This window comes from Agelaius tricolor, unplaced genomic scaffold (assembly GCF_023055355.1).
Source record: "Agelaius tricolor isolate 1412-34295 unplaced genomic scaffold, bAgeTri1.0.p SCAF_2, whole genome shotgun sequence".
NCBI lineage: Eukaryota > Metazoa > Chordata > Aves > Passeriformes > Icteridae > Agelaius > Agelaius tricolor.
Window position 1 is genome coordinate 36030267 of NW_027269262.1, and position 288358 is coordinate 36318624.

Here is a 288358-nt window from a genome sequence, read left to right on the forward strand (position 1 = left end):
TATTGCTCCTACTGCTGTCACAGTCCCTGCACTGCTTCTTAAATAAACTCATGTGCAGTACAATTGCACTAATTCTTCTGCCTGAGAAATCCAATATCCCATGAATATGTGAGGGATGATATTGGTATAAGTCAATAGAAAGGTTTTTAATATTCCAGGGTTTTCTGAGCAAAAATCCTCCCTCCCCTTCCATTTTTAAAGAGAACATTTTGCAGGAGTGTTTTAGATAAAATCAAAAAGAACATACATCAAAGTGTGAATTTTATATCTAAACTGTTGGAATCACAATTACTTTTGATTCATATGCTAACCCTGCGCCAAATCATCATGAGTGTTTATGTGTGGATATGCACAAACATACATTAGCTCTAAATTTTGGTGTGTTTTGCTTTATGGTAATCATAAAGGCATGCTCAGGCCAGGAAGGAACTAGAGCATGTTCATGAATCATTGATCAGTCTCAGTGCAGATCCAGAATTTGTTTTTTTGCTATTATGCCCAGATGGGCTATTACTGCTATAGGGAAGTGATTTAGAGAAGGAGAATAGTGCTGAGCAAGACAAAGAGAACAGAAGTGGCTCTTGCCTTGGGACTAGTGGGGTCTATCCCATCAAAACCTCATACTTCTTACTAGATGTCTTTTTTTGTCATTCTATCTTAATGGTAACATGTGCATAGCACAGTACAAGTTGTAAGTAGGAGGCAACATGTCACAGTAAATGCAACATGTCAGATGTTACAGGATGTCCAACATACACTTTCCATATATATATATATATATATATATATATATATATACACACATTTATATGTATATGTGGGTTTTTTACTGGTGTTTTAATGCACCATAAATTTCTCATACATTTATCCACCTGCACAGTATCTCTATTCCAGAAATTTTCTGGCTATCCTCAAGCTTTCAGAGATGAGGCTGTGGAATTCAGACAGTGCAAAGATGTTGCAGAAGAAAATTACAAGGCCTTTTACAAGGTTATGGCTCTTTTCTCTGGTTTCCAAAACAGAAAAGTTTAGCACTGAAGTTTTTTTGTCTTCTTTTTGTATTACTGTTCGGAATAGCACACACTGTTTTTGCTTTGTGCTCTGCTGCTCACTGAAATATCAGTTGTGTTACACTTGCACAGATTTGCAGTTGTGCACAAATCCACTCTTGTGTTTTCTGCTGAGAGCTTCACCATTCATTCTGACTAGCTTCTAGTGAAACATCATTCTTTTCTTCTGTTGAGGTGGCTGATAGGGGGTTTTATAGCCTTATTGAAAGAACATTTTAATTCTCTATGTCTCCTGGTCACATCTAATAAGGAAAGAAAATGAGACAACTTAAGGGCTGGTTACTACATCCAGTTCCCTCCTGTAGTGTACTTAGCAATTGCACACAGCCTTTCATTGCCATCATGTCTGGTATGTAGGAAGCAAGGGCAGGCAGCATTCTTTTGGCAGTGGTTTAATGAAAAACCCAAATATAATGGTTATTCTCCAGTTTCAACACTTCAGTGGTGCAGCTCAACCAATGCACCTACAAGAAAACTACACGGGACAATGAAAACCAAATCAGAAATCCAGAAGAAAGGAAATAGAACCAGTAGCATCTCATCTGGTGAATGTAACTTTGTGTGTTTTTAGTGGTCACTTTCCTCAGAGGCATTAATGAGTGATTTAGACAAGCTTATATGGTGTCCTGTCAAAGGAGGCTGGATTTCAGCAGTTTCTCTCTCTGGAAAGGGAAATGACTGCAGCTGTGTATTCACATTGCACCTGTCTTGAATTTCACAATTCCCCCAGCAAAGATAGAAGTCCAACCTGTGTACTGATCTATAAAAACCACCAAGATTCTCCTTGATTTCTGAGAAATTAGGGAACAGATCTTGGCAGAATCAGCAGTATCAGAAATAGGCAGATGGTTCAGTAAGCTGCAGAGAGGGAGTATTGCTGCACTCCTTTCTTAATTTAGTATGAAAAGTGAGGGTTTTGTCTGTACTTTTACACAGATCCACCTGCATTCCCTGAATTGAAAGAAATATGCTCAGTCTCTTGATTTAAATTTCTACTACATAGAATTACTTTGTGCAGTTGCTCTCTAAAGCTCAGCAAACCTCCTTTTAAACTGAGCTAAGAATGTCACGTTAATGTTGGATCCCTCTTGCCCACAGAAGGGAAGCCACAGAGCACCTCTTCACTAGCATCAGCCCTAACAATGTACAAATCCAAAGGCTTCAAAAATCATTCGGCTAATGAAGTTAGAAAATAAAACAATTTAGGAAGTTTTAAAGATCTTACATGCCTAATTATTTGAAACCATATCCTGTTCATAGACTGATATTGGAGGAAGTTAAATAAAGTTAATAAGCAGGTATTTTGGCATTCTGCTCAGTTTAATTCTATTGCTACATCCTGCAAGGTCAGAGTATCCAGAGGTTAGTAATGAAAAAGATTTGGAAAATTCTGTCTTGACTGAGTGGCTGTCATGGGGAATTTTTCTTACACCATTGCTGTACATAGTATTTTGCAAGTTACCTGACCAAACTTTGCTGTCAGAGATGCAAGCAGTTACTCAGCCACATTGCTAAGGTGGGGAATAGGAGCAACACTTTTTTTATTATTTGATTACTTAGAGAAAACAACAATAAAGCCACAGCCTTTGAGTGGTATTTTGTTACCTGACTCATCTCAGCCTCTTAAGCTGCGGAAGAGGTGCTTGCAATGACACAACATCCACCAGGAGATGGCCAGGATCTGTGTTTCCAGGTAGAATAATGCTGTAGAAATACTATAAGGAACATCTTTTTTGAAAACGAAATCTCTCTTTTGGGTACTCCCTAGAAGCCTGATGCTAGATTCCTGAATGAGTTCACAGCAGGCTGAATGAGTTCAAGCAGACTCCCATGTTAAAAAGCCTGAAGCACCAGCTATGTTGGGCTCATCCATGTTTCAGCTTTGCAGAAGCACCAGAAGCAAATGGTGTAGACTTGTGCTTTCATCAGGCATCTAAATTTATGCAGTGGGACAACTCTGCTAGAGAGCAGGTCCCCACAGCCATGTGGGTCTTATCAGATCCCTCTCTAACTTCCCATTGCAGGAATTCCCATTCTGTGCCAGCAGTCTCTGGACAAGTCCTTCACTCACATGTTCTGTGTAAAGCCATGTTACAGTTCCTTAAGCTTCTTCTATAACCTGCTTGATAAAGAACTATGCTCTCTTGGGGATAGGTGCTAAGGAACATGGTTTTATATCTCAGCCAAAAGACAAATCCAATTTGCTTTGGCTGGTAGGACAATCTCTCCCATAGGATCAACTACTTTAAGGACAGTAGTTATCCCCTCACTCAGGGGTTATTCCTTCTCCTAATCCAACTTGCTTCCATCTCTCACTTGCCCAATAACTCACAGGATGCAAAATGAAAGCCGAAATATCCTGCAGAAGGACAAACTAATGCAAAAATCCCTGAGTGGCAATGCAATTTCATTCCCTGATAACATTGCTTTAAATTCCAAATCTATCTTCCAGTAGAACAAATGATTTTTGCAGGATGAAGCACCCAGCACAGGAAACATTACACCAGCCCCAGTCTCCAACTCCATCAGCCTGACTTCTTCACTACTACCACAATTCATGGTTGACCATGCATCTGACAACTTCATGGCCTCCAGTGGAGCTGCATTTCTTGTTCCAAGGCAAAATCTCTCCCTCTGTACATTCCTTTATTTTACTGTGTGTTGGAAGAGCCTCCTGCACTGGAGGAAGTGGACTCTGTTCCAACCAGAGCTCCAGAAATCTCACTAAAAACTTTCTTTGTTATTCTGTGTTAATAGATGTTGGCATGCAATGGCAACATAGCACAGCAGAGGCAATGTGTGATTCTGGAGATAACTAGTAATATTTGCTTTCATGTGTTTGTGTGTATAAATGTGTATATGCATGTATATATCTTCTTCTAATGTTTATATGTGTCATAGACTTCTCATGCTTTTGAGCCCCTGTGTAGGAGCTTTCACTGAGGATTTTTCTGACTATCCCCAAGCTTGTAGAACACAGGCCTGTGGGAATTAGGACTGATGAGGAAAAGGGGCTGGGAGAAAATCACAAGGTGATCTTTCACGAGGAAACAGCCCTTTTGTTTTTCTCCTGTGTTTCAAAGCATAACAACTAAATATTTTAATCTGGTTAATATTATCTTAGTAATGGGTGACCCATGTTGGCCTTATTTTCTATAATGGTGTTCTTACAACCCTCCACTCTTGGCACACATATGCATAAATCTATGGAGAATTTGATAAGATCTGGTAAAAAGCACTAACATCACTACCACAGAAAATGAAATCTTGGTTGTCAAGGGGCTCAGATTTAAACTTTTCTTTAGCAAGCAGAAGTACTGATAGATCTCGCATTCATTTCTGGATCTTAATTCTTGTACTACATGCCTTTTGAGTGATGTGCTGTACTTTTGAGGGTAAGCATATCTTGGGGGCTGTGGTATGTTTTTTAAAGTAAATATTACACACTACAGTCATTGGATCTGCATAATGTTACCAGAAACATCTGCAGATTTTCAATTCCCTCTAATCTTATTTTCCTGACAGCTATAAACTTATGCTTCAAAATGTAATATGTACTATGGGCAAAAATGTTTCTTCTCACCAAACAGAATTCCTCTGCCAGAGAAATAGTCCACTGACAACATCGTTAAGGCAGGGTTTGTGGGGTTGCCGTGCTCAAGAGGAAATAGAAATAATTTGTAATTCTTGTTAAAGTTTCAAAGTCTCAGTCCTCTATTGTGGCCTTTCAGATACCAGTGGGTTTTTTTCCTAAAAGTCCTCAATGGTTTGTGTCTGTTTGACTGTAGCCTCACAGAGTCATTGTTTCCTTTGCAGCTGATTCAGAAGTCAGAATGCAAGGAAAAGTCATCCACTACTGTAACCATGTAAAATCACTTCCATGTGTTTAGGTGTTAGACTGGCAACATATGTTCTTAGAATATTTGGACTCTAACAACTAGAAAGCAGCTGCAGATGCTGTGGGATAGCCTCTAATCAGTGTAGGTTTGTATGTTCACACATGGTCTGGAATGGCTCTTAACAACTTCAGCCAGTTGCAAGAGCTGGTAATTCTATAATGAGAAAGAACAACTTGGATAAGTACTACCCAGTGGTGAGATTAAGTTTGTGTACTTCTTTACCATAGATAATCTAAAATTCTCATCCTTTCTGTTATGCAGTTATCTAACATGACTTGTGTTGTGTTTTTGTTTGCTGACAATCCCTCTTTCTTGCCTAACTTGGATCAGAAGTGACGTTTAGTTTCCGACATGATGCAGTAAGATGAGAAGGAACTGCCTGATAAAGATATTGCTGGCAAGCAGAGAGATTGAAGGAGGTTGCACTACTTCATGGGCAGTCTGCACTTTGAAATGTTCCTATCTGGTCCCAGAGCAGGAAGTTTTAAAGCATTGCATGCCATGCACAAGACTGCTGAATGACCAGGTTGATGCAGTCTAGTGAAAATGTATACTTCACATTTATGGTACCGGTGGGAGAATGAAGAGAAGTTTGTTACTTTCCAGAATATGCTAATTCACTGCTCTTAAATAAAATGTGTTACATGTACAAATCCAAGTCTTCTTGTTTTGCCAACATCTCCAGTTACTGTTTCAGTCTTGCACTGTTCATCCAGATTCCCATTTCTCAGTAGACCGGCATCATCTTCTGAGCAATTTAATAATGGCTGTTAAGCTGGACCTTTTGCAACTTACATCACTTTCAGAAATTTGAATTAGAGTAGACTTCATTTCTAGCTTGATAAATTCAGTTGGGTTTACCACTATAATATTTGTTAATTCAAAGTTAGTTTAATTGAAACTATGGAGAAATATTGCCATTGTATGAAAACTTTATCCATTGAAGCCAAACTTCTAAAAAGATGTATAGAGCAGTTTTTAACTTAAGTGCTGGAACTAATGATTGAATGATTGAATTCTATGCAGTAAGTAAAAAAAGATTGTTATGATAGGTTTTTTCAGTCTTAGTCTCAAAAATTAGTCTTTCATTCATAGTGAGACAAATGCAGAAGCTCTGCCAAAGTCAGGCAAAAAATTATTTGGACTGGAATTTGAAAGTTTGTTGACAAATATTTAAAAATAATGCAGGTTGGGCATTCAGCAGATCAAAGGAAAACTGAAGTAGGGTAAAACTGCTGAGTTTTAAAAGCCAGTTTCACAGTAAGTAGTTCAACTTCTCTGAAAGCAATTCAAATGTTCTGAAGTTTGGGAGCACAGCTGCAACCATCCTCTGTAAGATAAAGAAATGCACTTTCTCTCCCCCGAAAAGGGTTATCATTAAATCCTCTAAACAATCCTCTATGAGCAAAATGGATGCTGACCAGGCCATGGACCAGCAAAGTTATAGCAAAAGAAGCATTTTCCTCAGCCAAAAGAAAGAGAATTTCAGAGGTTTGTGTTTTAAAGGTGAAAGATTTCTTTTCTACACTCAATTGGAACTTGAGCAATATGTATGGGAAGTGAAATTTTTTTCTTTTTTTTTTCTAGCTTTTTTGACCTATTTATCAGAAACTATATGCTTTTCAAGTCAGATATAATGGCTAAAACTTGAAAACATGAGAAGCAGATACAATACACCAGCGAAGAAGTTTCAACACGCTTCAGTTCCTGATTTAAGTTATATTTATATGCTGTGCTAGTAGAATAAAAAGATTAGAAGAAGATGTTAGTTGAGACAAAATTATAGAATATACCAGGCCTGGCTGTTTGATTAGGTTCACTTTACAAGTCCTAACTTCCATATTCACACCCATTCTTCAAGTCTTTCTCCTAAACTTAGAGCCTGCCAGCTGCAGATAGTAAACATGAAATAGTGCAGTACTGTGATGGTGTTCACAGGGGTTTTTGGATGAGGGAAGAGACGTAGATCTGACTCCATTTTTCAGAAGGCTTGATTTATTATTTTATGATATATATTACATTAAAACTATACTAAAAGAATAGAAGAAAAGGTTTCCTCAGATGGCTAGCTAAGCTAAGAATAGAAAGGAAAGAATAATAACAAAGGCAGCTGTCTCAGACTCTCTGTCTGAGCTGGCTGGGATGTGATTGGCCATTAATTATAAACATCCAAGATGGGCCAATCACAGATCCACCAGTTGCATTCCACAGCAGCAGATAACCATTGTTTACATTTTGTTCCTGAGGCCTCTCAGCTTCTCAGAAGGAAAAAATCCTAAGGAAAGGATTTTCCATAAAAGATGTCTCTGACACAGTACTTGTTACAAAATGGGAATGTACTTCTTTGAGGCAACACCATGTGTTGCCTTGAACTGCTTGTGTAAGACATCTCTGAATTTTGACACAAAGTAAAAATTCATCTGGTGAACAACAAGGTCCTTGCTACTTCTCTTGCCTAATGAAGTGAATTACATTTGTTACATTTTGCATTGTGTTATATTTAAAGTCCCAAAAGTGTTTCAAATTTTGCATTGTAGAGTGCATCTGGTTGACAACTCCTTTTGTCACATTATAAGATCCATATAGACACTAATTCCCAATAATAAGTTGCTATGAGGGCAGAATCAAATATCTAACTGACTGTCTTGCAAAAGAACTGTTTGCTTAAATTTAAGTGCTGTACAAGAGAGCTGCTTAAATCTTAATGCAGTAAAACCAAGTACGGAAACAAATTGTATGTTTGTATCTTAAAACTTAGTAAGTTTATGTGAGAAAAATGAGAAGGAAAATTCTGAGTCCATCCTCCTTTGTGCTCTGGCAGCACACGTGCATGCTAATAATCAAATGGCAATGGAAGTTTCTAAAATGCAAATGGAAAAGGCCTGCAACTTGTCCTTTTAGGCTTTTCTACAATGTTTACTGTAATTCTTTATCACTTTTAGTAAAGCAAGGCATTCCGGCTAGAAATTTCCATTCCTTGTTTTTGTAACAGTTTTTTTTCAGAGGGCTTGAGTAAGAATAGTTGCGCAGAGATTAGAAAAATGAAAATGTGGAGTTTTCTTGCTAATGTTAACAAATAAAGCCAGAAAAAAAAAAAAAGCTCTGTGACGATAATGTCCAATCATATTTGCCCTGAAGTACAACACTGGGAAGGCACTGCACTTTACTCTGTGGGTTGAGTGACAGAAAAAGCAGTAGCGACCTCAGAGTTTTTGCAGGAAGCAAATACCTGTGGCCATGAAAAGCTCTTGCAGCTGTCACTGTCATTCTTGCAATTTTGGTAGAAGACTGTACCAATCTTGACTGCTTTTCTTGTGGGCACACAGTGTGCTAGTTACATGGTATGATAGTTTATATAATCACACTGTGTTTGTTCACTGAAGCGTGGTTTCGCTAAGTGAGACGGTTAAATGCTATGGGCTGAGTTGAATTCACTTCTGCTGTTCTACAAGCACAAGCTAAGCCAAAGAGACCCTGGCTTTTTTGCATTCAAAATGTGACATTCCAGAATTTATTAAATACTTTGAAAACAAGCTATACACAATTCAGGTTGGGTACATAAATGAATAGAAACATTTGTCTTTAGTTTCTGACTGTATTCTCTCCACGTATTAAGTGAGCTGTGAAACATCCTAGTGCTGTGTTTACAAACAGTACAAAATAACATGAGAAAATAAAATGTTCTGTCTTTAGAATGGTATTTTTGTAGTTTAGTGTAAATATGATAAATATTTATTTCATATAAGGCATAATAATGCATTACCTGAATATTGTGGGGAAAAGATCACCAAAATACTGAATTGCTGTCTATCTGCAGAGCACTACTCAGTTCTCTGAAGGAGGCAGGGGGACCACTGGAAAATGTCATTCAGTAATGTGGTTGGACAGTGATGGCCCTTATGTTTGCATTTCTCAGCTATGTTTCCTGTCTGCAGCTGGTTTGCAAGTATTATGCATTCAAGGACTAGCGAAGTTTTTGTAATGTGGTAAACACAGTCAGGAGAGTTCATATTTCCTTAACTAGCAGTCATAAAATTATGACAGAAAATATGGAGAAAGCCTCATAAATGCTACAGTAAAATGTAAATACTTTGCAGCTTTATATAATTATTTCCACTTTTTTAATCTTTTCCATGTTTCTGTCAACATTTCTTCAGACTCTGCTTCTCTATCCCATGCTGTCACCTGCACTTCAGCACAGCAACTGCTGAAGATATAGATGAGAACAACTATTTCCAAATTCCTTTTATATTTAGATATTGTAATAAAAATACAATGGGCCTTCAGTAAGTGATTTGCAACATCAGAACTCTGGTTTTCACTATATAAAATATACTCAAAAGTGCCAAAACTCCACAAATAACAAAAACAAAAGAATGAAAATTAAAAGGCCATTAAAATTTTTTACTGTACTAAGATCTACTAGCATTTTAGCATTTAGATGTTTTTCATTCTAAAAGTGCCTTTTTTTCCCCTTCAAATTCTGTGCTAAAATACTGCATAAATTCCTGGCCAGTTAATTGCATGTCTGCAATAAAATAGACGATCTTGTAACTAAAATGCAGTATGAAGTGTTAGGTTAAAGGTTACTACCTTTAGACATGAAAAATTATATATAAAATAAACTGTTATCTGTAGTGACAAGATTCTGAATTTTTCTTTTCTCTTCAAATTCAGAAATGGCTGTGAGTATTGCTCTCAGGATTGAATTGTTAGCTGAATTCTTTATGTAAATCAAATCAATGTAGAACAATTTTGTAAAATTGTTTATATCCTGAGAAATTCAGTAATTTCTTCCTAATTTATACTTGGTTTCAAGTCATTGCCCACTTTAAATTTTAATAATATAATTTAGCACTCAGATGCAATAGCAATAACTTTTCTGAGCCTCACATAGATCAAAACAAAAAAATCTTTGACAGCCAACCTGACAACATCATAAATGTAAGTTATCTGATTGTAGGCAAAATTCCTCTCATTTCTATGGCGTCCTAGTTACTATAAATTAAGTAGACTCATTCAATGCAAAAATAAAGGACAAAGTATAGAGTTGCATAAATAATCAGTTGAAATTGTTTAAAGCTGATAAATAATTGTCTAGCTTTCGACAAATGTATGCCACATCTGCAAAAGATCATGATCTAACATGTATTTAAATATTCTGCTGGTCTAATGTAATTAAGTGCATGAGCATCAGTGCAAGATGGAGAAATTAGGAGGAAGAGAGTTTAACAATACCTGTGTAAGCTGCCAGTTTCCTTTTATTCAGGAAGGACAGTACCTACACCAGCATTATGTTCAGGTACACCTTTCAGGAGAGTAAGAGCATAACAGCATTTAAATGTTTTGTAGAACTGATGTGTGACACATTTCTCATCAAGTGCCACGAGATACCACAGAACTGCTTAAATAAGTGGAGAAAGGGTTCAGTGGCTGTCAGATGGAAGACCATATCCAGGAAAGGCACTAGGTGGCACAGAGATGATTATTTAGGGCAGTGCAGAGAGTGATAGGAGACCTCAGAGGCTTAATAAAACAGCAGTGATTAGTAGCAATGTAAACTAATCCTTTTTATGCAATTTGCCATTGCAGACATTTAAAACTGCAATTCTGTGGTAGCAAAAGAATATTGCCCATCACTTTTAATCTTGAAAGGGTCAGGATTATATGAAATAAATTTACTGCCATGACAAACCACAGGGACTTGTGAATTTCCACTTTTTCTTTCTGCTCAGACTTTGCTTTCTCAACCTTTTACAGGAATTACCTGAACCATTTGGAGTTACATCTGTTAATGGAGCACAGATGCCTAGGAGAAAACCTCCAGTCCCCCTAAGGTGTAACTCTGACACAAAACGGGTGCTAAAGATTATTGTATAAAATGGTATTGTGTTCATAATTCATTCCTAAATCAGCTGTTGGGGAAAAGGCCAGCAGGTCTCCAGGCTCTTCTCTCCAGAAGTTCCTCCTTTTTGCTATGGCTCTCTTAGTTTCCTGCTCTGGGAGGACTGACATTAAGGATAATGAATGTACTGACTCACACTTCTGTTAACAGTCATATTAAAGATTCTCCCTTTGTGTGGGCAGAGGAAGCTGGGCCTCATTAAGGGTTCAGAAGGAAGGATTAACATTCTAATTAATGCACTAGAAAATGACAGCCAAGACCTCTGGATCTGATTTCAGGCTGTGGTCTAGCTGCAATATCTCATCACACTTCTAGATGCAGTCAGAATTTGTTCCATTAGAAGATTGTTCATACTGACAAATTTAAGTAGGATTTCCCATTGTTAAATATCAATGCTGATAGTTTCTATTCCTTCTGAGAAACACAACTTGTATCTCTTCACCACTGTGTATCGTTGTCATGGCTTTAGCTAACTCAGTGCAAAATCTAAGGTGAAATCGAGACAGAATCATCCCCCTTATTCTTGTAGTAGTGTAGACAAAAATAGATGTATTCACTTTATAGTTACCAGCTTGGATCAGGAAAGACTCATCAAATTATGATGAGTCTTATGAATGCTCCTTGTCTTGGTGAGTAAATAGAAAAGGTAATTTTATAACTCATGCTAGAAAAGAACTTTTTTTGTTGCTCATTTTCAAAACTTTAAAATCTTGTATGAACAAAGATGTTGCTTTTTGAACTGCGAAATTTCCTCAGAGATTATAAATATTGGGTGTATGGAGGATCGGGCTTGTATTTTGTTCTTAGCCAAGTGTTGTTTACACGGGCAGCAAGGAAACAAAAAGTCATGTGGCTATTAAAAACTACTATATTTAGAGCCTGGTGCTCTAAATGTCAGGTAATTATCAGTGTCTCAATAAGACTTCCATCAAAATGAGCTATCCCTCCTATTTGTAAAGGTTTGTATTGTATTTCAAAAATGTTTGCATCTCCCACTAAAATATTTGGAGGAGGGTAATAGAAAATAGAATAAAATAGAAGTGATGGTAATTGATTCAACATATTCTGAAATCCTAAGCTTATTTACTAGTATTTATTTTACATTATATCACTTTGAGGGTGTCAAATTAAAGCTGTAAGCTAAAGGAACCAGCAAGGGAATTAGAAGCTGGCTAGAGACTTTATTGTATTCAGACATTCATTAATTTGACTTTTAAGTGCCACTGGCTGCTCACTCTTCTCCAAGCTTCCTATTTCCATTTTTCTATAATTGTTAAATACTATTTTAATGCACAGGGTTTACCTTTTTGGCTTGATCATGAATGACTGTAGTCCACAGAACATGATAAATACAGTTGTCTTTCACTTGGTTTTGTTTGTTCACTTTTATCATCCAGTTCTTGCCTTTCTATGATATCTTCAGATCATAAGTTCTTCCAGGTGAAAGCATTATATTTTTCCATACATTCACTTGGTTCATTTTCATTAGGTACACTTTAGAATCATAGAATTAGAGTTGGAGAAGACCTCCAGTTTCAAGACTAACCTTTGATGAACACCAGCATTTCATATGGCAAAGTGCCACAATTTTAATATATTTTAAAATTTCAATGTATTTTAATTGCTAATCACAAGACAAGAACTTTTATCATTTTCACCTGTAGACTTGTTTGCAAAACACTCAGCTGAACATTTTTTGAGATTTGTCCCCATACAATTTTTTCACCTTAGAGAATAACTGCTCAAATTGCTGGTTATGCTTTGAAACAATTCACAGTCTGCTATGCCTGTTTCTAAAATTCAATCTCATGTTTAATGATTCTCATTGGAAAAGAAATAATTGCTTAGACCCCATAATTTTAAATGTACTTTGCCAAGAGTTGCTTATGACACAGTTATTCCAATTCTGTTCCCATATTGTTAATCTCTGAGTGACTGCAAACCCCAGCAAGAATTCTGGGACACATGTAATTAATGAGTACGCTTGGTTAACGAATAAACATTAGAGACAGAATAAAATGTCCTCTGGTGAATATCACTCTTGTATCCAAGGAAAGGATAGCTGACAAGCCTCGGTGGTGTTCCCTTTAACACTATTTAATTCATTGCATTTGGAAGGGATTTTGCTTTTCTTGTTTGGAGCAGGAGAGGAAGAATGTTTTCTACTCTGGTGTAGTTATTTACAGGGTCCTTTCTTCACCTACTGTGTGTTACAGTCAGTATTTTCTCTCCACTCTTCCCATTCAACATTTCAGAGTTTCACAAGCAACTAAGGTCCTTGGTGTAGTAAATGAACACAAATAATCTAAAGTGCTGTGAATATATTTCAGATGGGACACCAGGTTTCACACTGACCCATTTTCTCTGTCTGAGCTGGACCAAGAGCCTCAAAAAACACACGTCCATCCCTCTGCTCAGCAAGAGCAGCTTGACTTCTCATTCTATTTTTCCTGGGCTAGACAGGAATGGCCAAGGTAATGGCATGTAATGGCACTGGCCCATGACATGGGTGTTAAAAACAAATATGTTGTTCCAGCTTGTTCTGCACCAGGAAGAAAACACTGTAGGTGCATATAAGACCAAGAAATTACTTGCATTGCTGGAGATGTTCAACTACAGGTGACTCCCCAGTGACCAGATGGGAGAGCGCACAGCCATCTGTCAGCTGCAGAGCACAGAAAGGTGGCACCTGTGGTGGAATGGTATTCTCTCTTTTAACATTGCAGAAGGACCTCTTTCTGGCAGAACCCTGCACTAGAGTGAAAGGAATGTGTTAAAACAGGTGAATTTCCACAGGAAGAAGAGATTTGGCCAACATGTAACTTTTCTTCACCCCAGCTTGCTTATGTAGCAGTCCCACTGTGTTACAGGCAACAGCACTGAAGTGCAGATCAGACAAGGCAAGCATTCCTCACTCTGCCAGTTCTGTGCTCATTATATCTTGCACTGATTTTGGATTATTACTGAGGTAACTTTTTGTAATACCAACACACCACTGTTAGCTAAGGTGTGTTCTTGTGTTTCACCAAGAGTGGAGAAAGCTGAACTTGTTACCACTCATCGAATTCCAAAGTTACCAAAGTGGATGGTGATTCTCAGTGTGGTCATCACAGGCTTCAAAACAGCATATTGGAAAAATTTCCTAAAGTGAAAGTCTCAGAGCCCCAGTTTGTTCCCAGATCATGTCAGATTTGTTTTGCTAGATAGGTTTGGCTAGATTGGTTTGGCTAGAGGTTTTGTAACCTGTCACAGTTGGATGTCACCAGATCAAGCAATATCAGTATGTTAAATTTAGAAAGAAAATAATTTAGATTATGCATATCCACCTAGCAGAAAAAAAAATGTTTAAAAAATCAAAATTATTTTCCTGTTGATCTGCTTTGAAGACTAAAACCAGATACTGTATGCCAGACAGTAAAGAGTGTACAATTTCTGTCAGGTAATTTAATTTTTTTTTAAATGAAAACCTGTGACAGATCTTGTTTTTAATTTATTTCTTTACCTTTCCACCCACTTTTCTAATAGTAATATTGGAATTTTAAAAAAGAAATTGGACCACATTTCCCAATTACCACTCTCCACTGGGAGACTAGAGTTTCTCACAAAATAAGTAGGCAGGAGTGCTTTATACTGTATTTTCCAGCTCATAAAGTGTAAGGAATGGAGAGAGCTATTCTCTGTTGGTGGCAGGCCCAAGGCTTTTACTCCTCAATCTTTATAGATGTACAAGCCACATATTTGTCTGTACCAAGACAAATATGCTGGGTTTTGACTGCTTCTTGGTGAAATGTATCTTGGCCCTATCTTTATTGCATAGCACTCAAAATTAAGTGGGAAAACAATTTTTTTGAAACGTTGTTGAATTTAATGATCTGTTTTGTTCATATGCTAGAACATGTAGGGATTTTGGCCCCAGGATCTGGTGTTTCAGGTGATGTATCTTCAGAAGGTACAGGATAGATCTAGGAATTGTGTCGGTTAATTTTTCTGTATTTCTATATTTCTATATCTATCAATATTTCTGCAATTTCTATATTTTATCAAGAGTGTTTAATGTTCCCTACCCACACAGAGTTGTTCAAGTTTCTTAGCACATTTTATCCAGAGTCTGCCACAGTGCCTTACTCATGACTTGAGGCATCAGCTAACACTTAGGGATTATGTAACACATGATGCTTTCTCTTCACCACAGACTATGTCCCTCAGGGACAATCTCCTTATAGAGGGTCATCTGATTCACAGATGATTTTGTCTGTAAGCTCATTTCTGTATATTTTACAGATTTCAAGATCTGGGGACTGATATCACTAGGCTGAAGGGAACTAGTGACGAACAAAGCAGCAGTTTAACAAAACAAATAAAACAGATGAACGTGGGTTGTTTCATGGTTTTAGTTTTTCCCCAGACAACGTTTGTGTGGGACTTTGTTTTGTGAAATTTGGCTGAGATTTACTGCAGATTTCAGATTTGTGACCAAACTTTTACAAAACTTGATAGATTGTTAGGTCTGATTTTTTTTCAGGAAGAGCCACATTTTCTACAGCCACTGCCACAAGTAAACTGCGTATTTAAGCCAACAATTTCATCTGTCTTTGCATCCATTTATTCCTTGATTTGGCTAGTTTGTCTTCTGAATGATGACCCTCAGTGTGCTTTTCAACTCTGCTGTTATAATTGGCAAATACAATCTTGGCAGCATCATGCAAGAAATATTGTAATAATAACTAAAAATTTAATAAACAATATATTAGTTTGTTTTCTAAATTATTGCAGAACACAGAAGTGTTTAATAAAAAGCCTTTTCTTAGTGTTTCTGAGCATCAGAGATCTACACTAAAGACTATACTTTCAGGGAGGTACAGAAGTAAAGGCAGAGTAAGAGGATGGAAGAGCAATTCCAGATTATGGACTCACATACTACAGATAAAGGTGAAGTCTAAATGTCAGCTAAATACATTGATTTTCCCATTTTAGTTTTGAATGAGATGTCTTCTCTCTTCCTTTTACATAATCCCCTGCTTTTGAAATTCATGTCATTCCACTGTTCAAAAAGGAGAAAACCCCTGGGGGCTTTAAGAGCAATGCATTGCAAAGCTTTTGGAAAGAGCTTGCTGCATTGGAAGGTCATATTGTAGTTTTACTGATTCATTAAATATGTATGCCTCATCTCCTATATAGTTTTCACTCCATAGTTGCAGAGCAGCTTGTAGAGCATGTGGCTTTGTTCTATTTCCTAAAAGATTCTTTCAGCCTTTAATGCAGTGGAAACCAATAATGACACTGACATTTTCCCTGCAAGCCTTCACATTTAACCACGACTTTCTCCTGATGTCTGGGGTGCAAACTCTCCATCTGACTGATGTTACTGAAATGTCGTCTGTTCTGTCACCCTCTGAGTATAGGAAGATGTACTAAGGAAGCAGGGATTGATTGAAGTAACCCAGTACATGAATTTTTTTTTTTTAGGTTACCAATGTCATGCTGTTCCAGTTAAAGTGAATCTGATTCAACCTCAGTTACAGTAGGGTGCAAATACAGGCATTCATTCACAACATCCCAAAGCAGCACAGTTACAACTCATTACCAAAAAAGAGATATACATGCAGAAGTGAAAGGGAGCCTTGCCAGTGTACCTTGGGCAAGGTTATGTAAGAAAAACCTTTCACCCTTATTAATGCAAATACTATGTCTGTTTTTTATTTGTGGCTTGGTTCTTTCCCTCCTGTCTCATACTGCACCTGCTCAGTAACCTCCACCTAAAATCTTGCCCATCACTAAGCTGTTTTTAGCTTCCTATGGGGAAGTACCTTCACAGTGCATCTTCAGCTATGCTTAGATCTCTGCTTGTCCCCTTCTCATCCTTTGTTGGAATACTAGCTCTCCTTCCCTTCAGCCCTTCAAGGACATCCACATGAACCTATTCTTTTGCTCCAAAACTCATGTTAACCCACATGAGCTTATATAGGAAATAATCAGCCCATTCTTCTTAATGAAAACCAGGATTGTTTGCCCTCATTGACTATGTATATATTGCTTGCAGCAACCCTTTGGCCAAGGTCTATATATAACTAACTAGTAAAGAAAACTTTACTTTGGTGAGTAAAAGTCTCTTGTTCCCCTCTTTAATGACTGCTTCCCATGTTTCAGTGTGGAATGTAGCTTTCATTGCACTTTTATTCTATACCAATCTGTACATTGAAACTGTAACTGAGATAATTACACTTGGGTGCTTGTCTGCCTCTCATTATTGGCTGAGTGCTGCCTGGGCTGACAGTGAATTTTGGTGACTGATCTCCAACCTCCCACTCCAAAGCATTCAATTTGATATGTCTTGATATGATTTGATGGTCTTAGGACAATAAAGTTGTAAATGTAATTTTTTAAAGAAAAATAACTGAAAGGGCATTTTTCTACCTAGTCAGTAGCATCTCAAAATTGAAGCTTTTGGTCAAACTAGGAGAAGTCACTGTGTGATCACTGAGTATATGTGCTTATTGACCTTGATTCAAAACACCACTGATATTCAGCTTAAAACACATGACTGAATCCCACTGGAGTTGCTGCAAGCATGTGCTTGAGTGTCTCTTATGAGTAAAGATGGGCAGAAATCTTGTAGATCTACATTCCAGACTGTGGGCCTTTTATCCATCCTCCAAAAATTAAAATCCCTATGGCTGCTTCAGTCCTGAAAGAGTTAGAGAGTTCCAGAAGATTCTGTCTTGTAGATAATATTAGCTTGTCTGGGAATGTAAGTCCTCTACTTGAAGCATAATTCCTAGAAGAATTAAGCTCCTGACAGTGGCTGAGTGAAAATTTGGATTTTATCTGTCACTGCTGAGCAATTCACTGTATATGCATGATCCTTTCCAGTAATGAAGAGAGGGGTGTGACCAGTGGCTGGGTTTGTTGATTGAACTCTGTGCCAGGACTATGACAAGGCTTAAAGAGCCCTCTTCATTGTTTTTAGGACTCTGAAAGGTCTCCATCTAATAAATGTGATACCTCAAAAGTGAATAGTTTCACTCCAGGCTTCTTGGCTCCTTGGGATACTTTTCCCAAACGCTTGATGGGAAGCTTCAACCAATAATTTCTTTGTCTTCACAGTAGAGAAATATGGAAAAATTAATGTGTTGGGAGTTTTTAAGCTTGATTGAATGCATTTAGGAAGCATTGGCAGTATTTACACTATTCTACTGCTATCTTTTTCTCTTATTCTGCACAGAGATCAAATTTAGCAATTTCATTAATCTGGAGGGGGGAGGAAACAGTTTTATAATAGACAAAACTGATCTTCTGCATCAATATAGCTAATGGGTTCATCAGGTGCCAATAGCATCAACTTTATATCAGCTGTCATGATTATTATATTTTCCTTTCCCAAATTGTTTGCATTTATTTCACTATTACAGCCTTTTCATCTTTGAATAATAGTAGGAAAAATGAAGGAAAATAGCTGGAGTTTTTCCTCACTGAGACTAATATTTCAAGAGCAAAAGGGAAATTACATATTTTGTCAAATAAAAAAAAAAGCCAGAATAAATAGATCATCTCTAAGTCCTTTCCAACCTAAACCATTCTATGATTCTATGATCCTATGATAAATCAAAGCCTGCTTGCCCCAGAGAAGTGTAACATCCACTATTTTTTCTCAGTAGTTCAATCTGAAGGCTTTTCTGACAACTGTAAAGTGAATTGTCAGTGTAAGCATAAGCTCAACACTGAATTGGGTGACAACAGCTGGGAACTTAACTCTCAGCCTGAAAATGGAATGGCTGTGACAGTTTCTTTGGAAAAAAGACAGGTGGCAGCACATCTATATTAGATATTTTTTTAATCATGCCTACAGACAATGACACTTTTAGAGACCTTACAGCACAGCACCTCCCTTGAGCAGTACATCCACATGTGTTAAATGCTCCTGATAAAACAGGTCGTTGTATAAAAGGCAAATTCACCCACTCTGACCCTTCATACAGTAAAAAAAAAACTTTGTAACTAATGTCACTGTTTTTTAAAAGTAGTACTTGTAAAAAAAACCAAAATAACTTCATGCCACATCAAGAATTTGCAAGATTTAACCTTAAAGTGAGATTTGTTACTAATACAACTATGTAATAATGGTGCATTGTGTCACTATTCTCAATATTACTAGATAAAGCAGAATAATTTATTTGCTTTATGATGTAATATTCAAGACATGGATACAGAGACAGAGAAATTGACAACGCAAGAATGATTTTCTTCTATATACATTCATTTGCAAAGGAAATAACAGAGAATGTAAAATTGATAAGTAACAACCTATTACTGAAGAAACAACTGCATTTATATGCAGTGCTGAGTGACAGACTTGTGGAGTATCCATAAATACCAGTTTATGCTTGAGATATTTTATTTTGACCTAAATGTTCCACTTAAACTGTGGCCTTATGACAGAAATTATAATTAAAATACTCTCTTCTCTACTTAATAAAATGAATTCCGGGGGGTGATGGTGTTATCTTTTATCACCCTGAATTACATCTCTGACAGCGAGCTAGATTCCACATATCACAGGAAATTCAATTCCTCTCCCTGAAGAGCTTAGAGTCTGATTAAGCTGACATTAAAGTCGATGTAGATCTGCCCATTAAGTTAAGGGAAAGGGACTGATTGCATCGGCCCAGATTTGGAGTTAAGGATAGCAGACACATTCTGCTTTGAACAGGCAGCTTCAGTGATTGTAAGTGCAAGATGACATTCAGCAAGCTGTTCTTTGCAAGTGGAACACCCATTGAAAGCACTTTTTTCCCTCCCCACTCAAAAGATGCTTTCCACTGAAAAAATGGGACGATTTTCAGTGCCACTCCCAGCACTCAGCACAAGCAGAGCAAAGCACAAAATTTGGTGAGGCAGCAGAGACTGTGCTCAGCTTGTTTGGCCTTCAGGATCAGCAAGAGGATCACCTTTAATTGTTGCCATTTAGTTTCAACAAAGCAATCTTAATTTTAGAAATGTAATATTTCTTACACATATTGACAGTTTTTGAAGACATGCATATGGTTTGAAATCAGCAATTTATGTCATTTCTTTCCCATTTGATGGGAAAACCAGGAGCCAGTTAGTTATGAACTAAGCATGTTTGGTCATTGCAAAGACACGTATTTTTCCCCCATTTGTCTGCAAATTAGATTGTATTGGGGCCCTTGCTTTGTGTCAAACCAGCAGGAGGTAGGAATTTTCATTAAAAAATAGGTAGTACAGATTCTTCAAAGATTGCCATGAGCTGCAACAACACAGCATGAGAATCTGATGTAGCCAAATGGAAATAAAAAACAACCAACGCCACACACGATAATAAGAGTGTTTTAGCTGCAATTGTGTTTGTTAATGTCATGGTGAACCTGAGGCCTTTTCATGCTAAATGCTGCTTCAAACGTGGAAGCAAAAGATGGTGACTATTATAAGGACCTTAAATAATGGACAAGGCAGCAGATGGGCACAGGCAGATGGGAAGCAGCAGAACCAGGCAAATTCTATAGGTCAGCTTGCCTGGCATTTGTCTCTGTCCACTGAAAGCTTAACTGCAGTCGTGCTGCAGGTGGCTGTGCTCATTTGGGCAGTGGGTGGGTGAATTTTGCTTGTGGTTTTTTTTAACATATGCATTATTAGAATTGAAGGTATTAAAGCAAGTGGAGGGAGGATAAAGTCAGAGCTCTGCAGATGCTTACAGGGAAAATTGAGGGCGCAGATAATCTGACAGTGTCATGTCTACCTTCCCCTGTAAAGATTTGTGCCAGTTTTAGTGGGTTGTATATACTCAGTAACAAAATAACTGTCTTCAGGCCTTTAACTTCATAGATTCAGTCAACTCTCATTTTGGTGCAGTTCAACTCAGAGAATTTTATTGCATCAGATTTTGGTAATGGGGATGAACTGTATGTTACCTGTAAAACTAAATGTTATGCAAAGAGGTATTCAATTTAAGATCCTTGTAGTATTAAATATGCACCTGATTTAACAACGATCGATTGGCTATTACTGTCATGAAAATCACATTTTTCCATAGCAGTCTTTCTACAGTAGAACTCTTTCATATTCTTCCCTCTGTCACGTCCTTTTTGAATACATTGTTTTCTCATGCTGTGAGATGCTGACACTTGAGGGAAAAATTATGCACCAGCTACATTGTTAATAAAAACCCCACAATTGTCTTCTGCTGTTTTGGACATGCACACACACCAGCACATGCTCCAGCACAGGCTAATTTACAGAAATAAACTTCCACAAAACTTATCTTAGAACAAAATTAATGTGAATTTCCAAGTATAGTGAATGAACATTTTTTTCTTATCATTATCTTAAAATTCCTGTTTAGAAATTATTTTAGGACTTATCATTAAACTTATTGATTTGAATATTGTTTCAAATGTATCTAGAAAAACACTCTTTGTTTTATTAACTTCTAAGGACTTTTGGAATATTTTTTAGGTTTTCAATGGTTTTGATGGAAAACTGTGGAAGAAGAACCTAGCCAGGGCTGACAATTACTCTTGTAACAAACACCAACTTTAATGAAAGAGGTGCAATGGTTTATGATATGTGAAAGAAAGCTTACACAAGGTTGAAAACAACATACGCACAGTTTGCATTATAAGCATGTCTAAACCAGAGCTATTTTCAGAGAAAGACTTCCTTGGGCTAAAGCTGAACCACAGATAAGTCTAGTCCACAAAAAACTCCTCACACTGGCATTTTTACTGGGATAGTTTCAGCCACTGGCAGCTGTTCAGCTCTGATAAATTTTTCCAATACTTTACACATATCACTATATAATTGTTATTTATAACCATAAATATTTGCCTTCACAGGTTTATTAATTTATAAAGACTTTTTCCAAGCAGTTACTCTGGGCTGAAACATTATGATTTGACTATTTAAATAAAATTATTAAAATATTCTATAATTTATTAATTTATTCACTTTAATTCCAAACTCACTTATTCAGTGAATTTGGGTGTTTCCCAATGAAGGTGTTGACAGTAAGTTTAAAAAGCATTCACAAAAACATCTGTTGGGCTTTCTTTTACTTTGTTTCTTCTTGGAAATTCAACTTCATGCAGACAATGAACTAGCTCTTTTTTTTTGGTCCTGTTTTCCATTTTAAGTATTTTTTTTCCCTTGAAATCTGCCATGTTTCCAGTTTACATCATTTCTCTTTCTGATGCATCAGATTCCAATCTTTCCACAGCAGTGTAAGCTGTACAACAATGGAGTGCAATTCACACTTTCTTTAGTTTAGAAAAACTAAAGCATTCTAAAGCATTGAACACCGGATGTTTCATCCCACTAAACAAAAATTGTACAAATCCATTTGAGGACTACAGAGGTCTGGAGAAGCAGCCCCAGGAGAGAGCACTGACTGCATCACACAGTGCTGCAGACAGAACATGTCTGAGGCCATTGGAGCTTCTTCTGGTTCTTCACCCCATGCTTTTATTTAGTGTTCACCATCTCTACACATTTTTGCTACAAATGAAACCACCTTCTTTCTGCTCTTACCTGACCTGCTTATAACAATCTTTCATACACTGGAAGATTTACAGGGTCAGCCCTTGTCTAATAATGTTATACGTGTAAACCGCAGCCATTTCCTAGAGTACTGCTGCCTCCTCTCATTAGTGTTAATACTTTTTTTTGCCCTTCCATAAAGGCACTACCGAGGAATGACTTAAAGTTTCATTTCTTCAATATTTTAATTTTCACCTTGTCTTATTAAATTACTTGCATCCTTTCTCAGCTGGCTCCTTTCACCCATTTTATGGCCATCCTTTCTCCTCTAGCTCATATCAAAGAGGAAGGGATCTCGACAACTGTAGGGTGTGTCCCTGCTGAAATGCATCAGAGGCCCAAACTTTCCTCTCCTGTACCACCTCATACTGCCACCTTCTTTCATACTGCCTAGTATGAAAGAATTTTTTTTAAATTTCCCATTTATTAACATTTTTCTCTGTTAATGAAACCAAAGTTTTATACTAGTAACTAGAGCTTATCAGAAATAGAAAAAACAGGAATATGGTAGACAACTGCTATCTCTGAGCTGCCTATTCTTTTACTTTCGAGAGAAAGCTTTAAGATTTTAATCAACTGAACACAAAGAAGTGGCATCATTTTCTTTATGACGGAGATCAGAGAAACTTTTCTGATCTATTCAGAAGTGTATTTTGGAAATGGATATATTTAGCAATTTCATAACTGCATATAGTTTTTTACAATACATTTATATCAAATACCTTATAAAATACCTCATAATTACCAACAAAACAGACCACAGACCCACCTGGAATTATTGGTAGGTGGTTACTTCCACCCAATGGATGACTCAGCTTTGGACACTTAAAATTTTGTCAAATTTCAATGATTTGGGAAAACAGTTTATTTGGGCTATGCCCCTCCCTAAAACCTCAAAAAACATTGCCTAATCTATTTCATATACTAGGATTATACAGAAAGATATCATGTTATCATAAACATGTTTCTTCATGTAAAAACAAGCAAGTAAACTTAGATTTTGCAATGTATGTCTACAAATCCACATGGCTTGTTAATATTTAGAGTTTAGGTCTACCATGCAGGTTAAAATGAATATTAGGTAGCACCACCCTATCATACCTTACACTTGTTTTGGCCAAGGAATAGAAAACTTGGCACGGTCAATTCCAGAGTTATCTCAGGTGAAGTTTCCAGTACTGACTGTGGAGGCATAAGTTAACAATTACCCTGCTCAAGCTCATTTGAAACATCCAGGATAGCCATGTATTGTCTGAAAGTTTGGGGACTGTGGATTTTCAGAGTTGAGAATTGTTGCATTGGGACTGTAAAGAAGAAGGGAATTGAAAACAATACTATTCAATCTACCATTCAGGAACACAAGATCAGAACTTTATTGACAGTGATTACTGAATATTGTATCTTTTGGGATAGGTTTAGATTTCTCCATCATTCTAATTTTTACAGGTTTTTTTCACAGCCAGTCCAAATAACAATCTTTTATTATGGTTAAGCTTATTAGGTGCATAAATCCAAAGCACTTTTCTGATTAAATTTGATTCATCTTTCCATCCACCATGTCTGAATCTGGGGTAAACTCAAGTATTAAGCAACACAGCACATACAGTAAAGGAATGAACTGCAGCTGAAAGCCTCTCTCTTTCTACTTGACTCTTTGCTTATCCCACAGCATAAGTCAGTCCATACCTGCCAGTCAGAAGAGATCACCAAGAAAAGGCCTTCTCTGGCACAAATTGGGATACTTCTGGGCTAATCATTAAAAATGCTACTGACATCCATGTTGTCTAGACCTCTTCCTTTGTAGTGACACCCTGCAGGAATACTGTATCCTCCTTTCTAAAAACAAACTTCACAGGTGCAAATAATATCCTTTTGTTGCTCATCTTCAGTTGGATAACTTGCCCACTTTGCAAATGTAGAATTAGGGGGAGGGAATGTTACACATTGACAACTCGAGCTGAAATCAGTAGCAGAAAAAAGTTATGTGCAGTCCATTAACAAGCACTGTAAGCATAGCTGATAAAATTCCTTCTTATGTATACTGCACTAGCTATTTAATCTGCTAAACTGAAAGAAAAGATAAAAGAGTGGTTAGCACAGTGCCATGTATGAAAGAGAAAAGTATTTCCCAGCAGGGAAAGCAGAAAGCAGTGCAAGCAACTACATGCCCTATAATTGTACACTTTGCATAGATTTGTACAGAAAACTGCTTTTTTTTCAGATCCCTCTAGATTATGCAACAGCAAACTTGAAAAATTGCATGATTTCCTACCCTACAAAGCTAACCCCCAGCTGCAAAATGTGATTGTTTTTTGTAGTAGGGGATTGTATTTTGTAGTGTGAAGGGGAAGGCCCCAGTTCAGTTATCAAAAATGTTTTCTGCTTTTTCTCTGCTGATACTGCTGCAGCTGTGCTAAGGCATTCTGGAGTAAGTTTTATGTGTGAGGCTGGTTGACTTCCTCTTGTTGGAAAGGCATTGAATTGCAATAAAGCAGAGCTTTGTAGATGTCTGCCCACACAGAGAATACAGCTTCTCTCTTTTGCAGCAGGAGAAACTATAATGATGGCTGTCATGTTTGAGTTTTAAGGAGTATGTTTTACTTAGTGTAAAACTGATCTCAGCACACATTAGATTCTCCTGTAGAGATGTATCTATATTCTGTGATTTAAATTGCACTGAATTCAAGAGCTAATGGTCACAAATTGCATGTAATACAAATCTTAGCCTTTTACAGATTTTCTCTTCAAGGATTACGCTATAGTAAACAAAATCATATTGTCATTAGGTTTTATCATGTATTTTAATACCCCTTTTATTACAAAAATTTACTTGGAAGGTCAAATCTTATGATTTTATAGAGAACAATAATAAAAAGTTGCTTAATTGTGAGTGCCAGGCGATCATTCTTGTTAGTAGGCACGCTAAATCTGTCTTTATGTTCTAAGCCTGGTTTCTTTTCCAATTACCCCTTTTGGAGACTTTCACTCTGGTACTTGTAAATCTTCATTATTAAAACTGAACAAAAGCATTATTCCTCTTTTTTTCATTTCATGACAAAAATGCAAAAGGACTTTTAGCTGGACAGCCTTGCCTGTTACATTTGTTTCCAAGTTCAGCAAGACAGGAAGTTAGATATTTCACGTCTCCGAAATAAAGGTAATTTCTCCAAATGGCTGGAGAACTGGCACTAGAAACAAACCAGTACTTCAACACACTGCAGGTAATGGATTGAGAAAACGGATGGAGACAGAACTTCCTCTGGCACTGAGCTGAGTGGGGCTTGTTATTTTAAAAGCATCTAAACTGAAATAGAGGAAGTGTTGTGCTGGTCATCCCAGAGGGAAGTCCCAGCTCTGAAGCACATTCATAAGAGCCAAGGTGTAATAAGCAAAAAAAGGGAAGGTGGGAAGGACAGAGGTTCACAGTAGGTAGTCCTGTACATACTAATTTCTGTCTCTCTTGAAACTAACTTTCCATCTGCCCGCAGAAACCTCTAAACCACTCTAGCGTGTGTTGTAAAAAGAGGGATAGAAATGGATCAAATTTATGTGTATCTCTGTGTGTGCATGCATCTGTAAGTAATTACTGAGAATACAGACACTTTAATTTGTATAAGTGAAGAGGTATTTATACACAGGCTTGTTTTCTACTCATTCATTTGTAAATTAACTGTACACAGCAGGCATGTTTTCTCTACTGATGAAGTGAAGAGCAGAAACATGGGAATGTTCTTAACAGCACTTGAACACATCAAATATTTTTGACAAACTTTTTCCATTAGCTGGAGTGTTCAAGTTAGAAGAAAAAGAAGAGTAAAAACTCCTTTTATCATAGGACTTCCTTGACCTATATTGCAGCAGTACATGAGATGTGTTTGAAATAACTTGCAAGATGATCAGTTTCACAGAAAACTGGGTTGTCAGAGGCAAAGATTAGACAGAGACAAAAAAAATAGAAAACTGAGAAAATGAGTTTGGTGGCCTGCTATGGTCATCTTCACTGTCCTGTGCTACTACAACTGCTTTTCAATGTTTTCCTGCAAACAAGGTATTGGTGGTGTCATAAAAAATAATGCTCACCTCAAACAATACTTTAGAATCTGAAGACAAATATTTAGGTCAACAATTTGGAACAAAAATTCTTGTTTGATCATTGATAGGCTATTTTTGCTCTAAAATACAATCACTCAGCTCTTTAAATGCCAGTATTTCTGTAAACAATTGCTTTTCTTTCTCATTCAGGCAAGGATATATCATACTTGCAAGGACTGTCAATATCTATTATATTGTCCTTCATCCACTGCTGATTCATCCAGTTGGTAATCACAATTTACCAGTAGAAAGATTTTCTTTGCAATGCCTTGATACCCACGGCTAGTAAGAAACTGTGAGTTCTGACAAGATTTTTGAAGAGGGTCTGTCCCCTTGTGGCTGCAGAACACCACCCCAATTCTCAAGGTTCATTGAGAAAGCAAAACTGAAATTTTTTTAAGACTCAGAAATGGTGGGTTTTTAACTGCCCCTTTCACAGGTATTTGTTGAAGAAGGACACACTGAGCCATTTTTCTAAATATTTGGCAGAGATCTTCTAAAGTTTAGTCACCCTGACCATATAGAAAATTCCTAACTAGGAATTCTAGTCTAACTTTGAAATATATTGACTGCTAACACATAACTCCCAGTCTGTGACAGTTCTCAGCATCTGCAGGTAATGGTGTTCTGTTTCCCTATATAAACAGTCTGACATTACTCAAACAAATACTTGCTGAGACAATGCTCTTGTATCAGAGTCCTCTTGGGAAAAAAAAAGTATCAAGAACTTGTGTGATTCTACTCATAAAAATAGGGTAAGCATTGCGTTGTTATTTTTAAGGACTCACACATAATAAAAGGTTTTGTGAAAATACAGCAACCTCCTAAGTCTTTATAATCAAGATTTGATTCTAAGACTTAAATGAAACTATTGTCATCTGGAATTCACTGATGGTCCATTCATGAAAAATTTCAGATGAGTTCCTAATTAGGTCCAGATTATGTTTCCTCTGCATGTAGGGCTTGATATCGTTAATCTTGCATCGGCAATCTCCACTGTCTCAGTGATGGCTCCTCATTACAACATTTGCCATTTTCAATGTCTGAAAGCAAATAGCTTTTCTTTCATCTTAATTCAATAGTGCTCCATGAATTTTAATTAAATCCTTCTCTGAGTTTGTATGATGTTGGTCATTATGAGGCTATTGCACACAAACTATAGTTTTCCTACTAAGGCCAAGCCATTGGCCAGCAAGGTCAATTGCTTCTCATTAAGAATAATAAATGGTAATTCTAGTATAAAAGTACATATGAAAGACTATGCAAATTCTGCTCTCCTTCCATTGCCTTTCTATGATTTGCATAAAGGAACATTTCATACTTGACTCAAGCAATTTTTTCATGGACAGTGAATGTCAAAAAAAATCCCAAGATTAATTTTCCTGTGACATTTGTTTTCATACTGTCTTTTATTCAGATAGAATTCTTTACAGTGGCCCAAAGACCAGGGGTGAAATAGCATGTGGAGTATTTAAGAAGAAGGTGACATTTTTCTTTTCTCCCTGCAAAAGGAAGTGAACAGAAGACAAAATGATACAGGCTTTGTAGATGTGGGCACATTGCTGCTGAACATATGCACTTGCTTTCATCATTAAGTGCTTCCAGGAGCTGGCATTCATTAGTAGCAGAGCTACAAGGAACAAATCAGAATGTCTACATTTCTAGCTAGCAGTGCTGCCGACTGATTCTAGTGTTTTTTACAGAAGTTTAATTTGTCTATGTAATTGAGCATACTGACATCTGCTTACATACAAAAATCCTGGAACAACAGAGGAAACTACAAACTGAACAGCAGGGAGATGTTCAACACACTAAGAGAGAGATGTTGCAGCTATGCCAGGTAACACAGCTGTGCAAGGGCAGTGATTTCTTCAAATTTTTCTTTCCCATATACTGTATGACAATGCACACTATGCAACTGTGAGTCTCCTCATACCTTCATAGACATTTAGGCCACAACAGAGTTAGTACACATCCATAACTGAATGTAGAAACACACACACATATATAAATATATATTTTTTGTATGCACATCTGTAGGTAAAGATGTTGACATGTGTAAATACATGACCCACTGCCCAAAGGGTAATTATTCTAGCTCAAACCTACATATAATATCAAAGAAGGGAAGATTTGGGTTCTAAACTGATTACCATAATTTATTCATCTGCCTTCTGAGGGTGTGATCAGATGAGATTTTTGGATCCAATTCTCCCGTGAGATTTTTATGCAAGAAAAGACAGAGATGACCACCCGAACTCTGAAATTGAGTGTTGTTTCCTAAAGTTGTTAAATATTGGTTTCTTTTATCATGCTTTTTACCAAAGTTACTGTTTAAAACTACACAAAGCTAAAGTATCAAACTCATTTAGTATCTTCCTCAAATTTCCAAGAAAAGAAGTGATACTTTTCTGCTAGTGAAGAAGTGTGAGGAGAGAGATGATTCAAAGCTGTATTTCATGTATCCTTAACATAAAATTCCCAGACTTTGAATTGCTCATAATGGTGATACTCCGCCTCTTCATTTCCTCTGCAAACCTTCCTTCCTTCTGTGACCTTTTCTAATTCACACTCCAGCATTTTGTCTGCACAGTACTCTTCACAAATTCAATAGAGACTAATGTTGTAAACTTCTCACTTTGCACTGTAAGGAATTAGGAAGCTAGGATGAACATTTTATACAATGGAAATATTTATACAAATAACTGTTTATTCATGAAAACGTAGAGTTTCTAATCTGGCCCAAAATACTTTTCTAAGACCTCCTCCATCTTTAGAGATGAATAGCAAGACAAAAAAAAAAAGTCTACATAATGAGAAATTGGTGTATAGTTATAAACCTCGGTCTATAGAGGTTTAAACATGGTGCAGGTGCAACAGATATGCTTATCAGCGATGAAATTTCCAAACAAAAAAAATTACAAATTTACTTTGTACTTTTGCATCTTTGAACGGAATGGAAGCACTGCCTGAAGTATTCAAGCAAGAGAACTGCCCCCAAACGCTGGATGAAATGCAAAAGGCAGTTTCTCATCCCTCTGAACTCCCAACCGCCCGACCCCCGGGGGTCGCGCTCTGGAGCTTCATTCCACGAAGGTGGCTGAAGTTTGCTTGTGCCTGGCGCTAAAGTCACAGCCGGTCCTGGGCTCCGGGATGCCCATGGGGCAGCGTGGAATTCCCTTTGGAACAGCGACATGGGCCGTGGGGCTGGGGCTCGGCAGAGCACGGCGATACCGAGTCTCTGTTGCGGGCGTGTGACTTGGAGTTTAAAGCTGCAGGTCCCTTTGCCTACCCCTCCCGCCACCCCCGGGCATCGGATTTATCAGGATGCCAGTAAACCCAGGAATAAGAGGAAGTTCCCGGCCCAGGGCAGCCAGCCCCGGCAGGGCAGGCAGGCAGGCAGACAGACAGACAGATTGCGACCGCTCGCCTCGCTGAGGCCGTGGCCGGACGCAGCTCCCAGTGGTCCAGAGCCACTCGTGACCCTTCCTCAGCTGGAGCCCCGGGGGGTAACGGGGCCCGTCCCTCCTTCCCCCCGGGTCCCTGCCCTTCCCTGCCCGCCTCCGGGCGCTCTCTCCCGCTGCTCCTTCCTGCTTGCCGGTGGCTGCCAGGGAGGGCGGGCGGGGCGCGGCTGCCGGGCGCACCTCCCGTGCAGGTACCGGGGGACAGCCGCCGGGCTTCCAAGGGGAGGGCTGGGGCCAGGAAGGAGCAAGGCAACAAGCCACACGGCGCCGACACCGAGCGGGGGCAGCTCCCGGTTCGCCCGCCGGAGGAGGCGCGGCTGTGTGGCGGCGGGAGGGACCCACGCGCGCTCCTGAGCGCGGCGCGGCGGTTCCCTCCTTCCTGCTCCATCCCTGCCTCTCCCCTCACCTGGCCGCCGCTCTCGGTGTGCGCGCTACCCCCTCGCACCTTGGCTACCCCCGCCCGCTGCATGCAGCCCCTGGAGCGCCGCAGCCCAGGAGGATACGCTGGGTGCGTTATGATTAACTCATTATTATTATTATAATTATCATTTTTAGAGGTTTTTCTTTTCTTCTCTCCGGGCGCTTCGCGGAGGGGAGGGCAGAGGGGCAGCCGGGGCCCCCCCGCCGCCGGCGGCCCCAGGGCTGTGCCCGCCCCGCACGCTGCGCTCCGCTCCGCTCCGCCGTGTTTGTTGTTGTTGTGCTCCGGGGAGGGAGGCGGCCGAGCGAGCAGCTCCCCCAGGGCTGCGGAGGGCGGGCAGCCTCTCGGCTTGTTTCTCTTCCTCTTCGCCGTGTGAGCCCGCGTCCCGTCCTGCTCGGCGGGACAGGCGAGGGGGCTCGGCGGCGGAGGTGCGGCGCTGCGGGACACCTGGGGCAGGTGGCAGCGGTAGGTGGCCCCGGGCTCCCTCGGGGAGGGATCCCGCCCACGGGACGGGTGCCTGAGGAGCGGGCCAGCGGTGCCGGGGACGGCGGGGAGGGCAGGCGCTGCTGCCCGGGCCCCGCAGGTGTCTGCGAGGGGCGCGGGGCTCCCCCGTCCGTCGGGGCGGCCGTGCCTTACATAACCGGGCGGGAGGCCGGGGAGCCGTGGATGCCGTGCCTTCCGGTTTCACATCGCGGCCGTGCCCGGAGCCTTACACCAGAACGGAAAACTTCTCCTTTTTCTGTTTTGTTTTGTTGGGGTTTTTTCGCCCCCACTTCGCGGGGCCACGGCGCAGGACGGGCGCTGGCGGAGAGCTGAGGAGCGGGGCAGGTGCTGTCCTCGCCGCGGTGCCACCGCTGCCCCCGGCACGGCTGGGCGCTCACCGGCTCTTGCCGGGATTTCCTTAAGTTTCCGTGGGGAAGGTGTGCACGGGGCGGCTCCGAGGTGCCGCTGGGACGCTCCTGTCCAGCGCCACGGGACCCGGCACCTTCCCCGCCCTCCGCGGCTGGGCTCGGCTCGAAGTTGCCGTGCTTCTGATGCTTGCCACCGGCTGGGCGAGCGCTGGGCAGGCTTGGAGGTGTTTGAGGTAGCTGTGTCTCCGTGTGTGATAATCTGTGGCCATAGCAAAGGCTGTACTTCTAGTGCCTTCATATGCTTGTGGGGACTTTTTAAAAATCGCTGCATGATTTGCCTTGGGAAGAATGTAAACACGCATTTTGTAATTTTAAGTAGGTCCATCCTGATAGTATTTCCTGTGTGCACTGCCTCTGCCCTTCAGTATATCAGATGCTGTGTTTGAAGTAAAGTTGATTGAGATAATATGAAAACACTGGGAAAGTAATGAATTCTTGCAGAGAAACTGAAGTTTTCCCCCTCTTCAGTGGAAGCAGAATTGAGTCTCAGGTGATCAGGAGTGATAGCATGTATATTGCACAGAATTATTTCTATTATATCCACTAATCGTTTCTAGAGAGCTGAGACTAATATCATGTTGTTAGTGTGGATTTCTGCCAGTTCACAGATGCAAACAAGTTAACCTTGGTAGGTTGTGATTGGTTGTGTATAAAGGCTTGAAACACCTGGCTGGAAGGATGATGAAGTGCTCCCTGTCAGTCAAGGTAAATAATAACAGAGTAAGGGAACAGTCTTGGTTTGTGTTAATGATTTGATTGCTCTCAGCAGTCAAGTAGGAAACAGTTCTCTAAAATCTTTAAATAGTCTTAGGGAACTCAGTAATTACTGGTATGAGTCCATCAAAGTTCTTGAGCATCATGGATTGTGGGTTACATCGGCTCTGTCTGTCACAGATTGCATTCTGAATCATTCTAAAGAGCACCAAGGAGAACATTACCAATGCCATACCAGGCTATACCCAAGTTTCTTCTTGGGTATAAGTAGAGCCTAGTGAGGACCAGGAAAGGAAAAGCTTGCATTGATGCTTCCCTAGAATATTCCCTCCAGGCAGCTGTGGCTAAAGCACTCCCATGGGTAGAAGTGTTGCCTTTGTTCTTGACCAACACAAAGTTTGTTGTTCCTTCTTTGATTCTATACAGTAGTTTTTTCAGTCTCTGAGGAAACAGGCAACCAGATGAAGCATTCTACAGACATTATTAATAACTGATAAGATGGTCAGAGGGCAAGTTCTTGTTTGGAATGGCCCATGCACAGGAGTTATATTGAGGGATATTAATTTTCCAAGTGGTGTTCATGCATTAGGCTCAGAGATAATACATTTAAAATAAAGCTTGATATCTGTAATGAAAAGAAAAAGGCAAAGGGGTGGTGCCTTAATGAAATGGATTCAAATTATTTTTCACTGAGTTGGGAGAAAGCCATGAATCCAACATATAGTCTGCTTCACTGAATTTGTAAGAAGAGAATTAAGAACAGAAATTGAGTTTATGCCATTCTGTACAGCTGAATAATATTCACAGACTTTCAAAGCCTCTGTTCTATCACAATAGTTAATATAAATAAGGTAGTGAATGTTACAGTCACTATTGGGGTGATAAATTTCAGCTCACCACTGACTCTTAATGATAGAAATTGGAGCATGTTAATTAAAAATAGTTTCATATTTATAATTACCTAATTTTGTGCATTTATGAAAAATCTAATGGCAGAATTGTTCTTACACTGGGATTTGTTTCTCATGATGCCAGCTCCCATATGACATCTAGAGCCTTACATCCGTGTTAAAGCTTGTCAGAATTCTGGAAATAATCAACTCAGAGTATCCAGCACATGCAGGGGAGGATTATATCTGTTTTCAAGTCTTGAGAACAGCCAAGATGACACTGGTCACCCCATTAATCAACAGCATGAGTGAGACATGATTCCAGTTCTTTTCAGTTCTGAAAGCTGGAGAAGATGAATGTCCGTGGTGTGTTTGATTACACGAGAAGGTACATGGAGTGGTACTGGTGGGATGAGGCAGGAGAGCAACCCGAGTGAGTGTCCCTGCTGTTGTGTATCCAAAAATTTCTTGTTTGTTCTTTTTGTGATTTTTTTTTTTTTTCAGTACTTGATATAAATTACCCATATGGTTGAAATAGCCACTTTGGTTATTTATTCCATCAAAGAGAACATATAAATTTAGGCTCTAATTGCTCTGCTACATGATTTTTTGTGTGATGAAAGAAATGCATTATAAACTGTGAGAGAAGGCTGAATAAGCTGAAATAAACATCTCATGCTTACTTGAAGCATAAGTACCAGAAGTCATTCAGTGTTCAAATGCTACTGTTTTCTGTTAGCATCTTACCTGTCAAAAGGAAGAGCTGTGAAAATACAATGGTGTTCATATATTAGAACCTGGGCCATTTCACTCAAACTTTTACTTACCAGAACTAATTAATTTAATTTACTTGAGAACATAACAATTTTTGACAGTCAGCAGTGTTATTGGACTAATATGGATGAAATCTGGTATTTATTGGCTAAAACACTTAAACCATAACTCGTGTTTAATGAGGAGAAGGCTGGAAGGTTTGCAGTCTAAGACTCTTGCATACAGGTTTAAAATATAACCTCTGCTACAGATTAAAGGACAGCAGAGTCTTCTGGATCGTTGGTAAAGTGCCCTGTCCTGTGGTGTTTAATTACCTGAATATTTTTTCTTCCAGGCAAGATGTCAGGTTGAAACTGTTACCTGTGTTTCTGAGGTGAGGCTCTTAAATAAAGGACAGCAGTGATGAAGAGCAGCTGGTCAGGACCTGCTGTTTTAAATACAGACAGCTGATAATCTTTCATAAAACAGGATTTTTTCTGGATTCTTTAAAATACCCTGTTGAAGACAGAAGGGTGTCCAGAATTGTTAGATGCTTCCAAGAAGAAAATCAGTGGGACATAGTAATTTCTGAAGAAGCCTGAATTTATGTGTTTTAAAAAGAAAAGTTAGCAGCCAATGGAAGAAGAATCAGAAAAAGGGTATGTGCTTTAGAGCTTGACTGCTCAAATCACTTGTGCAACTGGAACTTCAGACAGATAACTCTAGGCTCCAGTACTTTATTTGCATATTTCTTGTGTTAATATCCACTTTCCAGGCTGTCCAGCCTTCTGCACTGAGTGCTTGATTTGGACCTAATGAAAGAATTGATGTAAAATGAACAGGTTCCTCTCTGAGAGACCAATGCAGCTGCCCAAGGCAGTGGCTGGCTGCAGTGGAGATGACACTGGAGCTGTGTTACTGCAGCCTTCAGTCCTGATTCTGGCTCTGGCTGTGTGGATCCTTCTGCAGGCAGGTTGTTCTCAGCCCGAGGATAGAACCCATGAGTGCTGCATTTGAGCTGGAGGAGCACAATATGCTGCTGCTGACTGAGCCCTAAGTTAAGATGCCACACATCTTATTGAGACACAATTCTCTAAGGGTTTTGCCAATGTGAGAATTTAGACAAAATAGTTATGCTAAGCTGTGGTGGGAAAGAGTTGCACAGAACTTCATTGATGGCTTTCCCTTAGGGAGACAGTGATGGTGCCTATCCTTATGTATTCATGGCAGTGAATAAAGGCTTTGTCACAATCAGTTTTAGATTTTCTTTACTTAATAATTTCATTCAGATGACTATGGATTTTCTATGTTCATTTCTCTGGTTGTTTTCTTGTATTAGTAGCACATGAAGAAATGTCTTCTTCAGTCTAACCACCACACATACCAAATGTTTTCCTACTTGAATCCTTGTATCACGTGAACTTTTTGATATAGTATTAAATAATTTCTGATGTTATGTTTATGATTAACAATCTTACTAACTTCTTTAAAGATGAAATTGTACTCAGGTTTTCTTGCTTTGCCAGCTGTATTCAGAGTTTGGTTTTTGGGTTTTTTAAAGCACTTTTTCTAGATATGGCTTTTTAAAACATGTTTTCTAGATGTTTGGGAAACATATCAGTCACTTTCATTAATCTCCTACACCTCATCTTCTTGAGACGTTTCCGGAGACTGACCCTTCTGCAAAAGGTTGATCATCCTGGCTTTAACTTTTTCTTGTAGAGATTGACACAGTTACTACTATTTAAAGGATTCAGAATCTATTATGATCATTTATTAGTAGCTAAAGAATTTCTAAATAGAAAACACTTAAACAGTTCCTGACAACAGGATTCAGATTTTAACGTTTTTGGGCTTTCATATTTTGAAAGAAGCTTTATGCTTCTCAAAATGCTCTGTTAAAAATAAGTGGAGAACTCTGGTTAATATAGAGTGAGATAATTCCTATGAGGCTTCTTGCATCAGTTGCAGTAACTGTGAAATCCCAGTTCTGTTGCTTGGAATAGCTGTAAATCTTGGACATAACCCAGGAAAGCCCACACAAAAGGCACGTGAGAGAAAAACAAAAAATAACATGGACAGGTTTTTTTTTTTTTTCTTTCTGTCCTGAAGTGAAACTCAGTGCGGAAGTTAGTTTTCTAAATATTGCTTTTAATTTTACTTTTTTTTTTTCCTGGAGCTTTTGGAAGCCCTTTCAAAGAGGAGAAACAAGAAATTTTTTTTCTTTTCAAGTCTGAAAAGACTGATCAAGTCAGAGTTTTTTTTTTAATAAATATACAATGACTGAAGGTAAAATAGCAGGTTTTATATTAATTTTTCTTAAAATTTGAGCAATTTTTGATCAATGTATCAGCTGTACTAGGTTTGTTTTGCATGTTAGAAGGAAAGAGGTTTTTTAATTCTGACTTTTTTTGGATTTTGTTCCTACACTTGTAAAATTTCTTAGTGTGTGTAATTGAAATTCTTAGTATTTATTTTTTTGAACACTTGAGAAAGCTTAAACATTTGGAAATGTTTGAATTCAGGTTTTTCCAGGTTGGTGAAGTTAACAGCTGTGGGGATCTAGTGTTTAACTCTTATGAAAGTGGGAGGGAAAGCAAAATCAAATACAAACCAAGTTGTATTTCTAAAATAATTCAGGCACGTAGTGTGTTTTTTAAATATGTTTAACTGGTGCATTATCTTTGGCTTCTGCTAAAGAGTTGCAATTGCAGGACCACAAGTGAAAATCTGTTTGTTCTTATCTTCGTACTTGGAAGTTCCAAAATTCAGGTAAAACGATGCAGTTGGACAATTCGTAGCTATACTTGGAATTCAGATACTTATAAAAGAGGCTTTTCAGTGTGAGAGATCAGTACTACCAGACACATATAAAGCCATTCTGGCTGCATTTTTGAACCAGTTTTTCTGATTGGTCTTGTGAATACATGAAAGACCATGAAAGATAATGGTTGTATGTGGATTAAGTTAGATCAAGGACTCTTGTAGTGCAATAACAGCCTGTCATCTCAATAGGCATGTATTTTTTCTCTGAAGATTGGAAAAGTCCTGAAATACAGCCGTTGTGTTGTCTGTGCCCTGCCAGTTTTTTGGGTTTTTGTTTCTTTTCAGTTACAAATTGGGCTGTGATACCTTCCAGATGAGAAGGCACTTGTATTCTGTTTATTCAAGGGCCTTCTAGGGACAGTGTACAGCTGCTTCATCTGTTCTGGGCATGGTCTTGTTGAAGTGTGGTATGGTGGTAGAAGGCCAGTCATGAGGTTTGTTCATCTTTGGACTAAAGGTAAACAGTAAAATCAGAGTTTCCAATATAGCCTGTAATTTTTATCATTGGCTTTCCTAGATTGCCTTGATAGATTTCAGATGGATAAACTGAAGTGAGGTAGGGTGGCTTCAGGTTGGTTGGATTAAGTGGTAGAGGTGCTCTTTGCTGTCTTCTCAGATCTTCTTCCTCACCAACCTAACAGTATCACTTTGTATCCCTTTCAGCTTGTCCGCACAGGTCACCAAATCTCTCATTCCTCAGGCTGGGTTAGTACCTTGAAGATAAAGCCTAGAATTTATTATTTTTTTTTATGCAGCAATTTTGCAGATCCCAGTGACAACTGTTACTGTCCTCTGCCCTTCAAATCTGTACTTACACCTGTGTCTCATCAGCATATCCCCTAGCTTGTTGCCATTTCCTCCTGACTAATATATGTAATAATATGTGTGTATATTTAGAACTTCTATTGGCTTCCTACAGTACTGACTCCCAGGAAGCATTCCTGCAGTTTGTGACAAATCCCTCAATTACACAGACTTTCAGTTCATCTCGGAAAAGACTCATCAGCTTCTGGGGGTGGCAGTTCCATATCATCCACAATACCTCATGGTTAATAGCAAAACATTGCTTTGTGATGTTTTCTAAAGTACTGTAATGCTTTTCAATTATTCTTCTCCAACACTGTTGTTTCCTGGATGTCAGCATTGCTCTTCTCTTCTAATTCTAAAAACATGAGTCCTTAGTTAAACTCTCTTGTCAGATCATTTTAGTTCTCTGGACAAAAAGTAGTGTTGGAATATTATCTGACAGAACTTACAGTGATTAAAATAAAATACTATACTTGTCCCTTAGAGCGTTAAGAAGGTACAGAAGAAATTATGGCAGATTTATGCGTGTGCTGGGTTTTGGTTTTTTTTTGTGGAGGATTGCTGTACAAGTTTGTGTCCAGAAAGGACCTGTTATACTGAAAATTATGACAGCAAAATCTGAAACCAAATGAAGGAAAATAGCTGGCTTATGTTTCCAGTAGTTCTGTGGTATAGGATAAAATACTGATGAAACAATACAGAGCATAACCTTGGGGATTGGTGTGTGCCTTGTAGCTTTATCCATAAAGAATGATATAATCATTGTAATAGGAAACTTTTGGACCCCTACTGTGTTGCATTTGGAATGTTTTGATAGCTCTCACCATTCTAGAGAGCTAAATTGGAGTAAAACTCATAATCCCATGAATTACTAAAATCCACTATCAAGTTACACAGTGATCCCAATTTAATTTGTCGCTTCAGTGAAATGGTCACTGAAAAATAGTCAGCAGGCATTTTCATCTCTACGTTGGTTAGCTAAAAAGAAAAAAACAGTGCCTGGAGGGCTGTCTGAAGAACATGGCAAACTGTTTTGAAAGTAGTTGCCTGTTGTGCTTCATATATTAACAAAATTGGTGATACAAGTAGAACCTTTCCACATTCCTTAAGTCAGCCTTAGTATTAAGTCCTCTTTTATTTTTCTGAAAGAAAGAAGATGGATTTTTTTCACAGCTGTTTTTTAGCTTAATATACATGCTCAAATAATTGGGACTGACTTAAAGGAGAACAATTGCAATTATCTTCTGCTTTGGCTCTTGTTGAGTCTTTTACTATTAGATTCTTTTCTCAAATATTGGAAGCTACTGAGGGACTTCTCACTGAAGTGTGGAGCTTCTACAAATAGAAACTCCCTGACTTGTATTTTGTGTTATCTTTTATCTGTACTATTACTTTGCCCTGACTTGTTCCTGGAAAAGAGATGCAGAAGTTTCTGCACAGCTTTCACAGTTTCAGCATAGTCTGACTCAGTGCTGTTCACCTGGAAGCTAGGCAGTAATTTGGCTTTGGTTTTGTACTTCAGAAAGATACTCTTGTCAAATGGGAAATTACCCCTAATAGGCTCACATGGAAAAATTGTTGCTTTAATGGAAATTTTAATAGGTGCTTTTCAACTGAGTGCAGGGCTGTTAGTGTTGAAAAGCTAATCTTAAACTTTGGCCAGCCTGTAGGGTAGGTTGTGAAATACTCCATTATTCTCCTCCTCCAGTGGTAAAATACTTTGTATGTGGTTTGGTTATTGGGTTTGGGGTTTTTTTTGGTTGGTTGGTTTTTTTCCCCTCTTAATTCTAACTCCTGAATGCCACAACCTTCTTTATTAATGAAAACACCGTAGGAAGATATTTGATTCCAAGTGAAGGCTGAAATTATAGCCACAAGTAATAATTTTTATTCCCCTGGAAAGAGTGAGAAAGAAGTAATGAAAACTACTTTGCAACATAATTGGCCTTTTATTATAAATGGCTTGCATATTTCATCCCTGTGGGTAATATTTTGTCCATTAGGCCTTAGCAAGGCCACAAACAGCATACAGCAACAACAAAAGTATGCTCCTTGTCTTAATGGAGTTGTGTGGTAAAGCACTGAGTAGCAGCTACTCAGAATTCTTAACTGCAGTTTATATTTTGTCATTAGGGACTGTGTTTTTTTCCCCTTACCTAATATGTATTTACAGCTTCCCAGATCACAGCTGATGTTGTTCTGCGCCCATGCAGCTTGCCAAAAAGCCTGGCCTCATCATTTTTGTAATTTATTTTAGGTATTGAAAATTTGATACTATGTGCTCCAAAGCTTTCTCTAGGCTGAACAATCCCAGTGTTTTCAGCCTCTCCTCACAGGATGTGTGTTCCAATTGACAGTTGTCTTTGTGGCCTTCCACTGAACTTGCTCCTGTTGACATTTCATACTGTGGATCCAAAAGCAGACCTGGTAGTGCAGACACCAGAGAAGTGGATTGTGCATGAAGCAGGGCAATGGCTTCCCTCAGTCCACTGGCTGTTCTTCCATTTCCAAAGCCTGGGAAGCTGTTAGCTCTCCTTGCTGCCAGCTGCAGGGCTGATTCATGGCCTGCCTGGACCTCCAGCTTGTATTCAGGGGAGCTGCTCCCCAGTAAGTTGGTCTTCAGGCTAGGGTCTCAAGACATTCTTGTTGGCCATATCTAAGTTATTCTGAATGGCAACCCTGCTCTCCAGTGTGTTTTCTACAGCAGTGTTTGCAGACTTACTGTGTGCTCTGCCAGGTCACTGTAAAAGAATTTGAACAGGATTGGATCCCTGACCTATTCACTTTGTAACCATGGTCAGATTGTGAACCATCAAGAGCTGCTGTTTGAGCCTCATGAGAGAGGTGTTTGGGCTTTTTTATCAGCTGGTAATTTACCCATCCATGCTGTAACTTGGATCAGGTCAGGTGCAATGATGCTGCAGGAGAGATTGAGTATTCCTGAAATCAAGGTGGGTGACACCAGTGATGTCTCATCCACAAATCCTGTCATTTTATGGCAGAAGGCAATCGTATTGATCAGGCATGATTTAACCTCTGTAAATCCATCCTGGTGATTCCCAATGACCATCTTCTCCTTAATATGCCCAGAAATGACTTGCAGGCAGGCACATGTCAGAACATACTATGGGAGTAGATAAACAAACAATGAAAGTAGGCTTGGACTGTGATGTTTTATTTCCTAGTGATCCCTCAGACTTGGTAACTGGTAACCTGTGCGTAATCCCTCTCCTGCTCTTCTTTTTTGGATGCCCAGTTGCTGTCCATCTGTAGGTGGTGAGTGCATGCTGGTCACAGGATTGAGCACCTGCACCTTTGGGAATGTGGTGATGAATGAGCTGGGACTTCATGTGACCTGGGGGAACAAGTTTGTTGGGAACAGGATGTTGCTTCCAGAGTGATTCCTGCTCCCTCTGTGTGTGTGTGAGGAATTTACCAGATAAGAAGGTGACAGCAAAAGTGACAGTAAGTTTAATAATTATTTTAGCTTGATCTAACGCATGTTAATGATTATATTGATGATTGCTTAAAGCCAGTAGGCTTTGCCCTGGGTTTTCTTTTGTATTGATTTAGTTCCATTATCTTGCCATTAGCTTGACAGTAAAAGTATTGAATATGCAGTACTTTTACTGTGTCAGGATATGTGAAAAATCTGTAGTTGCCTTCTGATATGCATTTAAAGCTTCTTGGTTTTGGTAGTTGTTTGCTTTTTTTATTTTTTGGTTTTGTTGCTACTGTTAATCTGCTTTTACATTTTCTCTAATTATGTCGTGGCTTTTTTTCTGATAATCACTATTTTGATATTCCCTTATTACTCATAATTTTAGGTGGTCTTTAGAAAGCACCAGCACCTGTCAAATGCAGTACGATCCACAGTAAAACTGAGACTTGCTTGATTTGATTTATAGTAAGAAGCAAAGAAATTTAACCTGATTGTATGATGCTGAATAGTGAGTTCACAATGACTTATTGGGGAATTCAGTGTTTCTCAGATCTTATTAGCACCACTTGCCTTACTCATTCAGATGCTTAATTTTCCAACTTCTGTTACTGATGAACAGTTATTACTCTGTAGAGTTCATCAGATATCAAAAAATTTTGTCACGTGATGATAGTTGTCCTTAGTTTTTTCCTTTATAGAACTATACATTTAGATACTAATTTTTATTAACTGCATTATTTTTTAGGACCTGAAAAGCCCCTTCAGAGTAAGGTTACAAATATATTTAATAAAACATTTCTAAAGGAGCAGTAGCTGAACTGATTTTAAGACTTAAATTCTACAGTTTAGAAATGTTCTAGAAGCCATCTCATCAGCAGTGAATTAATCAGAAATACAGTATTCACAAAATGTTTTGAATGGCAGGTGTAATTAGTTCATTATTTTAATGCTTCCAGTAGTGTTTAATTGCAGTAAGACTTTACTACTTTAGGAAAAAGATCATAATAGTTGGCAAATCATTGTCAGTATTTTAGCTCAATCTTACGTGTATTCCAAAATCATACTGGCATTTTCTAAACAGAGACTGAAAAAATCATGTAGGGGAAAAAGTCAAATGCTAAATGATACCTCTATAGTAAATCTTAGATATCTAAGTTCTTACTTTTTTGTATAATGTCTGTCTCTCTGATATTTTAAGAACTGGTTTTATGCTTTGTTGTGAAGTGTAAAATCACATTTTCCTTGTGTTCAGTTTTTTCGTGTTCAGTAAATATTTTATTTTTTGTAAATAAAAGATTAACATGCAAGTACAGTATTTGTAGAATATTACATTTGGAAATGGACAAATGATTAAATGTGTTTCACAATCAGATAGCTCTGTACTTTAACCTGAGAGAAATAACCAGGGCTTTGGAAAGAAGGCAGTTAAGTAATTTCATAATCATTCATGCATTACAGCAATAATACTGGCACACACAAGCACAAAAACTGGTTTTGCAGTGTCTTCCTGATACAAAAAAATAAAACAATCTTCAATGGGCTTTCTTGTATAAGGAAAGACCACCTAAATAAGTAAGATCAAATGAAAGCAAGATTTTTAAACATTAAGGTTTGTTGCCACACTGATTTCAAATAGATAATAGATTAAAAAATTATTCTTTATATGTCCTTTTGTGGTATTGAGTTATTTCATGATTTTTTTAATTGATTGAGGGAGGTGTTGACTTAGAGTAGGTTGACTCAATTCCAGCTTATTTTATTTGTATAAAAACTCCTGTAGTGTCAGTTAAATAAGTTGCCTGTTGTGTAACTTCTTAAGCATTTCAAGTTTTCTCAATTTAAAGATTGCTGCAATTCAGAAATGTTTGAAGTTATTCTTATTTCTATTTTGTTGGAAGGCAAGACATTATAGTTCATATTGAGGATAATGTGGAGTAGCATTGTGGTGGGACATACATAGAGAGTTTCTGGCCAAGGGAGAAGATCTCCTTCTGCTTGAAAATTCTCTATTTACAATATAGGATCAGGCAGGTTGTGGGGGTGGAGCATGAAAAAAGCTCTTCTGTGAAAAGATTATATATTCTGGATTATATTTGGGTATGGACAATTTTCAGTGGGCAGATGGGAAGCAAGTGATGGGCAAGATAATTGTATTGTCCGAGTGCTATGACACGAAAAGAGCAAAATAGTAACCCCTACAAAAATTATGAGGTGCCTTTGTTTCTGTGGCACCTCTTCTTCATCAACTTGTACATGTTCCAGTCCCAGTGGACCTGGCTTCACTGTGCATCTGATTCTGTTACTGTCCGCTTGCACCTTTTCCCCATGTGGCATTTGAGAGAGCATTTGTGGTATGATCTGCAATCCTCCTTCATTTTAGCAGACCACCAAAATCTGGTGACATTTTAAGTGCTTTAGGACTGGCTGTTTATATTATGTAATTGGCAAGATAAAGGAAACTTCTGTGCATGACTAATTGAATATAAGAGTGAAAAAAAGTGCACTCTGATTTATCCAAACTGACGAAATGTTTACATGCAGCTGTGTTTAAAAAAAACCCCAAAACTGTTCTGGTGATAATTGCTTTCCACTTTGCTTAGCTTCAAACATACAGAGTCTGGAGTGCTTTTAACTTATGTTTTTAAACATCCTTGCTAGATGGTGTGAAGCCTGTGGTTTTGGGGGTGGAGCTGTGTTTTTATTCTGAGTGAATATTGTGTGCTTCAAGATAGTAAATGGGGAAAACAGTTATGGTTTTTTGTTTTGGTTTGGTTTTGGTTTTTTTTTTTTGTTATTTTTGTTTTTGGTTTTTTTTGGCCCTAGCATTGCTGTATTTTTGTTTTGGAAATTGGCATTAGATTTGGCAGATGCTCAAATAACAAACTGAGAATGGATTTACTAATAGATACTTACCTATAAGCAGTAATGCATTAGTGTTACTGGTTAAACAAAAGAAGGTAGTGATGAAAACAGTAGCATTAGCTTAGTAAAGGCAGGTTTGGTCATTCAGAATTATTTTAAGGTCTTAAAATGCCACAGACTAAATATTAGGGACCACAGTTGAGCAATGTTGAAATAAAGAAGGGATTATTCATTTGGGAGTAAAAGATTCTAGCTGTAACATCTCAAACTTATCATAACTTAATTTAAATAGCTGAATTTTCACTTAAAAATGTAGTATAAATCAGCTAAATCCTATTGGTATACCTTACTTGCTTGCAATTCAATAAAAGCTGGTTTAAGTATGATGCTATGTTAATAAAAGACCCATTGCTTTCACTCATAGCTAACTCATGTGAATGTTAAATGACAGGTTTTGATTCAAGTCTAGTAACTTGTATTAATGACTGTATTTATGCCATGAGTAGTTGTTTGAAGGGGCTGTAGGTGAGTTAAAAGCTGCATGGTAGTAGGTTGGGTGGAGATATTCTTTGGGGTAAGAAATAAATAATTTGGCCAAACCAGCAGCTAAGTATCTCTTTTCTGAAAGGTTTTAAGTCTCTTAGGGTATGGAATGCAAAGCACTTTTATGGATTGAGTCAATGATGCACAAACAAATTGCTGGAAGAGTTAATTAGATAGTTTGTTCTGTGCATATGTGCTATAAAGCTTCAGTCACAGACTGTGGAAATGGTACTCATTATTGCATTTCCATGGAGCAGTGTTTACTGCAGAGTTTTTGAGGAGGGGATTTTAAGGACTCTTTTGGAATATACTCTTAGGGGAATGTTATGAAAAGAGCAGTCGGTTTGTAAATGGTGTGGGAAATAGAGGTGGAAGAGACTTGATGAGCCTTGTATGAAACCCCTAGTCTATCTAGTGCTCAGAATCAGATGTCTCAGAATATCACCCAATGTAACCAATGAGCAAAGGCTCCTGAAAGTCAGTATCCATCCAAACAAAGTGTGTTTCACTGCTGTTTCAGTTCCCAGAGCTGCGGAGGGCAGAGGTGGACTTTGTGTGTGTCTCACAAATGTTTCCTGAGAGCCACTGCTCACAAACTTGCAGAAGAGCTGGTTAGCCAAGACCCTGCTGTGTTGTAGTTGGGATGGAGATCAGCTCCAGCTCTTTCCCCAAGGGTCCAGACCTGTGTTTCCTGCTGCAAGGAGCAGGCTGCCAAGGTAGAGGCAGTTGAGCAGGAGTCATGTTCCCTTTCCTCAGTAAATGCATGTCTTGGTGCAGAGGGAGTTACAGCTCTCCCATACTTACACTGATCCCTTACAGGATAAAGTGGATGAGCTCAGAGTGGGGAATAAAGTCTGTTTGTCTAATATCCTACATGCCAGTGAAGTCCAGCTGGCTAAAAGCTATCCTATTTCATTTCTGTTCCCCCTTTCCAGAGTAGTGCTGGTTTTGTGATTTTGTTTTGTTTGGGGCTTTGATTATTTTATCCTTTTTTACAGTCAGTTGTCACTGTATGAACAGGTGCAGAAAAAGGTAGGCCCTCTCTGCCCCCTGCTCCCCCTGCTTCCCACCCCAGTGCTCCAGGTACCCTGTCCAGAAATACAGATTGAAATATTCCCAGCCCCGAGGAGTGCCCTGTGTCATTTAGGGCTGTCCCGCCATGGTAAGAACCACACCATTCATGCAGTCCCTGAAATACAGTGGTCAGACTCTGTCTTCAGCACAGCTAGGTGTTCTACTCTCCTCTGCTTCTCCCAGAGCCCTGCTCTCCTCATGTTTAGAAATATTCTTTCAGTTTAGACTTATATGTGGGCAGTGTCTATTTTCTCTTCCTCCAACACTCATTTAGCTTTGCTTTACTTAGGCTTGACATGTTATGAGCTTTTAGCCTTATCTCTGTCTAATAGGTTCCTATTGCTCCCCTCATCTTCACATCTGTTCTAGTAAAAAATTCATGTTGTTAGCTACAGCTGACCAGAATTGTACCCACTAGCTGATGTTATGCTAATGGCTGGTGTGATGACTTTAATTCTTCCCTGTTTTAGCTGTAAATACTCCTTCATGTTACAATGTAGGTCTGTTTGTCTGTTTTTTTTAATCTATTTTCCCCTTGCCATATCACACTGGTGACTCACAGTTATCCTGTGATCAAGCCAGACTGATCTTTCCCTTCAGTGTTGTCTAAGACGATCCCTGGTTTCCCACATCCTGTGTGAGTGTGCTAATCACAAGCTTATTATCTCATGCTATAGGTGACCTTCTGCCATAGCTGCCTAGAAAAAAAAAAAGGCAGGGAGTGGGTTGTTGCAGTGGTTTCCACTCTGTCTTGTGATAATCTTGAGTCTGATAGTTCACATTTTCTGTGTTTGAGACAAAGTTGGCTGAATGAAGCCCTAGGATGTCAGAGAAATAACCTCATTGTATATTGATGGGGTTCTGGTGTAAAATCATGTGAAGCTGCTTGGCTGTGTCATCGCAGCTGGAGTGTTATTTTGCATGACTGATAGCAGAACTTGAAAGCCATGGAGCACTTATAAAATAAGAAGGGAGGTGTGTGTTGTGAGTACAAACCCTGGCATTATGAGTAGCTGAGAATGGGTTTTCAGAATTACAACTCTGGATTTAATTTTCTAATGTCTGCCAAAGCTTCTCAAGTGGGCTGTAAGTATTTTTTTAGTGTATTGTCCTTAACTTATCTCTGCCTTTGCTCTATATCTGTAATATGGGAGGAAGGTTTACCTTCTGGTCATGTGTTTTGTCTACTTATGTTGCAAGACCTTTAGGGAAGGAACTTCCTCGCTATCTCTGCGTATTGTCTGGAAAACCCCTCTTGGCTGAACGCTGTGGACCCTGACACAGATGATGGCATTTGCAACACTTTCTTTTTAAAAAATATTTAGTTAACAATAAAATAGTTTACAAGTGCAACTTGTTCAAGAACAAGATATTCTTGTGATGGGTGCTGCAAATATTATATACAAGCTTACTTTTAATCATAGAGTGGATTTAAGATATATTTTGGTAATCATGATTGAAAGTGAATACACTGCTAGTCTCCTTACTGAAACATTTATTTTTCTCACTCCATTATTTTGATATGTTGCCAGATTTTGTTATCTTTTTCTTTTGTACACTGATAAATAGTGAACTGCACTTGAAAACCATACTGAAAAAAAGAGTGTTTGGCCTGTCACATGCTTTTGTCTTCCTTTTAATGTGGAATAAACAATCTGGTTTTCTTTTTAATGAAAGAAGGGGAGATAATGGTCTTGTGTACATTTAGAACATTCTCATGTTCAAATGGAAATTTTCCCCTGGGTCTATCATTGTTCTCTTCAGTAGTTATTCAGTAATGACTGTTTCTATATTGGCTTTAAATGTACCTCTGATAAAGATTGGGAAAACAACATTAGCACATGACATTTATGAGTTACATAAAATGAGACAATATTCAAGTATGAGCCACGAGTTCTTGAAAGCATATTTAAAGAAGCACACAAGTACAATAATTATGTCAGGGTGATGTTCCTCATGCAGATTTCAGCTGCTGTTACTCATTAATTTTTTAAAATTCCAAGTGCAACAACTCACAGCTTAGTGACTGTAACCTGCTGAGCCTATGACCTAAACAATTAAAGCCAAAACATCTGGATTAGAATTGCATTTGAAAAGAAGATAAATTGATTATTTATTTCTCAGCTATGCAATTATCCTTTGCAAAAAATTAATTTTGCTTTCTCTTCTGAGACGGGAAAGTAAATCAGTGTGTCATCTCCAGAGAAAATCTCAAACTGGGGTCAGAGTATCTGTCTTCAGATAATCATTTATGAGCCCAGAAAAATTGCTTCTCTACAGCTTTCTGAGTTACTTTTTTCTTAAATTTATTTACAGATTTCAGAGAAGAGGAGCATATAAATCTTTATTTAAGCTTCATGAGGTGTCAGTTGCAGCTTGCATAGCAAACCATTTCTGACTGGAGAAATGTCTTATTTGTGTTAATGGACTCTGGATAATGGTGACCTTTTAGGAGGCTGCCACATGAATTTTGAACATTCTTGCAATCTTCAGCATGCTTACAAATGAAAATACTGAGGATTGAATCTTCATCAAATTACTTTAGAAAACACTTTAGGATCATGATTTCATGTATGAATGCTCATACAATACAGCCAGGCAAAAGAAGGCAAAAAGAAGTGAGAAACACAATGCACAAGAAGAGAGAAATACAAGCACAGAGTTAAGGATGCATTTTTTCTGTGTCAGAGAAGAAACATTGGGTTTTGTGCCTCCTTGGCAGTGTGTTCATGGGGAGGAAGGGAGGGAAACGACTGCAGAGAAGTAGATTGGGCCAAAGGGAGTAAACTCGGAGTATGGTGAAAGTCAGACCCTTTCGCAATATCAGTATTTATGCCAAATGTTACAGAGGAGAATCTGCAGGAAATCCATCCTGTTGGTTGATATGTTTGCAGTATAGATAACATATATGAAGTCAGAAGAGAGAGAGAGAAAGATCAGGGAGAGAGAGAGAGAGAGACTTTTTTTTTCCTGTTAATTGAGAAGGATCTAGTGATTCAGTGTTATCTCACAGCACGGTTAATGCTGTCTGAAGGGGGTGAATCATCTCCTTGTCCCATCTGTCAGTCTGTTGGATATGAGAAGAGCAGGCATACAGTGCCTTTAATTCATGTGTGTTTAGAGCTGCAGGTGTGCATTTTGTTGTCAGTCTCTACAAAGTGTTAATGAAATACTGATCATCAAAGTGCCTGTGTTCTCTGGGAAGCTTAGGTAACCTGCCTCACTTTGAAAGGGAGAATAAACCACTCAACATTTGGAGAGGGCTGGTTTTTCTAAGCAGAGAACGGGGAAAAAAGTGAGTTACCAAATATATCTTGGTTTTATTCTCTTGGCATTTTAAAATTTTTATCAGAATAAAGGTGCTAGATCTCGCCTGTTTTCAGAGTACCTTAATCTCAGAAACTGAAAGTTTTCAAGTAACAAACAATTATAATTTTCTGTATCATTTCTCAGTTGCTTTTATTTTTGTCCTCTGGTACTGTTAAGATTGTTACTTTGGCCTGAAATTCTCAATGATTTGAATATGAATTTCATTCTTTTTTTCATTCTTCTGGTTAATGCTGCATTTGAGTTATATATTCTTGTGTGGTGTATCCTATTTTTCAAAACTACCTAAGAATCTAGGACAAATGTCTTACTTTTAGTTGTTGACTCACTGAGGCTGATTGTTGAGTTTCACAGCTGTGGAGGTATATTTGTAAAGGAAATATGGTACTTTAGAAGCCATGATGGTGGAAAGCACTGCTCTTAGGAGTCTTCTGCATATCTGCATAGAATGAGGCTATGATATGTCTCAATTCTTAAGCTTATTCTTAAGCTTACTAAATTTCTCTGTACCTTTTTTTTTCCTTTTTTTTTTTTTTCTATGAGTTAATGTATTTTACTGTAGTATCAAATTATTTTGTCTCTGGAGCACGTTGGTGCTGAAAAAAAATAATCAATGAATATGTGTCTGATCCTTCCAGAAAGCTGGGAAAAGTTGGTCCTAGCTCCAAGGTGTTGTATGCCATGCAGACATAAACCTATATGAAAAAGAAAATAGCAACACCCAGCCTGTTTTGTTGTGGTGCTGTGCATAAAAGACAGCATGTAGCAAGTGAACCTTTTCATATTAGTGACTGAGATAAAAACAGACAAATCAGTCTAAGTTTCATAGGAGGGCACCATTTTCCTTTTGATACATACATTCAGGGGAGGTGTATGAGTGGCCTCCTCTGTTCCCTAGACTGGGAATAGCTGAGAGGCACAAGTATCTCAGCAAAGTCACAGAGTACTTACAAGGAAATCCATGTTTAGTCAAGATGCGGTTGTAGGTACAGTGGTAGAAGTGCAGCAGGCAGAGGGGACGGAGCTCAAACGTGCTGGGTGCTCAAATGTGCTGGGTGCTCAAATGGGCTGCTGCACCTTGCCCCAGGCCCTTGGGGTCCTACCTGGCTCAGGCGCACCCTCCTCAGGTGCACTGCAGCTGATAAGGAAATTTCCTTATGACCCTGCAGGTGGATTGGCACAGAGTTCACAGGGCTTTGCTAATCTTAGTGTTTTGAAGACAAACAGTAAACATGTGGCTAATGCCGAATGATTGTGGTCACCGATGATTTCTGGTTGCGTAAAGGAGTGTAGGTACCAGCATGTGCTACATGACCTTAGGGGAGCATTTTTCCATTTGGGAAGCAGAAGAGCCCTGTTGAGAAATTTTCTTTTCCTTAATGGACAGGGTGGATGGCGCTCTAGCAAGGAGAGTGGAGTAGGTTGAAGGAAGAAAGGAGAGAAGAGCAAGAAGAACCTGTGCTACAGAAAACAAATGTCACTTAGCAATTTCATTGTAATCTCACTGTAGTCTAGAATCAAGTTTGGAATATGCTCAGTGTGCTGAGGTGAGATTCCTGGAAATCGCATGCTTCTGTAAAAGATAATGTGCAATATCCTTCTTGTTGGCAATAGAAGAAAATGGTAATCAAAATAGTCAGGAAACATCTTAAACCTTGGACGTCCTTAAGCAGGATGCTTACCCTATGGCAATTTTAGGAAATAGTTTGCAACAACGTTTTTTCACAGAATATATTCTCTCTCGCTGTTGTAGCCTTTCTCATGTGCCATAATGTTGCAGAAAATTTTAGAGAAAATTAAATAATTTTGATGTCCTTTGGAATGATAACATGAAGTGTGTATGAATTGCTGAGCAACTGTGCTAGCACTGGGGAGTACTTTCTCAGGTAAAAGTGTTTCAGAATTTGGCCAGAGGAGGTTTTCTAGGCCTTGCTAAGGTATGTGCAGTTATCTGTAAACATTGAAATTGCTGTAATATCTAGATAGGTCAGGACTGTGATATGCAAGACACTGTACAAGCATGATTAAATACATCTGTAAGTACTAAACTCCTGTTGACTTCTCTGATTTATGGGCTATGGTCACCTCTGAAATCTTGGTTTTGATAATTCATGATGGAAATATGTCTGGAATAATGTGTTTTTCTTTCAGAGAAATATAATTGTGGAAGTCAAAAGTGAAATAAAGTTTGATTTAGGAAGTATTGCACTCTTTCACAATATTGAAAAATTATACTTGTGTTAAATAACAATGAAACTTGTAAGGGATTTAAGGCACTATATGTTATGAACTGATTTAACAGTTGAATTAAGATGGTGAGACTCCTGTGGAGCAGTTTATCCATGGGGCAGGTTACTTTAGTTACGTGGTTGCTCACATCTGTCTATCAAGAGTCTGACTGTGGCTGCTGATGGATTTAGCTGCAGGTCGCTCATTCGTGCCTGCTGGAGGTTTTCTTTCTTGGTGAGCTGGAATATTTGGTTACCACAATGAGGGAATTCTGAAGAAACAGATGAGGCATGCCAAGTGCCTCGGTCTTGTTTTGAAAGAAGATGAAGTGAAAGGCTTCCTTGGAAAGCTGTGTATCACACTGAGAGCCTAAAAAAACCACTCAAAGATTTCCATCTAGCTGGCAGCCACTGCTGTGCAGTGTGTCAGCTTGCTTCCCAGGAAGCTGTGTAACCAGGACCTGACACTACCACAAACAAACACAGAAACCAAACAAACACAAAAACCAAACAAACAAAAAACCAAAAAAGAAAACAAAAACCCCAAAAACCAAGCAACCAAACAAAAAAACCCAAAAAAACCCAAACCAAAACCCAACAACAAAAAAATACCACCAAACCTTGGGTAAGTTTGTAATTAAGAGTTTATGTTAGGAGTCTACCAGAATTAGAGAGAGCTTGTGCATTTCTTAAAAGAAATTACCCTTTTTTTTTTTCTCTGTTAAGACCTGTATATAGTAGTAAAATGTATAAGAATAGTTGTGAATTTAGCAGGAAGTTTTAAGTAAATTCCTCAAATATTTTTATATTCTATGGTTACCCTTCCCATGTGTGAGTAAGGCTAGGAGCACTTGTAGCTCTGCACTATTACCCAGCATCAGTCTGTGATGAATACATATTCCTAGACAAGGTAGTAATTATGTTCTGATACCTGTAAATATGTAAGTCCTTGCATACCTTTATTATTACATGTAGTTCTGTTGAGTCATAATTAACGTGTGGGAAGAGGTAAGATCATTTTTTAAAATCCATTTTCAGCATCAGGTGATACACATTCAGTAGTTTATGCTTTTTAATTTGAAGTAACCAATAGTGTTCAATAAAAGTGCTACATGTGGATTGGCTTACAGACTGTTTTGACTCCTCAATTACAATATCACTTATTTAAAGTCTGATGACTACATGGGTGAACTTTTTTCAGGCTCCTGTGAGTAAGAAAATGCTATTTTGCAGTTAAAACTGCATAACCTGCAAAAAGTAATTCCATTGCATTTCTTGTTATATTCAGAAGGTTTGGAGAAGTGTTTTTCTGCCTTTCAAAGGTAATTCTAAATGTTCTTTATAGGACAGTGGGTGTGTATGGAAAGATCACTAGAACGACTTGTTTAGCTGCAAATATTGACAGGCAGACTAGAATGGGCTAAAAAAACCACTACAATGATACATGTTTCTAAACCCCTGTTTTTAATTAACTGCTCAGGTGAAGGTAAATTACATGATGCCAACCCAAGTGTATTATTAGAGGTATGTGTTGTGTAGAACAGAGTTTTTCCATTTCTTTTTTTGAATTTTGGAAAAACAAGTTTTTGTCCTTGGGTAAAGCCCTGGCATTTCTGTAGTTGTTGCTAGTTGGAATATGGGTTCCTGCTGTGAAGAGAGTGGGAAAGCTGCTTGGGCTCTAGGCTTCCATCAGGTTATCTGTTAGTCTAAACTCTGTGAGAAGGTGAATTAATGGGAGGAGATGCTTAATTTCATTTCCCCAGGCAAAATCCCTCGGCTGTTTTTGGAATTACTCAAAGCAGCTGGCATAGGTGGAGCTACTGCTGTATCAGTCATGGATTGGGAAGTGCCAGGTCATGGCAGCAGAGCTGATTCAGCTCAGTAGCTGGTTGTGGCATGGTGCTGAGGCAGCTGGATAGCTCTGCTGGTGGCACCTGCAGTGGTGGTTCATAACTTCCTGCCCCAATTCACTCACTTCACCCTAAAGAGCTTTAAGGTAGCAGAAGTGTTTTCAACTTTTAGTCCTGTTAAATCAGTTTAGTCGTGTGGCCTTTAATTTTCTGAGCCTCTCAGATGGTTTTAATGTGAAACCAGGAGCTCTTGATGGGGAGTTTTATAGGGGAGCTGGTAATGTAACTCCGTCCACTGCAGGCAAGTGGGGTGTCCCCTCTCACTTGTGACTCAAGCTCATGTGCAAAATTTGTCATCTCACTGGATTTACAAAACTTGCAGGGTTTCACTAGGAAGCTTTTTGGCAAGTGCTGTTGTGGTCATAAGGTCGATCCCATGTGCAGGCCTGTTTTGGCAGCTTAGTGTTAGGTGTGATTCATGTGAGATTCGAAGAAGGTATTGCATTTCCACAGTACTTCTGTTTCTTCATTGCTTGGAGCACTGTGACTGTTCTTGTGGCTGTTCATCAGTGCTGAATCATTCATGGATTCCTCTGCAAAGAGTGCTGTTCAGTTGATGGACATTGTTAAGAAGTGTAAGAAGCTGTCTTCACTTCATACAGAGCTGCTTAGTCCAGCAACCTGTACATTATGAAGTTGACTCAAAAGAAAATATGAATCTTTTTCCAGCTGAGATGTTTAGAATAGTTGGCTGCAAGTTCCTACAAAGATTTATAAAAGTGAGTAATGCCATTGAAGTCAGTGACTCAACTCATTGCATAAAGATTGGTGCAGGTAGAAACTCTGCGGTGTGGTCTCCCTCTGGACATTAAGAACCAGAGTCAGTGTTTAAGTCTCAGTGTTTCATCCTGAGGTGAACACAACCTGTGTGCTCAGTTTTTAGTCAAATAAGGCAGATTTCTGCTTGAGGCTGAAGTGAAAAATTAAGTCTTTGTTGTTATAAATGCTTGCATGTATGTATGGTTTTCCTTCCTAATCAGGTATCTACAGAACAGCTGGCACTATACAATTTCTTTCATAATTCATGTCAGATTCTTGGAATCCTTTCTTTGCCAAAGGATTACTTAGATTTCACTGTTTAATAGGTAGCATGAAGAAATCTGTAACATTTAGGATACCCTTACAGTGGCTGCTTGCTTTTGTCCCTTTAGCTGAAAATTAGTTTTATTGCTATGTGAGGAATTAATAGCAGTTACCTGTAGCTAACTTCTCTTCAGTTTGAACACCTGCATTCATTGATGCATGAAAAAAAAAAGATAAAAATAAAATCTAGTTGTGGGTGTTTTATGGGTACAGGGTGATTGTTCCTGGGTGTTCCTCCAAAGACATGAGGGAGGCAGGAGGACAGGATCACAGATCTGGTCTGCAAGTGTTATGTTGGCTTCATCATCTCTGTACTTAGACATATCTGTGTTATGTACCAAATTTGATAGTTATTTTTTTGATAAATGAGTGGAAAAATAACATTTAGAACATTTGCCTTTATGTTCTGCTGTAGACATGTCTTACAGTTTTGTATTCTGCTCTGCTTTCCTTATGTTGGAAATTCACCAATTCCTCGTCACCTACTTGATGAGGAATGAGCTGCTGCTCATAATTTGTAGAGCAAAGGCCAGCTTGAGGAAATTGAGGTCTGAAACCCAGTGTATATGAATTTGTTGGTATTTTTCCTTCAAAAATTTTAGAATGTCAAAAATGGGTGAATTGATTGTGCTGATCTCGCAGTTGGAAAGTACAGGGCTTTTTGGTTTTTGTGGGTTTTTTAATCTTGTATGCAATAGATAGGGCTGGTTTAAAAACATCTGTTTTCAGTTTAGTAATAAATTCTAAGTTGAGTGCACTTACTGAGCTTGGATTTTTTAATTTTGATTTTGTGAGACCTTGAAAATGGATTTTTTTTAAGGATTTATTTAATTGGATACAGTGATACACATGGAACTTAAAGCAAACTGAATTCAGTGAATCTCCAAGTAAGCACAGTAGACCCTCAAAATTTGAAATTTGTCACTGGGGGTTGGGTGGGGCGGTAAAGTGTGTGTGTAAATAAATCTATCAGTCTCTCTAAAAGTTGAAGTAGAGATACAGAATTAGATTGATTACTTATGACTGCCCATCACAGAGTACAGATGTGTACTTTGTCAAGAGCAAAGTTTCTGTCTTTAGAATCCTTTTGTACACAAATCAGTGCATGTAGCTGGGGTTATAACAATATATGAGTTTGTATAGCCTATTGCTTTATTTCATGCATGTAATTTTAAGTCATGCATGTAATTTTAAGTCTTATGACTCTAAATGCTGTGATGAACTGCATTCAAATCATCTCAAGGCAGCAGCTGCAAGGTCCTATACAGACACCTGCTTCTATGACAAGAGCCATGTGGCACAACCATGAGTGTGCTCTAAAAGCTGAAATTTGCATGTTGTGGTTTAACCTACATAAGCTCTGTTAAGCTGAGATATGGCAGGATGAGCCAGAAAATATGAAGAAAGAGTTGGCATTTCTTATGTGCTCATCATGAAAGTGGGAGCTGTAAACAACTTACATGTTCTAACCTTCACAGCAAATTGTTAGCAGTTAATGTGGTGCTTTTTTCACTAATTGCTGTTTATATAGTGGTAAATGTGAATTCAAAAGAACTTACTTGAACTATTATGGAAGTTTATAGTAACAAATTATTTGATACATACTGCACTGTTTGTTATTAAAAACATAATATTGATAGGGCCTCTACCGAATCTCTAATCTAGTTTTGTTTTATGTGCAAATTTCAAAAAGAGCATTTTATTTTTTTCCTTCTCTTTTATGTCTTTTTTAATAGAAGTAGTAAAGCTTTCTGATATTGCTTAAATGTGCAAAATAGACCAGATAAGCATGGAGGTTTTTTTCCTTAGGATCTTACCTTGGACTGTAAAAATTCTTATTGAATGTGAAAATTTTCTTTGATATGTGTCGGGTTAAAAATTTATCTGTATTTCTTTACAAATGTATTGGTTTCAAAAATGTTGTTTTGTTTTTATCTTTTCAGAATTTAAAGTTTGGTGGTCCGTCATGGGGAACCATGTAGGAAAACGAGAGCATAGCACTGAGAAGTCAACCAAGGTGAGTGTAGAAAATGGAAGAGAGAGAGCCACTTGGGAAATATGTATTCTGTGAAATACAGGGGATTTTTAGGAGAGTAGTTGTTTACCAGATCACTGTTACCATTACTGTTTTGTAGTTTACACTGTAAAGTGATCATGTTTTTAAAAGAGTGTCCTATGAGATGTGGCCAAATGAAGATTTTGTTGTGCTGGATTTAGTGAGAGATGTGATGTTTGATCCATAGTTGATAATAATCTTCTCAGTCATGGTGGTCATGAATGAAAGGGCCTTAGAATCATGATACTGTAGAGTATCTTTTTTAAGAGTCAGTGAGCAGAGTTATATTCTGTGTGTTGACAATTTTTCATTTGGGCAATAAAATTGGCTTTATCCATAAGAAAGATGCTGTGAAAAAATAGGTAAAATGAGAGGATTTTTAAGGACAAGAGTGTCAATCCAAGGAGATACAGCTTTAAAAATCTCCTCCCTAGGGAAAAAAAAAAGAAAAGGGAACTGTCAATATGTTCATTAAAAGTTAGTATTTGATTCCTAAGCATCTGCTGACACTGTTGTGTATTCTGCACATAATGTGGTATTCTGTTTGCCTTGTGATAATATCTTGTTTATTTGTTTTTCTATGTTGTACCGGAAGAGATTTCACAGATCTTAAAACAGAACATCTTTCTATATATATATTTAAAGTAAAAAAAAACCCACTGCTTGTTGCTAGCTTTTGCTATCTTCCCTCCACACACCCTCATCCAAAAATAACAGTTTGCAGTCTAAGCCCACACTGTATAAAACTATTGCCCTTTGCATTGGACATAAGCTGTAAACAGATAGTTCTGGCTTTATATGGAGCAATGTGGGTATTTTGCTTTGCTGTGGCAGATTATCAGCTATCCCCAAAAGGTATACAAACTGGAACTCATACAGTTATTAGTTCCTTGCCATCTCCTTTAGGAAAATGCATAGTCACACTGGAAGGGATGGGGAGAAAGCCACAGGAACAGAGGACAGCTGGCTACATACAGTTTTGTTTTGTGTCAGTGCAGTATTTTGCAAAATATATTTTGTGGCCCAAAGTTTCAGTTTGAGTACAAATAGTATGAATCCCAAGTTGCTGTCTTGTGGTGCCTGGTCTTGCAGACTTGCCCTTTTGAAAACTCAGTTGTGCAGAAATGTCTAATGCACCAAACAGAAACATTTAGCCAAATATTTTGATCCTTTCTGAGTAAGCATGTGAGATCCTGCAGGTATGATACATTACGTTTACAGAGCTTGATGGGCTGCAGTGCACCGAATATCCCCTGCTTTGGTCTTTGAGGATAAAATTTGGTTAAAAAAAACCACATCGTAGCTTCTCTCCTGCTGTGGGATCATGTCTTTGAGGCATCTGGATGGCAGGTGGGTGAGGTGTGGGCCACATCTGGCTTCAAAAAGCTAAAAATTCTTCAAATTCCAACAGCCTGTGCAAGAGGTACAAATTTTGTGGTGGTGAGTGAGAGTCAGGTGACCGTGAGTCTGCACTTGGTATGTAGGACAGAACTACAAGGAAATGGATGGCTGCAATTCTTTAAAATTCCTTCTTTGTCCTAATCAGTTCATGGAGAATACTTGATTCTGCAATCAAAATAAAATTAATTTACCAAAATTGTTTTGTGAGGCAGGAACTTACTACTGTAGTAATATCTTCTGTCCTTCACTCATCCTCCTAGAGGGTCAAAAAACCAAAACACCAAACCCCTAAACTTTCAAACTGTCAGTGCTTGATCAAAATCTCCCTTTATGCACAGAGATGTGCATGATCTCATTTGTCTAAAACAGTAATCATGCCACAAGAAATTACAAGGCCATAGATGTAAAATCAGGAAATACATGGTTAAGGTGCTACTATGGATTCCCTGTAGTTAGTCATTCTTGATTCAGTTCTTTCAGGCAGCATTCAGTTTCTTAGAGGCATTAGCCAAACCAGTTTGTTTTGGGGTTTTTTTCCTCTTTTTTTCAAAGTTGAAGCAGGTTTTTTTGTTGTTGTTCAATATTGCTGTAGATTAGAACTGTTTTCCCACTAATCTTCTAGACCTGCTTACGGCTTACAGACACTTCAGTGGAAATGCTGAACTGCCTCTCCTCACTCATAGTAATAGAACTGCAAGAAAGAGGCAAACATCTTACCAAGGGTCTTTCTAAATTTCATTACTTTGACTCTTCAGGCTGTTTACTATAAGTCCTTCCCCAAAACTCTAGGTCTAAAGGAAAACCATGATTTTAGGCAGCTTCTTTGAACCTTTGTGTGGTATATTAAGGGTACCCCATGGCAGGAAGGAAATGATGAATCTGACTCCATGTTCTTAGAAGGCTAATTTATTATTTTATGATATTAAATTATATAAAAGAATGCTATACTAAAACTATACTAAAGAATAGAGAAAGGATACTTACAGAAGGCGTAACAAGATACTAATGAAAAACTCATGACTTCTTGCAGCGTCCTGACAGAGCCGGGTGGTGATTGGTCATTAAGTAGAAACAATTCCCATGGTGGATAATCAATCTCCAAACCACGCTCCAAAGCAGCAAAACAGGGAGAAGCAAATGAGATAACATTCCCCTCCCTTCTCTCTGAGGCTCCCCAGCCTCCCTTGAGAAGAAATCTTGGCGAAGGGATTTTTCAGAAAGTATGACAGTGACACCTTTGAGGTCAGATTTACAGCCACTGTACTGCTCCTGGACTGGTAGACCATTTCTCCAGAGGGCTATTTTATGTGTAGTGACATTAAAGAGACTGTTGCCAATTGCAGCAATCCCGGTTCTTGGCTGTCTAGTAAATGTCCTTTAATCCAGCAATTACTATTAGCTTGATTTGGTGGTTTTTAGAGTTGGCATCTAGCTTCACTTTACTTTTAGTAAATTTGTGTATTTGAATTACAAAATTAGAAATGGACTTCTGGAAATCAATTACTTCATGAACTGTCTAAGGTGACACCAATATGCTTTCAAATTTCAAAATTTACAGAAGACATTAAGATGGCTTCCCATGCTGTCACACTTCCTTCAAAATATTGTTCTCCCCTTGATATATAGATATGGCAAGCTACAGAGATTACTTAATAAATAATGAGATACTGTGAAATTAAGTGAATACTTTGAAAAATGTTTGACATAAATAATGTGGAGGAGTATTTACAAAACCTTTCTCTTTTACTTACAGCAATAGCATACTCATTTCTGTGGGATTTCTTTCTCATATGTTTGATGGCTCTGCATTTTTTAGTTTTGTAAGATACAAAAACATTCCTCAATGAACTCGGCATTTTATCTTTTCTTTTTACTTTGAATGATACTAGACTTTGCATCTGCTTGATGCATTAGTAAATGTTTAAGTATTTATTTTGTTTACTTTCCTCTTAGTGTTAATACTTGAGTTTGAACTTAACATAAATATATCTAAGAACAACGATAACAAAATGACTAGGCTGTCATGAGTTTAGTGCCCTGAGTTTCTTTAACTTCTCATAGAGCTAAATGTCAAGGAGTAAAAAGAACAGACAGTGGAGTTTTACTGGTTTAGTGTTCTAGTTGCTGTGTGCTAATTTGTCATCGTTACACTACAAAGTGGCACAATCTCTTTTGCAATGACTTAAAGCTGCCAGTGTTACAACAGCACAGTTCTCTGCTACCCCTCATTAGAGAATTCTGCACAGCACATTATTGCCATTCCAAAATCTTCGAACTTTCTTGCTATCTGTCAAAACTGGCCCTTTGATTGTTCAGGAAGAGGGATTTGAAGGAAGGTTTCTGGCATTGTCCCACTTATTCCAGAACAACTTCCAAATGCGCGTGGTCCGTGTAGCTTGGTTTCCAGGGTCACACAGTACTGTGGGGAGATGGAAATCAAGTTTGTGACCTGTTGTGAAAGATCAAAACCCACTGCACTGCCATGTCAAGGGATTGCTCAAGAAATTTATACAAGCCTGGGACATGTTAGATCATGGGAAATGCTGGATTATTTACCTAGTTCATGTCCTTTATGTAATTGGGGTGCGCTGTAAAAAATCAGCAAAGAACCAAACCAAATTGCTGCTTCTGGTACTCAGCTCTGAAAAGCCTTGGGAAATGTAATTGCAGGCCAAAACTGAAAACAGATATAATGATGAATAAGGCATTCAGTCTGCAATTTAATGTTTTCTTTGAACTAAAAATAATCTGTTAATAATGACCAAGTCTTGCTGGGTAATGAACTTGTGAAAAATCTTGCCTTTGATTGCCCTGTGTTATGTACCTAGATTCTATAATGTGTTTTGCAGTGGTTGATTTGATATAACTTTAATAAACTGACAGGTTCTCAGTGTTTAAGGCAAGCTCAGCATAACTACTTCAAGCTAAATTGCTTCAGTGAGCGTGTATCAGTAAATCAGATAGTTTCTGTGCTGCTTTAGAGGAGATTCTATTTCCTCTCCTCTTTTTTTCCCCCCTGTTACCTTGCTAATGTTGTGAAATTAGCACCCTAAGGCTGCAGTTGGGTAACACCGATTGAAAATTTTCTGTCTCTTCCTGGTGAAAGGGAGTTGAAATTCTTAAGATGACTGGCACACGATGGTAGTTGAGTTGTTCATCTCATACATGCTCAGTGATCTGCAAGCATAAAAGCTTTTACTACCTCTCATGGCTTAGGCTGCTTACAGGCCTGAGCTGGATGTGTGGTTTTTGCCAGGTGCTTCCTCTTGGTATGCATCATAAATTATCAAAAAAGGAAAAAAACAACAGATGAAACACTTTTTACTTGCTTAGTTAATTGCTCTGAAGTATTATTTTTCTAAGATAAAAGTTTATTATTTTTAGTATATACAGCTTGAGAGATGTAACATAGAGATTGTATAGATTTTGAAGTCTGTGGTACACTTTTCTGTAAAAAATAAACAAAAAGAAATAGTCCTATTGCCATACAAAATTCATTTGTATTTCCATAAAAAATTAATCACAAAGCCCTCTCACTTTTTCCCCCCTAGCAAAGTTGTATAGCTCTATTTTTATTTTCCAGTGTTATTATGTGGTTTTTCAGAGTTTTACTCTTTCCTGTAAAGCAGTAAAGAGCACAGGAACTATTATGGTGTATCCTTTGCTATTTGATGGATAGATTAAAACACTCCCCCTTGAGCCAGGATGTTTTCTGAAGGCAAGCGAAAAGGAGAAAGAAACTTTAAATGTTGAGAGCACCAGTGTTTTCTGTGAGAGATTTGGTGAGCATTTTCACCAGTCAGTTTTACAAGTTAGATATGATCTGTAGGATCCTTATGACCAACTGGTGTCTGGTTATGCTGGTGCCTGGTACAAGGAACTGCTGCTTTTGGAAGAGGCAAATCTTCTTCAAGGGTGTGAAGGGAAGTTCTGGGCAGTCAGGTTCAACAACACCAGTTGAATTTGATAGATGTCTGTTTTCCTCATGTTCTACCATCAGCCTAGCTTTGCCCTTGAGCAAATCCTCATGTGGTCTCTCTGTCTTCCTATTTCATTTCTTAACCTTCGTGCTGTCTAACTGGATGCTTTGTTGGGATAGAGGCAGTGTCATTCTGTATTAATAGTAGTGCTTGGAGACCTTGAGTGGAGCCTTCAGGCACTAATGTGCTTCTGCTGGTGAGATGATACAGAAATTACTTACTGTTTGAAACCTCTGAGAATGCCAAGCATGAAGTAGCTGTGACATCTGTCCTCAGAAATTAACCTTAACACCAGCACCCAGTATGGTATCAGAAGTCTGTGTTAATGTTTCAGTGGGCAAATAGTTCTACTATGAAGTTTAAAGGAACAACTTGTGTCTAAATCCAAGTAATGTGTTCCATTACTTGACTGTTCATTAAACTCTTTGGGTGCTGAATTTAGTACTGTCAATTGTGGCTGCAGCAATTAATCCTTCTCATGTCTAAAATATAGCAAGCTCATTGAAATTTTGTGAGGATAATAAATTGTACCTGAATTGAAGATGATACTCCTACACTTCCATGTTTGCCTTCGGTGCATGTGAAGGGTACCGTGCAAGGAATGGGTGGAAAAGATAAAAGGTGAGAAGCGAGGCAGGTACAAGTGAGGAGCAGGTTCTGGCCCTACCACAGCACCCACTGGTAATGTTTAAGGAGTTGCCTGAATTGTATAACCATGGCAGTGTGTGGTTAGATCTGTGTTTCAGTGAAAAAGTGAGTAAATGTGTGGGCATTGCTTGCATAAAATAAGTTTCAAGTGTGTTTTTCTGTTTTGCATGCAATGGCTAAGTCCTGGTGCTCTTTGGTTTGGGTCTAGAGCTGGTGAAGCCTGCATGGGTGTAAAAGGAAGAGGTGCAGGGGCTGTGGTTTTGGCTGGGGAGGAGGTAGGGTGTTGGGCTTTCTTCTCCCACCCTCAGCCTGCAGAACTGACTAAAAGAGGGAAGTGCACTCTGTGCTTTTTTAAGGTCTTGTGCTTCAGATGCCATGTTTTTGTGGTAGTTTTCTGCAGTTCCCTCCTTGTTAGCTTTGATGCAGAACTAGATAAATGTCCTGTCAAATGAGTTTAATGCCAGTGCCACTTAAATTAGCAAGGAGCTGGAAGAACAGGGGTGTACTGCAGTAGGCATTCTTTGTGAACTCTGCATGAACTGTTCTAGCTGCTGAGATGACTTTTCTAGTAAATCAGACCATACTTCAGCCTGAGAACATGTTGTTCAGTGTTTTGGCACCTTCATGCCATAAAAATGAAGGGAAAGCTGTTGATACTTTTAATTTTGAGGAAGCAGTAAGTGACATGGCAGTACTGAAAGGGAGCAGTGTCCTTCCTCACAGAAACTTTTGTGCTTTTACTGTTGTGGTGGTTGTGGATCAGCTTGTGGCAGTAATGTTGTATCGCCTGCTCTGAAATTGGGTCAGATGAAAATTCTGGTTTGTTACTTTGACCCTGGTTGTATTTGAGAAGAGCTTAAAAATCTTCTGCAGTAATGTGTTACCTTAAGATACAGTTATATCTGTAAAATAAATTGTGGTGAAATGTATTCACCCTTTTAGAGAAATGGCTAGGCTTTACCTCTGGGTGTCTAGTGTCAAACCACGGCAGAATCTCCAGTGTCTAAGATAATGACTGGCAAACCTGCCCTGTAGCACTTACTGAAGTATTAAAACCTGTTAAAAGTGCATTTTAAAGTTTGTTCTCGTCTTTTTCCTCCTAGTGCTAATTCAGTGCTGTTTGATGCTCCTGTGCAGCAGCTGTGAGGAAGAGTTCTGGAGCCATGTTTCATTTTAATTCTCAGTTTCTCACAAGTGTATTTCTGATAATGCAACTGACTGTGCAGATAGGGTCGTTGTAAGACATAGTTTTACACTGTGCATCAGTAGGAAGTCAAAACACTCTCAGATGCTAAATATTCTGCCACGAGAAAAGAGAGGTACCACATTAAGCTGAGTTGAATTTTGCTCTCATTTGTAAATTTAGCAAGTGTGCAATGGAGATTGGAAGGAAAAGGTTGTAGGGCTTTCCAATGCAAAGTATTGCTGACAGTAACTTCTTTTTGCACTTCAGAAGTTGAATTTCTTGAGTAATTGGAGCTATTTGTACAGTGAATAAATTTAACTTGTCTGCAGCTACACTTCAGAAATGGATTTTTCCACTTTGAGGAGAAATGCCATGGAATGATTTTCCTTTTTATTTAACTTTTTCAGGCCTTCTGGTTGATGGAAATACTTTGTAGCTTTTGCTGGGGGAGGAAAAACATGTTTTTGTAAAAGGAAATTGAAAAACTTTTAAGCAGAATAATATGATGTTACTCTTGATTGCTGAGATAAGATTTGTTCTTTTAAAAATCTGATCTTTCAGTGCAGCAACCCTAAAGATATCAAAATTTACATAGAGCTAAAAGCACAAGTTACATGCCAGGTACCTTGGATGATTAGGGGGACTTCTGAGCATCAGTTGCAATGAAGAAGAGGCAATAAAGGAAATCTTGCATTTTTGTCACAGTGCCACACAGTGATGTTCAGGCTGGTGTGGCTGTACTTAGAATTGAAAGCTGAATTTAGGGAGGCCTGAGGGCACTCAGCTTGCTTGGAACTCTAGGCAGCTCAAAAAACATTGAAAAGACCCAAGAGACTCAGAAATCTTAGCAAGTCTGTCACTAATGAGATACATCTTCAAACAGACACTTACCAAAACAATAGTCACCATTTTTGGGTCCTCAGATTTTCCTGTTCAGTGTAAGAGCTTCAGGAATGGATTCACTGTTTGGTGGTGCAGAACTATTTTAAGTGAATTATGGAAATACCAATATACTGGAGATGTTTTGAATAAAAAAAAATTGAGACTGTGATGTTGAAATCTGAGTCATTTGGGGTTTTTCTTGTTTTGGTTTTGTGGTCATAGCTAACTTACCCGTCTGGCTCCTTCCTTTATCTTCTTTCTGCTTCTTTCACCCAGTTTCTTACTGCGTGCTATTTTCTGGCAGCACCTCTAATGCAGTCAAAATGCCTTGCTTTGATTTTTCTGAGGTATTAGAAATGCTGTTTAGCTGCTGACAGTGCTCAGAAACAGTGAGGAGATGGCCAGTTAAGAGGCAGTCTGATCAGGAAGGTGCGAGCACCACAGAAGAAAACAGAGAAAATTTGCAACATATCCAACACATATCCACCGGAATAATTACTTTCTTTTCAAGCCAGTTCTCTCTCTTCATGTTATAATGTGACTTTCTGCAACCTTCCCAGCCTACCACAGTACATTGCTTTACAAAGAAATCCAGTAGTGCCACTGTCAATATTTGAAAGCTGAAAATCAAAACAATATTCCGTTATTTTTATGAGCAACTATCATTGTCACTTATATACTGTTTGGTCATGAAGTTCTTTTGGATTTTTGCATTTGTACCTTAAAGAATTTGTTACATGCATCAAATGCAAGAACTTCTGTGTAGTCCTTTTGGGGAAATGTGGCTAAAATTTGTCAGTGTGAAGTGGAACTGCAAAAACTTTAAATCCCATTTTTTTTTCTTTTGTGCACATATATGTAAGTATGCACATATCCATATTGAAAAAAGTACAAGTGTAAATTTAAAAAAATATTTGTATATAAATGCAGGTGTATATGCAAGTATTGATACTGTGCTTCTATGCCTGTTTGGCTGCAGATGTGCTGTCTGTATTAGTTCCAAAAGGCAACACCAGTAGCCTTCCACCCTGGGGAGTCTGTTCATTCTGATCTTCCCTGTGAACTACAGACTAAATGTTTCCTTAATGCTAAGCCAGAGCTTTCTACTGCAGATGAAACTTGCCTTATGGTACACAGCAATAAAGCCTGAATAATCAGTACTTTTTTTCATTTAGACTCTTGTCTGAAATTCCAGACAATTCTGGGGTTTTGAGACTTGGGAGATGAAAGATGGAAGAGAAGATGAGAGCATGTGAGACTCAGAATCTCAAGTCAGTGCCTGTAACAGTTGAGAAATATTTATAGATCATAAAAGATATTTAATATGTTTCAATACTTAATATGCATTGATTTAAAATATCTTTAATATATTTAACAAATCTATAGTACTAGTATAAATAAACATATCTTCATATTCTAGGAAAGCCTTTGGAGCTCACAGTAGGTGAAACCCACTGCATAAGAGCAACAACTGTTTTGTCTTTGGTGCACTACTGCACAGAAAACTCAGTGTGTTTGGGATGATTGACATTATTTCTGGAGCTTGGTCACGTGAGATGAGATTCTAGGTCAAGGCTGCACACAATGTTATATTTCTGTGCTGAAATAAATTACGTGTCATGTGCTGCAGGATACTTGCTGAGAGAAACTTGCTGAGAGGAGCTCTTTCTCCTATGATGGGATGCTAATCTCCAGTTTCCTTCAGAATCAAAACTGTGTTTGAAGAAAACTTATGTTATACATTTTATTTGAGATGGATCTGAACCACTGTAATCCATTACATTCAGATTGGCTTAAGTGAAGCATGTTTGTTTGTATGTGCTAACAATGTGTCCTGAGCACTCAGCTTTAGGATACTTTTGCCTGACAAATTAATTTTAATGTTGGTATTTTGTTTCTACCATGCAATATTAAAAAAAAAAAATCAAAATAAAAGGTTTTTCTTTATATGTGTTTCAACTAATTTCTTGCTGTATACTAATATGGCAAGGGTATTGGCAAGGAAAAAAAATAGTTGAAATGCCTAATAGAAATTAGGCTTTGACACTTTTTCCTTTTGTTTGACCTCAGTGTTATGTGTTCTGCTTTCCTGCAGTCTTCTCAGGAAAGGAAGGAACAGAACTACATTCAGGAGTCTCTTCAATATATATTTTCTGTCTGTTGCCTTCTTTTCCTTTCCACTAGCATTTTGTCTATTTTTTTCATTTTTTTATTATTTTTATATTATGCTATGCTATGTAGTGTTTATAAGGATTGATAAAACCTTATAAAAATGAAAGTTTTATGGAGCCTGGGGTAAAGGAGGCCACAAGATCCCAGTCATTGGATGTGTTCACTCGAATGGGGAGCTCTGGTTTCTAATACTCTCTCAGCAGATTGTACAGGTGTCCTGGCTGGTGGCTTTAACTCCAAGTACATGAACAACCAGTGGAGCAAGGGATATGTCTGCCTTTGGCAAGGGATTCTGAGATCTTCCAGGCATCAGATTCTGCTCTGGGATTTTGCAGAATTCCTAATGCCATAGCATAATGCAGTTAATACTGCAATAATGTAATATTCTATTGCAGCTGTTGAGTCACCTGACTATGGAAGAATTAAGGGTTTATGGCATTTTGGAAGCCTGTAGGGATTGACACACAGACTTTGTATCAACTAAGTTGCATGTCTTTGATAATTTCTGATGATGTCTGTTGCTGCTGTATGTGAGAAACTGGAGGGACCCTCTGAACATGTCTTGCATGCAGCCCCCAGGGGAGATGGCTCCACCAGGAGCAGGGGCCCTTGGCTTTAATCCCAGCTTTGAGCTCTGGTCTGAGCAGATGACAAGTTGTTCTGGGTTTTGTCCCATGGGCTTGCTTTAACCAAGCAGGCTGCAAACCGTGGGCTGGTGGAGCAGGTGCAGAGCTGCTGTCTTTGTGCTGGAGCCAGATGCCATTTAATTGTCCCATTTAAATGTCCCATTTAAATGTCCCAGTCACTGAGTAAGACTTGGCCGACTCTCTTGCTCAGTTCTCAATTCTGCTGCTGCACTGACTAGTTGGGTCTTGTGGCCTTAAGAAAATGAGGACTTCAGAGAACACTCTGAGCATCTGGACTTCTCCTAGTCATGAGTTAGTTTCAAAATGTTAGTTTCAAATCTCAACATGGTTCATAGCCTAACGCTGTTTTCTTAAAAGAAATTGTTTGATGCTTTCCTAAAGTAAAGATTTCTGATCTGTCCTGGCATATCTTGCTTCTTACAATGTTATTAATATCAAGATGATAGGAAAAAAGTTTTAAGTAGGAACCCTTATTTCAAAGAATTTATTCCCTGAGATTTTGCAAGGAAAACTTTTGTATCTGCTGAGTTACCTCTTACCAGGACAAGAGCTGAGGGGAAGAATTTTCAGGGTTAAGAATATTTTGGCTTGCTAAAGCTTTCAAAATCCTGTTTTAGAATAACAATTTTTCATTGTTCGGAAGAAGTAAGAAATGATTATTTGAATGCTGCACTTAAGGGGAAGTGCTGTACTTTAGGGCTTGTAAACTTGCAAAATAGAATTGCAAATTAAGTGTGTTTGCCTATCTATATGGTTATACTTATTCACTTGGTTTAATAACTACAAATATTTTTTACCTGTAATGTCTTCAAATGAATATATTTGTTGCTTATATGTAACTCAATCAGTTTTTTTTGTCAAGATAATCCACTTTTATTATAGTAAATCATTTAAGAAGCTGCAACTGTGGGGTGTTAGAGACAAAGGATGAGACTAAGTAGTGTTATGGTAATATTTGCAGTGCCAGGGAATGGAATTAAAAAGATGTCTAGGTATTTCCAGCAGGCCACCTCTTTCATTCAGTGCTAAAAAGGTAGTCTCTGGGTCTAAAGTGATTATGAAGTACTATGTTGATTCAAGCTGCTTGAGTTAGACTGTCAGTCAAATCACAAGTAGCCTATATATGGAAGGGATCGAATATATATGTTAATAAAATACAGTTATTTAAGCTTTTGAATTTAGAGTCAATGGATTCTAATCTGGATTTATTTTAAGATTTTATTTTTTTTTTAATCCATCATGCTCCACCTGTTTTGTTCAGTCCTGGATCTGATTCACATAGCTTTTTTTAGTTTTGTTTCGACTGTGGCTCTGGCAGTACCAATTTTACCCAGAAGTTACATAGCCTCTGGATTATACTACCTCTAGGGGAGAAGGTGGAGAGCTTTGCATGGTCTGCTATGCTTATGTCTGCAGTCCCCACTGCACAGCACATGAATAATACCAGAAACTCTGCCCAAGGTCTACCTGCTCCTTTTTTATGATGAAATACCACCAAAAGAAGGGCAGTGAAAATAGCTTCTTGTTTACCCACAGGTTTCTCTCCAGTTAAATTCTCTGCCTAGAGAAGCAGTTGAAAATAGTTGGTGCTACTTTGTTTTACAGTTGCCCGCATGACTCCTTTCCTTCCTGCTGGCCTATAGAATCAAGGCATGGATTTTAGCCTTCACAATACATATGCAGTGATGTAAAATTCTATTTATGTGCAGAGGGTTACTAAGTAACAGTTGCTGAGGGAAATGCAGTCTTTGACTGTGTGATGACGTCTGTGCACTTAAAATTCCCAGCCAAGTAGTGCATTAACATAGATTTTGCACATTAATGTAATGGGATTTGCTGTGGGCAGTGTGAGCAAAACCTTGGGAAAACACAGTGTAGTTTAAGGAATTGTCTTCTCTGCAGCCTGACCCTGTGGACAGGAGATGAAACCAGTTTTTGCCCTTCTTCCTCATCCTCTCCATATGACACCATAATTAAGAACCCTGATATATTTCATAGAATCATAGAATATCCAGAGTTGGAAGGGACGCACCACGTCCAGCTCCTGGCCCTGCACAGGACATCCCCAAGAATATCACACCATGCGCCTGAAAGTGTTGTCCAGACATTTCTTGAGCTGTCTCAGGCTTGGCTCTGTCCAGTGCCGAGCCACCTGCCTGCGTGCAGAACATTCTCCTAATACCCAGCCTAAACCTCCCCTGACACAGCATCAGCTAATTCCCTTCAGTCCTGTCACTGGTCACCCGAGAGGAGAGATCAGTGTCTGCTTCATTTGCCAGCAGCTGGGACCTTTCTAGATTCCCAAGCCATCATTGAAAACATCCCAAGACCAGTGACATCCCAAGACCATTGAAAAATCTTGAAGGGAGGTCTCCTGGTGACATCGGGCAGCTCCCTGAGTATCCTGGGATGAATCCCATTAGGCACCATAATTTTGAAGGGATCCAGCTGAAGAAGCAAGTCCCCCACAGGTTCAGGTTGGCTGGGAGTTTATAATTCTTGCATTTTCAGTCCTCCAGTTCACGGCTCTGGAGGTTCTGCTTTAAATATTTTGTGCATTTTAATATTTGTTTGATATTTGTGTATTTGTATTTATATCTATCTGTAGGTAAAAAGGATTCCACATGCAATCAGTTTGTTTTGCATGTGTACCTTCCTTCAGAGGGAGGAAAGTTGAGTGGCAAAAAAACAAAAAGAGTTGGGGATAGACTGGGTGTTGATAGTACAAGGAGAAATTTCCCTTGAGCTCTTCTGTTAACTCTGCTTCTAATTTTTCATGGTCTATCAGAAGATTGTTTTTACTAAGGATTTGGTTACTTCTAAATGGTTACAGTAAATGTTACTTGGGAAAGGTCATGTGTCTAGCCTTGAAAATGAGCTTTTGTACTGGAGAAGATTCTGCTTGAATGATCAACCTTTCTTTTAAATCACACCTAATATGACTTGCAGTAGAGCTTTGAACTGAATACCTTTTATATGCTGATAAAGATGATTTTGTTGAACTTCCATGAAGTCTTACAGCTTTTAACTAATTTCTCTATTACCAGGCTCCTTTTTGTCTGAAAATACTTGGAGAATAGGGAGAAGTGTACGTATGTAAATAATTATTGCAGTGGGAAGGTAACATGAGCTTATCAGGCTGTGTGATTTGCTCACTGTGGCTTAAGGAGATCTTAATTTCAGTGAGGTTCTTACATTAATGATGTCAAATCAGAGTACACAAAAGATTGTGTACACAAAAGATGGACAAAAATAAATTTTTATAATGAAGTACTTTCACAGTCCTTTAATTAAAGTGTCATTAATATCTATCAGACATATCTAGTAATTATTTTATTGGATTTCAATGACAATTATTTTAGCTGAATCCAAGGATGCTGTTTGTTGATCACTGAGAAATGCATTATAGCCAGGAGTTGATCTTATGTTACTTACCTGGGCTATTCAGGAACCAGCACTGTCACTATCATGGGAATAGTATCATAATTTGTCAACTGTGCAAAATTTACTTTATTTACTTATGACAGTTGTTTTTTAGTTTATTTTCTTGTTATTTCTATGCAAATTATAAAAAACACCAAAACAGCAAACCAAGCAGAAACCAAACCTAGTGATTCCTTCTCTGTAAGAGTTGGTGTGTTTTCTGTTCCAGGCATTGTAAAGTCTCTTAACATTTTTGATGGGGTATAATTTTCAAGTACTGTCTGACTGCATTTTTTGCCTGCGTTTGAGGGAGTGTAGTATCTGAAGGTTTTTGTAGTCTTTCATGCAGTTCACTCCTTTGGTTTCGAGGCCAGAAACTCTTCCCTCTGGAGAGAAATTGATCCTGAATTCTTCATTGTTCAGTCAAGCTCCTGTTTTTCTGTAACTCTTTGTGATCAGCTGTGACTGCTCAAGTGGTTTTAAACTGGAGTGTTGGCCACAGCTTTTCCCTCAGGAAGCTGTCATCACTGCTGGAAGTACTGATTCTGAGCAAAGTATCTTTTGAGTCTACAGAAGAAGCAGAACAGAACAAGGGGAAAAAAACCAGTCACACAGTCGACACATCTATTCTTCCAAAGCCTTTTCTTGTTCTTCCGTAGGGGCCCTTGTGTATCTTTTCTCTCAAAAGCCCAAGTTCAGGAAAACTGGAGTTAAACCTATTTGCCAATAGCACCTGCTTTTCCCATGTACTTCAGGAGCAGCTCATCAGTGCCAAACACCTCTAATGCAACCATTTGTAGTTACTTAACTGATGCAAAAAAAAAAAAAAAAAAAAAAAAAAAGAAAGAAAACCTTCTCTGCAAAGCTGCTTCCAGGCCATTTGACCCCTTTCGATCCTTGCATGTGCCTTTATTGGACTTCAGGAGACTCTTGTCTCTTTACTTCTGTAGCCTGTCAAGGTCCTTGTCTGAAGAGCACCTCTGCCTCTGTGTACTGACCAGTACCCCCAGTTTATTATTACCTGGGTTTTTAATAAAGACATTAAATGATACTGGCCTTAGTGTGGATCCCTGAGGGGTTCTGCTGCTGACTGACAGACACATGGACTCCGTGCTGTTGATTGCCATCCTCTGAGCTTGTTGGTCCTACCAGTTACCCACCCCTTGTGTTCCACCTGCCCAGACTTCATCTTCATGGTTTGACTGGAAGGGTAGAGTGGCAGACTGTGGGAGGCTGTGTCATAGGCCATGCTAATGTCAGGGGATATGATGTCAAGCTTCTCCCCTCCTCCACAAAACCAGTAATTTTATCACAGGAGGCTATTCAGGGGGTTAGTCAGACACCATTTGCCCTCCAAGCAGGGTGTTCCTACACACCTTCTATCCATGGGGGAAAATTACTGTTAAAACTGTTATGTCATCTAAAAAAAGAAAAACAGCTAAGCATTTGAAATGCTGTGTGTAAAGCATCTCTCTCTTTTTACCAATGCATTATCACTCCTTCAATGTTAATGCAGAGGTTTCTGTTGAGTACAAAATGTACCTACCTTTGACAGTCTTTTATCCTTCAGTAAAGTATTGCACTTATGAATTATTGACAAAAAAAACCCCATACTGAGGCCTTCTTTTGGAACAAATCCACATAAAAGAGAAAAGAGGTGTGATGTGCGCTTACTGGTTGTATGATAATCCTTGATTTCTTGAAACCTTTCTAGAAAGATGGGCAGTTGTCACAGAGTTACCAAGTCTTGACATATTGATAGCAGCCTGTATAGTGTAACAGTACAAAGTAAATGTTGATTGGTCACAGAAAAACAAAGGCAATGCTGTCTGGCTGAGCTGTCGTTGGGTTTTTATGTGGTGTTGTTTTTGGTTTTTTGATTTAGGTGTTGGTTGGTTTTTTGTTGCTGGTTTTGGTGGGGGTTTTTTGTTTTTTTTTTTTTTTTTTGTTTTGTTTTTGGGTTTTTTGTTTTTTTTTTTTTTTAATATCTATACAAGAGGAAAGATCTAAAAATTAGGCACTGTAGGAAAAGGTGGAAGTTGAAGAAAAGAACAAGTGTTCCTGCCTGGAGCTGGAGACGTTCCCAGGCAGTGAATAGGTATGCTTCTTGCTGGTAGAGCTTCATGTTCCCACCCAGAGCCTGGGGCTTCCACAGATGATGGCTATAAATAGTGCAAAGTAGCACTTATTTAAATCACCTTTTTTTTTTTTTTTTCCTTTTTAACATGTAGCTCATGAATTTCAATGCAATATTTCTCCTGAAAATGTAGAGTACTTACTAGAACCACACTAATGAATCAAACTGTGGTAAATTGAATCATCTCTGTAGTGATTAGTGATAGGACCCAAAGTAATGGTCTGAAGTTGTGTCAGGGGAGGTTTAGGTTGGATTTCAGAAAAAGTTTCCTCACCCAGAGGGCGTTTGGGCACTGGAACACGCTCCACAGGGAAGTGGTCACAGCATCAGCCTGAGAGTTTTGACAATGCTCTCAGGCACATGGTGTGATTCTGGGCCAGGAGTTGGATGTGATGATCTTTGTGGGTCCCTTCCAACTGAGCATGTTGAATGATTCTCTGATCTTTTTAAATGACAGTTTCTATTTGGTTTATGGCTCACTGAATAATAAGCTGGTTGCTCACAAATTGTATTTCTGGTCTTAACCATTTCTCCTGTCTGTACATGCACATGAGTGTTTCAATGTCATCATTTCTGATACTTACTTACATTGGTATTAGAGAAAATGGACATTAATCTCACAGTCAGTATGAGATTTATATTGCTTGATCTTTCTCAGATTTAATTTCTTTGTTTGACTTTATATATTTGGAAAATGGTAGTTACAGCTGTTTAAAAGTATACTGTCTCTGCAACAAAATAAGAAATGTTGCTGAAGAATAGGATTTTGTATTGTGCAGATAGGGGTTTTAAAATTCAGTTATTAGATTAGCTGCTTATGCTTTGCAAAAGGTATGAGAACAGGCTTATGAACTATTTATGTTATGGAGCCTGTATCTTATCCTATTTGCCATCTGGAGACACTTTGGATAGATACTTACTGACCACAGTCTTTTTTATATGGTGTACAGAAATGGCAGCAATTAACTCCACAGGAAAACCTTTCCTAGTTCCAGGTGAGTAATAGCAGGTATTTGCAGATGAATCAGGTGTCACCTGGGACTGAAGAAGCACTGAGTGTGAGATCTGAGTGAGTCATTTCCTTGGGCTCTCAAGGTTTGTCTTACCACTAAGTGGTAAGCAGCAATACTTAACTTGGGATCATAATTTCTGAGGGTCAGGAACATGTTAAATTACTGATATGTGGAGGAAAATGTAACATTTTAGCTGTACTCTTTGCATATGAAATCACCGATATTTGCTGCAAGCTCACCCCATCATTTTATGGAATTTTGGAAAAGCATTGATCAGGTTGCATATCTGACATATCCACATCTGCATGTTACAGTCTGGGTGCATTAGACTGTAAGTGTGCTCCAGAGGAGGGCACCAAAATCTGGAGGTGTTAGTGTCACTGGTATAATAAACCAGATGGTGGCTTGGTAGCCAGAACACAGTGACAGGTCAGGCTCTGAGTGACAGCCCTTAAAATGCCTGGAAGCCCCAGTGTGATCAGATGCTGAATTGTGGGAGAACTAATGAAATTGGCTTCTGCCATTCATTAAAATCCAGATCTTCAGGATCTGTTGTTGTTGTTTTCCCTCTCATGATGGTCAATGCAATTTGAATGCTAATTTGGACATTTTAAACAGGCTGAAAAAAAAAAAATAAAATGTCATCTCTCTGGGCATGTTTGGGTAAACAATCGGGTTTGTTGTGCTTTTTTTCCAAAATATTTTGCCTCTTAGACTTCATTATTCCCTTCTGAAATGGGAAAGTTCACCTGTTGAATATGTAGGTTAATATTTCAGCGTTCAGCTTCATACATGTGTTACAATGGTCAATTTTTCTTCTAATATTGGTGCAGTTGTAACTCTGCACAGTAGTTTTTGTGAGAGTGCCTCTGTGTTGGCTTAAAACATGTAGGGAAGCATTGTTCTCTTGTTTGTTTTCAGAAAATGTGGTGGGTTGACCCTGGCTGGACTCCCGGTGCCCACCAAAGATCCTCTATCACATGTCTAGTGCATATGAACATTGTGAAAGGGAAATAATCATGCCAGCAAGGGTTCTGCTCCTCTGTTCCTGATAAAGGACCCAGAAGTCAAAGCAAGCAGTGAATGGGAGCAGTTTCTATTTGTGTTGAGAGAATTTGAGGGGTTTGTGTTCTATTGCTCTGAGATTTCTTCCTTGTTATTGGAGTGGATTGGTTTTGGTTAGATTTTTTTACGTTCTCCTGACTTGGGTTCTATTGCTTTAGTGCTAATTAGGTGCATTGTTTTATTTGCTTTATGACACTTTTTCTGGTTCAGTTTAGACAGTTTCTTGAAAAATGACTGACATGTAGAATATTTCTGAAATCAGTTAATCTCCTCTTCAGATTTTGCATTTTGTGGTTGTTAAGGTAACTAGGAAAAGTGAGGAAGGGATCCTTATTGTGTTTTCTTCAAGTGTATTAAACAAAACTATAAATTAATTTTAATAGGTGTTTTGAAGTTGCCTTTTAAAAAAATATTCATGTAAGTATTGCATACATTTCAATGTATATTCTTTGTTTCTTAGGAAATATCTCTTGGGTTATTTCTCTGTGTTCTAGTAAGTAGTTTTATTTATGTACCCTTGACAGCTATCTGTTAGTTAGAAGTTGATTTATACTTGAAAGGCTTACAGTGGGCTGCTGAAAGAAAGGTCACCCCTATTTGGGCCTATAGTTGGATTTCAGATGAACAATTCTCTGGGATGGTATTGTGCCTTTCTGAAGAGGTAGCTGTACTTGAAAGCTGATTTTAAAGTCAAAAATTAGCATTTATCATTCTGTTGCTTCCTGCTGATTGACTTGAGTGAGAATTGAAGTTGCTGAGAGTTTATGGGCAAGCTCTATCTCTTAAAATTATCTGTAAAAAATATTTGCAAAGGTGACTAATACTTCTGACAAACTTGTAATGTATTTGGTGAGGTATGGAAAGGGGAGGTAACTTCAGGTCTTTAAGCACATTGAGAAACAGACTCCTTGAGGGGCTTTAATATGGTTCTAAAAATTAATGGTCCCTCTTTCCTTTTTGTCAGTCTTACCAATATCCATCCAGGGTCATTACATAAGGTGCAACTACATTACTGTGCACACTGTTTTTCCATCTCATGTATTTTCTCTTCTAGGGGAGAGATTTGGGTCCATGGTGGTGTGGTGATGCTGGTGGGGCTTGTGAAATCCTTGTGCTCTTAGCCCCTACTTCTCTTCCTTGATATGGGGGCAGCCTTGATACTGATATGGGGGTCCTGAGACTGATTATATGGCTCTGGGTCTGAGGAACAAGGGCACAGGAGCCAAGGCTTTCTCCCTGGTGCTCTTAGTGAGGGTCTAGGGCTTGGACAGAAGTGAATGGATCCTAGAGGTCAGCACCTGGTGGCACAACTGATGCTGTCAGCAGGCATTTGGCTTTTACAGCCATGGAGTCCCTCTCTGAGGGTCAGGGACTGCTCAGATGGAATCTACCTGACCCAGTCAGGGAAAAGCCTCACAGCCAACAGGCTGGTCAAGCTGGTGAGGAGAGCTGTAAACCAAGAAAAATAGGGGAGAGAGAGATGACAACCCACAGACAAGTGGGAAGTGATGGAATGGGTTGGCAAACAAAGGGCACAGGGTGATGAAGACAAGAAGAGCCTTGGAAAAAATGTGCCCTCTTCTGGAGCACACTTACAGTCTAATGCAGCCCAAACTGTAACATGCAGATGTGGGTATGTCAGATATACAATCTGATCAATGCTTTTTCAAAATTCCATAAAATGATGTGGTGAATGGTGCCAAAGGCTGAGGTTGATTCCATGAACTATCAAGCAAATACTCAGTTTTGCCTAGTGTCTCAACTTTTCTGGTGAGTCTGCATTTGACTCAGACTATTGATAAAACTTAGTATCTTAATGATTTTTTAATAGAAAATATTTTTAATGTAGTTTTATAGTGGGGAACTATCTTTTAGTAGTATATTGATAAAGTGATCCTTGATAACATGATCGATGTCTTTACTTATCTTCACATGTTGCTTGATGTTTTTTAAAATTTACTTACGTGGGAGTGAAAAAATGTCATACCACTGTTCTGCAATTATACAAACTGTTTCGTGCCTTTAGCAGTTTCCCTTAACTATAAAAACCCCCCTTGCTTCCACTCCAAATGCATTTCAAAACTCTTATCTGAAAAGAAATCTTTATTTACATTTTGAAAAATGCAGTTGTGTTGATTGTTTTGTAAATATTGACCCTGTAGGTCTTGACATTTGAAAACATTTTCTCCTAAGTGGTGTTTGCGCGTTTATTTACCCTACACAGAGGACATATGCACATTCTGGGAGCACAGAGCAATAAAACTCATTTTCTTTCAAGATCATGCATTTAACATTGGCCTATTTAAATCAAACAGGGAAATGGAAAAGTAATTTTCTGTCTTGGTGGATAGACAGGTACATGCACACCAAGGTCTCATTTTCTACAGTGACAGGGTCATGGCAGCTTCCCCCTTAACCAAGTGTTACACAGCAAACCTTCTTTTCCCATACAGACTGGAGTGAGGGAGGGGCTCTCTGGTGGATTGGACCCAAGAGCTGGTTTGGTTCCATTTTCTCCCCTCTCATGTTACTAAGATGGATTAGTTTTAGCCCCTCTTTTGCCCCCTGTCCAGTTCCTTGAGGGACCACAAAGTTTTGGGAGCAGCCCTGCTTGTAGGTATGGTCAGGAAGGAGGACACATTCCTTGGAGATGGGACAAGATTGGGATCTTGGCAGGAGTGAATGGTAATGATGAGATGAAATGTCTGTGTCAAAATACTTGCCACTTTGGAAAGGCAAAATTATCTTCTTCTTTACAACCCACCAGCCCCCAAAAAATCTTCTTGTACAAAATTTAAGAAACATCTGGTAATTTCCTTTCATCACAGTTCAGAAACACTGATGAGTACTGTAGTCAGAATTTTCTTTGAACCTACAAATCTTGCAGGGAAATGTAATGTATTTTAGCATCAGGCAACTTGTATGTACAATTATTCTTAGCTTTGGCCTAGAAAAGTACTAAATGGGGCTAGAGACTGCCAAGTGACCTAAATCACTTTCAGTGTGTTGAAAAATCTCCATTCTAAAATTAAGTGCTTGATGCTACATTTAAGTCTTGGCAAATAAAAGTAAATTTTGCTGAAAATGTCTTGGTAGTTTTTAGGGAGTTGATGTGATGTAATTTTGAATGGTTTTGAATGCTTTTTACATAGCTGCTTTTGAGCCTTCTTTCCTCAAGAGCTAGAGACTTGAAAGTGAAAATTAAATTCAAGAAGTTGAAAGTTCATGTTTGGTGTTCATGGGCAGTTGTTTCAGAGTGTGTTTCATACTCGTTAAGCTCAAAGGGGATTTGAATCACTCTGTTGTATCTCTTGCCCACTGTCAGTAGAACAGTGCAAAAGTGTTCTAAAGTTGCCTACTGTTTTTGTCTTCTTTCTGTAACCTTAGAGAAAGCACTACAAAGGTATTTTTATTATTCAAGAAAGCCAGTCTGCATCTGCGTTGAGGAAATGACCCAGACACGTGTTCTGTGTAATTATTTTGCACACTGAAGGACTGGTTCATGCATGTAATGGAATTAGGAATAAAATACCAGAAGTGACATTCTGCCTTCCCTGCAGCCTGGTTTGCTGCTGGGGAACTGGGCAGAGCGAACCTCTCGTGTTAGGTGCTGAGTTCCTGCTGTGCATGTTTTTTTGGCACAGTTGTGCCTCAGCTCTTTGTAGCCCCCACAGTCACATGTTCCACTTCTCTCCTGCGGGCCGGTGGAGTCAACAATTCACGTTGACAAGGGGAACCTTGTGTGTTTCCTCTTAACAACGTTAACGCCGGCTGCAGAGTCAGGATGTCAGCTGTGCTGGGTTTTTGTCAAAACACACCTGTGCACTGTCAGTTGGGGTACTGCAAAAGCCAGAACATGTTCACACCTCGGGGCCGAGAAAAGATGTTTTGCTGGTAATGCAGCAGAAAGGTTCGTCTCTAATAGTTGTTTACTGTTCTTGGGTTTGACACTTTTTCAGTGAATATTTCTGAGATGCTCTGTAATAGCTTTCATGTTATAATATATTTCCCTCAAAATACCTTTGAGATAATGGAAGAAGATAAATAGAATTTAACTGATTTTCTAAAAAACTTCTTTTACTTATCTAAGACACTCTGAACATCCTCTTGTTCCTGGGTTACTGCAGACATCCATCCTTGTGTTTGATGAACCAGATTTGGACACTGCTTCAGGCCTAATTTCTTATTTTTTAATTTTTTTAAACAACTATAAGCATCATGCAAATGCAGCAATGCAGGTTTACATAGCCGTGGTTGGTGGGATTCTGCAAAAGGACTGGAGCCTTTCCTCTGTGTATCATGGCATCAGGTAAATTCGGCATTGAATGGTGGTTTGGAACGATGCGCTCTCCCAGATGTGCTCCACACAGACAGCTGCCACCCCTTCTCCATCTCTTCCTATGGATAAATGGTGCAAATCACCAGGTCTACTGCCACGCTCAGTCTTCTATAGGCCCCTGAAAGGATTCAAGACTGAGGAGGATTTCTAATTATGAGGCAATCATTTTGATCTTTACTCATTGCAAACTGCCAAACTGAGACCTCTGATATGAGAAGTTTAATGTATGAGGGTGAAAGCCATTTTTTACCCAAACAAAAAGCCCAAAATGCTTCTCATTTTTTCTCCCTGGCTAGTGGATTGTTATTTTGCACCTTTTTTTAAATGGCTTTGGTTTGGGTTTTTTTCCACCTGTTAATTATTGGTCATCATTCTGTACCTAGCTGATAGTTTTTTGCATCTCTATTGTGCTTTCACAATAGATAATCAGATGCTTAGTATCTTTTTCTGGTATATTGGTATCCTGATATATGAGCTCAGATTTTATCAATATGCTGGAATATAGAAGTGCTCTCATTAGCTGGGAAGAAAACAGGATTGCTTTTGTACACTTCTGTTATAACCCTTCAGAAAGACCTCATGTGGTGGCATTTGAAAATTACCAGTCTGCTGGGGCCAGACACTGATGTTGTTCAATGGATTTATGAAGCTTTTAAGGAGATGCACTGAGGGTTGAGGCTGCAGTATCAACACTGTGTTTTTGACTTAAACCACATCCTTTTCTTGAAAAATAGAGTGAAATATTTGCACCTGTGTACCATGTGACTAAAATAAGTGCTGAAAGGTGAGTAAATTTGCACTCAGTTTAGATAAGATAAAGATGATGAATGGGTTGGGAAGGCATTGATATTGACAGCTGTCACTTTTCAGACTACTCTGGAAATCAGCTTGAACACTTTTTGTAAAAGATACATGCTCTTGTGCTTGGTGCCCAAAGTACCTGTTTTTGATTTTGTTCCTTGAGTGTTGTTGTGGCTCCTCCTTGATTCCTGAGGTCAGGAGGTGCTTCCATCCATGTGTCTGCCAGGTGCTGTTTGCAGTGGACCTGTAGAAAACCTGTCTGGGTTCAAAGCAGATACCACATGCTCTTTAATAATGTTAGTTCCAGGTGTTCTGGAGGCTGTTGAACCTCACTGTGTTCCCAAGTGTGGGTGTAGGTCCTTGTACTGCTCTTCACAGTTTCATCTTACACTTGTGCAGCTGGTGTGGTGGTGGTTGCTCTGCCCCATAGCACCAGGCTGGGATTGGCAGAGGAAATAACAAGTCACAGCCCTGCCTGTACTTGTCTGACTTTGATGTGATTCACATCCGGGTTTCCTAGGTATGGTTTCAGGGTTAATGTGCACAGAGTGAAAGACAGTTGCTTGAAACTGAAAATACTGACCCAGAGCATATTTTTGTGTCTTGTCTTTACTTGTTTTGCAAATTCCTTGTGGTTCTAGGAGAATTCCTGATCATGGCAATATCTTAGAGTACCTACAAAGTAAAAGGTCACTCAAATATCTTTTCCTCTCCCTCTGCCCCTATGCACAGGGCACCTGAAATAATTTTTTTTTTCAGTTCACCGTATGCAAGCCTCTTGAGTCTTACATGCCTGACTTGTTTTTTATTTAGTTTTGTTCTCCAAATGAACACTGTCATTTTAACAGCTTGCTCCCAAATGCCTTTAGCCTCTGTGACTTGTATGGGCACAGTACTCTAATCCCTCATTTTCTTCCTATTACATGCTTGAAATTCCATCCTTAGCATAGGGGAGTACTGTATGGACTAGTGAAAGCTGACTAGTAGCACACTGTAGGTCCATAAATTATCATTATCTGTTACATTCTGAGCTGAATATGAGAACCCCAGTGTGGTCAGGAACATTTAAAAGTGAGATATGCTCTGTATTAACCCAGTTTGTAACAACATAGAGCAGGGTGTTGATAACACCAAAGTCATGAGTCCCAGTATAGGCCATTGGCTTGAGTTGGACTCAGTGGTCCTTGTGGATCCCTTTTAACTCAGAATATTCTGTGAAATCTGTGAAAATTCTCCATAAACAGAAGTAGTTTTAAAAAGCCTTTAATAAAAGAAGGTAAGCACATAGCAAAATAGCATGGAACTGTAATGCAGAATGGAGCAAATTTTTGAGTTGGAATTCAGCGTTTTTTACTTGGTATTTTCAAGTTTCAAAATAGACTGAATTAGTTTCTTAAAAGTCCTGAATAATGTGTTTGAGGCATCTCAGACCTTTTTAAAAGTGCCTTGGTCTGCTTTGGGGTTTAGTGATGAGAATCCTTTTGTTTGCAACTTGTTTTGAAGTTCTGTTTTGGTGACAGCAGCAGTTGCAATATACTGTTGAAGCTGAAAGGAACAGAAAACTGTCCTTGGAAAATCTAGCCCTCTCTTTTTCCATCACCCTGTCAAATTTTTTTTTTCTTTCTTGTACCTTAAATAAGATTCTGACACATGCACAGGAATTTTGTCTAAACTATGAAGTAGAGAATTGTGAGTCTTCCATTTTAGAAACTGCATGTAAAAAATATGTAGAAATGAAAATTAAACGGAGAAAACAAGATGTAATAGAAAATGGAGATAGTGATTGTGATTTGCTTGATGTTTAAAGGAGTTAATTTATTTACCTGAAAATTAATGATAAAATTTGCATCCTTCTCTTGGCTGGGGGGGACTGAAGAACAAACTGGTGTAGGAGTTCCTGGAATGTTTACAAGAGTTTGGAGCTGTATAGATAGCACGAGCCCAGCTTCAGTCTGGCATAACATTGTTCTGAATGATGGCTGTAGTCTTGTTTGAGGAGTATAAATCTGCCAGTGGGACATGGTTAAAATTGACTATTCACTCTCAGTGCAAGAGGCCTGATGCTTGCTAGCGTGTTTGAGTTTCTGTATCAAAAGAAAGGTGTTTAGAAAATCTGCACATGTAGGAAGAATTAATGATTGAGTTCAAGAACATGTTTGAACATGCTTGTTAATGCAGGTCCAGGAGATATCAGCTCACCTGAAGAGGGCCAGCTGCCATTCCATGAATTCCTGCTGCTAATAAGTGTGGTCCACACCATCTCATCTGTTTGACTGTGTTAAGCTGTATGTGTAGAAATTCCTCTCAATGAACAGGAACTAAAAATTTTGATACTGATTGAGGTGTCTGATAAGAAGCAACAAGGAATTTCTCCAGCATTTATGACAGCAACATTGGTAATCTGGGATGAAGAATACAAAAATTACTGCAAAATTATGACTCTTAAGACTGACTTACATCCTGCCCTGCTGATTGCAGCAGTGTTTGGTACTTAGAGGAAAATCCCTGCATTTGCCAGATTTACTGATACTTGTCTCAGTCCGGTTAGTGTCAGAATTTTGAAGGAGCACATATTAATGTTTTAAAGAATTTTCTTACTTTTTCCCCATGGAACTGTGTGGAAAAATCAGTTCTCTCAGAGAAGAGACAATGTATAGATTATCCTGAAGTTATACTATAGCCTGAACATCATACATACATTTTATGAATATTAAATGAAAGGTAGCTTTGCAAGGTAGAGTTCAGGAGAATATCATTCCAGAAGTGGAAAATCAGGAATGTTTTGCAGAGTTCTTCAGCTGAGTCTGGAGCAATACGATCTACCGCTATGGATAGGGTTCAGATTATCCAGATTGTTACTGCCTTCAACAACTTACTCTTTTTCTGTTATTTCAAAATGAAGGTTTATTGCCAGTCAAATCTAGTTTTATCCACTAGAAACTCTCGTCTGTCTTTTGAGGTGGTGCCTGTTGTTTATCTTAGTTTTGTAGATGTAGCATGGGGGAAGAATCAATAACCATGCCCCCAGTGCTGCTGGGTTTTGTGGAGGGAAGGTAATGTGCTGTGGACAGGAATGAATGACAGAAGGAACTGGAGAAATGTCTGTGCTGCCAAATCAGCTGCTCCTGCACTCAGTCTGTGTTGTCTCAAAAGCTGCAGCTTTTGATGCCTGTGTGGCACTTTTCCGAAAAAAAAAGGGAATTTTAGCTCTTTTCACTCATGCTATTGGAATGGGGCTAAATATACTAGCTAAATATATATAATAAGAAAAAGGAGTCAATTGTAAAAGGCAGGAATGAAAGTACAAACAATATGAATCAGTGCTTCACTCTGGATTTCTTTAATTCTCATTGAGACATAACAATTCTTGAATAATCATTTTATCTCTGATGAGAAGTTTTAACTTTTCTTTGTGGTTTTATCACTTAGAAAATTAAGTCTTTGAGTAACAGCTTTGTGGTTAAAGGAAAAGAAACAAGCCCTTCCTAACTAGTCTGCAAAAATGGCAATGTAGTTAAAAAGCTAGCTTGAATACTCTGGAGTACAACTTTCCATTTCCAAGGCCTATGATTCCTTAAGGACTTAGCTGCTTCTGTAAATGTAGTATGCCTTACTGCACTTTTTAACCTGGCCTGACACTGTAGTACTTGCAGAGTACAGCCCACTGTACTTAAATATTAAGGATTTCTTAATATTTCCCATGTAAGTAAAGGTCATCTAAGTAGGCACTGATAGCAACAAAATACAAGTAACCTCTTCTTGCACTAAGGAGTGTATATATAACATTTTTGATATTGCTGTTCATTTGCAAATATTTTGGTAGCTACTGGTTATTTGTATAGTTGCCTATCAAAGTTTTAAAATGCTGTGTAATATGGACACTGTGGTGTGCCCATGGTGGATAATGGGAAAACAAGTGAACTGAGTCATAAGGTGCTGGGGGACAGCTACAGTTGAAAGTTGGGCCAAAAATATCTTCTAAATCTGAGGCAGATTATAATGCAATTCTAATTTTTATCAGGTCTGAATCAAGAGCAGCTGTATATGTACATATTAATGTATATAGAGCTGCAGTGTATATGCACATCTCATTTTGAAACTGCTTTATGAAATAATAGAAGGGGTCCTAGTCTGTCAACAGCTGTTATGATGCAGTAGTGCTGGTTTGCTCCTTAGGTATTCTGTGGTATTTTGGAACATGAGTAGTCAAGGAGATGCTTTTTGGGGGAGACAGTTTTTTGTGATTTTAGGCCTATATAATATTTATTTCATGCTAAAATCAGGTACTATCTACTCTCCTGTGAACTGATACCGTAAAAGAAATCTATTTTCCCCATCACTTCTGAATTGCATTGAGTACTCAGCCTGAAGGAGCTAGGTAGAATTATGTTTACTCTGTTATGTACAAAGGGCCTTTATTTTATAACCAGCCTAAAGCACACTATAACTGTTGGTAAAGAATCTCTTCTGGCACAGCTCAGGCGGTGTAAGGGAATGTGTTTTCACTTTTTCTCTTCGTTGATTGCACGGATGGAGACACTTAAATTTTTTAGAACCCTAGAAAAAGGGAATCAAGCAACTGACCAAGTCTTGGCTTTTTTTTTTTCCAATACAGCTTGGTTTGAAGCATCTGGATCATTGATTGTTCTTTTGCAATGATATGTCTTGTACTGATTTTGATAATACAAGTATTATATATGCCAGCAGTAATGTGTTGAGTAGATTCTTCCAAAAAATAAAGCAAAAGAAGTCTTTTGAAAGTTTGCATTTTGGCCAAGAAGGCATGCCAAGCAGAATTATATCCAACCATACACTGTCATGTTTTGGGCTGATACATCACAGAACTTTGCTGTCAGCATCTTGGAGCTGGCATCTGTCAACACCAGCATTGTGCCTTATGCAGGGAGCAGACAGCACAGCTGCTGTGTGGTTCTTTCCAGTGATTTAAGTCAAACCAAAATGTCTCAGGGTTCAGTCTTTCAAACTGAACCTGAGACTGCCAAGACCCTGTTTTCAAAGTAAGGGATGCAAACATCTCCCCAGTAAGAGCTTGGAGTGACAACTCATTTCCCAGTCACAGCTGAGTGTCTGGATAGAGTTTTGCTGCTGCTGCTCTTGATGCCTTGCAGCAGGTTACACACTCTCAGCTGTTTCCCAAGGGGAACAAGAGCATAAAGAGCAGCAATCCCTCTCCTCCTGTACCACCAGCTTTACCATACACTAAACATGATGAAATACAATTAAAGATGAGCTAACAAGCACCGTCTTTACCAAGCCTAGAGCAATAGCTCTGATCAGGAGTTCAGCTGTCCCCTTCATTTGGGAAAGCCCTGAACTTTTGATCATCTAAATGTATTAATTTTGTCTCATCCATGATGACACAGTTTTTAGTGTTTTTCTTTCCCTCTGGGATTGACTTACCCTGCTGTAGCAGATGTCCTCTTCTGCTTTTTTTCAGAGTTGGCTGCTCTTCTCCATCTCTCTGTCCAACAAAGATGTAGTTGATTTGCTGCTCACTATAGAGCAACTAAAACTAGGATGGAGAACCCGAGTACAATATGCAGCCTCTAAATGCAGGTGGTCCTGTCAACCAGCACAGACCTTAGCCCATGTCCCTTGTGTGAGTGGACAGCATTGCAAACTGTGTCACTGCACAACTGGCAGATTTTATCTCTGGGGACAGGACTTTAGTTAATTTTGCTGATCATGAAGTTGTTTACCCAAAGCAAGTTGTCTCCCAGTATAGCCACTCCTGATTTCTGGCTGGGCCCCTCCATCTTCCCAAGGGACACTAGTTAAGCCAGACTGAGGTGAGCATCTGCTAAAACTGACTTCCCTCCTCAGCTCTGAGAGGTACCAAGCTGATGGGTTTTCTGCATGGGACCCACTCAGGTCCCTTGGTGCCTTGAGGGAGTGCAGAATCCTTTCACTTTTGCACGTCCTTCCTGCTTCAGGAAAGACCTGCACTGTTCCTCTGAAGCAGTTTGTCTCTGCTTTTCCCAGTTCTTGTCAGCTGCTGTGTGACACCAGTAGGCTTGTTAGGTCCATCTTTCATTTCTTTCTGAAAATTCTTGCTGTCTTGCTTCAACGTCTCTTGAGGTTATGTGCCTTAAGTTTGCACTCCTCTGTTCTATAGGGAGTTAACAGACTTAATCTGCCTATTTTCTGTCACCTTCCCTATTGTTATTAATAAGGGGAAATAAGAGAAATTTGAAAGTCTGCTATGCTCCGGAAAGCAGAGATAGTAATTTTTCATGAACAGATTGTATAGCAGCCTTTTCAAATATATGTCAGAGTTTAAAAATTGTATTTCTCAAAACATCACACAAAGTCTTCCAAATGAGCATGTATTTGAATAGAGCAATATGTATCCTTCAAAAAGCATAGGCATAAAACATTTCTCTTTTATTCCTTCCCCAACTCTTAGTCAACTCTTTACAGTAATATTTAATATTGAATCAGTCATTTCATATCCATCTTTCAACAGCTGACTGCTTGTGCAGTTTACTGTCTGCATTGCTGTAAGCTTCTGTATACGTTTCTCTTGAGTACTAAAGTAAAACATTTTTAAAACATGAGTTATTTTTTCTTCAGTAGAAATATAAATATTTAAAACTCAGTGTTTCACAGCTTATGTTTTCCGCAGACTTTTCTAGCTAGGGAATTAGATGTTTTAATTTCTGGCAAGTTAAGTGCTGAAGCTGTTGATTTATCTCTAGTTACACCAGGTAGCTAACTGGCAAATTTCTTTCAGAAATAGGTGAGTCCTTGTGCTTTAAACAGTCAAGTACAAGAATTCTAGTTCACTTGCCTTTCCTGTACAAGGAGAAATATTTGTGTACTATCTTCTGATCTCTTGGTTCACTAAGTCAACATGGAATATGTCAATAGAAATAAAACTAAATATGAGGAGGAAAGGTGGAAACTTACAAGTCTGTTATGGTTTAAGATATCTCTCTTGTTTAAATGTCTTTTCTACCTCTCCAATTGACATAGTCTAGTCAGATTAAAACAGACTGAAAAGAAAAATAATGATTTTTCTGAGAGAATTTTTCCTTTATATTTTGCAAAACCACATATGTGTAGCAAAGATAAAAAAAACATATGTATTCGTTAAGAATGCAATTACAAAGTCTGAAGAGTGTTTCTATTTGAGAGCTGTAAAAGAAAGACTAATCTCAGTAAATGTTTGTTTTACAGAATGCTGAAACCAAGGTGGAAGAAGCAGCTAAGGAGAGTCCAAAAGCAGCCAGACTAACACAGCAGTCATCAGAGGACAATGAAGTATTTGGTGAGTTACTGCAAACAGTTGAAAATGTTATTTGGAGTGTTAGCACAAAGGGAATTCCCACAAAGACACGGTGATCTACTTAATGTTGATGTACAGCATTTGAGTGCAGGCTGTACAGTCCCACAAAGACCTGGAGAGATGGAGTAAAGGACCAAGTGAAAAACAAAGAGGGATCAGCAGTCTAAAACAAATCATCTCTGAGGAGAAGAAAGATTGAATCCAAGTGTTCAACAAAATGAAAGGTTTATGGAGTAAGGGAAAATAAACTTTTCTCCATCCATAATGGAGAGGATAAGCAATGAATTCTTAAAACTGCAGAAAGAAAGATGTGATCAAATGTCAGGAAGGGAAATACAGAAACAAATACTAAAGCATTGTGATACATCATCTGGAAAGTGTGCAGATTCATCATTGCAGGCCTTGAAAAACAGGTTAGACAAGTAACTGTCTAAACTGATGTAATCATCTTGTGCCAGAAGGATAGACTGGGTGACCTTTGAGAATTCTTGGAGGCCTCAGTTTTAAATGAGCTTCTCTTGGCGTTTTTCTGTGAATCCTTTCCCTGCTCTCCATATAGGTGTTCCTAATATTTTTATTATTTGATCTGAAAGCCACATTTGACCTTTTCTTCTTCACTGAGTTTTGGAAAAGAGACAGGGAATCATAGAATATGCTGATTTGGAAGGAACCTATCAGGATCACTGAGTCCAACTCCTGGGCCTGCACAGAGCACCCCAAAAATCACAGCATGTGCCTAAGATTATTGTCCAGACACTTCTTGAACTCTGTCTAGCTTGGTGCTGTGGGCACTTCCCTGTTCCAGTGCCCAAATACCTGCTGTGTGAAGAACCTTTTCCTGATAAGGGAAACCTTATTGTTACAACTTAAGGTTGATTTTATGTTAATAGAACTCCAATGAAGAAGCAGTAGTCTAACATTATTGCAGGAGAGGTTAAGGCAAGGCTGATCATGTGGATGTTACTAAGGCTGACTAGCTTGAAAACTTTTGGATGAGTGAAATATTTTTGAATACAGTAAGGATTTTTTTCTTTCAAGGTACAAAAGGAATGGAGCATGAAGAATTAATAATTAGTCTTTCTTACTAATAATGGAAACCATTTAAAATCATCTTTTCTCAGTGAGATAATACAGTGTGATTGGCATATGAACCTGAATTCCTGGTACAAATATTTCCAACACTGATCATACAGTGCCAGTGGCTGATGAATGCACAAGTGGACTTTAGAACTAGCTTTCAACTTTATTCAGTGGGTGCTGAGGCTGTTACCTCATTTCTTTGCCATTTGCTCTGCCAGTTATTTGCAGTAGATCCAGTATTACTGGTTGTAAAGCCCTATGGCACAGTATAATGTGCATCTCAAACTGTGTCCTTTCTCAGTGCAGATCTGTCATTTTCTTTCTGTGAGAAGGGTGGAAACAGCAAAAGCAGGGAGATCTCCATCTTCTTCTTTCTACCAGCAAAATCTCAGGCATTTAAACCTTCTGTGTATTTGGATCACTGCTCCTCTATACCAGTGGCCTAACCCAGTAGTTACTTACACCTGTGGTCCATGTGGGAACTGTGTGTTTAAAGATGGGAATTAAGCATGAAGTTCCCTGTTAGGTTTAAATTCACCATCCAGTGAGTTTAAATTCTTTAACTAATTGAAGAAAGTCAACATGCAGTGTTCTATGTGGTGTTTAAAGCTAATGGTTTACTAACAAACTGCTAATTATTTCCATGTTCCAAATCTGTGAACTGAGCTGGTTATCTAACATAAGACACTGATCAGCCTTTGGTAACTCAACACAACAAGGAGGAAAATTTCTTTCCAACTCCAAAACCAGTCAGATTACAGTATCTTACATCAACCTTCCTACTACTTTGCAAATGACAGTCTGGGGCTTTTTTAATTTTAAGATTAGGTCAAAATGGGAGTAAAAAAAAGAGGAAATGTGGTGCAAATGGACTCTGTAATGTTCTCTTACCCTGGTCAATTGAGTAAATCAAAGTGGACTGAAGGTGCAAATGAAGCCACTGTGGTAAGAATCAGGGAGAATATTTTGATAGATACAAGTTTCTTGTTGTCTTGAGAACGACTGCTGCATATGCCTTTCCCTGCAGTTCTGGACGATTTCTTAAAATACTCTTATGTCTTATAGGGATAAAGGATAAGCTTGAAGCAGTTTTCCCTAGGTGACTTATTTGTTGTTCTGTGACTTAAATGATTACAGAGCCTGCTCAGTTATTCTCTCTCTGGCTTGATCTATTTCAAGCTATCCCTCATTTCTTTCTTTTTCCCCAGTGATGCTAATTATACCAAACATCAAGTATGCACCAATAGCTGGCTAATTTATAGCTTCAGCTTTAACTAGAATCCCTCTTCTGAAGAATTTTTAATAGCCTCCAGTCTCTTTGAACAGGTGCACCTCAGCCTTCCCTTTTCACGGACATCACCCTCTTCTTGTGACTTTTTTATTTTCCCCGGAGATCCCTTCCCTCAGCTTTCTCTGGGCGATGCCACCCCCTGCAGAAGGGTTGGCACGGGCAGCAGAGGAGCCCTGAGCCCCCTTTGAGGAGGGCAGCCCCCCTTGAGAGCCGCCTGCCTTCTCTGCCCTGGCGCGGGGCAGCGCAGCGGGCGCTGGAGGAGCCGTGTCCCCGGCACCGCTGGCTGTGCCCGGCTACGCTGGCTGTGCCCGGCACCGCTGGCTGTCCCTCGCCGCTGAAGCCACCCGGTGGCAGCAGCTGCCAGCCCCTGGCAGCCACCAGGGCGCCTGGACCGCCAGCTCCGAGGCTCTTCAGCAAAGGAGGCAGAAACCTCTTGATTTGCGCTTGTCTCCTCACTCTCCAGGGTTAGCGGTGGCGTGGACCAGGTGACAATAATGACTTTGCAGGATAAGGGAACTTTCTCTGCTGTGGACAGCGTGGAATAGATGCAGTTGCTAAGGGTTGTTATACAGAATATACCTGATGAACTGTACTGTTTGAATAGTGGTTTTTTGAAAATACTTCCTTTCAGAGTAAATGTGGTTTCTGCAGTCCCTATCAGCTGGTCCAGTTTTGGAAGCAAACACATTATTATTGATTGAAAATATGGTAAGGAACCAAGTGTGGGGCTCTCTTTCAAGTCTGCTAGACCTGGTAGCATTCTTTGTAGATTCAAGCAGGGTTTCATCCACTATTGTAAAGGGACACCTGTGAACATACATAAATACCTTAGTTTTTCTGTTGTTCTTCTCTGTATGGGTTAAATTTGGGAATTACCATTCCAGAAGGCTCTTTTGCATTTCTCTTTAATATTTATTTTTAGACTGGGGTATAGATGAAACGACCTTGCCAATGATGAAGCCACATTGTACCAGCTGCTTTATGAAACAAAATAGTCAGGTGTGTCTTATGTTTCACAGAACTAAATCTCAAAGGCAATGAACTTTTTATACAGGAGGATGGAGTGGAGAAATGGAGCAGAAGGGTAAGGGTATTGGGAGAGAAAAGACATCACAGTGATGGCATTTGCAACTATGCAATTCTGAATTGACAAGAGTTAGTTTTGTTTGCCCTTTGAAAGGATTTTCTTGTGGCACCCAACAGAGTTCTGTTGTCTGATATATACTGAATATGCATCTGTGATGTGGAGCTAGAACGTCTTGCTCACTGCAAACTTCTGTTGAACTTGCACGTAGTCAACATGGTCTCTGTTGCTACTAGTATGTACTCAGAAAAGGATTTTGAATTACATCTCAGTCCAAGGAAGAGAAGAAATTTGCTGGCTATGATGCTATGCATTTAAAGGAATGGGTCAGGAGGGGACTCTTAGCCTTACTTAGAGAGAATATTTTCAGAAGTTTATTTGATCCAATGCTACCCTACAATGGTCAGGCTGGAGCAGGGGGGAAAGCTGCCTGTCATTCTGACCACTGGAGCTTCCTTTCTTTGGTGCAACCCCTATTACATTAACCTGGAAAACTAAAAATGCAGATTTTTAATTATACCTTATTTTTTTTCCATAGGGTTGAATTAGCATAAAATTGCAAGCAAGATTTTTTTGTAGGGGGAACTGTTGCATATTGTGTATTCCCCAATCTGATGACAATGAAAGTCAAAGTGTGATAACTTTTTGTGATAGAATCATAGAATATTTTGAGTCAGAAGAGACCTTTGAAGGCCAACCCCCAGCCATGGGCAGGGACACCTTGAATTAAATTGGGTTCCTCAGAACCCTGTCCAGTGTCTGCTTGACTCTTTCTAGGGATGGGGCATCCACCACATCTGTGGGTAACCTGCTCCAGTGTTTTACCACCCTCATGGTAAAAAACATCTTACTTGGGAAGACAGAGTAAGGCTTTGTCTTTTCAAACCCAAAGGTTTCCTTTTTCATCTGGTAGATCAGGTCTAAAATTGTATCTGGATGTGGCCATTTTTCTTCTGGCTTAGAGCCAGGGATCCATGTTGTGTGCCTGGAGTTGTACTGGGAGGTGTTGGGTTTTGTTGTTTGGGTTTGGTGCTGGGGTTTTGTGCTTTGGTTATTCGTTGTTGGTGGGAGTTTTTTGTTTGGTTTTCAGTTTGTTTGTTCTCTGGGTTTTTTGACTAAAAAGAGGTGAAATGAACACCTATTTTTTCCCTCAAAAAGGAGAGATCCTATTGTGGATCTTTCTTAGCACCATCTGCCATTCTGCTGTTTCAAATTGCAGAATTGGGTACGTCCTGAGGTATCTTTCTGTGTGCAGAGCTCAGAGATACAGCAAGAAAATGTACATTCAGCACAATTCCATGGTGACCCTGACTCACCCTGATTCTCACTTATGCTGATGCCTGCTGCTGTGTCCCACGCAGAATGTCCTGTGGGGATTTGTGTGAACCCACGCAGGATGAAGGATTTCTCTCTCCATGAGACTTCATCTGTAGTGGTTTGACAGATGCAGTCACACTCGCTGTGGGTCTTCCTCACCATGGTCCCACTGCATCCAAACATAGGAATTTTTTGAAGCTGTGTATTGAATGCCAATTTGGGTTTTCTGGTTGGGTGTTTTGTTTTTTTTTTTTTTGGTTGTTGTTGTTTGGGTTTTTTCTCAGCTAAGGACCTATTGATGGTTTATAAAGTGTGTCTTATAAAATGAGAGAATTTGTATTCTGGTCTTACAGAATATACTGACAAAGCTGGGAACGTGAGTTAGTGTATGTTACATGTGTATGGATGTCACTCTTTTCCTGTACCCGTTTTTGCTTTTTGATTCTTGCTTAAAAAAGGGAGGGAGCAGAATGTGAAGGGAGGAGCTGGAAGGCACAAGGCCTTTATCAGGAGGTGATGCAGGCCTGTCAGGAGCTGGCTAAAAGCTGAGGGTTACTGCAGTTCAGTGACCTTACTGGGAAGCTTCTTTCATTGTAAACACAATCAATTGTGGAACACGAGCTATGACTTTAATGCAAAATAATGGCAAGCTTACACAAAAAAAAATCAATCTGGTGTGACAGCAAATGGTTCTAAAATAGGTGTTATTACCGTGTTGCAGTTATTTCCTCTTGCCTGAGAGGCAAATGGGAGAATTTAGTGTCCTGTCGGTTTTCATTATAAGCTAAGTAATGGTTCTGGTTTTCCAGCTATCCATTTATTTTCACTTTCCTTAACCTTCTTTCCTTTTCCCCATTTCTTGCAAGAAATGGGGACTTGGTCTGTCTGCTTTCATCCAGACACCACCGGTTTATCAAAATTACAACAGCAACCCTGGATTAGCTTTCTGAGGTGGAAAGAATTTGCATTTTAATAAGATTTACATTTTATAAAAAAACCATTTGCTATTTTTTGTACAAATTGTTGGGTCTCAGAGGTACAGCTCACAGCTTTCCCTTTTTTGGCATGGTATTTCATGCTTACCTGCAGATCGTTATTTTAGGGAAAGGGCTGAATCTTGTGTATCCTACATATCGTAAAGTGGTTTCTGCAAACTGTGTGTAGTTTTTACATATGGACGAGTGAAGCTGAGAGAAGTTCTGTGGTGGGAAGAGATCTGTAGGAGTCCAGAGGCAGCAGCTAGCCAGCTGGTAGGATTTTTTGTTATTTTAAAGTTTTAAGGTTTTCATAAAATTTAGATATTTCCAACTTCTATATTAGTTCTGTGATTGGTTTGGTTATGGTTCATCTTTATGTTTTTTCTTTACTTAAAAGTAGGATTCAAATGTTATTTATTTTGCAGCAGCAATCTGATGCTTTAAACAGTAACGGTAGCTCTTGGACATCTAATTAGTTAATATAACATTAATTAATTAATGTAGTGTTTTACAGTAGCATCATCTAAATCTTTAAGATTACTTTTAGCATGTATTGAGATTTGCTGCAAAATTATGCACAAGCACTTAAAGGCATTTTAAAAGCTCTGATTTGGTATGATTTTTCTTTTTTTTTCTTGTGTGCACCACATGCAAAAACCATACATAACAGGGGTCTGGGTTTTTCTAATATCATAGGGACTGGATTTGTTACTTGGGTCATTAGCATAGGCGTGGAGCTGAGACAGTGATGCCTGCTGTATTTTTAGCAGTGGTGGGCTGTGCTTGCCGTAATTAATCAGCACATTAACAATCAATGACTTATTCATTATTTTAATGCCTGCTATACAGTGTACAGGAGCTGGTGATTTCTTCTCCCCTTGTTTATTCAGTAAGAGTGAGTCTGTATGCAAGATGGGGGGAAGCACAATAGGCATTTACCATCCTATTGTTATCCAGACCAAGCATTGTATCCAAATGTAGAAGTGAGGGTGGCCAAGGGTGGTCTAATGTCACATGCTGCTGGGTGGTGATACCAGGCTTTTGGCTAATCAGCTAGCCATGAAACAAATTACTCCTTTCCCAGTGGATTTTGTCATCTTTGTCCTGTTGGCAGGCTGCAGCCCAAGAGAGTATTCTGTATGCACAGAAGTCCACAGTGTTCTCTGTCACTGGTTCTTATGTACCATCCAGTTGGGTTAAGGCAGGATTTTATCTGTAAATGAATTAAAAGTACTTCTGAAAGATCCTTATTTTGGGAAAAGGAGTTGAAATGTTGCTGTTGTCCCATTTCCAATTTTTTTGAGGCTGAATAACCACTCAGTTCTGGTTAGAGTGAAAGAAGAAGCAGAATAGTTCTCTGTGGGCCAACCACTCTTCTGTCGGGTTAGCTGAAACAGATGTTGTCATTAAACTTTAATTGCAACATGACTCACTCTTTAATGCAGTGGCTGGAAGAGAGCTAGGAGGAGGTTTTGTACCGTACATTAGGAGAATATGAAAACAGCAGCTAAGATTGATAATACTTCTGTGTCTTAAAAAACATAAATAATACAAAAGCCGTCAACATGGGCTTCCTGCACAATACAAACGATGAAATTTCTTTATGTAGTTTCTAGATATAATCCTTAGTAGGTGATTTGAGCCAGAATAATGTCCTATGGCAAAAATTTTACTAAAATAGTGGATTCTTCTCAGATTTTAAGTAGTTAGTTACCCTGGTTAGAAGCATTTTGTTGATGGTCTGGACCTCATAATTACCTGTGGTTGTGTGTCTGACCCCCATTAGGCTGCCCATAGCACACATCATGAAAGACATATCCAAGCACAGATTTTTTCTTCTCTGAATGCAGAAGACAGAAACCAGGGGAAAAAAGGGGATACAGAGGTAAACATCTTGCCCTCAGAAATACAGTAGCTCTGTGCTAAGTTGACGCTTCCCATCCAGTGTGCTGTTAAACGGGTGAAATTCCAATTCCTTGCCAGGATCCGAAGGGCCTAAGAAATTCTGGGTTGTATTTCTTAATGATACTTCCCACTCAGACCCCCCTTAATGTTCAGTCATGACACTGGAATTAGCTCTATTGACTTTGCCAAAATTATAAAGATAGTGAATTGGGCTTAAAAATCAAAAATCCATTGGCTTGCCCTTCCAACATTAAAGAGTTGATCTGGAGTGTGGAAAAACCTGAGGATATTATGTTCAGGTTGATGCCCAAAGAGTATGGAGAGGCAGGGAGAGAGCCACTGGAGCTGCATCCTCTTGTCTAGCAGCAGTTCTGTGAAAGTATCAGCTTGGGTGTGTGATGGGGGTAGCTCTGGAAGGAGAGCCAAAAAGCAGCAAAAAGCCCACTGTGAAAGGATTATGAAAGTAGAGAATGACAGCAATGTAAACACCCCATGCAAGCTGTTTTGGTGGTGACCCTGACAAAATATTTTTATTCCTATGCTGGATTAATCTAAATTGTGCTTCAGCCTTATGTATGGCATCTGCAACTGTGTCCACAGGACTGAAAATTAATCTGATGGTGGTGGGGAATGAAACCAAGAATGAATACACAGGATTCAAATGAGTGAATGAAAATGTGCAGGACTTGGCATCTGTCAGTTTCCCCTTGGCACTCCCATCGCTGTACCCTGGAGCTCTGTGGAACTCCAGGCTCCAGTACCATGTCAGGCAGGAAATCCAATCCATCCTTGAAGCTGTGGCTTTCTGCTACGCATTTGTTGGAGGAGGCTGACTGTGCTTTGGCTTAACTCCTTCAAACACATGGCCTGGCAGCACTTGTGCAATAGCTCAGTTTTAGGGGTGGGACAGTGGCCCTTTAAGTGCTGACAAGGAGGAACAGAGCAGAAATTCACCTCTGAGATAATCCATTTTTGATGAGGAAAATAGAAGTGAAAAGGGCCAGTATTTACTGGTGTGCACACACTGGTACTTGTACAGAAACATCCTGGTGGCGACAAGACTGCAGTCGCTCACAAGCCTTGCAGGGAGCAGAGAACAGCCATGATAATGCTGCTCTTTATTTCCAGGGCTGTTGAGAGCTGGCTCCCTCTCTAGAGCCTTCCCTATGCTTCCCTTCCCTGTTGCCAGTGAAAAGCTTGGCCTTCTCTAGTCCTTTTAATAGTCCCACTTCATTAGAAGGAACCATTTTTATATTGGATGCAAATATTTCCATCAAAACAGAAACTTTAATTTAGTTTGAGTGATTTCTAGTAGCTGTCATCCTTTGTGATTTTTTTTTTTCCTTTTTGGTGGTTCTTGCTGTAGCATCTTAAAATCTCTGCTGTGCATCATATTAATCTGCTACAGGAGGACTGCACTAATATTGAGCATTCTAAAGACTAAACTCAGTTGTTTAAACACATGCATGGACTGCAAAAAAAAAATTAGAAATACGTTTATTTCAAGTGACTTCAATAGGAATGGTCTACAGATAAAAGAAATTCAAAGGAGTTCTCATTTCTGTTCTGAAATATCTGTAATAGGATTTTCTTTTAACCTTTGCTTGTGGAAAAGTGAAAGAACGGGCTCTGAAACAAAAGCGATAGGTTTTGGAACACTTAACTGAGCCACCATGTTATGTAACAATGAAGAGACTTCATGTCATTGCACTCAGTGGAGACAAAAAGAAAATATTGATGCTTCTAAAATAAATACTTGACATTTGACAATATTTATTTCTTTCAAGTAAGCCTGCTTCCCTGAATGTTTATAAGGATGTGATGCCTCTGTTTACCTTGATGGGACCGCCTGCTTCTTCAGCACAGCAGCTCTGCTGATTTTAACAGAGCCATGCAGTGGCTGTGCCCGAGTTCCTACCAAGGCTGTGGTTATGCCCAAGTTCCTGCCCAGGAAGATGCTGATCTGTGGTGCCTGAAGTCATCAGCTCAGCCAGCAGGTTTGAGGCGGCTGTGTTTCACATCAGGCATTGAGCATGCCACTGGGGCAGCTTCAGGCAGGCAGTATTTCCATTTTCTGGTTTCCTGATGTCTTGCAGCCCAAAGTCAAACAGGAGTAGCAGTAATTTTATTCCAAAACAAATGGGCCGAGTTTTAATTGCAGTTTTGCAGTTTTGACATTCATTGCCATGAGTGAACTGAATATTTTGGAAAGCCTTTTTGGGCAGGATTAGGTATAGACATGATAAATTTTTGCCACCTTTTGCTTCACCTATTAATCAGGTCTAAAATGTGCAAGTATGCCATTTTTTAAGGTAAGGCTGTGGTAGGAGCAGGCAGTAGTGATATTCTGTTCTCTTTTACTTACTCTTTTACATTTTCAGGCTATCATTTGTTTTGTGTACCATGTGCAGTTTTGTTTATAAACTGGCCATCCTTAAAGTGGCCACAAGACCCTCTTCTTTGGTCTTCAGATTTTATTGCTGTAGTATCTTCATTCCTTCTGCATTTGTCAACATAGGAAATCTATTACAAAATAGGGAGTAGTTGTGTGGATAGCAATTATACAACAAGCCTGAGTGCCCTAGTTAGCATTAAATAAAAATTCTGAAATTTTATTTATTTTTTATTTATTTGCCAAAATTTCTTGCAATAATTTTACTGCTCTATTTCAGAATATATAATTCCCATATGAAGATCTGAAGGCATATTTGTTTCAAGATTCATGCTTGAAATAAAACTCAAAACCAAAATAATGTTAAAACCCCTGAAAAATGAGAGCTTCCCTCTTCTTTTTCCACCAAATTTTTCCAGTTTTGCTTTGAGGGATCAGTGGCTGGCCAACATCATCATGAGCTGCACAGCCTACAGAGGGACAATAATAAGTGAAAATTAATAGAGGAACTTCACTAGATTTCAGTAGAATTGGCAACGTGCATTAACATTTCAAAATACTATCCAGATTTTGACCAAGATATTTTGGTGGTTGTGGGCTTAAAGTGAAAATCAGAAGATTGGGCAAAGTAACTGTTTCTTTTCCCTCTGTGTTAAATTCCCCTAGGCTCCAGCAGAGAGATGTGACTTTTGTTTCCATATGCCACAAACAATAAACTTGGCATCTATTTTAAAATCGGTGCTCACCTGATTGTCGTAATTTGAATTTAGTGGCCTGTTTTCATTATGTGGGCTGGAGTGATCAGTGAGGTTAAACTGAGGAATTTTCTGAAAGTGAGAAGCCTGGGAGTCAAGACTTCTAAATGCATTCATGCTTGGGATTTTTCTTTTTCCTTTTCAGCTGCTCTCATTATTTCCATGCTGCACAGGTTTTTGGGTTTTTTTTCCCTATGTTACTAAAGTACCATAATCCAAATGCAGACTCACTCCCAGCATTATTTCAGTCACGATTCATACTGCAGGAGCACCCAGTTGAGGACTGGACCTCGCTGAGCCCATTGATCTGTAAACATTAGACCATAACAAGGTTGCTCTGCACCTGTTACTGCTGATTCCCAGTTCTGAGGGCAGGCATTTCCCTGCCAGTCAGACTGCTTTTACACCAAGAATTATTTTACTCTTCACTGTAAGACAAGGACCAAATTGCTCTAGGTTTTGCAGAAATTGCTCTAGACTATTCCAGATAAAGCCTGTTCCATTTGGGTGAACTCAGCAGCAGAATCTCAAGAGCACAGTTACTCTCTGTGGATGTGCACTTCACCAGCAGCCTCTCTGAATGCTGCTGCTGCTCTTGGCTGGGTTACAGCTGCAGTGCCACACCTGTGGCAGTACAGCTCTGCTGGTGACTGCTCCCTGAAGGCGAGCATTTAAATCATTCCTCTCTTCAGCCCAACAATCTTCTTATATTGACTTGTAATTTGTTGTTCAATTTTGAATAATTATGAGGAGGGACAAATGTCTTTCTAGCATCCGAGTTACATGTTTCCCACCCGTGGGTTATTTTTGTTTCATGTATGAAAATGTTTCATACATTTTGTTTCATGATTAAAAATGTCTCCTGCAGTGAAAATATGATTTTCTGTATTTTCTTAGTTCTCATGTAAAAAGACCCTTTTTAGCTCTGTCTATAGGTACCTATTAGAAGATTTCTGAGACTGAAATATTCTTGCAAATTAAAATCAAGATTCCTTTAAAAAAGAAAATAAGAAAAAGGAAGCTGTGGAGCTGGCCCCTCTAGAAAACAGAAGTGAGTGTCTTGAAATCAGCATGTTATTTAAAATCACACACTGCTTTGGCTAGCCATTGTGACACCCGACCACTGCTGGCATGTCCAAATCCCTGGCTTTTCTAGTCAACTCCCAGTCTATTTTCAGAGTATTATTATCATGTTCCTTATCAGGAATGAATTGTGGGAGAAGTCAGAGTATAAGATAGTTTGACATAGGGAGCTATTTAGAATTTAGAGCATTTTCTCATCCATCTCTATTAGGTTGCTTGTGTTGATATAATTGTAATGCAGCACTGCAATGTAAAGACATGTATTTTTTACAGGCAAGATTCATAGTTCAAGTATCCTGATTTAACTAAAAATATAACCCCTCTAATTTAGCAGATTAATTTTCATTGAGGGAGTATATAAATACTTGGTACTTCTGGTAGTTTTTATTTAGTTGTTTTATTTGCTATTTTAATTAGAGAATGAAAAGGGATCTGGATGATCTCAGAATGTTGATAAGTTGTAATTTTTTTATCTATAATATTAAATAAAAAAATCTGTGCAAATAGTGACATTTTCATCTGAGTGAAATATCCTAACATTTCTTCTTTGTAGAATTGCTAATGAGGTCATGTCTTTCTGGAAACTGCAGTTAATTTGCATTAAGTGTAGGGTTTTATAACATTTCAGATCTTCTTAAAACGTTGTGGTTGCAATAGTGCATTTATTTTAAGGATATTATTTATACACAAAGTAAGGAACCATGCTAGTAAGCTGTGCCTTCCACAGGGGAGAAGATAAAACTACAACTTGGATTAGGGGAGGAATTTGATAAAGCATATTTATGTCCTTTTGTGCTCTATGCATTCATCTGTTTAATTCCTAGGCTGGTTTGTGTGTTAATTCAGAGAACAGTTATGTGCACACAGTGGAGACGCAAAGGCAATTTCCTTGTTGCTCTGAAGTGTGTAAGTTGGAAAGTGTATATCATTTTCTGTAGATTTTAGCACATAGCACCACTTGGAGTTCTTGCCTATATGCTGCTTTTGCTAATGTGGCATGAATTAGAGGTGGTTTGTTTTGTTGTTTGGATTTTTTTTTACCTTAACACATCTGTGGATAAGAGGCTGAGCATCTCATTTTTGAGATTACTGGTAAACAACTTAATGTTTTCAACAAAACCATTCAAGAATCATTGAAGTGCATCACAAGGATGTGACTTGAATGGAATGTTATAAAACAAAATTTAAGAGGTAAGAAATAAATCTTGTATGGGAGATTGTAGAAAAGGACAGAATGGAATAACCTTATTCTTTCCTAATTACATTATCTTTGTGTGCAGCTTCTTAGCATAGCGTTTGGACTTTGAGTGTAGGGATTTTCCTGGTGTTTTGGAGTGTAGTTTCTTGGGAGCTTTGTTTGGGGATTTGGGGGTTTTTTTGTTTGTTTTTTTATTTGTTTGTTTTGCTTTGGTTTTTTGGATTTTTTCGGGGTTTTTTGGGGGGGTGGGTTTTTTGTTTTGGTTTTTTTGGGGGTTTTGTTTTTTTTTGGGGGGGGGTTTGTTTGTTTGTTTGTTTTATTTTTTCCTCATGTGTTAGTATCTTGTTGTGCTGAGACTGTTGGATCAAGTGCACTTTTCGGTTTCTGCCTAAGGCTTTGGGGAGAGAGATGGATCCAGGATTAGAAACACATCTGTATCTGTTTTGTCATTCCTAAAACTGCTTTGCCACTCAGCACACAGGGTCTCAAGGCTGGAACTCTTAACTAAAGGATTGCTTGTATCCTAACACCTTTTAAATTAGCCTGTTGAGTTAGCTGAGTTCATCTGAAAAAGCAGAAGAGAAATTCCAGGTCTGTGAAAATACTTAATTTAAAACGTCCTGCCAGCAGTTCTACCTCGGCGTTTATATGTGATAGCCAACATATCTCAGATGACCTCAACTCTCAGGGGAACATAAGAATAGAGGCATTCTCTGCATGCATGAGTGGCTAGAATAACACTGTGCTTAGTGATCAAATGAACAATCCCTTTGAGCGTTCGAGATAGTACCCCCTCTCACAGGGCATCGGAAAGCATTTCTTTAACAATTATGCAACAACAAAGCACAATAGGGTCACTGGTTGCTATGATTTCTTTCTGAGGAGGAAAGTCAGAGTTTATGTTACCTTGTTGTTACTATCTCAAGCTGAACTGGTTTGGCAGTCGAGAAATGCAGCCTGATCTGTTGCCAGATCCCTGGTTGTAGTGGAATAGGGTGCTGCAAAAATAAATATTGGAGATTTTTTTGTGTTTTAACCTGCCTGGTGGGTTTGTTTTTTTTTTAATACCTCCTCCCTACCCTCCCCCAGTCACTTGTCGGGTGTTCCTTTACAGATCCTCCTGTTGCAAACAGAACCTGTACCACGGGCTGTGCTTTTCTTATTCCCCGGGTCATTTCTCCAGCCCAGTGGTCATCCTTTTTACTGTGACTGATTCCTTCTGTCTGACTACACTATTTTACTGCTGTTGTCTGCTTTTGCTTACCACAGGCTTTTTTGCCCTGTGTTTTTCTCACCATATTTTCTTCTCACCTGCTGATCTACTAGTTTCTGCCAGACCTTCTTTAGCTGCCTTTGCATCCTTCCATCTGCCTGGTTCCTTCCTTTCCTTCCTTATGCTCTTCTCCTCTCCATGGTCTTCCTTTACTGCCAGGGCTCACTACTTCAGCTGCTTTCTAGCATCTTCTCTACCAACAAAGACACAAAGTTATCCTGGTGAGCTTCTTGGTGATTAACCTGGTTGTTCCCACAAAAATTCTAAACAATATTAGCCCATCTATCTCTTTTCTGTCATCCCTGATCATCAGAAAAAAAAAAAAAGGACCATATGGTAGGGGTCAATTTGAAGTAATTTAGATGTTTCCTATTTTGATTTTTAAATGTTGAATGTGGGACACTGCAAGTCACATACCAATGAATATTCCAGCCTTGCACAAATGAATACTGATGAGATGACCTGGGATAATAGCATTGCTTGGGGCTGTTGAGGCCATTCTGCTGTAAGAACAAATTCTAGTCAAGACTGAGACATATTCCACAACAGGATGTCTTGTCTTTTCTTTGAATTTGAAAACTAGTAACAAAACTGAGGCTTCTTATGTTGTGCATGTGTGTGTGCAAACAAGTATTTGTATGACAGACAAGTGTTGCACAGTCAGCAGCCAAATGAATACAAATACAAATATTCTGTGCTCTCTGGGTTTGTCATATCACCTAACCTTTTCCTTCTAGATGAAGAAGAATAAAAGTTGAAGATCATAAATTGCATTAATTTAAAATTAAGATCTGGAGCTTACATTTTTTGCTGGTGCAGTGCCCATGCCTTAATAAAATCTATGGGGAAAAAACATATGCTCTTCAGCAAAATTGCTAATTCTCACCTACAGAAATAAGCCTCAATGTAACATTTATATTCTCATTATAGAGTTCTACTGGTTTGTGGTTGGCTTTCTTTTTCCCCTTTTCTCCCCGCTAATTAGTTTAATGCTGCCAGCATAAGAAACATATTTTTACTTTTGTATTTGTACTATTTATCTATAACTTCAGGTTTGTCTGTACATTTTAGGAAAGATAATGAATTTAAGCCTTAACCCTAGATTCAGATATGACCAGTTACTGTGTCTGGAATCTCAGTAACTCTCCCTACTGCTTTCAGCTATCCCAGTAGAATAGGCTGTGATGGTTGGCTCTGAGGAAGCACACACAATTTGGTGGATTTTGCATTGTTGGAGGGCCAGAGGCTGGAAATGGGAATGTATAAATTTGACACTCAATTTGATATTCCTGCTGAGTAAAAGAGACATGCATTTCTCCCTTCACACTCTTATTTTCTCCTGGAGCAGAAAACATGACAATGAGTCCAAAAGCAAGTGGTTATTTAGATGGCAACAAATTGCTGCATAACTGTGGTCCCAAGGAAGAACGGGAAGGTTGGGAAGCTGTGCTGGTTTTATTTTATCTTGCAGAGGGTATTTAGTACAGCTGGGTTTCTCAGGGTCCCACTGAGATTTTGTTTATTGGAGAGAAGTATTTTGAATGTCTAAATCTACTGCTGCACTTTTTTCCTTTCTCTGCATTATTTTAAGTACTGTGGATTAGTATCTTGCTTCAGATTTAAAAACCAACCTACCAAAACCAAAAAGCCAGGTGAATGTGCACGATATGTTGGCAGCATGTTGCCCTCTCTGTTAAGAGGATGAAACTGGTAGAAAACAAAAAGCGGCATAAAATTCTTGAGCAGGCAATTTGCACGGTGTGGGTGGATTTTCTGAAATACCTGAAGGGAATTTTAAATACTCTGGAAAAATTATCAAAAAAGATCACAACCTGAGTGTGTGGTGAGTAATGAAGAACATTAAGCACAGTGGTGAGCTCCACAGAATATCCTAAAGTATTTTCCCATTTACAGCTCAGTCTCAAAGGAAAAACTGTAAATGGAAGAGAAGGAGTAGAAAAATCTGGTCCATGCAAATGTTAGTAATGAACACTGTCAATACCATGCTCTGAGAACTCTGAGATGTAAAACAACTTCTGGCATTTGGAAGTTTGGACGCGGTTTGGGGGGTTTTTTTGGAAGAGTTGAAGGTCAAAATACCTGATGCCAGACTGCATATGAGCTTTAACCTGGCAGGCAAAATATTGACACCATGAAACCTTTCCAGTTTGGCTGGCAGTAGTGCCCCTAGCTGTATGTGTTTTGCAAGAACACAGTGGGGGCAGCCAAGCAAGATCAATAAATTGACACATATTCTTAAAGAGCAGCCATCTGTAACATCCAGTTCCACTTGGCTAAGCACTAATTTGATTTTTGCTTCTACTTTTTAATTCTTTTTGAGCTCATTGTAATCTGTTTGGATTGGTTTGTCAAATTTGAAATAAATAGTACAAAAGCAGAATTTGACAGCCACTGCTTTATTTCCACCTCCTCTCTCCACCCCATTTCAAGCAAAGCCTAATTCCAAGGTAGAGTGGCTACACATTTGGCTTGTTTGCTTTTGATTTCCATTAAAGTTTACTGCAAAAACAACCTGATCATACCAGTGACAAGCCTGAATTTGTCTTCCCAGTAACTTGTCCATGTTTGCCCTAAAAACCAATTTGATGCAAAAACTTTCTTCAAAAAGGGAGGCCTTTGGGGCAGTAACTACACAATGAAAACACTTTATTTCACTTCTGGAGATCTTTCATTTTTAAATTGCTCTGGGTGAACACATTCCATTGTATGCTGAAAGAAGAGGAATTAACAATTGATTTGTGACATCTTCATGGGGCAGCAAGACAAGGGAAGCAAGAGAAATGTGCAGTATGGAGAGTACACTTCTGGTGGCAGGGGAATAGGATGTTTCCTTCTTCCTCACCTGGATCTTGATCTGAAGGTCATGGCATGTGTCTCGCACTGGCCATGGTCATGGGTTGAAAGCTTTTATTATTTGGCTTGTTAGTTTGTTTTGTACACATACAGTACTAGAGTGTTCACATCCTAAGTGGGATTGAAAATTTGGCTGATCAAGCACAAAACTGACCCTGGAATCTAAAGATTTATTTCTTTACTTCGGAATTCTTTCTCAGTGAGTGATTTATTTTTACATGTGTGTTCTTTAAAACAAACAATTGTTTCTCCCTTCTTTTAAAGTTGGGGAATAAAAAGATACAAAAAGCCCTCTAAATTGCAGGACCCCAGCAACATTTTCCATCTCTCCTAGAGCTAGGTCCTGTTTTTTTCCAGTATTCACATGCTTACAGTCCCTTTACTTTCCCCTTCCACACTTTTGTATCTATGTTCCCATGTAAAAATCTAACCCAAACCTTCAAGAGCAGTCTGGGTGACTGAGGATGTCAGGATTCACATCCTGACACATAACATGGGCACATCTGTACCACAAGCATGCATCTGCTATGAACAGACAAAAGAACAGACTTTTTATCAGGCCGTTTGGAGTATGGCTAAGGCTGCCTCTTAGTTTTTCAGAGATTCTGTTTTACATAAATTTTTAAATTGTGTAAAATAGATGCAGGAATGCTTTGATAATACGATGGACGTTTCCCAGGGATTGATCAGCTTAGTTCTGAATCATGATACTGTGTAATTCCTGCAAGGGGGATGAAGCACATAGTCCCCGATATGTATGCTTAGTCAGAGATAAAAGAGTTCCACTCAGCCATTTTTTAAAGACTTTTTAGCTATTGTGTAGGGCAAAGAGTGTTTCAGCAGAGGAGAAAAAGACATTGCTTCTCTGATATCACTGGCATCTCTCCAGTCAGCATTCAAGTGCCATGGTATTCATTGAATGTTGTGTTTTTCAGAAGCACAGCCTTGTTTGATCTGTTTTGTGTTGCAAAACATGAAAAGACAGTCTCTGAATAAATTTCTATTCATAGAATCAATGACCCTTTTAAATGTATTTCATTTTCATATACATTCCTTTTCTGGCTACCATTTAAAGCACATTTGATCTAGTTAGCAAGCCCTTCTGCAGGCTTAATGCTGCTGTTACCTCCGAGTTATTAATGCTCATGTTTGTGTAGATGTTGCTGGAGAAACTGTGTATGGCCACATGGGAAACTTCACTGTCAGCAAGGAGCCTGGTGCACACCCCAGGGATGTGGTGCCTCTGAGTTGCAGTACATCCACCCTTGCCTTTGCTGACATTTATTCATTTGTTAAGGGTTTATATTTATTAGGGAAATTGCCTTTGGTCTGTCACCAGGTAAGCCAGCTTCTGCTAATTACATCAGCTAAATTATGCTAAAGTTCCTGTGAGCTGGGATGGGTGTCCTGCCACTCACATAAGTGCAAGTGTCTCCTACTGACTTGAATACCAGTCAAAATAATCTTTAAAATGTAGCAAATCTATACTGCAGTGCAAGCAGAAGAATAATGGCTGCAGATGATGCAGTTTTATCTGCTGGTTAGTTGTGATGATGATGATGGTAGTTATTTAGCTAGCCTCATGCAGCTTTTAAGGACCATACAAAGTGTGCAGTAAGTAATGAACTGCTCTGTAAGTTAACTTTTACTGACACATTTCAGAAAGCCTGACACCTTTTACTATGTGTGACAGACCTGGCAATGAGAGAAAGATGTAAGCAGCATGACTTCAACTTGCAATCATCTAGTCAAACTGTATCAAATGATAAGTTAGACTTGTATGAAAAAGAATAGATGCTCAGATAATGTCATGGTATAGCTCCTTATCAAGTTATCCTCTATCTTTTCTCTCTTTTTTTCAATATGGATTGCAGCATGCTGCTTGTGCCATTAGTAGAAGTGTAGGATAATTTGACAATTGCTGATTTCACCTAAGTTGTATCAGCCACCTGCAAAGAATATGGGCCTTAATTTTAGTCCTTTCAGGTATGTGAGAAATATTTCCCTTGCCAGAATAGAAAATTGGGAAATCCAAAATGGGGTGATTGATAGACCTGTCTTATTTATTGTCACAGAAAGAATTGTCCGGAGATGTGGGTGGGAAAAAGGGAATTTGTTTCAGTAAATGCCTCTTTATGATACTTTCTGAAAGGCAAGCAGTCAGAGCTGGAGACTTTTGCAAGTTTTTGTCCTGATTATCAACTACTTATTTTCTTTCTTTTATGAAATGTATCTTGGTCTATTAATCTGCATGCATTTGATTTCTTTTTTTTCACTTGTTTCTCAGGCAGTAATGCAGTGGGGTTTTTTTGCTGCTAAGAGGGAAATACCTTTGAGGTATACCTAAGAAGGGATACTTTTGAGGTTGAATCCCTCCTGCAATAAGCCAAAGATAATAAATGAGAGCTCCAAGTTCAGTGAGTTTGCTTTTCACAGCTTGATGCTCTCATGCTGGGAGCAGCAGGAGTGGCCTGGCCAGCGTGGGGCTGAGCTGGGAGCAGGGTGGCAGCGAGGCAGGCAGGGTCAGGCACCTCAGGCAGCCAGGGCAGCCAGGGCAGCCAGAGCCCTGGAAGGTGCCACTGTGGGCAGACGCAAGGCTGGGCACGGGCAGCGGGTCTGGCCTGGCCAGGAGCCATGGCCAAAGCTCCGGCCCAGCCAGGAGGATCTGAGCAGGATCCTCAGAGCCCTTTGTCTCACCTGAGCTGAGTCCTGGCAGGCTGGACCTGGGCTGGAGCTGACCCTGAACAGGGAACTCCCAGATGAGTGAGAGGGAAGAGGCTGCAGAGCCTGCTGGTGCACTTGGGACTGGAGGTGTATCCTCAAGCCATGTGTTCTTCCTGCTATTCTTCACAGTTACTATAGATGGAATTAGATTTTTTTTTTTCCTTTGTATTTTTTTATCCTTGATTCCAGTACTTCAGGCTTTCAGTGGGGAGAAAAAAAAATCCTAGTAGGCCATGAACACCAGTCTGGAGGTACATGGCAATTTTCCTGCTACTTCCAGCCCATTTGGCTTCTACAGTCTGTGGCACCTCTTTGTCAGGCTGTCTTGGTTATCCTGTTTTCTCAGGATAAGCAAAGCCCATGATTCTCTACAATGAACTGCATCTAAATTGAGAACTGAACCAAGGTGCAAGGGTTTTATAAACAGATTGCATTATTTACTTATTTCAAAGGGATGCTAGGTAACTTTCTGGGAAACCACAGAAAAACTTCTCATTTTGCCAGTCATAATCTGTGGCTGCAGAAATGCTCTTACAGCACTTACCTGGGAAATAAATGACTTTTTATTTTCAGAGATGATATTAACACAGATATTTTTCTGTCTGTGGAGCACTTTCTACCTCCTGTGAGTTGTCTGCACAACTTCCTAGGAGGCAGAAAAATGAAAACTTCTTGCTGAGAAAACCAAGGCGGAGTTGTTTTGTTTATTTCTGAAATGGCTTAGTGGATATTGCTCCTGCAAACACAGGTCCAGAACCATGAATTGTTGAGCCTTTTGCCAGCAGGCACAGGGCTGCTGCACCCAGGAAAGTGCTAGCTGGGGGCTGCCAGTCCCAGGTCAGTGCAGCACCAAGCCAGGCATTAGCCAGGTTTGCTGGCTGGGATGAGCGTGGTGCTGAGGCTCCAGCATGAATTCTGCTGGCCTTGGGCACAGTGGAGCAGCCTCTGCCTGCAAACAGCAGGCATGGGATCACCTGCCTCCCCAGGGCTGCATCCTAAGTTTGGGTGAGCAGGACAGTGTGCTATGTGCATCCTCTGTCTACAGTTGTGATAGACCTTCTGGTGTAACCCATTGAATTGCTTTCAGGCTCTTTGTGAACTTTTCTAGAAGTGGTGGTTTCACTCATCCTTGTGCTTGCTGGGTGGATTGAGAGAAACATACCCAAAGAACACTTGGGAAGAAAACATGTTTACAGCCTTACTTGCTTGATAAAATATTGTGTAGCTCAATCATACTGCCATTTTAGCCTTCAGAGTTAACAGCTCTTTTTGCTAAGCGTGCTTTCTTCATCACATGAAAAGTGACTTTATACGTACTCAAATAGCAAAATAAAGTTTGTGAATTCTTTTATTTTCTTTCTTTTCTTTTTTAATAGCAGTAACTCCCACGAACTGGTACAAGGCTTGGTACTGTGCAAGCAGTTTTTCACTCTTAGAATGCTGCTGCTGAAAAGCAGATATTGTGTGAAGTACCATCGATCACTGCCGCGGTTTTATACAGTTTGTCACCATTGTTCTTCGTATAGCATTGAGTCACATTTAGCACTATGGTACAGCTCACAAGTGTTCAGCGTGGGGGAAAAAAGTGTTGGATTTTCTTAATGTAAAAATCCTCTTCATTGTTTATAATCTGATATCTTTGATTTGTTGGTGTATAGCAAATATGTCTGATGTAGCCTAGTATAGATGAGAACACATTTATTAATATGTTCATAAGTGTAGGATGTAATTTATAATGATGGAGAGTGGAAGCTCCATTCTCTAAAGACCCAGAACAGCTGAGGTTAGAAGTATTAGAGCAGATATCTATAAGGCTGTTCTGACAGATGCTTAGCTCAGAGGTGAAGTGGATTGTTATATCTGGTTTTACATTTACAGATTTGGGATACCCTAATAATTTCCTTGGGGTTTTTTTCTGACTAAGAGCATACTGTATCTCAGGTAAAATCCCACTGAAATAATAGGTGATTTTAAATTGATGTGTGAACAGACCACATTTTCTCTCAGTCTATCAAACACCATGTAAATTCATCTTTTAGAAATGTGAGATTTCATGATGTTCAAATCCTACCCTTGGCCTCGGCTACTTTGGGAATCTTGTAATTTTGCTCCCTTCTTCAGCCAATATAGCAATGTTTTGTTTTCCTTTCATGCACTACTTGTATAGATGAGCTTGTAGAACAAAATGGGGAGAACGCTGTTTGTAATTGGGACAGAGAGGAGGCAGCAGTGTACGATCTTTGTGTTAGCACAGCCATTTAAATTTCACTGGGAAGGATGAGAAATTAAATATTTCTTCTTTCAGTGCAGAAAAGACAAACTCCCCAAACCAAATCAACAATCTGTGGCACCAACCACACAACACGTGCTGTTGGTTTAAGAGAACTGTGGGCAGATGCTGATCCAGTGGTGCTCTGTTAACAGAGCTGTAGAGGGTTGCTGCTGGAAAGGTGTTTGTGAAGTGTATCCTCACATGACTTTGAAAGCTCTTAGCTAATGTGGACAAATGTCAGTAATCCAGAGCAGCAGAAGCAAGTGAGAAAGGGCAGAAGGCCATGCAGTATTTATTTTCCAAGTGGTGACCCTTTGGATTTAGATGTTTTGTGTTAACATAGTAAGAACATGCATGGGTTATAAGCATTTGACAGAGTAGGTGAGGAGAGGTAGCACTTTAATCTTGTGACTCTTGTAGTTGGTTTAGAGGTGAGTATTTGTTGTCTGCTTGTACTAGCTTCTGACAGCTCTTACTGGTGTTGGGTAGGTAGGCCTTACGACAAGGAGAGATTCCAGAGGTGATTTCCTGTGCAGAGATAATTTGGAATTTGCTCCACAAGAAGCCTGCCAAAGCCTGCAGCAGCATGGCAAGGGATCATGACCTTTGTGGAGCTGGAGCTTGTGGGACTCAGATAGGCAGCACAGCAGAGTGGTTTGGGTGGCAGCTTTGGTCCCGGAGCCTTGGGAAGGGAAGGTGGGAGGAAGGACTGGAAACTGCAGGAGGCCAGAGAGGCAGAAAGTGCTTGACAAGAGAGAACAGCAGAATGGTGTGACCAGTGCAAACACTGTCCTTTCCTTCAGGATTGGAGGTCTTGAATCTAGAATGTGAGGCTGTGGAATCTGTGGCTCACCTTGGAGTGTAAAGTCTTTCCATGTGATTGCTGGTAGTGTTTCTTTATTCTCTGGTAAATACCAGTAATTTTCTGCAGGATAGACAGACAAGGTGATTTTTATCCAGCTTTAAATGTCTTCAGTTCATCACCAAAAAAAACCAATCATCTTTTTTTTCCCTTGGTATCTTTCTTTTGAATATCTTATTCTCAGCTTTCTGCCAGTATTTCTGTGGAATAATATCTCTGCTGTTAGGCCCTGTGCCAGTTCAGTCAGTGCAGACTGCTTTAGTCCTTTGGATTCATTGTTTGATTTGCTTGGTTTCAAGTATTCTTCTTTTCTGTTTTTAGGGCTCACTTGAGGCAATTATGAAGAAGGTAAACCTGTTAACCCTATGACAAGCTCTGGAATAAGGTTTTCTTTCAGTCTGTCTGCTGGACAGGCAGATATGTTAATCAAATCTCATATCAATTGCTCAGGAATACATTAGAGTTCCCCTCTGAAAAATATTTCTTTGGTTATCAAATTTCTTCACTGTGGAAATAGCTTCACTCAGAAGTCTCTAAACAGTTTATTTTTGCTGTTTAATCAAAACTACCTCTAAAACTCTTGGGAGTTCTATTGTACTGATTGTAAAAGTCTAAAGGCCTTGAAATAATTTTAAAAGTTAAATAATTGTAAATGTGTAAAGGCCTTGAAATAATTAGTATTTTTACAAACTACCTGCCTTTCATTGCATGTATTGCAATATTTTTATATCCTCCTCTTTCATTCTGCCACAGCAGTTCCATGGCTCTGCTCCTAGGTCTGTGCTGACATTCTCCATTGTGCAGCTTCCAGACAAAGCTGTTCTGACAAGCAGGACAGAGCATGGTAGCAGGAATCCTGTTCCCTCTGTTCAAGGCAGTGATCAGGATGCAGCATCCTCGAGTGCTGTGCTCCTGTGCCAGGGGTGCAGAGAGGCTTTAAACTGTGAGAGCAGCCAAGTGCAGCCTCGAGTGTCTGTGCCCCAGCAGCATCCCTGCCATAAATGTGCTCAGCTGTGATTTCTCTGCTGACTTTGAATGTGGCATGTGGAATTTGTCCTTTGAGTAACCTGGCTTTCAGGTTTCTCTTCAGAGTTCAGAGCTACCAGCTTGATTGTCACCTTCTAAAATCCCATACTATTACATGAAAACGTTTTAAAATCTGGTTAGAGTAATCATTGCCAGGCAGACAAAAACTAATGTCTGAAGTGGTGAACATCCCTGAAGTGACACATTTGTAAAGCATTAACTGTGTTTTTAAAATTAGCAATCAGCTGCTGATCTTTTAGGCAGAATGACTTTCTCACCATCCATACCAAAGGCAGAGCTAGAGTTTCCCGTAGGTGCTACAGTGTCCATGAGAGAATGGAACTTCCTCTTAATGCCAGCATCTTGAACTGGTATTAAGAGGAAGACCTGGCAAAGCTGAAGACCTGCTCCTCTGTTTCCCCAAAAGGCTACAGAGGTGCTTGTCTTCTACCTCATGGATGCAGCTGGTGGTGTGGCTCTAGTCCCCACTGCAATGTGAGCTTCTCCCACTTCAGATGTCCGGGTCAAGCTGGAGGTGTGGCCATTGCATTGCACAGGGGGCAGTGACACATTTTCCACCTCCTGGGCACAGCTGGATATGCAGGGCACAGCTGGGCCCCTGCACCCTCCTGGGCAGGGAGCTCCTCCAGGGCTTCTGCCTCCCACTGGCTCAGGGGTACTCACAGTGATCCATCAGTTTCTGAGATGTGACAAGCTCTGTGAAGAAATTCTGTGTGACTGGGAGAAACTCCTGCTCACTTCTACTCCTCTGACCTTTCACCATAGGTTTCAGGTGAAAGTCAGTTCCAAACTGAAGTGAATCAGTTCCAAGTGTCAGACAGTGACTAATGGCTGTGGACTTGTTCTGATTGTAAAGAGCTGCAGTTTAGGCAGACTTGAACAACCCTACCCCATCTTCTTTGGCTTGTTTGTGTTTGTTTGGGAGGTATGCTTTATAGCTTCTGAAGAGCCACATCTTCAATTTTGTTTTACATATATAAAAATTCAACACAATGGTAAATGGTCTATAGGCTTATTTGTGCCCAGGTATTTCAGATATTTTTAGGAATATTGGCAAATAGGTGTGTCATACTAAGAGTGTGTCATTTATACCATTGTGGTGTACTGCAGAATTTTCTGAGGAAAAGAAATCTTCTAAAAACTACCAGCATAATTCCCCTCACTGTAAATTCTGTAACCATGACTTTCTTTCTGGGGTCATTTGTGCTATTAAAAGCTTCAGTTCAGAATATACTAGGGCAAAATAGAGAAGTCCAGAGATATGGCAATGTACACCTGAAGGATGCATGAAAATGCCAAGCTTATTGATTACATCATCCTGCAGGTGATTCACAGCTTCCAGAAACCTGGCTTGTGTTGTGCACTCTTCTCTCTAGGACTGCCATACTCCTGTAATTTGCTTTTTACCTGGGCCTGCTCTATACAAGGCTGTTTTGGAAAACAAACTTTGAAGTTATGTCCTCAAACCAGCAAATTGATGTGTTATTTTGGGGGGAGTTAAAAACATTCATATTCTCTCTTTGTTTTAACATATGAAAATCTCCTCTACAGTACTTTGGGCTCTGGGTTTAGTTGGGTTAGTTGGTTCCCAGGAGGAGTTGACACACATGAACACTGTTACTCTGTAGAACTGAAATGCAGCTTATTGAAATCGGACTTCATAGCCTTATGCTGTAAGTAGTTTCCCTGTGGTCACAATCAAACCATGGTTTTTAAAGGTAGCTTATTTGGTTAACTTACTACAAGTGTATTTTTTTCTGCAGTTTATACTTTCGAAACAATGAAATACCACCCAGACACTTAAATGCTGGTCAAGAAAAACACAGCAGTGTTAACAGGCTCTCTTTGGAGGTGCTACATGATTGGTTTTAACAGGAAATATTCTACTGATAGGGTTTTTTGTGCTGCTTATCATGCTCTGAGCAACTTCTTTGAACCAGCTGGTTCACACCAGACAGTGACACCAGTCACTGTCCTTGCCTCACTCATTTCACCAACATTTCTTTTTCTGCTGCTTTTAAGGCCCTGTTTCTCTATGGTATTATGAAAAAAATTTAACTGTAGTATTGGGTACCCAGTTGCTCTGATGGAAAGAGGTTATTTTCCAGTAAAATATAACTGATGTGGAATATACAAAAGATAGTGGAAGTTGTGAGGTCTGATGGAAGCACTACTCATTTTGCCATACTTTGGTGGGTGGGGGATATATCCAAATTTTACAACCTAACAATTATTCACACTCAGTGCAACTGAAGCAGAAAATATGAATAATCAAACAATCTTTGTCTAATACTAGTCAGTTGCACAATTTTTAAAGAGTACAAATGCTGATGGGTCAGCAGGTGATTTAATTTCTCCTCCTTAAGTGCATGAAATTGTTTGTTACAAATGATGCTCCAGCTCGCTTTGCTGTGGGAGGCTCTTTTGTGAGATGTTTGAGATTAAAACAAACCTATATGTTCTAGTAACACAAAGCAACGTTTTTCTTTGAAACTGGTGGGTGGATAAAATTCTTAGTTGAAGTTTTTAAAACCCTCTCTGCAGGCCCTATGGAGAATTGCCACATGCTTCTCATAGATTCCAAATTTCTGCCATAGCAAGTCCCACTGGTTTTCAACCACAGGCTCTTTTGTTTTCTGTACTGGCCTTTGTAAGCCTCAGCAAGTGGAGGCAGTGCCAGAAGTTGTGGAAAACAAGAGCGAGAGGGAGCGAGCCAGGCCTACACTGCTGCATTCCTCTGCAATGGTAGGCCACCGTGTGGGCTTTGGTTCAGCTCTTCATTGTGAGCCAGGGGCACGGATATCCAAGCGCCCAACTCTGTGAAGGCATGCAGAGTGCAAGGCAGTTTCTGCAGTTAAGTAGATTGGTTTTAATTACAGTCTGAAGATCAAAAATTGTTCTCACTCAGGGGATGCTTTTAGCTTTTTTGAATGCCTCTTTTTTCTTTTCTTTACCTGTCCTCACAAGCAAACAATACCTTACACACCCACAAGGCTCCTAACAGTCCTGAGCCACTTTCTCTTTCCCAGTCGTAGAATCGTTAAATGTCTCTGTAGAGCGCGACACGGCACAGGATACCAAGACTCCATCAGAAGGGTGTATAAGAGAGATTTCCTATAGCAACATGTTGCCTTTATAGTTTTTCAAGATATTTACATTTACTTAGCAGATACATTGGTCATAAGAAAGAAACAAAGTTCTCAATAGGTGAACAAGGAGCCACATCATTCTGTGAGCCAACTAAAGTCCGTATCTTTTAACTTTCTCTCTTCCATCACGTTGTCTTGGGGATAGCCTTGGTGTCTTCCTCAGGAGAGATACGGGGCTTTCCTTATCTTTAGTAAGCCTTCGCTGGCTCACAAGGACAGTACAAAATGTCTTTCCTACAGTTAAAGTTGGAAAAGACCTCAAAGATTGAGTCCCACCTTTGACTGACCACCACTAAATCAACTAAACCACAGCACTAAGTGCCACACTCAGCCATTCCTTGAACACTTCCAGGAATAGTGACTCCATCACTTCCCTGGGAAGTCCTATTCAATGCTTAATCACTGATAATTTCTTATGAAGGTGTTCCACTGAATTGCTGAAATACATATATAGCCCATTTAGAAAGACGATGAAGAGGAAATTAAGCACCATGCAGTGACAGATGATGTGTAACTTAGGCCTCCCAGCTAATTTCTTGTATGTTGAATCTAATACGACTTACACAGTAGGTTGAACCAAAAGAAAGGTCTGTTGCACCCCTGGTTTTAAGCCTCAGCATCAGCAGTAACAGGAGAACACAGGGAGCTGGTATTCAACTGCTGCTCTGATTCCTGTGGTTAGAAACGCCTCGCTGACTGCTTTGCTTTCATCGCTTTCTTTGACATGGCAGAACTAACTGGCTAAATTTCTTCAGTAAGAACACAGAGGAGAGAGAGTGCTTAAAGGCATAAATAATACAGGGTGTACAGATCTGGGGAAGGTATGATGTTGTTTTTCCTCCATCAAATCTGAGACCTGGCTCCTGGAGTGCATCCCTCACAATGGGTAATGGGATAGTAACACATTTCAGCCCACAGTAACCACACATGTTTCCCATTAATATCCAGACTTTGGGCATGGACTGTGGGTTATTACTGCACAGACTTGGAAATGTTTTCACATCTCTGACATGTAGATGCTAGGAGCTGTGTATGCCTTGGTGAAAACACAGAAAAGCTTTCCAGCAAGAAGACTCCTGATATACCAAAAATCTCTGACTCAGACAGTATTGCTAGTTTTTACACACTGATACCCTGAAACGTAATTGCCTTCATCAGAGTGGTAATGCTGAACATAAGCTGTAATGAATATACAGCTTATTTTTAATTTCTACTTTTTATTTTGTAGTCATTTCACAGAACCAGCCCTCTCAAATCATGAAGTTGTCAGCAGAACCAAAAATTATATTTGCTGATTCATAAAATAAGATTTAGGCATGATTACCAGAGTGCCACCATTCCAGCTAGATGTCATATTGCTGTGTATTTTCACCAACTCATTGATTGGTTGCATTATGGTTTTACTGGGTAAGTTAAAAAAGTCAGTATAGTTACCCTACCAAAAAAGATACCACAGCAGTAATTCCCCACTGTGCCAGTGCCACCTTACAGGGATCCTTCTCTCAAAAATGTTGGCTTTACTGCAGAGCAATGCTTTAGGGATGTATTTATCATGAAACTGGTACTCTTGTAACAAGGAGTGGTTCACAGTTACATAATAAACACTTTGGGATTATGAAGTCTAGCAGAATTTAGGGGAAAGAAAAAAAATCAGGCTATTGATTGGCCTACTAAACTTGCAAAATTAATACTTATTTATACTACTACAGCAAGTTTTTCATTGACTGGCCTTTTGGGAAGAAGGTTGGGAGTTGCTTCAGGAGAGATATTTCTCTTAGCTAGTAAAATAGGTAATACTTGTGAATTGATGCCAAAGTATGTCAAATGTTTGAGGGTTTGGGGGTTTTTCTATGTTTTGGATAGTATCAGAAATAAAGTGAGAGGAATCACACTTATGTTTTCATATTGTAGCAGTTAGTGTCTGAATTTACATTCTCCTATGCAATTTGCAGTTTCTTCCCTATAGCATAATTTTATGTTAAAAAGTACATATTCCGATTATATTAATGCTAAAAAGTACATATTCCTATTCTATCTGAGTGAATTCAGTACTTTTCTTTGAAATATGAGCATAAATAATATAGCTGAAGTGTCAACTGCAAAGTTAGTTGATTCCATAACAGGATGTGAACTACATTTTCCCCCTCTCCATCAAATGTTTTTGTGTTTTCATATGAGCTCTGCTGTAAGGCCAAACTCTGCTACCTCAGAAGCTGCTCTTCAGCAGAAGAGGACCAGGGAGGGCTTGGAGAAATGAGATCTTTCATGAGTCTGAGAGAAGCTGTGTGAGGACTTGGGTATTAGCAAAGGTCTAGCAATTAATAGATCTTTTTTGACCTATTAACTTTCAGTCTGGCATCAGCTCTTAGGGGGCATAAGGCTTTCTGCAAAGAACAGCTAAGAACTAGTATTCCATGAGGTACCAGGGATTCAGGAAAAGCAGGATTTGTGAGGCACTTCCTGTAAAATGTTAAGTGGAACTTTCATTCACCCAGCTACAAAAATGTAGTCTAAATGTCTAAACCTATGTTGTGCTTTTACCAACAGCAGTGCAATAACTTTCAGCAGGCTCAGCCACTGATCCTTATTGACCCAAGGTGTAGTATAGAACTAAACTTTGTCTTTTTCAAATTTAATTCAATACAAGTAAATACTGGAGCAGGTGAGGTTTTTCACCTTTTACTGTATTTTTAATACCAAGTTTTATTGTAAGGAAAGTTATGCCACAGCAGACCCCTTCTTCACTGCTTCAGCAGATCAGAAATGTGCTCAACTCATCAATGGAATGGAAACACCCTCACAACTTTTTTATTCTAGTCTGATAAGAGCTTTGTACGCTGTAAAATGTCTAATGAAAGAAGTGACGGAGGGAAATCAAAGGAATGCATGTTATGCTTAGCAGGTGGCTTCTCATTTTTGTGGTGGTTTAGTCTGCAGTTTGGTTAGCCCATAGAAGAAGCCGAAGTTCTTGTGCAGAAAAATATCATTCCTTCAGTTATGCTGAAGCTATAGAAAAAATTTGCCTTTGGGTGGAATTTTTTTTTCCTGAAAGTGATAAGCTTTTGCAAGGAGGGAGGAGAGCAAGCTGTATTGGAAGTGATCTCTTGGCTAAGTGCAGTAGGAGTGTTAAACTCACGTGAATCTGCATCATGAGATAGATGAGCACTTCTCTCTCAATTCACTCTGCTAGAAAATGGGGAGAATGTTTGTGTAAAGGCTAAATGCACCAGCACATCTGTTCTGGTTGTGTTCAGAGCTATGACCAAGTGTTTGTTTCACAATTATACTGCATGCCATCCATTTCAAACAGAAATATTTGTGTAAAATTGATTCCCAACCGTTTGACAAGCATCAGACAAATCCAGTAATTAGGTCTGTGAATTGAAATGTCTGATGGCATATTGCCTTCTAACCATATTAGAGAAGTTAGGCTAAGAGCCATTTTTTGTCTGCGGTGTCTTAGCATAATGAGGATGAATCAAGCTTTTGCAGTTCAGATTTAACAATGGAGACATAATTCTTTCCTCTGTCTCCCCAAATACTTCTGTACTGAAGCCTAGTGGCTGGGGACATGCTGTTCTGCTGTGGGCTGTGCTGAAGTAAAAGTCCAAACCAGGAGCTGAATTGTGGAATTATCTCAGCACAGAGTTGGAACCCAGATATCCTCAGCTGCAGCATGTATGTAGTGATGATGGATGTTTTTTCTTTGGCCTTTTATGCTTTCAAGTGCCTGATATTACCACAAATGTTATTAGAAGCCACATGTTCCAAAACAGTGGTCTCAGCCTCTTAAATAATGCAAGGCAACCTATTACTAATACATTTGTCTTATTGCTATAGCTTACCAGAGATCTTTAAATCTCAGCTGTGACAAAGTTGATTAATTTCTAGGTGTTCATTTTGTTGTTCAAATGACTAAACATAGATGAATCACTACAAAAAGTCAGATGTTTTAACCAATGTTTTGTTGTCAGCATTTCAGTAAAAATACTGAAATTAACTTAAGAATTGAGGACTATACTGCGTTGTATTTTACTATCCAGTTGACATCTATAGAAAAGAGAGGACCTAAAAGGTAGAAAAGGACAAATACAGATTATATTTCATTTACTGAAAAACAGTGCTTTATATATATATAGATGTCTTAGTCTAAAATGAAAAGTTGATTTAGAAGTTCAGTAATTTCCATCTTCATACCCTGAGAAAAGAAGGCTGAGAAAAAGGAAGTGTAATCAATCACAGCAGCCTGTCCTTATGATAAAGTGTATTAAATATTTGGTGTTGCAAAGTTGGTTAATGTACTTTCTGGCATTTGTAATGTGTAAATAATACTTAAGATTTCATACAAATATTTAAGCACTGTGACTGTTGATCTTAGCCTCTCTTGAGAACCCAAAGTAAGGTAATGTACTTCAGCTTTTATCAGCTTCATCTTCCTCGTTTGTTTTACAGCATTTGTAGAGGGAGCAGCAGTAGGAATGTGAGAGGAATTACAAGTATCTGCAAGAAAGCAAGACTGGAGAGGAGTAGGAGGAGATGAAAAACTTGTAATCTTTTTTTAAAACTCCTAGCTTAACAATGTCTTTTCAGGCTGTCCTCTGTGTGGAAGCAGCCTGCAGACTCAAGGAGGGGCTGTGATAGAGCAGCCCTTCCAAGTGACCCGTGGGAAGGATATTTCTATCCAAGGTCCCTCGATGGGAAATTGTCCTTTGCATAGAACAAATTTCCGTGGTTGTTGAGAGGAGCTGTTGGAAGCATTGGGCTGAGAGGTCCCAGCCAATTAGCAGCTTCAGGAAAAGAGTTATTTTCATTCTCAAGAAATGGGATAAACTATCAATGTCTAATCAAGCACCCAAGGCCACTCCAAGTAGTTTTAAAATGCTTATATGGGACCTAACTCCTATTAAGGACAATGAAGGATTGCATTTATTTTTGTCTCTTTGAAAGCACCTTTGGACTTTCTCTTTGGTTTCATTAACAGAGTGCTAAGAACTTTTTGTACATCTGTATTCCTCTTTTTGGAAGTCACTTGGAGTCTTGTTCCCTCTGGCTGGTTTTGGGCTAATGTGAGGAGGTGCTTTTCTTGTGCTCTCATTTGTGCAGCTCTCAAGGACCTTATGCACTTACAAATAAATAGAAGACACTTCCATAGCCTTCTAGTTAATGCCTATGGCAATGCATCCTGCTGTACTTCATTCTACAAGGATTAGCCAAAAAATGCCTAAGATCTCTTCCTCCCTGGGCAACTTTTTTTTGTACAAGTATTATGGTACAGGTCATGTGCTCTATTTTAAGAAAGAGCTTCATTTTTCAAAGAAAAACAACTTGAAAAAATAGTAGCTATACACAGCATTTACAACAGGTTTTATTAAAAGTCTAAATATTTGTTTTTAAATGAACAAATAAGCATACATTTATATAGTCCATTAATTCTGGATGTCCTTAGGGCATTATTAAAGTGATCTGTCTCTCCAAATGCACTGGAAGACTTTGATTAGTTAGCAACAATATTAACAGTATCTCTCTTACATGTTTTTATATATTAGAGAAGACATAAGCATGAAGAAAATTTAGAGGTAAACTTAAATGTGTGCTTTCACTGCTGAGATGAAGCCTCCAGAAAGATTTATACTTTATAGCTCACTGCGTATGCATTGGGAGAAGCTACTTTTGTGGCACAAATACCCTTCTTTGTTGCTTACCAATACCCGTATTCAGAGGCACAAAGAACAACTGTTGTAAAAAATATTAGTATGCAGATGCTCTGGTGTTTTGTTAATGCATTTAATTAAATACAATAACTCTTTTGTTTGCTTTTCTTTTTCTGTCCTTGAATGGATTTGTATTATGGTATAGAACCTAGGCTTAGGGTCGCTGTTTAAAATGTTTTGCAGTTTCAGAATGTGTCACACATCCAAGTTAGTTACTTTCCTTTTGTTCTATTAAGAAAGTCATTTGGGTATGTTACTAGTTTCTAGTAAGTTTGAGAGCATCTTTTCAGGAACACTCAAATTGCAAAGTTGCCAGCAAATATTTTCACCACTAATGAGGTCTTCAGTGAGAGTTCGGCACTGGTTAAATAATTGTATTTCTGAGAGACTTTAAGACGTTTTAACCTAAGAATTTTTTATTGAACGTTTTCTAGCTAGTTTTCACAAAAGAAATTTTAAAAATGCAGAGCAAAACTGTACTTTATACTTTTATATTAAAAACTGTAGCAGTAACATAATTGAGCAATTGTAACCTACACAGGTTTTGCAGAAGCCAACATTTCTGTCTTACATTGTTACCCATAAAATTATTTCAGAATTATTCTCAGCCTGAGAAAAGGTTTCTTTAGTGCCCTGTGGATGGGTGAAACCATATGAAATGACTGTCGACAAAGTCTAAAATGCTCTGCTGAATCAGCAAAGTGCTTGAGCCCAAAGTACTTTGAAAAGACAGCAGTATTTGCCAGATCCTATCCCTCCCATGGCAACAAGGACCAAATCAAATCAGGATGTAAAAAGGTAATTAGGAGACCCTGAAGGTAACACATGACTTGTTTCTGAATTTCTGAGCCCCCTTAACTCCAAAAGACATTTCTGACACAGTGTGTGGGAGGTGTCTGTGCTGAAGGTTGCTCCTCAAGCAATGACCTTCTGATACTCTTTTGGTGTTCCTTGGAGATAAGGCATATTCTTCAGTGGGTGCAGTTTCCTTCAGAAGAGTAGGAGTCATGGTATAGACCATCAAAACCTCCATAAGTTTTTCTGTCACTGATAGAAGGAGCTGCTACAGGTGAAGGAAGGGCTAAGTGTGTTGCAGCTGATGCTTCTCATGGGCTTTACTGGGTGCATCAGAACACAACTCTGGAGAAGGCAGCAGGCATTTCACTTACCACAGGGGTCTGTCTTGGCACCTTTCTTGGCTAAAAAAAAAAGCTTTTCAGTTGCTGGTAATTGTTCTTGTCGCTTCTCACAAGCACTAAATACAAATTGGATGGTTTTGCTTTAGGCCTTCAGCGTCAATGCCAGGACATTGTACCCAGAGTACTAGGATCATCACACATGGACAAAAACTGTCATGAGAGGCCAAGCAGAAATTGCAGTTTAGTGCTCTCTTTTTTGAAGTGAGGAAAATTTCAATAGTGGGGCAAAAAACCCCTTCCTCTCACTGTTTGTTTGATCCATATTGTAGTTACAGTGAGGGATTCCATATGAGGTTGTAAGCTCTGACATCGTGGAGAGGGAATGGTCACTTGTGAAATCACAGATCTGCAATGTCACTGTAATTTTAATTTTTTTCCCCTGTTTTGGAGAAAGATGGTGTAATTAGAGTTGTAGTCCTCAAGGGAAAGTACAGGAATTCTGATCACTCACTGAAAGCCTCCTCATCCACAAGCCTTCCATGTGAATAAAGTTAGTTTCAGTTACGCTTCAAGTAATCTATCAATCTATTTATAAATGTGTTTAAAAAAAAAAAAGAAAAAAAAAAAAAAGAAAACCAAAACCTACACACACATGCACACCAAAAAATCACCTAGAACTACTGCAAATTTGTGTGAGAACATCACTCTGGTTTCAGTTCCAAGATAACTTAATGTTCTTTAAGGCTGGAAGAGAACATAGTTTCATTACAACTGCACATATTAAGGGTTTTGTATGAAATGAGCATCTCAAGGCAAGGGAAAGAAAGCAGCATTGTTCCAGGGCTGTTTTTCACAGGCCAGTATTCATATCTCATCCTTGTTGTTTGCAGGAGAGGCAGATGTGAACCAGAACAATGGGACCTCCACGAAGAGCCCAGCGGTGACAGACTCCAAAGGCACAGTGGACCCGAAGAATGCCTGGCCCGAGGCCAACCCAGCTGACAGGACTGGTCGCCCCCACTTGATCCGCCTCTTTTCCCGAGATGCCCCAGGAAGAGAAGACAACACCTTCAAAGATCGGCCCTCAGAGTCAGACGAGCTACAGACCATCCAAGAGGACAGTGCAGCAGCTTCAGAGAATTCGGATTTGATGGCTTCACAAAAACGCTCCTCTTTCCGGCACGGATCAAAACTGGCATCTGCGAGCACTATAGACCATGCCAGACATGGATCCCCACGGCACAGAGACTCGGGTCTACTTGACTCGCTGGGCAGATTCTTTGGAGGTGAAAGGCACGTTCCCCGGCGGGGCTCGGGCAAGGTGAGCTCTGAGGAATAGAGAACTGCAAGGCTACAGCAAAACACAGTACAGTTAAAGAGGAAGGGTGGGTCTGAAAGAAGGGTCTCACTGCTATAAGGCAAGAGTTGACCTAGCCAGCGGGATGGTACTTGTAATATAATGCTTGGCTTTAAACTGAAAACAGCAACAACAAAAAAAGCAAAGATCTGGGAAACAAGAGGAGCTACTCTGGGTAGTAACATGGAGTATTAGAAATCCAGGGGGCTCTAGAAACATTACTGGGAGGAATTTTTATGAGCATTTAATGTGCGTTGTATGCATTTCTATGCTGTGCCATTTAGAGAAACTTCAGTCTGCTTTTGTGTGTTGTTCTTAAATATTTGCAAAAGGGAGCTGGATGAGAGCACTAAATGCAAGACAATCTCTATATATCTTGGCACTAACTGAGGGGCAAACTTGGAAATAGATGTTAGAAAAGGAATTGTGGCCAAATTCTCAGCCTGCTTGTGCAAGAGTATGTTTAAGGTCAGTTGACAGCATTGCCATGGAGATGGCTTGACAGATACTATCCTGAATCCCAGACATACAAAATAATCCAGCTGCTTTATTCTGACAATTTGAGATTTATTCCAAGCATTTCATATTAGAAATTGCATAACAAGTCATTTCTACACTATCAGTTCAAAACCAAGGGCATTGATGAAAGACTGTTAATTAAATTCTTCCTTTTTCCAGGATACCTGCCTCCTCTGATAAATTATGCAGCTGGCATATTAGTTCACTATTATTCAAGTGGCGAAGTTTGATTTGTTTTCACTGTACCTTTTGCCATGTAAATGATAAGTGGAGTCCTGTGTTTGTGTGTCCACACACTACATAAGCATTCGAATGGAACTGCTGTAGGGATGTGAAATTTTTCTTTTAGCTGAATTTGTTGTAGTTGCTCAAGTTGTGCATTGCAAAAAGCAGAATTCATAGTTGCTGGCTGAGACTAAATTTTTGAAAATCCTTTGACAACCTTTGAGGTCTATTCAGTGTTCCAGCCTGTGATCTGTGCTGTCTCTCAGGGCTGCACTGGGACAGGACACAAACTGCCCTCTGGTGTAAAATTGATCTGTGGTGGTCCCACAGCTGTGGCTGTCAGTGTCCTTCACAGCTCCACATCTGGAAGCACAATGTGTAATAGCCCTTCCCTGAAGAGTTGTTGTAATGTAGAGACCACTGGATGAAAAATACTCTAGAAACTTAAAACCAGAAGCTTCTCACACTTGGTGGACGGTACTAAGCAAGCTGGGTGTTTTGTTCTTTTTATTTCTCACCTTTACCAACTGGGGCCTGTAATGCTATTGACAAAGATTTAGCAGCCAGGCTGTTTTTCCTTTAGTAACATTTCTGTGTGTAATGTTCTTGTGTGTAATGTTCATAAATGCAACAAGCAGTTGCTGTGAGCATGAAGAAAACCTTTTTTCTTCTTGCTTCTGCAAATAACAGAGACTGTTCCCAGCTGCTGTTTTCTGGGGCCTGGTTGGCCAGCTCAACTCTTGCTGTTTTGTTCATGTACTGTGTTACTCGATGACAAATAGTGTATGAAATGTTCTTTGTACACCAAGGTGACAATACCAAAAAGTTAGATTCTGCATACAGAATATACAGAGGTATGTGCATTCCTGTGTGGCAATAAATCAAACCAATCAACTCAGTTTTTAGGAGTAATGACTAAAAAAATGTCTGCCAACTGTACAAAGTCTGTATTTTATCCTTTGGCATGAACATGATTGCAATGATTCTCTGTAGATTTTGATGTAATTATGTATGAGAGGACAGATCATGTCTTTTATCTCTGCTGTAAAATGCTATTTTGAAGAACTTAAATGTCTGCAAAACAGAACAGAATTATGGACAATTCTGACATTTTTTACCAAGCAGAAGTAGTTGTTTGGGGTTTTTTTCCCTTAAGAACGACTACTCGTAGAGTTACGGAGTCCCGATTTGCAGATCTGAGCTGGAAGCACAGAGAAGTTGAATTATTTTGGCAAAAGTCTGTCACATTAGGACTTGCAGTGCCAAAGCATCTCTAGCACTCTTCCACACAATGATAATATTGATGTACATCCTAGGAAACATTCCTAGGAAACTCTCTTGTGGGAGGGTGTCAGTGTGGAAAGTATTGAGCAAGTGGCACAGTCATTTCAGTTATTATTTATTTAGCCTCTGAAACAATGCCTTTTGGTTTCTTGTATCAAGAAAGGCTTGTGGTGTCATTTATTTATACAAGAGTAGACAGAGGAAATCTAGATGGCTCATTCGTGCTTAAACCCTAAATAGTTGTTGCCAGTTGCTGAATTTTGTAGAGGATCACTGATAGATGATGAAGGCATTCATGGACCAGCCGAAATAGAATGAAGTCCCTTGGCAGTATTCCAGACTTCACTAAGTAAACAGGTCTTTGATAAATAAGATACCACTAAAAGCACCTTAAAAGGATGAATTTCAAAGGCTTGAAAAGTTCCTAGAGCTGCACTGTTAATTTGCTTGCACTTTTTTCTTTCTTTATTTTGAAGCATTTCAAAGCAATTCTGCAGCTGCCTTCTTGCAGTCTTCCTTTTTTCAGCCAGCCCATGCCTCAGTGGGAGCATCTCAACTACCCACACCAGCAAGCACTGGAATGCAAAGACAACACTTACTCTTTGTACAGATTTAGGGCTGACATTCAAGCAAAACACATTATAAATTCTTTGTGGAGGCATTTTCTTCTTGCATCCATAGCTAAGAAGTACATTATTGAATAATATTCACTATTGTTTCCATAAAGGTGGGGTGGGAACAATGCTGGGACTGTTTCATGGCCTCCTTTTCTCATGTGGAGCAGGTTCTCCCCTGCTCTGCAATTCTGAAGTTAAATTGCATGAGAGTTCCATGGGAGTTGTTAAAAATAGAAATACTGGAATGTACAGAAATAATACTTTTCTTCTAAGGGGCAGCAAGTGTATTTGCCATTTTCCCCCCAATCCCATTGAGATTTTAGACAGCTGAAACTCAATTAAAACCAGCTTGAATTTTGTACTTTTAAGAAAAACTTTTAAGGTAGAATATTTGAAACAAAACTGTTGTTGTGCACAGCTCAAATTTAATCGTATTAAAAAAAGAATTTTAAATGGTGACAGAAAGAAACTGTGGTGCAGACATTTTAAATAGCATGCAAGAGAGAGTAGCATAACAATAAATTATTTCCTTTCTAATCTTTATAGAATATTTGTCTAAGCAAGTTTGTTAAAACGATCAAATGTTCTTTGTGCCTCCTAGATTCTGAGCCTGTATTCAACTTCAGTATGTACTGACTGCTATTTTGTTTCTTTGATGCACTTGTTTTGTAATCCTTTTGTTTATGATTTTATTTTTTTTTCTACTAAGTTTGGTTTGTGAAACAAGAAATTTTCTGTCCTGGTTTAACTTTTTGCATTAACTTACTAAACTTTAAACTACACTTGTGACACAGATCAAACAAACCAAAATATATGAGTGACAGTAAATAATAGGTGAGGCAAGACTTAGTGAAAGATTGAATCAATTTCTCTTTTACATTTTGCTTCAGTTTGGTATGCAGTCTTGTAACTGGCTCCTGTTGCCTGAATGAAGCCTTGCTCCTCCATTTCCTTCCCAACTTCTGTGTGTTTGGGTGCAAGAAATGTGGAATGTAGAGATGGGGCTTCCCCATGCTACAGACAGATACAAGGCAGGAGCAGCACTGGGCTGAAGTTCTTCTCAGCTTGAGCAGAACCAGGGTTTGGGATCAGCATTTCTGAATCAGCAGATCCAAACCCACTCCTGAGCTAAGCAGCTGCTAGAGTAGGGATCTACAAAAATGGTTGCGATAACCATGCAAAGGCAAAAAGTTTAGAAACCACAGTTTTAAATAATGCCATGGAGGGATAAGTTAATCAGAATCTTTTTTCTTTTTTTTTTTGCACTTGAACTCTATTCACATTTCCTGTGGAAGCTTTAATGTATACTACAGCACCATGAAGAATTTGAAAAGCAGTAAAATCAGTGCTAGTCTGACTAGTATATGATGTGATTTAAGTAAATACTTACTGTGATTATAATTTCCAAGTCTTAGTTTTCAGGGAGTGGTATTGCTTGTGATACACTGTTTTGTAAAACCTGCTGTGCAAGCTGTATGCTTGTAAAAAATTTTGCAGAGTTTATAGTGGTTGTAACAATAATTTTGTTTTAATCTTTTGCTTTTTATGTGCTTTATGTATTCATTAAACTGTTTACATCACAAAAACCAGTGTACTAATGATTTAATTTGTTTTAAATGCTTTAATCCATTAACAGAAGTCGCAGCAAACTACTATTGTATGTGACAGGTTTTTAGTTCACTAAGAGGCTGTGCGTCATTCTGCAAAATTCAGTTAGAACAGTGCATTGGACAGAAGGGAATAGAGAGGTTTTCTTCTGGAAGGAAAAGGTAGGCTTTGAATAACCAAAGCTCCTGTATCTGATGTTCTCACTGAATCTGGCCTCTCATTTGTAGCAGCCTAAAAATGAATTAGTGTAACAGAACTGCCAGTCTGAAGCTCATTTAGCTTGTGCAGGGGTAGAACCTCAGACTACTTTATATCTGCCTGGTTTAAAAAAAATCACCTGCACAAAACAAGGCAAGACCAACTGGTGAGTACATACACCATGTGAGAAGTAAAACGCCTAAGAGCCACCATCATGGGATTGACTTTGACATGTTCATTTAACACCTGTATGACCATAAACATGTTACTTATGCCTAATAATTAACACATTATTTAATGCACTGGGACTTGCATTTTCAAGGAAGTTACTAATTGAAGTAATTATTACAAGGTACTAGAGGAGTTTGGGAATTGGGAATAGGTTAAATGCTCTTTAAGTGGTAGTTCAAAGTGCAAACACTAAATTTTGGTACAGTATTAGTGATGCTTCGTGCTCACCTGACATCAGCTGTATGGCAAGGTTTGTTTAGAAATGGGATGAAGTATTTGGGGCTTGCTGATTTGTTTTACAAGTTAAAGAGGAGATCATGACTGGGAGAATGCCTGTGTGCTTCACTGGTTTTTATATGGTCTTGTGCCTCTTACATTCAGATATATATTGGAAACATGTTCAGGCTAAAATACAAATTAATCAACTAAAGCATTTGAAGGATCTGTTTCTAATCACTTCACAGCAAAAATGTTTTCCCCTTTCATTAAACTTCTAACAGGATCTTTCAGTTCAGTCTTTGCTTGACTATTTCTAGAGTCTTCTATCCACTAATATGATATAATAACAGTAGTATGCGTAAGTTGCATACAGAAGAGCTCCAAGGATTCTTTTGAGGACTTGGTGAAGTTCAAAGCTTGTGGTGCCCTTTGCCTGGGCCTGAGCCTGATGGCAGAGCTGGTGAAGGAGCAGTGATGGCCGCTTTGGGATCTTTTGGTGGGAATTGGCCTCAGCTGTTCTCAGCCATGCCTTTCTTGTTCACCTGTGTGGCCCCTCAGCCCAGGTGAGAGTAAGGTCTGGATTTAATTTTAAATATATCAGAGGGGGTGTTTGTTTAAACAAGTGCAAGGGTCAGGCAGGGATGTACATACCGATGGCCAAAATGTACATACAGATGGTCTAATAGAGCTATTAAAAATTTAGCACAAGGATTTTCTCTGCCTAAGAACAATTTAATGGTTACTTCTCTGCAGATGAAGCAGTTTGATATGTAAGAAATTGCTTTATATTCAAATCTGCTATATTAGTTTTTTCTATCACATTCCTTGCAAATGAAGAACTGCATTAGCTTTAGCACTTTCCATCTTAGAATGCCAAAATAAATTACTGTACTTCAGTTGTTTTTCAGATTACACAATGGTAAATGCTTCTAGATAGAAAACCAGAGCAAAAGTTACTACTTTTTTTGTCTCTGACCTTGTTTTGTACCTCTGTCATCACATAGCATTAGTAACAATTGCTGGCTTTCACCTTTTTTACTGATGCAAAATATCTCACCATGTTCCTGAAATGGTCTCCATTTAAGACATATTACACTCCCAAGGTACTCAGTTTCGTTTCTGACCTGCACAAGAAATCGCCCACTGCCATTTTCAGGTGATTTTACTGCATTTTTTACAAATCAATTATTACACTCCCAAGGTACTCAGTTTCGTTTCTGACCTGCACAAGAAATCGCCCACTGCCATTTTCAGGTGATTTTACTGCATTTTTTACAAATCAATTAAAAACGAATTCTCATGATGCATCTACTTCTCCACTTTTGATACATCATACAATTAATGTACCTTGGAAACTGTATGAGCCTCAGGTTTGGAGTGGTCCATCTTCTCCACTTTATACTAACAGTATTATTAGAAATTTTACCATGTATTTCTTTCAAAGAAATATTCTATTAACCATGCCATGTCTAAATATTTCATAAGAGTAATCTCTCCTTGCTATTACACTGTCTCTACAAGTTATGCTGAGACAGGCAATAGTACTTTTAACAACCTGTATGAGAGTTTAGCTTGTCACTTGCTTACCTATCAAAGGCAGAAAAGAAATAGAAGTGGGCCAATCCCTCGAAGATGAGAACTGATCAAATATCTTGTGGGTGGGTGGTTGAGTGTGTGCAATCCGAGATTTCCAGAAATCAAGGTTGTAGTAACATTTTTCTGGCCAGCAGCTGTAAAATGATTGTGTACACCTGGTATTTATAGCTTTGTTTTCTAAATAATTCCTATCTTGCTTATTGTATTACCTTCATGACTATATGAAAACACCAAGGAACAGGACATCTAAAAATTGTATAAATGACTGTTTTCTTACCAATGGCCATACACATACCCCCATAACGTTACAGTGTTTTGCTGTAGCAACACCAGCAAACAGATGCATCTCCACCAAATATGCAGGTGATCAGTAGAAATTGATCATGGTGAGTACCAGTGCAGGATGCCTTCCATATCTTGCCCATGTACAGTAAAGTCCTAAAGGCTGTGAAGTATGATGGTAGCAGAAGCTACTTAGAGAATACCTACTAGCCAAAGTCTTTTTTTTTTTTTTCTGGAGTGGTGATTCTCAAACAAAATCCAAAACAAATCCAGTCAGGAAAACCCCCACCCAAACCATGAATCATTTCAATAAGGTTTAATCTGTGTCATTGATACCAACTTGAACAATAACAGAACAATAATGAGTATGCATCAGAGACTATGTCCAAGCAAATAAAAAACTTCTGTCATGAAGAATATTTGAATAAAATCATTGATGCTAGGCAGAAAAAATGCTTCAAAAAAGCCAAGTCAAATTAAAGCACTGGGTTTTGTCTCCAAAACCATTTATCAAGTTTCACAACAATGGAATAAACCAGACACAGGGAAAAAACCCAGAAGGCATGATGGCACTGGTCTCGCATTTGAGTCCCATCATAAGCCAGAACTCTCCTGAAAAACTGCCCCCATTCTTCTTTTTTCCCCAGTTATTCTTTTCCTGTTAATTTATGAACACTAATCATCAAGGCACTAAAGGGTAACAGGGTTATGGAGAAATGTGCTTCTGGATTATTGATTGGCACCTCTCTTGATGGGAGTGTTCTCCATTGTCTCCTTCTTCCTTGTGTCTCTTACTTTTCAGTCATCTCTACTCACTGCCATGTTTGTTATTCCTGTCATTCTGCTAAGAATTCATCTTTTTGTTCATCACCTATTTCTAGACAAAGACTGATCTCAGCACAACCCTGAAAGGCAGAATCTCCTGCATTCTACATCCCTCTTCCTGCCAATTCTCCTCTATATCTTTGAGCAAGTACTTTAATTTCTGTCTTAACTTTCACATTAGTAAAAATTAACAGTACCATTACAAGGATGTATGGCTTATCCTTCCTAAAGTGATTTAAAAAGCCTGCTGAATTTGGTAATTAACTGTAATGTCATCACCAGATCAGCCAGTGGGGAAGACATCAGCGTTCCCATTGCTTTTGGTCACAGATCAGCAAGTCATGAACAGCCTGGGACAAACACTGCCACCAAGAGCAAACTGCTGCCTGGGTTGTATGTGAACAAAGCTGGAACCAACACCACCACAGCTCTGATTTAGCAGTGCATGCTCACAGAAGTTACATTCCTCCTGGAATAAGCATGGAAAAATACATCCCACATGGGCTGTGTATTCTGGCGCTGCCTGGTGAGAGCCAGGGAAGCGGCACTGGAAGGTTCTGATGAAGTGTCAGCCATGCCCAGGAACACAAAGCCCCATGGACAAAGCCCCTCCAAATCCCAAGATGAAGCAATTTCTGTGTTCAAGTGCCTGCCAGATTTCTCATTAAACTATATCACAGATTTCCATATTATTAAAATAAGAAAGAAAAAGTATATCTATTTATTGAAAGGATGCATCTCAATTCCTGTTTGGCATACATATTTAGAAACCATACTGACTACCTACATTTGAACCTGGATAGGAATTTCATTGGAGTTTGGGTTTCAGAGTCTGTTTCAAGGACTAACACAAAATCAGCTGAGTGGCTCACAAATTCCCTGTTGAACTTTCAGCTTTTTCTTCCCACAGAACAGCACAGTGTTCATCACATAATGCTTAAAGGATAATTTTAGCCTACCAGTACAGTTCCAAATGTCTTAGTGGGGGTGGTAAGCATTATGGACAACCTACAGCTTTTGGAACAGTTTGGTTTTCTAAGACAATCTAAATGCAATTTTCATGTCTATGTGAATTTGAAATGTGTGAATTTTGTATGATATCTTTTAAATTCATGCACAGCAACTTGTTAGGTATCTTGTGATGAAATCTTGGAAACCATGAAACCCATTGAACCCATGAAAAAGCCCTTTGTTTTCCATCTTTAACTGGTTTGACTGCATTTTAAATCAGCTATTTCCATATTTTATATGTGTGGATTTTGCCAGCAGAGGAACAACATGGGACGTACTTTAGATTTTTATCTCATATTCTAAAGTAGGCAATAAAAGCACACAATAGTGATACCAAAAGGAACTGTAAAAAGCTGTAAATTCAAGTACTCCAAAAGTAACTTCATACTGTTATTGGCACAAATGCATATCACAGACTGATGAGGAGTTAAGAGCTATTTACATGCATATGGAATCTTCAGCTGTAAGCAATCCTCTTGTGGAGGATGAGAGCCCTCAGAGAGATTATAATATGCATTTAAAAGTCCCCCCTAATGCATCTGAGTTGCAAGATCTGACATACCCTGTTGCTAGCAAGCAAAGTCAGGGATGGATTTCATGGGATTTCATGACTGAAAAAAAAAGCCTGTAACTGCTTAACTGTATCCATTTTATACCCAGAGCCAGTTGTTGCACAACACTGAAGAGCATGCATATATATATACACACACATAAATACATACACACCCACACACAAAGACACACTTTGGTATCTTCAGGTCAACTGGAAATGTAATAACCTTGCACAAAACCCCAAATGGAGCCCGTATTGTTAGTTAATTAATGTTAACTAACTAACAATTATTTATTAATTTTTAATTTATTAATTTTTAATTTATTAATTTTTAATTAATAATTTTTAATTTATTAACAAATTAATTTTAAATAATTTTTAATTAACAGCTTTTACAAGGTACTAATAGAGGTTGTGCCAGTAAATGTAATTAGCCTGATGTGAAAGTACATGGCTAACAGAGGGAATGCAATTCCAATGTATAGCTAATGTTGAAACTTAAAATACCTGCATGTTTTCTTTGCATTGCATTCACAGTTACTCTCTTTTTTTTTTTGTCTTAGTGGCCAACATACCACCATACTACCAAGGTAGGTGACACAGTAAAACAATGCTATTTTCCTGTGCATCACCAGAAAAAATCACAAAATGTTTCTAAAAAAAAAATCACTCCCCTTACAGGATAACTGCGGGTATTTTATGTATATTTTAAAGAATTCTTATTTAGATTATTAATCCTTAAAACTATTGATTTCACAGTGAAGTTGAAAACTATGTTTTTGTCATCAGATCTCCCAGTTACTGTTTAAATTTCCAGTACTGGTAAATCTTTCTTACTAAGATCATTCATCTTTAGGGTTCCTTTTGGCTTTTTTGAAGGTGCAGCAGAGTTGACTTAGTTGAGATCCTTGACTGAGGTCTAACATTTAATTTATGTTAACTGGGAACAGGAAAAGCTGAGTGTTCTTCTGTTCAGTTACTGAAGAATTATGGTATGTTTAAACTTCCTTTAAGTGCACAAACAGAGGCTCCTCCATTTTAAACTTCACCACCAATATCCAAGGGCTCTGAATTCACGCTCATACTTGGCAAGTACATTTCAAAATACATCGATATGGAAGCCAAGGATGCCTTTTATTGGCAATGCTCTCAAGACTGAAATTCTTAACAACATTGCAAGAGGTGAGGGAAGAATTCATTGCAGCCCCTGGGCAAAAGACACAAGTAACACAAAAAAAATAAGAAGCAAATTATATCCCTTCCTAAAACACAGTTGCTCTTCTCTATTCCTGTAAGGTTTTTAACATGAATATTATTTAAAACCAAGCACTTTAAACATATTTAAAGGAAAATAGTGATGATCTGAATGCATTAATGAAACACATGGTACGTTGAGTTCATTCAAAAAGGTCCACTTATATCACACCATCTCAGTAGCCCATCATAGCAGTATAAATCAGATTTCTCTTTTAATTTCAAATCCATCAGATTTTATCTTCTAACACCTACAGATATTACATAAACAAAAGCAGTCTCTGAAAAATACCATTGGATTTTGTTTTCTGTCCCTAGGAGTTCAAAAATTGAAAGAGAAAACTAGAGGTGAAAGAGTAATTTCAACAATGAATTGAGCAGAAATGTGTAAATTACCTGTCACAAATAAATAATAATATCAAAAGTTCTGAAGACAGATGAAGTTTGCTGATGTCAATATGAATGGAAAGCACTTTATTTTAAACACCAAGAAACTCACTCAGAACAGTCACTGAAAATTACTTCAGATTTGCTACTGCTTCATACACATTAAGACAGGAGACAATCGAAGCCTGTGATGACATTTGGCACTGCAGGCAGAAGAAACTTTGTACTTGTAGCACAATAACCCACAATAAGCCAAGTTATTAGCACCCAATAACTGGTCAGAACGCCAAAATCAAGAAACTCAACCCTGTTTAGATTCTAAAACCTTATTATCTCAGTTTCTCTCCATTTCTGTGGCAATTCATTCATAGCCCATCAGATCTGCAGCACCATGATATTTATCCTAAAGACAAGGCAGTCAGCAGCTTTCAAAGGGTGATTTGAATGTAGATTAAGAAGACAAAACCATGACTGAAGTAACTGACTCTCTCTTCCTAACCACGACAGCAGAGGCTATTTTGGCAACACTGGAACTAGCGACCAAGTAGAAACTGCTGCAGATTTATAAGCAGGACTGACAACCTGACACTATGGAGATCTCACAGATCCAAAATTCAGATTTTCCTGCTTTTAAAACAATGAAGTACCCACATATCATCAGCATGGAAAAAAAAAAAAAACAACCCTGATAAAAATCAGCCAAACTTCTCTGCATTGGTTAGGTTTTTTTCCAACAGAAATCAGTATCTGACTTCATTTGGACTACTGCTCAGGAAGCCCTTCTGAAAATAGAAAGCCCTACTGAAAGAAATTTCAGCCTCACTTGGTTCCCTCATTCTGAAAATAACATTGCTCTTGCAGCTCATGAGTGTTACAAAGTCTTTGGGAACTAAAAATGGTACATGATCTATTCCTGCTTTCCCATGCAGAACGATCCAACATAATTTAAAGGTTTTTTTCCATTTTGGTTTCTTTTCTAAAATCACAGTCTATGATCCTACTTAAGAAAAATTTCCTATTTAAGGAAAATTACAAGGTTTCCATTACCTGAACTTTGCAATAAGCCTTATTTCCACACTGGGCTGTAACATCAAGAACATGTGCATCCATATACATGCACAACATATGTGCCTATATGTGCTGTGCATTTGCCATTTCACAGCACTGACAACCGTAGGGGGCAATCTCTGTAGATTCCCAAGGCATATTCCTCCTCTGTTCTCTCCTGAAAACGATTCTTCATGCCATGGCTGATAAGCTGTCCTTCCCAGCTCACTGGGCCACGTGCCTGTTCTGCTTTTCAGGACATACATGCAGCCAGGGTCAGCCACCACGTCGGGTCCATCCCCCCAAGATCTCAGCATGGCCGGCCTGTTGATGACAACCCTGTAGTCCACTTCTTCAAGAACATTGTAAGTCTCCCCTCCTCTTATGCACCAAAACAAAATACTTTCTTTAGAATACATCAGTAAACAAACACTCCCCAGTCATTACCCTTTATTTCAAGCCTCAAATTGTACTGTGCCCTTTGAGCTCATTATGCAATTCAAATACAAAAATAATTTTTACCTAGAAGACAAACAATACTAAAATGCTACCAAAAAAGCATGTGAACCTCCATTAGTATAGCCAAATGCTAACCATGTCAGTTATACAGCTTCACCATAGACAGGTTTTGTCCTTGTGTCTTTAACACTGGCAGTATTAAGGAATTATTACTGCTTCAAGATGGACATCAATCCAGCGTATTCCATGAAAGCCTAAGACAGCAGAGAGCTTCTTAATGCAATTACCCATTTTAGCTCATGGGTAATGTGCAAGAGGCCTGATGATTTCTGGCATTTATTTTTGCCTTCATTTGACAACTGTTTTGTGTTGGTTTTTAGGTCTCACCCCGTACACCACCCCCAATGCAAGCAAAGGTAAGCAGTTTCAGGGACTCAAGGCATTTATGGGCTAATTCTCACTAATTCAACTGCAAGCCTGATTCACTGTCCCAAATGGCACTAAGTCTACAGGTATCCCTGGGAACAATTTAAAGCAAGAGCCTAAGACACAGAAGTCATGGTTCTCTTCCTCACGGACTTCCTGACTTTGTGCATGACTAATTGAAGCCACTTGCAGGGATTTTTATATTCAAATTATGGTGTGATTGCTTTAGGTAATGAACTAACAGGTAATGCTTTCAAACAAGCCTCACCAGCCAGGTGCTGTCCTTCCATTTACAGAACTCAGCTGGCTTTTGAAGAAGTGATACTGACAAACCATGGCTAGTAAAGTCAGTTCTAGTAATCACAATTAACAATTTTGCCTTTTTTTACTTCATGAAATGACTGTACAGACTGTTGTTCTCAACTCCTGCCTGCCTCATTATCTGGCCATTATTTCATAATCTCGGCTACCTTTTCATCTTCTGTGTATGGCAGACCCAGATGCTGTGTTCCATAGTGATCACCATGTCATTGTTTCTATTTCTTGCATGTACAGGGAAGAGGATTATCCCTCACCAGATTTAGCTGGGTAGGTGACAAACGTGCTTTCGGTAACAGCCCTTTTATTTACCAGGCCAAAGCATCTCTTACTCCATTGCCTCAAGCTGCTGCAGCAATGTGATAATTTTGTTTTGTCTCAAGTTTGCTATTTTGCTTTTCCTGTTCTACTTTCCTTCCTCCTTCCACAGCACTTTAAGATGACAATTGTGTTGCTTGCTCTTATCCCGCAATTTGACAGCCCCTGCAGCAATAATTTCTTTTGCTTCAGCACAAAGGGAGCAAAATCCACTGCATGGCAAAGCTCTCTTCCTTTAAAGGTTCCTGGAAGACCCATCTGGTGCATTTTTCATCTCCTGGGATGGACAAAAATGGGAGGGAAGGCTGGGACAAGATAGGTGCTTATTCCACTTTTGCAACTGCTTTTACACAGTGTGCAAAACTAATGCTGCCACTAACCTCAGTATTTTGTTCCACCTTTCCTGTCAGAAGTGATCTGCCTAAGCAATTCCTAGACAAGCTCTTCCCACAGTTCTCTCACAACTAATTAAATTCTACTTTTCTATCACAGGTTTGATTTTATATGAGATGGCATGTAAATTACTGGCATTTTAAGACAAAATATCAAAGCCTTCAAGCCATTAAGCATTTCTTTCACTATCAGAACACCACATATTAGCTGATGTGTTTGACATCTTAGAACTCATGAAATTAAAACATTTTAAGTTTTTTCACACAGGTTAACCTTCTGATTATTTAATTTTTGAATATAAATTCATTTTTTACAGATTGATGCTTCCCAGATTTGAATCTATTTAAATAATTTCCTAACATTTTCCTTCATCCTTGTTTATTACATAAAGATTGTTTTATTGCAACAACCTCCAAACTCCTCATTTGAGTATTACATTTCAGTGATCACATATAAAGACTACAACATGCCTATGATAATTGGAATGTGACAATTTGCAATATAAATGAAAACCTTTCTTTGCAGGGTGGTGAAACACACAAGCCAGGATATGGAAGCGGAAAATTCTATGAGCATAAATCTGCTCATAAGGGACACAAGGGATCCTATCATGAGGGCCAGGGCACTCTTTCCAGAATCTTTAAACTGGTAAAGTACAATTGAACTTTAAGTACAAAAAAATTGAACTGGGAAAAAGAGAAGCCAAACCTCTCCAGAACCTGCCATGTTTGAAACCAGTATATTTCCTTAAAGCTTCTGATGGAATTAGACTTGCATGGATAAACCAGAAGGCTATTTTGTGGCTTAGTGACTACTTACATGATAGGAAACAAAGGTAAAAATACACAGTTAGTGGTCATCAGGAAAGAAGGTAAGTCCACAATGTCCCAGCACCAGACCAGTGTTGTCACTGAATGCAAAAATGATCTGAAATACAGAAGACAAATGAGATGACACAGCTTGTTGCTGCTGAATTATTTGGGATAGTGAAAATGAAAGAGACCTGATAAACTGCAGAAGGGTAGTACAGGGCAGTGTTGGACACATATTTGGATGCAGTAACAATTCCAGCAGTCCCTCCCTGCTTGTTCCCACCCCAGGTGGGAAAACTCTTACAACATGTGAGTATCGAAAGTTATGAAACCACAGAGTGGGACAAATTACGAACTGTTATATTAGAAATAAACATTTGGTCAGATTATCTTTAGTCTGGTTCAATTCCCCATTTCAAAGCACAGCACAGCCACAACAACACAGGCAATAAATGAAAACAGAACAGGAAAAAAGGTCAGTTGTGAGGATTTTTTCTATTCTATGTCAGGAAACAGACACATGAAAAGCAGACTATATCCACTGGCAGATACTTTAACAGAGATTGTATTTTCCCTCTAAGGCAATGATGGCAGGGAATTCACTCATAACAAATCACCCAGTACAGTATTAGCACATGAAGATGCCCTCAGCAGTCATCTTAGCTTCAAGTCAGAAGATCTGAGATCCTTAGCAGAGTTGATCATTTCAGACTCTTATTATTCCTCTCCTCAAGAGGAGATATAACAATGCCTTCATTTGCAGCAAAACCCACATTTCTGTCTCTAGAACAGTTTAGGTTTTCTATCTCCCATTCAACAGTTGTTTTCCAAATATATGCAACACCAAGTGACAGCACAAAAACTTCAAGGAAGTAGTAGGAATTGTTATGTTGCAATTTAAGTAAAAGAATGATCTCTTCAGAGGCCCAGGTAAAAATCAAACAAAAGCATTTTAAGTCTTATTTTCATGTTGTGCACTTGGTAGTTTTGTGGGGTTCAGGTACATCAACTATTCCATGGCTATACACTCTCATTATTTGTAAAACTTCATAATTTCAACATCTGAAAATACGCATTAATGATCTCTCATGAAATTTAACATTCTCTTTTTTGCATATTCATCACAGCTATGTTAGCTTATATATATATTTATTTATTTATATATCAGAGATACATACACCAGTTTTACTTATTTAGATAATGTTTATCCAGCCATTATAATTTCTGCAACTTTGATAAGAGTTTTATTCATGCTTATTTGATTTAGACCAATTGTTTACAGCAGGAGGCATTAATTACTGTTTCTTTATATAGTTCAATAGTCTTGTAATATAAAAAAGTTATCCAGTCTTTAAGGTATCTTTGAAAGAAAAAAAGCCAATTACCTAATGAATTAAACTGAATTTTCCTGTAACAGTTCTGTAAAACTAAGGAGGCAGTGCTGAAAGATAAGAACATAAATGAAGAAAATTAAGTCCCAAAGTACACACATTTTTTTTCAAGTAAACAGTTTAGTCATCATCTGATTACAGTAAAAATTACCACGCTATCTCCCATTTGTGATCTTAAGTGCATTTTTCAAGATTTGCCTGTAGAAGAGTTGCTAAAGCTAAGGAACAAGATACCAAGTTAGCTTAATCTCAAATTCCAAAAAATTAAATGTTGGAATTTCAGCTTGAATCATCTTTGCTAAAAAAATGCTTCTTTTCTCACGTGCAGATTTATGAATTGTCACAGTTTTTTTCCTCACAGCTTGACACTTTCTTATTATTTCTAAGAATAGGGCAGGTTTCAGCCCTTTTATCTTTTCTTAGCTTTCTCCTGTATCTGCATCTGAGCTTTCCATATAAACCTCCTGTTGATGTAACACTGAGAACTTACTGCAAAATGAAATTATTAAATTTCAGTTCTTTTGGATGTGAAACTATTACATCTTGGATGCAAGTTTTGGAGATTTTGTTTTGTTACTTGTTTTAAAGTATACACATAGTACAGGGTTCATAAAATGAAATTAAATAAAATGCTATTTTCCATGCTGTCCAAGGAAATAAATTGTTTTCATTAGGAAGGCCTGAATAAGAACATGCACTTAAAAGTTGTTAATGAGAGACTGTCTAGTCTTCTGTGGAAGATTTAATGACAGTAAGTTAATCCTAGGTGAAAATCAATGAAAATAAATCCTATTTTTGAAGTGAAAAATCCCAGTAATATTTAGTGATATACTAGAGGCAATTGGAGGCTATTTTCATTAGACAGTATTTTAAATTTTGTCATACTTACAACAGATTGATGTTCTTCAATGCATAGCCCCAAATACATATTAATTTCTAATTGATGCAACTCTGTTCTTCCCTCCACAGGGAGGCTCTGGGTCCCGACCTGGATCACGGTCTGGTTCCCCCATTGCTAGGCGCTGAAGCTCCAAGATGCCATCCAAGGATCGTGTACTCTGCTTCATAATATAACTGCCTTAAAATTAGTAACAGCTGCCACAATTACCTAGATAGATGCAATCCATTACTTAATGCCAATTAGTAGTAATGCCATGCAGTAGATGATACAAATTTCTATTGGCAATCCCTGAGCAACAGTTGAATGAAAGGAACACAAAAAGTAGCTTTGCTAGATGTTTTCCTTATTTTATGTGAAGTAACAAGATCTCTGACTTTACCCCTTCTTCTTCAGGATGCCCTAACTGTATGCTGGACTCCTTTATTTCTCCCAAGCACCTAATTTAAGCTCAACACTTCTGGTTTCGTTTTAGTGAACATCAGAATTACAAATAAAGAGCTATAATGTCTTGGATACTGAGCACTGCTGTTAATGAATTTTTCAGACACTGCTGTTAAAAAAAAAAAATCCAACATGTGCAGAAGTTGTAAGGACTGTTTATCCAAATTTTCTTTTTAGTTTTTTTTTCTTTTGTTTTGTTTAATCTTCCTTCTCTCACTCACAGAATAATTTATTTTCATAACAGGATTAGGCAGTCATGGAAAGGTTTATCAAACATTGGGAGTTCAAGGTATGTGAAGTGTGGGAGGGGGCAGATGTTGAAGAATCAATATGACGTGGAGCAATAGCAATAAGGAAATTCTTTCCATACAATGATTTGCTCATTGCATCCAAACCATGAGAATAAAGAGTAGATGAGGGAGAGAAAGAGGATTTCAAATTTGAGTTAGACTAATGTTACAAAACAAGGGATATTCCCAGAGAAACATCTAAGACTGCACACGTGACCACTGGACGTCACTGGTGCTTCACATAAATTCTGCTGCAATAGCATTAACTTTGCAGTACAATAAGTAAATAAGCATATAAACAAAAAAAGTCTAATTTCTGAAAGAAAGCCCTTCAGTACTGGTATCTCAGATAGTCCTGCACATCTCACATTAGAATTTCAAATCTTTCTCTTGGTATTGCAGCAGTGTTGTATTTGATAGGCTCATCTTTTGCCTGAGTAACACTTGGATGCCTTTTAAGGGCAGTGCACCAAAGCAAACTCGTAGTAAACTACTGTGAACATTTAACTGTTGTATTGTAGTTGCCTCCTAGAAATAGATTATAGTTCAGTTAGATTTAGATATGAATTGTTCACAAATTACTAAAATGAATGTGTGGAGATGGTATTTCCAACCACATTTAGGGAAATAAAAGGCTCTTCTGAATTGCACTGTTTTATTACTTAAACTTACAATTTCTTCAACCTGTCATCTAAGTGTCTGATTAATTATTTTATTTTTTTAGTTTTAGCCTATGCACTGTAGATTACAGCTAGTGCTTCCTAGGTTGAAACAGCATTCCTAATAAGTACCCAGTAAAAGTTACCTATAAATATATGTTATTTACATTTCACATCTAGATCTATTGTAGCTTTAAATCAGTGTCCATTAATATGAAGCAATGGAAGATGAGATGATAGAAAATACATAGAGACTAAAGAAAAAAGAACTGCCAAAATTATTATGCATACACACACTATTACATCTATTACCTTTGTTGGTTGCTATGTGTATTTTTTCTATTGTAGCTTCATTCAGATGTATACTCTGCAACGTAATAGTTGATTTAATTTGAACACGTATTGTTCTTAGAGGAACACAGCTTTTAAAAATAGTCACTATTGAAATAAAGTAATCAACTTGAAATGAAACTTGGGCCAGTTTTGTTTTTTTACAAAGGAAAAGGATATATATATATATATACACTTATACATACTTATATATATTTATATATTTAGGTCTGTTTGATTTATTGTCCCCCCACCATCCCCCAGAGTTTATGAATAATGTTCAGATACTAGAAAATAACACAATGACACCTTGGGACCCTGCACACAGGCTTCTAGTGACATTGCATGGCCCAGAAGGTTGACAACAGGACACAAGAATTATGGAATGCCAGTGTCTTAAGGAGTGACAGCAACAGGCCAGAGGGATATTGCAAGGCATAAAATGTCTATGAACAGGAAATAAAAAACAGTCCCCTTCATGAACAATTGTGGCACAAACAGCCCTCAAAAATGTGAAAGATTATTTAAGGTAAAAAGCCCAGAGAAATACATCTTTCAATACACTACACAGTAGAGTAACAGAATTTAACCAAAACCTCTTCCTTGCCTTCATCACTCTTCTTTCCCCTCAGTCATCTTTGCCAGAAGGTTGAAGTGGCTTTTTGGATTTACTTCTTCTAGAGGAATAGGCACAGTACTTGAAAGCATTGCTTTACCAATATGAAGAGAGATTAAAACTTAGCCTGAAATTTATTTGTTAAACACTAGTAGTTTTGATGAAAACCAGCAGTTTAAATGGCCATTTGACTTGTAAGCAAAAGATTTTTCCTGAAACAAGAATGCACAGCCAATACCACAAGTGTGTAATTTAATGTTCTGAAGGAATGGACATAAACCAAAATAAATTGTGAGCAGACACGAGCCAAAAACCCCAAGGCTAGCACAAACCTACTACTGCATTAAACCAGAAAGAACAAGGGCTGTCCACTTACCCACTGTGCAATGTGACACATCAAGCACTCCTCAGAACAAGAGTTCTTCTGCTTCCTTACATAATGCATCTGCGTTAACACAGCTTTTGAAAATATCAACATACTGGTTACAGTGTATTTGCTCTGAACATCAACACATACACTGCTCTGAAAACCTCCTACTCAATCCTACCAAGGCTATAAAAACCTCTGTTAATCACAGGTGAAGAGGATGCAGGGAAGCAAATCATATACAGTGTTAAAAAGAATTTTTTTTAAAAGTCTATTACTGTAGCTGACAGGATTTCCAAGTGCTGGAAGGGTAGCAAACTGAATTCAGGAAAAATGTCAGCTGACTCCATAACTCATACTGTTAATACTTCCAAGGCTGGCTGAACAGACTCACTGCCTCTAACCAAGGCATAACACTTTGAGAAGTGACCCTTTAAAAATGCCATCTTTTTACCCATGAGATCAGCTTTTAGGTTCCGTGTACCAAGTATCACAAACTCATTAAATGGTCTGGGTTGCAAGGGACCTTAAAGATCACCTAGTTCCATGCCCTCTGTGCATTTATACAGTATTCCCTGAAATGACAGGGAAAAAATTTCATACATGGAACATGCAATACAGCACATTTTGCTCTATTATTACAGATAAACAGCGTGCTATGCCATGAGGCCCGACAACTGTAAAATATAATGTCTTTCTTTAACAGCTGAAACATTCACAGGCTGCCTGGAAAGGAAGGCACTGATGGAAGGACTTTATTCTTCACATCTAATATTCAAACATGTGCTTCTGTAAACAGTTTTTCCAATCTCCTAGAATCCAGAATCACATGCTTAAAAAATACGCGAAACAGAATTTGGAAAAAAGTAATATTATTTAGCATGTTTTTCAATTAAATATTCCACATAACAAAAGTGTTATTTTCATGTCACCAACTATATTACTTATATACATATGCTGAACAGTTAACAAAAGAATTAAGAGATGCCCTATCAAAACCAACAGTGATTTCTTGCTTCAGCAATCTGAAATAACTAGTTTGTATCACAGACACAGTATAGACAATATTTACAGAAAAGAGCTTTTTGGATCTGAGAACAATTATCTTTTAGAAGGAAAATTTAATTCCAGGTCTGTATTATAGTACAACATATCCACCACTGATCTAGAAGTACTTGTGGCAACCAAACAGATGAACTCCTTGCAACTGGGATTAATATTTACAAAATATACTGATCGGCCACACAGAGGCTCATAGACTTTAAATATATATATATATATACATATATAAGCACACATATATATATATCTATATATATGTAACATATAAATAAAATTCAAAAGAACAAGGCAAAAATAAGAAAACAGCTTCTGTCTTTGGAATGTCTAAAAGACAACTATGCTTTTACTCCAGTGTTTCTCTGCTATGAAAAGTACATACTTAACAAGTGGCACCTTTGAAAGCAATATTCAGTCAGCTAGGTAGTTTTGCTAAAACAATGACTTAAACAACAAATAAATGTAACATATTTCCAAAATCCACAAAGAAAATAATAAGGAATTTACAGATTCAAAATGATAACTGTTTACAGCACTGGGGAACATTGTATAGTATAGGTGACTTATTGTGCACCTAATTTTCTCACTGCTACCACAAAATGGTATTTGTTTACCTCACAGATTTACTATATGGCTGTTTTCCACAGATACCGAGATATGTACCTGCTGACCCAGTACAGCAAACAGCAACAGAGGTTTTTACTGGAACCCTTTTCCATTTGGATTCTTATGAAGTAATTATTGCCAAGTCAAAAACCTCAAGACTTTTACTGTAAAAACTAACATCTATCGGCCTCTGTGGTTGGAATGAAAATGAACATGCTCCCTCTCAAGAGTTTATCTCAAGAAAAGCCATGAGCTTGCAGTATTTTATTTTTTTTCAACAAATTCTCAAATGCACTAAAAAAGAAAGCTTTCAAAAGAAATACAGCCTTTTCCTGTGCCTTGTAAAAAAAAAAAAAAGGCAAAACTCCACTGTTTTATACTGCATGCATCATCAACTGCAACACTTTGTTTCCAATCTCAATTATTTCTTAAAACACATTTAAAAAAAGTTAACTGACAGTTTCATGATTTTCCTGTGAAGTCATTCTTCATCTCCATTAAAAATGGGAATCATTCTATTCTGATATAAAGTTCCAGTTTATTTTTAAATAGATATACTGGCTGTGAATTCAAAGACGAAACTGTATACATTATTACCTGAGTTCATTGATTCACAGACAACTTAGCACAGATTAAATGAAGTTTTCCCAATATTCTTCTACAAGCTTAAAAAAAAGAATTCATCTTTTAGGTATCTTTTGTAAATAATTAAAAAAACCTCTAATATATTATTCTATTGTTAGTATCTTCAATGCTTGAAGCTTTTACTGTAAAGTTCGAGTCCCAGAAATATTTTTTCTTGTCAAATTTCAAGGTGTTATCGAAAAACATTGCCTATACTTTGCCATTCATTTGAAGATTCTTGTACCACTTCCTCTAAATTCAGAGCACGACTGATGTCTTCCCCTTCTTGTTCTTGGTGACTTGCAGGCTCTTGTACAGGACCTACCAAGGTACAAGAGAAAAGGCAATTGAGTATGATTTTACATATGGTGTAAGAAAAAGGCAAATAATGCACTTGGGAATAAAGGAACCATGATAGGAACAGTATTATACAATTACTTCAGATACTGTAAATTCATTAGATGGTCTTGGAAATTTTTTAAAAAAATCTAATACAATATACTGCTTTCCTGGAATAATTTTTCAACTCTGATTTCTGTACACAGAGCTCCACATCAAAAACGAGGAACCACAAAAAGCAACGAATTGCTGTTTCAACCTAATTTTTGGGTTGCATGTGCAACTATTACCTCATCAACTGTGGTCTTCAGCTATCAGTGCTTGATTCCTCAATAGCTTAAGGGAAGTGCTCTGTGCTCTCCTAACAAAGTACATGGAGTCCTGCCCTCAGCAGTGCTACCACCATGCTACGTACCAGTGTAACCATGAGCCCGTTTCATATGCAGCTTCATATTGCTTTTCTGTGTAAATCCCATTGCACAGTAGTCACATTTATAAGGTCTCTCTCCTGTGTGCCTTTTCATGTGGACTTTAAGAGCACTCTTCTGGTTAAATGCCTTTTCACACAGTGTACACTGAAATGGCCGTTCCCCTTTATAAGAAAGAAAAACACACTTTGTATTTTTTCCTTTTAAGATTAAAATACAGTTTGAAATTCTGTAAAAATTAACAAAATTATCTAGAAATGAAATAGACATCATCATTTTCCTTGAGACTTTCTCCAAACAGGGCTATAGTTCCCCATTGTCAGCAAAAATCTCAAATTAAATGTCAGAATAGTTACATAAGAACTAAATCACTGATTTATCCTTCCTATCCAATTTATAACCTAGGTAAGTTATTTAACAGAGGTACAAAAAAAAAATCTATTTACCAATTTGACTTTTCTATACTCAAAGAAACCATCACCTTTTTTGCATCATGAAGAGTAATGCAGATAAAGCAATGTACTAGAATTAACAAAGCTGATGCCTTTAAGAAACTGAAAAGTCCAATATGTTAACAAAAAAAGTGTTCTGGTAATTCTGCATGGAACTTGTGGCTTCCTATGCCAACTAGTGATTCCCATATCTCACCAAAAGAGGCTTATTGTTCCAATTCTGCTAGAATACTACTGATTTCTAGCTATAAACACAAGAACATATTAACTTAAAAATATTTTAAAATTTAAAAATACCTACTTTGCAAGACCAGACTTTTACTTCAACACTAACACTCAACACCATAACCTCTGATGTAAACACACTGTATGTCATTAAGGACTACTAAAAGCACTTTCTAAGATACTCCTTGCTATTTGTTAGCACAATAAAGCACAAGAAGGAGTAAAAACATTTTTCCAAATTCTTTCTTACAGGATAAATATGTCTCTCCCTTCATTATGTTAGTGTTCCCACATGCATGCCAAATCCAACTTCAGAAGGTCCTTCAAAGCACAGATATTTTCCTTCTATTTTTGTTAACAACTTTTTCTTTAGTTTGAAGAGAAATCCAGGCTTACTGAAATTCTTTTGATTCCATTTTTTAAATTCAGTGAAGGTGGGCAGCCTTTTTGGCGTAATGGATTACTACACAGTTTTTGGTAGAACTGGAAGCAAGTGCTTCCCTCTGATTTCAACATTTCAGCAAACCACTCTTCACTGATAAATCCTAAATAGCAAGATATCTAGAGCTATTCAGAGAAATAATGCATTTTCCTTCTGGTCATTGATTCAGTAGATATTACCCATTAGAAATGGTTATAAATGTTTAGTCAAGATAGAAATCACAAACACTTTCTCACAAACAAGGACAGTACCTTTATGGAAATAAGTCAGTTTAGGTTTAGATTAACCTTTCCTAGCATAGTTTATGTAAATGCATCCATCTAAACACTTCTGTGCAGCACATAAACAGGATTTTCACTCTTTTGGTCTCAAGTGATTTCCAAAAGAACATTACCTTTTGAAAGAATTACAATCCTATAGATTGACCTACTGTTGCCTGACATTGTTGAAACACAAAAATAAACATGAATTTAGCAAGGTCTGTTACAGTCTAGCACATGAGCCTCCTAGTACAAGAAACCCAAAAATATCTAAGGATTTAAGGATTTCCTGAGTGAATTACAACTCATTCCAAAACAGAAAGAACTCATCCTATGATGGGGAAGATTTATGAGAAACAGATCAATAAAGGGACTCTGCTCTGTTCTCAGCCTCCCTGAACTGCTCTGTGCCTATTACAGAGGGGCAGCAGCGTGAAATTAAACTAAGCATGGAAAATGACAACTGGTCATCTTTCCTGCTTCCTGTATATTCTGTGGAACACTAAAACTAGGAGACAATAACTTTTTCAAGAGTCTGTGTTATTTAAGTCAGTTTTGCAAAAAGCAAATTACTGAGGGTATTTTAATTTCCTTGGATTTTAACTCCGGCTTCTCTTTTCCTAGCCACAGTAGAACCAGAATGTTCTTTCTAATGCAGTAACCACAAAGCAGCTTGATGCTGGGGAAAGAGAAAACTCTGGTTGACTCATTCTAAGAGAGAGTTTTACCCTTCTGAGGGAATCTTCTTATTCTACAGCACATCCAGCCAAATTCATTGGTACTCTCCAGTTTAGTAGCAACACAGGTAACTTTCCCCTGTCCTGTTTACATTTAGCAACCATGACAGCTATTTATTGGTAGCAGTGGTAGGGAAAAGAAAGAATGTTTGTCAGGCACAGAAGGTGACAGGGAGGGCAGCTGGGCTATCATCCTATGTACAGCCTTCAACTTGTAGTAGGGCAGAAGCTGCAACCTGAAAAGCATTTCACTTACATCACAGAAAGTGAGTGCTCCCTAAGAGAAGTCAGAATGGACTTTTTATGGATTAACTGTTGAAGGAAATAATACAAGTGGAGTACGTGGAAAAGAACAGAACAAATTAAAAGCACTGGCATTAGAAACAGATGACATGTGCATGTAGCTCAGTGACAATGAAGCACTGCATACAGCAGTCAACATTAGCAGTCAAACCTATCTCTTGTTTAACATCACTGAGCACACTCCTCATTTGCACATTCTTCTATATGATTGAGGATGATCATAACCAGTGTTTTTAAATCACTTCAAACAACACTTTAAAATATGATTTTATTAATATCTTTCAAAGGCTGACAAACCTTTAGACACAAGTTCATGCACTCGCATTATCACTGCAGTACTGCCAGTCCCAAAATACAGATCAGCTTAGTGAAGCACATGAGTTTTCAAGTTTGCTGTTCCTCCTTTTAATTTCCATACATTTGAAGAAAGAAATTTACTTGGTTTTTTAAGCTTAAGTTGATATTTAAATGCAGTTAGCTGAAAGCATAAGCAAGGGCTCCAAACATAACATCCAAACATTGCTAAGAAAACCTCTCAAGATAAAAACAATTTCTGCTGTCACCTGTGTGGATGCGACTGTGTCTCTCCAGCTGACTTGGCTTAGCGAAAGCTTTTTCACAAGTATCACATTTAAACACTCTAGGCTTCTGGGAACTCAGTGAAGGTCCACCCTGATGGGTTTGCATGTGTTCCTAAGCCAGCATAGGGAAAAAAATAAATTTCAGACCCTTTAAAAGGATTTCAGTACTTAACATAAAAATATATTCACACCTGGAAGACAAAAGCAGAGGATCTTAGTCATCAGCAGACAAGCTGGAAGAAAATGGAAGAGTGCATTGTTTTTTTTCTTTTAGATTAGAGATTATTTTTGCGTATCAACTCTCTCTAACCATCAGTCTTCACACTTTTGAAAAACTCCGTAAGTAACTGTATGTCTTTCTTTTTTTGGCATACATTAGTCCCTTTACTAATTATCTGAAGCAAAATAAAATACAGAAAACCAAACCAGAGTTCTTTAAATGCTCTGTGCATCTACAAAGAGGTATTTTGACAACTGTGCATTGTAAACTAACATAGGATTTTTCCCCCCCTCTCCTCTACAGCATCCATCTCCCTCCTTGTCTGATACCTGGGCATTCCTCAGCACCTGAATTGGTAACACTGTCAAACTGCACAGGCCTCAAAGAGGCAACTATCACAACATACACACACACAGCTGCACAATGGCAAGATGCAAACAGAACCACTTCACAATGGACTCTTAATTGAAAAAAAACCCCCAGAAACTTAAATCACTAAGGTTCTTAACGGTAAGATAGCAGGATGTTTTACCTTCATGAAGAAGCATCAATAACAGCTCTAATTTCAGTGTTTTTAATACACTGATGCTACGCCCAGATGTTTTTCAAACTTAGAAGAGTATTTATGTTATCTATTAATTTTTTCATTTTTCATTTTTTTATTAATACCAAGTTAAAATTCGAATTACAAAAGAAAATAAATAAAAATATATATAACTAAAAAAATCTAATCAAGAACTGTCTGTGAAACAGTACTGCAAATACTTGTCCACTTTCTAAAATGTGTGTGGATATTCTTTTCTAGTCTATTTAATTACAGACTAAACTATTAATTAGTCTTTACTATACCTAAACAATAAGCCTTCTTGATGTCTATGAAGTCCTATTCCTCACTCCACGAACTGAAGCAAACTGTGTCTGCAGAGTTTGTTTACACTGGAAAATCAGCGAGACAGTTACATGGATGAATATTATTATCACAGTACTTATCATAATAGAGTATTATAGGGAAATAATATAAGGTCTTCTGAGAAAAATTAGGTATCTTAAAACCCCTGCTTAGGTGGAAATAAACAAAATCTTTAGGTTTTATCTTGTTCATAACCCCCTCAAGCATTGAAATGGTGGAAGCATAATATAACCTACTTCAAAAAAATTATCTGAAGCCAGCTGCTTCTTTCTTTCACCATAAAACCCAAACAAAAAACCAAACCTCCAAATCCCAATGACTCCCACCCCATCTTCTACTTCAATGCAAACAACATATCCAGATAGCCCTGTAAAACTTTCTGCCAACTTTCTCTGAAGAAACAGTTTGTGATGCAATTCTGTTCCACTGATCTGTGCACCTCTCATACTTTTCCTGTAAAATAAATATTCTTTTGAAAATAGTTCATGGAAATGCAACATTCATGAAGTGCAATCATCTCTTCATCTTCATAGTTAGTATTTCACTGATTTTGTGATATTTTACAACATTACTTGTGCAATTCTTATATTCTTCAGAGAGTAATTATCTTGGGGTAGCAAACAAGCATTATCTAATTAAAAAAATAAGACCAGGAAACCTTCTTTGAAATGGCTCATTGCATTAGTACGCCACTCCTATACCCCATCACTCCTGAAACATTAATTGTAACCACCTCTCAACGTGTGGCAATAAAAAGTTTGTTTCATTCCATTGTTTTAATAAGATGATAAGGCCTTTTTCCTTTTAACTTGGAATCATGTCTTTGCCTTATTTACTATCAACAGTCAACTTCCAGATACTTCCACTACATATTCATATAAAACTGGACAGTTTAGTCACTGTGCATGTCTTAAGGTTCTCCTCTCTGAAGCTGTAAAACAGGACAGTAACCCACATCAGAAGGGGAGTCTGAGTCACTTAACTGAAAAGCCTTAACACTGGGGGTGGGGGGTGGAGGTGTTTGTGAAAATGATCTCTAAAGAGCATTTTCTTGTGTATAATTATGAAAATGCTGCTACTGGCATCTTTGGAAAAAACACCTACAGTTAAGTACTGGGATCTAAACACTGATACCCTTACCTCTTACTGGATTTTTCTGAGAAGCCTGAGGTTTGGTAGTGCCCTTAATGTTTCTGGTGATCTCCAGAATTCCACCAGTATAAAATGAAGACCACGAGTAACAGATCACTGAACTCTTCCCAAAATCCTAAGCCAACCCCCAACATTTATCTTTGAATTTGCTATTATAGGCTGCTCACAACTGAAGCTGCTATTAACACCTTGATAAAGAGTCTGATGAGGGGTGGAATTTGTTTTAGTACCTGATGGTCCAGTGGTAAATGAAATTGTCCTTTAAGACCTTTAAGATCAAAGCCAACTGTTAACCAGCACTGACAAGCCTACCACTAAACCATGTCTGCTAAGACACTGTCCATAGTGCCACATCTACACATCTTCTAAATACCTGCAGAGTTGGTGACTCAACAACTTCCTTTTATAGGCTGTGCCAGTGCCTGACAAGCCTTTCAATGAAGAAATTTTCCCTAATATCCAATCTAAATCTCTCCTAACATAACTGAGGTAATTATCTCTTGTCCTATTGCTCATTATCCTGTAAAGGCCAACCCCCACCTGGCTAAACTCTTCTTGCAGAGAGTGTTAAGTGACCCCCGGGCTCCTTTTCTCCAGGCTAAACAACCCCAGCTTCCCTCAACTGCTCTGCTCCTCCTAAGAGTTGTGCTCCACACCTTTCACCAGCTCTGCTGCCTTTCTCTGGACACACTCCAGAACCTCAATGTCCTTCTTGAACTGAGAGCTCAAAACTAACACGGGATTTGAGATGCAGCCTTGCCAGCACAGAGTAAAGAGGGACAGCCACTGCCCTGCTCCTGCTGGCAACACTATTCCCCACACAGACCAGGAACCCATTGGCCTCCTTGGCCACCTGGGCCCACTCTAGCTCTCGTTCAGCCACTGTCACTCAGCACTCCCAGGTCCTTTTCCACCAGCAGCTTTCCAGCCACTCTGCCCCCAGCCTGTAGTGCTGCCTGGGGTTTTTCATGACCCAAGAGCAGGATCCGACACTTGGCCTTGTTGAACCTCACAAAATGGCCCCAACCCATTGATCCAGCCTGTCCAGATCCCTCTGAAGAGCCTTCCTGCCCTCCAGCAGATCAACACTCCTGGCTAGCTCAGTGTTGTCTGCAGAATGACTGAGAGTGCACTCAATCCTCTTGTTCAGATCATTGATAAAGATATTAAACAGAACCAGCCCCAGTACTGAGCCCTGGAGAACACCACTGGTGAGCAGCCATCAGCTGGATGTAACTCCATTCACCATCACTCTGAGCCTGGACATACAGCCAATTTTTTCCCAGCAAACAGTGAGCCCGTCCAAGCCATGGAGGTGAGTTTCTCCAGAAGAATGCTGTGGGAAGCAGTGTCAAAGGCTTTGCTGAAGTCCAGGTAGACAACATCCACAGCCCTTCCCTCCTCCATGAGCAAGTCACTTTGTCACAGAAAATCATGTTACTCGAGCAGGACCTGCTTTTCATAAACCCACACTGATTGTGCCTGATCTCCTGGCTGTCCTGCATGCGCCACATGGTGGCACACAAGATGAGCTGCTCCATAACCTTTCCTGGCACTGAGATCAGGCTGAAAGGCCTGTAGTTTCCCAGATCCTATTTCCAGCCCTTGTAGATGGGCATCACAGGTGCTAAGATCCAGTCAACTGGGACCTCCCTGGGTAGCCAGCACTGCTCATCGTAAAAGTGGTTTGGCAAGCTCTTCTGAAAGGCCCCTTGGTACCCTTGGGTGGATTCCATCCAGTGCTATAGACAAATTGTGCAGGTTGAAGTGGTGTGGCAGGTCACTGACTAATTCCCCTACCTCCACTGAGATGACTACAGTGCTGCACGCACCAGCACTGGGACATTTCAAACGTGCTCCAGTGTCCTCAGCACAGTGGGGTGGAGCTTGAAGGGTCTCACTGGCACATGAACCCTCAAACACTGGTGTGCTGCCCTCAAGCTCATCTCCAGCAAGTCTGGTTTTATCCCTTCTTCCCTACAAACCTAGTTCAGATGATCTCTCTCAACGAGCCCTGCTAACTCCTCAGCAAAGATCTTTTTCCCCCTTTGAGACAAGTGTAGCCCATCTGCAGCAGGCCTGCTGTTGTGTAGACCAATCCATGGTCAAAAACCCCTAAATTCTGCAGTCTCAGAGACAGCTACTGATCTGCCAGCTCTTCCTACACCACACCCTGCAACTGGAAGGACAGAAGAGAAGATTACTTGTGCTTCTGATCCCTTAACAAGTTGTCCCAAGGCCCTCAAGTCTCTTGTGACTGCCCTTGAACTTCTTATTGCAACTTCAATCGCTGCCTTCCTGAAAAATCAGTTATGGATAATAATCCAAGGGACATACTAGGGTAAGAAGTTATCTTGTCATATCTTTAACATGGGCCCAGTTTTAAGAAAACAAACTGAAGAGAGACTGATTTTTGGAGTTTGTTATCATTACTTAAGGAAAACAAGTATCAAGACTCCTTTGGGTTTTTTTCCTGGAAAATTTCTTCTAATTCAGAGGTTAAGAGTTTCACAACAATACATTTTATGATAGTTTCCAATAGTCTAGTTGACAGACTTGATCACTCCAAGAGGGTGAACTTCACAAAGAGAGTATATTTCATTATAATATTATATCAAAGTGAAATGAAATCTATTGAGGAGGTGTCCTAAAAGATAATATAAATATAAATAAATATAAATACATTGCCTTTGGCTCCAAAAATTTCTTGCTATAAATTCTGGGAAGCTGGCAAGATTCTGGGCAACTTATATGTTTACTCCTTTCTTAAAGCTCTTCAAATTACTTCCTTTAAGTATCTCCCAGAGGTAAGATACTGGCCTGAACAAAGCACTAGTCTAATACAGCCCAATATTCCTAATATTCCTAACAAGAACATTCTATAATACAGTTAAGAACTTAGATACATCACTAATTTTTTTAAAAGACTTGGAAGTACTAGGTTGTTCATAATCTAGAGAAAACAGAGAAAATATCACTAGACAAGAGCAATAATATAAAGACATTTTAAAATAAATGCTCCCTCTATCACTTGTACTCACATGACAGAGCATCTACAAATGAAATGGTAAGACTGTAAAGCAGGTAACTTCCTGAGATAGCAAAAGATTATCTGGAAATCAGGATTAGCATTGATGATATTCATATGCAAATAAAATAAGTGAAATATTTTCCTGACACTACTACTTGCATGACAGGCATTAACATTTTCATTCTGTAGTCAACATATGCATTAAAATCCTCTCCATGCTCCAGAAGAGAGTTCTCTATCTGTGCATACATTATCACTTAGATTCCCTCTCTCAGATGCACACCTCTGACACTGTAAAGGGAAAGCAAAGACAAAGGGCTAATAGGTACCTTTTGTTAATATCACAGAAAGTCCAAAACAAAAGGAGTTTAGAGAACTATCAACTGTTATTACCAAATACCTTGAGATGTGTTGCCCTCTTAAAGGCCTTATTGCAGATCTGGCAAACATGTATTCGCTCCTTGCCATGAACCTCTTTGCAGTGGTGTGTCAGCATGGTGATGGAATAAAAGGTTTGGCTACACTCAAAACACTGGTGCCCACGAGTTTCTTTTTCTGTTTGACTGCTTTTACTCACATTAGGGGTAACTTCTGTCACCTGTAACAATTTACAAATACACTATCAGGTAATTTCATAAGCACATCCACATTGGCTTATTTTTAAAATCTACCTCAACGTGACAAATTTTTGGAGAGCATCTGCAAGCAACTTAGAAGACACAAAAGAAGTCAGTTATATGTAAATATGAACTTCTATTTCATTGCTCTAAAGAATGATACATGTATTTTAAGAAAACAACATTAATAACTACAATCAAATTGACTTAACACATCATAAATAGAATGCGTGTGTGTGTGGATTCGTACTTGTCTACATTCAGTTTTATGCTCCTGAACAACCCAGATGATCCTCAATCTGCTACCAAATAAAATTCAAAGCCAAAAGCATTCCAGACAGGAAAAAAGTTATCTCTGATTCTGTAGAGAAGAAGAATATTTTCTATTTATTTAACTTCTTGACTGGGGATTCTATTTTCATAAGGAAGTAAAGGTCTACCTCCAGAAGTACTGAAACACAATGAAAAATTGATAGACTTGGATGGTGGTGTGATGCATTATTGTTTTAATTAGTGAGAACTGCCTGGAAAAACTACTTTCTGCAGATAATTTAATACCAAATTCAACTTTATACATACAGAGGAATCCTAAATACAGTAACACAGAAAGCAACAAATCAAGTCACAATCCGCCTCTCTCATTTCTCCTATATTAGAGCTTGCCCAGCCAGGCTGGTGGAAAACATTCATTCTTTCATTCATTCATTCTTCTTCAAGAAAAGAAGTCTGAACCACTTTTTCGAATACCAAAACTGTATTACTTACGTAAGAGTTTCTATTGTGATTCAAAGGCATAAGAAGTTGCAAAGACTTTATGTTGCACCATCACTGAAACAACTTGGATTCAGAAAGAGAATGGAAAAAGTGTACCAATGGGTGCTATTTTTCCCCACATCTCCAAAATTTATTTATTTTTATTTTATAAATACCAACTTACTTGGAAATTTTTGGAGCAGTCTGTGTTGAGCACATGATTATGTGATTTGGAGAAAGAACCACATTATAAATTACATTTCTTTCTTGTGTGCATGTACATATATATGAAAAAGGTTTTTAATTCAAAACTTAAAACAGTATCTGTGTGATTAGGAAGTTACAGAGAACCTCTTCCCAAAAGTCGTTTGGGAATGACATCAGGCTTCATGATTCAAGTTAAAAAGACATTGTTACAGTATTTTGATTAAATAGAAGTCCTTTACCACAAAAGATACAGAAATGTATAGTATCTACCTGATATGTTATTTCATCAGAGTTTGCAGGTGCTGAATGGGGTGTATGGCTCACCAGTATTACTTGCTGTGATCCTGATGCACTTTGGCTAGCAATACTGGAATCTGTGAGTATAGCAGGGAACTGCTGACCCTGTCAGACAGGGGAGCAAAAAAATAGAAGAGTAACTATACTTAAAAGAGTAAGAGTAACTTAAAAATCTGCATTTAAACAGCTGACTGGAGTAATGTAAGTTTTCATATCTAAACAGTACTTCATTTTTTCCTTTAGAAAGAAACATTTCAGAACCCTATTTGAGCAAATGCAAACGTTTTCCTTTATTTTCTCCTTTACATTTATATCTAACCATTTAAGGGTAACAACAGCTGGAAGTTTGTAAGACTAGATTCAGTTCTGATCAATTTTTATCAGCCTTGCATGAAATGCTGAATGTTTTAGCCTTCCACTGCCTTTCTTTAACTCCTGTATTCTGCTCTCCTGCATGGCCTTCCCGCAGTATCTTTATTCAAACCTCTTGATAAAGCAGACTTCCAAACCCCATGAAATCATGATACAAAATCACTACTTAGGATATATGATTACTAGTATCTTACTACTTCTACTTCTACACTACTTTTAATGACTTCAACAGGAAACACAGTTCTTTTACATACTACCTAGCTATTCACCATGATTTCTTGCAACATCAACTGTGTTTGCACAGCTATTATTATTCTTCAATGTTTCAATTTTATTTATGTTTGCCTTAACAGTAGGCATGGGATCTTATTCATACACACCAACACTGCCAAATGTTATCACTGAAATTATTACAAAGCCTGAAATGAAACCATGTTCTGCTTTGTTATTCTGTGAAACCAGAAATCACAAACATATCATACGAATTATTTAAGAAATCTTTTCTTCCCTTCCCTGGAGCAAAACTGCAGAGGAAAGCATACAACTTTGCTTCACCAGTTTTAATCACAGCACATGCAAGATAAATAGTATTTAATTTGTATACATTTACACACTAACTCAGGTCAAAAAGTAAATAAAAATCAATCTAAACCTAGTTAAGCCAAGAAAATAGAAGAAACAGCTCAAGTTTTCACATGTAAAATCTACACTGAAATGTCAACCATACATTGAAAACCTTTTCACTTTGTAGTCTTTCAATATTATTTTTTATCTCCCCACTCTGTAGATTCTATTTGCCAAATGTGCCTTTGGCTCTTGATGACACCACAAAATTCTTAAGTTAAGCTATAAATGAAACTAATAGTAAGGTTACTAGAGAGATGACAGTGCATACAGCACCATTTTTATAAGATTTCTTATAATGCCACCTGTTATTATAGATAGCCAATTAAATTCTGTCCTGTTACTTGCTGTGAAAAGAACTGTCACAACTGCTGTTCAACTCTCCCATTCACAAGTAGGAAAAGAAAAATTTACCAAATGAAATAATATAATAGGAGTACTAAGCTGTATTACTGAATAGTGATAATAAAGTATTTGGTCTAACACCAAAAACTGATCTCAAACCATGTTTGAAACAGTAGAATCTATATGTTAATTTAAAAAAAACAAACAACTTTGCAAAATCTATTGGCACTTCTGTTCGAACAGTTCATTTTTCCAAAGCCAAACTCACACGGTTGGCAGGGAGAAGGAAAATTAACTAAGATATCAAATATGATGTATTTACAGGACAAAATTATTTTCTAAGCAAAAGAAATTATGTTCTGTAAGACAGAAACACAAATTTATCTGTCAGTTCAGAAAAGCATCTTACCTGTGAAGTGATATTAAGTGTAACTGCATCAAGACCACCTGACAACATTCCCTGAGTGTCAGCAAGAGTCAAAGTGACACTTCCGTCTCCTCCAACTCCTGATGAAGACATTACCAAATTCTGTGCAGAAACTGCAGACTGAGATATGGGTGTTGCTGGAGGAAGGTTTGTTCCCCCCGTTGTATTAAGTTCTAGAACAGATGCAAAATGTTAAAAAAAAATCTGTTACATACATGAACACTAAACTACAAATTTATTTTAAGTGAACCTAGTAATTTCTGTTTCCCATTGCTGGGATTTTCTATTGTGGAATCAACAAAATCAGTTAAACTGCTAGTCAAGAACCTAAAGTTGTCAGTCAGATGATAAAATTAGAAAAATTACATTTAAGTGTAGCTTCATGAACACAGTACTGCACTCACAGGTGGTCACGTGCATATATAAACATATATAGGTAGAAATTCATAAACATACTTAAAATCTCAAAATTTGAGTATTAGAGCAAATGTGTTATTTTAGCACTTCTGCAGTGAAGGCACCAGATTTTGTCATCCTCCAGTTTAGAGATACAGTTCTTCAGTACTCCTGTAACTGCCTCAAAGTACTAATTTAAGACATGTCTTCTTGTTTTCATTTTTCTACTATTGTGTGGAATAAAGTTAATTTAAACTTGTGGAAGAATGGCTACATGACAGGGGCCATGTTTTGGACCAAGAATCGGGAGGATGTAGCTAATCTGGGTCCCTGCACCTGCAAAACACTGTGTCCTTGAGCATAGCTGTAGTACAAAAACAAGTAGTGAGAGACATGAGAAAAGAAAGATGTAACCCCTAAGGTATGAGGAAGAGCTGATATTGTAGAATAGCCAATAAATTGCTTAACTTGCAGAATATGTATGAGCTTATTACTTGTTGTGCATAAAAGTCTGATGCTCTCTTCAATAAACGAAGCTTGCTAAACACTCATACTGAGCGTCCAAGTTTCCCTCACCGCAACATATGGCGCCCGAACAGGGACCCTACAGAGGGCTTGAACCTGTGAGCCACGGTCCGGTGCAGTATTCTGTGTTGGTCCCGACACAGCACGGGAGGTGAAAGAGTGGGCTCCGTGTCCCCGAGCGACCTTAGAGAAGGGTCTCGGCCAGCAAAAGAGCGGGCTCCATGCCCCGAGCGACCTTAGAGAAGGGTCTCGGCCAGCGAAAGAGCGGGCTCCATGCCCCGAGCGACCTTAGAGAAGGGTCTTGGCCAGCGAAAGAGCGGGCTCCATGCCCCGAGCGACCTTAGAGAAGGGTCTTGGCCAGCGAAAGAGCGGGCTCCATGCCCCGAGCGACCTTAGAGAAGGGTCTCGGCCAGCAAAAGAGCGGGCTCCATGCCCCGAGCGACCTTAGAGAAGGGTCTCGGCCAGCGAAAGAGCGGGCTCCATGCCCCAAGCGACCTTAGAAAAGGGTCTCAGCTGGCGAAAGAGCGGGCTCCATGCCCCGAGCAACCTTAGAGAAGGGTCTTGGCCGGCTAAAGAGTGGCTCCGCGTCCCCGAGTGACCTTAGAGAAGGGTCTCAGCCAACTAAGCGCCGCCGACGTCTTGCAAGGGCTGCAACAGCGGTGACTACTGAATTAGAAGGTAATGGAGAGACAAGCGGCGTATGACCTTTTTAAATGCTTTTTACACAAGTGGGGATTACAGGGTATCGACCTGGGAAAAGAACTCCCGGGACTGCTTGCATCTGGAGTTGCAAAAGGGTGCTTTGCAGATCCCAATCAGGTCTTTGAGGAGTTAGAGTGGCGTAGGTTTGGGGATAAGTTGTGGGAAGCTGTGTTAGATGAGTGTAAAACTGCAAAAAAGATGTCTAAAACTTGGCGGATAGTTGCTAATGCACTAAAACAGTACGAGGCAGAGAAGAAGGCCGTTCAGGCAGCCTCTGCCCGATTGGGAATGCCTGTTCCTAGTGAGAATAGCAGGGCCTCAGCATCTACATCCTCTTATCCACTGCCCCCAGCAACTACCATGGTGTATCTGCCAGCGGGGATGGCCTCCGTGCCAGCCACCTGAGCCGCTCCTTCTGCGCCTCCGCTGGCAGCGAGGGATTGCCCCCCCTCCAGCTGGAAAGGATGGCAGGGAAAGAACAAAGGAAATGCTTGACCCCGAGGCAGTGCAAATTGCTAATGGAAGGTGTAAGGCATGGCGAGAGATTACAGGAGAGGCAATAGTTGCAGGTGACTGAGCGACTGCTGATGCCTTGCTTGAGGTGGCTTGTCCGGTGGTTTATGCACCAAATCCTGCTGGAGGCTTGCAAGCAACTATCACTACCTTAGATTGGAAATGGCTGGCACAGCTCCGTGCCACTGTAAGTGAGTGTGGTATCCACGGAGAACCAACTCGTCAGATGCTCAATTATTTGTGGGGAGGATACATACTGTTGCCATCGGATATTAAAGGCCTCATGAGGCTAGTGCTTACCCAGCATCAACAGTTGTTGTTTAATGCTCACTGGCAGGCTGTGTGCCAAGAGTCTGTGGCTACCCTGAGACAGCCAGGAGGTCCGCTATATGGAGTTACTTTAGAGGAACTTAGGGGATAGGGGCATACCTAAGGACGGAGGTGCAAGCACTAATCGAGAAGCTGAGGGAGGCTATGAGATTAGCCCGGGTGGGGCTCGATAGGGTGAAATCCCCAGGGGGTATTCCCTCATACATGGGAATTAAACAAGGAAGAGAAGAGCCATTTGGGTTGTTTATTGACAGAGTGGTGAATGCTATTCAGACAGCAGGGGTCCCTGAATAGATGCATGGAGCACTACTAAAGCAATGTGCCCTACAGAATTGCAATCCCACCACTAGGAGTATACTTGTCACACTCCCTGGTACCTGGACTGTTGAGGAGGCTTTAGAACAAATGGCTCAGGTGCCAGTGGGGCCGCAGGCTATGTTAGTGGAAGCAGTAAGAGATTTGGGAAGTAGTTTCAGGGAGCAGGCACAGGCGACGCAGAGTCAGGTGTTGGCTGCCCTTGCCCCCTTGCAAGCGTCAGTAAATTGGCTTCAAAGAAAAGGACCATCACGATTCCGATGCTTCTGCTGCGGAACTGCTGGCCATATACGACGGGATTGTACAATGGGAGCTGTGTGGTGCCGGTGCTGCAAGTCCGACACACACAATGAGTCAGCCTGCCGGCGCGTCTTGGGAAACGGGAAGCCCAGCGGGAGGGGTCGCCCCGCTCCGACACAAGTGGCGGCCCAAAGCCCAAGCGCCTTCCCAGCACAAGCACCTTCTCCCTCCATCCCGCAACCAGCGGAAGCCTCAGTTTGGACCTGGCAACCTCAATAGACTGCATCTTAATGGACTGCAAACTGCAGCGTATCCCAATGGGGATTAAGGGCCCTGTTACAGCTGGTGGACAAACCATGGGAGCTTTGTTGATTGAACGCTCGTCTGCCAGCATGTCAGGACTTACTATTCTTGTTGGACGAATTGATGCTGATTATACAGGTGAAATCCAAATAACGGCACAAACACTATTCCCACCATTGTTTATTCCAGCTGGATCGCGAATTGCTCAATTAATCCCCTTGCCTCAATTAACCAGAGGAACTGTACCACTTGGCAAGCAGCGACGTGGTGAAGGTAGTTTTGGTTTCACAGGAACAATGGCATTGTTAACAGTGGACTTAAAGCATCGTCCTAAAAAACATATTGACGTCCCGTATCAGGGTCAAACCATCACCCTGGTTGCGCTCCTAGACACCGGTGCAGACATCAGCATCATAGGGACGCAGAAATGGCCACCCCAGTGGCCCACCCATGCAGCAAATGCCACAGTCGCAGGAGGACTCACACTTGCACGGAAATCCCCTCTACTGAAAATTTTTATAGAGGGAAAGACTGTCACCTGTACAGTTTCTGTAATACTGCTCCCTGAGGGTGTCCACACCTTGCTGGGCCGCGATGTGTTGGCACAGTTGGGAATGGTCCTTGCCACAGATCTCCCTTTATAGGGACGGCCATTGGATGGACTTTCCCGATCCCACTCCGATGGAAAACAGAGGACCCGGTGTGGGTTGAGCAATGGCCTTTAAAAGGCGAAAGTTTCATTCAGGTACACAAGCTGGTCCAGGAGCAATTTGACCAAGGACATCTCTGGTTATCTGTTAGTCCTTGGAATACTCCTATTTTTGTGATCCAAAAGAAATCTGGCAAATATTGGCTCCTGCATGATCTACATGCTGTCAATGATCAGATGCATAGTATGGGAGCCCTGCAGCCCGGATAGCTCAGACGGTAGCTTTCTTGCTCCAGGGGGGGCAGCAGCAGGCACCCATGCCACCCTAAATAAGTTGGGATGCTGGCTTGTGAAGCAAACCAATGCCACTTCTATGGCGCTTTCTAGCCTTTTGCTTGATGTTGATTCTATTCGCCATGCAACGCTTCAAAATAGAGCTGCAATTGATTTTCTTTTCCTTGCACAAGGCCATGGTTGTGAAGAATTTGAAGGCATGTGTTGCATGAACCTTTCTGACCATTCGCAGTCCATCCACTCCCAGCTCTCTGAGTTGCGGAGGTTAACCAGAAACCTACAGGTAGAATCGGGCTTTGGTATTGATGGATAGCTCAAATCTTTAGGCCTGGGATCATGGCTATGCTCTATTGTTAAGGCTGGCATAATAGTAGGCATTATAGCTTTATTGGTAGCATTAGTTTTGCCTTGCTTTTGCATATGCTTACAAAATATGGTGCAAAGGATGATATCTGCTGCATTTAATCAAACATTGCTTGTACAAAAAGAAAACAGGGGAATTGTGGAAGAATGGCTACGTGACAAGGGCCACGTTTTGGACCAAGAATCGGGAGGATGCAGCTAATCTGGGTCCCTGCACCTGCAAAACACCGTGTCCTTGAGCATAGCTGTAGTACAATAACAAGTAGTGAGAGACATGAAAAAAGAAAGATGTAACCCCTAAGGTATGAGGAAGAGCTGATATTGTAGAATAGCCAATAGATTGCTTAATCTTGCAGAATATGTATGAGCTTATTACTTGTTGTGCATAAAAGTCTGATGCTCTCTTCAATAAATGAAGCTTGCTAAACACTCATATTGAGCGTCCAAGTTTCCCTCACCACGACATAAACTGACATAACAATTTAAAGCTTGTGAGAAAACACACAAAACACTCAAAGTTCTTGAATCATGACATGCAAGATTATTCCATTAATTCTAGTATTTACTTTTTAAACTAAGTACTATTTTCAATTAGAAAAAACGTTGTATGCGTACCTGGAGCATTTAGTGAAGGGCCCTGAGAAAGAAGCTGGTCATTGCTTATAGTTAATGTAGCACCTGTAGTCTGACTGCTGATGGTTGGTGCTGTCAGCCTTAAGCCAGTGTTCAGATCAGTGCTTCCAGAATTATGCTGAATAAGATCTTGGCCTGAATAGAAATAAGTCCTACTGTAACTAGAATCGTCTCAGCATTATTCTGCTACTGTTCTTGCAATAGATCATAAAATAATAAAAGTAGAAAATACAACCAAAACACATAATTAACTTCCATACAGATTTTTATGCAGCAGTTTGGCAAGTTTTTAATACAGATGTGATTATGCAAATCCAGATGCTAACATGTACAGAAACATCTGAGATTAGTAATATTTAGACAAATATGGATCTTACTTCTCTAGATTCAAAGCACCAACTTGATCAACCTATAAAAATCCAGCTGTTAACTGAGGTTATGAATAAAACAGTGAGTGAATCTTAAGTATTCTCAAGGCAAACGAGTTTGGGTTTCAAATGCGGATTTGGGAAGTATCTTTTAAAGCTGATGAATATAAGGAAAATACGCCATGGGAAAACTGTGGACTGTGAAAATCCTTGTATGCTACTGTATAGGTACTTTATGAAATAGAGATCTGGTATCATTAAAGATTTTTAAAAACACAAACCAGATATTGTAAGAGTGATTTCTTGAGGACTTCCTGATGAGGTCGCAGTAGTGGAACCCGAAGCATGAGCTAGAACTTGACTCAAACTGGAATTATTTATGGTCAACATTATCTCATGTTGTCCACTTGTAGATGACACCATGCCCTGTGAAGTCATGACTTGAGTAATGTCTTGTGCACCTAAATTAAAGTGGTAGAACAACAAAAAAAATCCATGAATATCCTTTGGTAGAATTTTTGACAAAACTTTTTAGAGCAATTTATACATTATTTTCTCAGATACTATAATTGATGCAGCCAAGGGGAGATGCTAGAACTTGCAGCAGAAAGTAAAAACTCTTTTCACATCCTATTTGTTCTTCTACAGTTAAGATTTTCAGAATGAAGATTTTTGTATTTTGCTCAAAACTATCAAAGTTCTTAAGTATTTTCTATATTTTTCTATTTTATAGAATCATAGAATGGCCTGGGTTGGAAGGAACCCTAAAGATTACATGGTTTCAACTCCCCTGTCATGGGCAGGGATGACTTCCACTACATTAACCTGCTCAAAACCTCATTCAATCTGGCCTTGAACACTTCCAGGGATGGGGCATCTACAGCTTCTATGGGCAACTTGTTCCAGTGCCTCACTACCTTCACAGTAAAGAATTTCTTCCTATTAGCTAATCTAAACCTACTCTCTAATTCACCTTCTGAAAAAAATCATATTAAGAAAGGGTAACGCAAAGCTGTAAAATTTGCTGAAGATGCTCAAGCAAGAACTGCAAGTTTATTTTATTAAAATGAGACGTCTGGTGGGAGTGGGGGGAGGCAGGGGTTGACATTTTCTCACTGTGAGTAATACCCTGAGTAAAATTAAAAAATTGAACGCACAATAAAACCACTGACAGTGCTTACCATTAGCGCTGGTTGTCAGCACAGACTCCTGCTCAGACAGGGACCCTATTGCCATGTTAGCAGATGATGTTACTGTGGGCTGCAAAGACAAGCCTGATATGGGCTGAATAACCACGTTAGCTGGCACTGCATTTTCTGTTGCCTGGAGGGAGGGATTCTGTGGAGCCATGGTGGGATCTCCAGTCAGCTGCTGAGTAAGTAAATTACTCTGCTGTAATGTCTGCTGTAGGATACTTGGATCGATCTGAAAAACAAGTTTTCAGCAATCAATCTGAAGTTAACAAACTGGGTTAAATGAATATTCTTAACATAAGTCCAGAATACATATTTACTGCTTACAGAGTATATACAGTACTTAAAATTAATAATTAACAATTTAAAATCTAAATTTAGATTTATGTGTCTGTATCTAGCCAGTCTCCAAAGTGACTATGTAACCAATCTATTCAGATTCACTTTCCCTCTCTTCCTTCAGCAAAATGTTTGGGGAATCATGATCAGTTACATATCAGCATGCCCAGCCCCAGGTAAACACACTGCTGGTATTCTGTACTGTCCTATTAGTGCATGTAGTGCTTATCACAGTCTCCAAGCCTTTGAAAGTGAAAAGGCATGGAGCAGAGGGAAGACTGATACAAGAAATTATTTAATTTTTCAGCTCCTAGGAGTCATTAAGGTCTCATTTCACAAGCCAACAACTGCTCTCTATACTTAAAGATAAGACATTTTCCTCTTCAGAGATATTTAGCAGTAGAAAAAACAAAATGAAAATGTCCCCATTTTATGCTAAGAACTCCTTGAACTATGAGCAACTCAATGCAACTCTGCAGATGTCCCTTCCCTGACCTTGGGGTTGTACCTGGTGAACTCCAGAGGGCTCCTCCAACAACAATAATTCTGTCAACTGATCAAACACAACCACGTTCAAGAAAATCATTGTTTCACACATCTCAAGAACTTTTAAATACAATAATCTCATCTCTTTCTGTCATTCTTTTTATAAGCTCAGTGGGAATTTAAATTGTGAATTCAATCATTAAAAGCTTTCGAAGTAACACAATGCCTTATGCTTAGAAAAGAACACTCTGTGCAATAATTTGGGTTTGTTTTGGGAGTGGGAAGGAGCCAAAGTACTTGTGAAGTTTAAAGACAAAACACAATTAAAAGAAAAAAATACATATTTTAATAAAGCAGTCTGTCAAAATCTGAGAGGTAAAAAATCCTGAAAAAAAATGAAAATGAAAGAAACCAAACCAGAAACATATCCCATTGTGCAGCTATTTTTTAAGTCTTCTAACACTGTACAAGTGATACAGTATGTTACTAGCTCACCCAACTCAAGAACTCTTCCAGAATTATGTAGGCTCCTTAAACTTTCTTCAGCCCTCAAAGTGACTCTACAGAATTAAAAGCTGTAGAGCAACTTACCTGTAACGTTATGTTGTTAATACCAGTGGCATCTATTCCAGAAATCTGAACATTTTGTCCAACCAGATTAGTAGCGAGCTGTAACTGTATTCCTTCAAGAGTGGCCAAGCTACCATCTGTCAAGGACACAGTTAAGTCACCTCCAGCTAGCAAAGAAAACAGTTATATTGTAATGTTTTTATTTACTATTACTGACTACCTCTTTCAGCATGCTTATTTTTATAAATTAAATCAATATAAAAGCTACATACACACACACATTTATTTATGACAAGAAAGATAATTTGAAGTGTATAATTTGATTATAAAGTAATTTGACTGCCTGTTTTAAAGCTTCATAAATTCCATGTGATTTAAGGATTGCTATTTAGGCACTAGCTAGTGGCTTACAAAACAAGAATCCCTCCAGAGTAGCATTAGAAATCTGGAAAAATTTGGTTTAGATTTCCTTGGAGAGTGTGCTGCAACTAAACAAAGCAGCACACACATAGGGTATTTATATTCCAACTCTGAACATACACAAGAAAGTTATTGCCACATTTTGCACAGCACAGACATGGTTCAGTATCAAACTGTCAAAGTTCATCCTCTGTACTTACATGGATGAATATAAAGGTGCATTAGCAATTGAAATCCAAAAGTCTTTAGACCTTGAAAAGGTTCTAATCTCAAAAGTTGAATAGGCCATCTCTACAAAAGGTCTTCAGAGAATATATGGAAAAAGTCATCTTGTGTTTGACGTACCTTCTTCTCCAAACACCCTGAGTGTGATCAACCTTGGAGAGTGTTGGTTGATGCTTCAAAAACATCTACACTTCCCTCTTCAGAATTCTTAAGTATAATAAATCTGGTTTACAATGCACCCAAAAAATACCTGCTCTGGCCAAACACACATAACTAGTCTCAACTTAAGAAGGTCTCCTTTTAGGACATCTGAACAAGCTGAATACACCACCTTAATATGCTCAAAAATCCAAGCAAACAATTTCTCATAACAACTTTATCACTCACTGTACCTGTCAAATAACATCAGTATCTTCTGAACATCAACAATTTATTCATTTTGGACAACAGTTTAGATCAATTCAGATAAGCTAGAATGGCTACAGTTAAATAAGAGACTGACATAATACTCTGAATTTGTGGGCATACATGCTAAATCATAGACATGGACTGAAAAAAATGCCAAAGCACATAAAAATCAAAGTCTCACTTTCAGAAATGACAGACAGTCCAAGACCCACAATCTAAGTAGTGCACTTAAGAGTACCAAGGCACGTCTCCAGACACCTTAACACTATTCTGCTTTTAAAATCGTCCCTGTCCCAAGTTTACCTGAGCACTTACACAAACATTGGGTCAGTGAGCACCTACACAAAAAATACCTGAAAAAAATTTAGAAATTAGCAAGGATCATTCTCAAAAGGTCACTTTCTTGCAACATGAAGCATGTCGGGTATTCTGTGCCAGTTGGTCAAAGAATGGCCTGTGGCACATTTAATTTGCTAATGCAGCTTTAGTCACTGTCAATTGATGAGACTTCATATCTTAGGAACTCACTTATCTAACATACATACCTACACTACTAGTTTTTTGCATTGTTAAAGAGTTTTCTTGCTTTGTGTTGAGGTTGGGGGTCTTTTGGTTGGTTTTCTTTTGGTGTGGGTGTTTTTTTTTATTTTGGAGAAATAACTACACATGTACCACAGAGGATGTGCACTTGAAAAACATTCTTCATTATTCACATAAATAAGTAGTGTAGACAAACAGAGTAACTGTTTTACTTCTTTTCTTTTTAAATAAAACCAAGAAAGTATTACCACAAAGAATACAAGTACTCCAGCTATTTGTTATCTGCATTTTCTTCCACTCTGCAGTGCAATACTACAGGAGAACTGAAGAGACTTCTAGGTGAACTGTATATATTTTTCTTTCATTCTTAAATAGGTAAATTTCTATTCACGTCACCACTGTGCATCAAACCATGAATTCAGTAAAACTCTTACCTGTTTGGCAAGCAGTGTTTGGTAAAACTTTCCAAACTCTAATAGAAAGCAAAATTCCTAACTTGATCACCACACCAGCACCTCCACCCCCATCCCCATCCATTTTTACCTGACACTGAAGCAGGCAGAATAGCCTGGCCCACAAGTCCTTGTTGAAGTAAATTTTGATCAAACTGACTTGTCAAAACAGAGTTATTCATGATGAAAACATTAGGGTCTGTTGAGGATGAATTAAGAAGACTGACTGGTTGTAATGCCTCAGTTGAAGTCCGGGCAACAGGCTTCCTAACTTTCTTTGCATCCGGTTTATAATGACACTGTATGTGGGTTTTTCTGCGCCCTGAAGTACGAAACCGCAAATCACAGTGTGGGCATTTGAAGGGCTTTGCTCCCGTATGCAGGCGCATGTGGACTTTTAGACTGCCTTTTGTGGAGAAAGAATTACTGCACACGTGACAACAGAAGAGCTTCTGGCCTAGAAAAGTTTCAAAACCAGAAAGATAAGTGATTAAACCCCTAAAAAGATTGAGAGGACTAAATCATTCATTTAACAAACCCCATAATAGATTCTAAACTAATTTGAACATAATAAATTAGAAGTAATTGGACTTTGTCATTTGGCTGCTTTTCAGATGAATTAAGGTTCTCAATGAAGAGTATATTAACTTTTTCCTTTTACTAAAACCCCATATGCTTTTAAAGCTTTCATGCAGAATCTTATTTGGTCACCTTCATGCCTCTGTCATCTTCCTCATCTCATCTTCCTGACTAATCCAGTTGTTCGAACTACACAGACCACAAACTGGAAAACTAAAAGTTTCATCTTGACCTCTTCAGCATTTGGCTCCTACTCAATTAGCCACTCATTTCCTTTTTAATTCCAGCAGCTTTATTCTTCTGTTTCAATGCTGCCCTAACTAACCAGTATTAACAGATTAGAAGTAAGAAATTATTAAAATTAAGTGAGATAACATTCAAAACAATATATCAACCCCACAAAGTAATCCAGAAGTACAGAAATCTGGTCTATACATACACAGACCTCTTTGTCTCTCCTTTCGGAGTGCATAACATCGGAAAAATATCCTTGGTCTCAAACAGAATTTTTAATGTACTACAAATAAAAGCAAACTACAGAGTTTATTCCTTGAACCATATACAGAGCTATACAATTCACAAAAAGCATAATGTAACTATCTGGCAGAAAACATGGCGCTGCAGCTGAAACCCCACTATAACTCCTGGAATTCCTAGGCCTTCCAGCACAATATTGCTTCCTAGCTAAACAAGGGAAAGAAACCAATGCATTTGGTAAAAAGAAATCACAAGAGCAATGTGTGCCTCTAAGTCCTCCTACTGAGTTCTAGTTTTCATTTACACAGAAGAATTTCTCATCCATTTCCTGAACTACAACTCAAACTACTTCAAATTACAAAATCCTGGTCCACTGTTGTCACTTCCTGTTAAACAAAACTAAGTAAATCTCTGACAATATTTTGTTTCAAAAAATGGAGAAGAAAGAGCCCAATAACATGAACCAGTGAAACAATGGGAATCTGGGCTGCAGCAAAGTCATCTACCGCATTCACAGTGCCACAAAGGAAGCCATCCAGCAGTCTTGTCCCACTAAATAAAAAATCCCCACCCATTGGGAGAAAGGGGGGTGAAAAAATAAGAGAGAGAGAGAGAGAGAGAGAGAGAGAGAGAGAGAGAGAGAGAGAAGAAAGCCAACAAAAAAAAAAGGGCAGGAAAGAACAAACATAACATCTGAAGTCCTGTTATTTAAATATGCAATGAGATTGTGAGCTGACTCCTGGGCCTTTTGTGTAAATATTAGGAATCTGAAAGAGAAAAGAAAGATGGTTGAACTGTTTTCACTAGTTTAGTAGTTTCGAGGTAAAGTCCACAAGAGAAACTTGGAGGGAAGATGATCACAAATTCAGATGAGAAGTCATCAAGGAATGGTGAACACTAAATTGGCCCTGCTTCCAAATATAGCAAAAATTAAATATGTTTTATGCCACTGACACACCACACTACTGGCTACACAACTAACAAGTTAACAAGAGCTGTTATCTGAAACAATATATCTGAAAGAACTGTAATCAGGAAACTGGAAAAGCAATGAAGACAGAAATGCAATAGTGTGTGACTTCAGTTATCCCACTTCATGCTACATCAGGATGCAGGAGCTAACAGTTCAGACAAAGAACCATATACCTCTCTGAGAAACTTCCAATCTTCCAGTGAAGCTGCAAACTAATTCTCTGGATCAATGCTGGTTACAGATGGTATCAGGTAGGTTCCTATCCAGGCAACTTTGATTTACAGTTGAGGAATAGAGTAGCTTTTCAAACAGAACTATTTTTAGGGGAGTTACAGATATTAATACTGTAATTTTTTTAATTATTCATTTAAATAAATTATGTATCTCTCAATATAAAACCAATGAACTAGCAAGTGTAGGTATTGCCCACAGATGAAGACAGCACTCCAGAAAGCAATCTAGGCTCAAATGCAGAAAACTGCACATTAGCTAAACTTCATCCAGCATAAGCTGGCCCAAGTATAAAAAACATGGAAAAAAACTTCCATAAGATAAAATGAATTACAATAGGGAAAAGGATGTAGCTTTTGCAGTGAAAATTACACCTCACAAATCTGTGAGTGCTCTTTGAAGAAGATCAGATTTCCAGTGTATCTGGATTTTTGGAATTTTACGTTGGTTTTATACGAAAAGATCTTAATAAAAATGCTGTCACAGGATGAAAGGAAAGAGTCCTTCCATGAACTAAAGAAAACCAGTTCTAAGACTGAACACAAATGGCTTTCATGGACAATTTTCAAAAGGCTGTAAGTCAGCAGAAGAGCTCTTAAGCACCTGAGCAAGGACTCAAACCATCAAAATTGGACTATATGTATTATGAAAGAGAATGAATAGCAGGTTGGGAAAGTCTCTTTAGGGATGTTAAAATAAAATTTACAAAGCTCCATTATATATTATCAAAATGTCTGTACAACCACAAAGAGCTAAGAAATTAAGAAGAGGAAACAATTTATTTCTCAAACAAAAATCTAGTGGGCTTATGAACAAAATTAGCAAGACAGCAAACTGAAAATCAAACTTGAATCCAGGAACTTACTACTACTGACTGTACTGAAGGCCATTCCTTTTTACCCAGTTTTTCTGCATTCAGAAAACAACTGGATAAAACTAATGTAAAATATTCCATTAAAGCTAGCAAGCAAAGAGATGCAATCTCTTATTCAGAGACCCACAATTTGTAAACTGCTTGAACCAGGAGGTGTAACATGACACAATCCCTGCTTTGTTCCTTTCATTATCCTTACTATCTGCTACTGTCTGTCCTGACCTACACAATTTCATGTAACATAAGTACTATTTCTTACTAAACAACAGTAGAAAGTACAAATACAGTAAAATGAAAAAGGAGCTTCAATGAGCAAAATAATAATGCATTACAGCATTAAAAGCTTTCTATCTTGTTTTTTATTGTTTTTGAAAACAGATCATAATGAAACGTAACAAAACTGTAGACAGTTTTAGAAAGTAATTAGTTCAGGACTGGGTTTATTACAGAAGTTCAATGCTAAGAAGAAAACAAGTATGAAAGACTGGAAAAAGCTTTTTTTACTTCACACAAAATTGTAGTTGAAAGCTACTACTATCAAAATCAGACCTCTCTCAGGAATACAAACAATCTACCCTAAAAATCTAAATATTACAAATATTTAGACTTACATTCAACTTGCAAGATTCAAACAGCTGAATGCTCAAAATTTTTATACTCTTATTTTCCAGTTTATGTTGCAGTGCAAACATTAATGTTTATAGGGTTTTTTTTTTTAACCTCTAAATTATATAAGGTTGCCTCAACTCTTACCTTCTTACTCAGGAAAATCATTTATCATTGAAATGCTGCAGAAGATCTGACATGAACATATTCAGGACACTTACATACACAGTTTTTAGCATGAGCTAAGACTGTGCTTTAGAAGCCAACAGAAGGCTGTAATAACATGGTTTATTCAGAATGTTCTGATGTAATTCATTCGATGGTGTCACAAGTACCAAATTTCCCCTAGCATCACCATCCACAGCTCCAAATACTAGATCACAGTGAAACATAACATTCTCTGCAAAATCTGTACTTAAACAGCTGGTCAAGAAAGCAAACAGCTTCTAAACAAAGACATGCAAAACCTTACAGACCTGTGTGTGTTTTAACATGACAATCCAGAGTGGATTTTACAGTGAAACTCTTCCCACATTCATCGCACTTGTACGGCTTCTCTCCAGTATGGATACGAACATGCCTAATAATTCCAGGATACATGTACAAGTGAAATTCTACTTTTATGTCAGTTTGTACAAATATTTATCTTCTATCTTATTAACTTTATTAATAAATTAAATACTTATACTAGCATTACACTAGGCAGACTAGGCAGAACAAGAAGATTAAAGTATTTGAAATTTCTTGAAAAGATTTTTACATGTTTTTATATGCAAGTATTAGAGAAAAAAAACCTAATTTATTCTAAAACTTCATCATAATAATAATAATAACTTTCATACTCTAGGCAAATAAATATCAAAGAACTGGATTAGTCATATTCAGAATATGTAACATTTTGACACATTTTTGAACCACTGTGAAAAAGAAAAATTTATGTAAATATTAGTCAAATTTCAACTTGGGCATAAAGAGTTACATGAAACTGTAATTCCTAAAGTTTCCTATTCAGCAAATTAAAAACATATGAACATATTTCATTCCTCACCTGACTAAATCACTGGGTTTTTTAAAGCTTTTGGGACAATAGCTGCAACAGTTGGCATATTTGGGCTCTGCTTCCAGTTCTGCTTGCTTATCTTTCATCTCACTAATTCTGTCTTTCTCTGCAGCTGACTGGACAAGAACTTTTTCTGAAACAGTGGCACTTTCTTGAGGCCTAATCTTTGCCAGTTCTGCTGTCTCTTCTTCTGTAAAGGTTATGACACCAGGACGAGATTTTCTGGAAGTTCTTTCAGAGCTTTCATCATCATCTTCAACACATGCAACTATTAAGTAAAAAAAAAACCAAAACCAAACAAAAACAAACAAACAAAAAATCAAACCAAAATAAAAATCACACTTCTGTTCAGTTTAATCTGTCAGCTGAAATTACAAAAAATAGAAGAGTGTATTATTAAACATACAGCCACTACATTTTGTGCTTGGACTTGCACTATTATGGACTTTAATCTCTTTTAGAGGTCTAACTACTCATATCTGTACTTCATTTTAAAAAAAAAGCTGGATTTATAATTCTCATCTTTATAATAACTAACACAGGTTAAGTAATACAGAACAAAAGATCTACTTTAGTAAAATAGCTATGTTACATACAATACCTTTACTGTGCTGAACAGATCCTGGAAACTAGTTTATTTAAACAATTCAGATAACAGAGAGATTTCAGCAGCTCTAAACAGCAGACATAATCTATGCTGGAAGGTTATTTTGTACCATTCCTGTTATAGCATTCATGTAATACACCATAATATCTGTATTTCTTATGTAGTAAGGACTGTAAAAGTAAAAATGAAATCATTTACCTCCTCCTCCTGCATCTGTAGCTGCTGCTACAGCTGAGGAGACTGCCTGATGTTTTTTCATATGTTTTTTGCAGTGAACAGTTGTTCGAAAGCTTTCATCACAGAATGGGCACTTGTAAGGCTTCATGCTCATGTGAGTTGCCATGTGCCTCGTAAGGCTGCCATTAGTTGTGAAGGAAGTATTGCAAATGCTACAGCTGAATGCTTTAACTCCTTAAAGTAACAGAAACAAATAAGTAGCATGCTATTTGTTTAAGTTTACTCACACAGGACATTTACAAAACCCAAACATGGGTTAAGCTAATATAGAGCTGGTATACTCTGTTTACCTGTATGAGTCTTCTCATGTGACTTAAGAACTCCCGAGGAAACAAAACCACGGCCACAGAGTTGGCATTTATAAGGTTTCTCACCAGTATGTGATCGTACATGTTGCTTCAAATGGCTGGATTTCTTAAAACCCTTGTTGCAATATTCACATCTATTAGAAGAAAATAGTTTTCGTTAGTTTCATGTAATTATTAGGTATAATAATTACATAATAATTACATTTAATAATTAGCCATTCAGGAAATTCTGTGACAAAAGCTAGAAGTGTAACATACCTATATGAACGCCTACTTTGATCTTCATTATCCTCAAGAAAATGAGGCCTTTGTGTGTGCAATTCAAGTTCTTCCTGTGGTGACTGGTCTTGCATCAAGCGAGTGGTCTAAAAATCAAAGCCTCAAGTGAATTTCAGTAACACAGCATTTAAATACAGTTTCACAAATAGGCAAGAAAAAAATTACAGCATTTACAGTCAACACAAGTAATTAAATTTATGCTTTCATGCATTTTGAAAGGAAATTAAGAATGCAATGTAATACTTCACTCTTCCATAATGAGAAGGAAAGCATAAAAATGTTCAGCTACTGAACTGGAATAAACAGACAATAGTACACAACAGTACACTTACACTTCCCTGAATCTCCACAAAAATGTATCTAAATTGTCTACATTTTCTAGTGTTTGAGGAGTTAAATTTAAAACTAGACCAGCCATTTTAAATACTGAGTAAGCATCAAAACACAGTGCTGCTGACAAATTTCACTGCTTTCTGAACATTCCTGTAAGTAAAAGGCACAAGAGAATAATCCTTGAGAGCAAGAAATTTCAAAATTGAAGACAAAGAAATTCCAAAGCCTGTAGGCTGAAATGACTCAAACTCTTCCAGATCCTAAAATCCACATCAGTTCTCTGACAACATCTGCACTTTGCAAACAAGCTTCAAGGGACAGCAATTCCTAGAAGTCATCTTGGTAAATACATTACAACAGACTGTCTTCATGCTAGGTACTTCTAATGTCATAAAAGTTATAGTTAAACTGTATTTTTAGCAATTGAGCCCTTTTAAAAATTTAACTAAATGAGAAGCATGCAAAAACATCATACACTGCATTATGCAAGCTCCATGAATGATGACTTAAAGACTTGTAATGCTTTTTTTATTGCTTGGTCATATGTGTCTATAAACATATAGATTTAATAATTAGAAGAGAATATAATGAAATAATGTTAAATTATTTCATAACATTATATCCTCTCCTTAGTTTTAAAGTCACAATCCAATGTTATAGTATTTTTTTAAGTCTAGAGCATCAAAACATGCACTTCCTTTTCAGAACTGTAGTCAAAGCACTTATCCTCTCCTCACGTTTCCAATTTCCAGTTGTTAACCATAAGCAATCTAGCTTATGCTTTAAGCAATGAGCAAAACTTTTCTGACTTCTTGTTTTACCTAATAACCCAATGAAACAGTGCAAGGAAGTCACAACTGAACACAGAAAAATTAATCCTGCCTTCAAGTAGTACTTACTACATTAATAGTGTCTGTATTTGGAACCTGAAGAAGGGCTGGTGGATGATAACTCGTTGAAAGAGCCTGAGATTCAAGTGTGCTTGAATCCTGCAGCTGTTGTACAGCTGGAAATTGACTCTGTTGATTGTAGCTGTCATTCACAGTAAAACCTGCCAGAAATTAAACAGTCATAAACGTGTAAAATACACTGATTTGGACTTTGAATAACACCACACTTTTCTGAAGACTACCTTCAAAAGAGAATAAGTAGCATTACCATATAGTAACAGTTGTACTCTTCACTGTTGAGCATCAAAACACACACAAGTTTCTGGCATCTACATAATAGGCATAACAGGGTTACTTACCGTTAGCTGGAATTCTATTGGAAAATCTCCTCCACAGAAAAACACTGTTTGAAGTTCCTTCAGGGTGCCACAATTACCTTAGAGCCATTGAAATTTTGAATTTCTTGTATGTAAGCATGCATGTGTCAAACAGGTTGACCCATCTCCCTTTATCCACGTTGGTACCACGCTCCCTTAACTACACTGGAAGCCGATCACAAGGATGCAAAGCTCAGTGGGGAGGATGGCGGGTGAGTGGAGGAGATGACCCAATAGGAGAACTCCAGTTTCTGATAAAGTAACCCCATTTTCTCCTACTTTGGATCTCCTCCACATATCCCCACTCTTTAGATAATAGTAAAGTAGAGCCTCTCAAAGGCAAACTGCAAAGTAAAAAAATAAACACATTTTTATTCACATTTCTGGTATAAAACCCTGAAATTTTTATTTGGTTTGTTCTCCTGAAATAGCAGGTCTTAATCATCTTTTCTAAATCAATGAATGACATGATAGCACCAATTATTGAGAGCCAGGGAAATACAGCTCAGATTACAGTGGTTTTTGATGCTATTAGAGATGTCCTTTTACCAACCTTTTTAAATCTTAATACTTCCAGTATTAAAAAATAACCCATAATGTCATGTGGAAAAAAATTAAACCACAAGTATCAGTAATTAATGTATGGGCAGCAATTTCAGTACTTCTGTGCAGTTTGCCTTTAGTGGACAAAAAGGGTGAAGATTATGAACACAGGGTAGAAACAAACCCACATCAGATGATCACAGCATCAAAGGCCAAAAAGCAATGCTTAAAGAATGCTTTTGAGCAACAGTAAAACAAAAACCTGGATCTGTTGAGTTTAAGCAGAAATGTTCCCAAAGACACTTTCCACAGCAGAAGAACATTGTAATCAGTAGAGAAAAAAATCCCTATTTGTATGCTACTGCTTCCATCATAGAATGAAAACTCACAAATGTAAGTAAATCTTGAAAGCATTATTAATCAGGTCATAACAAGTCACCAAACTTAATGCTGAAACACGCATATTATTCTCTCTCTTAGAAGTACCACAAGAGTACAAGAAAAAAAGATCCTAAAAGCTGGACCTTGTACCTCAACTGGCTTTTGTGAAATGACAAAAAAGTAGCCAGAAGAAAGCAATGAAAACTTCTGCATTGATAAGAGGGCTGCTAATTTCTACTTCTCAAATTAATTTTTGAAGTGTCTTTATAGAAAAATGACGTTCCCATTACATAGGATGAAAATACAAAAAAACAAGACTCAAGAAACTGAAGCAAAGTGATGTTACTTACATGACCTATATTAAAAAAAACCAACTACTAAATATACAATGTAAAAACCTGAAATTTCTTTTTTAATCAGTAGGTGTATTTTAGTAGCTAAGAAGGAAAAAAGAAGTTACTGTACTATGACCTATTTCATTTCACAATGTTTGAATGAATTACTGAGATTCTGAAAAATTTCCCAGGATCATAAAAAATGCCCAAGAAGAGCATTGAATGTAGAGGTACTTGAGATTTGAGAACAAACTGAAGAAAGAAATGCTACTTCTGAAAGTAGTTTGGGAATAAATACAAACCAAAGCTGTAACAAGAATATACACGATGCATCCCCATTTTGCTCAATTCCTAGCATAAGGGCCAATTTCCTCTCAAAATTTAATAAAGATCTGACAGTTTTGAGCATTCTAAAAGCATTTGCTACTGCCATACTATTTCTACAGAACAGCACTAAAAAAACCCCACACCACCAAACACCAGAACCCAGACATTCAGTCTGAGAAAGAAATTTCACAGCCTTTATTTTCTGCTCTTCTTTTCATCACTGTTGTTTCCCAGAAGCTTTTGATCAATCTTAAAGGAACAGAGAGTACCTTAAGCTGTGTGTAAGGGCAGCCTCTTACTACAAAGTCTTCTAAACTTGGAACTGGATTTGGTAGTTTTCAGTACAAGTAATCATTTGTGTAGCTTGGGATTTTTTCGGCTTTAGGACAGCATCCAACCTTTTATCTTCAATATTAACAAAACACAGCAAAAAACAGAATACTCTGGAAATCATTTTACTCATAGAAAGATGTGTCTTGCATGTGAGAATGAGAAAACAACACTATGATAGTTTGTAGTAAATACAATATTTAATTCAGAAGAAATTTCACACCTTTACTAACAGATCTAAACTCTAACACTATAAACATTGACATGAACATGTGCATCTCAGCAGGGATCAGTGACTATCAATTACTTGTTCTGCAGGTTTGCTTCTTATGCAAAGGCAACCAGCTGGACAGTACTGACTGCAAATATGTGTAAACAGTTACTGAAAGATCAGTATTTTAAGTCTGAGATTGCAGATCAGCTTCTTAGGAAAGCAAATAGCATTCTGGTGGTAAGGGTATGTGTCTATGGGCTATAGAACTAACAGCATTTGGACTACTGGTTTTTCAAGATCATTTGCCTATCACCACTATTTGAATTATCATTCAACCATGCTTACTGGGACACTTTTAAAGGAAGTAAAGGTGATATCATTTATATGAAAACACATTTGCTGACAGGTAACCCAAAGACAGTTTCAGATGAAAGACACATTTTTTGTTCTGAATTCACTTAAAAGTCTTCAAATGAAGATGAATACACTACAAAGAACTTAAGTCCTTTTCCTCAGCCTCCAAATCTAGCTCAAATTAATCATTTGATACTGTAGCACCCTCATAGGATCTGCACTTCTTTACAAGTCTGAACATATGAAGAAAATAACCTATCTGAATAAACAAGAAATTCAACAGAAGTATTACGAACAAACCTGAAAGAAGAAATAAAGTTCTGCCAGATCTATGCAGACCTAGAGATTACCCTCATCTGTCTAAAATGCAAAGTTGGGGTTTCTCCCTCAAAAAAGGAAAAAGAAAAATCAAGCAACCTTTCAAAGACTTTTTTTTAAACTCCTACATAATTTTATTAATAAACACTGAATCAAAATATTTAATCAAGAATACAGCCTATAAATACAATGAATAAAAAAAGACAGTGTTTTAAGCTTGAATGTTCTGCCTAGCTGATAGGAAAAAGGAATTAGGAGCATGAAGCACAGATGCAGACATAGGGAGAGGGTCGACCAATTTAACGCATGCATCCGCGCAAATGCTTACCTACCTGAAATTCAAAAATTTTGAAGGGCTCCAGGATCTTCAAGGAAACTTCAAAGAGTTGGGAATCTGTGGATGAGATTCCAAGTAGAATAGGAGACGTCTTATACAAATGAGACTTTAAAATACCCACACCACACATGTTCTGCTTCTCTGAACCAATTTTACAACATATTGATGATCAATCTAGATTTCTGATGATGAAAGAATTGGTTTGTGCGTTCTAGGAGTCTTTCCCCTCCCCAAGAAATCATTTGATAGTTACATAACACAGAAGATACACATACACAGAAACTGAAGCTTAAATAAGATGATAAAACAAGAGTCACTTATTTATAAATTCTAAGGAGCCATTAAAAAATACCAAATAAAAACCACCACCACTCTTCAGAATAATGTAGAACAAAAGGCTGCTTTTTTTTCCATAGTGTCTTCTCATTCAGAGAGTTTGAAAAACTGTAAAAGTCAACCAATGAAAATAATCATAGTATTTTAAGAGGATCTGGATCAGTCTTGTTTAATAAAGGTGGAGACTTTAATTTTCTTTTCCTTACACACAAAGCAGCACAACCTAGAGAATTAAAATTGGCAAATTATACTATTTCTTCACGGTGTGATACAACTTACCACAGTCAATTAAGTTTTTACAAATGATACTATACAATTAAAAAGGAATGAAACTAAGAACAGAGAAGTTTGTGCACATAGAATACCAATTACTGGTTATCAACTACAGAAAGTTATTTCCTGGAGTGAGAAACAAGGAGATCAAGGATAAGCCAGCGATATTTCCAAATCAAAACAAATGAAAACCCCTTGAATGTTCCCCACCTCAGCAACAGCCCCCCTGCCAGAAAACCCAAAACAACCACCAAGAAAACCCCAAAACAAAATTAGTAGCTTCATATTATGTAACAATTCGAGAAATCCAGCTGTGAAAAGCAAAAAAGACAGTCATTTCTTTACTATTTGCAGGCTACACACACTTACACATATTTCTCTGTATTTTAGGGAGAAAAATAGTTTCCAAGTGCTTACAATCTCTTAGTTTGCTAGTTTCATTGCTCTATATAATATATAAAGAAAGCATTGTGCATAGGTGAAAGTATGATTTTTATGTGATTATATTTTGCATTGTCTTTTTCCAAAATGAAAATCCCAAAATCCCAAAATCCCAGTAGCTACTCACTCAAATCTTAAGACCGTGTTTCTGATCATCTCAAGTTATGAGCATGTATACCAAGGGAGAAACCTGTGCAAACTGCCTACTGCCACAGCAAGTTCAAACACAATCAAGGAAAGAATATTATATATGCTTGACTATAAAACCCATACTGTAATGACTAGACATCGGCTCATAAAAGCAAAAAAAAAAATTAAGTATTCATAATATTCTACCAAGTATAGCTTCAGAATGGTAATTTTTTTCCAAGTTCTCTGCATTGCAGTTACTTTAACTGCAGACACCCACTTTAAAAATGTTTATCATAGCTATGCTGTCAAGCCAGATTTATAAAACTACTTTTTACCTCCTTTATTTATTACTAACCTTGTGATAAGCTCTGTTGATCAAATGGCTGCTGTGTTATAGTCTGTTGTTCAAACTGAGTGATGTTTTCCTGTAAAGCATGCTGGGATGTCACAAATCTATCTGAAATGGGGAAAGGAAGGAGAGGGAAAAGGGGGAAAGAAAAGGGAAAAATATCAAGAAAAAAAGATGTAATTAAATGTATATTTCAGTTGTTTCAACACCCCCATATTTTACAGTCATCCAAATATTCGCATTAAAAAGAAACCAAACAATTATTAGCTAAACAGGTATTTAAATATTTGTTTAGTACATTTTATTAATATTCCCCTGTTGTACCTGATAACTCATTGCACCATGAAAAAGAGCAAAGCAAAACTAAGATACTTTATTCCACTATTAGAACATGGAACGTTCACCTCAAACCACAGCTATTACTTTCTAAGTAGCCTATAAGGCAGTGCTTTTTAATAGTCAGAGAACTGACACGGTAAGGTTTTGTGGATGGATCATTTTTTCCTATATTTATTTAGTAGTTTTGCTTGCAAAAACTAAAGAGTGCAAATCCTAATTTTTTTATACTTTAATAGTAAATGTAAACACCAATGAACGAAACTGTACTATATATTTTAAGTATACAGTAAGTAGCCTTTAGTTCGTGTATTTTTGTAGTTCCTGTCAAGAAGCAAATATTTGAGAAATTGTAAACTTACCTCATTATAAACCTTATCATATTTCAAATACTCACCCTCATCTTGCTCTAAAGGCTGATCAGCCAATTCTTGTTCTAGTGCTGTTTCTTCTGTGCCTACTACTGGCTGCTGGTCTAACTCTAAAATAGCCTGCTGATCTGTTGCAACAGTTTCTGACTGCTGTAGCTCATCACTTTGAATCTCCACCTGCATTTGTGTAGAAACATGAATGCTCTCCTGATGTACTGTAGAATCATCTATTGAAGAAGACTGCTGATTCTGCTGAAGTTGCTGTGCAAGTTCATATCTACAAAGTAAGGTGAGAAAGTCTTTACGGTTTCAGTTAACATTTATCCTATTTATATGAACAATTTTTTATTTTTACTGTACACCACAATTTACTATACCTGCAAAGGTACCTAACTTTTGCTACCCATAAATAAAAAACCTTATTCAAACATATACAGCTGCTACACAGCAAAGCTGCATTTCCAAGCATCTTTAAGGAATGGCTGCTGAATTACACTGGAAGACTTATACAAAAATTGCAAGCATACCTATGAGTCTTCATGTGTTTTTTACAGTTGAGTGATGTTTTGAATGTTTTTTGACAGTAGGGACACATATATGGTCGAAGGTCATTATGGATCCCCATGTGTCGCCTGAGGCTGCCACCAGTAGTGAAGGCCCCGTTGCACACAACACACTTGAAAGCTTTCAATCCAGTGTGTGTTCTAATATGTGCTTTCAGAACTCCAGCTGACACAAAACCTCTTCCACACTGAGAGCACTTAAATGGCTTTTCACCTGTATGAGACCTTTTTAAGAAAAAGCAGAAGTTAAAATAGATTTAAACGTTTGATTTACAAAGTTATTAAAGGACTCAATTTTAAAATTAGTGAAATAAACCAAACTAACATGACAGCTGTATGGATGGACGAGGCCCCAACTTGGAAAAGCCAGAAATTAAAGTTTATTAAGTTATAAACAACCTGGCAGGGCTAAAAACAATACTATCTGAGTAGTTTTAGTTATGTTGTACAGTCCAATCTCCTTTTCTGATCGTACTTTGTCTCCATCACAATATTTGGGTTTAATTTATCCATTCCAGATGGTGCAGTAGTTCTTAAGACTAGTATATTATTACTCACATGTATTTTCCTCAATTCAGCTAACAAACTGTCCACAGAAGTTTGGAGGAAAAGACATGGTTCTCCTTATACATACTACCACTACACTTAACAACAAAACTCTTGGGAAAAGAACTGTGTCCATCCCAAATACCTCCCAAACAAGGCAAAACCTGTCTCTCATAATGCTATGTGAAAAAAATATTCAAGTGGGGAAAGCTTCTCGTTTATCAAAGTACATAGCACTCACTACATCCTTCCTCCCAAAGGTGCTAGAGGAGTTTCCCTTTAGGACTACACTGAGATACAAAACAGATGGAAGGAAAAGTTAGGAAATGAAATGGAATGCAACAAGAATTTTAAGGGTTACAACTACAGCATCCCAAGAGAGAGCTAGAAAGATGGCAATGGAAATGTTAGGAAATAGAAGATAAAAGAAGCAAGGCTTAATAAAATCAGGAAAAGTAAGGGATAGCTTATGATTACAGTAACCTTCGAAGTCTATAACCACCACATCAGAGACCATAACGAAGTATATAACAGACATTAAGATTACTCTTTTGCTATGAACACACATGATAATAATTAGCAGTAGGGTATCCTAACCTTCCTTGGTGTGCCTGGGGGATTATTTGACACACTATTCACAATCACTGCTCTACTGAAAATACCCCTACTACAAGTTTCCCTCTTTTTCAGAGGGGAAAACAAGCTTTGTAAGCAATGATCAGCACTACTCCATGAGGACACACTGTCTACAAAATTATCAAGCAAAGCAATTTAATAACAGCAATGCCAATTTACAAAGAGCAAACATGTGACAAGAAAAAGTTTCTAATTCCTCCACAACTCTTAAACAAAGCCAGGCTTCACTCAGTACTCAGTTGAAAGATCAAAGAAACACAGCAGCAGGTGATTAGTATCCATATCCTATTTTTGCATTTTCAGTATAATTCAAAATTATTTTCATTTAAATCAATCCATCTGGAATGTGTCTACAGAAGACAATGAGAAATCTAGGTAGGATATTACAAAAGAAAAGATGGGATAGTGTAAAGCTTCCCTTCCTCCTGTTAAGACAGCATATAAAACCCAAGAACTGTTTCCAGGCAATGTGAGAACTTAAAAATACAGAACTTAATTTTTAAAGAGAGTATGAGGAGCTCACTGTGATCTGAGCTAGAGAGAGTGAGAAAGCAGTACAGAGTTTACACTGCAGAAACAAGCAGATTGCCACCTGCTTGTATGGACTCTTCCCTTAAATTCCAGTAACCATCTTTGGTGGGGTTTTTTCATATTTCTTCTTCTAGTTGTTTATAGTTTGTAAGTCAGAGAGCACTGTTTCATACCTTGACTAAATGTTAAATCTAACTGCCTGTAAAAACACAACCCGATCTAACTTTGAAGCTACTCTTCTTCTCAAGACAAGACTGGATTAGTTACCTCCACTGGTTCTACAACCTAAATTCTTCTGTGACTCCATGACTGTGGTTCTAACAAGCACTGACTACACAGACCTTGAACTGAGCCTCAAGGAACAAAATGATCCCCAGCAATATTTACTCAATTACAATGTAAGCTTAAGCTCCAATTCTTTTAGGTTTTCTATACAGAACAAAAGGCAAATTTCTGTCTCAAAAAATAGGAGTTACATACAAAGCAGGCAATCTGGAGCATGCAATTACAAAATTACCACAAGAATTCACAAACAATGCTTTTTATTTTCTATACACAGTTTTGGAAGAAAGAATCCAAGTGTCAGTAAACTAAATTGCACATTGAACACAACCACTTACACTGCTAGAACTGCAAAGAGCCATGAGTTAGTCCAAAGTCTCCTCCAACTCAACAAGAAAAAAAATCAATTATCACTGGTTCAGTGTTTAAGAGATAGTAAAAAAAGTCTTTTCAGTGAATACTATATAAATTTAATGTCTTTCCACAAATTTGTTATGGCATATATTTCCTTTCTTGATTGTGTTTATTTTACCTGATGTGCTGTTTAAGATGACAGGATTTTTTATAGGCTCGATGGCAATAGTAGCATTTGTATGGTCTCTCTGCATTATTCACAAAATTATTGTTAAAATAGTTTTGGAAGACCTGGCTATTCCTCGGGATTGGCTGGATAAGACCTGCATACATAAACACACAAATAGGAAAAATTGATTGGTAAAGTTATTCCAAAGATGCAATAGTCTGAAGAGCTAGTATTTGAAAAGAAAGCATGACTAAACTTGTAGTATCCAAAAATATGAAGAAAATGTGCATGTTTTCAGCACTTACTTAAAATTATGCATACATACAGCATTATAGATATTATACTGTATGTGGTATTTTAATGGTAAGTTCTTCTTCTATCCACAGGTCCACCTCACTACAGTAGCAGCCTTGTCTAAAATAAGCATTAACTTTTCCTAAAGTTGACAGTTATGAATTCATTGCTGATCCAATAATATCTTCTCCTTCCAACCTCGACCTTAGCAAATGATATTTAATCCATTTATATCAAGTAATATCAGGTATACACTTGACAAATATTTAATACACCTTTTGGGAAAAGCATTGAAACAGACAGAGAACAATTTGCAGAGTTTTTTTAATAGACTTTTAGAAAAATTAAGATTATTATAGAAAGCAAAGTATATACCAACAGAAGTGCCACTCAAAGATTAACACTATTACAAAGTAACATTATTATGTTCTTGACACCTCTAAAAGAACTATGATTCTTTTTTGGGGGGGGGGGGGGGTGTGGGGGGGGGAGGAAGGAGTAAAAATATGGAAATATTGTCAGGGGGTGTAAAAAACATGACACACCTTCTAGATAAACAGTAGAACTTATTTTTACATTGAACATTGTAATATCAGCAGAGTTCATGTGTTATCAGCATCCATAGGAAACAACTTCTATAGTATTTCTTGTTAATATTAATCTTTTTCCAAAATTCAGACTTTGATGGTGCAGATCTTAATTGTGTTGAAGCGGAGGTTCTCTTCAGAATTGAGAAATGGGATTCTACTTGTTTCTGGGGTTCACTCAAGAAAAATACTGCGTGATCTGTCTGAAGCTGTCAGCTAAGTTTTGTTTGCACCCCAAAAATTTAAGTTTCTTCTATATGATATGAAAATAACCCCTACTCTTGCTTTCAGTAACTCCTGGATGCAGTGAAAGCAAAAGGATGTTTAAAGAGTGATAAAAAATTTTATCGATACAAGATAAAGGTATTTCCAGTGTAAGATTCCACCATAAAAATGACTCCAAACAGACAAGTCAGGGGTTAGCAGACTGTTCAATCAAACAACAAAGAGTAAACACCTCACCGACTACACTGACCTCTACTGGAAAACTACATATTGCTTTGTACAACTTCTTCCAAAAAGTGGTTTAACTTAATCTTGTGACAATATTTATACAACAGAACTATAATAACTGGATGAGTTCTCCCAAGCAGGCTCCAGAATTAAAGCTGCCTTTTTCTGAGATATGACCATGAATGATTACTATTAATTCAGTTGAGATCATAATGAAATCAAATACTTTAAAAACATGTAACAGACTGACTCATTATTATCTGTAATCTTTATTACAAATGTTGATTGAGACATGATCATCTTGAGAAGACTTTTTGGTCATGAACTGTTATCTCCTCTATACCAACAGTCTAACAATATTCAAATTAAACTCCTAATATAAAAATGCACATAGCTTCTTACTGGTAGGGATTATACAGTTTAACTGTAAATAAAAAATACCCTTCTTATTGATTCTATTGCAAGCAAACTATACAATATGGCACTTTGCTGAAGTTTTTGATGACTTATTTCAACAAGCATCTTTACAAGTGAGCTCTGAATGCTTTTGATTGATTAAAATGCAGCATTTATATTCCATTGAAACCCAAAGTTCAAGAGAGCATGGATTTAGTCGCTCTTTACCTAAATCAGTTATGAGTATGGGCTCTTGCAAAGGGATGTCTGGTACTGGACCACTTGACTTTCCTACTCGAACTTTTGTGGGTTTACGTTGATGTCGCAGCTTTCTTAGCTCTGTGTGCTTGAAATGTGAAGTGATATGAGTTTTCCGATGGCCCGATGTTCTAAACTTCTTGTCACAGTGAGGACAAGCAAAAGGCCTAACACCTGCAAAAGATAAAAAAAAAATAGCTTAAAATTTTATTTCCATCAACCTAGAAATGCAGCTTTAGAATACTGATGCTCTTTCCTGTAATTTTCTTTTTGCTTTCTCCATAGTGTTTATTGTAACACAGGTTTTCAAAACAGATGCATAAAATTCAATGAAAATAACAACTAATCTGCTGAACGGCTAATTGACTGAAACACATCACTTGAAGCAAGTTTGTTATCAAGAAACTGGATGATGCAAAAGTGATAGCAAATTTCAAGTGTTTCAGAAGCTGTCCTAAGAATTGCACATGGCAGGTTAAAGTCCTTCCAAAACAAAATTTTAAAAAACTGTGAGAAAAAGGAATCAGCAAACACAGACAAGTATGTTATATAACAGGATAAAAGAGAAGGAACAGGGATGTAACAAAGTAAGAAAATTCTAGATCCGTCTCTGAAAACATCAACTCTGTTTGATGGCAGTCAAAAAAGCATGCCAACAAAAGCATTAAAGACTTTTTTAATGCAAAATCCAGTAGAAATATCTCCTTGAGAGAGATTTCCTAGAGAACTTGGTAAGTAAAAGATAGGCAAAGCTGAACAATTTTCTGGTTTTGTTCAAGGGGAAATCTTGGACTTTAAAGGCTAGGAAACACGACTGGGTATTATGAAGACAGCTTTTATCAAGTTCAATCACAGGCAGAAAAAATGTAGAATGAGCCATTCTTCACAAAGCAATAAATGAAACATTATCTGAAAGTACAGAGCAGCTCCATAAACACTGGACTACCTGTTTTCCAGGCCACCTAGTGCTTCTGCCACTCTGAATTAATCTGAATGCTTGTATGAAGTAAGTCTGACTTTAACAGAAAAAAAAATACTTGTTTACAAGTTTACAAAAAAAAAAAAGTGGAAGACTTTCTGCAGATGAACCGACATTGATATTTCATGGATGAAATACATCAAACTATAAAACATGTTGGATCCCAAATGCACCTAAGCCAATAAATGATCCTTTTGCAGAAGGCAATATAAACAGGCACTAAAGGGAAGAGCAGCACATTTATCTTGCTGAAACTTTATTTACCTGAACGAACAAAGAAAGAACTTGGAAAACAATTTCATTGCTCTTTATGGAAAGGATAGTTCAATCACATAAAAACATTTTGAAGACATCATATGTAAACAAAGACCATATGATCTGAGGAGTTCTAGGATAGTCACTGTAAGATGCTGAAAAACAGGTAAGCTGGTGAAAACATGATGCAAACTGTAATGTAGAAGATAAAATGGGAAGTAACCAGCCCTGAGTGTTACAGTAAAATTATAAAAAAGTGTGGAGAGGAGGGAAGATCAAGAGCAAATATTAGAGATGACCGGGGATAAGTAAAATCAGAACTCAAATTGCAAGAGTATGACTCTTCAGAAAGCACAATTCAGAATAGTGCTACTAGAAAGGAACAGCTAACTCATAATCAGAAAATTAAACGTCTATGTTTTTTGTAAGAGCCCAAAGTTTCAAAGCCACGAAACACTAGAAAGTTATGACAAAAAATGACACTCATCATGTACAACACTAAAATGATACATTCTGTGATTGATATTAACAATGACGTGGCAGACATGTCTATGACTTACACATTTCACAGTCTTTACTCATTCAAGGTCCCACCCACGTCATAGAATACACAGAGCCATCTCAAGGCCTTACCTGTATGCAGGCGAATGTGAACTTTTAAACTCCCTGAGGTGGAAAAGCTTTTCATACAAAATTGGCACTTGAAAGCTTTAATGCCAGTGTGTGTTTTTATGTGTGCTGTTAGAGTGCTCTTCACGGCAAAGGCGCGGAAGCACTGGGGACACTTGTATGGCTTCTCATGGGTGTGAATTCGAATGTGGCGCACTAAATCGCTTGGTTTTTTAAATTCTTTAGAGCAATATGGACAAACATGCCACCTGATTCCATTTTCTTCACGTATAGAACCTGAAACAAATATCAAAATGAATGCTTTTTAAACCTTCTAACAATTCTTGAAAACTCCCACTACATTGATGCTATTGTACAAAACAATCAGGCCACAAAAACACTTTGTGAAATAGATGCCATCACAACACACTTCATAGAAGATTAACATCTCTATCAGACATATTCTACTTTATGAAAATGCGGATGGGCTGAAAAAAAAACCCCAAGAGAATCCTGTTGAAATTCAAATAACACAATTTCTATACCACTTAGAAATGTAGAATGCGGTTGTAAATGCAATATAATATACCAGTTAACTTATAAATAACATATCTAACACAAAATTATCCAACAATGACTGTAAATCCTCAACCACACCAGATTATTTTACATACTTAACACTTACCTAACTGGAGGGGATACCGTGCTTGACCCTCTCTTTTTCAAATCAGATTTAAATTACAGTTTGTAAACTTGTAAAGGAAGAAAAACTGCACAAGTCTTTCTCAGGTTAACAATTTAAGGCTACTTTTTTTATAAAAGTTGGTTTATGATCCAAGAACCCTAAAGTCTGTCCTAAGGCAACAGGACACTTTTTCCCCAACAAAAAATGAAAGAAACCCTTCTAAAACCTATCCAAGCTTTTTGTCCAGATATGTTGTTCAGTATCAAATTGTTTGCTCATTTCAATCAGTAAACCTAGTGGTTTTTTCCCTGTCAACACACTGAAGTCATGTTGCTTTATCAAAAACAAAAGTGGTTGTGTTTGACTCTACAGCAGTGACCTTTTATTTTTATGTGCAGTAACAGCGAGAGAGTTGTTGCTGTTAAACACAAGTAACAAAATAATTATACACCAGAGGAAAAATTTAATGTTAATTTTTATCACAGCTATACTGCAGAAGACAAGTTTTTACTTTAGATCAATTTCTCCTTGCAAAAGAAAAAGCAACATCAGTGTACCTATGCAGATACTACAGCCAGAGATCAAAGGCTGCATTAAAGCACTGTATATACCAGGATGGCTGCTAAAGTATGAAGACTTTACATGGAACAAACAACTTCTGGCAGCCATAAAGCTCAAGCAACCTTGAAACTGAAGTTGCATTTAAGCACACAGAAACAAAATGCAGGCTTGTATACACACAGCACAGTACAGAGGCAGAATAACAACATGTGTTTATGGTGACAATATCATATCAGTACTGCAATTCCAGAGACAGGTGACATGAAGAATTATTCATAATGCCAGCCTGTGTCCTTCCCTACATGAATCAGTCATGATCTGCAGTCCTGCCCTTATGTCTCTGTAAGGCCTCACTTCCAAAGGGGAAGAATCGTTCTTGCAAGAACTCTACTCTGGGACACACAATGAAAACCCAGTCCTTGTCAGAGAAGGATGACAGGAGAGAGTAATACATTCATATACTTTGTCCTTTTCTTGTAACTCCACTGATTTAATCCAAAAGATTCAGAAGTATAATTTCAATTCATGCCATCCTGACATGGCTTTTTAATGAAAATATATTTTATAATAAAAATTATAAATATTATTAAGCATACCTTACACTGTATTTTAGATAAGAACAAATACTGTTCATAACTAATCCACAACACATTTTGGGAAATCCCTTTATAAAGCCATAAACACACCCACACCCAGTCTTTACAGCACAAGAAGTAGAAAGCAGAGGCAGTATTACCAGGCAAAAACGGTGATTTTTTCTTAATGAACTTTTTTTCTTTTTTATCTAGTTTATCTGTACTCTCTTGCTCCTTGTCTTGTTCAGCACTATTAGAATCAGCCTGATGATTTGAGAGGCTCGGGACATCTGGGTTCTGATCCTGGGCCCCAGCAGCCTTAGCCTGGCTGCAGTCAGTAGAATGTGCAGAGACAGGAATTGATGACAACCCACTGTTCTCTAATGCTTGCTAAAAAAAAGAACAAAAAAACTTCTAGATCAAGGAAGAAACATTCCACAGTTATCCCCAACTTTTCTCACACAAGCACTTGGAAGATACAATGAAAATATAATTAAATGAAATAAGCGTCTCTTTCTCAGAAAACTTCAGCTGTATTTCAAATCTACAAACACACTACTACACAACATTGATTTCTGATTGTCTGTGAAATTTTAGGCTGGATTTTCTGCATTTACAGCTGCCCTTTACAGAACAACAACTTTTTTTTTTTTTTTTAATAGCCATCAGGGTAATAATTATGTATCACGTTGTTACTCTTTCCAATTCCCCATCACATCCCAGACACCAGAGAACTCAGCACAGGTAACAACACGGTGAACCTGCCCATAGCTGCATAAAACATTTGGGTCTTCCAAACACAAATTTAAATGGTATTTAAAGTCTAGAGATGAAAATGTGCCTGACAGGTTAGCAGGCTACCAGTAACACTAAAGAATATTATTCTCTGCCCTGCTCCATCCTGTTTGTATCCTTCTGGGGCACAGGATGCAGAGTAAGCACAGAAAGTAATTAAATCACCCTACATTTCTTCTGTTACACTGCATCACCTTCTGCCATTATCGAAGACCAAATATAGAACCTTTTTTAGGAAAAACACTGGCTGACCTTGGAAAAAAATTCTTGCTCAAATAGGAAATATTCAAATAGTCCTTATTAATTACAACAGGGTAAAGGCCAGGTATATATTCTCATTTTTTAACCAGATAAAATATTTTTCCCCTCTTGAATGATATCACATTTTAAGCACTGCATACCCTGAGGACACACCACAAGCTGCTTCCAGCCAACAGCAAAAAAGAAGGCTCAAGGTATCAGTAAAAATATCCACATACGAGGTACACTTAAAGCCATACAAAGATGTCTTGATGCAGCCATTCAATAAATCTTCACAATTCTGTCTTGATTAATGGATTGTTTAGAAATCCATAAGGAACGCTATAACTGAAAATACTGAGAACGAATTTCATTAAAATATAAGAAAGAATGAGAAAGGAAACACTGAAATGTAAAGTTGTTCTCACATAGAGCTCTTACCTGCAAAATATCTCTACTGATCCCCACTGCAATGTTGAGTTGTTGACCAGGTTGTTGAGGCTGGTTATTTTCTACAGGACCTGGTTCTGATAACTCAAGGAGCTGCTGAATGACATCAGTGACAGTCTGCTGACCCTGATGAGCAGCAGCTGGAGACACCTGGTTTTCTGTCTGTTGAAGAAGTGGAGACCGAAAATGTGTGGCCTGAAATATAGTGGTACGTTTGTCAAGGAAGATCAAAAGTACATGTTATGAACTCACCTGTCCAGCTCCCTTACCTGAAATGTCTGGTAACTGTGCACTAGATGGATGGCTACTTATACAAGACATAATGATTTTACAGAGCCTCATTCAAAGTTTGCATGCTCCATTATAGAATTGCTTTTGTACATCCCCTTTTTTTTCAGTTCTTCCCAAGCTTGAAATTGTAAGCTTACAGCTTGGATTAAATTTACTGTTCACTACTGAACCTTCAATCAATTTAGAAAACACAGGGAGGGATCAACTACAAAACTCCACATGTAAAAGCAACATGAAAAGCAATTCCCAAAAGAAAAAAACTGACATGGCTATCTTTTTAAAGTTCACATTTATCTCAAGTAGGTCCTTCGTAAAAAACAACCTTCCATTAGAGTTTTTTTTTTTCAAACTAAATTATCTGTGTTGCTGTATCAAAACCTTTCAGAACAAACAACTAATTTTTCCCCTTCAATTTGGAACCCTTGAAACCACTTAGTTCAAGAGCAATCTCTTCATGCACATCAGGCTCTGTCGAAATACTAAAAAAATTTGAAGTTAAAAAACTAATGTCCCAATCTTTAATTTGAAACTGTGTATCTTAGACTACCTCAGTAACAAATATGAAGGAAAAAAGTGATAAAGAGCCTTGGTATTTAATTTAAATTAAATCAGAAATAAAGACTCCTGTTTGCCTACATTTATAAACTTCTCTTCTTATGACAAATAGACTGCATAAGTATAAAATTACTGAAACAACTGCTTTCAATATTTTTTTTATTGCAGAAAATAGAAATATGTATTTGTACAATGGCTAGCCCCATAGCTGGGTATCCTAGAACATACTGGTTATTTACTTCTAATATTCACTTCTGTTCCCTAAAAAGAACCACTTCAAGGTGCATATGCAACCACATGCAGTTATAAAAGGCTATCTTCTTTCAGATTATTTTTAGCAAACAATAATCTTAGGCTTCACATCTGTACTATTTCCTTCTAATCTGAAAACTTCCCTGAGATTTTCTTTATACTAACACTTTACACTAGACAGTTAAGATGACACTCACTATAGTAAAGAAAGGATGGCTACAAAGAATTATATTAAGGAACATTAGCTTGACTCGGATTATGTCCTGTGTATTTGATGAAGTATTCTTATGCCTTCTCATGAGAAGATAAAAACCAAATCCTTATCTTGCTTCTCTTGCATGCAAGAACATCACTTGATCCTTTGCTGATTTAACCATCAGTTCTTTTTGACCTCACTAGCGAGACACAAAAAGACTCCATATCTCTTCAGATTCCAATTTAGCAAAAGTGCTATAAACATTTCAATATGGGTGACACACTATATTGCAGTGAGAATGGCATTAACAGGAAGCAAACTTCAACAGAAGCAAAGCAGTTTGCTGAAGAATGTAACAGCTCTTTATAGACACAATTCCTCTGCTGGAAACAGAATGTAAGGAGGCTTTTAAGTAGAGCAGGATGCTTATACTAAAAGTGTGTGAAATTCCCTCAGGCTTTAGCAAGAGAAAAATTGATGCTATTATTAATTAATTATTCTTAATTAAAATTAATATTATTGTTAATGAAGGAACTTCTCAATATCATCTTTGATATGAAAATTACAGCATTATGTGAATTTAGCCAGTACGTCCTGTATATTATACAGCAGTTTATATACAGCAGTTATACAGCAGTTATTTTTTTTGAACAATAATGTACACACATGCACATATATGACGTTTGTTACCATTACTCTTAAGATACTCTTAGTTCTAGAGTTAATTATAAAACGTTTCAGAGATCTGAAACATTTATAAACATTTATAATTGTTAAAATTTATAATTGTTAATTATAACATGTTTCAGGTCTCTTTCTAGGTCTTAGTTGAACATCTGATTTTAAAGAGAACACGGAGAATGAAGTGTTTTATTACTGCTTTGTAATTCCGCTGTTGTTGAACTGGAACAGTAGACCTTGTGATGACCCTTGGTTTGTCTGATCTGCTGTGTAACACAGACAGTGTGCTTGCTCTGAGTGAATTACTCCTTCAAGTCACAGCAACTCTAAAAAATTAGAGCAGTTCTTTAAATCAAGTAGTTTATTGTGATTAACTTTTTCTGTTGCCATCCAACTTCAATATGTGGCTCCAAGAGTAAATTATCTTCACTAAAATTTCATACTTTATTTCTAAGTGTCAATTTGCCTAGCTATGACCCTCAAACTTTTTTCCACTCCTCTATTAAGAAGACAGACTTCTCCCTCTTCTTCAAAACATAACATGAAATCATGTCTAAGTATTTCATCTGATGGACAAGGCAGCTAACACACCTTGAGTCTCTTCACTAATAAACACATCACAGCACAACACATTTTAAGGATTCTGATAGCTCTGATTCCTCCTGTATCATTGATTACAGTTCATGAATAGTGAACACTATAAACAGACAACTGAAAAAACCCTAAAAATTGCCAGAATGAAATACAGACCGGATACAACCCTGGATCTGGAGAGACTGTGTTAACAGTTCAGTTATATGAGGTTCAACAAGGCCAAGTGCTGGGTCCTGCACTTGGGTCACACAAACCCCAGGCAGAGCTGCAGCCTGGGGGCAAAGTGGCTGCAAAACTGCCCGGCAGTTTGAGGCAGTTTTGGGAGGAGAAGGCAATGGGATCCATTGCTCTCAACTCATACCTCTCACTAGGAAAAACCTGGCACTCTTCATCACATTATCACAGAATACTTTGGAAGGGACTCATCAGGATCACCGAGTCCAACTCCTGGCCTTATGCAGGACACCAAGAGTCACACCACATGTCTGAGACGTGGATGATATGGAGACTTTAAAGATGTACTGCCACATTTCCCAGATCTTGGTTTTGTGAGTACAACACAAAATAATCAGTAGCTGAAGTCGGGAGACTGTAAGTCAGATGGTCTGTCCCTAAGATACCACGCTGCAACATACAGCTGACAAACAAGATGCTGTATAGCTGCAACAAAACCTGCCAGAATTCCCAGGGAACAGGCACATACAGACCTTCCTGTACACCACAACTGTTTGCTATGGAGTTCTAGAAAGTCAGCCCTGCATCATCCTTCCCCAGCTCCACAGCTCCTCCTGAGCCCCACGGTTCCTCCTCTGCTATCAAAAACTTCCAATCAACTCAACCTGTATGAACACAGCTCCTTCCCTCTCCAAACAAACCATGGTAATCCCTGGAAAATAAAGGCAGAAGGGTAGAGCAATCCAGGATTTTTAAGAATCCTTACTCTCTGGTCTTCTTATACAGAAAAGTATTTACCTCCATTTTGAAGAGCTATTGAAGAGACTTACATGCAAAATCATGAGTGTGCAAACAAATGAGGCAACATAATGGCAAATGAAGCAAACATAACATTCAAGATCTGTTCCACCTCTAAATAACCAGCTGCATTCACCAAGGAGCTTCCCTTCACATATTAGCTGATCCAACTTATCACAAAGTATCACAGCATACCCTTTTTCACTAGGTAAATGAAAATTTACAAAATTATGTAAGGTTTCCCCCATTTATAGTCTTGACACAAAAATATGACCAAAACTTCACACTTACATTCTTCCATTTATTATCAACAGGTTGCAAAAGATTAGTAGGGGATGTCGTTAAAGGCTGGGTGACAGAGTCCTACAAAGAAATCAAAATAATGTAAATCTTAATCAAAAAGAAGAAAAACATGGCTGATACAAAACATGGCAGAAAAGTAGCACAGAAAAATCAGATAGTGTGAGAGAAACAGAAGTACACTAAATCATTTTAGCTATAAATACTAATGCAGCAAGTGACAGCCTTACAGTCACTCTAATTTAGCAATATTCTCATATATCACACAAGAGTACATTCTTTGGTAGCACAGCACTTCAGGAAACTTCAGCTTTTGGAATGGGTACTCAATAAGGACATAATCCTTGCTTATCCCCAGGTATGTACCAAGGGATGACAGAGACTGATGGCAAACTTCAGAATAGAATTATTATACTGGAGATTTGTTGTTAAAGCAGTTCTGCAAGTTTTCAGCAGAATGAAGGAAAGTTCTAATGTAAGAATGCTAGTGCTAATCTAATAATGTACTAAGTTTCTAATGCAATTTAAAAAATAGAAATAATTAAATATATGCAGATTCAGACATAAAATTACAAATAAAAAGCATAATCCCCTCTAATTTGCAATTGATGTCATTTTGTATCTCTGCTCCACCTTGCTAAACTTATTGGCATCTATTTTTAGAAAGAATCTTTTTCTCCCTCCTCTCTCTTTGCTTATACTACTGTATGGCATTTTTTGCTAGTCCACTCTTGCATGCAAGCAGCAAAGTATTCATGCAAGCAGAGATAATACCACACTGCTGTAATAAAAATATGCTAAGTAAATCCGAAATATTTTAGTAAACAAAAAAACAAAACAAAAAAAAACCAGAGCTGGACAGGGAAAAAAACACATGAGGTAGTAATGAAGGAATTCTTTTCCATCCTGCTTTTAGGATTAGGCTTGAGAATGTAGAAATGTAAAAAAAGACATAGTGAATATATGCACTTGCAAATAAATAAGACACATTAGTCTTTCTTTTTATGAATTAACATGGAGAAACAAATAGCATCTGGCCTATAAAACAACTTCAGAAAATGTAAAAAAAAAGCTTTTCCAAACACCATTACTAGACAGGTTATTTCAAGAAGACACAGCTGCAAAATGAAGTTCAGACTTCAAATGTTAACCTTCTTCTTTCAAAGACAGGTATTACTCATCACCCATTGAACATTAAAGCATGAGTTGGAGATAAAGCAAAGCAGAAGGGACTAGAAGTAGAAAAGATTGTTCTAATAAAGAAAAAAAGAAGAGTACTATGATAAATTAAATATGCACTGGCTCAAAAAATACTGTAGTCTTATGAAAACAGAGACATTTTCTGAAATTTAGCTCTTTTTTGTATCTTGGTAAAGAAAAAAAAAAACATCCACTACTTCCAAGAAAGCTATATTTTTCCCTTTATAATCTGCCTAATAAGAAACTAGCATTTAAAAAAAGTTATCAGATATACACAGAAGAATCCACCATGTGTTTATATAGACTAGAATTATACAAACAATTTCTGAAAATGAGTTGAAACTAATACATTTTTTCAATAGTTCTAAAACTTCCCCATAATTTTTATTTTATCAGAGGAGGCTAACATAATCTGTAAGAACAAGAATTATACTTTACTTAGTTGCAGAATTAAACTGCTACATTTTCAACCAAAGTGTCGAATTGTAAACACTTTTTGCATACAGTTGGCCAATTTACATTTTCCCAATATTTAATCCTGCAAATTAATACCAAAAATCACACAAAACTTGAAAAAGATAAAAGACAGCTACAAGTTTAGGAGTTCTTACCTATCTGAAGAATTACTGGAATTAAGATATAGACCTAATTAAACTCTCAAAGGCATTTTCATTTCATTTGGATCAACAAAGCTTACCGCTGTAACATGAGATACATCTGTTGAAGCACTTGCAGAATTCTGTGGACCACCCATGTGCATCTTGCTGATATGTGTATTTAAACTACCCAAGCTTTTGAAGACACAGCTACATTCTGTACAGTTGTACGTAGGGCCATTCTTCACCTTAAAAAAAAAAAAAGTAAATTTTCCCTACACCTACCAAATATCATGTTTTTTCATTATTTTTCTATATAACAAGTAACTATGGGATTATGAGAGCTACAATGGTTTATTTTTCAAGTTACCAATATGCAGTTATGGAATCAGGCTGGTACCTCTTGGATATATGCAGATTCATATAATCACATATAATCTATATGCATGACTACAATTGCTTACTACCACTTGACAACATTGTGAAGCAGCAGACAGCAAAACTCATGTTCTGTGGCAAAAGAGGCCTCAGACCTCTTTACCATCTCCTACCATTTCACACTTAAAAATCAAAACTGAAATGCAACTTTCCAGTTAAGATATGCCTGAAGAGGAAACATCATACATAATACAAATGGAAGTTTGGAAGTATGAGATGAAAAAACACAGACAAAACCAACACCGTGAAGAGCATGGAAGTTTAATGTCTAGTTTGAACTGAATTTGAACACACAGAACAAGAAAGTGATCAGCAGCCACTTTTTTGAGACTTTCAGACCAATGGGTTAAGGTAATTAAAGTAGTTAAATTTGCAGATTCCAACCATCCTCACCTTCCCTCCTCAGTCCATCACACATCAATAACATCCAGTGTCATACTTGCAATGTGCAGGTATTTAAAAGAAAATACACTGCAATATATTATTGGAGAAAACACACTTGCAATATATTATTGGTATTTCATCTTTTGTGACATTAAACTGCCAACAAGATTTTCAAAAAGAGGTATCAAGTAATAAAATATGCTACAACTAAACAGTGCTTTAGGAAGTGAGAATCAACCCATAATTCATTATCAGCTGCAATGTTATTCTGTAACTGTCTCAGAATAAAACAAAGAATTCAGAGAGTTCCACACAGACTTGATGAAAACACAGCAACAGAAAGAAAGAAAAAAAAATCAGTAAGTTAACCAAAGCAGTAACTCAAATGCAGGCTCAGGACTGCAAAACACAGCATAGGATGTGATCAAGAGCATTTATTTAAAGTATCTTATCCCACAGCTTGTTTTCTTCTTACAGAAAAACAGAGTAACAGAGAGAAAAGTAAAACGTTAACTAATATTGAAAAAAGTCAATTTAAATTCTTAAAACAATGTTGGTTCATTTTTTCATGTAGCATAAGCTGTCACACATAGAGAGTTGTGAACCTTGAGGATGACCAATCACACCAGAGAATCACAGAATCAATTAGGTTGGAAAACACCTCTGAAGTCCTCAAGTCCAAACCTATGACCAAACACTACCATGTCACCTAGACCATGGCACTGAGTGCCAAGTCCAGTCATAAAAATTTATGTCCATGGATGGTGACTCCACCACTTCCCTGGGCAGCCCATTCTAATGTCTAATCACAGGTTCATGAAGGAATTCCTCCTGATGTCCAACCTAAACCTCCCCTGGCACAGCTTAGGACTGTGTCCTCTTGTCCTGTTGCTGGTGGCTTGGGAGAAGAGGCCAATCCCCACCTGGCCACAGCCTCCCTCCAGAGAGCTGTAAAGAGTGATAAGGTTACCCCAGAGTCTCCTCTTCTCCAGGCTAAACATCCCCAGCTCCCTCAGCCACTCCTCATAGAGTGCTCCAGACTCCTCACCAGCTTCATTGCCTTTCTCTGGACATGTCCAGGACCTCAATGTCCTTCCTGAACTGAGTGTCCCAAAGTGAATACAATACTTCAAGTTATATGACTTAACATAATTAAGTGTATCACATAAGACATATTCATACACTAAGGCATATCCTAAAAGTAAGAAGCTAACATGCTAAAAGGATCCTTAATAATATCTACCATTGTAACACAAAAATGAAAAACAACACTGTGAATCTCAGTTAGGGGAAGAGTGAGAACAAAGATGATATTGTGCACACAGGAAATAAAAGAAGCAAAAAGCACTACCTCTGTCACTTCATAATTTCAAACCTAAACTAGGTCTCTTTCTATGGGTATTTCCAACCACAACTCACTGAAGTCTGGAAGGAAATTACTGAACAAAGTTGCATAGATCATATTGCTAAGAAGATTGTATTACTTTATCACAGCAGTACCTTCTGAGTCTTAAAAACTGTCTGTCAAAAAGAGAAAAAAAAAACAGACATAAAGAGGTCTGAATCGTTCTTTTTGTAAAACTTATTCTAGAATTTTCTTCTACTTGTAACCAAAAAAACTCTGTAAAAGGCTGCAAAACATACTTCAAAGACAAATGGCAAGTATGTTCTACAATAGAATTAGTGAGTTGCTGTTTGGCCATGAAATTTTTCACCATTTTCTGCTCGGCTACTTCTGGCTTTCATCTGATTCTAGTCCTTGTTCTCCCAAGACAGACACAGGTACATTTTTGTACACCTAACCCCACTATTCATTAATCTGCCCATGTACTGAAAAGACACTGGCCAATGAAGGTTTTGCTACTTCTCCTGAGTATACATTTATTCAGACAAGCTAAGGAAAGCTCAGAGGTAAAAGCAGCAAACCAGAATCTACACGGTAGCAATAAATGCATACTGGTTGGAGCACACAGGAATAGCAAAACGGAGTTTATATGCATGTTAGCAGCCAGGACTCGATGAATAATGGCCTTTACCTCAGAGTGAACTCTCTGGATGTGTGACTGCAGGTTGCCTTTCTGGGAAAAGGCGGCGGGACAAAAGGCACAGGCGTGGGGCTTCTCCCCCGTGTGCTTGATCATGTGGGTCTGCAGAGCCCCCTTCTGGTTAAAGGCCTTCCCACACTCGCTGCACTTGAAAGGTCTTTCACCTGCAGGGAAACAGCAGCAGGAAGAGGAAGGGTAAGGAGATTTAAGGAAATGTAAGCAGTTTTCTGTAGCTAAATGAAAAATTGTATCCATTGAAATAAAATACAAACGTTATTAGATATGTTATTAGGAAGCTTTGACAATAAAATTGTTTACCTCAACGACCAACCTCAGCACCTACTCTGATGAAAATGTAGCCTTGCTAAAAAGGTTTTGTGACATAGCTGATGATCATTAGTTTAAATAGGTAAAATAAAGGATATCTAAATGAAGCAATTATTTAAAGCACCTTCCCTCAACTTGTGGTTTGAAAGATCTCAAAAGCTGCTATGCAAAATCATTGGAGCAAAAAAGACCAAAGGGAAAAAGAAAAAACAACCCCACATATGTTTTATACCAAATCCTATAAAATGTATATATCTTTACAGAAACAAGCAGGCCCAGAGGGTAAATGGACAGTAATAAACAACTAACAGTCAAAAATTAAACCTTTCATCTAATTTAAAATCAGAAAGTCTTACAGCAACTCTGCATAAGATGGTATATGGTTCCCATTCACAATAAATATTAAGAGTCATTCACTCTTTGCAACCACATACTGAAAAGATGCAATGAAATAATGTTTTAGACAGTTCTGCTCAGAAAATAATTTTTAAAACTGATCATACTGAATATTTAAAGAAAAACTAGCCAACATTTTTACAGAAATGCTTTGTCACAATTTCCCAATTTTGGTGCCCTCAGTGCTGTGCATAATTACACTTTTTGTATGTTACCAGATAAGCATGAGAAACCCCATAGAAACTTTAAGTGATAGAACATATATAACATAATAAACAGATTACAAAGCTACATAAACTTACTAATAATAAATTTCAGTTTCTTACAACCATGTGTCCTACTTAACTCCTGGAAACCTCCACTGTGAACCTAGTACTACTACTTTTTTTCTTTTAGTGAAAGAGTTCAGCTGTGGTAACTCTAGGAAAATATTTAACACCTTGCCTTTGCACATTTCCATAGCCAAGACCAGTATAAGCACCACTGGGTGCTATCTTTGCTACACCAGTAAGTCCTACCATGTACACATTAAATCAGTTTTAATAAATATTTTTATATTATTTATAATTTTATAGCTGTAATTACATCTACTTTCAACTTATTATTCCTTAATTAAGAAACAGAACAAAAGAACAAAAGCAGCTATTTTTCTGAAATTGATTTCAAGCATATAACTCACTGAAGGAATGTATATCTTCTGTTCTGCTGCTTAGGGTTTTTGAAGGTGCCTTAAGGATTGCAGGTTTTAACTGTATGTTTTTTAAAAGAGATTAAAATGAAGAACACTGATGCACATCTGGAAATACAAAATTCCTATTAGGCTTTCATTGGCAAAAAGCTTAGCTTCCAGTAAGAGTTGCTGGTGGACACATGGAACTATTGTTTCAGGTTAAGTTTGCCTATGTAAGTAAATCTCATTATAAAAACGAAATCCTAACTCTATTGTGGAAACATGAAATTTCTGTATTTCTCAATAACAACTTAATAAATTACAGATTTGAGAAAGGGGATGAGGGCTTCATTACTCAATTATTAATGTGGGAATTGCAGTCCCTGAGACTGGATTTTTTTTCCCAGGAGGGTCTAAGTGCCTGAAATGACTAGCTAGAACAAAAAAAGTACTGCAATTAAGAGACTAACCTAATGCCACCCATTGTGCACAGATCTGCTGTTTTAACACTTAAAAACTTGGACATTCTAAATTCTCTAAAACAGAGTTGTTCTTTTCTACATATCTACAGTACCTCAAGCAGACAAATGCCAGACAGATTGTCTGCAGATTTGGAGTACTAACATACTTCACAAATTACATGAGTATTTGCAAGGTAATTGGAACTTAAAATGACCTCCCATCATGTGCAGATTGGGACTGCATTTTCTGTTTCCCAACAGACAAACGTCTTTCAGTCTTCAGAAAAAAAATATAAATGCCCTTGAACTTTTCAAAGCTTAAAAAAAGCATCCATAACCAACTATAATCTTGTTTATTTATTCTGACTAAAATAAGCTAATGAATTAAATAGAGCCAAGAATCTAAAATACTGAAGTTAATTTTCACTGACGTTTTTTATATTACTTTCAAGCAATTGTTTTAAAGCAGGTACAAGGGTGACCTCTTGTGTTATTTTTCTATAACTAGATCTGTAAAACTTCAAAAGGTTCTTAAGAAAGTGTCACACAATGGTCTTTTTATTTCTTTGTAAACAAGGCCATTCCTTTAAATGGCAACTCATTACATCACTGTCTGAACAGTGATATTACACTGATACTACAAACAGAATTGTACACTTACACAAATGTATACCTGAATTAACTAAAAACTAGACAAATGGCAATTTATTCAGTATGTATGAAAAATACATACTGAAAGGAGACTTTGTTTAAAGCCAAACTCCTGCTATAATAATGTATACCTGGTTAAAACATAAGAAGTATTCTTTTATAGTCATCTGTACACTTCGAAAGTTTTATATTATTTTATGCTTGGCATTTTTCAATTATTTCAACTGCTTATGGTTTAAACATGCACATATTTATGATAAATGTGGCAAAAAACACTTCCTACTCATTCTGCAAATTTGAACAGTCACCTGCACTTCTTCAATTATTACAACCTAGGCTTATCACCTCAGAAAACCACTTCTTAAGTTTAAATTAATCAATTTTAAAAATGCAAGACTACTACTTTATTAGTATCATTAATTCTCATGTACTTGTGCTCTTTTTGCAACTAGATTTTAGAACCTGCTCTCTAGAGCACATAAGATCTAATTTAAAGTAGATGACTGGCCCTTATCAAGAGATTCTGATTTTAGGGCACATTGAAACTCTAAGTACCAAAACTGATATTTGGAAACAAATGAAATGTATAGATTTTCTCACATTTTTAAACTGCTTCTAATCACATAAATCTGAAAAATTTAAAAGCATATAAATTTCCTAAGCAAATGAATTACATAAAGTTTATTTTAAACCAACAGGTAAATGTATCTAATAAGCCAAATGTATTAATAATATTTCAGGTCCCAACAGGGAGAAAAAATACATGGCATTTCAGAGGTTAACTGATATTTTTAAAGCAAAAACAAATTAAAATAAGTACTTCCACAGCCTTACCTGTGTGTATTCTAACGTGCCGTGTTAATTGACTCGGTTTCTGGAACGTCTTCCCACAGTGAGGACAGGAATAGGTAAACCCACTTCTATCAATGTTTCTGTTGTAAGATCTGGTATTTGATACCCTGTGATTCAAAAAAAAAAAAAAAAAAAAAGAAACATTACTTTGAGGATGCTTCTTTTACGCCATCATTTTTAACATAGTGTTGATTTGATGGCAACATAGTATCAGCTGCAACAGTGAAAACCCAAACTCCATAATGATATTCATAGAACACCAACAGCTCTTTTCTCAGTACCTACATGCACCAAGACTTTTAGTTATTTCTGCAGTAAAGATCTGATACATCTTAGAGGCTCTCTTCAGACATTTTCATGGTAAATTATGCCAGAAATATACAGTGACTTCACAAACAGTGAACAATATACAGTGACTTCACAAAAAAAAAACCATTTTGGTGGGAACCTTCAACTCTATTTCTTTTGCCTGAATATAGCAAAGTCCTTCATTCTGAACTAGAACACACAAATCTCACCCACTGGAGTACAAATGCACTTGCTGAAGTCTAGTAAGAACAAGTTAAGAATTTAACAACCCAAATATTCCCTACTGGCCCTTAAATACAAATCACATTCTCCAAAGAACCACAGAAACAGAGAATATAAATTCCCAAAATTCATTTAGCTACAAATCAAACTAACTAGTTTATTCATCCTAACAACTCTAAATAGGAGTTGTCCACAAGAACAATGGTTTTAGTAGGTAATACATTTACATAACTCAATACAGACCTTACTTGATACTTCAAACCTTTAAATTTCTGTTTGCAGATTGAAATTTACAACACTTGTTTAAACCTCCTGCAACACAACTATTAAGATTGTAGAATCTGTATTAACTTCTAGCAAGAAGAACAGGGAATAGACAGCATTTCTTGGTTTTGAATATGTCATTTTCCTCATCTGTTTTTTACAGAAACAGTGAAAATTAAAAGAGAGATGAGCTGTCAAGACTTCAGGCTTTTTTAATATATAAAGTAAACCAAGAAAAGTTTTTCTTCCTTCTAACTTAAAGTAGCTCTCACCTTCCTCAAAGTAAAGTTAAACTAGAGAGCTGAAAGAAAAAACAGAACAAATATTCACTAAAAATAAGAACAGCATTTACCAGGGCTCTTTTTCCCCCTTTCATTTTGTGCTTTTTCAGATTTACAAGAAACTCATGGGAGGCTGTAACGGGGAAAGATGATTAAACTGCAAAGAACAAGTAACATCTTTGCAGAATGAAAGCATTAAAACTTTTGTCATTATAATAAATGCTATGTAAAATTAATATACATTTGCTTCAATATACTGCTATTACTGTTTAAAATCATAAACACACTTCAAAAATCACTTTGCATCAGAGAAACTTAATGCATGTTTACAAATAGCTTGCAGATGAACTATGCTTAGTATGTGTGCCTAAATACAAAAACAGGGGGAAAAAAGACCTCCAAAAATAACCACCCACTTGAGCAAGGTTTTAAAAAGAAAGTGTCATTTTAGAACACCATACCAAAGAAAAGAAATTATCTGCATAAATCATGGTACTTTGCTGACTGGAAATACTACTCCTGCTTTTCCCAGCTATCACCATCAAAGTAACATCTGCTCATTTTGTTATAAACCCATGATTGTCACCTTATTTTATAGTGAGTTTTCATATGCTCCTTTAGCTGTGATGAAGTTTCAAATTCTTTTTTGCAAGACTTGCAGCTGTGAATTCTACTGCCTGCCAATTCTTGACGATGTTCTTCCATGTGTATGGACAGCTGACTCTGTAAAGTGAATTCATCTCCACACTCTGAACAGATAAGATTCTGAAAGATATAATAGAGACTGATTTTTCAAAACAGCAGTGCACAAGCTTTGTTCAAGCAGATTAACTTACCCTTCTATGGACATTGGCAGCTGGAAGCAAGCAGCAAGGGAAGTATACGAGCAAGAAGAGTTTATGAGCCCTGTGATATAAATCATGTACAATAATCACTGCAAGATTATATTAATATTTATATTTTAAGAAACTCCAGTAGAACTGAGTTCTGAAAAACTTCATATGGCAGCAGAAACAAGCAGTTTAGTACCATCCTCATCACTCCCTATTTCCTCAGTGGGCTGGTTCAAGACACACACAGAAGCTCACCTCAGTGCCACTACACCTACATGGTCTACTGAAACATCTGTAACAAATAATTATTTTCTAACCAAAATCATTGTAACTGTGGATTCAGGGATTTCACACTTTTACAGGTTAAAATTATATTGAATGTTATTTTTAAACAGTAATCCCACCACAGATAGCACTCACTGACTTTTAAGCTCTCTTGACAGTAAAGATGACAGAAATAAAGAAGAACACAGTGTTTCTAACAGATATCTCTTCAACCCAATAACTTCAGAAAGGTTTTTTTATCAGCTCAGTTTTAAGTAATTGTGATTATCACTGCAAATTGAAATGTTTCTTATCCTCCCCCCTTTTTTCCTCTCTCATAATGATCAACAAGAAAAGTAAAAACAAACAACAGAAAACAACCATGTTCATTTCAAGAAGGACATTGACAAGAATGTTTTAATCAAGAGGAACACAGGTATGCCACAGTTATTTTTGGACTGCTTTGACAATAAATTTATTCTTTAAGTCTGAAAAAAAAATTCTGCAGTATCACATTTCCAGACAAAAGCTTAAAAAGCTGAAGTCCTTTAACAAAATTATTTACAAATTCAAAAATTATTTGTTTAACCTAACCTAGATGCCATTATTACTGCATTCAAGTTACAGAGTGAGCAACAAATAACTAATTTTTTTTTTCTAGGACATACATTCAAATCTGAATACTTCTTATGGGCATCTACTGCTCTTATACAACAAATTTAGTTTATGATTTTAGATTTCTAAAAGTGGGGGAAAATTTCATGAAGTGAAACCTACAATTACTATGCCAAGCTCACGAACCTCAAAACTGAGGGATTTTGAATCACTTCTCAGCATTTTTCAGACATGCATATGTATCACGTTAAGTTGCAAATACACATATTCTATTAAACAACTTCTACAAACAAAAAAATAACCTAAGATGAAGTTATTTGAGACAATTAAAGCCTTCATTATTCTGTTCAGTACTGTGAAATTTCTGTAGGAAAGCAAGATTACGGTAAAGCAGAAAAACTACAGAAAACCCACCTATATATCACACCAAACAGACTCCGCTATAGGCAATACCAGATGTATTTTTTTGCTCCTCAAGCAAACAAAAAAATCACCACCATGCACAGAGCAAGTAATTGAATGCTGTAACCTCACTATGGTTAAACCCACGTTTTAACACCAAACAAAAGGAGTTGGTCATACGCAAAATTCCCAAACTCAGAAAAAAAAATTTTTGAAGCTCTACTCATTGGATTCTGCGTGTTTTAGCTCTCCCTATCTTACCAGATGCAACATCTGAAGAACATTTTGGAACTCATGATCTTCACCTGTTTTGTATCTATCACTCCCAGCATCTGTAAAGGATTTTAATCAGCACTTTTCAAAAGATCATTGCTCATGAATTATTAGACAGTACAAATCAAATTCAGTGGATATTTCTAAAAAAAAAAAACAAAAAAAAACCCAACAAACAAAACCCCAACATCACACAAAGTAAAATATAAAAACCCAAAGTAAGAGGATCTTCTAATGAAGGAATTTTCATTTTATATCCACCAAATATCAGTTTTAACTTTTTCAACATATTAAGGTGTTCCTAAAGCCCAAAAGCCACTCATGTTCATGAAAAAAGAAGACATAATAGCAGTTCTAATGCAATAAATAATTTGTGTTTCAGTTTTTTATTCACCATTTCTATCCTGCCAGGGCAAAATGTAGCAATAAAAACTATTGTGCATTTCCACTGAGGAAATGGACATGTTCAACAATCTTCAAGAAGATGGGTCATATTTACACAAGATATATTCTTAGTGACTTCTCAAGAGAAAGCTACCCTATATTAGTGAGGAATTTCAAATATGAAGCTTTTCCCTCACACCAGTTTATCACATATAAATCACTGAAGAATGTGAGGAGAAAATAATGTCTTGCAAGCTCAGTATCAACAGCTCAGAAAATTCCTTCCAGAACCTCTCACATGGAGCAATCAATCACAAAAATCTAAGTTTCACAGACAGACCCACTCTCCCAAATCTCACTAGAGCTGTTCTGTTCTTTCCCATCTGCATTCATCTGTAGATAAAGCTGCCTGATGCAGCACAACACAAAGGTAAAGCTCCCCAAATTTCATTTTGTGAAGCAATCTTCTTACCCTCTATGTATGTCCCTTAATGTATATGCACCTTTGCTCTGATTTCAGACTTGTAACCCTTCTAACAGCAAAAGGAAGAAGAGTAGACAGGAGGGAGAACATACTCCACCCACAACTTGTTAACCTGCACGTTGTGGAAAACCCCTCAATGACAGCCGGTGCCATCACCAATTCCCTCTGCTTCAAGTTCAAATTCCAGCTCTCCTACAGGTCCTGTGCATAATTACTGTGAAAGTTATTCCTGCAGTTTTATGTGAATTAATTGCTACATTCATCTCTGTTTTATCACGAAACTATTGGGTATTATAAGAAACATATTCATTAGCAATTGAAATATGTTCATATTTTTATAAATTTAATTTTCAAGCTGCAGATGGAATTTTAAATTGGAAGGCATCACACAGCCTATTCTTCTGACATCTGCACGAAAGCAAAAAAATCAGCACTGCTGAAGCACATGAAAAATCACTTAGTGGTAGAAATAAATACCAAAAACCACCCTCAGGTGTCTTTCTTATTCTGATGTTTCGAGCAATTAATAAATCAAGTTTCCTTAACAACACCAACTAAGCCATTTATCATTATAGATACATTAATATACAGCAAAATTGGACTCCAGTCCACTTAACTTGGCTGCCTACTTGGCTGTGTACATGACAAAACACGAGCTAAAATGATTAAAGAAGGAATACAACCTCTACAGATGGCATGCCCTGCATCTGGTTTAGGGAGAAGTGCACACAGGCCTATTATTCCCAACTTACAGGTCAAAACTGCTGTAAGCTGTCAGCAATTGGCATGGAGAAACACACCACTGTTACATTTGTGATTAGAAGCTGGACAATAAAAATGCATTCCTGATTCAGCTCCAGTTCTCCAACACGAAGTGCAATTTTAAAAAAGCCTTAACAGGGGGAAGAGGCAATTAGATCATCAAAAACTTGGTATTTTGGGCAGTGCATTCAACTCTGGCAATTGTTGAAATGCAGTAAAGACTATAAAGTGTGCAAAATACAACCACTATGTATTAACTGCTAAGAATTTAATCAACACTCTATCAAAATGAAAAATGAAATTTTGATAGGGGAAGGAACAAGTACTCCTCAAGCAAAACAACCAACCACGCAAAAACAGAGGTGGGAGCTGTAGATAAGGTAACAGCTTCATCTATTTCTATGAATGGTGAGAGTGCCTCACCATGACATCTGCCATAAAACATGATCACACATTATTTCTTATGTGTAGGCTTTTCAATATAGATTAAGTCACAGAAGTATCTTCAAAATAAAAGTACGTGCAAACAACCAATCAGTCAATGTTTATATATAGTATGATATGGTATGTATCAAATATGCTCTAGTTCCTTTGGTTCGTAAAGACACAATGGGAACACTTATTTATAATCAGGATATTAATTTCTGTAACTAATATTCAAACAGACTCCCCACGTAAAGTTTTATATTTCTTCAGAACAAAATCATTTATTCAAAATCTAAATTTACACAAAATCTAAAGCATACAGGTAAGGGATTAAATACAACCACTATGACATGTCTTTTCAAAATTAAGTTATAAAGTTTAATGAATTACCTCCTCTTTCTCATGTAGCATTATATGTGCTTTCAGACTGGCTACTCTGGAGAACTTCTTGTTGCACACAGGACACGTAGGATCTTCGCCATTGTGAGTACATTTGTGAAGTGTCAAGTTGAATTCAACATTAAATGACATCGGACACTGGTCACACCGGTGAGGCTGTTCGTTAAAATCACAAAAATAAAGACAAAATTTAGTCCTCCCATAAGCTATATATACCTTAAGTGACACATATAACCATACAAATCAAAATGTTAAACATTAAAAAAGAACAATTCAAGTACCTACATAGCGTAATGATGCTTAAAAATACCAATATTAATTATTTTATCTTCTTTGCATCTCATTACAGAAAATGCAAATACAGCATTATAAGAGCACAAAAGAAAGGAGGGGAACTAAGGAAACCAGAGACTCAAAACTGAGACTGTCTGAAAAGAGTGAAGTTAGTAGGAGAGAGCAATGAGCAGGAGACAGAAATACATTTTCCTATTTTAACTGTGATCACGATTCACCCAGAGGGTGGTCGGACACTGGAACAGACTCCCCAGGGAAGTGGTCACAGCACCAGGCCTGACAGAGTTCAAGGAGGATTTAGACAATGCTCTCAGGCACATGGTGTGACTCTTGGGGCATCCTGTACAGCGTCAGGGGTTGGCCCTGATGATCCTTGTGGGTCCTTTCAACTCAGCATATTCTGAGGTTCCATGAAATCTCCTGAAGTAAAACTAATAATCAAAGCAGCAAAACACTTGGTTTATACTAGGCCTGACTGCTCCTCACTTGGTATCTGCAAAACCAGTTTTCATTCTTTAAGAGCACTTTCACTTTTGGATGTAAAGGCTCTTACACAAGTGTGCAATAGCATGGGCTTAACCTTACCAATTTTACAACACTGAAATTTGTGTAAGCTGTTTTTGTATACGTGAATTATCTCCATTATTATGCTACATTTTGTGAAAATTAAGCTGTATTTAGGGCAACCTCAAAAAGTAATAGAATTATTTTTCTATAACATGTCAGTAGTTTTAGCTTTGTTAACAAGAAAGCAAGGGAAATAAATTAAATGCTTCATATTACAGATGCAACTTGTGGCAAAAGCTTCATTTAAAAAGCCAGTCCAGTCTTAATCACATATTGGTATTCTTCTCATTCTTTCCCAAATTTGATTTGTAAGCAGCTAAAGTGATGACATTAATCCACTGATTAATACATACATACTAAATTAGTTTACAAGTAGGATCCTTTCAATAAATATAAGCATTATTTTCTTCTTATTGCTAATGTGTAGAATCCCTTTGCAAACTATTGAAAACAAACTCATACATTTTGTCAACCACCTGGGTATTTTAGAAATCAAAGAAAATGGCTAAAAATAAAAACTACTGATCTGGAAACAACAGTCCAATTAAAGGGCATCAAAGGAAGGTCCTATTTCAAAGGAAACATGAGAAAATATAAAAGAGATATGTCACAAAACTCTGAGGTCCCCAAGTAATAATTATTACTGGTGTGACTGAAAAGAAATGGAAAAGACATCCTGTGTTAGCTTCACTTGACAGTATATGAAAATATCAATGTACACTGGTTGTATCTAGCACAACTCATACCTTGTCATTTTGCTCATGATCCCTCATATGGCGCTGGAACTGGGTCTCTCTTGGAAAAGACAGCAAACAAATCTCACACTTATGGAAGTTGGGTACTTGGTAGGGAAAATTACCGTTCTCTGTAGTTGGTGTCAGAACATCTACAAAACAAGCAATTAAACATTTGTATGAAGTCACATTTTATCTACTTATAATTTATTGTAAAAAACAGAATAATTTGAAGCAGAAACTATTTCAATTCTTCTAAGATTTTTGACTTATCCAACAGCGTAACTTCAAGGAATCTTGAAGATCTCAGGCTGAAATATCACTGCTTCCATTGACACAGGATCAGCCAAATATATCCATACCTCAAACTGCCAGTCACTACAGACATAAATGATCACCTTTCCCCAGTAATTTGAAATAAATTCTTTGTGCTTCACAAACACCCATCAAGTCTGAAACAAAATGAAACCTTGCAAAAAACACTAGGTATGAGTAAGGGACTGCCAGGGATTACTTTTAATAATATTACATCACAGATTTCTAAAAAAGTTTTTTAAAACTACATAGTCAGCAGTTCTGACTACACAGATTTTCTGCCCTCCCTCCCTTCTCTTGCTCACTCCTTCCCTAAGAAAAATATTTTCTTTCTTCTCCTTCTGGCATTACAAAAACTTTATTAAAACCTATTTTAAAACCTTTAGAGTTGTAAACCCAACACCAATGTTTCAAGCAGTTGAGAGAGATGCAATAAACTGCAAGTCTAAGTGCATACATATTCAATCAATGGAAAGAGATGTATTTTTCTTTAAACAGACCCAGTCTAAGCCCATATAGTTTTCTTTTGAACTCCTACAGTCATTTAACTTTTGATACACCAAGTCACAAGCTTCTACATCCTCCTGCTCAAACGAGTGAAGTCAATCCTATAAATAATTTATGATAAAAGGAAAATATTAATCTGAGAAAGTTGAACACATTTTACATTTGAGAATATACTGTATTACTAAGAAAGTTATCTTTATTTAATGAAAACTTTAAGAAAAGCGACTGGCAGGAGGGGTCAGTTTGTACTGCAGGTTAGAGTCACGAAAGAGGAGAAAATCTATAGAATTTAGTTTCAAACTACCACAACTATAACTGCATCAACAACAGAACACAAAAAGAAGGGAATATTTATTTTATTATCTAGACATGCAAGGTTTCTGATGTTTCTCTTTAAGTCAGTACTTTTCTTCATGTATGTAAGAACTAGGCATAGGAAGCAACAACAACACAAGCAGAAGTTTACAGCATCCTGTTTACATTTCCTCAGAGGAAATTGGAGATTATATAGTTCATATAGTATTTCCACTCTACTGCACCCACTTCAAAGTCCTCTCTCATTCACCACAACATTTACAAGGGGAAAGAAAATATCAATACCTTATGTCCTGATCATTTTTTTTTCCTGCCAAAAAATCTCATAAACAAACTTTAAAAGCTTGTAGTTGAGGAAAGATTTCAGCACAATTTATCTGGACAAGAAATCACAACAAAAAACAATGCCCTAGGGACTTGCACTTCCCATTCCTGGACTAAGTGACCCAATTAAATTTTGCTTTGCAAAGTTTAGTTATCAAATATTTCTCTGTAAGAAAATGATGCAAACATCACTTATCTTTATCATGTTTAAACTTACACTTACTGCACCTTTTAATAGACTATAAATTCATAGTATGCAGACACTATCAATAACAACCCTGAAATGGCCATATTTCTTCAAAAGCTGAAAACCACAGCTTTAATTACAAGACACAAACTTTCAAGCAATCTTGTGATAAATATGCCTGATTAGAAAAAAGGACACAAAATCAGTTTCTGTAAATAATGGCATCACAAGAGAAGTGAAAGAAAAACCTACTCCTATACTTGGTCTATGTGAAAACATAATGCACAAGGCTTTCCTTTCCTCTGGAAAAAGGAGTAATTGTTCAACCCCACGTAGGCCTGACCTCTCACTTTAAATTGACAACTGAAAAGTGATCCATCCAATCCATGACTTTCCAAAGGCCTTCAAACCTTCCCCTTGAACCAAAGAGATTATTATCTTTAAACATTCACTCTTGAGATCAAAGGCACTGGGCAATTTACAAAAACAATGTGGAAGCAATTGAAGTAGCAAAAATGTAGCAGTGACATCATCAAAGGTGCTAATTTCTCTACACTTTGAAGCAAAATCCCAACATGCTCACTAGATTCTGAATAATACTGCCAAGTGGTATTGGTCTTGGGTCAATAATATACCTATGTAGTACCATTTTTATTAAAATGTGTATCATATCTGTATTGACCAATACTGATAAATCTACAGGCTGTGAATTTTCTTCTGCAATTTAAAAAGGAGTTTAACTATAAAACAAAAAATTAAGTATCTTGTAATATTTCAGCAGAATTTGATTACTATAATTCTACAAAATCAGACCACCTGATGCAATACTTGAAAGTAATTCAGCTTTTCTGTAAAAAGACAGGAATGACCACCGCTAAAATAAACAGGAAGAGGCAAGAAATGAATAATTTTAAAATATTTCATAGAAAATAACAGAAAAGCAGCCTGAACTTAGAAAAATGAGGAGTTGAACATATCACATCCCACGCCAAAGCATCATGAAGTTCTCAAGACTAGTTCATGGATGATCATAAACCCTGAGCTGCCCCCAGGCTGTTCCACCTTCCCAGAGGCACTCAGATCCCACGGAAGAAGAAACAGAAGGCACCCATACAGCAAATGGACTGTTTACAGTTGTAACATTTTAAGCATTACTCTTTCAATGAAAATTTTTGTAACTCTTTCCAAAGTCAAATCTTGCAGGGTTTTTTGTTCCTCTCTTTCATACTGCTAAAAAGCAAAGGATAGGCACTGGGGAATCAGGACTGGACTCTAGAATCACCAACTGGACTGCAAAGTCCAGCTTCTCTTGGCAGAAGGCTCTCAGTGCAGAAATCCTCAAGGACAAGGCACAGCAGATCAACTTAGGTTAGACTCCAGAAGTCTTCAAAGGCTCAGCTACCAGGAGATCAGGCTGAAGTCTGTTCTAGGTAGTTACAGCCAGTATGTCCACTAAAACAGTCCAGTTTAGACATTACAGTGTTCCGAAAGTTCAATTGCTTCACTTTTTCTCAAAGGGCAGGACTGCTACCTAATACAGGTTTAAATTAAAACACAAACTCGTTATTCATTACCACTACGTCTGAAGTAGCCTATGGGAGAAATGAGACTACAATGTCTTTTTTCCTTGTATTGTCACTAAAACAGTCCTATCCTCTATCACCCACTAAATACTGGATATTTCAGAGAATTGCACAGCTCCTTTTTTTTAAAGATGTAGGAAGTGCCTTTATAGATTACTCTTCTACTAACAAGGAGAGTATTCAGAAAAATATCCCTCCTGAAATCCAACAACTGGGTAACAGAAAGGCCTAAATGGTTACACTGTGTTTAGAATTAGGAGGACAGTAAAAACAGGAAAGACACTGTCAATTAAAGAAGTAACAAGCAAGTGAGCCATATTTTGACTTTTCAGGCAGGTGTCACAGCCTCATGAAATAAGACTCAGGACTGTTTCATTTCCATGTTATTAAAAAAAATATTTCAAAATGAAATAACAGTTTGACACAATTTGTTTGTTAGAAGAATCAGTATCCCAATGAAAACTTTATTTACACTGATACCTCTTTCATAACAAGTCAAAGTAATAACCTACACTACTGTATTTCAGATAAATCAGCAATAAAATATTCTTTCCCTATATCAGAGGGAAAAAATGCTTATGGTGCATCAGCTTGGATCATCAAACAAGCCAAATGCTGCAAAATACTGAACCTATCTTAAAGACCAATACTTTTGAATACCAAAAAACATGCAGAACAAAAGCAAGTTCAAGAAGCCAGCAGTGGGGCATGAACCATGTAATTTTAAAATCCACTGAGAAATCTGTCAATTAAGAAAAATGCAACAATTCCAAACATTCCCTGGGTACCCAAGTGAAAAAAATCAAAATACTGACATAACTGACACAACATTTGATGGACACATTTATCATTTATCATATTAGCAAGAATCTCATTAATAGCCAATATGATGCTTATGTTCTCATATTGTAATATATGTAAATATAAGTGTTAGAAACACAAATTAAGCAATCTTTTTATTGTCAGGTATACTCGGGCAGATGAGAACACAAGTCTGCTTTTTAAATTAATTAATGCAATTCAGAATGCCATTCAAGCCAAAACCACAGAATTAAAAGTCTGAGGTTTTAGTTCAAGAAGACAGTCACTAATTAAGTAACACCAACACAATCACACAAAAAATTGGCATGCTCTTATTAGAGAGCAGCTTCTTACTAATATCCATAAACAAACACAGAGAGAGAAAACATAAAGTAACTATTCAAGTAACAAACCTCCTGAAAAATAAGTGATTCTTTCAGGTCTACACACTACAACGAATGATAAACCTTGCTGAACAGAAGGATAGTTTCAAACATTTGCATTTATCAGTATTAGCTGCATAGAAACAGTGCAGAAGCTACTGTCACTTTCTACTTTTTTTTTCAATTTGCGTGTTAGTCTAGCTGCAGCATAAATCAACCTTATTCCTTCACAGCTTGGGAGAGACAGTCAAGTATCAATACAATTAACATAAACAGGGAGCACTTAGCTCATTATGCGCCATCAAACACATCTTTGTCAACATGCACTGTCAAACATATTTTTGTCTGTATTCTTAGTTTGTCAAAAGTGCCCAAAAATAGAAGAATCTGATTTGCAAAGCACCTATCAATGATAAAAAACTTTCAGTTTAAACAGAGTCTTACTTGAATACTCCTAATGTTATAACCTGTAATGTCTTTCCTGAATTTATTGTCCCTCACAGAGCAGCCATAATCACTCTGGGTGAATTCAGCTGTGATACAGCCTTCACCAACCATTGACCTCAGGAGTTGAGTCAGCAAGCAGGTGCTCTCTGCTAGAAGCCACTGATGACAACTCAATGTGGAAGGAGGAAGACAGAATTAGAGCACTCCCAGACATTCCCTCCTTATGTAAGCAGCACTGTGCCTCATGGCAGCCCACAGCCCTCTCTGCAAGGCGCAGATGGACTCATTCAGCTGTGAATGCAGCACAGCCTTATTAGATCTCTAATAACCTCCTCCAATCCAACTGAAAGGACATTGCAAATAAACACTCAAGCTTGTAAAATTCATGGGTGAAAACTTGTCACTTATGTTAAATGGCAGCTAGCAAGCCTAGGGACAAAAGGGTCTGACCCTATCAAAACCTATTTACTAATTTATGAGTGGAAAAGAAAGTGGTAGGACAAGGGAACAAAACAGGGATGGCAATACTGACATTTCCTCATACTACATTTGAACTCATAGAACACAAATGATAATGAATCATTAAAACATTTTGCTTAGTTCTGCAATCATAAAAGCAACAGGTTAGTTTAAATCTAGCTCAGCACTCTAAACAAAAACAGCAGGCATTCCTTCTGACTCCTAATGGGAAGAGCAGGAGGACTCAACTCTCAAAAAAATCCATAAATCAATCAAGATTTACTCATATAACAAGGTATTTTTATTATGCTTTGGTCAACACTTAATCTGGAACACACTACTGGGATGGACATGCAGGGGCGAGCCACTTAGCATGTGCTAACACAAAGTAGATGCACTCCTTTCAGGAGCAGAGTCCAGACAGCAGAGCCACACTGCTGCACCTCTGCCGCAGAGAAGCCTGAATTAACTCTGAGGACACAAAATTCACAGTTCCATCACAGCCAGTGAGATACTAAGTAGGTTGCACTTCGTCTGGCTGGGATAGAGTTAACTTCCTTCCTATCAGCCCATATGGTGCTGTGCTTCAAATTTGTGACTAAAACAATGCTGCTAACATCACAGCTTAAGCTATTGCTGAACAGTGCTGCACAGCATGAAGGCCTTCTCTGTTTCTCACTTTGCCCCCACAGTGGGTAGGCTGAGGGTGGGAGAAAGGCTGGAGCTAACACAAAGGGATATTCCAAGCCTTAAACCATCATGCTCAGCCATATAAAACTGGGGGTAGTTCTTCCAAGGTAGTGCTCTTGGCTCAGAGACTGAGCACCAGACTGCACCTCTGAGAGCGATGGCAAACATTTACCTTTGCACCACTTGGTTGGGCTTTTTTGTTGCTTGGCAATTTGGCTGGTTTTGGGGGTGGGGTGGGGGGGTGTTACCTTTTTTTTTAAACTTTCCCCCTTTATTTCCTCAACAGCCTTTATCTTAATCTACAAGCTTTTTCTTGCTCTTGCTATTCCCATTCTTTCTCTCACCCTACTGCAGGAGAAAGTGAGCGAGTGGTTGGAGGGTGCTAAATTGCTGGCCAAGGCCAACCCACCACACAGATACACCATCCACATCATCCTAACCTACACAGACAACTGAAATCTGGCATTTCCTTCAGCAACTTTGATAGCTTTGTTTGACATTTAGGTAAATCTTGCTATATTTATTGCTAAATGCTCCAAAACAGGAGTTACACTTTTTTTGACAGCTGCATATGAATGTACCAAGCTACCATTTTTCAGCTGTTTGTTTCCACATGATTTGGATTTCTCATGTGTGAAGTCATGACCTTTACCTGTGCCCAGCCACTACACTGCTAACAGAAACTTCTGAATAAACTAAATGATTTACTACATGGTCTTCCCTATTCCGGAGAATGAACATAATCCAACTGCAGCAATAAAAATCAAAAGAGGGACATGAGAGATCTCAAATAGAAATTTTAATTATATTTGGAAGCATTTACTGCATGGGAATAAATGAGGTATGAATGTATCAGCATAGATGCAATAGGAAATAAAATTTCTGCAACTGGTGGAAATCTATGGACAAGGGACAGAACAAGAACTGAAGCTATCACACAGACAGAACACAAGTTATTCAACTGCATAGATTACTTGGGAAAAGACATGGAAATTATTTCAAGTATAGTGAGGAACTAGTGCCGAATTAAAGCATGCCAGTGTAATCCAAGTTTACCATCTTTATCACCCAACATGCCCCTTTGTACATAAATGGGGATTTTTTTACTGCAGAACAGCGAGATACCAGAGTATCACCATTAAAGCCTAAATATGAATGTTTTCCTAAGGCAAAAGCTTGAGCAGTTGTTCCTTCTGCACGTTTTCCAAAGAAAGTACCTATACCTACTATATTTAAGAGATTTAGAGCACACCACACAAGCTGTACCATAACCTCGTCATTATTCTTGCCTGCATGACATCACTCGCCTATTCTTCTCTTGTCAGTCAGAGGTCACCACATAAAACCCTAATGCAAAACTACTAAAATAATCTACATAACAAAAATTTGGTAAGATTTAACTGATGTGCTCAAATTTCATTTTTTTTCAGTAATATAAAATTGGGATGCAAAGCCTCTAAATTGCTTTTCCCCTAATTCAATGTACTCGCACCCAAAATGCTGCTAGAAGACTGACAGCAGCAAACAAAGTACAGCCAGTTCTGCAGAGGCCGACTTAAAATTATGTCATCTCTGTGTTTCCTAGCTTTGTCTATTTAATATTTATCACTCTTCATGTGTGAGTTCTGTTACAATTCAGGCCCTCTGAAGACATGAAACACTCAAGTTTTAACTGCACTCATAAAGGAACTCAGTTCAGACTTGTTTCAAACTAGCCCTTGGGTTTAATAAAGGACATACACTCTAGGCTTAAAAACTTCTTCAGTACACCCTGAAATATTTCACTTTGCTGTTCAAAGCATTCTTTTCCTGCTATTTGAAAATGATCAGATAGCAAAAGTCAAAACTGCTCATTTCATGTTGCCGCTAGTCAGTGACAAACATCACAGGTAAAACCAGAAAGGGCCTCTCTTTGGGAGGAGACCTCACAACTCCCTTGTGTAACCACTGCCTGTGCTCAGTCACCCTCACAGTAAAGAAGTGTTTTCTTATGCTCAGACAGAACCTAGAATGTTTCAGTTTTCACCAGAGAGATTAATTTGAGCTGTTTAACTGAGTTTAAAAAAAAAAAAAAATTGCAAGATGGTTTTGGGAAAACAATACAATACCAAAAAAGGAAAAGGATCCTTTAAAGTATCAGCTATTGAGGTCAAGATACTATTTTGACTACTGCTGCCTAGAGTTCATTTTTCTTATCCAACATATTTAATTTTCCTAGAACAAAGAACTTGTTCTAGTCTTTGACATGCATGGTAGTTTGTCTAAGGAAGCTACATAAAACATTATTGATTCACTTTATTTTCTCCCAAAGCAGAATTACCATAAACATACAGACTGTACAACTACAGAGAGCAACATTTCCATGAAAGACAACAGCATAGCATGGCTGTAGGAATTCCAAGGGCCACACTTCAAAAAATCTAAACCAATGCAATCTCCTAAGTAAAAGATATGAAACTTACTTTTGTAAACACCTATTTTCTAAATAAAATTCCTTCTGGTAAAAGTGAAACCCATGAAATGCACAACCAGTTTTCAAAGCCTGTATCTGAACAGGACAAATAGCCAAATGTCCTGAGAACATAAATTTCCCAGATTCAAGCTGTCCTGTTCAGCCAGAGCTTCCTCATTCATGACCTTTTTTTATTACAGAGAAGTGCAGAAAAAATGTGCTGCTTGCCAACACTGACTTCACTGCTTTCCCAAACTGCTGAAATCTCAAGGACCAAACCCATCAGAATCCACAAAACTTGCCTATTTAGGCCAGTCCTTGCAAATGTCTCTCAATCCCTGTGACAGCCCCAGACCCTGTAATTCTCAACTGCATTCAAACCACCTCTATGAAAAAAATATAATTAATAAATTGGCAAACTTCTTTTAAAATAAATGAAAATGTGAAAAACAGAGAATGTGATGAAACTCACATTAAGTCCTGTCAGCCATTTGCACATCTTACCATAGAAACAGTCTAAGATCAAGGTCCAACTACAAGCAAAATGAATACAGCTACTAGGCTGTAGCTGCCTGGACAGCTTGTCTCAATTCTCAGTTCTCATCCTTTTCTCATTTGTACATCATGCCATTACTATAGGAGTTCACACATGTATGACACATGCATACCCTTTCAAAACTACCAGAGAACTAAGTAGATCTTTGAGTAGATTTTTAGTTTAAATAATAAAACAAACAAACAAAACCACCTCAACCTCCAAAGCTAGTAACACCAAAACTTCTTTGGGACTTTCTTTATATCCTTATTACTTAGTGATCAAAAGCTGAGACCAATAGCCACAACAGAACTAACAAAAAAAAAAAATATCCCCCACCACTTCTGGTAGGAACCTGTGGCCCATCTGGCTTTCCATACTGTAGAAAAAATCTTGCCAAACTTCCCAACTCTGACGTAACAGTACAGCTTTTTCTTTGCCTGTCAGCACGTTTCAACTCTACAGAAAAGTCTTCCACAGAACGCTCACCTACACATTCCCACTGCAGAGGGAGAACTCATCTGAAAACATTAGGAAAACAAAATATTCTAAATACATACTGAAAATATTAATTGGCTGACTTTTTGTTACTGAAATAGGCATGGTATTAAAATGCTTTATCAAATCTCTTTCCATTCTATTTGTGAAAAAAAAACGTATTTCAATTAAACACCTACTGCTACAGGCTAGTGCTGAAGGAGAAGTCACTTAGGAGGGTTTCAGGCCTACCTGAATCACAGCATTTTTTGTTTGTGGATCTTATTTCGATATTGCTCACAGAACCACAATAACATCAGCAGGAGCGAACTACACAAAAGAGCCGTAAAACTCACCAGCTACCCACTACTGTCAAAAAAAACCAACCTCCCCAGCCCATCAAACCAATCCTGCCCTGAACGTGCTCCCAGACATCAACGGCAATAAAATACAATCAAAAATGTTAAAACTTAAGCGTGAGACTAATACATGTTGGGAGAGAAAACCAGCTTGGTTTGGGGTTTTTACACATATATTCACGTAGAAAACGACTGCAAAGGTGTTTCTAAAGGGAAACAACAAGAAACTTAAAAATAACGTCGTCCTTGCAAATCAGAAAGATGGGCGAGTTGAACATCGTTTCCTAATTTTTATCATGCTTTATTCGAAGGTCTCGTTAATTTGGCCGGGAGAAGAAGGAGAAGGAGAGGAGCAGCGGAAGGAGCCGGAGCCTTCCCGTCCTGGCCCGCCGCAAGCTGGCCCGAGCTCTTCCTCCGGCTCCGGGTCCCGCACCGCGGCAGCAGGACGAGGAAGAGGAGGCGGAGGAGGGGAACCAGGCCCGAGGAACCCTGCTCGGCCGGCCACCACAGCCACGACCGCGCTGCCCCGGCGGGAGGCTGGGGGGAGGCCGCCCGGGCCCGCTCCGCCGCGGCCCGCCCGGTATCATTGCGCAGGGCCGGTCCCGGCTCCCTCCGCTCTCCTCTCCTCCCCTCCGCCCTCTCGCCTGTACCCTCGCACAATAGACCCGGCCTTCCTCCCCCATATCCGGGGACTATATGCGGAGCCCGCGGAGGCTTCTCGCCTCCCACCCCCGGGCGCGGATCGCGCCAGCCCGGCCGCGCTCGTTACCTGCCTCGGCGCCGGCCTCGCCACTCTCCCCGCCGGGCTCGGGGGGCCGCCCCCTCGGCATGGCCGCCCCCAACCCGTCCCTCCCGCCCCCCCCGGCGCACGCACACACGGACACACCACACACACACACTCTTGGCAACGGGCGGAGGGGGGACGGAGGGGCGGGGACGAGCGGGCGGGCCCGGCCCTACACACGGGCTGCGGGGGGCGGGCGCCGGCGCTCCCTCCCAGGGGAGGCGGGCAGGGGGCGAGCGGGGCAGCGGCGAACTCACGGCAGGGCCGGGCGGGCGGCCGGGCGGGCGGGGGGCGCACGGCGGGTGAGGGGCGGCGGCGGCCCCCGGTGCGCATGCGCCGGCCTTTGCCGGGCTGGGGGGAGGTCGGTACATCCGGGTGCGGCGGCGGGCGGGGCCCGCAGGGCGCCCTTGTGGGGCAGGCCCGGGAACGGGAAGGGGAACGTGCCGAGCGGGGTTTGGCACGGTGGATCGGCCTGCCTGTGGCTCCTACCTGGCCGCGTACCTGTGTCCCCTGCTGTAGCTGACCCTGCCTTGGCAAAGGGGTTGGACTACAGGTGTCTTCCAACTCTTTAACAGTTCTGTGATTCCGTGAGGGTGAGAGCCTGAAAGTCAGCAGGACTGGGCCAGAGCCTCGTGGTTAATGGCCTAAAGTTGTGTCAGGGCAAATTTAGGTTGGATATGAGGTGCTAGGAAATGGTTCTTCGCCCAGAGGGTGTTTGGGCACTGGAACAGGCTCCCCAGGGAAGTGGTCACAGCACCAGCCTGACAGTTAAAGGAGTGTTCGGGCAATGCTCTCAGGCTCATGGCGTGGTCTTGGGGCTGTCCTGCGCAGGGCTAGGAGTTGGGCTCCATGATCCTTATGGGTCCTTCCAGCTGTGGGTATTCTGTGTTTCTGTTCCCTGCGGGCGATGGTTCCCTTCCTTACCCTTGCACACCCTCCATGAATTCTGGTTTTAGGCTGAGGGGTACAAAACATGAGTACATGGGACTCACCTGGTGCCCAGGAAGGTGGCAGCCTCCAGCCCGCACAGCTGCCAGGGCAGGCAGGGTTTGCTGCTGAACTTGCTGAAATTGTTTGGCCTGGCTGTGCCCTGGCCAAGCTTTGCTACCTGAACCAAATTGCTGCCCAAGGAGATCTTAGAATCACAGGGTGGTTTGGGTTGGAAGGGACCCTATAAAGATCATCTTGTTCCAATGTCCCTGCGCATGAGCGGTGACACTTTTGACTAGACCAGGTTGTTCAAGCCCTGGCCAATCTGGCCTTGAACACTTGCAGGAATAGAGCATCTACAGCTTCTCTGGGCAGCTTGTGCCAGTGTCTCACTACCCTCACAGTAAATAATTCCTTTTCAGTATGTGATGTACCCTCCTTCAGTTTAAAGCCATTCCCTCTTGTCCTGTCACTCCTCGTGAGTGAGCCTTGTCAGAAGTCCCTCTCCAGATCTAGATGTGAGTTGTCATAAAAGATAACTGGGTCATTTAATAGTGATTTCCTGGTATCAGAGGCCATAGTTTGATTCTGTCCCCTGTAACTTGTGTGCAATAGAACTGCACTCTCTGGAAAGATACAAATAAAGTTGCATATGCTTTTCTTGACAGCATGTTCTGCATGTCATAGATTTCATTGCTTCCAAAGACACTGCTGTATGTCATTGTTTAATACACAAGTGTTGAGCTTCTAAAATTAGGTGTTTATCACACCTCTTTCTTGCTAAATAAATCTTAATACAAAATACTTTTGATGAATTACTTGATTCTTTTTCTTTCATTATCTCTTTAGTTGGACCTGTTTAAGACTCTAAAGCTTGTGAGTTATGGGGGTTTCCTACAACTTTTGATTTTTAAATACCTTTTTTAAAATGAGTATATTTCTGTACAGAGGGAACTTGTATGAGAATACTGCCTGCAGTGGTCAAAGTACCTTTTTTAACATTTTTTTTGGCAACTCGAGTCTTACAGCCAAAAATGGATCCAAAGCCCATTGCCACTGAACTGGCTTGCTGCTGCTTATTTGCCAATCTGTTAAAACGTGCAAGTTCTTCTCACTGCCTTCCAGGATGTCCCTTTTTCCTCCCCCCATCCCATATGCCAGCATATGTCCAGTTTCTTTATTACAAACTACATAGTGCTTCAATAGCCTGTATTAAAACGCGTTTAATATGATGCATTAACCAGGCTGGATGATCCTGTCCTCATTTGTTACATTTATTACTTTAATGTCACTTTCTGTAGTTTCTGCAAGTAGTATTTGTCAGGTACTTCAGATCACTCTCAAAAAACAGGGTGGGTTGGGTACTGATACCTGTAAACTATTGTAGCAAAGCATTATTCAGTCGTTTTCTCATTGTTGAATGTTAATTATCACTTCGTTAATTCATCTGTCTTGTTCCATTTCAAATGGATGTTGGGGGTTTTTTCTTAAGTTAAAGCCTTTCAGATACCTAATTCAATTACATCTAAAAACTTGCCTTAAGCAACCCAATTTAATCATATCAAAGAATGAATTCAGGTTTTTGGAATGCAAGGTTTAGTTTCTTCCTGAAGGCTAAGGTTGGGTAAGCAATATTTGGATAATTTCACATTCTGTCCGCCAATAAAAAGTGTACTGTATTTAATTTTCTCTGCAGAAGTGCAGCACTGGCTGTATAAAAATGGAAAGGAGGACTGAAGCTGGTGTGACCATTGCCTGGGGCTTCTGTGAGCTCATTCCTCGCTGCAGCCCAGCTGCAGGCAGGAAAAGAGCGAAGAACAGCAGTGGCCTCTGGTGGCTGTAGGATAGTTCTGTGCCAAAACACTAAGATCGCCGGTCGTTTTAGCCGTGAGCTGCAACCTACAAGTACAAGAAACGAAGTGACAGCTTTTTGCGTGATTGCAGAGAGAACCCAGGGACAGGAATCAAAACCAACGATACCGAACCGGATCAGTATCTGGAAAAACTTTGCACAATCTCATTATCTTACCTATTTCTCCTGATTTTATTCCAACTTCGTTATCAAGCATGTCTGTATTTTTTGTTGAGGTCATCTGCTTTAGGATTAAGAACCTTCATTTTGAGTTTATTTTCAGTTTTGAGCTGATGCACACTTTACGGGAATGTGAGATTTTATGTGCAGGCAACTTCTGTCTGTACAGATAGTAATGAAAGCCATTTAATGCAAAAGCCAATTTTCATTTCTATTTTAGCTTTTCAACATTATTGTTCTCTGCCTGTCTTTCAGTGTTCAGCAGTAGTACATACAATTGTGTTTAATTTTGTGCTGCAAAAGTCTGTTCATTATCTGTTCCAAATTTATGTGGTATGTTTGTCATTGCCTATCAGTCTTCTAACACTTCTGCATTACTCTCATTTTGTATAAAACTAGCTCTGCATAAAAGCATAAGATCAGAATAGACATAATTTTTTTTCTTCAGGGCCTTGTGATACTGGGAGACAAATAGTTTATGAAGAGTGCATGTAATATGTGTTGAAGAGGATATGAACATTTTTATTAATAAGGAAATTCAGTGGTATATCATATGCCTAACTTTACAGACATTTTCAAGCTGTCTAATCTCTATGTAATTTTCCTTCTTTGTCTGTGTGATTGACACAATATTTTTCCCTTGCACTTTGCAGCTCCTGGAAGAAATGTACTGTACTCATTGCTATAACTTCTGTGCTACTTGTCAGTGATTCTGTTGTCTGTATTTGCAGAAGTGCTGATATTTCAAAATATTTCAAAATTTTTGTATTTTGTAAATAATAAAATCTCCAATTACAGTCTCTCTCTAAAGTCTCTGGCATTATTCCAGAAGTGCTACACAGGACACTCTTGTTTTTGGGGTGTGCCTAGCATTATAACCCAGTGCCTTCTCAAGTGAGAGCCTAGCAGACCATTACTTATGTTCTGCTGTCCATCCAAAGAAAACATGGGTCTGTTTTCCAGATGGAATCTGTAATGTAATACAGAGTGTGAGATGGCTAGCCTTTAACTTTTCTATGATTAATTTTATCAGGTATCGCTAATTTCTAGGCAGAAAAGCAGCTATAGTGTCATCCCTTAAAATATGCAACAATGAACTGTATACTTATTTCATACTTGTAGATGAACTATAGCAACAGAGAGTAAGGTTAACACAAGGCCACAGAACAAACTGAGTTCTGGGTTTTACTACCAACCAGTAGTACTAGATGTGCTGCTGAATTTTAAGGCAAACTAATGAAATTCAGTGAACCATTTCAGTAAAGCTAATTACTAAGTAGGGTACTATTTTCAGTTGTCAGATACTGTTTTACTGTAGGAAGATTTTTTTTTTCCAGTTGCGTATGGCTTTGCCGTACTTGAAATCTTTGGACTAAAATTTCCATGCCAGCTGTGTCACTGCTGTTGATTTGAACAGTCTACTTCTGTTTGTCAACTTATATATCAACCTTGATTTTGCTTTTTTTCTTATTTAAGAAGGCACATGAAATAATTTGCTGCACTCACCAGTGAAACCAGCAGTTGAAAATGTTGATGTTAGCTTGAATTTTAATTCAGGACGAGTCCATTCCAATAATACTTCAAATTTATTCTTTCTGTATATGTTTCAAACAAATTAATAGAATGTGCTCAAGTTTTTTTTTTTAATTTTTATTTTTCATTTTAAGGGTCATGTGACATCTCCCTGTCCATGTATTCCAAGCTGGGGAAGGCAGCGCAGTACTTTCCCTGAGTTAAGGCTGTAGATGTGTACTATTCCAGATTGGAGAATCCCTCTACAATTTGCTTAGAATCGTGACATTTAGATAAGTAAAACACCTTTTGAACTCTTATGTTTTGGCTTTTGCATGTCTGAATGCTTGAGAAGTAGAAACAAACATACTTTTAGTGAGTGCATTTTTGTGTCTTGGTTTGGCTTCGAGCAATGGCATTTTGAGAAAAAAGTATTGCAGTTTTCCCAGCATGATGAAAATGCTGATACACCAAAGTAGTTCTGTGGTTCTGTGTTCAGCCAGAAGTGAGAGAAAGAGAAGCAATCTCAATATCCTAGATACACAGTAGAGCCAGGCCTCCATAGAAGGGCATTTTGAGAGCTATACCATCAAATTTTGTAGAATGCTTTGGGTTGGAAGGGACTTGCAGGTCATTGAGTTCCAACCCCTCTGCCATGGGTAGGGAACTAAACCAGGTTTGCTCCCAGCCCCATTGAGCCTGGCCTGAACACTGTGTTTGCCAACTGTTGGCACAAAACAGTAAATAAACTTAAGACTGTCTTAGTGCTGTTGCCAAAATGAAATCAGCTGTCCTGGGAATAGGAGCTTTATGATTATAGCACATAACTTGGACTAGAACCTGCAGTAATGTGGAAATGTCAACAAAAGCAGCAATCATCTTCTGTCATACTGCTATAATAGAAAAAGCTAGAATAGGCCTGGTGTATGTTCAGAATGTATAAATTCTTAAAATTATGCAGTGTGAGAACTGCAGTACGCATTGTTTATGAAGGATTTCACTAAAGAGGTAATTTTCCAATGTTAGCATATTAATTTCCAAGGAAAGGGAAATGTTTCCTGCTTTGTTGGGGTGGTTTGTTCATTTATCAAAGAAATGGTGCCTCCTACACTTTCTTGATTTCCTTTTGTGTAACTAAAGGACTTGGGTTTCCAGCACGGTCAGCTATCTTGCTTCTAAAGGTGCTATTCCAGTGGAAAATAGTATTTTGATGAAAAACTAATTCCTTGTGAAAATCTAGTGTTTACACTCATTACAAACCCCCACCCATTTAATGAAGATTGAAAATGTAAATGCCCCTCGAATAATATCCATAAAAATCTCATTGGCAGCCCTGGGGCTGCATGCACAGTTCAGTATTTTAAGAGGAAATTCAATATAGTAAGGCAGGGTTGTACTGTAGTATATTGTAGTAGTAGAGCTGTACTAAAGGTGAAATCTATTTTGAGACCAGGATGACTAATCAAATAAAAACAGCACTGAGTCTAGCAGCTTCTTTTAACATATGCTACTGAACTTAGATATTTCACATCTGTGTGACTTTCACCTTCTGCCAGCTGGGCACTAACTCAAACTGATCATCTAAAGGATATACATTACATTTGTTGTCAGTGTCAGAGTTCTAATTGGATTCCTATGAATTTCTGCAGAGCCATGTTACCTAGTGTGGCTCCTACACTGGGATTTAAAGTCTCCTTCCACGTTTAAAACCGAGCACAGATGTCACCATTTTTTTGTGCGGCTTTCCTAAGATGCAGTTTTTATTGTCACATTGCTCAGTCTGAGTCTCTGTGACCAGAGCTGTCTCTTTTCTATTGCATTTGATTCTCCTTTTTTTCTTCTATTTATGTAATATATACCCTATGATGCAGGTTCTCCACTGGCTGAGCTTTATTTTCTGTTGTGGGTATAACATGCCTGGAAGATGGTCCAATCCTTCACATACAACCTGCTAATCTTTCAGCAGCTTTGCTGCAGGGATACCAGTGTATCATATGCTCTAGATAGGTGGGGTGTTGATTTTTTAAAATTTTTGAATCTGCTTTAAATAATTTGTCAGAAACCTCCAATAAGTTTCATTATTTCTTTCAGTGACACGAGTTTCTGTGTTGTCTGCATTACCTGAAATCTCAGCCTGTAAGCCTTCTCTGTATGTTTTCTTTATGTGTCTTTTTTGGGGGATTTATTGCATGGTCCTTGTGGTTTTATGGTCATGCATTTTATAATTTTGATCTATCTTGTTATGGTTTCAATTTTGTTTTCTATTCACAAGTAATAATGTAGGAGTCTTTATAACCTATTAGGTTCACTGATGCCTTACTGTGAACTTGGCTTTTAAATTCCAGTTTGTAGGCTGCCTTGACTTGATGTCTTATGATAGGCTGAGGTTTATGTTTTCTGTTTTATGTTGCCTTTTTGTTCCCTTCCTCCTTTTTCCTCTCCTCTTCCCTCTCCTATTTCGCTTTCCCTTGACTACAAGTGTTGGCACAATAATTTCTTCTGCTGCAAGTGTATCACCCCAAACAGAAGGTCTATCCATCACCTAATTTTTCTTCATAGTACATCATGAGCAATCTTATGTGATCTTACAATTTACTTGTCTTTTCTGCTCTGTATTGTTTTTTCATGCTTTTGGTAATGGGAGTGGGTTCTTGGGCAGGCTTTTTGCTGTCTTTTTGTTATTTTCCTCTGTTAAATGCCAAGTTGTCCCTGAGACTGCTCTACTGGGGAGTTGCTGTCCATATTGTGTTTGTCTTTATCTCCTCATAATGTTTACATGAAGTTTTTGGACATTTCTGTTCAATCTCCTTAAGCTTCATTACAGTTTCTAAATGATGAGAATTTTAATCTGGCAATTCTATAATTCAGCTTTCTTATATTATTCAGTATTGGTCTTCCCCAGATTCTTGACCACAGTTGTTTTTCTGTTTTTAAAAAACATCTTTCATTAATTCTTGAGCTAATGTAAAATCCTAGAAGTCCTCTAAAAGCATGTACTGCCTCGGTCTTGTCTTCATATGCCATGGAATATGTAGTCACCTTTACAAGCAGCAAGTACAGTCTCAGGACATCATTCTGCCCTCCACAGATAAAGACCCCTCCTGAGAGCAGTTTCAGAAGTAAGGCTTGCCATTCGTAGAAATTACAGATTACATATTCTTTTCACTATGAAGACTGTGTTTGAACCATTGGTCTTTTCGTGTGAAGGATTTTTTTAATAGGGAAAAAATATTTTTTCAGATTGGACACTACTTGTATTTCCTTAAATCTGTTGTATTTTTCTATCTTTGGATATGCTACAGAGCCCTGGTTTCTGGATGCTGCATAGACTGCAGAAGCTTGAACAACTCAAGTGCATAGGAGATGTTTTTCTCCCCAAATTTTCGGTGGAAATAAACTTATAGACTCCAGAGTTAGACTATGCATAGGATTTACCCTGAAGTAGGAATGTAAGCTAAATACTTTGATCCTGAGGAAGAAAAAATTAAGTTTTCTTGAAGGGCAAAGATCTTACCTGCTGCAACAAGTGCTAATCCATTCTTTAGACAGATAACTAAGGAATTTTTATCATTTCACAAGCCTGTATTTTTCCTACTTGTTGATGGGAGCCTCTCACTCTGTATCACACACCGAGATAATATAAATGAGCTCACAATGAGAAAACACAAAATTAAGTAAGTAGGTGCTTGCAGAGAAGGGGAGGGTAAGAAAGTATGCAATTATACTTCCTTGAACAACAGAAATATTATTTGAATAATAAAATTTTCTTAAGCCTGAACTTTCTAGATCAATACAAGTATCTGAATGTTCATGTTCATAGTCTTGTAATTTTGAAAACTTGTGCAATAGCAAACAATACAATATAATTAATTGTTTTATGTTTTCACAGTGTTAATTCATGTGCAGAATTGTTGCTTAGACAGAGCCCTTCTGGGGATGTAGTTGCACATTGTGAAATAGGTGGTGGCTGTTCTCACTTAGAAATTCCCTCCCTACCATTCTCACAGTGATTTTTCTTCTCTCCACAGCTTGTCACCCTGGGCTGTGCTGGCATGATGGTCCATGAGGGTACACCATACTTGAAAGAGATTATGGAACTGACCCCATTTTAGAGGATTCATATTTTATGTTTTTGGCAAGCACAATATATGGGTGCCAAACACAAATGCCATCCCCTCAGCCAGATATCAAAGCTGCAAAAATCTGGTTGCCAGATTTACTAGGATTTAGAAACATTGCTTCGTACAAGGAAGACATAAGAGAGGGGTCATTACAGAACTGGGCTTCTGGCACTTAAAATCAGGAATATCATGGGCTTGTAAAAAAAGAAGTGTTGAGAAAGCCAGTATGTTCAGAAGAACATGTGGTTTGAAGTGGAAATTGTGGTACTGGTAATGCTGTGGGATTTCAGATACATCAGTCAAAGCAGAAAAAAATCAAATAGGCTGGCAGTTAAAGAAGAAAATGCGGCAGAAACAACTGCTTAAAAACTAAGATAAATTATGAGGGAAGTAAGTCGAGCCATAAGTGGAAGAAGTGGCATAGTACACTTACCAGAAGCTTGACAGAAGAAAGTTAATCCACAGATTATAACACCCAAACAAAAAATTTGTTGATGAAGGTGAAAATTAAGTAGGCCTTCGTGGTGGTGATGTGGTGTTACTTAATTCTTAAAAGTTAGAATGTAATGAAGAAACTCCCTGCTTCATCAAACAACCTTATGAATCCACGTGGACTGAAATTCAAATCAAATGTGTCATTTGGTTGGTAGCTGGTCAACAAAGATGGTAACATTGGTTTCAATATCCTAAGACCACCAAAGCAGCAGCCAAATCAGGCAGGAGAACAATCATGGGCTGCCTTATTTGCCTGCAGTGACGGGTGGAACACCATGAGACTGTGCCATGGAGATCGCTCAGTAGCTGGGTCTGGGGCAGGTGGTTGGACAGAGCCCAGGAGGGTCTGCAGCCTACATGCAGCCCTGAGCTGGGTCAGGGCACTTCCAGGGGCTGCCCCAGAGCCCCACAGCTCAGGGATTGCTCTGCAGCAGCTGCTGCAGCCCGCTCAGCTTCGGTGTTCTTTAGAAGTAACCGCAGGTGGGCTCCTCAAAAGGGGAACTGTGGGAAAGAAGCACCTTGTTAAGTTGAAAAGGTCAGCTAAGAGAATGGAATCCTCTTACTTCACTTGAATTTTTTCTGGTCACCACCACACCCAATGGAAGCATTGGGCCAACACACCCTTGTTACAAAGATAAGTGTGGGAAATGGCGAAAGAAAACCCACATACCGGGGAGGAAGTGACAAGCATAACAAAAGCAAGGAGATGCTCTGCGAAAAACTGATGTCCGTATTAAAAGAATAGAAAGAATTGTATATTCTGGCAGGTAGCATGTAAAAGCACAAGAAGACAAGAAGAATTTTAAGGAGCATCTAGCAGAGGAATTCACAAGTAGCAACAAATCTTTCTTCCAATATATCAAAAGCAGGAATTAAGCCAAAATTTGAAGGGCAAGGGTAGTAATCGTGGTATGAAGAGAGCACCCAGGAGGGTCAGGCCATTGCAGAGGAATTACACTAATTATTTTCATCAGCAGTCACTGCACAAGAAACAGGGCAGATCCTGATCTAAAGTTGTCTTTATGGGAGACTCCTCCCAGGATGTCCATGGAAAAAAAGTGGCTAGAGAAGAGCACACATGGAAAAAACAGAGCATGCAAAGAACACCATGTTGTCAGGACAAGGTGCTGTTCATTACAGAGTTCAGGAGGAATTCAAGCCTGAAAGAATTGAATGACTCCTAAAACATGACAGTGGTAACTTCCTCAAAGCTGCCTTGGGACCCAAGGACAACTGAAAATCTGAAGGCAACTTTTGAAACACTTCTTAAGAAGAGAGCTGGAGAAGTACAAAATTCTTAAGCATTTTTTATAGCATGATATCTGTACCATGCAGAATAGCTATCAAGAGCAAAATTACTTAATATCTTGATAAAATGATGGGGGTTTGGCCTTTCTCAAGTCTTATCAACATGTTACATGTATAACTGTGATATGCTTAATGCGGCTTACTTGGTTTTTTCAAAAGAAATGATAAATGTCTTACTAGAGGCAATTAGGGAAACTTCACACCATGTCATGAGAGGGAAGACCCTTGTATGGTTAAATGCTTAGAAGACAGGAGTAAATGGTCAATTTTCACAGTAGAAGGTAGTGACAGATGAGGTTCTGTATGATCTATGCTAGAGCCTTTGCTGTTCAAGATGGTTATATATTACTTTGAAAAGCATGTTAGCACTGAGGTAATCAAGTTTAATGATACTAATTTATTCAGGGTAGTAAAACTTGGCGACTGAGCAATAAAATGGCAACTGAAATTCAGTGTAGATAAATGTTCAGTGATGTACATAAAGAGAAGAAATACTGATTTCACTTCCATGAGCTGCCTGGAACGAGAGTTGGGAGTTGTGATCGATAGTCACACAGAAACATCAGTGTTCAGTATAGTGTTCAAAAGAGTTAATCAAATATCAGGAGCCACTAGGAGAAGAATGAAGAACAGAAGAGAGACTGGTGGTCTGCCACCATGTAAATCTGTGGTTTTGGCCTATCTGTAATATGTTGTGCAGTTCTGGTCTTGTCCCTCCCTACCACCTCAAAAAAATACAAGGGACCAAAGAACATTTAGTCAAATTCAACAAGGATGGTCAGAGGCATAGATTAACTTCCATATTAGAAATCAAGCTACAGCTGTTGAAAGGAGATATTCTCAGTGACAAGGGGAAAACTGTGGGAAAAGGAACCAGGAAGAAACAAAATTATTAGGGGCAACAAATAATTATAATCACAATTTTAATAAAAGAGAGTTGAAGGAAAAGTCAGAGGGCAAAAACCATAAAACTAGGGAAATAGAGATACTAAAGTAGTAAGCAAAATACTTCTTGATAGCACATTGTGGGCATCCAAAGAGATAGTGAATGCTGCTCAGCTGTTCTGTGCACAAAGGTTTAGCAAGGTGTATGACCGCAACTCAACACTAAATACTGAAGAATTTATTTTTTAATCAAATACCATTAGTTTGATACTCATTTACATTTGCAATTTTTCAGGTATTGTATGTTTTAGCTCAATTAACTGTTTTTGTTGGAATGGAAATGATAAGCATATATCCTTTAATGTATTTCACAGTCCAGCTCCACATGAGGATTTCAGATTACCTTCTGGGACTCTAAACTAAACAAACCCCAAAGTTCCCAATTTAAATCAAGAGGACAGCTATTTGAACTAATTTTTCTCTATAATCTTTATCAGAATTTGAAGAATATACCAGCTCAAAAATACATCAGTCAGTCAGCATCGTAACAAAATTTAATTTTAATATTGTTCATTATTTAAATAATAAAAAGGAACAGATTTATCTATTTTCTGTCTTAAAACACCACAGGGCTGAGACAACCAGGTAATTTCCAACCAGTTCATGAATGTTGCTCTAATATAGACCAGTAGTGGCTACATTATGGTGAGCTGTGGTTAAAATCACTGCAGGTGTTCTAGTTAATGAAGTGTTATTTAGGTGTCAGATGACCATGACTTGTTGGGGTCATTAGAGTCACCAGTACAGGAGAGGGAAGGTGTAAATGCTGAGCTGTGTGACATGAAAGAAGTACGTAGAGGATTGCCCTTGTAAATTGTAGTCTTTGCTACATTCGGCATCTGCTGATCTGGGCCAAAGTGTAGTTGCCAATGTACAGGTGGAAAAATCTGTATATTGCTCATAGGTCACTCATATTTATTTTATAATTTTTTATAGATAATTATTTTATAGACATTGTAACAGCAAAGGCCGATGGGTTTACTGAATTTAGAAAACTTGGGGAAAATTCAGAGTCAAACCCCCAGGTTTTTTGATTCCAAATTCTCTTCAGAGGGGATGAAGAGAAGAGGGTGTAAAATCATCCCAAATAAAAAACAAGCAAAAATTTCATATGTAGGTCTTAGCAGATGAGCAGTCAGCAATTGCAATCTTAGGGATGCCAGTAATTTCAAACAACATTTATTTTATGGAGAACATTTCTTATGTAACATGAACGGAGTACAATCACTTCTATGTGATTGTAGAACAAATGATTTTGTAATAGCATATGTCTGGACTCGGCTTCCAGGTATGCAGTCACCTTCACAGAAGCCTGATGCTGACTTTCTGTGGGGAAGGTTAGAACAACTACAGGCTCATCTTCCGTATGAGTTATCTCCTGGGCTGCCCAGGTCATTGGCACTGAACTTCATCATTATTTTAGTACCAAAGAAGCAACAAAAATGTGTTATCTTTTTTGTGGACACATTAGTAAAAGGAAATGGAAAATTATGGCAGCTTTTAAAGATCAGAGAAGTGTCAAGATATTAAAGTTGTGATTTAATGCTTCATCGTTAAAATGCCTGTTGCCTCTTATAACTTTTCCTCTTGTTCCCTTCTCTTTTTTCTTGCTAATATTTGTTCTTTTCACTGGCATTGCATGTCCTACCAAACTTGTCTATTCTTCTTCTGTTTTATACATCCCATTGCAGCACCTCTGTCCTCACCATCCTACATACTTTGTCAGTGTTTGAGTTCCCTCCCTGTCTTTTTTTACTCCTGGTGATTTGTCAGAGGTAAAAGAAAGTAGAATCTTCAAAGACATTGGATACAGAATTGTAATACTTTTCCACTTTTCGGTCACTGTGTATTGTCTGATTTTTCTGGGGCTTGTAGCTTGGTCAAGTATGAATGCCTCTCTAGGGAACTTCAGTGAGTGAAAGTGCTGATTTTCAAGTTCTTTTTTCAAAGGATGTAGAGAACTGATTTTTAAAAATGAAATAACTGAGACTCCATATGAAGTAAGCAAGCTGTTATTCCCCACGTAATTCTTAAAAAATCACAAGTTCATCTGAAACACTGACTCTCACATTTTATCCTTTGATTTAATTCTGAAGATGACACTTACTCCAGAAAATATCAGCCCACACAATCAAGCTGAAAAGGATCTTATGATGGAAAAAGTTAGGAAAGCTTAACAGCAGGTGTCAGTGTGAACTCTGCCTTTCTAATTAAGGGTGAAACCAATCTGATTAAGAAGTTTCAGCACCATCACATAATACTCTCGCTTGTGGATCTTAAAAGCTCTTTTATTATTCAAAAGTGCTTTCCAAATATTATTCTTTCACATGTCAAAGAGTTACCATATCGTAATCAGGCTATTTTTTTCTCTTTTCAGCAATTTTCACTAGCAGCAGCAGCATAATAAAAACCTTGAAACCCCACCTCTGAAAGCAGCAACCATAATAGTAAATATTTGCTGTTATATAATATCTATTCAATTAGTCTTGTAGAGGAATGTGATAAATAAGTGATAAGGTTGATTGAAAAGACAGACTAGACTATGAAAAGACAAACAAAATCATTTTAAAGAGATTTCAAGAATGGTATAGTCAGTAGAAAAAAAAATCTAGAGTAGAAAGTCACTGAGGCATGTAGTAATAAAAATCAATTGTCTGCAGAGCTGGCTGAACAAGCTGTAAGACATTAATGAAAGGAATTAAATTAGAATTACCTGGAAACTAGTAAAGTGGGGGGGTTAAGGTGGAAGAAATGAACACTTTTGTGATGAAATCCATTTAGATATTCCTTCTTCCCTTCTGCCTTTAGCCAATTGCTCACTCATTCCTGTGCTAGGTGCAAAAAGATATTTTTCATTTTTGAAGATCTTTGTGGAGTGCCTACCTATCTTTCTTCCCCAGTACAGATATTCCAATTACTGTTGGGATATTTAGTCCTAATTTTTTTTTTTTTTTTTTCTGAGAAGAGAGGCATAGAAACTTCTACAAACATGATTGTTTAACAGCATGGTCTGTTTGAAAGCTGAGGATGAGGCACATGAGGCATCTGTAGATTTAGTCTATGACTAGATAGGAGAGAAAAAACTCAGCCAATCTAAAAGACATTTTTAAGATGATTCTTTCAAAAGTTCCACTATATATATATATATATATATATATGTGTTTTTATATCTACATTCATACATACATACATATATATGTGTATATATGTATATATTATATAGCTGCATATATTATATATATGTATATAAACTTACACATATATAATATATGCAGATGAGCAAGGCTGGAAGGCAGCCAGGTTCTCCCAGCTGAGAATTCCCCTGGCTGCCTGCTTTGGCTGGCACCTACCACACTCTGCTCTTGTGTCACAGAGCTGTAAGCACCTTGTCCTTCAGCTGTACTCACTGTATGTAGAGAAGCTTTCACTAGGATATAGAACAGTGTGAATCTGTCTTGAGAATCAGTGATCTGTAATGATCTCCATCATTCAGCCTCCTCTACATCCCCAAAAACTTTCCATCTTTTTGGCTGTGTGTTTTGACTGGCTGCTGTGGTGTACTGAGTGACTCCAGAATGGGAGTGTATTATCTTCCTGATCACTGTAAGGTAGAAAAGCTCTGCTACTCTTCATGTTACACATGGGGAGTTAAGGCCACACTGTTTCTACTGGCTCTGAAATCTGTGTTTGAATTCAAAGAACTAAATCACCTGAAGCTGTGTCTGGACAGCCTGGAGGAGCTCAGGTATGAGCCAGTCCTGTTCTTTGCTTTAGATTTCTTTTTTGGAGAGGCATTTTGATTTTCCAGATGAGAAGCAAAGAGAGAGTCAGCCTGCAGGCAGTCCCCAAGGAATTTTGCCTCTGGTCCCAAGTGACAAGGCAGTGTAAATACAGCAGCAATTTAAAAGCCTGAGCTTTTACAGTAATTAGGTGTCCATAATTTCAGCACAGCACAATGAAATTTTATGAGATTTGGACTCAAGAGTGGAATCCAAAACCCAGATTTTGGGGCCCAAAGTTTGGATAACCCAGAAACATCATGTTCTGAGGAGTCATTTGGAATTATCTCAAAGGTACCAGTAAAAGGTGTGTCTGAAAACTGATTCTGTTTGAGACTTGCATGACTGTACTCAGACTACAAGGTAAGAATCTGGATTTCCTCTGGGTACCTGGTGGTCTTCTTAAACAGACTGTACTGGAGGCAGAGAGGAGGCATAATCCTGTAGCCTAACAGGTTAGACATTATGGACCGGGCTGTCAACAATTAGTCCAAAACAAGAGAGGGACTCTGCAGAACCACAAAATAATGCTCTGCTCTCTTGGCTTCCAGGACTTGAGGTGGCAGGCACTCATCTCTGGTTACTGGTAGCATTGGATATTCTCCCTACATTGCATATGCTACCTTTAAATGTAACTCCAGCCTGACATACTGCATGGAATTAATCAATTTACAGAAAAAACAACCTGTATCTCAAACAGGTTCTGAATTTAGTTGAATTTTGTGTTGCATCTGTTTCAGTGGGATTAAAATAAAAGGGGAAGGTGGCTTGTTAAAAAAAAAAGAAAGAAAAAACCTCATCCATATGGATTTGGTTATCAAAAGTTATTTTAACTGAATGAAACTTCATTTACTTGGTCTTTACCTTCCTTAAGCATCCTACTTGCCCTGAGCACTTCTGAGAAAGGGTGAGAAGTATTTCTATACCAGCAAATAACATCATTCCCAAGAATATTCCCAGGCCCAGAAGCCAACTGGCATGGACTGACTCACAAGTAAACAAACACAGCCAACCTCCAGAACAGGCTGACTGGATGCAAATCCTTTGGTGCTAATGGTCTGTGGGATGTTGTAATTCCATGCCTGGGAATTGCATGGGAGACAGCTAGTTGGTACAGGCCAAAAGCATGTCAGGGACTGCTCTAATAATTTCAGACCAGTCATATTCCAGTGTCTGGGAAGAGTCACAGGTACTGTTTAATTCACTGGCATAGATGTAGCCTTAGGTTCACTGGTGTATTCCACAAATTCTTTCCAACTGCTCAGAGATGATAAAGACTGGTGATTATTAGTGGGGAAATACTAAAAATTAAATCTTGACTCAAATGCCTTCTTTGTTGTGGACCTTTTTACTTCTGAGAAATACAAATTTATAGTTTGGTTCTGGATTTTTGGTCTTGTAGGATGTATTTAGATAGTGTAGCAAAACTTTTAGTGTCTCATAGTAATATATAATAGCTTGAAGATATCTACAGGTTTTAGAATTAATTTTGTGGCCTTTAGGGCAAATTTAGGAGTGGACAACTAAATTTGAAATGCTTTATGTGATTCTGGATATATAAAAGCAGTCTTCTGTGCAGGGTCTTCTCTCTCCAACACCTATTTAACAGTTACTTGTTTAGAAGATATTATAATTTTAAAACTATCATTCCAGAAAACAGATACCTTTAAAATATTTTCAGGTTTTGCAAAACGCTGCTTCATTTTCTTGTGCAATTAACTGTGCTTATTATGTAGGAATTGAGTAAAATTATAATTATGTTTTGTATTAACTTGATACAAAAAAGTAAAGCAATGGTTAGGCGTGAGCAGATTGTCAATTTGAATTATTTTAATCTGTTCATTATAACGTTTTTAAGTCTTCTAATTCCTAGTTCCTATGATGCCTTAAGTTTTAGCTTTCATGTTATCCAGATTCTGTACTGCATTAGTATATAACTCTGAACTTCATATAAAGTGTTAGCAAGTTCTATTCACAGTTTTCTTAGACAAAACAATCCTTTTCCAGCCTGACAACCAAGGACACCATTGTAGCTTCAGGCCCAAAAAGTATAAACAACGGTGAATTGAGGAGAGAAAACTGAGGATGAGACTTCATAACCTGAAGCTGTAATTGGACAATTAACCCCAAAATGTAAATGGACCAAAACTTATAAAAGTGTGAAAACGTGTGATCCATCGTCCGTCTTGGGTGGAGCCACAGCCAGGCTCTTGTACTGCCCAAGGTGAATCCTTTAAGGGCCTTTTTAATAAATACCTACTTTATTCCTTTAACACTGTCTAGCCTCTGTTCTAGGTAGCCTCTCAAGACACCACCTACTGCCCTCTAAAGTTTTTGTGCATTAGCTAAGAAGGAATAAATAAACCACCCTGAATTTAAAAACATAACACATGTTGTGTAAGCACGCAAAACATGAAAAAAAACTGTTTAGCCTTTACATTGAATTTACCTAATTTTATCAATTCTTTCAGCTTTAACCTGAACAAAATGGCTCCTTTTTTCTACAAGTTATTTATTCATTGAAGTATCTTTATCTTGGTTGCTCATTATTTACAGAACTAATTTAAATCTCCTGATTCCACAAAAGGTCAGACAAAAGCTTCTGTCACAGCCCTAATGCCCTTCATGCCTTTGTACTTTATGGGAGATTTTTCAAATAATGGTAAAGGAGCAAGGCTCTCAGAGGATCACTCAGAGAATCCCATGGTCAGTATGTTATCTCTCTTTTTTGTGATGAAGTTATGTTTGCATATTTCAAAGACAGAGATTTGCAGAAAATTTGCACATAAAACTGTGGAGAGGCAACATAAAGAAATCAGAACACAAAGAAGATGGCAGCTTATACTACAGCATACTCTTAAAAGGCTTTCTGGTGTCCAGCTAATAGAACAGATCTGAAGTATTAGAAGGTGTCATTGTTTATCCAGTGTTGCATACCCTAAGAGAAAGGATGTAGAAAATTTGAATTAATACAAGCATTTTCATTATAAGAGACAAAATAAAGTTAAATAAGCAAGCAGTAAAATCATTATTCTTCAGCTGTGCTATATCTTACCATCAACTGAAAAAATGTGATCTTAAAACTCTTTCCTTTTGCTTTGTTTCAGCATCACTAATTCATTTAAATCCTTCCTTCTGCTACAAACAGCATAGTCTCTGTGCTGTGACACATATTCTAGTCCTATTCCAAAATATTGTGAGACTTTTGATATAAAGGTAGTGAAAAAGGACATAAAAATATGTACCAAAAAAAACCAGGAATGATGGTTAGAAGAGTCAAGTTTTAGATATTTTATCTAGATCTGAATTGTCATTGAAGCACCTATTCTGAAATAAATGTCCGTAAGTGTAGGTTGAGACTATGTGCTGTATGAACTTTTCCTGTGTTATTTTAATTGCAGTAAATGTGCATAAATAAAATACTGTGATTGCCAGTTTTCATGAGCAAAGCAGTTCAATAAAAAGACCTTTAGGACTGGACTCAGGGTAAATAGATTTGTTTAATGTACAACATGAGCAGAAGACTGCAGTCAATGTCCTCAATGTGTAAAACCTTTGAACTATGGTGTTTTCTTGTAATCTTCTGGCTCTAGGAACCGGTATGTTAAAGAACATCACCAAATGTATGGAAATCATGACACAGAGATAAGTTTGCAGCATTAGAAATTTGTGTCACTTACTTGTGTGTTGTCACACCTCAAACCAGCTATATCCATTGTAGCTGCTTGGTCCTGCTACATCTCCTCAACCTAGGGAACTTCAACGAATTCCAAAAAATTGTGGAGTGTTCTCTCAGATTGCCACTTAATTTCAAATGCAGGAGAAGGTTGCAGTGGCTGGTGCTGGTTGGCTGGGTTAGAGTGTGTGGGATTTGTGGTTTGCTGCAGTTTGTGTTTTATAGTCTTCTCCAGGGGAGCTGAGTGACACAGACAGCATGCATCTGAGCCAGCTGCAGCTTTCTGCTTTTAATCACAGCTGATGGACCGTTAACTGCAGAGATTTAACAGTGGAAGTAGCCAATGTTGAGGAAAGTCCAGGGACTATAAAAGCAAAGACATAAAGAGCATTTTAAAAAATCTTTTTATAGGGTGAGATGATGGAAGTACAATTTTCTCTTTAAATTTAGGGAAATTTGGTCTAAATTGATCTCTTACTCACAGAACTAATTTATATGCCACATGTCTCTGAAAAGGTCAGGCGAAATCATCTTTCACAAACTTGATAGCTCTCACATTACTTTGTATTTTCATGCCTACACAGATTGTTGTTGACTCAATATGACACATCCAAAAACCTCCACAGTCTATTAAAACCAGGCAAGGGACAGAGAAATAGAGTTTCTTTAATGCATAAAAACCAACTAAAAATGGAACAGGCATGAAAAGGACTTGATGCAGAAGCTGTAGGATGCTTTCTAATCTTGAAAAGGTACCTGATGGAAATTACCTACTGATGCAGTGTTGCCAGAGAGAAGAAAAGATCTGAGGATTAGCACTGCAGCTGGAGGATTGGTGAAAGAGTGATATGAAAATAGAGGGCAGAGGAAGGGAGAGAAGAGGCATTTATGCAGGCATTTGAAATTTACAGACACCTATTAAATGAGATGACATAGAGGAGAGATGCATGAATGGGTTGTATGACCCAAAACCCCATATGTCATCGGTCAAAATGAAGAAAGAGATCATTATTGGAGGAGGAGATGAGTCAAGAAACAGGAGTAAATCACTGAAAATTGTGGGTAAGGAAACAGAAGACTTTTTTTTCTGGAAAGAACAGGAGTTACCTCTAGGAAAGTGGGAAATGGAGATAGCCAGGGAACAGAGCAGGAGAAGTAACAATGTAATATAGGAGATTGAATTTCAGAAATATAAACTTATTGGTTGGAGGGACTTCTAAAAATCATCCTGCATAGTTAGTTGAATGAGGATTTTTCAACAGATGAACAGGTCAGCAATGGCTTTGTCTACCTCAGTCTTGAAAACTTCCACAGATGAAGTCAGTGTCTCTGTCCTGGTGCTGTACAACACTTAGCAGAGACATTTTTTGTAAAGCCCCGTTGGAACTTCTCTCACTGCACATTGCTGCTATTGCATCTTGCAAAGCTGTCTGCAACTACCATGAAAAATTTGTCACTTCAGTGTTGCCCCCTGAGGTAGTTGCAGGCCTCAGGAAAATACAGTTGTTAGCTCACACTGTATTTTCTTCTTCACCAAACCAAACAAATTTCTCCTCACCTATGTGAGGCGCTATGCCTATAGCTTTTCCAGTCAAGCTTGGAATAGCTTCCAAGACAGAGATTCCACAACTTGAATGGGCAGCTTGGTTCAGTGTTTGACCCAGCGAAAGCATTTTTTTTTATAAGTTTCAATAGAAATTTCTCTTGTTGCCATTCAGCACCATTGTTCTTTGTTCATTTTTTAGAAATTTCTCTTGTTGCCATTCAGCACCATTGTTCTCCTTGTTCATTTTTTATGGTATATAAGAAGAAACTTCCCCTGTGATCTTATAACATAAGAATAGCCCCATTACACTTCCTTAGTGCAGGCTGAACAAACAGGGCTCCACCACCTCCTTTGTGGAATGTGTTCCAGCCTCCTAGTCATCTTGGTGGCCCTCCAGTGGGTTCATTATGGTATCCTTGTTTTATTGAAAAGCCCTAAACTGAACATCAGCTGGGGCCTCCTTATTACAACATAAAGGAGAAAAACCCACTTCATTTGACTTGCTGGTTACACTTTTCCCAGTACAGGTGTCATGGTTTAATCCCAGCTGGCAGTGAAACCCCATGCAGCCACTCACTCTACTCCCCAGTGGAAGAGAGTGGGAAGAGAATTAGAAGGGTATAAGTGAGGAAAACTTGTGGGTTGAGATCAAGGTTTAATAGATAAAGTGAAAGCCATGTATGCAAGCAAAGCAACATAAAGGATTCATTCACCACTTCCCATGGGCAGGCAGGTGTTCAGCCACTACCAGGAATGCAGGACAAGGAATCACGAGTAATGGTGAAAGCATCACTTTGAAAGTCTCTCTCCTTTCTTCTTATCCCCACTTTCCATGCTGAGCATGACATGGTATGGTGTGGTGTGATATGGAATGTCCCCACCACAAACAACAAAAATAAAACAGATTCTCAGGGCTGGTTTTGGAGGAAGGTTTTGGTTAAGGTTTGGACTCAAGGGTTCTGAATCACTGAGAATTTTTTATGAGGGATCTGAAAATGGACTCCACTTAAGTGTTGGAGTGCTGTTCTTCTGCCCAACTAAGAGGAGCTTTAAAATACAAGCTTTAAGCTGTTCTCATATTTACAGCATTGTTTAAAATGTAGTGCAGCTGTACATAAATTACTTCACATTTTGGAAGCAGCCTGGCTGCAGCACAAGGTTGCTTTGCTTATGCAGTTCAACCTGATGTTTAGAAATTGCTTGCACAGCAGGGGAAGACTGACATGGAGATTCATGTTAATTTCCACACTTGGCAAAGGTACAGAGGAAGAAGAAGAATGAGTAAAATAAAAGCATTGTAGTGGTGAGAAGAGCTAAATTTAAATCACAACATCTCATCTAATCTCCTTCCATTTTTTTTCAGCAGATTTAAAGTATTTAATACCTTGATGTAATACTGTAATTGCATGGGGAATTACAAAATAAAACAGAGACTGAGGTTAACAAATAAATTCCTCACAAGATGGGTGCTTTGTTATATCCCAGTGGTTCTCTGCACTCCAGTCAGATTTGAAGCATTTGAGTTCCAATAAGGAATACAGCAGCACTCAGTATCTCTGCAGTGCTCTTCCCAATGTGTTGTGGGCTCCCTTTGCCTAATGGTTCATGTATGGTAAATATGTGCAAAATCTTGTTTTCAGAGTACGTACAAAGAGCAAAAGTTCTCAGAGCAAAAAATGCTGCCGTTGGACTTTAAGTAGAGCACCTGGCATTTTAGCCTGGTGCATGTCACAGTCATGTTCTCTGGAAAAATCCCTTTGCCCAGGATTTTGCTCCTGGGAAGCTGAGAAGCCTCAGAGAAAAAGGAAAACAGTAATTATCTGATTTGCTTCTTCTGTGTTTTGCTCCTTTGGAATGTGTTTGGAGATTGTTTACCAACAGGTGGTTGTTCCATTGGTTTCATGTGAATTGTTTTGACTTATTGGCCAATCAGGGTCAAGCTGTGTCGAGGCACTGGAAAGAGTCACGAGTTTTCATTATTATCTTTTTATCCCTCTGTAAGTATCCTTTCTGTATTCTTTAGTATAGCTTAGTTTAGTATTCTTTAATATAGTATAGTATCATAAAATAATAAATTAGCCTCCTGAGAACATGGAGTCAGATTCACCATTCCTTCCTGCCACAAGGCACCCCGCAAATAGAATAGTTGCATTTCACTGATAGGCATTTTTCCACTGCAGTTGAGTTGGAACTAGATGATCTTTAAGGTCCCTTCCAACCCGATCTATTCTATGATTCTGTGATTCAATGACATTCTAGTCCTGATTTGCACTCTTGATGCTCCCAAATATGTGACATCAACGTATTTCATGCTGCCAGTGTCATGAGCTTTAAAGAAAAATAGTAACTGAAACCGATGGGAAGCACAGGCACAAATGGAGTCTGCCCCAGTACTGATGTTTTACCTCCTGAACCAGACATCTGTAAGGGGGAGAAAAATATGAGGGAAGAAAATGGCTGTCCAGCTAAGGGACAATGCTGGCAGAATAACAAATACCTGGGAAATGACCATAATGAAGTTTAATATGGGAATTTAGGGCCAGGATTCTGACTGTTGGAGGGGTGTTATTTTGGACCTGCATTTTAGCTGAAGTAATGGAGTGTGAAAAAAGAGACAACTTCATTTCAAATGATACTGTTCTGTTCACATGGTAGAACTCTGTGCTTAGTGTAACACAAAAGGCACTTGAAAAAAAGCTTTTTGGCATTTCCACGTCAGTTTTAATTGGTATAAATACAAATATAACACTATCTCCTTGAAACTGGCTGGTTTTCATCTTAAAACAATAAATTTAGTTTCATTCCTGAAAGGGAGTAGGCAATGTGGGCTTACAACAATCTTTATTTTCTATGGAAAAAGTGTAAGTACTTCTTCCATATCTGTCTCAGAACCAGCATGGTTGTTCCTTTCCAAAGAAAATTGTGTTTGGGGAAAAGCTAATCAGATTATCATTCATTTTTTAGAGCAAGCCATTTGGGTAAGATGCCCAAAGGTATCCAGACTGGGGCCAATTTTTCCTGACAGTAGTTAGTATGACACTTTCTTAAAAGGCATAGAATTAAATTACTACAAAAGGAAACTATTATATCAGTTGAACTGTTAAAATATAGTCATAGTATCATGATTTTTATCACTTTACACATGTAGTTGTGTCATTGATTTTTAAACAGTGCACTGGGAAAACTGAATCATTGTTCTCTTTTTAATAAAACTCAGTGAACCTTCAGGGTTTAACATCTCCATATAAATAAATCTTATGTGTTACATCACACTTTGGAACCTCATGACAAAAAGATCTGTTATATTGTGCTGTAAAACATGCAAATCTTACTGAGATGGCTGTTCTATAAATGCTTGGAAGGTAAGTTTCTCAGTTTTGGACATAAAGAAGAAATTCACTGCCTTTGGTAGCAGTGGTTAGCCAATATTAAGAGCCTGTCCTCATTAGCAAGAGAGATGGAGAATGGCCCAATGGTGACAATCCTGGTAATTTACAGGAATATATGATGCATCCTGTTTTCTAGGAAAGAGTCAAAATAAGCACTGTGAGACAGCATCTTCGTTCAAAAATCAAAATCTGCCTGGCTTTCGAGAAATTTTTCCCCAAACAGCTCTGCACGTCTAGCTCAGAGAGGTATGCCCTTGACATCTCTTGCTTTCTTCTGGGTTTCTACTTGCCTCATATGTATGCGTTGGTAATCAGTCTCACAGCACTCCAGGGACCTCCTCCATCTCTCTCATCTTCTTGAATTGCAGCCTCTTTAGTTAGTTACTTAGTTACCACTCCCCAAAGGGGCCCTTACTTGCTCCTTCCAGTTAGGCTGCTGAACAGCCAGTTTCTACTGCCCTTTTGATTTTACTTGTGTCTAAGTTAGAGAAAGCATCTCTTCTCAGCAACCAAAGTGTCAAAATTTGCATTTTTAAAAATGGTTATGTGACCAATTGTTTGCTGTTGTCAGGTTTGCTTTGGAGTGACTGTTAGCCCAGTCCTAACTAAGCACTGGAGCAGGATGGTGGTGGAGCACCCTCTCTTTCTTTCCCTGTTTGTGTCAGTGCTGATTTACTGGGCTGTGTGGTGAGTACCCCAGCTCCACAGCTGTGGAGCTTTCTTTATCAGCCACAGCAATAAATGAGCATTTGCCAGGACGGATGAGGAAGTTAAAGAAAAGGGACTGGACACGCCTGGGAAGGATGGGTCCATTGGGGTCTCAGCTGAAGCAGTCCCCAGAAGGCTCTCATGCAGGATGTACCTGGAAATATGGACAACATTCCTATGAAATATTGCCCTACCCTTGATCAGGTTCTGATGGTAATCCCCTAAGCAGCCATGTTGAACTTCTGTCATGGGGCTCGATGGATTCTTGATCTGTCTGGTTATGTCAATCCCAGTATTCATTTAGGAACAGGAAAATAAGGTGGATTGCACCTGGAAGACAATACCAGATGAACTCAAAGTAAAAAGCAAGTGAACTAACCTTTGAAATCACTTGAGAAAATGTTATTATTCTTCATCCCCTGCAGTTTGGAGATCCAGTTCAGCAAAAATACTCAAGTTTTTAATATACAGTCAATGACATTTTAGGAGAGGTTTCAAATTAATTGTCTTTAAGTGATGTGCTTGATGGTGTCATGTCTTTCTAGATACGTAATCTAGATTACAAAACATGGTTGAGATGACTTTGGAAATTGCTGTCTTTGGAAATGAATGAAACTTGCTGTTGAATGCTCTGCAGGATGTTAATTAGGTAATCCTAGTAGCACCTACCTTTGCATTTGAACTCTGTTACAGATACCCAGGGAACATGAACAAATTATTGGGACATAGGAAATTGCCATGTTGAATTCTCTGTGTGTATTCTCTTACTTCAAGTAAATGTGAAGCAGCTTGTCCTTTAATTGAGAGAAAAACCTCCTAAGATTATAGCAGGAAAGGAGGGATGTGTATATGGCTACCTCACGAGAGCTGACACACAGCAATTCATTATCCCATGGTACCATCTTCTATGTCAAAGCCTTATGGCTTCAAACTGGTTTTTTCTTACATTTTGCTCATTAATTCTCTGTATTGAACAGACCATATATTTATTTCTTGAAGTCCCTGAGAGAGACAAATAAAATGATGACATCTTGAAATTTTGACTGCTGGAAGAATAATTACAAGTGTAGTTATTTAGTTTATGATGAAAGTTGCAGCAAAACTGGCCTATGTCTGCTTTGAGAAGGTATAATTTCTGTAAAGCTTGTGTCCACCAATGCTAGCATGTATTTAGTTCTCTACTCAGCTGCATTCCATTTCTATCCAGCATTTTTTTGCCTAAGTTTTTTCTTCAGCACCCTGCAAATATAATGCACTAAATTAGTCATGGTCACAGTAAGTCCATGTTTTGAAACATTTTGAAATAATAGTTGATGCTGCTGAGTATAAATAATTGTAATAAAAGCTTCCAGGCAGAAGATACTGTAGTGACACTATCATGCCAATGCAATGATTATTTTATAGGTGATCAAAGTACCACTCATATCTAAGAAGTCCCTGATTAAACAGAAAGTTGACACATCCTCAGCCCCCATATCCTACCATATTGTCAAGTTAACATTGCCATAAATAACACTCCTGGCACACAATTTCACATCAATATTACTTTATGCTTATATCAAGTGCAGGAGTGAAGGCAATGAGTTGAGGGCACCTTTATTAATTAGTGTCAGGAGGAGTGACTGACCACTTAGAGGTAATGAACATGATATTGAATAGTAAATTTTTGTCTTTTACTGTAGATTATGTTTCTAATAAAATAATTATGAGAGCAGAAAAAAATAAGCTACAAACTCAGATAGAAGCTGCAAAGACACCTCAGCAGGAGAAAACAAGCAGCAAACAAAATTATTTGTATGGATGGATCAGCAAGCAGTAGGCCAGAAAAAGGGCAGCCCAACAGGCTCAACACAAGGACTCATCAACCCCATGTCATTGCAAGGCCACTTCTTATTATTCAATAATTCAATATTGTTGAATCTTGAAAAGCTCCTGAGGGACATAGCACCAGGGGGACTTCAACAGTCTGGAGAGCTGGGCCAGCAGGAACATAATGAAGTTCAACAAAAGGAAATGCTAAATCCTAACCTTGGGGAAGAACAACCCATGCACTGGTGCAACCTAGGGGCAGACTATCTGGGAAGCAACTTTTCAGAGAAAGTTCTGGGAATGCTGGTGAACAAAATGATCATGAGCCAGTAAAGTGCTTCTGCAGCAGAGAAGGCCAGCAGCATCCTCGAATGCATGGAGAGCACTGCCAGCAGGTCAGGAGAGCTGATCATTTGGCTCTGCTGAGCACCAGTGAGAGCACATATGGAGTGCTGTGTCCAGTCCCAGATTCCCCAGTAGTGAGAGACATGGATGCACAAGAGTGAGTGCAGTGAAGGCCTGCGAAAATGATTAAGGAATTCAGTGAAGTGCTGCAAAAATAGTTAAGGGATTGGGAGCCTCTGACACAGAAAGAGAGACTGAGAGAGCTGGGACTGTTTAGCCTGGGGAAAAGAAGGTTCAGGGATATCATATCAATGTGTATAAATAGCTGATGATTGGGAGTAAAGAATATGGAGCCAGAGTCTTCTCAGTGGCGCCTAATGAAATGACAAGAGACAATGGAACAAGATGAAATAAAGGAAACTTCCCTTGAACATATGAAAATCTTTTTTACTGTGAGAGCAATGGAACCTCAGAAGTGATTTCCCAGAAAGGTTGAAAAGTTGTTATATTTTAAGATAACCAGAAGCCAATGGGGCACTGTCCTGAGTAACTTGTTCTAGTTGTCCCTGCTCTGGGGGAAGGAGGGTAAGAGGCTGGAGGAGGTGAAGTCTCTTCCCACCACAAAGAACCAATGAATAATAGCATAAATGAAGGCATAAAAGTTGCTTAAGAAAAATAGCCCAAAAGACTATAAACTTTGAAAAGACTCTGATGCCACACTGAAGATGCCAAATAAATTGTAGCCTGAATTAAACAGTTTAGAAAGGGCCTTGCTGAGCATAAATTTAATACAAAGACAGGTTTAAGCAGCACAGGGTTAACTCTATTCTCCTACTAAAGGATTCTGACATGTTGAATGATTACAAGGACCACCATGTATCCAGTTCTGTGAAATGCAACTTTACGTATTTTGTTTTTGCATGCCTGTTTAGAATCCCAGGGAAATAAATAACTGTGACATGTGAAACCCATGATAAATGAATGAAAACATACAAAAAGTGGGTGTTTATTGAAAATTTGATGTAATTGTAAGTGTTAAGTCAAAATATGTTAAAACATGAGATAATGTCTTCTTACTGAGATAATGTTTAGCTTGTTGAGTGGGTGATTCTTAAATGGTCTTCACTCTAAGGATCAAAACAAGAACAGTTGAAGGCTCTTATTTTGTAAAATAGATATAAATAGGAGATGAATCAAATGTAGTTGCTATTGGCATGTTTCATGCAATTACGGGGAAAACATGATTAATAGCAATGAAATTTATAGTTGATTAAAAATAAAATATAATGCCTAGAGAGAGGCCACAAATAAAGCTAAATGTATTAGTATGAAAATAGGCATCTGCAAGTAAAAATCTGTAGCAGTGGTGAGCCTAAATATAGTTGCTCTTAATTGTGGGGAATAAATATTACCTCTGAAGTTGTGGGAAAAGAGAAACTTGCTTAAAGGGAAAGCACATTTGTTCAATGCACAAAAAGACTAATTGCTGCTAGAAATCTGTTCATTTTGCTGCTCAAACAGTAATGATCCCAGCATATACAAAAGGAGCACTTCAGGCAAATTGAGGCAGACATTGAGCATGGGCTCAAGGTGGCTTGGCACTGTGTTCCTCATATCACCACCCAGCAGTCAGTCACTACAGCTGACTTTATGGACATCATGATTTTATAGGGCCAGGAGAGTGGGGTGCTGCAGACTGCCCTGCATCTTAAAGAATGCAGTTGTCATTTTCATTTTTTACATGCAAAAGGAAACCCACCACTATCTTTAGACGCTGGTGGAGGCAGAGCATGAGATCTACACTATTTGCAAATTAGCTGCATCTGCTTACAGAACTTATGGAAATTCTTTACATTGTTCAAGAAAAGAAGGGTATGAAGTGTATATTTAAGCTGCTATAATGAAACACATAAGAGTCTTCTTCTGGCAACCTCTGAACCAGAAGTGTGTGAGACAGACTTGATGATGAAGATAGTGTGTAAATGTGGGTTGGATATAAGCATTGGATTAAAACAATGCTCATAAATGATGTATCCAATCTAGTCTGCCATAAATGTACATACTCAACATCTGAAACTGGCCAAACTGAGTAAAATAAAGGGAAGTCAGAAACGTGGCCTGAGGCAAGTTGCTTTCTTTCATCTGCTTCAGGAACCTCCCACTAAGTAGAAAAAGAGCTAAAGCAACCAGGCACCCTAACATTTTGCCATATTTACATCTGTTTAAATTATTTCTTATTGCCACAATTAAAAAAGAATCCTGATATTTTTATGACTCCTCATGTTGTTTTTACTTAAGCAGTTGAGGCAAACTGTATCAAGAATAAAACTAAACATTGCCTACATACTGCTCTAATGAAGGAAAGAGTAGGGGCAGAGAGGAATATTCGGTGAAGTTTAGAAGAGTATCACATGTTCAGACCTCATATAACAGATGCAACTCTTTTGAAAAGACTGAAATAGTATCAGAGCTGAGTTCAATCCACTGATGTTAAATGAAGACAAACATCCCAGCAGATTATTTGTGGGATGGACAAAATATTGTATTCCCTGTTCAGAAAGCTTGTAATAAATACAGACACAGATGGGAATCCACGAATACTTAATTTATAACTACCATACCAGCTTGTACAAATGAATAGTTAATTACTTGCTTATATATTTTGCATATCACTGTTCAATAATATTTTGTATTCTTTTTCTAAACTAAATACCCAAGTAGAATATAAATAAGGGGGGTTTTGTCATTCAGATAGGTGATATATATGTCATATAGACATCTGAATCCTACTGCGTTGTCATAAAATTTTGAAAGAAATCAGAAGATGCTTTTTCCTTGTCATTTGTTCTTTTCAGTTTCTGTCATTGCAGCTTTTTTAAAGCACAGTCCAAACCTCCCCGTATGGCATCTTTGGTACTTTCCTACACATACATTTCAGTAAATGGGCTTCAGTCCAAATTTTGATTCCTTTCTCTTTTGTTGTTCGAAACAATTGACATCAAACTGAAACATGAAAGAGGGAAGAAAAGGTTGTTTTCTCTCCACGAATAACCACAGCAGTGTTTTACATTTTCCATATGAATACAATTATTGTTGGTCTCTTGCATCCTGCATTTGGGTTTTGGCAGGTAAAGTTGTGCTTGCTGAGCTTGCTGATGCTTTGTCCAATTCTGAGCAGCACTGTAGGCTTTGTTATTGTCCACTAGACACCTCCCCTCCCCCACAGCTACTTAAATCCTTTTTAAGATCAGTTTTCTGGAGTCCATCTGGCATTTTCAGACCCCTGTTACGAGGCCACTGCACTGCTGGGGTGTGCCGTGAGCTGCGAGAGGCCATCGTGCTCTTACATACACACAGCAACAGAAGCGCTTTCTGTTTATACTCCTCCGCATGTTATCTGCAATCTAATTTCAAACACATTTATCCTAAAATAAGGCTTCCAAGTACTACTTCTATTTATACACTTTAAGCTTTCTCAACCCTAGCTTTATTGGCTAAAAAAAAAGTTTATAGATAACATACCCCAGGCAAAGTTCTCTAATGCTTCATTTAAGAAACATTAGTAAATGTGATCTGTGGAAATTAACTGAGATAAATTGTTGCTTTGTTAACACAGCTTCTTTCTATCCATTTTAAGTATCAAAGACTCAAACACTGGTAATATGTCTGAAGCATTTGAAGATAAAATAAGAAACAGCTATTGATAAAGAGGTTGAGTTTATACTGTTTAAAGCCTGATCTGTCCAGAATAACAATTTAAATCAAAGTTTTAGTAAATAAAGATGGGGAGCTGGTGCTATTGGTCCCTGTAACTGACTCAGTTCCCCTATTCATAAGCAGATGAACATTACTTGGTTTAGATCTTCTGACTCCTCTTGCACCACCTGCCTAAGCATCACTTCTGGGGCTGCTTGAGCATGAGTCTTCCTCCACTGTCCTGTTTTCCCTGCTTCACCTTGTGTAACCTATTCAAGTGCTCCCTCACATCAGAATGGCTCTCTCTTGCTGCTTGAAGCATGTGGCACCAAACCCAGCAGCACATTTTGGGTGAGGACTCTGAGCTACTGATTAAAAGTGGAGAGTTCCTGCTCTGACAGCTCGACAAACCTGGCAATTCATTTGGATGGTGAAGTGGAAAATTGCTTCTCAGAAAATCCCACTAGTAGTCAAAATATGTAATGGAACAACAATCATTATCATTGTCTTTAATGAAAGACAGTAATCATGGGACCCGTGGCATTCAAAGAAAAGTAAAGTATTAGATTTAGTGAATCCTACCTTGGAAACTACTTTTGTAAATCTGGAGGAACTTTTCTTATACAGTTTGAAAGTAATTATCTGCACCTTTTCTGGGAATATAACATTCAGGACAGTTTGTCCAGTATTGATCTACAAGTTTTCCATGAGACCTAGGGCAAATTAAATTGTTCAGTCTAATCCTTGGTTTTCTAGTAATGAAAAATGTTTGAGTGTTTGAGGACACTTTGCTTCAGTGATGATGATGAAGAATTCTGAATCTGTGGCAAGAATCTAGAGTAGTATCCTTTTGCTAAGTAGTAGCAAAATCCAGAGCTGTGGAGTTGAGTTTTTCATATGAAACAGAAATTAGTGACAAGTCAGTTATTTATGTAATGTAATTTGTGCATTGAAAGATTGTGCAGAAGTTCCTTTTCTGTAAATAGTATTAGGAACAAAGACCATAAGGGTAATTGCATTAGACACTTCTGTCCTGCAACCAACCATCCCCCAAATAACATTAAGTTGTCCTCAGTCTCTTTCTCTGACCTTGAGAGAAAAATGAGTGAGGCCAGGCAAAATTCAAAAATAACTATCATGATTGGAAATGTTTGAGTTTCATCATCTTTTTGCTCATTATTACTCCCTCTTCAGCTGAGACAGATGAATCAAGTCTGTTAAATCACTGCCTTGAACATTTCAGGAAAAAAACAGCTGGGCTGTGCTAACTCCTAGCTGTAATTGGAAAATTAACCCCAATATGTAAATGAACCAAAACTTATAAAAGCATGAAAACTCATGACCCGTTGTCCGTCTTAGGTGTAGTCTTGGCCATGCTTTTGTACTGCCCAAGGTGTATCCTTTGAAGCCCTTTTTAATAAATACCTACTTTATTCCTTTAACTCTGTATAGCCTCTGTTCCAGGTAGCCGCTCAAGGCGTCAATGGCATCCAGGTGACTTGACATGATGAGAATGAGGGGCATACCCAAAAAGTTTAATTAAATCAGCTGTATGGCCAATAATCTTCTGCTGAAGGCTTATTAAAATACCTGTGGACAGAGGAAGAGGAATGGGTGCTACAGTGATTTCTACAATAATTGCTTTTTTCACAACTGGGAAACTCCTAGCCAAAGGCTCCATACTGCTTGTTTAGAAAAAGCAGATGAGACTGAGCATCCCTCTTCTTTTCTCTAATTCCTTTCTCTTCATTATGCTTTCTGTTGGGGTTGTGTAATATAAGGGAACTTCAAGGATCCAGATGCCATCCAGAAAGAAAAAAATTATCTGGTCATAGTTAATTAGCTCTTGGCAAAAAATTTTCCAAAGCATTATCTTGTTTGTTTACACATCTTTAACTTCTAGTGTACCTTAAATTCTTCTATAATAGCTTTAACTTCAGATGCACTGTACCAATTAACATTCCAATTTTTTAAGTTCAGAATAATTATTTTCATATAATATCTTTAATATGACAATGTAGTGCCCTTCATAGATAGTACTAAAATGTTAATTATAAACATAGCATCTATTTTTCTGTATAAATTCTCTTGTAGAATCAAATAATTGACCTTTTTCTCATGTAATCCTATTTTCAGAGCCACCTTACAGAATCTGACAGTGGAAATTCGAAACTGAGAGCTAGCTCAATTGTTTTCTTGGTTTTTATCACCTTAAATTCTTACCTGGAGGAAACAAAATCAAATGAAATCAAAATTAGCTGAAATAAAAATCAAAAGTGACTGGTTTTATAGGCCCATTTTCTCACATTACTTCAGATGTTGTCTGTTATGTTCATACCGCAAATAATCAGGAGGAAAACACTTGGAGGGTCACATAGGTCAATAAACATCTGGCTTATGAAGTGTTGCCCCACTGCCTGTATTATGTTGATAAAATTACTTTAGTCAGGAGTAAGAAATATAAAGTACAAAATATAAGTGGTAAATTTTCCCGTCTTGACATATGGAAGATTTGCATGTGTAATTTACATCGGCATAAATCTCAGTTTATCAGAATGAAATTCTATCCAGAATTCCAAGAGGCAAAGAAACATGGGGTGTGTGTTTTGGGGGTCTGTCTCCATCTGAGTGTAGTATAGGGTCCTCTGTCCATCAGGATGAGACCATTCCAGAGTGCTTTACACTTCTCCAAGCAAGTTGTTTGAAGGCTCTGTTTCTTTCTGCTATGGAAAAAATTTTAATCTGCTCTAAATGCAAATCAGCAGCAAAACCCCCCCAGCTATACAAATTCTCATAGCCACTGCTCTTCCCCAAATTCTTCTGTTTCTCTCTCAAGCTTTTGCAAATATTTGAGATTCTTGGAGAAACCCACCCTCACCTGCACCCACTAGCAGATTCACTAAAAGAATATTTAATGAGAAGGTGCTGTGTTGTCTGTGTTATCGGGAACAGCATGCTTAGCTTGCTGTAATTCATGTGGCAGATAACTGCCTTTGTGATAAGTCAGTTTTCTTATTTTTATGGCTGTTCTTTGCATGGCTTTTATGTTCTCTTGTGATGTTACTAAACGTTTTGCTTGAATAAAGATTGGGCTGCTTGTTGGATTTTTGAAAACTTTCTGGGTTAAAAAAAAAATTGCTTTGGGCAAATTTTGTTTTCTTTTTTTTTCCCTAGGAAAATTCCTGTTGACTTCAAATAAGGGCTTCTGGGGTCAGCTGTCCAAGGAAAATGAATGTATGATCACAGGAAGAGATTTGTGACACTTTCCTTGGCTAGGGGTATTCATCACATGTTTGGATGGCGTGCTGCCTAGAACGGATCCAGGAAAATAGATATTAGTTTATGAACTCCAGTTATAGTGCAACCAAAGTGCAATAACATTACCTGATATGTTTAAGTGACAATAATATTTTGTCAAGAGGAGAGAAAGCAAAAATTACTAGATGTGATACAAAGAAAAAAAAATTTCCTGTATTAACTGAAGTAATTTTTTTTGCAGTGACAAAATTAAGCACAAGGTATTTGCCACAGACACCTAATTCTAATGCTTATTCCAAGAATCTTTTTTTTTTTTCCTTGAGGGAGATTGGATCATTTTTCAAACAACTTTCTCTGTCAACCTGAAATGAAAATTACCAGAGACTTGGTACTCACACCATAGGTAATGGAATATCCCCAGCAAGGCATCGTGTCTGTGATCATCGTATGCATCCTCCCAAACAGGAATAACAAAACCCCAACACTGATCTTTTAGTCTCTGTTTTGGGAAATTAGATGGTAGATGGTTACCAAGAGATGCAATAATATCCTCAAATCATCATCTGGTGTTTGTTAGGTAGGTCAGCTTCCAGTGTAGCCAGTTGCTGTCTGAACTAGCCACTTCTCATCCTACATTCCAAGTAAGTCACCTCATCTGTACTTATCTGGCCACTTTCTCAGTTTTCACACAGTCAGACATGCTCATAAAACTGTCCTACACACCTTTTCCACATCCTTCAACTATTCCAAACAGGTGTGGTGATATATCAGGATTTCATAACTGTTGGCCATAGTGGATTTACTCTGTACTTCCTACATTTTTTTTAACCTTTCCCTGGAATACTGCAGGTGTGTGCTACATGCCAGCAGCCAGCAGGGACTCTATCTGTGGAGAAGAAAGGCCAAAAGAACCTTGTGCTCTCCAGTGCTCTGAACTGCCAGAACTGCCAGGAGTGGGATGAGTGCAGCCTCTGCTCCACGAAGGAGTTTGTGAGATTCGTGTTTTTAAGCTGCCCTTCAGGACACAATCAGGGCTATGTGCTCTGGTTGAAGCAGTGGAATTGCTTTCTCCAAATTGTTCTCAGTGCCATTATTTGCACTCTGCAAGTGACTGGTCTTGGTGATGGCTTCCATGTGGTACATTTGGTAGACATCTCTTACCTTCAGCATCCCCTGCTCTTTTGTTAACGTTAGCCACAACAAAAACTCAGACTTGTGGGTTTTCTTCTTTGTCTTGTGTTAAAAGCTGTGGCAGCCTCAAAAAGAAGGAAGATTTGGGTTCAAGTAGAGAGACTCACTATGTTTGGAGGCCTCTTCACTCTCCTTTGTGGTCATTGCAGTCATGTTTGCAGGTCGTGGCAGGTTTGGCAAAGCCCCTAAGTCCTGGGGGTGATTCTGCACACTACCCACAGCATGTATGTCAATGAGCCCAGCTGACAAACCACCTCCTCTGGAACCAGTCTAATTTCTGACCCCTGTGTTCCTGCCTTAATGCTTCCAAATAGGTATTTTGGGAAGAATGCATGGCATGAACAGAATTACTGTAGGACATCTGTGGACACAGTCGTCCTGACTCCTGTTATGACACCTGATCTGCTTTAGAGTAATTGTTTATGATTGCTATGGAGATTGGCATGCCTGGAGTTTATTTCTAAGCTTGCATCTTGCATGACAAGTCCATTTTTTGCTATATAAATTTAAAATTAAAATATTGGAATATATATCACTATTCCAAGTTACACTCTTAAGTCTGCCTTCAGACATTTAAATAAATGGCCAGGTTTTTAAATAATTAAGTACTTGCAGCTGCCATCAAAGTCAATAGAAGGCTTGCAGCAAGGAACAGGCAGCAAACTTCAAGACAGAAAATACAAAGAAAAGACAATTTTAACCAGTATTGTATCAATCTGAGGCATGTGCAGAAAGAAGACAGAGAAAATGTACCCTTAACATGGATTCTGCCAAAAAGGGGGCTCACTGTTGATCTGTCCACTAGTTGGCAGGCATAGCAACGCAGTCAGCCATCCTGTGAATGCATCCCTGGCTGCTCCCGGATCTCTGCCGAGGCGTCCTAGCAACTGTGTGCCAGCACGGCACTGTGCAAATGCATAAGCATTAGCAGCATCAATCGAACCTGCAGGGGAGTTTTCCAGCGCCTGGTGTATGAAGCATTTCACTGGAACAGAGTGAAACACCTGGCAAACAGGGATACCAAGATTAAGGGTACTTCCAGGACCGCATTCATCTTTCTGTTTCTTGAAAAAAACCCTAACAGCTAGAAATCACAGTTCTGAATGCATAGCTTGGAGATTTTTCCCTTCCCTTCAAGATCCTGTTCCTGAGGATTATGCAACTCTGCAAGTGCCTGCAGCAGATGCTCAGAATACTCTCACTCTGATGGATTACATGGGTCACTTCAAATTGAGGGACAATAGGACCTTACAGATCAGATTTACAGTATATTGAACTTTCCTGTTTCAATAGTGGCCAGTGTAAAAGATTAGCAAGAAATGAACTATCTGTTATGTAGTAGTGTTCACTGGTTTTTTTCCCCTCAATACTATGTTTCAGAAAAATTATGTATCAGCAATTTTAGTTCGCTTACAAGAGGAGATGAATTTTTTACAGCTTTTCATTTTGCTTTCTGCCTTTGCATCCCACATATAACAACCCTGTAACATTTATTTTGGAGCAAACTTGTTGTTCATTCAGGAAACCAAGAAATGAGTCACTCAGCTCCCATTTCACATGAACATCTCACTCCATGTATATACAGATTCACAATTTCATTTTCTGCCTTCTGTGCATTATCTGATGTATTAACATGCTTTCCTAGGCTCCTTCTACTCTTTCACTTTTCTGTAGCTGCTGGAGAGACTTTTGTCGAAGCTTTTTTTTTGTACTGAGGCAAAATCCTGTCAACAGAGTGCAAAAGCATGTTTAATGGCCTCTAGCTGGCTGCAGATGCCCACATTTCTGAATAGTACTCAACATCAGAAAACTGAACGTACTATTAATTAAAGCTTTCTTTTCAAATGATGCCAAAATAGAATATTTTCTAAAAAGACCTCACTTTTCCTCCAACATGAAGTAAGATGAAAGACATTTACTCTGTGATTTCATTTGCATTCTCTGAAGTGACTCTCTGAAATGTGCTTTGGCAATGAAGAAAGCACTTGTTGCTGAAAAGCAAAAACAAAGTATTACTTGTCAGTCTTTATACAGTGTATGTGAAAATGTGAGTCTTGCATGTGAAAAATTACTGGTGGTGTAAAATCAGACGTGTAAGGCCACACACTTACTGCTTAGAAGATCCTAAAAGGATTTTTTTTTCCAACCGAGTTACATTTTCCACACCAAATATCTATTTTAAGGTTATTATACAATAATATGCAAAAAATTTTATTTGGCATGTGAAACATGTATAGATAGTACTAAAGAGAGATAAAGCAACTGATTTTTTGCAATTAAAAAACCCCCTTGTCTAACAGTGTAGCAATAAGTTTTACAGTGTTTCAGTTTTTATCCCTGCATCCCTGTAATGCTGCATAAATACCCTCTCTACATTTTTATTTCCTTTGATGTGTTTAGATATGTGTCTTTCAATGTAAAAAGGAAAAGAGAATTTAAATAAAGCGTTAGTATCAGTGAAATGCATAGGCATTGCTCATTGTTGGAGCAAGCAAGTATATGAGCAGGGTTACAGGAGTGACATCCAAGCTGTGTGGAAGTTGTGCTTGTCCCAGTTCACCAAATTGGAAAACAAGCTGGTAATTGCCTTCCCCCACAACTTCCAGGCCACATACTGTGCTTTCATTTCCACAAAGACAAAGCTGAAAGGACAGAAATGCAACAGATTGCCCAGAGAGGTTGTAGATTCTCCTTCACTGGAGATATTCAAGAACTGCCTGGACACAATCCTGTGCCATGTGCTCTGGGATGACCCTGCCTGAGCAGGGAGGCTGGCTCAGATGAGCCTCTGTAGTCTCTCCCAACCTGACCCATTCTGTGATTTTGTGAATAGGAATTGTGGTCTCAGCCTACACAGAGTTAGGATGTGACTGCAGCACAAGTTTGGCCTCACCAGCTGGGGAGACAACACAATGTACATGCAGCACTTTGGACTTCAGAAAGCATTCAGGGCAAGAAGAAACATCTTGCTGTGTTCCACTTGGAAAACCCCTTCCAGCTCCCATGCAGTTCAGGGAGAGGTTAAACAACTCTGTGCAAAAACCCAGCAGCGTGCTGGCATTCTGGCAAAGCTTTCTCCAGCCTAAATCTCTATCTGCCTGCTCTTGCCTGCCTGCATGAGGAGAATACATAATGTGTCAGCAGGATCTGCCTCTCCTCTTTTACTGTGTGCTGAGGAGCATGTGGATGCCTGGTACCCTCTGTCTTCATTAAGCTACCATGCATTAGCAGGATACTAGGGGTGTACTTCCTTCCCAGCATTCTCTATGTCCTATTTTAAATTATTAAGTCCTGCTGTTCATGCTCAAGGACTTTTATAATGTAGGGAAATACATCTGCTAAATTTTAAAACTCCTTGAAAAAGTTTTATTGTGAGAAGTCAAATTAATGACGTTTGATTTGTGAAGACTTGTGCAACTGATCTTCAGGGGCTGAACAGACTCAAAGCTTTTTTCCATACTCGGGTTATTCATAATAGGGCTCTTCCATTTCTACTGCAGACTTTTTAATGTTTAAAAAGTTCATAACCATCTTTTGCCTTACCAGAGAAATGTTTCTGCAGAGACAATAGTGCAAGACTGGAACAGGTTGTCCAGAGAAGCTGTGAAGTATCAGTTCACAGAGATGTTGTGCTCTGCACTGGAGAAGTTCCTGAGCAAGCCTAGATAGCCCATTTTGAGAAGGGCTTTGTCCAAGTGGTCTCCAGGAGTCATTTCCACCCTAAATTACTCCATGTTTCTACATAAGCAATGGAGTCTTGTTTAAATGTCTCCATCTATTTCTGTGGCACTGCTGTACTGCACCTATATGCCAGGGAATCAGGTTGAATTTGGCAAAAGGGACTCAAAGGTTACAAGATGACAACGTACATCATGACCACACCATTCTTATTGCCTTGCAAAGGTAGGCTGCACATGAAAAAAAGCAGTTTTGTCTGTATAACAGGTTCAAAAATTGCTGATGTACAAAATATAACTTACACATACGATTTTTGAGAATGTATTACTTAATATTGGTCTTTGAATGGAATTATTTTTCTATATAGATTTTTAATTACAATGTTAATGAATTTAGCATGTATATTAATGTTAACCTGTATTTTTTCTTACAGTGACAAAATATCAAATTCACAGGCAAATTCTGACCTCTGCAACACTGAATTACATTGCTGAATTAATATCAAACTAAACAAGAGTTAAATTTATTCCAGTAATTCTGATGAGTTATTCTGGCTCTTTCAGTACAGATTTATTAAAAAATTATATCTTAAGAAATAAAAATATATGCAGTGGAGGATACTTGTGCCTAAGAAGACAGAAAATAAACCACAGCAGGTTTTTTTTTTTAATGTAGTCAAATAATTATTTGTGTTATTTTACAAAAACTAATACTGCATTTTGTTACTTCTTATTTTTTATCATTTCTTTCATGAGATACAGGATATACAATATTAGAGAAGGCTCTGGGGCACACAAAGGCTAATTCATTTGAGGAACATCACTGATGTCATGACCCACAGGAGTGAAGGCTGAGAAAACTTGGGACACTAAATGTGTTAAGCCTGCACAGAACAAAAAGATTGCAGGAACATTTCCAGTGTTACTTGTTTAAAAATCTAAAACCCCCACAAAATTGCACGACAGTTCAGGTTTTCTAAATCAGTGAGATTTGTGATAATGCAGAAAGTGAGAACACAAATCTTTAACATAACTTGGGAAATGAATTTACTTGTAAAACAATGATTCTTTTGGAAATGTCTCAATTCTTTCTACAATAGAAACAAAGCAGTCTCTGCTAGCATGGTGAATGCTGCATTGGTGTCATCTGGTGGATGTCTGACATAGTATCCATGCTAAATAAAGCCAGAACCAGTCAAAAATCATATTTTGGGAAGCATTGCACCCTTTTCTTTACCATTTTCTCCATCCCTGGAAAGGAAACACTAGAAATAAAGTGTTTCTAAATCAGGCCCTTAAGATCCCTTTCCATGCTATTCGAAAGATCCTAGATTGTCGAGACTTGCTGAAATGTCTCTATCTCCAGAAGGATAAAGCAAAAGCAATCATTGTTTTATAACTTCATGAATAATTTAGAGAAAAGTGAAGATTTTTGAAAAAGGTATTTACACCAGCTTTCTTCAACTGGTGTAAATTGGTCTGCATCCCTTAATTTCTGAATTCATACCTGGTGAAATTGCACATGGGTTTAGCGCTATCAAATAGTCCCACAGGAAAGTGCAAGATGACTGCCTAATTTAGCACCACAGTACACTCTTCAGGTTTCTTGCCAAAGTATCCAAGGTAATATTATAATCCAGACTTATGACAAAACAAAACTGTCTTCTGGGCCTGAAGCACGGCCCTAGCTTGCCTGTGCTTACTGCAGCTCCCTCTGAATGGAAGTGGATTTACTTCCTTTGCAGAAAGCCACCTTTGGTTAGAGCTGGTGCACTTGGTGCTGTTGATTGCCCCACCTTGAGCTGTTAACAGCCCCCAACAAGATTCTTGTCTCCCTGCCAGCAATTGCAAGGTGGATGGTAAGGATGCAGAGAAAACATCATTTGGTGAGTTATGCACTTTTAATGTTGCTTTTGCTCCACTTGTGGCACAGAGTTTCTGTGCTGATGGCCAGGATCCAAGTCTTTCTCAGACTTCTAGCATGTACAAAGTGCACTGCAAACAGAAATATTTGTACAGTGTCTTCAAGTGTTGCTCAAGGCAACCGAGGTTACCATAAAAAGGAGACCATTGGTGCTCATTTTTTGCAGTGTTTCTATGCCTAGATGACAGCTCTCCCTGTATTTTGGCAGCCCATGTGATTTTCATGCTCAGATGCCAGGCTTATATTCATAATATATAATAATCTGTTTGCACTAGAACAAGCAATATTTGTCCAGCATTTATGGTGGTAGGTAGGTATTGGGCTTTATATCTGCCTCTGCTCTGTGTTTGGGAAAATCAAGTCACTGCAATGCAAGAGGATGTATGTCTAAATATGAAAAATATGTCTAAATTTCTGGAGTGCCTTCTGATTACCAAAAACTATGGAGGAAGAATAGGAAATAAATTATTCAGTCACAGTTAACTAAGTAGGTTGGGGAAAATGGTAAATTTTTAAAAGAAGAGATTCATTGGCACGAGGCTGAAGGATGTGCCCTTTAAAAGTGATCCAGAATTCCTAGGAAATTTGTACCCTGGTCACTATGCAGCATATCCCTGTAGTGCCCTTTAGCTCCAGTTGCAGCTAGTTAGAGGAACACTGACTTTTGATAAATGAAATCCCAGAGTGAGAGGAAGGGGATAGTGAACAAATCTCATACCCAAAGCGTAAATATTTTTTTTCCAAAGGCAAAATGGTAGTGTTGCAAAAAAATTCCCTTGGATAATTGTAGAGGTTCCACCCATAAGGATGAGGAATTCAACTCTGTCTTCTGTCTCTAGCCAGGGAGGGAGTTTTGTAGCTCTGTGAAAATCCCTGTTGTTGTAGCTAAGCTGACTGCCTGCAGCTGCCTTGGGTGGTTAGCAAAAGAAAAAGTAGGTTAACTCTACTTTGTACTGTACAGAGTAGGCTACACTGAATCTTACCTTTTGTAAAGAGTAAATAATAAAATCCCCATTTCTTCTCAGCATGTTTAAAATCTATAGAAAATAAAAAATGTCTGGTGTTTGTGGAATGCCTTGCTGGTGACTAAGGCACTCTATGATGACACAAACACTTTAAGTAATTCTTCTTTCTTCTTATCTTAGGGAGTCACTCATAGGTATTAGGATTCATCAAAATCTATGATGGGTAATAAAGAAAATGTGTTGTGTGCCGTATTTAGAGTAAATTCAGTAGCAAACAAACATGCTATTAGAAAACATGTAACTGTAAAGGAAAATTCATCTCTGGTTATCTCCCTCTGTCCTTGAAAACCTTATCCTTGATCTACTGCTCCACCCTGGATCAAAAATACCCCACAAAACAAACCTAAAACCAGTGTCACAGAACAAAAATACCCCAACCATTAGTTAAAGAAATTGAAAATGTAAGTCCAAAGTAGGTCAGCTTTAACCAACTGACACGACTACTAAGGTCAGGAAAAGCTTCAGTCATAGTTTGTGTTCCTTTGCTAGGGAAATTATTACACAGTAATGTCTTGGGGCTGTGTGCTTGCTGGTGCTGCCAAGACAAGTAATTTCTGTGTGTGCTGTGAGGAGCATTCCTGCTCTATCATATGACTACGAGATGGACATAATGCTTCACAGTAACAGCACTGACTCACCCTGTGGTTTACGCCAACACTTAATGTCATTCATGCTTAATAAAACTGCAGGGTTCTGCTTTTCCACCCACTTTTTGTTATTTTTCTTGAAACCTACCACAGCACAAGAACAGTTATGGCAGCTTGATAGAAAATGCTTATTTTATATTCTCCATTCACATATATTTGACAGTATTCCTGAGAAAATGTTAACTGAACAGCCACACAGATGGCCAGCATGCAGCTGAATGGCTGCAGCATTCTTTTCAGAGAAATAGGTATATCTGCTAATCTGATTGTCTGGTCTTTCTGTTTGATTTGCAAAGTTCATTTGGAAATCACAAATTCATGCCAGCCAAAATCCCCCCCAAAACCCCTCCAGCTCAGATCAGCAAACTGACCCACTTCTGGTCTCCTCAGCTCAAACCCACCTTTGCACCAGCTGCCATGCTCCCTTTGAATGACTGATGTGAAGAGAGTCTGTTAAATATTGCAGGTAAAAACCTTATTAAAAAAATATTAAATCAAACATGTTTCCCTGCAACGCTGTAAGCGCAAACACAACAGCAGCAGTGTGGTTGCTAATGAGAAATTCCGTGCTGATGCACCTCAGTCCCCAGCTCCAAGATGTACTGGAGGAAGGCAAATGCCAGCTCTTAATGCCACCTCTTAATGCCACATAATGCCTACACACATGTCCAGAAGGATTTCACTCCATTTGAGCAGTCAGCAGCTGTAATTCCAGCTCTCTCCCCTCTAAGTAGAAGCAATGAGGAAACCAAATGGGCCTGAGGATTGCTTGGCTCACAGAACAGCAAGGATGGGTGGGCTGTGGTGGATTTCTTCATGCTGTGCTGCCAACACACCTGAACAGCCACAGGAAATCCAGTGGCAAAATCCTGAAAATTGTAGTAGAGCGTGCAATTTTCATGGACTGTGATACTATAATATCTAGTGAAATTAGTGTGTTCTGCATTGGGTTTTTATTGTAGTAAAAGAGAGTGGAGTAAAAAAAATTGCATTTTGCTCCTGTGTTCTGTACCTGAACTCTTATGCCCCAGCAGGGATATTGGAAATACACAAGATTTGGTGCACTCTGCTTTCTCCCAAATGGAACAAAATTATCATTCAGAAATATCTATAGCAGTTCCAGGAATAAATTGTTTCTCTTATTGATTTAGCAATACCAAGGCAGTAGAAAATTCTTAGTTCTATATAGAGGCAATTGTCCCAGTTTTCATTGTAGCAACAGAACTGAAATACCCAGTTCCAGTAAAATGCTATTTTATTAAAACCACTATAATTGCACTTTAACTGTTTGTCTGTTTTAGTTCTTCTCCTCTTTCCAGCCTGAAAAAAAATCACATCTCTCAGTAATATTGTTTTTCCAGTAAAATTAGTAAACTGGCTTCTCTGTGTAGTATCAGCTTAATTAACAGCTACCACACTCAAATTCATGACCTCCTTGCTCAGAGAGCCTTTTAGGGAGAGTGTGGAGTGTGAATATAGATGTGATAATGAGTGGATGAGTCACACATTTGTGCCTGTTTTTACCTCAACAATAGTATTTCCCCCCCCTTTTTTTTTCCCCCAATTAAAAACAAACAAACAAAGAAAAAAACTAAAAAACTCTAAACAACTAAAGATTTTTCATTGCTGGCTTTTAAGATATGCAAAGGATTCTGCCAGTATATGTGATCATTGCAGAATATTCCCACAAGAAACAGGACTATGTTGCTTTAAAGTCTTTTCTATTTAATATATTTGGTTTGGTCTCTCTTGTGAAAACTGTCAGAAGAAAAAGAAGAGACAGCATGTGTGTAATATATAGTTTGATCATTCAAACATGGTAAAAATGATAGCTGTTGTCTGTAGATAGAAGCATATTTTCAGCTAAAACAAACCTGTCTTCTGCTTTTTGTTTGATGCAGAGAGGAGTGCTGTTCTGATTAGGATGGAGTACCTGATATCAGGGAAGTTACTCCTCATGGCTCTGACAGGCACTTCTCTGCCCAAATAGGTCACTAAACCTTTATGTGCTTCAGTTTTATTATTTGTAAAACAATTCTTATTTATTTCAGAAGGATATACTGGGACTAAATAAACTAGGGTTTGAAAAAACATGTTTAGATCTCCAGTAAAAATTCTGTAAATATGGGACACATTCTCTGTTTGGAAAAATAAGTTGAAAAGTAAAATGAAAGTAGGAAAAGTTTTAACAGGGAGGTTTTAAATTTTTGTAAGATTCTTTTACTTATGCCTGGCCCATTTTTATCAGTGAAGCCTGGTAATAAAAAACAAAGCTAAGTGTTGCAGTAGGAAGGAATGACACATGCTGTGTCCTCCTCTCTAGCACCCTTACTGTATTTGATGTCGCTGACAGGTACCTCAGGGTTTTGGAACAGAATTTATTCAGAACTCCAAATATTGCACCAGGGTCATACTTGGCACTTGCTGTTCAGCTGTTCCCATGCAACAGGACCCTTTTCCAGTCTCATTTGAAGACTCACAGTCAGCAGCAAGATGTGCAGCCCAAGGTTGGTTTAGGTCCCATCGTTGCTCCTGGCTAACAAGGACAGAGGGAGAGCAGAAGGGAGAAGGCCAGAGCTGCTCCACAGGGACCTGGATGTCTCAGGCAGAGAGTGCTGCTGCCTCCCTGAGACACTGACTGTCTTGGAGAGATCTGAGGCCCAGGGTTTCAGCTCAGATGGCCTACAGTGTAGTTGTTTGGCTTTCCCCGAATGGTGTCTGAGCTAAATCATTTAGTACTTTGCCTTAGGCCTCATGTCCTATTGCCACAAGTGTATTTAAAGGATCCTCTTCTCCTTTCCAGCTGTCACATAAGGCAGCAGACATACACATCTGTTGTATATACACATCCAGATTTATTTTCAGGTTTCTCATTTCAAGGCTTTTTTTTTTTGCTCAAGGTTCTTCAACTTGAATTGTGGTCCATGTGAGTCATCCATGCTGCGTTCAGCTCATTACCCTCAGGGCCAAATAAAAGATGGCACCTGGCATACAGAAGAAAGTAAAGTATGTACAAAGAAAGCACCATACTGGAAAGAAGCACTTGAAACCAAAGGGTTGAATTATGTCCCTGTGGGCTGATGTTCTAGATAGATTCACAGAAGAGAAAAAAAAAACAACAAAACACCTTTTCCTACCTCAGCCTTCCTGAGACCAGACTTGGATTACTTAGGTGCATAACTTTGTTCAAAAGCATCACGTGCCATTAAAATGCTATTGAATTTTTGAAGCCTTTTGTTTTGCTCATAGAAACAAGTATTGTCTACCTAGTATCTTAAAGTAGAAAAAAATACATCATCACAAGCAGTTTTATATTAGCTTTAAGTATTTTTATTTCTATTTAATATTAGGAGTCCATATAAGTATTTTAAGGACAAGCTACATTAATGTTGCTGACTGGCAATCTGAACAGTCCATACTATGACTGGTGGGAAATTTCCAAGTATTCTAACCCAGCTTTTGTAACTATGGTTGACATCACCTATGGGACTGACTGCTAGATGAACTCACCAAGAGCTGAAGCTCTCCTCACCTAGCTAGTGACAGCAACTGATGCCTGAAGAACCCCTTTCATTTTTTGCTTGAATGTTAATGCCAGTTTATGTTCTTATCTAGTCATCCTGACAGGACCTCACTCAGATGACCTAGGAAAGAAAATAGGCAGAACTGAAAACCATGCAAAGCTGTCCTGTTATGTTGGAACAACCAATGTTATCACAGATTTGTAGAATCATAGAATCATAAAATCATAGAATGCCCTGGGGATTGGAAGGTACCTTACAGATCATCTAGTTCGAACCCTCCTGCCATGGGCAGGAACACCTTTGACTAGACCAGGTTCATCAGGACCTCATCCAAGCTGGCCTTGAACACTTCCAGGGGACATCTACAACCTGTCTGGGCAATCTGTTGCTGTTTCTTATCACCCTCCAAGTATAGAATTTCTCTCTAATATCTAGTCTGAATCTACTCTCTTTCAGCTTAGTGTCATTACTCCTTGTCCTATCACTCCATGGCCTTGTAAAAAATTTCTCAACCTTCTTGAAGGTCCTTTTTAGGTACTGGAAGGTGGTGTATGGTCTCCCCAGACCCTTCTCTGCTCCAGGCTGAACAATCACAGCTCTCTGAGTCTGTCTTCATAGGAGACATGCTCCAGCCCTTTGATCATCTTCATGGCCTCCTCTGGACTCACTAAAGCAGGTCAGTGTCCTTAGTTTTGGGGCCTCTGGAGCTGGATGAAGCATTCCAGGTCCACCCTCCCTTTCCCTGCTGGCCACACTGCTTTTGATGCAGCTCACAATAGGTTTGGCTTTCTGGGCTGTGAGTGCACACTACCAGGTTGTGCTGAGCTTCTTATCAGCCAACACCCCAAAGTTCTACTCCTCAGGGCTGCTTTCAACCCATTTTCCATTCTCTCTTTCCATTTAGCATACACCTAGCCTATTCCTATTAGCCACTGTAGGATTAGCAGAATATAAAGTTGCAGTATGAGCAACCAATAATTTGTAAACAATCCAAGCCACTTGTTGCTACTGAATATCTTTTACATATTTATATGCTGTTTAAAAATGTTAGATATCATTACTTGCATTCTTTAGTATGTCTGCATACCTAAAATTATTTAGATTATATAGTGTTGTTCCACTGCAAAGTGGGAAGGAGCAATCCATAATTCCTTCTGGGATCCACTCATCAATTATTAGGTTATGGTAACATATGCTGCATAACAGCGGCCAAAGTACCTCATCCAGCAATTTACTCTGTCTGAGTTGGCATGGATTTTCAAGGAAGTTCAGACTTTACCCCTCCCTATACAAGTGATTTTATCAATTAATTAACCTCAGCAGTCATAATTTGTGCTGTGCTTCTAGTGAGCATTTGCCCAATGTGTGTTTACATGCTCTGGAACACATGGCCTTTGTTTGCTGTTTACTTGGGCTTTTTTCCTAAATAAAAAACCACCTCCAGTCAAAAATCCTTTACAGCAGAGGGGCTCTAAGACAGATTGCAATTCACCTCGCAACGTTCTTAATGGCATTTGCAACAATAGCATGAAGAATTGCAGTTTGCTTTCTCAGAGCAACCTAAGGGAAAGCAGACACAGCTGGGGTGTGCAGGGCTGCCCTTAGCTGGAGCAACAGGATGCATCCTTAGCTGGGATGCACTGCCAGAAGAAACCCTAGAGATGCCACTCACCAAACTCCCAGGGCTCGCTCTGGCCCAGAAACATGAATTTTACACCAAAAACAAAGACAGAAGAGTCTGAGGCATGCATATGTCTCATGCCAGTACAGGCTCCATATGTTGTCAAGAGGTATGGAGCCCCTACTGCGCCTGGGTGCAGAAACCCAGAAATATTACAGCTGCTTAGGCATTCTCTTGACTACTCAATCACATTTTTTTGGAGAGGAGATATTGCCCTACTTTGTGCTGGTTTGACTCAACAAGTGCTCAGGGGTGCCCAAGCAGCCATACCACATCTTCTTCCAAAAACTGCACAGCAGGAGAGTTATTTTTTCCCATGGGCCAAATATGAACAGAAGTGTGGAAACTGAATCCTTTCATATATTCTTAATAGTGCTAAATACATTCTCACCCACTATGTATGTGTTCCATTTTTATGTAAATAGAATAGTTGTGACAGCATGATACTGCTCAAAGTTTATTTGAGGGCAAGTTTATGAATGAAGTGCCTTTTTTTCTTCTGGGTAAGGAGGAGGCCTATAGCAACTAAAAATTTCCAGAGATAAAGCAACTTATCTCATTTAACTAGAACCTAATGCATCTATATTTTTAAAGCCCAGGACACAAAGCACACTGTATTCTGGGCAAATTTCATAGCTCAGCTAACATATGTGTTCCCTACATTTTGTGCAGCTCAAGTGTGTTTTTCAAAGGAAATATGCCTTTAAAAAAAAAAAAAAAAAACCTTTCTTAATTTTAGGTGATTTTTGTGGAATTCTTTAAGCTGATTCTCCTTTAGGTAATTTTGACAATGGAAAAGTGTATGCCTGTACTATTTACAGACATTTGGTCTGTGATGAGAGAACAAAATGCACTATAATTAGAGAGACATTGAGCCACATTATTTAATAGATGAAGAGTCCTGACAATAAGGTAGAGTTATCCCTAGACCTTTTTTATTCACTGGGAGATAGTATGTAAGCATGAAGATCAGATAAACATATCAGAAAACTATTAGCCAAATCTTGGTAACAATTGTACCATTGCAATTTCATGGTTCAAAGACTATTTTTGAATCAAGTGAGACATTCCTCAGCTCACAAGACCTTTTCCTTCCTTATAAGGGATTTTAATAATGAAAAAAACTGATAATTTTCTGAGGTTTGGTTTGTTTATTACTTTTCTTGTCCTGAAAAGGCCAATTAAATTAAAAAAAAAAAAAGAACTGTGGGAACGTAAAAATATTAGACAAAAATAATTTAGTACTTTGCATGTTCAGAGTTGCATATGACCACTGATGAGTCATCCATGTTTTGGTATTGTGGTAAATTTGATTTAATCTTTCTAAAGCTATCCCTGATAAAAAGACATCTGCTTCTCTTCACTGCTCTGACATTTTGTCTTGAATATATCCATTCATGGTAGACATTTACAGTTTAATATTCCTGTAACAGTCATTGGGAATTCAAAGGAATGCCCTTGCATGCCCAAAAGGCAGGATTTAGTGAAAACTATGTGATGGACCAGAATTAGCCATTCACTTTTAGACCTTTGACTTCAGGGGGCTGAATTTGAAGCAAAGACTGATCTTTCCTAACTCCTTTCTATTTATGGCTATATCAAAGGCAGAATTATTTAAAGCCATGTAGAAACAAAAGCAGAGGACTTTGCATAAGCTTTGAACAAAGATGCACATGTAGAGGGAAAAAATGAGACTAAGTATGGGAAGGAGCAACAACCATTAGAAAGGTGGACATCAACAAAGGGATCCTTTCCCTGATCAGAGAGGTGAAATCTCTCAGAGGTGGAAGTATGTGTCTAGGAGATAAGAAGACTTAAGAATAAGAGCTAGCTTAGCATTAGCAGCAAAAAAAAGCTGTCAAAAAAATCTTAGTCATTTACAGGAATCTGCCTTTACTCCAAACAATTAAAATTGATTAGGTAAATCTTAAAAAAATTGACTGGGTGAAGAGGCCTTGTAGAGCAAGATGATAACCATCACAGCTCTGCATGAAGCATTCTGGAGATTGAGTTATTGGCTTTTTTACTGAATTAAGATAAAAAATGAATCTTCCTGTAATCCTGATTTTGTTATCATCTTACTCATACAATAACTTGAAGAATAATTCAGTAACATGAATGATGCAGTTTAGTATATAAAGAACTTATCTTTTCTTCTGTTTAAAAGTTAATATGTGATAATTGATGGTTGTCCACCTTACACCTTGCTGTAGATGATAATGAGATGCCACAAGTCCCTACCACTGATTTTTGGATGTCAAAAACATAGTATAAGAAATCACAACCAAAAATAAAAATTAGATTGCACTGGGCTACTGTCAGTACAGTTCTGAGGAGCAACCACATCTGTCACTGCTTTTTACTTTAATGACATCTAATCTCCTCTTGAAACTCATGGAAAGGATGTTAAGAAAGGAGGTTTAAATAAAAAGTCTCGTCCTTATCAAAAATATCAGTAAAGCATTTTTGAGGCTCAGGGCTCAAATTGAGGGGGAAACTATTGCCTTTGCTTCAAAAGAAAGTAGCTAGTTTAATCTTGCTTCCACTGAAGTAACAGACTTCATCATACAAACAGGGAGAGAGAAATTGACTTTGTTTAATAGCTGTGGTTTCAGTTCTTTGTGCTTCTGTTTCCTTAGAGACTTATGTGCTTGTAGATGGGCATACATTTTCTGATAAACACATCTCATTGTACTTCCTTTGCTTTCACAGGTTGAGGTTTAAAAAGTGTTCATGCATTCCTTCATCTTTTGTTTTCCTTCAAGTGCTAATGAAAAAAGCAGGGCTGCTGGAATATCATACGCAGGATAAAAACAACAAAACAATTATAAAAATCTTATAATCATAGCCAATACATTTATTTAGGCAGGTTAACTAGTTCCTCACCAGTTATCCTGCCTAAATAAGTGTATTGGCTATGATTATACAGATCAAAACAATGATATTGGGAAATAAATTGTACACTCAACTGCTACCAAATATTGATATTGTTGTCACAAGTATTATAACACCATGCTGTTTTTCTTAATTTTTATATCTGTGGCAATTCCTAAACAACAAACATTGACAAACAAACATGATTATCTCTCATTTTTAATGTGCTGTGGTAAGATAACAAGGTTGATATCCTTGGTCTGGTGGATTGTGTCAAGAACCTGCAGGATTTATCTTTCCAGCATGTCTGTATAAACCTATTATTGGATCATCTCAAAATCTCAAATTAATTTAACCTCCCAGAGCCTCTATGAAATAGAAAACTCTTATAATTATCACTTTATGTATTTGGAGGTAAGCATCACAAGCAAGACCAAAAGCAAGAGAAAGCATAAACCCAAGATTATGAAAGCTACTAAAATGTACCTGCACTCAGGAGCACATAAATTAATTTTAGATGCTTAAGTCTTTCTGAAGTCACAGACCCCAAAAACTGCAGCATCCCTTTGACTCAAAGCAGAGAGTGAGCCACCAGGAGTGATTCATAGTTGTCAAACTATCCTTTTGGGAAATGCTGTAGATCTGATGAAGACGAATCTTGTTTCTTTTTACCTTGTTGAAATTAGCTCTAATAATTGCCAAAGAACATCTATTCTACAGCATGGCAGCTATGTTACTGCAGGATAGTGGGAATTGGCACCTGCTCAGAGGCTGGAATTGTTCTGAAGGAGACCTTTTCTTTAGGTCTTTCTTTCATTAATAACCCTGAGAAGGTCACACTGTGGAAGTTCATTCTGATATCCTGTTCATTGAGTAGCAATCTCAGATTTAGGCAATTGTTTAAAAGGGTGCAGAATAGGGAAATAAATCAACATTGGTGTCAGTTTGTTTTATTTCAATAATGGTCACCATGGAAACAAAGTCACTGACCTATTTCTTTTCATACATACAAGTAAACACCAGGGTTTCCAATTTTCATACACACCATCTTTCATGCCAACCATTTACCTTACAGAATTCCCATAATGTACTATCTTATTGAAACTCCCAGTTTTTCCCTAAGGGGCTTTTTTACTTTTTGCCAATTTCCTTCACCAGGAAGGCAATGAAAACTTACTATTGTCATGATAATTCCAGTTCTCTTCTAGTTTCACTACACCTATACTTGCACATAGGTGGGGTGACTGTAAACCAGCAATCTAATAGCTGTGTGATTAGATGTGCTTCAGCAGTACCTCTGACTCATCAGATTACTTCATTCTGCATCTTTTGAAAATACTGGTCAGTGTTACTACACAAGGACATCTTTCTAATGAGAATGAACATCATCTGCTTCCAGTCGACGAGGACTCTCCTCTTACCTCCCCATCATGGCACTCTTTAAATAAATTACTACTGCTGACCTGGCTTGTGCCACACTGTTCAGAACCTGTGGATTCATTCTTGGCTTGTTGTATTTGCATAATTCACGTTGATTTATTTGCATTTAGGTAAGCTGTAGGTGTCAAGAGCCCACAATATTTACCAGCTGACACCCAAAGTGAGTGCATGCATGTAAGAACAACGTGTGCCTACTTGCATAAGGAGGAAATAATGGAGTTTTCAAGGAATGCTGCAAAACCATCAGGCTGAAGTGCCACTTCTCCTTTTATTATTGAGTACACAATAACACCCTCTCCCTAAACTTCTTAAGCATTTACTGCATATGTTGTGTGCGTGCAATGCACTGTGGCCTCAAGGATAATCACCCACATGTGTGGCAAGAGAGAGACAGATCATATGGAAATGCTGAAAACTAAAACAATATGATACTTGCTACATTATGGCCTCTGAAACTGTGCCCCGTGCTTGTCTCATCTCAGTAACAGTTAAATAATCTAGCACATTAGCTGCACATTCTAGGCTAAATGCACTGCTAGAGTAACTCCAGAGATGTAATGAATATACTTTCTTCTCCTTTAAGGAATTTAAATCCATGTAACACCATTGAATTTGATGGCACTACTCCAAGACTAAATAGATATAACTATGAACAGAATTATCTGACTGAACCAAGCTGTTCAGAAAGAAATCAAAGATGTGCCAAAGAGCCAGTGCCTTTCATTTTATATTTCTGTGACAAGCCTGACTGCTGTATCTTTCACAGGCATTTCAAGTTTAACTTAAAGGCATATGAAAATGGTTTAGGTTTAAGTTAAAGGCATTAAGTCAAGTTCATCTACATCACTGTTTGTAGCAGTCAATAGATGCATTTTACCTGACATGGGAATTAAGTGTTGTCTAGGTCACTTTATAGCGAGATTTGCTAGATTTGGCTGCTATTATTTCTGCAATCTACTGGGCAAATGTGGTTACAATTTCCTAAGTCCCATTGCCCAAATTTACTTAAACTGCTTCATAAACAGAATTTAAACATGCCTTAGCTAGCACTTGTGATAGATGAAACTTTTCCTCTACTACACTTCCAAAACTTCTGTTCCAGCTGAGGGCACAGACCTTGCAAATAGATAAAACATGTTTTGTTTCAGTGCTCTGTATCTATCTCAGTGGCCTGCAGTCTTTCAAATTTTCCTTCCCCCCTCCTCCTCTTGGGTCCTGCCATTTCCCACTGATGAGAGGGACACAGAAGTTTCCTTATTGGGTAACTTTGGGCAAGTCCAAGCACTGCTGTCCACTGAAGGGAGATTTCTGTAGTGACGTCAGACTATTTTTACAATAGCAGCCTGAGGAGCCTGAGCTCAGCAACCAACAGCCTGGGGAATTGAACAGGAAGAGGAAAAACAATGAGAAAAAAACCCTTACAACAACTTAAAAAACCCCTACAAACTTAAAAAAACCCTTACAACTGTTACATAATACATTAATACATTAAGAGGATTAATGTATTAATATCATCTTAATACATTCAGATGATTTTTGTTATCTCAAATATAAATATAAAGTCAGGGGACTTTCTCCTCATTTTCCTCTTAATATTGGCAGCAGCTCAGAACACTCATTGATTTTATTTTTCAAATAGAAAATATTTTTTAAAGGTTATCTGATATTTTTATCTTTCAGTTTGTCAGGGATGCAGTATGTTGTGGGGACATAAGGGATGGTGTGTCTTCACTGCCAAGCAGAGCTTAGCTCTAGTGGCTGCCCAGGGTCCCCACATAGACTGAAAATCCATTGAGAATACAAAAACAGTGCCATTTTACTTCATACCATCAGTTCTTTACATATTTAGAGTTTTTTTGTTTATTGTTTATTCTGTACTTTGTTTATTTCGATAACAAAAATTGATTCATATTACACCAGGATTCCATCACCCACTAATACTCCCAGATTAACGGAATCAGTGGTGCTGGTTGCATATTGAGTTTTCCAATGTAAAAGCACCCTAAAACATTCCCTGTTTTCCAGGAGATTACATGGGGAACCCAGAGTATTCTACAGCCTACCTCAGAGCAGAGTGAAATTTTAACTGTAGGAGTTAGCAAGTTTCAGAAAGTTTTTATTTTTATGTCAGATGGAGTTTGTAAATGGATGTTAACGAACAGTAAATTAAAACAGGACAAAATAGCCTTTCTCTAATCATTATACTAAGTTTGATACAGTAACCACCCATATAAACACAGAATCTTAATGATTTAAAAATCCTAAATATGGACATTGTTGAGAGAAGTAATTTCAGAGACAGTGAAAGAAAAGTCCAGGTTAGCGAGAGGGTATGCATATCAATAATATCTCTTTAGAAATATACTCTCCTTCTGGTTTTGGCCTCACTCCAAAAGTCTACTTCTGAGACATCCCAAACAATGGAGACCTTATAACGAGAACCTGTGGAACAGTGTCCTGCATCATGCTGATGATTTATGAAAGAGTGGTTTGTCTCAGCTCTAATCATTCAAAGTACATAAAGTTAATGGTCTCAAAAGACAAGCAAATTCTTCCTGCACACAGCAAACACAGTGCAGAAATTCACTTAGATGGTACTAACTTTCCACTCATTTTCTCTGCACTTTTCCTGAGGAAGCAAGCAGTCAGCAGGGTACTCCCTTGTATAAGCCCAGATCTTGGAAGTGTTGACTCTTACAGGCAGATTCCTCATACCATACTTAAGCTGCTTAAAAGGAAACAGTCAGATTTTCAAAACTGTGAGAAATGTGCAGTTACCCTGGGCATTGAGGAGATTTGCAGCTTCCAGGCAAGCCAGGTACCTCCTCCTTGGGCATCTAACTACAGCATAGCTCTGGCTGCTCAAACTCAAAAATCTTGGTGTCAGTGTGGAGCTAAAGGATTTTGTAGTGCTTGAAGGGATTAGGGATTTTTATATTAAAATTATCAAGATGATGCATTTCATGCAAAGACTTCTCACCCTCTTTCTCCCTAAAAATTCGAGCCATGCTGGTGTGAGTATCCATATGTGTGCCAAAGGGATTTAACTCAGCCAAGAGTTAAGTGGCAGGAGCTTGTGTTGCTGGTTTAGGGGTGGCAGAGGGGGTTGAGTAGTTGCAACAGGGACACAAATCACCAACAGATCAATGTCACTAGATGATTTAGTGATGTTTTCCACTTCCACTTCCCTGAGTGGAGACTTTCACAAATCCTGTGACACAACTATATTTTATTTGTGCGTTTGGAGACCTGGAATTCATTTTATTAGTCAATCAGCTGGACTTAAATGAAATAACACGGTCAGATAAAACCTGTCTGTAGGTGGACTGTGATCCACCCTAAGGAAAAGCCTGTTTCTTCTAATAAGGGCTCTCCAGCACCTTGTTGTCAGTGAACCTCCCCCTGCCTTCTCCCACCTTTATAGTCACCCCCATGCACAGGGGGCACAGCCCAAATGGTAGCTGGACACAATCTGCAGATCTTGGGATAGGGAAGACAAAGACAAACCATGAAGCAAAATTTTTATTAAACTGGGAATTTGGTGGTGAGGACTGGAGAATTCTGACTTCAGGGAGTTAAGAGATGCCCTCTGCTGTAGCTCAGCCACTAGTCAGTGTGGATGCCTGATATTGTCTTCTCTTGTTCCTGAGTCATTCTTTACTTACTTTTTGATGCCATTCTATAAAGTTTCTTCTCTTATGATATTTTTTGAGGAAAAAAAATGTCCCCTTTCAGTTCTTGTTCAAAGATTCTCAGGTCTGTGGAAGAAATGGAAAGTGATTAAAAAATATCAATTATTAATTGATAAAAAAGTGATAAATTAAGAGTATTAAATCTACTGCTTACTACATAAAAGCAAATTCCATGGGCATAGATTATGTCATTCCTAATTATTTAAAGTAGATATTGATCTACCTTTATGAAATGAAAGATATTTTTATGATATTTTGCAGGTATATTTAATACATATAACACAGAAAAAAACATTTAATATGTGAAACAATGCTTACATACATTATTTCAAGGACTGGTCCATTTGATATAACTAACTTGTTTTAAAGACCAGTACAAAGACAAAGAGTTCATTCGCCTGTATATTTATTAATTCAATATGCAAAATTGCCTTTATTTGCATCCATGGATTTTATTCCCTGTTACATCTCCTTGACAGGAGAAAGCTGAATGGCATGTCAGTAGCAAATAAAAAGCATAAGGGTGATGAGGAGATGAGTCTGTTGTTTGACATATGCAAGTTGCAGTTTAGGACTTAAGAGAAACATATCTTCTCTTGAATGCTAAGGAATCGTATGGTGTTTTAAGGAGGGAATCTCTGGTTTTCTTCTGTCTCTTGCACAAAATCTCTGGTTTTCTTCTGTCTCTTGTCCTGTGGGACAAGAAAGATGCATCAGAGCAGTGTCATGGGCTGCATTTCAGACTCATACCATTGACTTAAAACATCACATCAGTGTATGCTAAGCTCCACTGCTGCTTTGTGACTGATTAGTATCATGTATTGACGAATCTTATCTTGTCACACTACTTGGCATGCATCCAAATCTTCCGGTGCACAAAGTAAACAATGACATTTTCAATGTAATTTGAGGTTTTCTGGTGTAAATTGTGGAAAGTTCAACAAATTTAGACGTGGAGGGTAGTCCTAGCTACACAGAACTTATTTGGTGGCTTTATGATGCCCTCCGAGAAGAGGCAAATACAATTTACAGGGAGTTTCCATACGAGGGGCCTGCAGTTTCTACTGTTCCCAGGAGATGGCATACATCTTTTGGAAAAAATGTCTGCTCACTTCCTAAAGGAGCAGCGAGGTGTAGGAGGAAATACTTCAATGCACCATTCAGTCCTGCGATTTCCACTTGAAAAATTGAAAGTCAGTTGGCAAACCCTTTGGGATTTAGGAGAGATGGAATGGGGATTGCCATCCACCGAGGAGAGTTTGCATGAATAGCTCAGCAGGAGGAGGGCGAAGAATCCCCACCCAGCAACTGCATTTTCTTTGTGGCATAATATATGTAAGACCATAACACAATGCCCTCCTACTTTCATCTTTCTATATTGCCACTCATCAGCATTACAAAGAATGTAGCTATTAAAAGAACTGCCTCTTGGCACCCAAAAGCCATAGCACTGTATTTTCTACAACAAAAAACTTGAGCCTCTATTATTTGTTTTGCTACATTTGCAGCAGTCTCCCCATTAAGCTTGCCTCTCACAGCTCCCTGATCTCATTCCCCGTTGGACCTAGATCAGACACACAAGAGGTCAGGCTGACTTTCAAACTTTCTTGCGGGCTGGCAAGCACAGAAAAGTGTAACTGTAATAAGGATTAAGAAGTTCTCAGATGGGCCTACCAATGTAAAAAGTCTCTCCCTTCCCCAGCTCTGCCACCCTCCAAAACCCTTGGGGTAAACATCAGAGTCAGATTTATCAATAGAGCATTTATTAACCCCTGGTTGTTCAAGACAGCTTTTGCAAGCATTGGGGCCTGAAGCTCCTACAAAAACATTCTCTGGCACTTCAGTGATATTTTTAAAAGTCCTGCAACTCCTGGAAGGAAAAGAATTTCCATCAATTTCTTGTGGTAATCCCAAATCTTGGAAGTGCAATCTGAGGCAGTGAAGAAGAAGCCATCAGACATTGCTCCTTCTGCTGACACACCCATGTGTAGGTCTTTGTGGTAAATGGAAACCAGTACATTGTGATTTGTGACACACTGCCTGCACGTTCAAATTTACATACATAAAACTAAAAATACCCTTGCTGAAAGGGAGCCAACGTGACCAGCATCAAGGGCTACAAAAACCAAAACTGAATCTATCAGCAACCACATGCTGACAGCCAGACTCAGGTAGCTGCAGTGGGGAAAGCAGGGCATGGGCTCAGTCACTGAAGGAAGCTGCAGCCAGAAGGAGAAGCAGAAATAGTTGAGAGGTGGTTACCCAGGTATGCAGCAACCAGCACCTTCACCACACATCACAGCTGAGGGATTAGCTTGACTGCAGTCTGGGTCAGGTCTAAACTCATCACAGGGGGATGTGTGAGGTTTCAGAGGAAATTCCTGAGCACTGAACTCCTGATTCATCAGGTCCAGACCATTAAATTGTAGACAACATACGCACTAATTTCTGAGAGCTGAGGGAGGGTGTGCAAATTAAAGAGGGCTATAATTCTGATCAGTCTATACCATGGGTTGCATATGCTCTTCCTTATGCCATGGTTTGCATGGTTGCACGTCCCCATTCCTCCCAGGAGCACAGGAGCTGGAGCCATTCCCAGAGTCACTCTACAAGTGCCCCTAAAGATGGTGTTTGTTACTGCTGTCATTTATGGTGACCAACCTTTAGCTAAGGCTTTGCTGTTCAGAGCAAGGCACGCTTGCCCACCTCCCCCAGGACTTCCTGTGGCTGTGAGCAGTGTCTGTGGAGCCTGAACCTAAATGCAGTAAGACTCCAAGAGGCACCCAACCTACCTTAATTCCCCCAGGCAGCAGGTCCCAAACCCAGAGTACCCATGCCTGTGACAGTGCACTGTTGGATCACCCATCCTGTGGCTGGGATCCTGGCCCTTCCTGAGCCTTACCATCTGTCCTGCTTTAGGGACACCATCTCCCACCAGGTGGGCTCTCTGATAGTGGCTTTTGTGTTCAGGTGCCTGGCCACCAGTTGTCAGAGCTAATGTGGCCCCTCAAAGGCACACTGGGAGATCTTAACTTGACAGCAGGCTCCTCTCAGCCTGCCTTTTTTCCACTGTATTTGGCACAGCAGAGGTGGAGCCAGTTTCAGACTTTTGGGAGTCACAGGACATTGGGATAAGCCTATGCCAGCTGCGCTAAAGTAAAAGTGAGTGAAACAGCTGGCAGCAGGTGAGTGGTGTGTTTTTAAAGTTCCTGGGGGATGCTTGAAATGCACTTATCTTGATGCTTGTGGATAGTTTTAGAAGAGCTCCCTGGATTTGCTGTAGTCAGCTGTTTGCTTATTCTAACAAATAAATATAAGAAACTGCTCTTCAAGAAATTAAAGGTTAAATTTGGATGCCTTCCACAGGAAATGGAAATGTAAGGGTATGTGTTTTGAAATACGGATGTTACAATTCCCATTCTAGCTTGCAAAACAAACCCCAAACCTGTACTATGCCACTTTAATGATTTATAAGCACATCTTTTAAAAAAATCACTTATTCAGTCTCTCGTGATGCCTCTCTGGTACACACATGAGGCTCAGCAGCCTGCTTGTTTCTCATGCTGCAGAGATTATTGCTTTTACTCATGGCCAGACCGTGGCTGCCCAGGAGCAGGTGTGTGACTGAGGGGGAGGTGAGGAAGCTCAAAGCCTTCATCTGCTCGGGCAGGTATTCAACAAGCAGCAATCCCCATGCAGGTTGTCTGCCTCTTGCAGACAACATTTCAGGAAGAGCAGGCAAGCCACACTAGTTGTGGTTCAAGTGGGGTAAATGCACTTCCCTCTGACAGTGCCCACTGGGGCTGGTTTGGAGACAGCTGTGCTGCATCTTGAAATGTGCTGATGAGATGCTCCAAGCATTGGGGTGGTGTTCAGCAAAGAAAATCAGCTGGCTCCTAGCACTTTCTGACCCTCCCTCTATAGTCATAGGAAGAGAAATTCTGTATTTCTGTTAATCTGAAAGTCTTTCAAAAGTACCTATATAGCCTGCTCCACTGCTGAGGCCCTCTGACATCTGGGTCTTGAGTTCAGAAGGGCTGGACTCCCAGGACTGTACAGGTGTTTCCAAGGTGCATCAGAGAACCAAGAAAGTGCAGCTACAGAAATGCTGCTAGTGAGGACATGAGCACATTCAAATACAGACATGCACACGCAAGAGCAGAAGTGAAAGAAAAAGTTAAACCAAGATCAAGGTCACGCAGACGTGGAGTTATTAAAGCAACGACTACTCATTTAAAATTTACTCTGAACCACTCAGAAATGGAACAAATCAAAGGAAAGTGTTTCTCAGTTTTGTTTGACTAATACAAAATCTAAACCATACTTAATATATCACTGGGTTTCAAAAACTTATCTGACGGCATGGTGTCTGCTTCTTCTGTGAGATTTACTGCTCTTCAGAGCTGAAATATGCCAAGGGGGACCTTTAGCTGGTTATGATAAATGGCTTCTCTCCACTGACTTCACTGAAGCTATGCTATATTGGTCTGATTTTTTAATATCTGACCTAAAGAGCTAAAAAACCTTTGAGGACATGGGCACTGTTTCTAAATGCAGATACTGCAACAGTTTTTCTAAGGACTTAGAACTATTAAAGGGTCAAAGTATGAAGTTTGCAAAATGTTGAGAATATTTCCAAAGACAGAAAGAAGTTCCCACCTTCCCTGGCCCCGACTGAAATTCTTCTCATTGAAATGCAGGTATATTTTTCATGACTTATCCAGATTCCTTTTTTCAAGGAAGAAGTTGCTCAGTTTATAAGACTAAATGCTGGTCTTTCCCTTTAACATTCTGTGTGGAATCATGTTACAGAGAATTAGAAACTTTCAGAATCTTTGGAAAAGGCCTCAGCCCTCCTAACATTGAAATGGCAATGATTAACAGCATTATTTCAATGATTGCCACTTTATCCAACTAGTAGATACTCTAAAGATTTTCTTCCATCATATAACCACAGCTGAATACCAAAAATGCTTTCTGCTGTAGGAACAACTATCTGAAGATCATTTTCATTTCTCCTTTTCACGTACAACTGTTTGCTCCATTCTCAGAGTAATGTTTTTTTAAAAATGTTGGTAAAAGCAGAAATGAAAGCAATTAAAAAAAAAAAAAGCTACTTCAATTTGGTTAAAATTGAGACTTTTAAGGTTAACTGTAGTTATGGAAAGCAGCAACAGATAGTCTCAGGAGCAGAAGGGTGAGGAAGAGGACACACTACACTTGTCACCGGGAGCGTTACTGGCTTCTACTCAGAGGAAACATCTGCCAAAACTTGCACCAATCAGGGTAGAGTTAGCTTGATGCAAAACCAATTCTATTCATCAATTGTTAAGGACCAGGCAGGAAAAAGTTACAATCTGATCTTGGAGCAGTTGCTGCACCATAAAACTTCCTTGAGAATTGTTTTATATTTCTTCTGCAGTCTAAATGTTTTGATTACCAAGGCAGTGTTTTCCCATGAGGCATATCTCAAAGAGATGTGGTGCCAGGACCAAGTGGGATGAGATTATAAAATATAAGAAGCTGGAACATGAGAAGTTTGAAACTCAGCTGTGAAAATGTTTATTGGATAAATGTTTACTCTGCTGCATGCTCATATTTATTTTTCTTTCAAACCTTTGAGTTTCCTTACTGCTGCACTGAGACAATTAATTTTCTTTGGAAAACATGGCATGGTTAATTAAACAGGTGAGAGAAAGTAGTTTCTCAACTGTCAGGAGATTCAAAGATTCAATTGCAATTTACAAAGAATATATTACAGTTGTCAACATCATGTGAATCCTGGATTCTGTGAAAATGATAAACACATGAATGCTGTAGGAAATACTCCTTAGAAACCTGAAACCCTTTAGAAACTCATCAATGCCAGTCCTCTGTTGTTCCAGGTGATCACAGCATAGTGTGCTTTTCATGAACAGCTTGTGCTTCATTTTATAAATACCTAAGGATTTTGCTCCTTTTTTCTTCCTGTAGACTGGCTACTCTGAAACCTCACTATGCTGATGACTGGGGAATGAATTAAAAATCCCCTGGCTGTTTCTTTTTGTGCCTAAGTTGTTTTTAGCTTTTGTAGCCTGTCTTCATCTCTGATTTTAATCTTCATGAAAGATATATTTGTGTTCTCTTAAGTTCTCACCTTTTAGCCAGAGCAGTGCAAATCTGGGGGGCATATCTTTGTATGGAGGTGTGTGTGCTGACTTTGGTCCTGTGAGCCAGCCCTGCTTGGCCCACACATCATGGCCAGTGCATCTTCTCTCTGGAACTCAGCCCAGCTCTGGTCTCACAGTTCCTGCTCACCAGCAGGCAGCATCAGGGCCTTGAAGATGTGCTGAAGAAAGAAGCTAAAAAGACTGGCCTGGCTGAACACAGAGCTTTGGCTGAAATTCAGGGAAAAACCCCAGAGTTTATGACCTTTGGAAGGAGGGGCAGGCAGCAGGGAGAAATTTAGAAAGGCCAAAGCCCAACGAGAACCTAATTTGGCTACTACTCTAAAAGATAAGGAATATTTCTCTAATTACATTATCAAAAATGGAGGGCTAAGGAGAATCTCCATCTTTTATTGGATGCAGGGGTAAACATAGTGACAAAGGATGAAGTAAAGGCTGATGAACTCAATGCCTTCTTTGCCTCAGTCTTCCACAGTAAGACCAGCTGTCATCCAAGTACCCGGCTTCCTGAGCTCTTTGGAAAAAGAGACATGGAGGGGAATGAAGCCCCCACAATCCAAGGGGAAATAGTCAGTGATCTGATCCACCACTGAGACACTCACATCCCTATGGGGGCAGCTGGGATCCACCCAGGGGTACTGAAGCATTTGGCAGGAGTGCTCACTGAGACACTTTCCATCACTTACCAGCACTCCTGGCTAACTGAGGAGGTACCAGCTGGCTAAGGGTTAGCAAAGACAATGCCCACCTACAAGAAGGGCTGAAAGGAGAATTTGGGGAACTACAGGCCTGTCAGCCTGACCTTGGTGCCAGGGAAGGTCATGGATCAGCTCATCTTAGGTGTCATCATATGACACATGCAGGACTACCAGGGGATCAGGCACAGTGTGGCTTATGAAAGGCAGGTCCTGCTGGACCAATCTGATCTCCCTCTATGACAAATGGACCCACTCAGTGAAGGAAGGAGAAGCTGTGGGAGTCGTCTACTTGAGCTTTAGTGAAGCCTTTGACCCCGTCTCACACAGTATTCTCCTGGACAAACTGGCTGCTTTTGTCTTGGACAGGTGCACTCTTTGCTGGATAGAAAACCTTCTGGATGGCTGGGCGAGAGAACGGTGGTGAATGGAATTACATCCAACTGGTGATCAGCCAAAATGGTGCTCCCCAGGGCTCAGAATTGGGATCAGTCCTGTTTAATCTCTATCAGTGATTTGGACAAGGGGATTGAATGTATTCTCAGTAAGTTTACAAAGAACACCAAGTTGGATGGAGTGTTGATCTGCTGGAGGGCAGGAAGGCTCTGCAGAGGCATCTGGACAGGCTGGATCAATGGGCTGGGGCCATTTTGTGAGGTTCAACAAGGCCAAGTGTCGGGTCCTGCCCTTGGGTCATGAAAAACCCCAGGCAGCACCACAGGCTGGGGGCAGAGTGGCTGGAAAGCTGCTGGTGGAAAAGGACATGGGAGTGCTGAGTGACAGTGGCTGAACGAGAGCCCAGGTGGCCAAGGAGGCCAAGGAGGCCAGTGACATCCTGGCCTGTATCAGCAAGAGTGTGGCTGGCTCAGGACCGGAGGGGGGATCATCCTCCTGTACTTGGCACTGCTGAGGCTGCATCTCAAACCCTGTGCTCACTTTTGGGTCCCTCAGGAAAACAAAGACATTGAGGTGTTGGAGTGAGTCCAGAGAAGGACAACAGAGCTGGTGAAGGGTCTGGAGAATAAGTTCTATGAGGAATGGCTGAGGGAGATGGGGTTGCTTAGCCTGAGAAAAGCAGGCCTGGGAGAGACTTAATTCCTCCTTACAAATACCTGAAAGGAGGTTGTGCCCAGGTGGGGGTCAGCCTCTCATCCCAGGTAACAAGCAATAGGATGAGAGGAAATGGCTTCAAGTTGCACAAGGGAAGGCTTAGATTGGATATTAGGAAAAATTCTTCTCTAAAAGGGTTGTCAAACATTGGCACAAGCTGCACAGGAATGATTCTAAGATTCTAAACCCAAGCCCTCATAAAAACAGCTTGCAAAAATAGCACTTTGAAAATGAACTTGAGCCTGTATTTTCTAGAAGATAAATCTAGAAAATGGAACAGAAATTGCCTGATGGGGCCATATCAATGAGTTTAAGCTCTCCAAGGCAGACTGTTACTTCCTCTGTTTTTGCCTTAAATGTAGAATCATGTGGCCTTGATCAGTGGCTTTTTGGTCCTACTGTGATCTAAGAGTCAAGTATTAATAGCTTCAAACAGCAGGGACTTTTCAACCACACTGTACTATCTGTTGTACTGAGAAAGGCCAGTGCAGAAGCTTCATTTATGTCAGGAGGGGCTTTACACGATCGAAAAGGCACTGATCTGGGTGGGGAATGAAATGAGGTACTCTGGCAGTGAACTGTACTTAGTGGTAAGATATACTCCTCTTTACCTCTCATTAGTGACTCCAGACTTTATTTCATCATTTTCCACACAGAAAGATCGAGCAATTATGTAAATTCTTTAAATTTGACTATTGTTTAATGCCTGTTTTATTTTACTGTTTTTAATGTGTTATCAGTAAACAAGTACTACTCTTTGGCCAACTGTTATGTTTTGTCTAGGGTTACTTAAGTCTCAGCTATTTGTGGAATGTTCCTATATTCCTTTGGGCAGTCAGTGCATGACTCACAATTATCTAATATCTTTTTGGGAAAAAATATCTCAGATCACTTTTTTGCATCTTTTACATAGCTGTTAAATATTATAGGACATACATACTCACTTCAACACCACCACATCTGCAATTGTGGTTGAAAGTAAGAGATTCTCTCTATAGCAACCAGTGCATATTCAGGCTTTTTTTTTAATACCAGACCCAGATTTTGTTCTCAGATCCTCAGTAGTTTTGGGTTTTTTTTCTGATTTTCTTTTTTCTTGAGAGTGAATAAAGTCCTGATACTTTTCCACTACACGTGTCTCAATCTTATTTTGGCAGCTTTCTGAGACAAATGGTTTGCTGACTTTTCTCTAAATCAAAAATGAATTAATGGATCTTCAGAAGGGGATGTGCATTGAATGAATCTGGACAGAATTAGTGACGATGAAATGTTTACTGCAGAATGTTCTTTCTGCGAAGCCTTTAGAACTAATTCCAAATGCATACATGACTGTGGACTTTTAATTGGATAATTCTTGCCTGTTGACATTCTTCCAGCTTCATCCTGTAAGGCGATGTGTGTCAAGATTTCAGAGTCACTTGCATATCTGTGTATCCCTATTTTTCATCCGTATGTGTAAACAACTATTTGCCCATGCAAAATGGGTCCTTAGATGTGCAAATACTTGATCTTCTTGCATAAATATTTTTTTTTGTAAGCAGATCTGTTTACAAGAATGACTACATAAAATACAGATATGTTTGAAATTAAATGAAATACAATTATGTGCAGGTCTATTTACATGAATGACTACATAGACAAAAAAAAAAAAAAGAGAGCCTTTAACTCTGAGCTTGGGGACTTCTGTCCTGTACCACTGACTTTCTTTTTGTCTGTGAAAGTAACTCACTAATAGAGTAGTTTTAGCAGTGAGCTCAGCAAATACACTGATAAAACAGCTATGCACATGTTTAACTTCACTGAAGCTTAAGCAAGGTTAAGCACATCAGTGAGTGCTTTTCTGAATTGGGCCAGCATTTAGATCCAGAGCTCCATGTTTTTCTATGCTTCCTGATTTCCTACACTGCAAGAGAACCAAATTTCAATGGAAATAGTTTATAAAGGATGCAGCATTAGGTGTTGTCAGGGAGAATCCCCTTTGTTGGTATATTTCATAGCCAGATTCCTTATGTAGTCACAGTTCATTTGAGAAAGGGCTGAGAAATTCAAACACATGCCATGCACTGTATCTAGCATTTCCATAGTTATTGAGGAAATGGTGATCCTTTTGATCTGCACATTAGCTTGCAGTTCTCCAAAAATGAAGTCTGTGACATTTACTTCTCCAGAAAAATTTGTTCATTGGCCTTTGCATTTTATTTGACAGCACAAATACTAATGTTTAATTTAACTGACCGGCCCATTAAGTGGGAATCACATTATTCATGAATAATCAATGTTCAGCTGGTGGTCCAGGGTCTGAAGAACATTGCATTTGTCCTCATTTCAAACTGGGATAGATAGTTATTGTGGAGCAATATTGCAGACAATTAGTTATGGAGTGTTCTTTTGGCCAAAGCCCAGCCCTGAGCAGGGGGCTGAGAATGTATGTTTCCCTGGTGTTAAGGTGTCAGAAGGGAACTTGCACTCCTTGAAAAATGATCTTTCCCATAGGTTAGTAGAGCACAAGACAATTGCTCTCTTCTAGAAGTCTTTGGGAAATAGGGGAAGCGTGCAGTGTGAGGGGAGGAGAGTCCCTGAGTCCCTGTGACTGCTGCAGTTGGCTTTCAGGTATGGCATAAAAAGGGCAGGGCAAACCTCTGTCTTCTGTGATCCACACTGTGGTTCCCTTCCAAGTTTTTGTTTTCGTGCCTGTGCTTCCCATCCCCCACTCCTCTTAGTATTATCATTACAAAATGAATGTAGAAATTCAAGATCTTGGCCCTGGAACCTGCAGTTTGTTGGCTGTCCTGGACCAGGCAGGGTTAAGGTTATTTCACAAAGTTACAAAGAACCAAGAACACCTGACTGGTTTTATAATTTGTGATGGTGATTTTAATGGCACTTAAAATTAGAAGTAAGTATCATGACACTATTCCATAATAAAAACACAATACTTCTGGTTAGAAATATTCTGATTTTCCATGTATATGACAAGTTTGTACCTATTTTTAAACCAAATTTTCTCCTTTGCCCCACCCTCCATATTTTTGCAGATTCATGTGTGATTACCACTAACTTAATACTAGATAGATTAATTTATTTGTACTTCAGATATATAATTTTCATCTCCTTTATAAATATGTATAATATGCTCAGCCTTTTAAAAGTATAACTTTTTCTACAACTTTAATTAGATTTGGTTTCTTTTGCAAATATTTTGTTACTATTTTCTTTAAGTTTTGTTTTGACTTGGCAAAACATCTGTGCACTTAGCCAGTTTTTAAAAAATGGGCAAATTTTTCTATGCTACATGGTTTACTTCCCTGTACGCTCCCAAAATACCACTTAGTGAAAACCATCCACAAAGACAAAGTCTGTTATTTAGCAGCAGTGCTCAAGATAGCAAAGATCAGCTTCCATGTGGACAGAGCCTTTGGATCAAACAGGAGGAAGGGGCTAAGAGATTGTATGACTGTGAACAGATGAAATCATGTGACAGGCTTTATTGCTGGTGAAATCTGTTTCCACTTGCTGCCACCCACTAATTTGACAATAGATTGCATCATGTGGTTGCAGCAACTGAGATGACTAGCAACCATTTTAAAATGCTTTCCTTAAAGGGGAAAACACCCTACTAAAGCAGTGGAACAGAGAGGCAGTGTTGTGAGCACATTCTAAATTTTAGAGAAATGCAGTTATGTTCGCTGCAGTATATTAAATTTAACATTACCCAAGTATTTGGCGAGGAGCTATGTATTAGCCAAAATTTGTTTATTTAAAGGTTTTTCTTAATGGACCAAAACAGCTAGGAGGTTTGTTAACAGTAATTTAGCTGATCCTAGAATTGCAATTACCACCTAAGTGCTGTATGGGAAACACACAACATTTTTCAAAGCAGAAAAATAAATAATAATGAACCCTTAGCTTAAAAATGCAATTCTCTCTGTGTTCTTTTCTTGTAAAGAAAAATCTACATTTCAAAGGAATATTTTCTTACATATGGAAATGCTTATTTTCTAGCTACTGAAGATCTGCCAGGAAATATTAGAGAATATCATGTTCAGAGTTTTAGAAGGCAAATTGCTTCTGCATACGCTGTATCTAGCAGACAGCTTTATGGTGCTCTGTACCTGTCTGTCATAACATCATCAGTTTTTCCAAAGTACCTGAAGCCTTTGAAAGTTAAGGAGTGTAGCAGTACACCTTCACATGACACATGTATTTAGCAATGCTAATCTGATTAGCAAGTAAATACAAACTACAGTTGGACGTGCTTTAAACCCAATTATTAAATGTTCCTTGATGGAGGACAAAAACAACTTTGAAAGTAAAAACTGGCTTCAGAGTAAGAAGATGAATTTTAAAGAGCACTAATCAAAGCACACTTATCATGGCTGTGCACCTTTAAAAATGAGTTTCAGATGGACTTTATTGTCTTAATTTATATCTTAGGGAAGCAAGGAGAGCCACCTTAGCTGTGGAAGAGTTGGCTTTTTAGATATAAACACTGACTTTAAAACATCTCAGCAGCATTTTCAGATTGTCACAGTGAGCAGAAACATCCATGTTGTCAGCCAGATGGGAAATTTCATA

General features: G+C 38.4%; 2 protein-coding genes and 2 long non-coding RNA genes across 11 annotated transcripts; 3 read left to right on the forward strand and 1 right to left on the reverse strand.

The window, feature by feature from the left end:
- The first annotated feature begins 30326 nt into the window (after nucleotides 1-30326).
- Nucleotides 30327-141052, forward strand: MBP (myelin basic protein). 4 transcript variants are annotated; one of them, XM_071456236.1, is made up of 11 exons: nucleotides 30328-30488; nucleotides 55712-55785; nucleotides 86719-86809; nucleotides 121851-122281; nucleotides 125564-125587; nucleotides 132049-132075; nucleotides 134431-134538; nucleotides 135013-135048; nucleotides 135614-135646; nucleotides 136613-136735; nucleotides 139260-141052. In XM_071456236.1, exons 2-11 carry the CDS (start codon nucleotides 55735-55737, stop codon nucleotides 139314-139316), a joined length of 981 nt encoding a protein of 326 aa, XP_071312337.1. In that variant the 5' UTR covers nucleotides 30328-30488; nucleotides 55712-55734; the 3' UTR covers nucleotides 139317-141052. The 4 variants fall into 4 exon arrangements, with proteins under 4 accessions (XP_071312356.1, XP_071312337.1, XP_071312346.1 ...); XM_071456256.1 differs by lacking the exon at nucleotides 30328-30488 and adding an exon at nucleotides 30595-30863; XM_071456245.1 differs by lacking the exon at nucleotides 125564-125587 and having other exon boundaries at nucleotides 30333-30488.
- On the forward strand, nucleotides 125596-131603 carry LOC139604925 (uncharacterized). The gene is made up of 2 exons (XR_011684171.1): nucleotides 125596-128321; nucleotides 128420-131603. It is a non-coding gene; the product is annotated as an uncharacterized lncRNA (long non-coding RNA).
- A 1694-nt stretch (nucleotides 141053-142746) lies between the features above and the next one.
- On the reverse strand, nucleotides 142747-220924 carry ZNF236 (zinc finger protein 236). Of its 5 annotated transcripts, none has more exons than XM_071456213.1 (33): nucleotides 220845-220924; nucleotides 209982-210121; nucleotides 208366-208530; nucleotides 204119-204297; nucleotides 202439-202563; nucleotides 199091-199263; nucleotides 196334-196480; nucleotides 194428-194499; nucleotides 190587-190757; nucleotides 189272-189500; nucleotides 187314-187586; nucleotides 185417-185620; nucleotides 183468-183612; nucleotides 180905-181165; nucleotides 180404-180654; nucleotides 179677-179778; nucleotides 174633-174784; nucleotides 173380-173486; nucleotides 173104-173255; nucleotides 172775-172987; nucleotides 171958-172237; nucleotides 171386-171489; nucleotides 167261-167626; nucleotides 165146-165291; nucleotides 163718-163961; nucleotides 162818-162997; nucleotides 162151-162303; nucleotides 156888-157078; nucleotides 155111-155242; nucleotides 153664-153861; nucleotides 147933-148062; nucleotides 144938-145114; nucleotides 142747-144504 (listed from the first exon to the last, which is right to left on the reverse strand). In XM_071456213.1, the coding sequence occupies exons 1-33, from the start codon at nucleotides 220918-220920 to the stop codon at nucleotides 144377-144379; spliced, it is 5766 nt and encodes a 1921-aa protein (XP_071312314.1). In that variant the 5' UTR covers nucleotides 220921-220924; the 3' UTR covers nucleotides 142747-144376. The 5 variants fall into 5 exon arrangements, with proteins under 5 accessions (XP_071312314.1, XP_071312307.1, XP_071312303.1 ...); XM_071456206.1 differs by having other exon boundaries at nucleotides 165146-165261; nucleotides 190587-190790; XM_071456202.1 differs by having other exon boundaries at nucleotides 190587-190790.
- LOC139604929 (uncharacterized) lies at nucleotides 220125-224349 on the forward strand. Its single transcript, XR_011684172.1, has 2 exons — nucleotides 220125-220383; nucleotides 223214-224349. It is a non-coding gene; the product is annotated as an uncharacterized lncRNA (long non-coding RNA).
- The last annotated feature ends 64009 nt before the right edge of the window (nucleotides 224350-288358 follow it).

Excerpts from the sequence above, each read along its gene's own strand:
- MBP (XM_071456236.1), top strand. The coding sequence starts at position 55,735 with ATGGGGAACCATGTAGGAAAACGAGAGCATAGCACTGAGAAGTCAACC. Across the intron at positions 122,282-125,563 it reads CCCGGCGGGGCTCGGGCAAG|ATTCTGAGCCTGTATTCAAC; the intron begins GTGAGCTCTGAG and ends TGTGCCTCCTAG. Across the intron at positions 136,736-139,259 it reads TTTCCAGAATCTTTAAACTG|GGAGGCTCTGGGTCCCGACC; the intron begins GTAAAGTACAAT and ends TTCCCTCCACAG.
- ZNF236 (XM_071456202.1), bottom strand. The coding sequence starts at position 220,920 with ATGCGCACCGGGGGCCGCCGCCGCCCCTCACCCGCCGTGCGCCCCCCG. Across the intron at positions 180,655-180,904 it reads AAACACATGAAGACTCATAG|ATATGAACTTGCACAGCAAC; the intron begins GTATGCTTGCAA and ends CTTACTTTGTAG. Across the intron at positions 157,079-162,150 it reads CCCTTCACTAAATGCTCCAG|AACTTAATACAACGGGGGGA; the intron begins GTACGCATACAA and ends CATCTGTTCTAG.